Source organism: Myzus persicae, unplaced genomic scaffold (genome assembly GCF_001856785.1).
Source record: "Myzus persicae strain clone G006 unplaced genomic scaffold, MPER_G0061.0, whole genome shotgun sequence".
Classification (NCBI taxonomy): Eukaryota; Metazoa; Arthropoda; class Insecta; order Hemiptera; family Aphididae; genus Myzus; species Myzus persicae.
In genome coordinates this window covers 368403-629593 of record NW_019100736.1, presented here as the reverse complement: position 1 = coordinate 629593, position 261191 = coordinate 368403, and the positions used below count along the sequence as shown (strand labels likewise).

Below are 261191 nucleotides of genomic sequence, written 5' to 3'. Positions count from 1 at the left end.
AAATTAATTTATATATATATATATATATTGTATTGTATTAATTATTAAACTGATTATTAATTTTATTTTTAATATTTAAATTAATTATTGAATTATTTTTAAGATATATTATTATTATTATAACAGAAATAGGTTGACAGCAGCAGTTGCCAGGTCGAGGTAGAAATTGGTAGGTGGCGGAATCGATAGGTTGTTTTTAGACTACCTGAACTGGCGGAGTCGATACTGGCGGAATCGATGCTAAATTGGCGGAATCGATAAGTCCCCCCACAGGTTAAGTAGGTATTAAGTAGGTATGAATAGTATCTTGTGTGTATATTTTTTTTTCCCCCCCCCCCCCCTTGATGAATTTCTGGATCCGCCCCTGAAGTGAACTCATTACTCACATGTTGTGTCTCTGCCTAACTAGTCTCTAGTTATAGTAGCTACAAATGTACAGTACAAAAAAATGTAAGTTCGGCAAAAATGCAGAATTACACCAATTTTCTTATGATTATTAGGTGGGTCGTAGGTGCCTGGTGCCTGCTATTATAATAAGTTGACCTTTTATCTAACTTAAAAATATAAATATTTTCTGCGTTTTACTTTGGTTTTTTTACAATATTTGAATTTTTTAAGCGAGTTATGAGCATTTTAAATTGCGATATTATGATACTTAATTAGGTACTTATTCATTACCTAAGTCATGGCTACTAACTAGCTTAAAACTTACTAATTTCACAAAATTAACAAATTTGCTATGTTAACGGAACGTTTTTAAGTCCACACTGTTAAAACGTAATCTAAGGCTCTGTAGTGCGTGTGTCTATTACATTACAGTCTATGTGAAAAATGCACAAATTCAAATACTAAAAAAAAATAATAATAATAATAATAAACGGATCGATTTGTACATTATTCATTTTCACCGAGCCAGGAGAGATCGTAAAGCACAACGAGATCTAGTGTTGATTAACAACTCGTATTGCGTCAAGTGCCTCTAAAATTAATACGACGGATTATTATTTTTCATCGAAAGAGTCGTATTTCCGCGCAAGAAGATGGCGCTACAAGTACCGTTCTTCGTTGTGTCGAAGACAAGAAACAAAATATTGTTAATGTTAATAAAAAATTACGTTAATCCTATGTCGAGTTAACAATCGAGTTAACCCAAGCGAGCTGTGGAGTCAACAATTTACTTCTAATGTTATATTTTTGAAATATTATTTTAGGACGATTTCAATGAGTGATTTCCAGACATTTCTGAAATGTAATTTTATGACTAAATTGACCCAAATTATAACGTATATTTTCGATACAGAACTTTTCAGATATTCAGTTCCTATATACTGTGGAACCTTGATAACTCGAATCGGTTTTGGGCGAAAAAAAATTCGAAAAATCAAATATTCGATTTACAGAAAATCTTGATAACTAGAATCAGCAAAAAAAAAAATTAGGTACTGAAAATATTTTTTTATTTAAAAAACACAATACTTCATTTTATAATTTTTTTTACTTATGTATTTTCTAATAAATATATAATGTATGTAGGTATGTATATTGTATTCCAATTTTAAAAAAAATATTCTACAAAAAAATATACATAATATAAAGTAATAAATATGTATATGTATAAATTATATGCAATAAAGAAAATACAATGTAATAAATAAAATAGAACTATTTTTTAAACAAATCAGATATTTTTTATTCTTTGATCGAACACATTTTGTATTTCAATTGACGTATAATTTTACCAATAGTAAAATATATGTATGTAGTAGATATAAACGTAACTTATCGAAGATATACACATTTTATATAGTTGAATAACTGTCAACAGTGTCTTTTAAGCAATAGGTAAAGATTAGATCGATAATATTAATCGGTTTACGATTACGATTATGGTTATTTATAATAATACGCTTGGTTATTTGACCTTTGAGTTAACGGGGTATGTACTTGTTATATTATTCGTGTTATATATAATAAATTCAATAAATTCGAGTTGCATATCAAAATTCAACTAAAATTACTTCGAATTATCGAAAAAATGTATCACACATATATAATTTACTATCATGCAGACAGGGACCAAAGTATTCCTTCGAGTTATCGAGAGTTCTACTTAAAGAGGTTCGAGTTATCAAAGTTCCACTGTATATATAACACAAAATCAGCTTATCGATCGTCCTCTTTAGAATAGAAATTAATTTATTTAACACATTAAAATACTATAAAACATATTATAGAAGCAGTTAATAAAAAGTCAAAATTCGTCTTGTAATTTAAATCCTTGTTTTAACACTACTCAACAAAAAGTTTAGTTAATTTCGCTCAAATTCCAAAAGATATTGCCACGAAAAAGTCGGAAGAGTTAGATTTTGAGCCGAGTTTGGTTGAAAAAGATAGACTTTCGTTGACAGACAAATTCTATCTGTTTCGTATTATTTTTACTGACGTAATCATTGATTTAAAAGTGGAAGTTGTGTACTCAAATAATAGTAAGTACTATAACTCCCTTATACTAGCTATACTTCTATTAACTCTCTTGCCCAGTCTGCCTCTGGGCACAAAGTATTTTAATTTTTAGCCACTAGCTGGTAAAATCAATTATTGAATTATTATTAGTTTTAGATTTTGTTTTATAATTTAAAAAAATATATATATAAATGTATACAATATAAATATGTTTTTAAATTCTTTTTTTTGAAAATATTAGTTCTTTATATGAGTTCTTTCGTCTCTAAATCCGAGCCTGCACCTGCACGGATTCCCGGACTCGGCTGCAGCCTGCAGATGATGGACCGGCGGACCGCGAACAGTATAGACACGCACAATCTCACGCTCTGCCGCCATTTTACTTACACACACTTGTGGACGACACATACCAGTAAGTAGGTATGTATATGAAAATAAAAGCATAATAATTATGTGGTGATGGTGCCCGTTTCCGGTTTCAGTGCAGAGGAGGCCGCTTGACGAACCGAAAAACGAGCTCGTGAGAAATATTATAGCCATATCACGATAGTTATAGTATGTAGACTTACACTGTCGATATTAAATTATGTATATCAAATTTAGCGGTTATGTGTCGCATAAGGGTAATCTGAGGGGACAACCACCCCCTCAGTTATTTTACTGGGAGGGCAAAAGTGTATTTTTGCCCCCCCCCCCCCATGTTAAAAATAAAATAAATAATATGCACTGTATACCTAATGGATAATAAGGAATAATATTCTTTTTTTCATATAAATAACCATATTAAATCAAATAACAATAATATCGTTCAGTCACGGACAATTATTATATTATTTCGATTTGGACAATTATTAGAAATAGATAAACTTTGTATCGAAAAAATTGTCATTTAGATTTATGTAGTAATTAGATACTTCTTTTGGTTATGATTCAAATCTATTGAATTTCAATAATATAGTAATCATATTTTGTTTTATCGTTTAATTTGATTAACTATTGAATATTGAATACCTAATTACAATTTTTTGATTTTTAATTTTCTTAAGTTAATAATATCCAGTTATTAAATGTTATTTGGTGGATATCATGATATTATAATACAATATTGTCATTTTATAATTATTTGTATTCTATTTTTCATTAATTACTTATTCATTTAATTGCACAATATATTATACATAGGTAGTTGCATTGGCTACTAGTATTTTAAAAATATGACAAGCGTTCACAAGAAAAGAAAAACCATTAGTGACTCTTTAATAAAAAAATATCTAGTAATGGTAATCAAAAATGTCAAGTTATTATGACTTTTCCATTCTTTATTTGTGTAATAAACATTTTTTAGATCATATCAATCAAACAAGCTTACCTGCAGTAACATCTACATCAGTTTCGAATCAGTTAAATTCCTACCAACACAGCTTCAAATGAAAGAAGTTTTTCTTAAAGTAACTTTCTTTAGAAACTAAAAACATATCTACGGCTTACTATGGGCCAAACAAGACTGAGTAGTATCGCTACTCTCTACATTGAAAGAGATAGAGAAGTTGATTTTGATCAAGTAATTGATGAATTTTACCCAACAATATAATAATATACCTATTAATACATGTACTAATATTACATAGGTATAGTAATATATAACAACAATAAGTATTAATAAGTATAAGTTTTCATTTCATACTTAAAAGTAGAATTAGAATATTGATGATCTAAAAAACACACAAAAATGCTCTAAAAAAAATATGCAAAAATGTCCTAAAAACTTCATAAAATTACCTTAAAAATGATCTAAAAACTAATTAAGTCAGCGAAAAAAATGTATTTATAAATAATATTTTTTTTTAGAAATATGGGTGTGATAATGAGTGTAATAGTAATTTCAAATATGAATTATAAATTAAAATAAATTATCATGCCAAAAATAAAAAAATAATAAAATAAAAATATTTTTATTTGAATGATAAAATTGTAAATACAATATTAGCTCAACACTGCTCATCACCATAACTATAGTTATTATATTATTATCAATGATTATAAATACCAGTAGAATATATTTAATTTGTATATTTGACTAAACATAAACTTGGAAACCTGAAAAATGTCCTCGTTGTCTATTCAATACAAATTCTCGAGGCTACCATTATTTAAACAAAATATGAATTTATTAAAATAAATCGCCAAAAATCAAAATGAATCATAATATTATACTTGTTACAGACATGGGGTTATCATATTGAATGTCTCTTTTACATTTTTAGACCAACTGGCGCCCCCCTCCCCCTGTAATATATAATATGCAGGCTACACGCCAATGTGTATAATGTGCAGTGGAAAATACAATAAACGGGGCATGCGATTTGTACTGGCCAAAAGCCTTTAAATTTATAAAATCCAATTATTAATAAAATTAAATTTTTTGTGAGCATTTAATATTTACTTAGCAAAGACTTTATTTCGTCAAATTTTTAGTTGAATAACACACAACGAAGAGAAGTGCATTCAAATAGTTTTAGGAAAAAAGCACAATTTAAGGTACTTAAACAATATTTTAGATATTATAATGACTTATATGTGTTCATTTTTTATTTCAAAATGGTTGCATAGCAAAGAGTTACATTTGTCAAAAAAAGTAAAAATAAATATATTTATACTGCATACATTTTTAAATAAATATTAAATACTTAAGTTAAGAAAATATTCATCTCTTTCCATTTTATCCGTATTAAAAGTAGTGTAATGGCCGATCAGAGTCGACATGTTTTAATTTATTTTCTATATAATTTTTTTTTCAGAAACTAACAATATTAGCATAGCCCATAGCATGTAAAATATTTTTATTATCTAAATATGTTTAAACGATTATCATATTATTTTGTTTATATTGACTGTATTAAATCTCTCTCAAAAAAAAAAAAATGCTGGTGCTCGCGTTTAAATTGTTTAAAGAAACGATTTTAGACACTTAATTATAATAGGAATATTAATAACGGGCAGTTTACGAGGAGCTTTGAGGCTCGATTGCTTGGGCATTATCAAAATATAATTGTATAGTATGCATATAGGTATTTAGAATTATCTAAATATATGTTATTACTTATTAGCGACGATCGTTGTTGAAATCTATAATAGATGATGGATCATAATTTAGCAGGAACATATTATATTAACATTAAGTACTTTGGGTACATAGTACATTACTTAGAGCTTAAAGGAGGAGATTGATACCCATTCGTTTTTTTTCCTATCTTCAATATTATAAATTAACAATAATTTATGTATGTATATATCGCAATTGTTAAACTACTAAGCTACTAAAAGCTAATAAAAATAAAATAAAAATAAATAATTTATGTATATTTGAAAAATCCATTTGTTTAATTAATTAATTTTTTTTTCTCAATTTTTTTTTTTAAACACATATCGAAATGTTCGAAAATAAATCTCATACACTTAAATTTAATTTAAACATAAAAAAATTCTCATCATCATGATTAGTTCATACAATAATCAACTATCAATTATCATTATAAGTTTATAACATAATACTATAATTGCTTATATGAGTCCTGATAGTGTGATAATATTGCAATAATTTTTAATGGTAGGCTTAGGCGTGATATAGTATAATTAATATTTATCATGAGCACAATAAATTAGTTTTAATTATATTGTTATAGTTATTGATTATCATAGTCTAATAATTGTTTATGATGTAGAATAACAAAAGAGGATTATAATTTGCTATTATTTAAAATGACCTTTTGTGTACTTTAAATTATAATTTATTTATAATCTTTTCGTATCGTCTAAATATTCAAAGGTTAGCTGGATATAAAAACGTATCGTTATTGCGTTAGTTGATATGGTTGAAAATTTTTATTTTCAATCAATCATTCGTAGCAGTTTGAGAACTAACATAGGTACTAAAGAAATATCTATTGTAAAATTGTTTACGAAAAAATTTAGTGAATAAAATAAAAGTGGCCAAAATAATAACAAAAAATAGTAGGAAGTTTTTATAGGTACTTACTCGAAAATTCATTTTACCGGTTTAATAGTATACAAATAATAATAATAATAATAATAATTTATATTTATTTACCTATTTACAATAATAATAAATTGCAGTTATTGTTGAATTGTAGTAAATATTTTTAAAAAATAAAGAACACTTTGCTTAAGATATTATCTAGTGGTGCTACCAATGAGCGACTTCCTCTGCTTTCTTGTCTGAATCATATTTTCACATTTTATCACATTTGATGATCTGTATAACATTATTTTAATTATTTATTATTAAAGTTATTTTTTTATAACACACCACCTCTTTTGGAAATTCCCGACTACGCACCTTATATTATGTTAACTATATTAGTAGCTAATTTGACTATCATTACAAGTTCAAGTTAGTCAAAACTTTAGCAGATTTGTATGTACCTATAATATATACAGTTATTTGAGATTTTACACTCGGAAAACAAAGCAACAAGGAACAGAGCGCAAGTAAAGAAGTTAAAATGATCTCCTAAAATAGATTTACAATTTGAAATAAAAAATATTTATGCATTTTATTTTACGCATCGTAAAGTACATCAGTATGAATCGAATTTATAGCTTATATAGATTCGCATATCAGACCAATGGTAAGAATAACAAGCGGTAATACATGCCTGCCAAATCCAGTAACTCCAATGATCACTATATACAACATAATATCACCGTTCGATCGCAAGTCGTAGAAATCATCGCGTGATGATCGAAAACTACTTGCACGCACTATTTTATATTATATAATAGGACGTGTACGATAGGTAGATAATATGTATATATATCCTCAAAACTCGAGTGCCGCCCTCGTCCGCTTCGACGATCGCGTGCATAACCGTAGGACGTATATACGACGAGGTGTACAAAATAATGTACTCTGCACGAGATGGACTTCGCCATTACACTATACATATTATAGTATTATAATAAAGGTACGAGGTACTTGTATTATATTGCAGTAAATTATGAAAGAGTCTGCGAATTACGTGATGTGTACGGGACGATCCGCCTTAACTATATGGCTGAACGCTATAATTTTCCAAGTCTTTGTCTATACATTTTCGAGAAAAAAAATGTTGTTACAGTTTGAAGTATTTATAGCATTAGACTTTTACAAAAAAAAATGTTTAAAAGTATTTAGGTACATTTTTTAAACTTGTATAATGACATCTTATACTATCTTATGATTATTCTGGAGCAGCGGCACCGATGATTCATTTCCGGGCGTCAAATTATCGTATTGTTATTTTGTGCTTAAATTGTATGCACCCGAATATATTTTTCATGTACAGTTTAATATTTATTCAATAGTGACAGATTGGGCTTAATATCAAACCAAACCAAAGTAGGTATATTTTTTCAAATTTTATTTTTGAAAAAAAATGAGTGAATATTGGAAAAATGAACAACATGGATTTCAAATTGAATCAATTGTTTCATCAAAACAAATTTTTCGAAATCTTCAGTAATAGTTATAATTACCAAACTATACAATTATAATGTTTGATAAAGTATGTTGCTTGTATTACATTTTCAGAGTTTATTATCGACTTATTGCAAATTGTATTGGGTGGAACCTCAAAAATTCAACAGGTTTTCAAAATTCTATACAATTTCCCAATAATGTTTACGTCCTATTTTTATATCAATACTTCCTACATAATAAATTGTTTAATTAATAAAAGATACATATTAGTATTAAATCAAAGAAGCTTCTGTTTAGTATTTTTTTTGTCCAACAAATTATTTGAAAATTATTTAATAGCAATCCTTTTTACGATTATTGGTAAATATTTTTAAAATATACAATAATTGAAAATTAATTAAATATTTATAAACATTGAGCTACAAAAATTACGAAAATTATGAATATTTGTATGATTAAATGAATGTGAAGAATCATTTGTTACTTTGTTAGAATATTTTCAGGATACAAGTACTGTATTATTATAGTAGGTTAAGGTATAATATGGAAGTATGAAATTTTACTCAAAACAGTTGGTATTTTTTCTCTCCGGCTGTTAGAATACTTTGATTCAGTGTAGATCTTATGTCAAATTTACTTTTATGGTTCTTATTTTAATTTGACAATACTTCAATAAATTAAAAACCTTGAAAAATGAATATAATTGTTTTTTTTATATACTCAATATATAAAGATTTTGGTTGATAATATTATGATGGTGGCCCATTTTTATGGGGTACGTACCTACTCTTTAAATCTTGATATTTCACTCCTGCACTCATCTAAACTTGTTTTTCTATAAACAGAAAAAAAATAAACAATTTATTCAATAACTATTAGATATTTTTACACTTAACTTTTAAGAAAAGTATTCTGACTCGAAATCAAAAATATATGACTTGATAAAAAATAAAAATACCACTATGATAAACAGAAAATAGTAAAACCATAGTATTTCTAACGTGTGGTTTGGAAAACCTTTTTTTTAAAGACTTTTAGCAATGAAGTGGAGCCATCGCGAGAACGGTTTATACTACATAATATACCTATATTAACTGGCTTTCGTAAAATATTAAAAACATTGAAAGAAAGAAATCTATCCCTAAACATAGAAAAAACAGTGTTTATTCCGTTCTCTATTAACAATTCTGATTCTACTATTAGCTCCATTTCAATACACGAATGTTCTAATAACAAGAACTGTAACTCAATTAACTGTAAGCAAATTAATAAAGTTATAAAAATAAGATATTTAGGATTAATCATTGATAATCACTTGAAATGGAACTTACATGTCAACAATCTATTAGGTAAACTACGCTTCATAACCTATAATATGTTCAATCTAAAAAAAATAGTTCCAAAACAAACTATGAGATTAGTTTATTTTGCTCTATACCAATCGAATTTCCAGTACGGTTTATTAGTATGGGGTGTCCTTCGAGACAATATTATAATTAACCTAATAATAAATCAGAATAACATTGTTAGAATCTGCCTAAATAAGCTTTCACTAAAAGGATCAACAATTGAAAATTACAAAGAATTAGGGGTCTTGCCAGTAAGACAATTATATAAAAAAAATAGCAATTATGTTCATTATTAAACAACTTGATATTGATCAGTTAAATAGTGATAATAGTCATTTGAGAGAAATTAGAAAATATGATTGTCCAGTTAAATATACCTATAAATCTTTTGGTCAAACATTTGTAGATTATTTAGGCCCGACTTATTACAACTCTATGCCTCTGGACTTTAAAAGAAATATTATTACAAGTAAAAAAATTAATAATAAAGGATTATTATATAAATTTATATTTTTAGAATTGAATAATAGTGTGTATTAATTTTATTCTTTATTGTAAATTATTACTAAATTGTATGTTATTTATATATATAACAGTATATTTTTGTTTGCTATAATGCTGTATCAACTAAATGTATTACTAATTTATTTTTGTTAAAACTGTACATCACTTTGTCTTTTCTTCTTTTTTTTAAAAGTGTTCATATTCATAAGTCAATGTACGTAATATTATAAGAAATTACCTAATTATTGTATTATTTATTTTATTTTATTGGTAATGTAATAACTCCCTACCTCCATCACAAGCTATTAGCTTACAGGAGGTAGGTAATCAAAATCTATTTGTTAAATTTGTTTAAATTGTAATCATTTATTTTGATTTCTTCAAATAAAAAAAAAAAAAAAAAATATGTTTATGATGTCGAGAAACCGGTGGAAAAATAAAATCACATTTGCACGCGAGGTCTGATTTGCGTGCAAGCAGAGATAGAGGTTTAGCATCATTATTATTATTATGTGTATTATATTATGAATAAATGATCCGAAATTCTGGTCAACGTCTCCGGAATGAACCGCCACATCTTGTATCATATTATAATAGGTATATACATATAGAGTGTGGGGGCATATAGAGCTAATGTTCCGTCGTTAGACCTGTATATTGCGTCGTGTATATATAATAATATATTAATAATACCAATTCGATGTAGAGAAAAATCCTATCCCGTTCACCGTGCACGTATTATAAGCGATGCGGTATAAAAAAATGGTTTCGATGGGATACGGTCGAGTGCGTATTTTACTATTCCCGCGCACACACACACACACACACACACACACACACACACACACACACACACACACACAGATACATACACTTATACATGCAAGCATATATTATAGTTCAAGTCAGGGACGGGTAAACTTTTTTAAATCATGGGACCTGAGATCTAAATAAAATAAATGCCATATGCAGGGTGATTAACTGAGCATGCTCATTCCCATTTTTTGCTTTAAAATTTTTTTTAATTTAATTATTATTATTATATTAAAGTTAAACGAAATGTATCAAATTCTGATTTTGGAGTTTGTTTATTTTATTTTTTTATTTTTTTTCGAGTTTTCGGATGTATATACTTACTCAAAGACCATATTATTTTCAAATTCATGATATTTTTTTTCTTTCTGAGGAGTACCGCTAACAAATACTCAAATGAGAACCGCCTTTTTTACTATAAATTAATTATTAATAGATAGCTTTTATGAGACTTTGGTGTAACTAATTCAAAGTTTTTTTTTAAATTTTCTAGAGATCATAATATTTATTATATTATTTAGTAGATAATACAATATTATACAGTTATAATTTTTAATACAAATACAATTTGTTCAACCTTAGTTATAAATTTGTCCACCGTATACTTACTTGCAGCTATTCTTCGATTCGTCCGACGGCGAAGCTATTGTTATTCTTAGGTATATAATAGGCATTATAGTATTATTTATATAAGCTCTAACGCAAACTTACATTGTCTTAAATCTGTTGGAAAATATTTTTCGGTACTAATTCTCATCAGTCTCATCTCGATTCACGAGACCCGTGTGCGCACAGTTTGCCCATCCCTGGCTTAACTCGTCGTCGGCACCGTCACCGAAGTCTCGTTCGTTCCTTTTGGCAAACAATTTTTCAACATGTGGTGCGGTTGTTATGCAATTTGAAAACAATAAAATGGGAAAAAATGACAATGCCACTCGCCCTACTGCCGCCGCCGACTCGAGTGACAAGTGTAACCCCCTCGTCGCTCCATCGACGTACATACATATATTGCGACGCGTATACAATATCAGAATATCGCTATTGTGTTAAAAGTCTGTCGCCTGCTCCGTCGTGTAATTGTAATATGTTACGTGCTTGAAATTAAAACGAAATGCGAAAAGAGAGGAAATAATAATAATAGTAATAAGCGTTTAATATACAAAAGCAGTGAACAAAATATGACATTATTTCAACTAAATCGTTGTTCGCACTAAGAACCGTTTCGCGCATGAGCTGGAATCGACGACTATACACCTGCACCTATCATGTCAATAGTCAATACACCACAACAAACAGTAAAACGATATCAAACATTTTCCGACTCGGGATCTCACTCGTGTACACACATACACAGTGGGCCATATAATATTTTATACTTTTTGTTCATTCAATAAATTGTTTTTAAATGTTATTGTTTATGTTTTACAATAAACGAACACAATAATTGTTAAAATATATACAACACGCGATTTTTCATTTGTACTTGGGACTACCATGTATTGTATTAAAATAGACCATGTCTCAAAATTGTCGGGTAATTATGTAGGTATTTATTATATACTAACCGAGCTAAGATCCCGAGTTTTTCAGTCATGTAGATTATAATTATATACACATTCAAGCTATAGACCAGACATTGCTAAAAAAAATGTGTATCTTATTAAAAATATAAATACCTACTAAATAATCAAAACAAAACTTAAATATTTACTTTTATAAGGTTTGTTCTGTTTTTTTGATTGAATTAATTTAGATAGTATTAGATGGTAGGTACACCTCCACTAGGTATTTATTACCTACATAAAATATGCATTATAGTTCAAATACAAATACATTTAAAAATAGGTATGTTAAAATTCAAAAAAATTATCAGTAGGTGTCGAGCGAAATTAGAAGTTTGAAAATTAAGTTAAATTTGTATACATCGCATCGCACAATAATATCAGTTATCTATGAATGCAAACAGTCTGCTATAATGCAATTTGTGTGTACTATATACCTTAACCAAAGCTAAACCGTTGTGGCGTTGTTCAATAAATTATAGCTACAATGAAACTGTTTTTTGAGCTACCTTTAGGTATAGAATTATTACATAGGTAAGTACCAGTCGGAGCGTGGTGGTGTTACCTTTTTGGAAGTTCGCACGCACAGGGGTGAGTTTTTCGGAAAATACCATGCTCGAATCAATAGAAAAAATGTTTTCACAACAACTGCCAAAAAAATCTATTTAAATAATAAATATACACGCCGTACGGTCACGTGTATTTTTAATGAACACGAACCGATTTCTCGGAAAATAACTCACTTGTCACTTGAAATCGTCATTATAATATTATACATAGTTTTCGGAATCGTTCAATTATGCATAAGTGACTCCAAAAGGCAAAAATATAAATAAGTAATAACCGATTGTCGGGGACTAAACAAATTATTAATACAATAATACATATGTAGCATATATAAATACATTTTGATTATTTGATACCAATATACCTACACTATGATTTTTTTACCTCGTGTTGTAAAATAATATTAATGTATAATAATAACAGTGGCGGACTGGCTCGTCGTCGGCCCGGGAAACTGACATTTAAGAAGCTATAATTGAATTACAGTCACCTATCACTATCACTCTTAATTAAACATTTAATTTTTCTATTGAACATTCTCCGACGCATATTATATTATATTTTAGATTTTGAGAGGAACGATAAATGTATTCATATGTAAAAGTTTGAAGACATGACTTATTCATACACCTGCCAATTAAAAACAAAAATCGAAAATCTTAAAACAGTATTTCTTTTTTAAATGTTTTTAATGAGAATTTTGACAAAATTCATCAAAATCACGAAAATCTGCAAACTTTCGAGTTAGAAAATTCATAAGATAATTTTTTTTAAATCTAAGATTTGAAAATTTAATTCAAGATCATTCATAAGTTTTAATACCTTTGACAAAATAAAAAATTTTACAGTAATGTCACATAATTTTTTATGAGCGTTTGAAGTTCACATTATTATAAAATTGAAAATTCACACTTAAATTAACGATTGTCTTATTTTTTTTAAATTCAAAAACGTTTAACCGTAGATACTTGAAATGTTCACTAAATTGTTGTGTTTCTATATTCTATACATGGTATAATTCTAAAAATATTTTTATTCTTTTTGAGCTATATATAGACATTTGAAATTTGAAGTTTTTTTTAGTTTTTTTTTGATATAAATATTGATGAAAAAATGTTTTTACTTAGCCATACAAATTCAAAATTTAATTCAACTTTTTGGAATTTTTTATAATAGCAGATACTAAATAAAAGTTAGCTTGATTTTTTTATAAGTATTTGTAGTTTACATTTTGAAAAAATTCATAAAAATCAGAAAACTACAAAACTATTTTGTAGTAAAAAGTTATCAAATGTTTAATTTTTATAGCTAAGGATTGGAAATTTAAAACAAGGTTAATCATAAGTAGTTCATAATATTATACAAACTGTCACCAAAAAGTCTTAAATATTTAAAATAAATACAGTTTTTTTTAACGACATTTTTAGTTCAAATTTAGACGAAATTCGATATTTAGACAAAGAATAATAATTTTTGATATTTTATTGAGAATTTAAAATATTATTCACGAGTACTTGATAGTTGTGAAGTAGGTAAATAACCACGTTATTATATTCACACAACGAAATTTTCAATTGCAATGTTTTCGACAAAAAATAATTCATTTTACTATATATCTAATACATAATAATAATAATTAATAGCAAAATAAATTATTTTAATAATAATTATACCATAAAATATACTTAGTAATGTATGCTGACAGACCATCTTTGCTCAGAATAATTTTTGGTACCCAATGGTTTTGTATAATTGAATTCAGATTAAACACATTCATTATACACTGACCCTCTCGACAACTATTGTACATCAGGGAGGTACCCTGCACTACTGCTCACGTCTGTAAAGTAAATATTTCATGTGTATTTCGTTTATAGCTCAACGTTGACATAACTTAACTAGCTCAAGTTAATTATTTTCATTAACTCACCCGCCTTTAGGGTTTTAGATAACATTATAATTGAACGCATCAGGCCGTGATAATATTCCTAGTATCATTAATTTTATAATAGACCATTATTCCAGAATTACAGTGTATTATTATGGATTTGTGAAAGAGCTGTCCTGTGAAATTCAACAAATGTTGTTCGGTTTTTATATAGATCACCGAGCCCAATACAGTATTACTGACACTATAGTACACGACTCTAGTACATGGTTTTTGAGTTTTTTTATACATACACTTTTTCGAAATAAGATAAACAGAACTCCAAACTGAATCAAAAGCAGCACAGGAACAGGTGCCGAGGCCGACCTCGAGTAACGTAAATATTGTACTACACGAATTTTTTACAACCCTATAATATGAGTACTTCACAATAGTGTATACTGAATGGAATTAAAAAATTTTGCTTTAAAAAAAAAAAAAATGTGAAAACAGGGATAGCAATATTACATCGTGCAGCCAAGTACGTGTAATTAAGTTTTTCGAGTAGGCCATAATAATTGTAATGTGTGTCACGACGAGGATTCAATAGCATCCGCATGTGTACATTATATACACTGCGTATAACGTACACACATACCACCGGTTCGACGGTGGACTTGAGAGTTAAATTTTAGTATACATAGTCGACCATATATAGGTATTATGTGTATATAATATATTACATATTATATTTGTGGAGAGGCCGGCTTCCGTTTAATTTAACACCTACTCGCACTTAACTCGTTAGAATGTGTGTACGCACATATTATTATATATTGTACGGTAATATTATAGGTGGGTACTTAAACAAGGTATACCCTGCAAGTATAGTATAATAATATGCATGCGAGCGGAGAGGTTTAGGCCCTCAGAGGCTCAGAATTTGTTTTCAGCTGCAGGTGATCTCATCTTCGTCGGTATAATGCATCTGCAGGTCATAGTATATAAAACACCTGTAAAATCCGCCATTGTCACACTCGTAGTCCATATAGATGAGGTTGTTAACTTCATCACTAGGTGTTGGGGATTATGAGTTAAGAACTAATGTTAATTTAATATAAACTAAGTTAATAATTCAAAAGTTTAACATTTTAATAGACAATTTCATCCAAGATTTTCTACCTTGAACAAAAAAAAAAATTCCCTGGAAGTCACACTACATAGTCATGAGACATTTTTCGATTTTCACTAATTTTTTTTTAATTATGAAATTTGATTATTTATAGTATAAATTAATATATTTTTTGTGGGTGGGGAAGGGGGTCCGTGATTATATTTTATATTTTAAAGGGGTTCAATAGCCTAGAAAAGGTTAAGAATCTATGATTTATACGAATAATTGCTGGTATGACACAACACTTCCGTTCATAATCGTTTTTCACATACAATGGTTTATCATCAAATAAAACACAACCAATGCAATGATATAACTCGGCAACTACTGTACAACAGAGCAGTACCCACTTGTCCGCTTTTTTATTATTATTTACATAGCTCTCCGTGCTAAACTATTAAAGAACTACATTTTAATTGAATAGGTTAATTTTGTAACATAATAATATAATATTATGTGTTCACTTCAAGTTAATACATTTTACATAGAACTATTAAAATTAAATTGAAGTTTCATATTATCAGCCATTCGTTAATACTGTAGTTTTATACATTTTTTTTTTCATAGTACCGCTGGACACGAGAGAATCTGCTTTCACATTACTGACTTCGTAGAAATATTAGATATAATCATAGAAACTATCCAAGACTATGCTGGACATTCCGGAAATAGTAAAATGCATAATCATTACCAGTTTGAATTTGACGTCATATAAATGACTGTTGATATCGTCCTCTTTTTGAATAGTCTGTATTAAATTAAATATTATTTTAATTTAATGAAAATAATTTCTTAAATAAAAAATAATCTTTAACAATTTATTAAAACACAACGAGGAGTTTATTATTTAATTTTAAATAAATAAATATTATGTACAAATTAAATTTATATAATAATATGTTATACGTCTATATGGATATATAGGTATAAAATATCCCAAATATTGAAGTATAATAATAAAATATGTATCATTTGGATTAGTGTTATTTGTACAAATACCAATTTACAACATTTTTACATAACTTATTATAAAGTTAAATATTGAGCTTCCGTTGAAACTGAAGACGTAAGTTATTTGATGGGTGGCAGAAATTATTCTAGTCAGTCTTCCAGTAAATAGTATCTAAATATACTCATATGCCTCATTTGGCTCCTACATGGACACGTAAGTACATAACTACGAACTTGATCAAATATCCAAATTGATCTATTTTATTGGTATGTTACTTTTCTTATCGATTATCAAATCAAATTTTATTTTTTAATTAACATATATTTACCTAACTTAATGAGTTAAACACATTTGTTAATACGGCCCGGCCTTGTTCAATAACATATCATGAGTGATATTGGTACAATTAAATTTATAATAATATATAAATATAATATGTATATTCATGTACAATATAGGTAAATAAATTATGTCTTGCAGCCCCAAATCAGTTATTTTTCGGAAATACGAATAACAAAATTGAAAAGCTTATCACATCGACACAAATTGATAAAAAATATTTGCATATAAATTGTAAATTGAAGTTCAATATGTCAAGAATAAAAATTAATCCATTGAAAACTTTCGTTGTAGTTTGTACTTTCTAAAGAAATTAACTCGTCAAGATTAAACTCAAACGGTATATACTTCTAAATTGAAAGCCTTTATATTATATACATAATAATTAATTAAAATCAACAAAACTTTTGAGCTCAGCAGTACACAACTTTTCAAAATAACTTTTTGCACTTCAATTCTTCAAATTAATTTATATTGAACAATAAACTATACATGCACCAAAACTTAATATACCATTAAAAAAAAATTGTAGACACTATTAATAAATCTACCTATATGAATATATTATAAATTATGATAAATACGTAGGTTAGCTGGTTAAATTATATTATAGGTATACAATGTATACTATACATGAATAAATTATACACTAATAATGAAACTAATGGAATATATTGGAAATTAAAAAATAGATTCATTAACCCATTTTATAATAATTAGTTAAAACGAGTTAGTAGTTATTTCTTATTTGTTTCGAAAGGCATTTTACTTTTTTTTTCTTTTTTTTTAATAATTTAAGATTCATGCAATACTTAATATTATAAATCGTTCTCTTATTTGGATACCATAATTAATCAACTTTTAATTTCTAAAACTTAAAACTCTAGAGGCTGAACTCTAATTAGCTCGTACCCAGTCTCAATATCCTCCAAGGTATTAAACCAATAACTTTTGAAAGCGTCAAGCACTAACAACGAGAAAAATAACACCGTAGAGCACCAACGGAGTATAAATGGATAAAACATACTATTTGGACCCACAGTTTAGAATGGGTTTGCTGGCATGTCCCCAGCACCCCCTGTAGGAAACTTGAATAATTTTTTAAGGAATGGAACACTAATAAAGTGATAAAAAGCACTAACCCATATTAACGAAGTACAATAGTAAGTGGATCATAAAATTTAAAATTGTCTCATTGTCATCTATATAGGTCTTAATGTATATAAACATAAATTTACTGCATATGGTCAGGTGGTCTAATTGTCACCTCGTTGGTCTTACCTAGTCACCTGTGGTCTTGTAGGCCTGGGGTCTTATTGTCACCTAGCCCTAGTTTTCTATAAGTCGCTCAGACCTTCAAAATGTTAAAGCAGTGATTCCAGCGGGCCACAATTGTTAAATTTTGCGTTTGTGTGGGACACCATAGTAATATAAATTGACTATTTAGCATTCCATCTCTATATCATGCTGTATCTATACCAATTTTTTGTCTAGTGTTATATACTTATATACTTACACATATTTTTATACATTTGGTTTCAACTTAAAAATTGGTCACCGTCAATTTCTAAGGTTAAGACTCTAGAACAGATTGACAGGTTTTGACAGGTCACAGAACGCGGAGTAAGACTTAGAAATCACTGTTCTAAACTCTACTAAACCACCCTAGGGCCCGGGCAGCAATGTCAAATGTTTGATAACAAAATAAAATAGTCGTACGCTTCATAGTAAGAAGATCCTCGTTCGATCTCCTATTTTCAGTTTGTATTCATAATATTATAATATATACATTATACAGTGTAGGCTATTATAATAAGGTGTTATGCTTTTTAGTGTTTATGTTATTTTTACTATACATGTAAATTTACTAAACACTCACGATCGACAATCAAGGTAATAAAGATTGTGAACGCATATCATTATTTTTATGATCTTAAAATGTTCAAAACACTTATACAATATACCTACATACTCTGACACCGTTTGCTGGCCTGTGCAGTATATTAATTTCGTTCTGATAATCATTCAATCAGTCGGAAAATCAAGCAGATGTACCTATGTGTTTGTACGTCTATAGTGTTTTTTGATTTGATACGATTTGTTATTATTATTTATTAATAAATTATAATTATTAATCATGGAAAATGTATGATATAACATATTACTGAATTTAACTGTTAATCGAAACATTTAAAAACAATAAACATGTTTGATCATATCAAAATATCAATAAAAATGTATTGTATGCATTAAAAAAATATTATTATTGTGACATTAAGTTTTTGATGAAAAATCAAATCAAATTTTTAAAATACTTAAAATTTATTTTTTTACTTTTTCACAACATTTATTTTAATTTTATAAAATGAACCTGAATACGCATTTTCAAACATTTTAATATATAAATTTTAATTACCTACAAAAATGGTGGTAGAATCACTGCTGTAAACTTCATGAGGTTTTTTTTACATTTCACTCATGTGTTGTACAAACATGTTTCTGATTTAAAGCGATCACTTATTTACCTAACCTAGATATTTTAAAACGAACATTTGGGATTTACGAATATTACGATTACCAATAAGAGTTACGTAACGACATGATGCTATAAGAAAACATGTTATGAGAGCGTGTTACAATTGAGCAAAATAATATATTTTATTATGACATCATAATACCAAAGAATAATACGTTATGGAACTTAGAACGTTACACTTTGGCAGCCGATGAATAATTATTACGGACGAATTATGTATCTATAATTAACTCACCTACCTTTAGGTTCGCATAATTAGATTGGTTTCATCGATTCTTTCAATTGTCGATGACCGAGTCCGGCATTTTAATACAACACAAGAATTTTTTGATTTTGTGCGATCGATTAATATACTTTAAGTCCTGTCTGCAGATATATAAAGAAAAAAAATATTGTGTCTTAACACTGTATTTACAATAGGCACGCTATATATTTAATGTTTTATTTACGGGTATGAAAAAAAGTTTCAAACGAAATTGTGTTCTCATAATTTTATCATAAATGGAAATAAATAGCTTATGAAAATTATTTTGATTTGGTTTTCAAGCAAACTGCATTGTAGTATCGATCTTAACAAAATAGTCCATTATCTGTAATGTTGTCAACATAACGTTGATCAAGCTTAATATTTTTAATATTGATTTAATTTATTTTAGTTATTGTCTTTTACAGCCTAACAGGAGGATTCAATATGATGGAAAACGCCAGAGGTTCAGAGATAATATCATGATACTTGACTAAAAATAATTTATATAACTGAACCCTAATTTATATACAGGTGATAATCAAATGTGGTAATGCTCACTGTGTCAAATCCTAAGACTTAAGTACCTAGGTACACATATACTACCAACTACTAATTAAAAATATATATGATCCTTCGACATGTGTGTTTAATGTACATCACTTACATTATTGTTTCTAGCAAACATAACTCGAGTGGAAGTAGTAGAATGAATAATTTAATATCTACAGTCCGCGCGGACATGCACCGAACTCTAGTCAATTTCATATATTATTATAATAGTTATGTGAAATATTTTTATTTTGGGTCTAATTGAACGTTTTCCACTCAAGTAAGTATATCTAGTTCTAAACGGCGGTCGACGAGTTATTTTCGATGGTTTCGATTAAAAATGGCTCTCATATACTTAGCATGTTAATTTCGATGAGATCCCGAAAAAAACGAATGGAATATGAACTGTCCAGAATTTTGTGACTTTATCGAATGACATATTAAGCATATTGTGTTCACCATCATAATAAATTGTTATTTCGTCAAAAGGCCGAAGTCGATAACATTCCAATCTGCAGTAACGGGCTCTTTTATTTGTTGAGAAAAAATGAGATTGCACGTAATGACTAATATTATAAATTATAATTGACGAGACATTGGAGTGCGATAAAAACACATGTAATCCAACTATATTATAGTCTATAGGTACAGCCGACTGATATACTATTTAAATAATTATAAAATGTTATATATTTTTTTTAATGGTGTAAAACCAATAAAAAAAACACCAATGCGATAGCTTTAACAATATTATACTATATATTATAATAAATAATAATATAATATATGCGAATATCTACTTCTATTATAACCACCGCACAGACCGCATTATCTATACTCTTGTTATGGACTTAATAGGCCGATTCTCCCAAAAATGGCATATATATTGTTCTAACATAGGCCAATATCGCCTTCATATGTTTGGAGTTAACTTTATAATTTTCTAATTTGTAAAGTGTAAACTGTATTGATAGTGAAAATGCGTCAACTTTATAGATATAATAAGATATCTAACAATCAATAATATATATTATCTACTATTGAATTCTAGCCAGTGGCGCCGAACTCTACAAAAATCACTATGCCGAATATCAAATTTTAGCAGTACGTTACCCACCTGTCAATATTGGAGTACGTAGGGAAACGCAGATAATTCACTGTGGCACTTATCATACTTCAGTATAGGGATCTGAGGCACTGGTTCCAGGAAAAGCGAGAAAAACTAATTTTGAATTATTTTTTTAAATATTGTATAAATCTAATAAGTGTCCTGTTAAATCATATTAATTTTCTGTCACTATTCAATGATAATAAAGACAATTAATTTTTGTTTATGAATAAGATCAAGCAGTAGGTACTCACTACGATTATAAAAAACGTATTTATAACGTGGTAGATAGGTCGTTGGTATACATAATATTATATTTCGTTGCTTCCTCAAAAACTAAAATTACCTATTATACATACAAATGGCTCGCACACCCGCTTATTATAAGATACCAGATAGGTTTGAATGATCTGATGTAGGACATTTAACAATTTAAATATATTTAAATATTAATTCAAAATAACTTACATGTGGTCCCACGTCAGTACCATTGTTGGCTGTTATATAATAGTAACACTCATGATATTATACAACAACAAAAAATGGTTTCACTCGGAAAAGAACCAGAAAGGATGCTGATACTGTATTAGATCAGAGGCAACATGCTCACTATAAAAACTCGACCACGCTATAGGGATTTTATTTTTTCGATATTCACTAAACGAAAAAATGAGTTAAACAAGTTTGAAAAGCGTAGAACTAATGGTTTTGAAAACAATATACAATTGGTTTCGTATTGGCCATTTCGAACAAACGATATTGTACAGTCAAAGCCAACAAAACAAGTCAATACTAATACATCAATCGCGATAATAATAATATAGTAATTTTCTACTCTCGTTGGACGATGACGGTATCGTAAGGTCGTGTAGGCGTCGGATGATGATTTTGCTGGTCGTGTATTATTATTATTATTAGGTACACGAAACGAGCGCACTACACAGCGACGTCTTGTCGCGTGTTACCTACACAGTATTATTATTATTATTATTATTATTATTATTATTATTATTATTATATATTAATATTACGTATACAAGTCGCACGTCGTACAAACACGCGTACACACGAATGCGCGCGCGCTGTCTTTAGATTAGGAAGTCCAATTGTGAACAATAAAAAAACATAATTGAGACTAAACGCCGCCGCCTACTCGTCGTGTTTTTCACGGTGTTTGCTAAATATTTACCGACGTCTGCGTGGTTTCGAGCAATTAAATCGGATCGTCTTTCGCGTAATTCGAACACGTCCGTGCGATCAAATAAACAATAATATTATTGCTGCATAATACACGTAGGTGGATGCGCGTATATGTAAGTGGCGTAGGTATCTAAGTATCAAGACGAGTTTCTGGTCGGTTTTACAACGCGATAAAAAATGCGTGACTGCGACTCAGCAGTAGCCATGGTGTTATAATATCTCCAGAACACGGATTTCGGGAAAGTGTTTTCATCAGAGATAATGCCCACGTAATGGTCGTGTAAAACCGGATTTGACTAAAAAAATGTATATTGTCGCCCGTAATCCAAGAGTATAATAGATGAGGCAGTCAAACAGCTGATCGATTTGTTTACAATATTCTGGGGACTCGCCATGATGTTGAAATTGTTTTTTCCAGATTATTATGTTTTTTCAATAAATATGTCTTGAAGTATTATTAATTTTTAAGCAGATTTTAAGTACCTAAACTCTATGTTGACCAGTGGTCACCAACCTTTTCCAACAAGTGAGCCTCATTAATTTTTTTAAAGTATTTTGCTGATCTACCACTATTTGTTTTGATTATATACTATTCATATTATTACATGCATCATAATGATAAATTGTATGATAATATTCGTCTTTCATTATTCCTCCATCAGAAAATGTACTTATGTTTTTCTTCGTTGATAAATACTTTACTTTGTATATAAAGCGTAAAGGTGTGTTTAAGTATTAAGCTTTAAGATCTTACACGTGATCAACGGATATTGGTATAATTAATTTTTCATTAGATCGACCATTCTTTCTCTAAATAACTGATACTACACTTTTATATAATATGTCAATTTTTTTCAACGTTTTTATTATTATTATTATTATTTATATTATTTAATAGCACTTATATTTGTCAAACACATTTTAGGAAAAAAATGAAATCCATCAATTAATTCTTATAATCATTATACATTACAAGAAGTTAAATATTTAAAATAATTCGAACACATTCCTCGCGAAATTCGACTTTACATTTTATGTTAGCGTTGATAAAAAGGAGTAAGACTAAAATGTTACCCAACTGCTAGGCAACTGAGAGTAGTCGAGAGGAATAATATACGAGTAGGTATTATATACCTGTATACGGCTGTCGAAAATCGGTTTTATTCTTTCGACATTATATTCGTTCGTTTGAATAGAGAAGTATCTGCGCAGATGTCACGGAGAAAAAATAAATAAAACGAAAAGAAATGTTTACACATATAAATACAATATAATATATACACATAGGTGTACATATTATTTAACTCACCTCGAGGCTTGAATAAAAAATTAATTAATTCAAACGCAACTATATAGGTGTATATGCATTCGATTCGGACAAAGTTGACGCATTTCATATCTTAATTAAAATTAACAAGGCTCTATATGTGCATATATTATAGTGTTTTTATGCCCGCACGATCATAATAATTTGTGTGCCGATGATAAATAAATAATAAAAAAAAAAACAAAAATCGTTGGAATAGAATTTAGACGACGAGTTCGTACCTGTATAGTGCATATTATATTATTATACAGTCGAAGTGAGCTGTGAAAAATGGGAGAGGTAAAACTATTTAAGTAAATGAATTCAAACTAAAAAATATAATATATGACACTCAACCGGACACATAGAGTATAAATAACCTAGGTAGCTGATGAATGACGACTATAGATCTTGAAATTTAAGATTAATATGTTGTAAAAATGTATTAATATACCTAATTCCTACTAATACATATGCATAAATAAGTTATGCACTTAAGAAAACCAAAACTATTCATAATTCTTAAAAACAAACAAGTTTCATTTATTACTATTTATATTCTTTAATTTAAATAATTTTACTAGACATCGAATCGAAAATTATAAAAGGATTATGTTAAATTTAGAAGTCATATTTTAAATTATTTATACGTTTTTATTTCTGCATATTGTTGTTAAAAATCGTATAGTATATTGTAATTGTTTCTACAAACAAGTAAAAAAAATTAAGATCATGAAATATGCACCTTGACTTCTGTATGTTTTTCTTGGCTTGATCTAAAGTTTGATAAATGTGAAGTGTATGTTATGTTCATTGATGTATGTAATTCAATTTCAATTAATACAACTGTATAAAATATTACAGCTTAATGAATGTAATTTAAACAGAAAATATTTATCGTGGAACTTTGTGAATAAATTAATCAACTACTTTTTCAATTCTTGCATCTCTTTTTCTATAAATATGTATAGTAGGTACTACAGCTAGATAACTTCGGTGATTTCGGAACATCGTTAATCTTAAAAAAAGATTTTTGATCTTACCTCTCCAACCTGTGAGAGGTGAAAATGATCTGTGTACAGTAGCTACTTACTATGATTAGCTGATTATATTAAGCAATTATATAAATAGTAATTTACATAGTACCTATACATTTTAGATATGTGTCCATAAAGCTATAAGGGTTCGTGTTTGTACTTTTGAAATGGTATGACGTCATAATATATCCTTCCATGACCTAGTTTTTAAATATTTATAATAATAAATATAGAAACATTATTTTATTATTAACCAAGTATATCTAGTCATTTGATTAGGTACAATTGTTAATATTATTACAATCAATATTATGTTTATATAATTAATTATTGTGTTAAGTTGATATTTTAAATTAACAGCCAATATGCTTGTTACAAAATCACTCATGACAAAATATTATTTAATCACCATTGAAACATAATATACTTACATAGTTACATAGTTACATACTTAACTATAGATTCTTTACAATTTGTAATTTTATGTATTATGATGAAGTACCTACTAAATATCTATACATAATAGGGGTAGAAAAATTAAATTTACGAACTTCTGTCAATTAATTCAGTAGTGGATCGTTTTGATCAGTCATAGGTTAGGCTGCAGTCATACCTGTATTAGTTGTTTTAACAGATCACATGCATTAGGTTACAACTTACAGACATGATTTCTTCTTATTATTTGTATGCGGTGAACAGGTAACAATATAAATATGTATGGATATTCAAGCGCTGCAGTGGCGAGATTTCTAAGTATTTCGTCTCAATTATAAACTGATAGACGTTTTTACAATGTTTATATTTTTTTTCAGCTGTAATGTGATTTCGAGATTGGATTGGCGATATTATTGTTAAGATGATTGGAAATGTGTTTTTCAAAAATCGTTTTCCCATCAATATGACAGTATAATATTATGGATATAGAATTATACGTTCATAAAGTTGCCCCCCCCCCCTATGCAACTATGCTGCCATGCGAAACTCTTTTAAATTGTTGCCAACAGTTGTAATTTTTTTAATTCAACTCTTCATTTGGCAAATAATTGTTTTCAATCATTTTGGAAACGTTTTCATTAATTCAAAGGTCCAACTTCACGTATATGTTAGTAAATAGTATTATACAGGTACGTTTATTTCAGATGGTTATTGTCAACTGTCAAGGGAGTCAGGATGTCTTCACGTGTTATCAGCTACCTAACTACCCGATCTGTTCTCGAGAACTGCTTTGCACAATACCACCACCCGGTATCGTAGCGTTTAATCACCTACTCGATATTAGTTATACATATGTGTTGGCCTCTAACTACCCTGAAAAGATGGCCTTCGGCTCACAGAATAACACCAGAACTACTCTACTCATCGACCTCTTGCCCGATTGGTGCATTCTGCAGCCTCCTTCTGCCCAAGAATTGTCTCCACCATCCTGCCAAATGCTATCCTCCGCTTTTCCACCGACGCCTCAATCTGCCGTCTCCAAGACGTATCATCTAGTCCAGTCCCAGAATGATATCAAGGACATTCTCAGGTCGTAGTCGGCAGTCGCCGACCTAGTCACTACTAAACCTCTTGCCTATCCTCCGCATCCATGTCCCTACAGTGCTCGAGCCATTGAAATGACATATTTCCTATCCTTGACTGATTCACCCACCTCCGGGTATACGGAATCAACCTCCACGTCCACACTCTTTTTGTCTTGTAAGCTCCTGTCATTAGCGCAATGTTACTTCCAGCTCCTGCCTCTTGATGACTGCTGCCGTAGTGACTTTCCGCTTCTCGATTCTGCCAGAAGGTGCGCCGGAGGAATTCTAACCAGGACCAGAGTGGCTTTATCGGACACAGTCCTATAACACTTCGCAAACCAAGTAACGGCCCCACTTTAGGTTTAGCTGAGAGTTGTTCTATTCCGGGTCGGCATCAGCACCGTCAGCGCAAGACCGGGGATAAGTACACCAGTTTTCTCTGGGCTAGTAACATAAGCGGACGCCTCCTTATTAAACAATTATTTGAAAATTATAATAAAATACAAAAATTAAAACACGTGTTATTTTTAGAACTTTAGATATTGAAAAACTTTTACCAAATAGTGGTAAGTACACTAATGTACATTTCAAGCCAAATCATAAATGTATTTTTAAATATTTAAATACTAGTTTTAGTGAATATTATCATACACATTACCTTTTAATAAATTGTATTTCATTACTTAAGTACCTAACTATATTGATAAAATCATAAAAATGTGTTTGACCAAAATAAAGTTGACTTAATTTATACTGTTAAATGTTGGATACAATTTTTTTGTATAGTTGTACTTGTATCTATAAGAATCTTGTTGTAAGGTTAACAAAATGTTAAACTACATTTAATTCAATAAAAAATATGTTATTAAAAGAATTGTTAAATTACCTCAAACAAAATGCCAACTAAAAAAAAAAAACATTAAAGCAATTATGGTTCTTTTACTGTGGTTTGAATACATTATTTCAGTGAGTTTTTTCCTGTGCTTGAGCTTTTTTCTTAATAAGAACCTCTTCGCGACTACGAATGGGGGTTTAAAAAAAAAGCTGCTCTGATCAAAGGTCGGTCGGAGACGGGGAAACGATGGGATGTATATGGGCAAAAATGCCGATGGCGGGTGACCGGATCGGTATATTATAATATTAAAACATAATAATATCACGACAACGTGTACACACGAAGGACTGGACACGACGTAGAACGAGAAAAGACAATTAATATTATTAAAATAGTATAATATAGCGATCCTGTCGACTTGTCGCTTTCGAAGTTTTGCGCTGTACATTATCTTATAATATAACCGCCTACACACGCCGCACAGGCGCCAGCTGTAAAATACGAATTATTATCATTCTGCAACGCTTTAGTTCCGAGGCGACTGACACAAATATTAACGATACAGTACAATATGAAGTACCCATATGAGTCACGCATACCCACGGGGGTTGCGCCACCACACCCACAAAAGTCCATTTTGCGAGTAAAATAATATGTAAAAATGAAAAATGGTACCTTTATATAACTCTATAATATACGTGTAGGTACGCACACCGGAGATAAATCATCACATTCGAAAAGTGGTTCGACAGATTTATTCAAAGCGCGGGTGGTGGTATAATATTATAATATAGAGGTATATGGTATATTTTCTAGTTATATATTAAACGGTCGAGTATAGGTAACCACTAACCGATATTGATATTATTGTTTTCTGAAAAAACATGCTATTCGCTGAAACGCTCAGCAGATAATTATAATATAATATAAGCGGTACGTTCTTACTTTAATATCCATTTCTTGGCTTTAATAGCCATTTCTTGAATGATCTTTGAAGTATTTGTCATGAAAATGATTGTGTCATTTATGAAATAATCTTTGAAATATTTATACTGAGTGTGAAACAATAGTTAAACAGTTATAATTCACACCCAAAGTTGTACATCAAGGGTGCCAGCAGCCCTGGGATGTTTATACTCATACTGGTGCCTAGCTGCTACCAGATGTTACCAGATGTTGTAAGCTTAAGTGTCAAAAGCGTTTTATTTTTCAGTAATGCGTACGAGTGGCACCCACATAATATGCTTATATCCAGTAGAATACGATTAGATTGAAATTGTATTATAATTATTAGCTACTAATTACAACTCGTTTTTGATGTGAAACATATATTTTAGAGGGTGAGACAAGCCGTCGCTAAAACGCGTTTTTAAATTAATAAAGAATAATTTTTCTTTAACAAATCTAGAATATTCTTATCAATTTTTTATAAATCTTTTAATTTGTATTAGTTTATAAATAGTTGCTATTGGTCACAGATTACAATAGTAATAATAGAATTAAGTAGAAATGAATAAACCATACTAAAACATACACATAAATAGTCATACATATAATATATCATACATAAAACCATACATATTGTCGTATACTCCGGTTATTCGAAATATACAATAATTGAATACTCGAAATATTTAACAGTATTTTAATTTCCGCGATGTTCAGTGGCGATCGAATCACTTGATCACCACTACTCTCCTAGTGGATGTTTTCGTCATCCTTATATATTAATTACATTAATATGTTGTTTTTAATGGGTTAACCTAGTTATTTTGTTGATTATGTATAAATTATATTATTGTTTTTTTTACCCTAGTTACTATGAGCTAACATTTATTGTTACTAACTTATTATATTATTATTTTATATTTTATTATACTTACTGACTATGGTTAAAATTATACTATTTTGCCTATTACAAATAATTTTTTTACTTAACCTAGTTACTATGTGCTAATTTTTCTTATTGCTAACTTATACCTAGTACCTATTAAACGCGTAATATAACAATAGATAGTAAGTTTAGTACCTATGTTTAACCTATTCGTTGTATTTGGTTTTTCAATTAAGAAATCGAGGAACGTAAAAATGGTATTTTATATTTTATTATTGTCGTATGTCGTATTACAAGATCTATACTTTCAATTGTTATGTGTTAACTATTGTCACCATGTTTATATAATTCAACGCACTTTTATTCATTAACACTATTTTATTATACAACACAAAGTTTATTCAAATGCGACCTAGGACTCTACGTTGGTTATCAGTACAACTGTACCAACTTCTACAAGTCTTTTACAAAGGTGGGCACTTAAAGCAATCACCACGTCTCAGTGACACCAGTATAATTAATGTTATTATTTTACATAATATAAACAGTATTTGGAATGTTTAAAATTGTAGTTCCATCAAAGGTCCGTTACACAAATAGTTACTCTCAAATTTGATATTCCATAACACTACTTAGTCATATAGTCATAAATAATACCCAACATGACTAAATAAAAATTTTCAACTTTCTTGCCGTGAATCGAGTTCCATTTAGAGCAGTCAAACGTCAAACGATTTACAAAAAAAAAAAAAAGATTTGTACTTTTATCGCGGGATTTATATCTTATAATGATTAAATTTCTATTTTATGAAATATACGGTTTTTGCAAGGCACGATGATCGACTAATGCCGTTATATGACTGAATAAACTGTGCTGCGATATATAATATTACAATAAACCTTTAACATATTGTGTGATATAGTAAATTGTACCTACTATATAAGGCTGTAATAATATTATAGTATTATCCATGTTATATATTATTATTACATGCATATTATTATAGTGTGTGTCCTACGGGCACAATATTTCATGAAAAAAAACTGTAATACACTCCTACGTTAAAACAATGTGTTGTCCTGTTATAGTGATATTATACGCAAAGAAATACAAATGTATAGTTATAAAATAAATCTAATAAAATAAATCTAATAGATAAAATAGTAAACAGTAAATAATAATTAAATAGTAAATCTAATCGATTTGATTCTTAGATATTTTCGATGAAAAATACCCACTATAGTCCCGTATAGATCCAAGTAAGTATGACTTCCACCTCACGACTAATCTACCCCACACTTGTACACACACACAGGCGCCAGGTTTTGGGAAATATATAATCGGTTACGTATTAGCCAGCATGTATAGGTATCATGTAGGATGTAGCCAGAGTTTAAGTGTCATGAAATTCAACAAATTACCCCCTCCCACCCACCTGAATAATGACTGTCTTATAGTGTGCGGTATACCGGTATACCGGCGATGTTACGAGTAAATTATAATGCGCTCTACTAAAGTGACAATCATATTATATGTTATTATGCATGCACATTACACATGAACAAAAATTATGTTTCAGAAACAAAAAAATATCATGAATAATTATTGTTGAAGAGTGACATTACAAAACGTATTATTTTACTCATTTTCAGGAATCACAATTTTCTGAACAATTAGGTACTAGAAAATTGTAAAAATATTCTAAAATATAATAAAACGATAATATATTTTGTATGGTAAATTAGAATGTAAACAATTTGAAAACGTAATGTAAAACTTGAAGAAAATCGTGAGATTTAAACTATCTACCTATGTTTACTGTAGGTACGTAAATCTATAGACACATAATATCATATGATATTAGAAAATAAAAAGTACTAATTATTGTTAATCGTTTGAATTGTGCTAAATATTTTTGAACTTGAATGAAAATGAAAATGTTAATTGTGACACTATAAACTACAATATAATATACCTAATATAAAGTAGATATATTATAGGCGAAGCATAATCAATGTCTTACAAATACTGCTTGCGATAGAACACAATGCGTTGCGTTATGAATTTTACTTTTTTGCAAATGTATCGTACCGTTGTGACGTGTGCGACAAGTTGTTCAATCGGAGCAGTAATCTGACGGTACATTTGCTGACGCATAGATGCTGTCTGAATCATGGATACCTGTGTGATCTATTGACTGAATTCACAGGTGTTGAGTTAGATCATCATTTACCATAACTTTAAGTATACTTGTTCGTTTGGTAGTATATTTATTTAGGTAGTTTATCAGTTTGGCTAAAGTTTAATGCAGTGTTTTTTAACCTGTGTTCCGCGGAACCCTAGGGTTCCGCAGATCTCACTTTGAGGTACCCCGTAAGCACTTTATCTACATCATCTATCATTTATACTTTTTTAAACATAATTTTCATAGGGGTTCCACATAAAAACAATACATTTGTTTGGTGTTCCGTGATATTAAAAAGGTTAAGAAACACTGGTTTAATACATTTCGATTGGTTTTTTTTAAGTAAGACAACTACGTTGTCACTTTGTCGTTTTTTCTTAATTGTCCATTTAAACTATTAATAATATTAGGTTATTCCAAATTAATGACATAGAAATTCTGAAGGGCATAACTGCAAATCATGTGAAATCGTCAAAACCCTGCGTCGGCACATCTCAAATGAAACGGAGTTATAGGAAGTAAACTTTTACGTTGATATCAGAATACCAGAGAGTTTTTTTTCATTAATTATTATGGCAACATTCCGATTTGTTTGAAATGTGTTTGACTTTGATTCGGCTTTTATGTGTGGTTTGATTTATTCGAGCTAATATAATATCATATTAATGAAGTGACCTGCAGTAGGTATATTATTATATTATATAGTTATTATCAAATCGACCCAAAAAGCAAACATTTTTCAGTAGTATGAAAATGTGCATACATTAAATGGTTAAATAGTAATTTTTTACAGTTTAGGAAGCCAATTCAAATAAACATTTTTCAGGAGCCAATTCAAGGGTCAAATTTATATTTACCCAAAATTAGGAACCAATTCAATGGTAGCTACGAGTTATATTAAATTATATACCTATAGTAGAGCATGGTTTGGGTTTTTTGTGTAAAACCTTAATATTATTTGGTAACTTGATTTCAAAAAATTTACGTCAAAATTTTAAATTATCAGTAGTTTTCAAGAGTTTTCAAGAGGAATACAAAAAAAAAATTAAGGAAAAACGGGTACCTATTTTTACGCAAAATCGGTTTTCGACAAAATCAATCTTGGTTTTGACGTAACTCTTGCAAATATTATCATAAATGAAATTTTTACTGAATGCTTATATAAGAATTTTCTATGGAATATAACATTTTCAAAATATTTTGAATCATGTTGAACTATATTATATAGGCTTATAAAATTTTCGATTTTTATTTGTTTCTTTAAAATTAATAATGTTGATAAAAAAAATGTCGTGGTCAAAAAACTTAAAAATGTATTACAAAGTTCCTTATATAGTTGTTTTTCTTGAAAACAAAAAAAAATTAAATATAAAATCAACAATTTTGTATTTAAAAGTACATATAACTTTAAACTTTTATAGCTGAAGATTAAAAATTTAAAACAAGGTCCCACGGACGCAGTTAATTCTGTCACCAAAAAACCTAAAAAATATATCAACACATTTTATTTGAATAGTTATTTTAAGTTCAAGTTTGGACGCAATTACTTATAAATATTCAAGAATAACGATTTTAGCTATATTGCTGTAACTTAAAAATATTGTTCATGGGTATTTAAAGCAACCAAAGTATATTATTATATAAAAATGTTTAAATATGTAACATGCAAATAATATTTATTCAATCCACCATTTACCGGCATTATTATTACTAGTTAATAAACTCACGATTTTAATTATGTACGGAAAACGGCATTCTTATAAGGGCGTGTAAACACAATCGTAGATGTGTCAACAAAGTTTCGTTAATAGCTCATTAAAAATAAAAAATAATATAACTCTAATAGAAGATTCCTGTTTAAGTAGTGTCACTGGAGGCCAAGGTTACCATAAGTTTCTACAGTTGCAAATCAAAATGTAAAACAAGAAAAGCACTTGTCAATCGACGGGGATGGTGTGCAACTAAAAATTCTACAACAGTTGTCATTGTATGTGTCTTGCGAAAACAAATAATCAATAATAGATTAATTATATATTATATAGTAAACATAGTTTAATGGAAATAATGTGTCGTTTTAATAATTGGTGTGCCTATAATTGACCAATAGCCAATGGCCGGTCAACATCCTTAATATTCGGTCATTGAGATTTGAGCGAAAAGTTCGGTAGGTATTTGATCCATTATGTAGCCTAACCAAAATGAATAATTGTATTGTAAATCAAAACGTTATTGGCTATTTGGCTAGTACCTATATTACGAAAATAGCTCTTTCAATTCGGTTACTAACGTTAATGACCAGTCACTGGCGATCATTTCTAAATAAAATCACTGACCAAATAGATTACATATTTATATCGACAATAATACGTCCATCATGGCACAGTACCGAGAGCTGCTTGAGGCCATACATTTTGTTACCGCCTATTACTTAGGTTAGGCCCTAATCAATTTTAAGCTTATGCACACCGGATATCGCTAAATACGGATATCGTAGTAATTGTCTTTATTAATTACAATACATATAAAATATAATAACAGTTGATAGAAGTTAAATAATATTGATTACTCTACTACGATTATTAAGATAATAAAAATATATTTGAGTTTATATACTGGTTATTTATTGTTTAACTCAATTTTATGATGGGTGTATGGAAGTGATGCTGAAGAGACTCACACAAACTATCAATAAATAATATTCATTTAACTGCAGTACATGACCAAAAGCGTTATAATTGCTTATCAAATACTCCTTAAAATACGAGCCACGGTTCCAACACCAAAAACCATTGTATTATAAAGTTTTAAATATTTTATTTTGTAAATCAAAATAAAATCAATATATTATGGATATTTCAAGCGTTTAAACATTAAATAACATTATTTATTTTAGTAACTTACCCATTACATTAGTATTATAGTATTTTTATTTTTTCACAGCACAGATATAAGACGTCATAACCAGAAACATTATTCGCTTTTTTTTACGTGTTAGAGAGCTAACTCCATTGCTTGTCTCTACAGAAATTTAATTCACGTAGCGTTAAATGTGATGGTATAATATTTCTATTTTTTGTGTCATTTTATAGAGTTTTAGACATTCAGTGGAGCAATAAATGATTTGGTTTTACAATTTACAATGATGTGTGTCTTTTTTTGGAGCTAAGTTCTCACATTTTGGTTGGATTTTAACAAAACTGATTTTGTTTTTTCTATTATTCAAAAATAAATAATCGTAAAGACTTGGTGATTTCTCTAAATATTTAAACTGAAACATGACATGGTTTTTTTTTAATATTTTGACTCTGTTTGTGGTATTTGTAGACGTTTTAAATATTTAACATTTAATACAAATTTTTTTTCAAATTGACTAATAGAATCTTTACGGTCAACTGCAATCACAATTGTTTGTCAGACGCCAATCAGATCTAGCGAACAGATCATTTTACAACCCAGTCAGCTGTTGTAGTAGGTGTTGCAAAAAATTGTTTGGAAAACATTTTTTTACTTCTATATATTATTCTGGAAAAGTATAACCATGGGTTCACCGATTTCTGTTGATTGTTCGGTCGGATTAAGTGGGAGCTATCGAGTCTTTTTGAAAAGCTACGAGCGATGGGTACCCATTTTTAGGAATATTTCATATTTTTAAACTCCCCGGTAGATATTTGCGTGTGCAATAGCACTATATTTTTTTTTAAATGGTCACATCTATATTTCTGATGCCATTTATTTAGATACCGATTGTTTTTTTAAGTTATTTTGATTTAACAAATAAACACGCTTTACCTCGATTAATTCAAGCGTACCAACCTACAGACATGTGCGAGGAACAAACCTAATACTTATGAAACCGTAAAATATTTTGTTTGTTTAATACCGGAAAATATAGCATTATAATATTAGGTGTGATATTACATACAATTATATTATCATTGTTGTTATTATACTGACTACAGAGAAGAAGTGATATTGTAATAACTAATCAATTATGTGACGGTGATATGACAATATATGAGAAAGTGATAAATCCTATAGACACACATAAGTCATAACTGGTTGAAATATTATAAATAACTCACATACGAGTTATACCTACCTCGTACTGCAGCGGGTAAAAAAAAAATGTACCTATACCCGAGGAGACCGACTGTTGAGTAAATCCTTCGACGAGTCCTATGACCATATAATATTACATAATATTATTATGGCAGGTATTATGTGCTTAGTGCTACCGATGGCTGTGACCGCGATGCGTCAAACAGACCGACAGAACTATTCGCGACCGTTTGGGACTTTGGTATGCATTGAGGTATATTATTATTATGAAAAAATCATTGCGTTGATATCCGCATATATACAATGGATAATTATTAATTAAATAAACTATTGATACGTACCTAATCCATGTACGGATCCGTATATATTATTATATTATTATTACTATTGTTGGTATTACCTAATTAATAATAAATATAATAAAAATAAGATGCAACTAAGTATATTACTACATTTTATTGTTTATATAAGGTAGGTTACCTAACCTAACCTTGTCCAAAAATTAGGCATTTTATAATATTAATTATAAAGCCCGGAAAAAAATAAAATAAGGAGAGAATGAACAAATATTTTGGGTGAGGCTCAAGTCTTGTAATACAAGGTTATTTATAAAATTATTTAACAATATTAAAAATGCATAGCCAACATTTTCCATTATAGGCTTTTGAAATCAAACATTTTTACTTATAAGATTAAACATTCTCAATATTTTGATTTATCATAAACTGTTTAGATATTTCATGAATCTATCATCTATTCATACCATACTGAACTACGATACGTCTCTAATGACTCAATAGCTGCAATAATACAATAATATTATAATAATTCAGGAAATTATACAGAATTTTTTTGTTGAAAATTAGTTTAACCATTAGGAGAAATAGAAAAGTACATTACTAATAAATAGTATTACACAAAGATAAAATATTCTTAGAAATAGAAACTGGTCCTCTCCACCCTCCGTTTAGAATTTGTTTTTTCTAATACAATAATTATTATTTTTGAATTCGAATTAAATATAATAAATTACAGTGACATATTCATAATGACGATAGGTTCACTCGAAATTTTTTAAAACAGCTAAGAGGCTTTCCCGGTTGTGTGTTATTTTAATATTTGCATAGGTTATAGTTAGATTATGTTATGAGTAATAGTTGTATTTGTGCAAATGTTGTTTTCGTCCAATTTCCATTTTTCACTGTCAAGCAGCTGAACATTTTTATGGTGAATTAAGCAGTATTAAATACGCATAAGCAAATAAAAAAATAATATTATTATTTTATAATTATATTTTTGATTAGATCAGTACGACAGCTACAATACCTTTATACCAGGGTCGGCCAAACAGTTGATCACGGACAATTTCAAAGTTAAAGTAGTAGAATTTATTTTTAGGGACACGCGTACGAAAATTAATCGAGGTTGTAGTGAACAAATTGTCTATAATTTTTATCTGTATAATTAAAAAAATTTTCGATAAAAGTCTATCCTCAAAGGTGAAGTATATTTTTAGTTGATCGTGACCAAAAAACGTTTGACCACCCCTGTTATATACCTATATGATGTTCAACGAATAGCGTTGACTGCTGTCTGAAATTAATCGATAGGCCGCACGAAAAAGCAATGCTCCACTGAATGTAGTCATATTCCGTTATGAGTTCAGCTATCAATGATTATCAAATAATGTAAGTAGTTAACTCTAAACGTTTAAAGTTAAAAATTAAAATAGAGGAGAATATTAACTGATTCTGTTAAAAAAAATCAACACATTTTTTTTAAAATTACCTCCAGATAGTTACTCAATAGTGATTGCGCAAATTTCAAAGTTTTTGAATAAATAACAATTTTGTTTAATTTGTTTTCTACTATTCCTTCTTATAGCACACATTAGAGGCTAAAGCAATTGTATGATATTTGTGTCTAATAAATTATTAAATTAAAAATGTTATTATTTTTACTTTTAGTTAAGTCATTGTCTACAGAGTGATTAAAGCAAATCGATTAAAATTAAATCAATAAAAAACTGATAAAAGCTTAGTTATTAAAATAGACAACAATCAACCCAGCAAAGTTATTAAGTTAATACAAAATTAACTGGCTATGTGGTGTTAAGTAATTTTAAAAAAATTAACTTTTTAACTAGTTAATTTATACTATTATATTAGTGTTGTGTCATTTTTGTCACAGTAGAGGGAGCTGCAGCCTGCAGTAAAAAAAAAAAGTTCCAGGTAGATTCACGAACAAAAACATATAGTGTTGTACAATAATACATACGTACCTATCTACTATGCGCAGGATTCGGTATATTGTTATTCACAATAATTCTATTATTGTATTATTATAATATTATGCGCATAATGATTTGATGTTTTGGTCGAAATATCACATTGTGTCACGGATTCGTCATTGTTTCGTATTATACGTTATAATATACGATGACAATATGAGAAAAAAATAAAGAGTGGGAAAGAGAGAGAGCGAGAGAGAACTAGTGAGGAACACGTCATATACACGTAACGTAATATTATTATTATGTTGTTTACCGAAAACAAAAACATACCTGTTCGATGTGTACATAATTTTATATACCTATATAATATAATATATAATAATATACAGACGAGGATTTTAGTTTTAGTGCGGCGATGTTTATCTGGATTTCATTTATTGCGTGTTACACTTCCCGTTATTCGTATAATATATTACCATTATATGGGTATCGGCAATAGGTTTTTTTTACATTTAACGGCGACCGGCCGAAACCGCTGCAGTCCAATGCATAATGACGGATACCAGACAATGAATCGTCACAGATTTAAACCTCAGCTATTGCGTGGATTGCCCGTGCAAAGGCGGTAGTAGCGATGCTGTTTTCACGAACACGATTTTGGATATTATAAAGGTTTAAGTGAGAGTCGGACTGATTTTTACTTTTTTGGGTGTTTTCCCGAGTGCGTCCAGAAATTACCCTTATTTAGTGTTCTGAGTGCGTCCGGAAAAATGCTTCACACAAGTGCATTTCAAGAAAAAAAAGTCATACTTCGACGTGTCCCAAGTGCATCCAGTCATTTAGAATCTAAAGTTATAAAGGGTGAACAACGACGAGGTGAACTGGCTTACACTCCAAAAACATTTGGTTATTATTTATTTAATTTTTTTTTACACTGATTTTAAAAATGTTGGGTATGTGTACATGTTATAAATGTTTATATTTTTATACTATTTTTTTCATGTCATTATCTTCAATGAATGATTGACTTTAAAATGATGTGTGTGTTTTTAAAAAAAATTTTTTTGTGTCTGTCATCACCTCATGGGACAGTAAAAAAACTTCACTATTCTTCAACAGCATCTTTCCTAATAGAAAGTGACTCTAGTTTTTACTCTCGGGTGTCAAAAGTAAAAACTCTCAAAAATGTTCAAAAGCGTCAGGAAAAACAAACGAAAAATTAAGGAAAAACTGAGATTTTTACGCAAACCTGGTTTTTGACAAAATCGATTTTGGTTTTCGGTGTAACTCTAAAATAAACTCTTTAATACTGTAAATGCTTGCATTTTCACTGAATGTTTATACACGCATTTTCTTAACACCATTAATGTTCAAAATATTTTGACTCGTGTTGAACTATTTATATTAGGCATCTGAAATTGTCGATAATTATTAGTTTTTTTCAAACTAATGGCGCTAAAATATTTAAGTAAAAAACTTGAATTTGTGATACACATTGTTCCATTTTTATGTTATTGAATATACAACATTCATTTGTTGTTAGTGGAAATTAAAAAAAAAGCTATAAATTGCTTTACGTGGGTCACAATTTTAATTAAGTACCTACACATATGTTGACGGTTATTTTTGAATTGATAAATTTTGCAATGTTTGAAACTATTTTTTGGATAGCGATGTACATCTAAAATTCAAAAAGGAAAAAATTCAGTTTACTTATTATGTAATTTGTTCACAGTTTTCACCTAATTCATCTAAATTTTCACCTAAATAAGAACAAATTCGGAAAATCCCAGCTGTTCTTTAATTACCAACTCAGCGTTTTTAAACACTTTATTATTTATATAACAATTTAAAATTTTTAGAAATACAAAAAGCTATTCTTATATTATATTAACATACATTTAATCAAATACAATTATTTTTGTTCGCCCTACCTATAAAATAAATACCAGTCTATCTAATTAATAACTGTTTTAGCACTTTACGTATATTGATAACAAATTAAAAAATTATTAATTAATTAATTAAAATGTTTGATACATAACTAAACTTTTATTATTATATTGCATGTGAAACCTAGAAAATAGATTCAAGTATTCAACTAGTAAAGTTTCAAAATGCTTAATATAAAATATATATTTTGATAATAAATTCCTGTTTTAAATTTTTAAGTTAACATTTTAGTTGATCTAACAGCTATTGCTGTAGTTTCATTAGCCTATTATTGTTGAGCTCTATTTCTTTTTGTTTTATGCAAATGTAGATGTAGAGCCACAAGACATGACAGAGATGAAAAAACACTAATTCATTTCGTCATGTCAAGATACTAAAAAAGTAAAAATGAATTATAAATAAAAACTCTATAAATGAATACGTATATATAATAATTTATTTATATCAGATTTGGAGTTAAATTTCTATTGCTCAAGTATTTGTTTCAGAGATGACTGGTAACAAAATAATTGTTCAAACTAAAAACTAAATCAAACTACAATAGATCATATGAAATCATTGTTATTCACAATTATTTGTGTAATGATCAGAAAAATCAATAACTTAGTTTCTTATCCATGTATGCATATTTTAACGATTTATTGTTATCATATATTTTAATTGATCACACAGATATTATACTGTCTAATGTTTATAATGATTTAGTCTGAAAATCATTATATAGGAGGGCAAAAAGAACGGAGTGTTAACTCCATGCAATATTGTGTCACTTAACTACTTTATTTTTCTCTCTGAATTGGATTTACTACGATTATTTGATTCTGGTCGTAGAAAACTAAATTTCATTTACCTGGTTTTTCATACATATAGGGTACTGGGTGCTAGGAAAATGGACTTACCAAAACCTTAGTCGTGAGCTCGTGACAAAATTGAAGTTTCCACTTAGCGGCTTAGGACGGCAGAATATTGTATCTTCAACATGTGACATACTTATAGGTAATTTTAATATAAGTTTGAGTGGCTTATAAATAAAGACTGTATTCTAATATTTATTAGCACTTACCTGAGAGTACGAATATTCGCCGAATGGCTAAATACACTTCCCTCACCAACAATTTAAATTTTTTTTTTTTAAGACGTGATTTTTAAACTGTCCGAAATTTTTTTCGAAAACCATTATTAAAGAAGCCATGATAAAAATTAAAAATACTCATATCATACTTTTTGTGGCATTTTTATGTTATTTTTCGAGATTCACTCGATGTGGTTTTTCATAGAAAATTGAGGGTTATTTTTGGTTTGCGGAGCGTATCGACGGCACCGAGCGATCTAGTGCCAAACACCCACTTTCTACTTTTTTTGGAAAATATACTTTACCTTAGACCCAAAGCTTTTGAAGGTTATTTGTCGTAACTTCTTTAATAATGGTTTCCGCAAACAAAATCAAACAATATTTTTACTACTTATATGCTCGCAGTGCACATATATATATGCAATGTTGTGGGGTCCAAAACGTCAGTTACGACCATGAAGTCGTGTATACTGGGCAGATCGATATATTGCCAGATACTTCTTATAATATTGTACATATCGGCTAATAAATAATGTGTGTTTTCGACATAGGTACTCTGTTGATTTTTAAATTATATTTTGACAGAGCCGCATACAAAATGCGCTTGCACTCCTGCCGATAAATACCTAGTTTCGAGTGTTTCGACACTGAGACTGAGTGTGTGTATATAGCCACAGTATAAACACACTAGGTACAGTACACACTGTATACACTATATACATACCTTAAGCTATACCTATTTCGTCCATAATATATTCGCGAAATTTATTTTTTAGAGATCTGCGTTTCTCGATCAATCGACTCACCATAACCCCTTGTCACGCCTGTATCGTATATTTCACGATCACGATAATGATAACCTCCAACAAATGGCATTTTTTATAACATACACAATTTAATCTTATCTTCTAATCAATGGTTTTTTTTTTTAATGGTAATTGCTATAGGCAGTCATTTTTATTTTAATAAATTTAATTCTGTATATATATAATCAGCATCTTATATAATATTGTAACGAAAAGACCGAAGACGGCAACGGGACACAACTAACAAGTACGAATATATTATCGAATTCTTTGAAACAATAATAATAATAATCATGGTTTGCATTATATAACTATTGGTTTGTAATTCTGAACAAAAGAAGTTCAAGTTTTCCTTTTTTTAGTTATTAAAAATTTAACTTCATTTTGAAAAAATAAAAAACATCTATGGGGTGCCGTGTGGCCCAGTGCCCATTACGATACAGGTGGACAATTAAACAATGCATGTAAGGAAAAACAGCAGGATTGTTTGAGGATAATGGACGAGAGCTCTAGAGACTACAGGTACGATAAATAATAACACGCTCAACGAAATAATTGTTTAAAAATTCTATTACCTATGATTTTTTCTAGTGTCTAAATATATGCTCAATATAACACTTTTTCCAATATATACAAGTTTAACTATATCATATTATATAATTTTATGGAAGGTTCCAAAGTACATCATTATACAATGTGTAATTACATTTTTTTTTGTTTTTTTTCACAATGTTGTTCATTATTATATTGTTTGCATATTACATATATTCGGAAAAATAATAATAATAAAATAATAATAATTATATATGCAGTAGAAATAAAACTGTAAATAAAATAATTTGTCATTAAATATAATTTTTAGGTTTTGCGGAGAAACACGCGACGGTACTCGTCTTGCGTAGGTACATATATTTATACATATATGTATATATATACATAATATTGTAGTGTTTCGCACAAACCGGAAAGGAGAAAAAAAACTTAAAAACACTGAATATATAATATAATATATCACCAGTTAAATTATATTTGAGTTTAATATATATACATATAAATATATATATATATATATATTATGTATATATATAGGTACACAACAGTAAAAGTTCTACGATTGTCGACTTATTTCCATTTGTTGTTAGACGGCTGGCCACACCCTGAAACAAATAAAACAAAAACAAAACTTCCGTTAGACTCGTAATCCTTAAGACATGACATTGTACAATATAATCTATTATTGGCAGTAATTTGTAAATCGACACAATTAAAAAACGAGAATATGGGGGTCGCCGCGCTTATACTATGAGTTTCACTACTCTTGCAGTAAGCGCTTTCGCGGGTTCTCGCTAAGTGTTTCCGAGACTCGTGTGCCTTTGTCGTTTGAATAACGCCGTTCTATAGGCGTTTGGAAACAATAAGAACGAAAAGCGCCGGTTTTAATCGAGGAGAAAAGTAGAAGTCTTTTTTCGCGGCCCGATTTTTTCGATCATACTCGGCAGCTCCTGCTCCCGTCGTAAACGTGCAGAATATATTATACAATATTATACCATGGTATTGCCACCAAACAATACATAGCGACGTCACACCGAAAAGTTGATAGAATTTTGGGGTCATTCACGACATGTTAAAACTTTGGAAATTACGCCACTGTAAATTATATTTTAGATATTACTATAGTTGATGCGCATTAATGTCTTGGACGAAATACACATCATGGATGAAATACTTTATTTATTATATTTTACCAAAGATGATACAATAATTTGTGTAAAGAAATGAATGGTCCCTGCCTGCTATAGTATTATACAATACATGGAACGTATTCCAGGTGAGTAGTTCGTCGCCCATGGTGGTTATAGCTAAGGTTAACCGTGTTCACAGATAAGTAGTGTGTGTGATTGGCCATGGTAATTGTGGTATCCAGAGATATAACATTAGTAACAAGAATGATCTACCTGAGAATTTTCAGAGTTGGGCTAAGTTCAACTTTTGGAAAAGACAGACACCACTTAGCTGTGAAATCATCTCGAGAGTTTAGTAAAAATTGCTCCTGATAAAATTAATAAAATTGTTGATTGATGCCAATTATTGGTAACCATATTTCAATAACCACTGTATGGGTCTGTTACGTTACGATTTCTAGTTCTCTCTCTTTCTCTCTCTATTCGAGCACACATTATCTACGGGTAGGGTTCGTCCATGTCGCAGTATCTGTACAGTGCAAACATTTATCGGGCGATTTAATGAGCCGTTAGCGTATGACCAAAAAATATTATATATTGTGATAGGTACACACAAATAATAAACTTCGTAACATCATTATAATGTGTTCGCATTTTTTGTTTTTTTTTTATTTACAGTATAATATTCTTGTTTCTGCAATATTGTATACTGGTTAAGTCGCCCGCAGCAGGTATTTACATATTATTGTAGCAGACCGTGTATATTATGCAAATTCAGAGAGCGCACGATCTCTAGTGGCAGCGGAAAAATCTGAAGATATCGCAAGAATTATTGTCAGAGGGGATCAAAGTGGTCGACACGTGCTTATTACAGAAAGAGTTCGACTTTTGTTGGTTTTTCGTTTAGAACCGACAATGGCGGTAGAGGAACGAAATTCTAAGTTTGGTTTTTACTGTAATCATAGTAATATGATCTCAAAAATAATTTCCGATAGCGCCTGTCGTAATTGTAGACACGTTTGTAAGAAGAGAAAAACACTTTTTTAGAAATTTATATATTACCTGCACGGTGGAACGATTGGTTAAATATTCGTCCAAAAATCGTTTTGAAATCGAGGGCTTGTATAATAGTATATTTAGCCAGGTTAAGACTGTTCGGTTAACATCGTATACATATATTCGATTTAAAAAGTGGATATTACATGCGAACATTCGGTTCCCGTTTCATTTCGTTTCCCCCCCGGCACACAAACTGTAAAATATTTACCACGGATATTATGTATACAATCATGTTCATATGTATACGTTGGTAACTCGCGGTCAATAAAATGTTTCAGATTTTTATCCAAGTCGAGTCGACTTAAGCATATAACTTTTGATTTCACTTTTTTCCATACATGTATATTATGTATTGGCGGATTAATCAAGTTGGACGACCACAAATCGGCAGGCTAGTTAGGCACGGCCTGAACTGCACTAAATATTATAAGCTGGAATAGGAAGTCTAACAGCATATATTATGAGCATTATTCAATACTTCAATGGCAGAATTTTAAAATATTCATCAAACAAATTTTACTCGGTAACGATAAAATAATGTAAAGCAATCAATAGGGTCGCAATAATAACAATATCACTGTGGCACACGGGCACGCGATGTTAATCCGGAACTTATGTTATTATATTATTTTCTAAAGTGCAACGATAAAACGACATAATTTTAGTTACAACAAGCGCGTATCGTCGTGACTATAACCATATAACCATAATATAAACTTAACAGTACGCGCAGATACCTAATCGCTTTGGAGTACAATGTTATACGCCGTTGGTCGCATTTTGGTCTTTTCAACAGGTATGACTCAATATAAATAAATACCATGGCAAGGTAATCTATATTTTTCCTCTATACTTAGAAAATCTATAAATCCTGGAAAATCGATGAATCGTTAATATGTCAATAAGTAATCATGAAAACGAAGACCTCACAAAACAATTAATGATTTTATTTCATTCGAAATTTATTATAGAACATATAATCCGGAATCCGGATTCTGTACGATCCTCGATTTTACTGAGAGTTGAGCTAAAGTATTGAATATCGATTGTAAATTTATCAAATGTCTGTGAGATTTGAACAATATTCTATTCCAAGAACGCTTCGGTTCTCGATAATTATTCAGATTGAGCGCCACTAAATTTAACCATAACAATATTATTCGTTACTGATATAATATTGTATGTACATGCACGGAGATACGACCGAAAGCAGTAGTCTATATTATTATATTTCATGATTTTCTGGAAATCTGTTTTGAGAAATTCCAGAAATTATTAGCCATCGGGACTCCCATACGTCAACTACTTGGAAGAACGTTTATCTATATTATAGAGCTCAGTGGAAAAATATGATAATATTATATTCTATCGACGAGATCTCGGAATCGACGTGACTCATTATTTCTAGATTTCTAGATTAATCCATAATATTATGTACTTCTCGGAATCCGACGACAGTTCGAAAAACAAAATCGGGTTTTCGTGTTTATTGTTCGTTTCAAACGCTATTGAAACACCCGTTTTGTTATTGTGCGGCGAACTGCTTAAGTTTCGTTATTACACATTGTTGTTGTTGTTGTTGTTGTTGTTGTTGTTGTTGTTGTTAATTGGGTTTCCAAAAGATTTCCATTGACGTGGTCTCAACGACAAACGGTGCGACGTGATATGATTAGAGTATATTATAATACACAATATTATGTTTGGACGCAGGGATAGCGTTAAATAAAAAGTATAATTTATTGATCTCCTACTCCTTATGGGGCGATTTCCGTAAAACTTTGTTCCTATTTATGAGTACCTAGTAAGGATGGCGAGCCAAACACGTTTCGACACGAAATCCATCGATTATCTAGTTCTTAAAGTGATCATTTTCAAATGAAATTCGAATCCCTGCATCACGATGTCGTGCTGTTTCCGCTGTTGTAAGGTGCAGGGAAAATTTACCTTTACGCGTCTTATACTTAATGAACAATATAATAAGTACATATATTATATTATTCAACAGCTACTTAAACATCTTGTTGCTATCATTGAAGTCGACTGCCATTTTTCCAGGCAGGCAATATTTAATCATAGATATAGATATATTATTATAAATTTATGGCAAATGTAAACATTGTCTGTGCTTTGCACATGACATCTAACTTCAATTGAAATTGCATATTACCTATGCTTAGTAAAAAGCAGAGGTCGCCTTATGGACCTCAAGGATCACTAAATCCATAATTCCAAAATATTCTGCGGACCACAGTAAACTAAAATATAATATATAAAGTATAAAGAATTGTCTAATTGTTGTATACAATATCTATGGTAGGAATAATAATAGAATAATATCACGTTAGACCAAATAATTATAATATGTAAATTACGGTCTAGCCCAGGGCTGGTCGTACTGAAAAAACTAGACAGCCGGGCATTTATCGTCTGTGTACATATAGATCTCCGAACGAGGCTCAGCTAAAGATATCACAATAGTATACAACTATACAATGAACTCGCGACTGAGGTCCAACATTTTACGAGTGCGAAAAAATGCATACCAATATGTATTATATAGGTGGCATACTATATACACATGGATAATATTATTATGATGTGTCAGGCGTGATGAAACAAAAAAAAAAAAAATACTTTTATTATTATAATATTAGGAGGACGTATATAACTATATAATAAAATCGATGGAAAAAAACCACGTTTTCACCGCACTGCAGAGCGGCGCACGTACCCGTGACGTTACATACTGCACGATATATTATATTATCATATTATTCCGTGATTAATAAAAAAATAATAAAAAAAAAAAAACCGAAACGACCGAGTGTGTGTGTGTGTGTGTGTGTGTGTGTGNNTGTGTGTGTGTGTGTGTGTGTGTGTGTGTGTGTGTGTGTGTGTGTGTGTGTGTGTGTGTGTGTGTGTGTGTGTGTGTGTTGACATGCCGAGATAGCGCTCGGCCGCGGTACTATTTAATGTATATATTATATTACTATTATATGGCACCCGCGAGGCACACAACGTTGTCGCATTGGTTTTATCGCCGTCTCCGCGACTTACCCGCAGCTATACCTTCTACGCGTATAATATGTTCTGCGGACTTAATATGTTATACATGTTTACGACCACTAAAATCACACGGTATATATACACGTGTAGGTATATATATATATATATATCACCTATATATTATACGATTATGTTATCAACCGCGACGTATACTCGGCCGATGGAAATTATACAGTTTTCGATGAATTAAATTAAATATTCGTTATACCTACATGTTACATATGTATCGGATAAACGACAATAATATTATAATTAAATGTGGGTATACGTTTAATATGTATACACATTTTTGGTCGGGAACCGTTAAAAACCACCAAATAATAATATAATCATAATATATGCGACTGCATTGCTGCAATAATAAAGGGATCGCGATTTTATCGATGTCACGAGGCACGGACTTCGATATTCTAACATGATATATTATCATTGCTCAAAAAAACAAACAAACATAAACGAGTAAAATAATATACAATACACGCGCCTATTCCTCGTGGACTCATTTATATAGTGGTGTAGGTCCAACTAGAGTAGGCAGGACCTGCAGAGGGAGCAAGTCAGCCCGAACTCATATAATAATAAAATGTACACTCCCCTCACCACAGTGGTCGGTGGGACTGTGATGACATTCAAAAAAAAAAAAAAAAGTAATAAAATATAATACGACAAGATTTATACAAGCACTACCTGTATTAACGTATTACAGTAAATACGAAAATACAAATCTGGAATTCATTTTACGGGGCACGTGGCAGTAGAAGGCTCTCTCATAATGTCTGCGACCCTATCAGAAATATTGGGAAACACTACGACTACGGTATGGCCGGCCAAAAGTTCTCAATCGATATTTACCGCATATTATAATATCATCATATTATAGGACTCCAAAGCTTTTCAGAGCCCAACATTTGAAATACGCCTTCCCTTGCTGCCCGCCTACCTAAGGTATCTACCACTCTGATCGACACACTGGACGCACATAGAACTTGGCCGCATGTATATTATTCGCCTAGCCGACGTAATATATATTATATGGGTTAAATTACACCAGTGTGCGGCCACACATAATAGACATAATCGTCTGCATCTATCGTCTGTTGTATTATATTATATATACGTAGTAGGCAGGTACGCGGCGTGTATTGTCTCTGTCCCGTCGATTTTAGCTGGGAACGCTCTGCAGTCATATTATACAAAATCGGTTATACGGAACGATCGTTACGCTCGCATTATATATACCTACGTGTAATGTATACATGTATAGGTATAGATTATTGTTATAATATTATTAATGTATTTATGAAACGAAAGAAAAAACCACCGTGTCCAATACACGACGACGGCGGCGGCGGCGGCGGCGGCGGAGGCAGCGGCTGCAGCGACGACACGACCACGATATATATTTTTCGGCGTTTAAGGGCCGAGATTCCACGTCACTGATTTTCGAAACGAAACACTGCACGACGACGAGACTATAGGTATTTTTAGAATACATGACTATAGTTCCGGCACGACGACATTAATATTATATTCCAAAGCCGCGGTTTCGATAAAATAGATAAATCGTTTTGTCCTATGCAGCCTGTTTTGGATCGGTTGACGTATGCGCGCGTCTTGCGATATAATTTTAATTGGAAATAATAATTGAATACAGTAACTATTTTAGCTGTTCTACACCAAATTTAATTTTTTTTTTCGTCCTTACTAAATGCCGGGACGACGTGTGATGTTCAGTGCCAATATATCTATACAACGTATAGTTATCGAGATAGCCCGTCAGACGTCAATATCGTATGGGGAATTCAAAATCATTACTGGAGTGTAATCTGGATGTTGGTATTGGAACTATTTAAATAATAGGCCATACCATAACGGAACTACATTGCAATGTTAGGTTAACATGAAAACCTAACCTAAGATAATATTATGTCGGACTTCGTGATTATTACTTCTATAGTTCTATGACGAACGGCTTACAGAGGTGATCGTTTTATCATTTTACGACATAAAACCCAGTGTGGTGTGGACCGAATGTCGCACCTATAATTATTAATTTTATGATCACGTAAACTGTCTGAATGTCAATATTATAACGCGGTCATTGTGGTCGATCCGTTCGAAAGTGGGGTATATACTATTGTTTATATTATACGAAAAATGTCTTCGGAGGCGTGAGGATAGGATTATTTACGACATATTTTACAATTTCTCACACTAACATCATGTTGAGTTATTATATTGAATAATATACGATATAATAATATACTCAATGCTAATATATTATACGGTGTCGGAGGATAAAGCAAAGTAAACAACACTATATAATATTATGCATAATTCTGAGAATGTCCACATGTACAATGGCATCATATTAACGCGGTTGATCGATCTGTTTGAATATACAAATAATATTATAATACATTTCGATTGCTTTAACGGCATTCTAGGAAAGATCAAAAATCGTTAAAAATAAATCTGTTTTCTTAAATAAGTTGATGCCCCCTCCCAATGTTGTGGATACACTGTGCGAGTGACATTGAAACGTATTTCGTCACGATCCAATCGAAATAAGGCAAAACACATGGACGATTAAGTTGAACGTTAAAAAAACGGCATAAATTCGTAGATAAATAAAATATTATATAAACGTAAAAGACTTTAATAACTTAGTGGTGTTCGAGTTGCCGAAAAAAACATTTTTTAAATAATACGTGACTTTTTACGGACTGGCCTACACTGATCGAACGAATTGGATTTCTAAATAGACAGGTTCAGTGCACCGTTTCGTTAGAATTTTCGAGACGCATATTATCAGCTTAGACCTAGTTCGACGATTAGACAATAATATTTTATATACGATTAGAAAAAAAGAATCTATAAAAAATTATTACACACTCACATAAGAGAGGTTGATAGTTTACTCATTTAAAACTGAAAATGTCCTGCTACATAATAATATTATAATAGTTATAAAAAAACCATTTACTCCTAATGGAAAAAGATGGATTAGTAGGTAGGTACTGGCGTACTGCAGCGATCGTTCATATAGATTCTCGACTGAAATTTATTTTTACTTAATATTATGTGTTTGCATATTATTTCTCAAAAGATATTAGATTTTTAATAATAATTCTGTTGATTTGAATCCTTTGGAAAACTTGTATCCGATTCACGGTTCTGAGAGTGCCAAAATAATATTATTGAATGTCGCAAAAGATACCATTGCACTTATATTGTACGATATACCTACACCTACTCAATGTTAATACTTTAATTATTGGGAGGAGGGGGGAGGGGGGGGGGTCACGTGTTAAGGCACTTAAAACACAACTAATCGACATCCACAAATATTATACGGAAACAGTTGCAAATAGCGTAAAGCGGTCCGCTACGACGACATAAACGTATTATGATCCAAAATGTTTATCTACTCTATCTATATTTTTATGACGACAACTATTACTGGCGCGCGAGCACCTCGGTCGTCGAACGACTCTATTAACTGTGTAGGACATATTATACACACACACATAAAATATAATATTATAGATACGGTCGCGTACTCGCGTGCGACACACGACGCAATCTAACCGAAAATCGCCATTTACACGAACGACATTGTAACGCTATACGCCGATGAATGATATCACACAATTTAATAATTATAATAAACTACCTACGGGGTTCTTCGAGTCGTGTGCGACGGAAAACGGTGTCGGGATCACGAGTCGATAGGTGCTGCTGAGTGAGTTGTGCAATCACACGCACACGCCCAACGTTGTCACACGAAATTTTTAACACCCCGTTAACCACGTTTATGGTTATAATACAATCATGTAATCGACGGTACATCTATATACATATTATCTTATGTTGGTATCCAGTGCCAAAGACAGGATGGGGGCATGTGAGTCAACATATATCAATATTTTTGGGCGTACAAATTGTGCATAAAAGCTCGCATATAGAGCTCGTACTACCCCGTACTCATTCCTTATAATAATATAATGTTGACAAATCTATATATTCATCTACCTATATATAATATTAATAATAGTAAAACAAAATACTATTTTTATACAGTTTTTCTTAAGAGCTACATGTTCGAAATTTGTAGGATTTTAAAATTATTTGTAATTCCCTCTCTAATCTTTGCAAGGTAGTTTCTGGCGGTAGGTACACAATGTATTTAATAATAAATGAATAAACGAACTATATGTTTCTCGGCCATCGGTGCCCAATAGACTGTGTATATTATTGTCAAATGTTCATTGTTTGAGAAAAAATGTATTTACATATCATAATGTGTGTACATGAACAAGAGAGACATTAAGTTATAGGCAATAAGTGGGTGGATATTCTATAGCTGCATTGCCACAACTAGAAAAAAACAATTCACTGCCCTCTCCCCGCCACCAAAAAAACAACAAATGTTCCGGTTAAGGCACTGCAGGTTATATCAACGGACCGAAGTGCAACGAAATGCATAATATCAATATATTATATTGATGTAAAGTATGTATTCGGTATACATATCACGATCGCGGCCATGTTTGGGATGAACCGTGTCGACAGAAAACCGTCTAGTCATCTTCTGCTGTACTGCCATCATAGCCACATAAATAATATCGATGATAATAATATATTATGTTGTTGGACTGCGCTGTCGTCCAATGAGTAGGTTTCAAAAAAAAAAACCCCCGTCCTCGATCGATCCATAAACGCCCCTTGACTTGGGGGAGGGGGGGGCTCAAAACCTAATTTCAATATAGGTGCGAAAAAATTTGGCAATAGATACATTTCAGTATCTGTGCTATAGAAATACATTGATGACGCCTTGTATAAATGGCCGACAATTCGAAGTACAATTTTGTTCAAAAATTACGCCGTCTAGTCTGAGTTGTTTTTATCATAATACTATAAAGGTCCCCGCACACTGCAGAGGTAGAGTCCGGACACAATTTATCGCCAACTCGGCGGCACCGCCAAGACAAAAGAATTTTACCGCTACCAGCGGGCTGTAGTGCGTGGGGACCTTTAAGAGCGACGATTTTTTACTGCGCAAATATAATTGCTCCGTTAAAAATTACAGTTCAAAATTAAAATTCATGTAAATATTATTTATTTACCTATTACCTATTATAGGTACATATTATAATATTATTAATATATTGTACGAGTTTTGTCGAGTGTAGCGACGGATCGGACCGAAACAATAATGACGATATCATTATACTACTATAATAGATAGCCACGATATTCACAATACGATATTATGCGTGAAGTCGCGGACGACGGACGGTTACCGGACTAGTCGTCGTCGTCGTTGTCGTCGTTAGCCCCGCATTGTACTCGACTGTGCGCGACACTCGTGTCAGAACGGACCACCGGGTGGGCGAGCGGGAAATGTAAAAGTTTAGAGGGGGCTCGTGCGAGTGAAAAGCGCGTGCTCTTTCGCGGCGGCGGCGACGACTTCTGATCACCCTCTCCCCCCCCCCTCCTGTGACCCGCCGTCGTAATACGTTGTATTGTCGTCGCCAACGAGTCTCTCCTCTCCCTTTTCGCGGACGGTATTCGGCACATGTCGCGTTTAACGAATCGTAAAATCGGCCTTTGCCACGAACGGTTCGTGTCGTGCGGCGATCACGCCTATACCTATACAGCGTTATACATATATGTGTCACGGCGCGCCGCGAAAAATTGTCGTTTCATTTTAATTATTATCCGTTTCCGCGCGTGCGCACGTGTAGCCCTGTCGTACAACAATATTATTACGATGATGACGTGAGTGGGCGGCACACGCTTTCGTTATTATGTCGTATTGTCATCGCGCCGTTGAATATCTAATACGCGCTTATAATAATATGATAATACGAATTCGTTAGACGCGGGCGCCATCCACCACCGGTCGACGTGTACGATATATCGTACGTGTGCAGCGTACATTCAATAAACATGATATTATTGCTATCATCATAATAATATCAAAACAATATTAATTGTGCACGTCGATTAACCGTTTCGGGTAAATTGCGAGCATTTTCATAGTTTTTGAAAATATCCTATTATTATTATTATTATATCACTGCCCTTTCCCGGGGCGTATATTATATTCTGCTGGTGAAGAATAAACCAACCTAAAACAGTAAATTTGTACACGCATTTTTAAGACAAGTACAAATCGTTCGTTTATCACAAGCTTGAAGCTATATACAATGATAATATATTAATATTATATTAATTTATTATATATAATTTTGAAATTGTTTAATATTTTTATTTAGAGGGTTTGAGAGTTTTTTTAAGCCCCGCATAATACCTGCAGGTTACATAACCTTTTCATATAATTAGCACCATCTATTTAATAATATTATAATTGTATATTCTGTATTATGTATATGGTACACCTAACACCTACCTATATAGGTACAATATATTATGTTAAGTTGTTAAAGTAAAAGTTTTCCAATTCCCAACCATTAAGCACTCAAACTATTTCCTATGAATAGTATAACTTATAAGTTATAAGTTAAAAAATAATATTCAGAGAATATTCACCGAGTACTAACCCATATATTACAGTTAGCGCAGCTTTGAACACAAATATGGATTGAGGAGAAGAATATAATGAAACGTTTTTGGGATTCATCTTACAATTCTATTATATAGAAATTAATCCTCAAAGGGTTAACGTTGAGGATTTAAAAATCTATTAGAACAATCAACAAACATTCAATACCATCGCATTTACCTGTCGTATCATAAATCTATTATACATCATAACATGGACTCGTTTATCCACGTGAAAACTGCAATTGACGCGATTTAAAGTTACGTAAAGTTAATTTTATGCACGCAAAAACATCTTCTGGCTGGAGTTTCTTTACTGTTAACAGAATAGTACCTACCTATACGGGTATATAACACACATATTATAAGGGATAAAAAAAAATCAGTGCTCTTTGAAAAAGGTATGATACATAATATTTGTAAGTATTTATATGCGTGCATGCGTGCGTATATCGCTGGTAATTGGTGTTACCTATAATATTATTTTTCGAGCGTTGAAGTACATAAATATAATATAATATTTTACACACATTACATATTATTATGGTATATTATTTTATAATATACTACTATTATACACATACGTATCAAATCCAAAACGAAATCCGTTATGTTATGTGCACGTAATAAGTTATTATTATTATTATTATTATTATTGCACGTCGTCGTCGTCATCGGAGGAGGAGAAGGAAAAAGAAATAATACGATTTTTTTCGGATTTAAAAGCGGATTTGTGATGAGGACGGTCGTTTTACCCGTCCGGGTCTTCGGGCGGCATCGCGCTCGGCGGACGTGATACAATTTTCTATCATCGCTGCGGCACATATACGCGTAGATATTAAATTATTATACCACGGTATACATACCTACACTAATCCATATATATATATATATGTATAGGTATAGCCGACTCGTCTGAATCACGTACATATATATATATATTACACGTGTATATAATATTATATGGTTCATCTCGCCTGGCTGCAATGGATAGGCGTACTTACACACATATATATATATATATAATATATTATATCCACGTGCATGGTACATATATTATGTATATAATAATATACGGACGTGACGACGCATTTCCACCGCACAGGGGTCTGACCAGAGAACATGTCCGCCATATTTTTTTTATATTTTATTATTTTTTAAATCGGTTTTTTTCACCCGTCGCCGTCATTATTGATATTTGTTATTTTTATCATACGGTTTTTCGTCGACGGCGCACGCGCACGAATCCCGTAGGTACATCATTATAATATTAAATTTAATATGTTATTATTATTGTTTTTACTGTAGGTATTATATTATTTATAAATTATAAGGTTACCCATATAGGTTTCATATGGAGCATAGGCGTATCGTTTTCTCGCCCACATCGCCTCGTCGATGCGCGTTTTTCATCAAGTCTTACGATTTCCTCTCTTTATATAGGTACCTTACGTACACTGCAAGTGCCTATTTATTACAACTATAGCCGTATAATATGATATTCTCATCACAATTATTATTATCGTACGCGTGTAGACGAGTTGTAACAATATGTAAACTAAAAGTATATCATTATAACAGCGTAATAGGTAATTGCAGTTCATAGTACCTACATTTTCGCATATTCGCATATCATACCTATTAATATTTATAATATATATTGTGCAGTGCACTCGCTTTATTTCGACGCACCGAAACTACATCGTAAACGAGTAGGTCAATAGGTATATAATACCATACATTTATCATATATTATACACGATAGATGAGGGTCTTAACCATTAATGTTATTATTATTATTATTATTATTATTATAAACGCTGGGAAACTCGTTATGATTTGCGTTGCGCGATCATGGTAAGTTTTTCCCTGTACAAAATATAATATATACCTGCATAATTATTATAGGTATTTCGTAACGACTCACAGTATAGTATTATTTTGCGTGTATAATGTATATTATATACTCCAATGCCGCGCGATTGCAGGTTTTTCGTTGTCCTTGTGTGGAAAGCGTTTGCGATTTATATACGCAGCCGCGCAGGTGGGCATAATGTTTTTTTTATCTACCTTTCGCCGCGGATGACGACACGTGCTCGGGCCGAAGACGCCGCCTGCATATTTTCCCCAAACACACACCACCCCGCCTCGTCGGGGGATCGAACGCGATTAAGTATTGGTCGACTTTAGATTAGAATATCATATGTATGTTTTAAATGACAAAAAAACAGGTAATGATCACCAACGATACACGGAATACCTTTATGATATATGATACTGACGCAAAAGTTTTATAATTTAAATATAATATAATACGATATAAAATTCTGCATAAAATAAAAATGTATAATATGTACCTATAATATACATAAAAAACACCGGTCTTGAAGAATATAAATATAATATAATATAAAATATAAATGTATCACTCCGAAATCACCAAAAATTTAGGTTTCTATATATATAAATTAGTAGTTAGTATATATTAAGACATTCATTTCATAATATAGAAAACATTTTAAAAATAAATAAATAATAATACACCCGTACATAATTTAATAGTTTTTGGTTAATATTCTAATATTTGTAAAATAATTATAAAAATATTTTCTATACCTGTTTTCAATAAAATATTAAATAATAACATATGTATATTTTTAATACAGTGAATTGCAAAAGCTTATTTTTCTAAATATTCTGCCACCCCTTCCCTTAAAATCTTGGCTTGAGAGTAGATTGTAAATTAATATCACTTTGACCCAATGTGTCATTCTCCTATATTTTTGTCGAGCTCTGAAACTTAGTATTTAAGGTATACGACATTTATATTTATGATTTACTTTGGAGAATCCGATGATTGTAATTAGTCTCTACTATTTATTTCTATTTTTTTTTTATCGTTTTAAGTCTTATCTGGCATGAGTAATTATTAGAATTTAATTTCCGAAGAAAAAACGTGTTGGTAATACTAAGCACTGCATGTGATTTAAAAGCTTGTACTTAAAAGTTTTAATCGAAACAATATATACTTATACGATGAAATTATACATAACCAGAGTTAATAATGGGTTATTATGTAAATAAGATAAAAAAGGTAATATTGACAAAGGTTTGTTTGAACTGATATTTTTTTTTTAATATTATGCATTAATATATTTTTCTTATTTTAATTAATAAAAAATAATTTAGCATATTTTATGGATTTCGAGTGCATAGCGCATACAGTGCACAATGCACAATTTAACATTTTTTCAGTGCATTAAATTCACAGCTCCGATTATATAGATATGCATGATAATAATATCATAATATGCACACAGGTATTTAAAACCAGAGCGGTGTAACGTTTATGCTATATACACTGTACAAGTCGTTTAACCGCGTTCCGTATACTATATAATATGCATATGTGTGCGATGTGTAAATTTTCATATTATAATATGCATACTAAACTGTAAATTTAGCAATAATTATAATAATAATATCATAATATACAGTATGACCGTGGAAAAAATACACGCTAGCAGCATACAACGCGTTATCATACAAACGAGTACCCATATATATATATATAATATGCATAAATATGTAATATTATTAATTATTAATTATTATTATAATATTGTAATACGCGCCCACGGACAAGCGGCGAGAAAGAATAACGGACGAGACGGCGACGGTGTAGTGAGCCGCGTGTGCAAGACCCTGTGAAGATGCTTTTTTTCATATTTTACTTAATTTTTTTTTTTTTTTTTTAGCGCTGTGTGGCGACGGACTTTTGTCGGTATACAATTCCCCTCCCGCGAAAGCAGGTAGATTGGTGGGTGCGTGGGTACCTCTACCCATATAACATACAACGTCCGGTCTCCGTCCGTCGCCGTCGCCGTCGTCGTCGTCGTCGCGGCTCCTATCGTCAGGGTCGAACAAGTGTCTCGGCATTAGTCAATGTCTACGACGGTGGCGGCGGCGGCGGCGGCGGCGGCGGCGGCGGCGGCGTGACCAACTCACCGTGACCTTTGTGTGTGCGTGTGTAATTATTATTTTACGTTTTCTCGACGATATTATACTTTATTATATTATATTCATTATTATACACGCGGCTTACGAGCGGTAAACGAACGCGCGCTACTGACCCGAATATAATAAAACATTATATTGATATAGGTATATAATACAGGGTGTCTCGCGTCCGTTCCTGTTGACACGTTTTTTTTTCGTTAACAAAATTGTCTGAATGCAGTTTGAACGTTTAGACTATAATTTGTAGTATATATTTTTTGTTTTCGTTCTTTTTTATTAATTTTTTTTTAATTTACATTTTTTAATTTTCGACAGTTTTCTCGCGCGGTCCTACACGCAGAAATATAAACCAGGGGGGGGGGGAGTCAAAAATTTCTGATAATACTGCACTAACAATTTTTTGTTTTTACAAGACGTAATAAGACGACTAATATGAACTAAATAAGCGGGGTTCATGCCTATATATGATATTAGAATATAGGCAAGTTATATAAAATATATATTGGTGTGGGACAGTTTGTGTGTGTGTGTGTAGGGGTTATGTGTATAAAACATCACTGTAGTACTTTACGACGAAAAACGTCGTCGTCGTCGTCGTCCGTGGGAAACCACGCAGAGCTGATGATAAATTGATTTCTCGCTGCTTTTTAACGCCCAGCCATTGGCCGTTATTGTATACGATCGTTTTTCGACGGAAAACAAAGTAAAATAATAGTAATAAAAATCGTAAAATACATGTATATTATATAAAGATATATATATGGTATGTATAATGTATATTGTACGTTTTGCCGGGGCCGGAAACGACCGCACGGCATACGGTTTTCGTTTTTTTGTTTTGTCGTCTATATACGTAACGATCTACGGTTGTTACTTGTTTATACACGCACACGATACTGTACTTACGCGTGTAGGCCGGAATTCGATCGTAGATATATATTATACGAAATACGGCGGTGCAGGATCCAAAAAACCCGCTATTTACGCACCACAGTCCACGCAGTTGTTCATAGGGGAGAATGGTAAAAATTGAGATGTTCGGGAGTAAGCTCCAAGTTTCCACCCAGTTCCGCGAGACTCCGAGAGACGAGAAAAGAAAGTATAGTGACTAAAAACAGTTTCCCGAATTGGCGTGAAAAAAATTTTCGAATTAATAATTTAATCTACGACTTGCAGCTGTGCAATGTGAAAGCCAACCATCGATCGCAGAATAAAATTCAATAATTAAAGAGCTAAAATAATATTGCGATTTGAGGATAAAGTCGATTAATCTGAGTTGAGGCATAACCTATATAATATATATTATAATATGAATTAGTGAAAATTATTGAAACGAGCAGCGTCCCTCGGAGATCATAATATACAAATATATTATAATAGTTATTACTATTGTATACACTAATTTTTGTACAATCTACTGTGTTGTATATTATTATAATATGTATATGCGCACTAGTTGCACGTTTGACCGACCGATTTCGAGAGATAGGTATGCGTACGCACCACCTATATAGGCACGCCGCCGCCGCCGACTGATGTATACAAACCGTGTGTGTGAGTGAGTGTGTATATGTGTAGAGAAAAATAACTATGCTGAAACAAAATGGATAAAAAAAAAGAAAAAAAGTCGTATTGTATTCAGTACCGTCTCTTCTGTGTAGGTATAGTGCGCGGAGAAGGTCACTGTACCCATATTGCGAAAAAACTGTCAAACATCTGTCTACCAGCATTAAAAATGTAAAAATGTTTTAAATACGAAAAAGTATAATAATATACACTATAAAATAATATTGTACCTACACATAGGTATATATATAATATATAGTTCAGTACTATATCGCGTAGTGTTCTCTTTGGTATATAATAATGATGATGATAATAATAATAAATAATAATAATGGCGTTAGGCGGTTGTATGGAAATCGAATGCGTTTCGTGTTTATATACTTGCGTTTAGAGCCCTAGGATTAATATACGCCGAGCGTTATGATGATAAATAGTGCCCTTATATTAAACATTATGATTATTGTACACGTCGAGGTCTATAATTTTGACTCGTTTTCCCAAGGCTGGGAGAGTGATTTTTGAGTTTGATCAAGTTCGTTTGAAAGAAAAAAAATGTTTACCTATATTATTAATTGCGCAACTATTTGGTTGAAAATTGGCGATACTTTAGGTCAATTTTTTCTCAACCGTAAAACCATGCATAGCGTAACTATTCAAAAAAATTATATTTGTTGTACTCAAGCTTATAAGAAAAAATTAACTCTTGAAAGTTCAATTGGGCATTTGGATATTAATATATTGTACGTACAATATTACAATATAATAAGTTATTTAGTTATTTGGCTAGTGTTACCTACCATAACTTGTCTTAATATTTTCGATGGACAATTATTTTGGACTTGTACAACACGTATAGAAATAATTACTATGCAAATAAAAAGGGGGTGCCAAAAAATATTTATAATTTAATAAATAGTATAATATTATACAAGTGTACTTGTACATATAGCTGAAATGACATAAAAAATAGAAAACACACAGGACAATTTATTTAACTTGTTACAATTTTTTGATCTTCAACGAAAAAATTATTTGAACATTTTTGAGACTTTAGTGTCGTTACATGACGGTTAAAATACTTGCACGACGTAGGTACACGGTATACATCATGACGCATAATATTTAGAAATTTAAATTCTAAAATATACAAAGTCGGTGGCCCCTTAACACTTTTAGGCGTTGTATAGGTGTGATTATATAATATTATACACGTCTCGGCCTACAGCTAGCTACGAGATTTACACGAATGGGTGAGCTGCCGAATTTACAGAACATATAATTTATTATTACCATACGCACCCGAACGAAACCAAAACATAACTTTAGCCACACAATTATCGTAAATATTTATCATTTTGTATATTATTAAGTAGGTATATATACAGGGTGCGCATGACCAGCAGGAAGATATGACGATTTTACGTTGCCGGTATATCTTTCGTGTATTGGTGTATTATGTACGTCTTTGATCACTCGACTTAAGAATTTTTTTTATTCGGGGAGAAAGTAATTCGGACCCAGGAAATTCCCAAAAAAAAATTACTTTTGGCCAGATCTGCGAAATTGTTCAGAAAGCGCCTACGCGGACTATCACGTAGGCACATATCGGAGCATGACGAGTCTTCGTGGGATATCCTGTATCAGAATAATATTATGATATTATGTAATAATTCCATTTCTCGCGTGTCTGTGATTTAAATCGAACGCGACATCATAATAACGTTATGTGCCACGGCCTGAGGGGCCCTGCAGCAGACGCTCACTACAGTATAGTATACCTCACCCACACAGCAGTCGCCACTATGGACGAGTAAATATTATAATACGATGCGCACAGGCGTATATATTTCAACGAGACGTCCACATCACTGCTCATTTGCATAATGATTATTTTTGTGAAAAGTGTTGTATCAATAGAATTTAAACTCACTATTATAGCTTTATCTATACGCATAATTATTGTTACTTCTTTCGACTAAAACGTAATATTCGATATAATTTTAGAAAGTGAAAAAAAATGCAATATTGTGGTTGCAAAAACGTGAAAAAAAAATCAAAGGTCGCGCACGGGGTCCTTGAAAAACGCTCAATGAGCACTACCTAAATACCCTAAAACGAAAAACATTCAGCGACATGTGTATGTATATATATAATAATATAATGTATACATATAAGTACTTTCACTTCGGTAGTCTTGACATAATCAGATTCGGGCCCAGGGCTACGGTTTTTGCATAAATTACGATTTTTTTTTTAATAGCTCGGGCTTTCCTCTTACAAGATATTTCCACGAATGTTTTTGTTTTGTGTCTATCATTATTATTTTTAGTCTTATGGTACTCATGTAAAAAAAATACCGTTTACTGCAGACGACGACTTCAGCGCGTTTCCGAACACTGAAAATAATACGACTGATTCGCTGAAAATATCTGTGCAGTGTATTTGATGTGTTCTGCACGCCGCATTTCTACGGATCGATTTCTCTCCTAATTTTCCTCCAATTACCGCCGTTTTACCCGTTATTTTCTCCGGGGGAAAAACCAAGAACCTATTTTTCTTGTTTATCGGACCATTATATTATATATATACGCGCGTACTTATAGCCATCGGCTGCAGGCAATAATAATAGTATACATAGGTATAAAGAATATAAAATGCGAGCAACAAGAAATCGAAGTACTATTCGCAGAACGTCTAAACGATATATAATTATTATAAAGGAAAAAACATTTGAAATAACACACACTCACATACACAGGTAAGTAGGCAGGTAACCATGTATTATAATAATATATTATGTATTATAATATATTCGTATATAATTTAAAAGAAAAACAATACGACGCGTACACGCACCCGTGGAATGTCATTTAAATAATATGTAATTTGCTATATTATAATACATATATACGGCTATTAATACAATTCGCAATATAATATAGATAATATATATTATACATTTATACTACTTGGTGGGGTCGATCGGGGACATCTTTTTTTTCAATAAAACGTTTTTACATATTCTACATAGCTAAAACTGTTAATTTACATAGCAATGATCGAGAGACCTAAGGTATTTGGACCATTTGTTATAAAAATAAAAATATGCATTACGATGGGACCCGATATAATTTATAATATAAAACATCGTATAAACCTTAAGGAACAACAGACAATGTAACGATTCTAATATTCCCATCACTCTTCACTCATGTAAGAGTATAATCATAAAAGGACGATGAGTAAACGATGTGTACCGTATATATGCGTAATATTTATTAAGGGTGGATAAAATATTAAGATATTATTATGAAATTTTTCAGCTATCCTATGGAGAAAAAATTGCTCAATTATATTGATGAGCATTTAAAAATAAAAAGTCTAATTCAAGTTTTGAATTTTGGGGGTGCAAATTTGTATAAAATAATAAGTAAATACAAAACAGGCGGTATTACCTATAAATTAGTTCGTTGCTCAAATTTAACACAAGAGAAATGGACCTACTGTTTTTATTTTTTTATTATTAATTTTATTATATTAGTAAAATCAGCTACTAGGCCATTAGTTATTTTTATTATCTATGATTATTATCTGTTATCTATATTATGTACTACCTATTAAGCATTATTGTATTATGCTTTTTCGAATTAAAATCAACGACATATTTTTAAAATATAAAATAGTACGATTGTATAGCACTCTCATGAAAATTTATTAACGTGGGCTTTTTTCCATTAGATTTTTTCTGGGCTTTTCTTCTGCCTACCCTGTGGGTTCCCACCATGTCGGGGTTTTTTCCGAAATGAGAAATAAAAAAAACTGTGTACACCTTGGCGTCGTGAACGGTGAGGATAAAGGGTACGTAGGTTTAACCGGTAAAGGTATACAACACTAAAGGTTAATGTGCCTCTACCCAGTTATTTAATTAATCGAATTAATCGGCGGCGGCGGTGTTGGCGGACGGGCGGCGCTCACCGCACTAAAAAGGCTCAGCCGTCGCCGCAGTACAATACGAAACAGCTGTATATCACTCGGCACACACTGTATATACGTATACAACATGCGTCGCGTTACACATAATAATATGGGTAAGGTGTGTACAACAATATTATTATATTATATTAAATAAATTGCGGCGAAAAAGAAACCTTTTCGAGGACGGTCGTCATCAATCACTCGCTCGTCCGCGCGAGCGCACACACAATCGACACCCAACGCTTGCCGTCCCTCTTTTTTATTTTATCTTCTTAAAATTTGTTTTAATCGAATTGTTTCTGCTTAGTTATAGAAACCGCGGGACGTCCGCCGCCCGAGTGGCGACCGGCAGCAGTAGCGGAGCGACCGCAGTTATGGTATATTTATTGTATACATGCATATAATATAGATCATGTTATTATGTATACCACGCGTACTGAGGAGTAACCATGACGGATTTCATTATACGACACATAGGTATATATTATTATGTATAAATATATGTAACAGACTTGTGTAGACTCGATCTGTCCCGCGGACAAGGCAGCTGACGGAGAAGAAGCCAAAACAAAAAGGTGAGACCGTAATATTACTATTATATGTACCTACGGACATCGTATATGCTTATATCTATGCTGCAGAGAGCTGTGCTACGATCCATAAATCGGATCCGTCATAAATGCCAGTCGTTTAAGTATAACGTCGTTAGTCCAGATTATATTGGTCTAAATATAAAGCCCGGATTCATAATATAATAATATTATGCAGTAAACATTTTTTAAGTATCCTATATAATGTGCATTAAAAAGTTAAAATATGCATGCATATAAAAGAACTCGGCGAAAAAAAAAATTTCCAAATAAATAACGCAAAGATAAAAGTATAAGGCATAGTAAAAATTAAAGTGGCTATAAAATTATACATATGCATGTGAAAAGTTGTAGACATTTTGAAGTACTTTTCTAGGAACATTAAACTGCTGCTGAAGTTTTAATCTATACAATCGAAGAATGTAAATAGAAACGCGTGCACAGAATAATATGTCTACATAACTAGTTAATTTTCTTCATAGTTCGTCGACCAAAATATGAAATAACAACTTTGGAATATTTTTTAAAAACACAAACGACACTTGAATTCAAGAAATTCGTATTTTTAACTACATAAGAGTGGCGATGAGTGATCACACCATGATCAGTTAAATCCAATAATTTTGATTTTGGCGTCCGACTGACTACATACTATTGTCTTTGACGAATATAATTGTCTTTTTATTATTTCCATAGCTGTACGTCTACTACACAAATAGTTGATGACTTAGTTTCAATCCATTTTATACCAGACGCTGTCTTTCACGGTTCGGACGCTAGTGCTGACGATTGTAAGGACCAAGGGGACCGCTTGAATGATTGCTAATTACGAGTTCAATTTGGCGGGAAATCAATGTACCGTTTTATGGTTATGCAGTTTTGCAGTTTTGCGGTATTTGAAGGAAAAAGTGCATTATTAGTGAAAAGGGTCACCGGCGTCTCAACAATTACGAATAGAAATGAAAGAAAATTCAGTTGTAATACAATATCACACTATAAAATTGATTACATTTATATTGAAAGTATAAATAAGAAACTATAAAGTCTATAATGTGACGTGTAAGTGGGAAGATTAAAAAAAAAATGCAATATTGATAAATTAATACATTATTTATTATGTGGAGTAATCTTATTATAATAATATACAATATAATGGGACATTGTTTTCGAGCAAAAAAAAATTATTGATCTAGTAAAATTATTTTGCGCTTACTAATCATAAAAAAAACTTACAATTTATTGAGAGTAAGTTGATAATTTATTATAGTTATTTTTATGTTTTATACTATACAGTATATTGTAACGAAAATTAGTCGTATTAAAAACAGACATTACATCAGGCATAATATTAATATTATATATTTAACCGATTTGGGTACCAAATGATGACATATTGTACGGTACAGTGAGAACAGAATATTATATGTTTGTACTCACGATAGAAGGCCCTGGTTCGGACCGTCAGCCTGGTACCAGCTGTACTGCGGCATGTACCCGGCGGTCGGGTGATGCGAGTGGTGATGAGGATTGCCGGCCAACGCCTGCAGGTTCGGCGGCTTCATGTCCCACGCGACGCCCGGTGGCGAACCGGAAACGCCGGACGACGAGTGGTGTACCGGCGGCACTGGCGACATGTCGCACGACACCGGCGTCGAGCTGGGCGTCGGGCTGTTGCCGACGTGCTGGCCCATGCCGCCGGGGCCGCCGTGACCGCCGCCGCCGCTGCCGCCGCCTCCGCCACCGCCGCCGATGTAACCTCCGGTCGGGCTCGGCTGACTGCCGGACGACGAACCGTTACCTGTGGAGCAAAAAAAAAATAAATAAACGGTCAAGCGCGTGCCCAAAGCCTCAAACGCGATATTTATTATATTATTACGTAATACTATATAGCTTCCTGTTATTTGCAGTTACGATTACTATTATTATTATATTGCTACATAGTATAATATATTATGCACGGCACATTATACTTTGTTTAAGGCACAGATCGAATTGAATTTCAGGGCGGAGGGATGCTGAATTGTTTAACATTCAAATGAGCTTGAGTGAATTAGAAATTAAAAATTCGCACACTTAAACATCATACCACACATCATATTGCGTATCGATGTTTTATTGATACTGTTGCCCCCTTATCATAAAATACTAACTGCAAAAATCAATAACAATATAATGTATATAATATTATTAATTACTGTTTTGAAAATGCAGAACGGCTGTATTGATGTTTTTAGCCCAAGTGCAATTCGATGCGTGATGATAACGAGAATTTCCTATTCGCCAAATGTATATCATTAAACCTACTATACACAAGTAGTCTGATGTAAACGTTATTCGCGTGTAACTGTCGTGTGTACACGAGACACGCACTGCACACATATTATTATTTGAGTTACCTATTACATATATTATTATTGTTATTATCGTATAACTTATTTAATGACGCGGCGATCACGAGATGTGGAAAAATGGCGAATGGGAAAGAGCGAGAATTCGTTTTGAACCGGAAGTAATCGATAATTTTTATACTCGTACATACTATAATAATATAATATGTAATACACTAATACTATATTATAGCTACACGGTCTACCCCGGGAGTCGTCGTATGAGATTGTCGATCGTGACGATGCAATTCATCATATACAAGGATATAAGCTCTACATTTTAAAATGCATAAATTCACTTATAATTATATTTGTTAAGATTATGTTTTATATTATAAATTATAACTGTCTTAGTAGATTTTCTAATAATGCCCTTATAATTACTGAAGGAAAACGTACAACTAATAGAGGTGTATTTATACGAAAGTGAGGGTGGGAGGGGGGTGCGAGCAGGTTGGTAGACTCCCAGCCACAACTCCTACGAGACCTTTTTGATTACAGTTGACAAACCTATGAGTAGGTACTGAGAGAAGGAAGACATTTTTGTTCAAACTTTAAAAAAGACAAAATATAGTTAGACTGATATTTCATTGAAAATAAATTTTTTTTTTAATCTCAACCGAAATTATTCTTATAATATTAGACATTAACGTAAACGCTGTATTATTAATATTTTCGTTTTACCGGTCGTATCGTCATCGTCGACTCGTTTTGCAGTCGTCGTTACGCATGTACGGCAAGCGCACAGCGTAATAATAATAATCATCATCATCATCATCATCATATGTAACATATTATATTATTATGTTATATTGTGTCGTGTGCGAGATTTTCGGGCGAGGTGGAAAAACGTACACGCGCGTAACGCAGGAAATATATACATACATATATGTATACCTAACCTATACTACATTTTAAACGATGACGGAATGAATGAAACGGACTTGGAAGAAGCAAAAAAGTACATATTATACTATCATATTGTATATAGTTACGAAGCGTTGTCGGGGGAATCACACACATATTATTATTATTATATATTATATGTAGGTAGAACGGTAGACGTCCACCGTCGTACACACACACACACACACACATGCACACACAACACATTCAGTCGGTAGAACGACGTATAGTCAGTGAACCGAAACAGTTGCAATCTCCCACGGTCACTTGACAGACCCATCCTGTTCCAGCTATTGTTTTCGTATATATATATAAATATTATACAGTGTGTGTGTGTGCGTGTGTGTGAGTTCGCGCGCGCGCGTATACGTCGAGCGGTGTATAATATAATACACAACGAAGTAATTCCTCGCCACTCGTGTGTGCTGGGCACCGCAGCGTCGTCGTACACAGTAATATGTAAAATATATTTTCTCGGATAAGTGTAAAATTATAATATAACGATGATCATATTATTGAGTGGTTCTTTTTTTTTTATTGTACGGATTTCCAAAACGAGAAAATATTCAAAACGGTTCAAGTTAATAGGTATAGCTTACAACGATATATATATATATATATATATAAGAGGACGCCACAAACCCGTTTTTTAAGGAGTTTTATATAGGCAACTTTAATGAAATTTGGAGGAAAACATGTCGACAATTTTAATTCGAGTAACATAAAGTATACGCAATTATGGTCCTCACGTCGACACAGTTCTTAGTTTTTTGCGCGATTACAAATTTATACAGAAAAACCGTTCCGGCGCGGGAAAAAAATTCCCGACAAGCTACTGCAATTATATATACACGAATAAACATAGTTGTATAATTCAACATAAAAAGAAGTGAACTTTGACCGTGAAATATGGTTTTTTTTTTTTCGGTATCCACACTGATACAAATAAACATTATTCTAGCTATAAGAACATTAGAAGAGTGTATTTTAAAACAATAAAACGAAATCACGCAGATTTGAAGTCTTCTTTTTATTTTTATGGTCAAATTATGGTTACTTAACTCGGGTGAAACACAAATACAATTTATGGCAATTTATATGAGACCGGGGTAAGTTGCGCGTTGTCGTCACTATATAGTCGTCGCCTGTCGGCAGAGGTTCGCGAGCTTAAATTTTCCCGCGTTCAAGGGAATACGTTTCCGGTGGACGCCTCCGTCGCTGCTTCTATCACGCCAAACCACCATTTATTAACATACTAATATACGCAACATCAATTAAAATAATATTACCATAATATTTTCTTCTGAATGTTAAATCATTGCCAGCGTCCTGTAGTAGTATAATACTATTGCGTTCGTGTGTACACGAATTTATCTCAAATTTCATACACTGCATGGGACGACGAAAACGAACTCGGAAAGTGGGAAAAACAAAAACGTCTATACTTGCCCCTAATGGCCTAATAGCCTTATACGAATATTACGACAGAAAAATGTTGTTATATAACGGTGGTGAACTTAAAGCAACAATTTAAATTTGTAAGTTTAATATTTAATATTTAACATTTTTTCATTAATCTCAATTCTAATGGTATTAAAAATAAACATTTTTTTTACGTTAAAATTCAACGGTAAATGAGGTCTACACCTAAATCCTCTGGGTACGATAGACTCACTGGTGGCCCCAAATCATGTATTTTCGAACGAATTGGAAGCTTTTAATGACGATCGCATCATTTGAAACTATCGATGACCAAAATTTTATATTAAGAGAACCTATTTAATATTTATATTTTGGTAAACATTAAAAGTTACTGGCTTAAGTAAATTATATACTTGATTAAAAATAATATTATCGGTTTTATAATATTTTGCAGATTATTTCTCACCCGAGCTATGAGTTATACGACCGATTATATTGACACCTGACGGGTAAAAAGTCTTGGGATTATAGGATAAGGAATTATATTTAATTCGATAAACTCTGTTGTCTGATGTGAAAATTCACTAGTCGATACAGAAATGATAGGTAGTCAGTCACAGATGAAAACAGAAAGATTTATTTAAAAGCAACTCTGGGCGAAATCAAATGTATGTTTAAAACTTAGATAAATACATACCTACTAAACTTTTTAAGCCCCATCTGTCTCTAGTTAAACCGAGTGTCCAAATAAGACCATAATATGTACTATATTGTGCGTTTATTGCCTCTTTAGACTCCAGAATTTTTCGAAACAAAAAAATTGTAAATACTTCCTGCCGGTCTTGGGTGTATTAATTTATTTTTCCGCACCACATTTTTTCAAATACCAATAATTACAACGACTACATATTAACTATATATTCCACGAGTGCACATGCTGATTCTGCGCATTCTCCTATGGCACGGGGATACGTGGAAAACCTCTTTTTTGGTCGGACCTCGGCAGTTCACTTGTGGAACAGAGTACAGTATCGTGCAATACGAAATATCGACAGTACATAATTATTGTTCAATAGTAATAATAATAGCAATTGTCATAGTAATAGTAATAAATAATAATAAGGATTATAATAATATAATAACGAAACAACGACACTCACCGCCCAGAAGGCCGCCAGACGGCGGAGGACTGTTCGGTATGCTTGGCGTGTTGGCCCCGCCGGGGCCCCCCAACATGTGGCCAGGGCCGCCGCCGTTGTTGCTGCTGTTATTGGACGGGGTCGACACTTGTTGTTGCGCAGCTTTCATCATTTTTTTGTATTTACTTCTCCGGTTTTGAAACCATATTTTTACCTGGAACAAGCACAATAATTATTACGTTAGTATGAAACATAATTTTATATAGACAATAATATATGATGTATTAGGTATGTGTGACTTGAAAATAGTGTCGATGGAAAGTGTTATTTAAATCTAGAATATCTATTATAGTAATTCAATACCAAAAACATTTTATAGCATTGAATTCTTGTGTAAGTGTCGTTTAATATAATATTGTGAACACAATAAGAATATAACCATATAATAATATAGCCGCATATACACATTGATAATGTTTGAAAAGTGTATGAAATTCATAAATGATAAGTTTAAGGTATCTTATAAAACACGCTTATAACAATAATTGTAATCATTTTATTTAAGTTTTCATACATAATTCTAACGACTTTTTTCATTTTTATACTTCAATAACATCACTATAAAACGGAAACTTTGAGAACTCGCATACATTTTATTCTCCATTCCGCCACCACCCAACCCTCCTCATGTACAACACCGTCGTTTAAAACCTATTTTAATTATTATGTATAAGCTCATTTTACTCGATGTTGGAATGTATATATGTGTGTATGTTAACGTTTAACGATACCAGTTTAAAGGCGATTAAGGGGCATGATATATTATACTTTTAATAAATAAATTAAAATAAAACGCTCCATTGTATAGAAATTTTATACGCCTATTATGCGTATATAATGAAATAATGTCGTAATTGCTAATTGCATAATATATTATACGTTATTATTAACCATAAATCCATAGTATTCATAACGTAAAAACGGGTCGATTGGCCTATGTAATTCACGCTGTAAACGATAGCTATAATAATAATAACCGTCTGCACGTCAACGCATGTACACTTACGAATTTACACATAAGATATACCATTAGACTGTGCTATACAACTACGGTACAGGTCTGCGATCATTTATCTCAGATTTATTACACGGCGATTCATGTATAATATTATAGACCATATTATAGTATTATAATTATGAAGTTTTAAGATAATCTAGACCGCGAGTACTGGCAACCATTCGTAAATCATATTATGTATATTTATATATATATGTACATATAGCTACTGCTGCACTTTCGCGTTAGTAAGTCATAATGTTATACACCTACCTAACTCATTATCAACGGTAAAAATTAATATCAAAAAGATAATAATAGTGATAACAACATCAACAACAACAGCAACAACAATAATAATAATAACAATAATAATAATAATAATAATAATAATAATAGAGCAATAGACTCCGCTGCGGGACATTCGACGCGACGACTTTTAAGTCATGCAAATTAATGCGTAGTTGTTATATATACCTACATGATGCGTGTATTATATACCGCACATAATATTATTATAATGTATACTCACACACTCGAACTGCAGAACAGATGTGGTTAATTGGTGTGTTTTTTCTCCTGCTCACACGCATATATCGTATACATGCATGTGTGTACGTATGTATGTATGTATGCATATATATACAAGCGAGAAATATATGTATGGTCCGTCGTATATATATGTATACAATATTATATTATATTATATACATCGGTGTCGTATGTACCCGCGCGTGTGGCTCATATAGTCTGCAGAGATCGCGGCGTGTATATTGTATTTAAATTTACGAGGTGTTAAAATGGCAAACAAAAAACGGGACTCGATTAACGATTTCGTTACAGGTGTATCGTAGATAGGTACGCACAATGATCGCTGCATAATATGTACCTATAAATAATAATATTATTTTAATATATTTTATGCTCGCGAGACGAGGCATTTGCCCTCCCTTCCCCAGAATATTCTGAAAACAAATTCCTTTTGGTTTGCAATAGTTTAAGCCCGCGAATACCAGCCTTATCGAATAACTGGCACAAGAACCTATACTGCAGTTCCCATTTCTGATGTGGGTTTTTTAATTCACGACAAATAAATATACTTTCTTTTTATTGTATTTTCAGGTGTTTGATTTTATTATTCCCCCTCCACACTGTTCAATTTTCCGCGGGCGCCGTGTTTTCCATAAAGGTTAACACATAAACAATGTTAAGATACTGTGTCTCATACCGCATATGCATATTATACAATTTATATTTATATATTATATTATATGGCTGAGAATTCTCGGTCGCGTACGAATTAAAAACATATTCATATCGATCTATATAGGTTCTGTAAACGTAGCTATTTGTACCCCGTAAAAAAATGTATCTATATACGCCTGGCCAGCGATGGTTTCAAATTTTCGAATAATTCGTAATTTAATTGGAATCTAAAACACGCGGAATTAAACGGTCTTTTGAAAGCAGAGAGAGCGATTTGTAAACGACGGTTTACACGACGCATTATATTATTGTTATGTTGTATTATTTTATATTATCATGTCACGCGGCCGCCACTGCCGCCACCGCTGCGACAAATCGAGCGGGAGACGTGTCAATATAATATATATACAACGCGCGTGTGCCTACATAATACCTATACCATAGGTTCATATACGAACAGAGCACGACATATATAAAAATAATAATACATTATAATATATTATTATAACGACTTGTGGGCCGCCGCCGGTTTCAGGTTTCGTGATTTATTCAACGGCAGTATATAATATATATATAAAAAAAAAAAATAAAACGACCAATGGCGGCGGCACCGGTGGTATATATCATTATCCGACGTAGTATTATACTACTTATATATAGTACGCAAGCACATGTCACAGTTTATTATTAGGTACAGACACATAGGACGAAGGCACAATATTAGAGACGTGATTCTACTCTTACCGCAGAGGCAGTTGAGGGATTATGCGTTTTGAAAATGTAACGTTTTTTCGGGAACTGCATGAGGGGTGGTGCAGGGTGGCGGGAGAGATTGGTGTTTAGGCAGGGATTTGATCTCCAAGTGCACATTGACATTATACCCAATGCGATTTAGGTGAACAAATACAAGCCATCGTGATGGACGGACAACGTTCCTTTCGGGGTAATAATTTTCTTCGCACTGTGCAGTCCTGCTGATGACCTTTTTTTCGATTAATATATTGAAGCCCTATGGAAAAAAAGTCCTATCGACGGCACCGTGCAGAATATAAGTACATAGGTACTACATACACATATGGGTCAGAACTCGCAAACGGTACCAGAGCGATATCCGCCGCCGACGGTCTGCGGCGGCATGCGGACAAAGGGACTTTGGTATACACTTTGAAAAATAAATCCGACGGCGGCAGTGATAGTCGTTTCGCTTTTCTTTTGCCGGCTGCACATTCTACCGCGGCGCGTATAGGCAAACGTGAGCACGTATTATTACTAATAATAATAAACCGCATTTCTGCACAACTCCGCAGCGTGCATATATACAGAGCGGTAACGGCGACGAGTGCGTTACACAATATAATATGTTTTGTATTCATTTCGAGGCTTCATAATAGTATATTATATTATGTTGTAACTAACTACGGGAAATGTTTTAAGAACATTTTTGTCGATTAAAAAAAATTGAAAGTTCGGTTTAGTCCGGGTCCGGGCCGGTTGACCACAAATATCAGGGTTCCTATAACATAACTATTATCACAACAGATTGCACACCTGACACGACTGATATGAGTAGCCTGTGGACCTTGATATACAAGTTTATATTATTATTGTTATTAAAAGTTCGATGGTAAACAATAAATACAATAATGTTATTGATAAATATAACTTAAACTAAAATCGAGGAACGTTACAACGAAACCAGACAATTACAAAATAATAATAAATGAACAGAAAGATGGTTTTCTTATACATTGGAGATCCTTTACCATCCTAGCTATAGGTACGGATCAGTGGCGTTTTTATATAGTGATGCATACTGGATATGGACTACAGAAAAATGATAGGCTTAAGTGAACAAAAAAAAGGAACTTAAAAATAAATAATGTTGATGCTTATAATAAACATTACCTGATAGGTACTGTATTGTTATATAAAATCACTGACATTGGCAGGAAATCTTCCGTCAGTCGTACCCGGGACAATTTTATGGAGATAAAAGAAATAACGGGAGATGATTCAGAGAACAAAAATTGACGGTCTACAAGAAACTTTAACAATTATAATGGTATACCTATGTGGATCCCACGAACACCGCAGAAGGTTTATGCATAATATTTCAAAACAGAGCGCACATTATAGTTTATATTGTTACATTCATTACGTAGGTTTAAACGTGTGTGATATGAGAAGAGAGTTTAATAATAATAATATCTAATATATTATAGAGGAGATAATGTTATATTTTTTTTTTTTCAAGAAATGTGCCCCCTCTCCCCCCACCAACGGTAGACACCACAGAATAGCTGCCCGCAGGTCGCCGCCGCGCACGCGGTCGTTTTCTTCTTCTTTATGCCGGCGGGCCGCGCAATGCCAAGAATTCTTGAACGCGCGCGTTGCGTTTTCTGGAGGCCGGCTGAATCGGCCGACATCAGAGACGAGCAAACGTGTACACAAGCACACACACAAACCCACTCGCGCATATATCGTATGCGGTTTTGCCGCCGTATGACGGACGGACCTGAGTAAAAAACGGGAGAAAAAAAGCATCGCGCGAATTCTTCGTTTACCTATATAGTGTGCGTGTGTGAGCGTGTGTGTGTGTGTGTGTGTGTGTAAGCGGACAAGCTCCGCGACCGAGACGCGCAACGCCGGACGAAGACACACACACACACACACACACACACACACACACACACACACATTTATAGCTGAATAATAATAATATACGTACTTGTAGTAGTATATAGTAATAGTAAGAATAATATAAATAATAAAATACATAAAATATATGTATATAAAAGACGATTCTGGAGCTGCGTCACGATATCGCGCGAGTTTTTTTATCCTCGTATAATTTCTCAATCGATTTATCGGTCTGCGCGCATGTACTATAAAATCTGTGTTTTGTACGTCTCTACGCAGAAATAAATTTATTAGAAGACGGAAAAAGAAAATAATATCCGTTCTTAACCGCTCGAGCAGCTCACACCTCGCCGCCAAACTGTCGAGACGTTTTCCTGCATAGTATACGTACATCATGACGAAATCATCAACATAAATAATAATATGATGTTTCGATCCAGCAAACGTTTAACACGCACACGGCTATGATAGATGTGTGTTTCGAACATGAAATAATATAATGTTATTATGTCTAATATGATGAGGTAGGTATGTACCAGCCACCGTAGAATATTCGACGTATTATGGGTATTATAATACCGTTTGTTTTGTTTTGTTTTGTTCCGTTCAAGCCTCGACCGCGCCAAAACGACCTCGTCCTGAACGAAACCGAGGATGGGCTCGGCTACAGTGCTGCAGCGAGTATACAACTATTGCATAATAACATATATATTCTCATGTATATATATATATATATATAGTGTATAATATATATTGTGTCGCGGGAGTTCGATTAAAAGTCACAGAAGATAAATATACTTTTTTCTCACCAAAATTTAGTTTTTTTTTTATACCTTAAACCTATTGCGTAATTCATTATATAAAATAGAAGCTCCCAGCATCCTCGATACAATTATATTACTGACCTGCAAAAGAAAACGAGTAAAACTTATACTCTGCAAGTGGTAAAAATGTGTTTGTGGTCATTATTCGAACACTACCATAATAATATACTGCTGCATAGTATCCTACACGCACATCATCGTATTCGTATACACTAATGCAAAGCGTACCTATACGACTCAATTCGAAATTTACTTATAAGAACGATGAGAATTTTAAATCATATGACTGCAGTCTCCTCGAGAATTTAGTGGAAAACGCAAAATGTTGACGACGCTGTACTCCCGGAAGGTTAACACAGACAAACGGGAAGTCACGATATGCAGATTATTTTTTTACACACTACCCAGCGGTAAACCGCGAAAAACAGTTGAAAAATAAAAAGAGCAAGGATAAGTCTCCTCGGCGGTCCTTTAGCCCATAATCGACGTCATATATAATATCGTCGTCAGACGTTTAACGGATAGAGTCGTGCCGCGAATATATATTATATACATATACATTATACATTTTTTATTAATAAATTACACGTGTTATTTCAATACGAATATTTATAGCTGACACATAAATCAGCCTCTAGTGCAGTTCGGCGGAGAGGACACGAATAAAAAAATAGAAATAATACAATAATAACAATAATAATAATGTAATAGAGTAAACTTAATAATATATACACATCGCGCGAGCAGTTTAATATTATGTATATATATATATATATATATATATATAATATATCGGCGCAATGATTCTAATCTGTCAGTAAGTACTAATCAATGTCAAATAATTTTTGATATACGACGAGTCGTCGCCGCCACAACCCGATCGACCTTCCCACCCGAGCGAATACGCTAACGTGTAACGTGCAGTATAATATATAATACCATAAAAACATATATGTAGTGCGAGTAAGAGGACAGACAGCCGTCGTGGGCAAGAGGGAGCGGGGAAAATTATACTTACCTGTATGTATATAATATGCGTCGTGAGCGTACGTGTTATTATTATTATATGTATTTTATATCGACGGACACGAATCAACCCTCTCGCCCCGGTGACCGGTTCTCGGTGTTTTTTCCGTATTTTTTTTTTATCAATATTATTATTTATACGTCTATTACTCGTGTCACTTTTTATTTTTTTATTTTTTTACTTAATTCCTCACTCGACCCTCTCTATAATATAATATAATATATTATGTATGCTCATCTCAACCCGTACACTGCCTCCGGGCAGTAATCCTATAAACACTGCTCTGTGCTACACCCCATCCGCGAGCAGGCAGCGTAAAAGTCACCGGGCCGAAGCCGAAGCACCTTTTACAGTACGCAACACCACCGCACGCCGGGTAAATCATAATTTACGAGGATCTATAAAATGGTGTATACCACGGTATATATTATATACCAAGAGACCTCGGGGCAACCGCGGTTCACTAGCACTATAAACCATTAACCAACACACAGATGCTCGGGGTGTTAGTGTGTTACCGTCTTGTCTCTGTGCAGTTATAAATGCGACTATGGAGGCCAAAAGTAACACATCGCATAGAACAGCTTACTATTACACGTTTGATATTGTGAATAAATATCACATATACCTGCAGAGTGTTGAAATAAAATCCTATAGTCGTCATCACAACTTTTCATAATTTTAAATATAACATGATATGCATATAAATATTTAAGTAGATAATAAAGTAATAAATAAATTAATGATAATATATTATTATTCTATTTTTTTAATTCTTTGAATATTTTTTAAATATTTTAACGGGCTATTGTAATAAGTGGAAATTTTTAGCGCAGTTTAAAAAATACTTTATTAGTTTCGCGATTTGTATGCACATAAAGTCCACTTAAAGTTGTGTCCATCTCAGGAACCCCAAAACAAGCGTACCAAACAATATTGGAACAACTGCAGAACGATGGAAAACTAGTCACCCGACTGACTAAAACCATTATAGATGTTCACGGTAAATAAAAGCAGGTTTGGAAAGAAATTATCCGACGACATATTATTGTGTTCACTCGGAACTCCAGCAAAATACGTCATGGTTTCACTTATATTTTTAAAACCTTTGATAGACATATGGCTGCTGGTTACCCGGGTATAGACTTTTTATAATCATAATAGTTTTATGATATTTGTAATGTACCTAATAACATTTATTCGAATCGAAAAATAATCAAAGCTGACAATCGAACCGACACACACATATTTCAACAACCGGCAGTTTTCCCATATATTACTATTCTAACAATAATGACAATAATATTATCATAATAATATACGCATATAATATATAGTGTGTCTGCGGTTTAGACAACAGCATTGCACATAGAACTGTGTATGTGCGAGTTTCATGAGCCTCGCTATGTAAAACACACACGCACCAACTCACTCACACACTGACGTGGCGGAACTATGGTACGCCTACCATGGTCATCTGTAGTACAATGTTTTGTAATGTATTTTATAGGTACACACGGGAGCGCGAGCTTGTGTGTGTGTGTGTGTGTGTGTGTGTGTGTGTGTGTGTGTGTGTACGAATAACAATAAAACTTCTATGTACGCTTGTTCCAGCAGTGAAATCACTTAACCAGAAACTTTTACTTCATTATGCGCATTTTTTTTTTTCATCTTCCTACTCCTATATGTAATATATTTATTTTATGTATAACGCGTGTGTCACGACCACAAAAATACACACACACGCGAGTGCGTATTATTCCGACATCATCAAACAAAACCGGACATTGCTATTGTGTCGAAGAAAACTATTCAGACGATGCAATTATAATGTGTGCTGCGCGCGAGCTCGCGTTTGTGTGTGTGCACCAAAGTTGGAATAGGTAAAAAATTGGATAAACCGAACAAATATAAAATATATATTATATAGGCATCATTTATATATATATTAAATATATATACCACCTAGCCCATGCGTATATTTTATTTTATTTTTTTATGTTTATATGCGTATTTGTAACAGGATACACCTGTCGTGATAGATTACAAGGTGGAGGCCATCGGCTCGTGTATATATATAGGTATATTTGTATGTGTATATATTATATACATTTTAGCTTCCGGCTTTTATTATTACGGGACGACCCGGCCGATTCCGTGTCCTTATTAACATATATTATTCATTAAAAATAGTTATTCTCTCTCTCTCTCTCTCTCTCTCTATATATATATATATATATATATGTATATAAATATATAATAATATGAATATTTAAAAAAAAAAAAAAAGGAAAAATGTCCACCCACCGCAGCCACGAGACCTGCGCCGCACCACGGTATTCGAGTACTTTTTTTTTGTTTCGATCGATAGACGGTATGTATATACGATCGACGTTAGCGATAACGAAAACTCGTCGGAAAACGTGCGTCTTTGAAGAATGAGGAGAAGAAAGGAGTAGGATATATTTTGGCCTGCACGCGTGCAGTATCTATCCGTCGGGTCGAAATAACCGTGTAGGTGCTTAAACTTATTATATTTTGATGATGATTCGGCGCCCTCGGTTTAAAATATTATGCTATTACCTATTACGCTACTATACCTTTAGAACGCAATCATATTTAGTACAACGAAAAATACAATACACGCACCCATAGAAATCGACACAGTTTGTGATTGATCGCCGTCGAAAAGTCCCAGAAGTTGGTCTATATACCGTGACATATCGCAGCCGTGGAATAATTTTTTTTAAGAAACCCAACCGACGGAAATCACATCAATCGCCCTGCAGTGACTGCGTTTTTCCACCTCATCGCGGTGGTGCAATATCATTACCCCGAACACTGTCACTGGGAATTCGCGTTTTGGTAAAATTTAACGAAAAACGATTAAAATAAACTCGGACAAATGCTTTAACCCCAAGGCAAAATAAAAAAAAAATACGGACGGACATAATTCATTTAGTGCTAGTGTGGACGGGGACGCCTTGCAAGCAGCCCATATATTATAGTACGGGGAACGAAGTAACACGACGTAAAAAATAATATACCTAATATATTATTATTTACCAGACGCGGGTCGTTGCGCATCGTATGTGTTACATAATACACAGCTCCAAATTACGGAGAAATAAAATATTAGAAAACACATAAATTCACCGAGAAAACGACTGTTTAGTAATGTTTAGAATCACCCTGTATACACCCGTAAAACGTCGGACGGATAGCCGTGGTGTGTGTGGGAACAATGGTAATCACGATAACGACACGCACGGGACCCTCCCTGTACTGCGCAAGAGGAAGTCGTTGTACACCGACGGAGAAGGTAGGTAGGTATATACCTAGGTAAAATATTATACGCATAATATATAACGTGTATATACACACACACACACACACATATATATATATATATATATATAGCGAGCCGCGGCGGTTTGAAGAATAAAAAATAAAAAACCAAACGAAATACGCGCGCCCGCGCGCCCAATGCAAGGTCGACCGTTTTCCCGACGAATTCTCTTCTGCGGCGCGTGGAAAATAATAATAATATCATCGTCCGCCCGAATAATAATAATATCATTGTTTATTTATTATTTTTATCGTTTCGTGTATCAAGATCGGAGAGTATCGCACGCGAATACGTCCTGACTACGTCTTTCGGTGGTGGGTAGGTAAATATTATATTATGCAGCAGAGTATTAGACATTGGTATGCGCGTGATAATGTCGGTGGAGTATTTGAGAACTCCTCCCCCCCCCTCTCACGAGAGTATTTTATTCAATTATTTATCGGGTTCTGGTGGCTGGTTGTGTTTGTAGCTTATGGGATAATTCTATTTTTATGTATTTACGTTGAAATAATCATGTTAATTTTATTTTATTAAACATTTCATAGAATGACAATTCTGTTTTCGTCTCATCATTATTAATTAATTATTACAAATCAAACGTAACATGGGTGCTCACTGTTCGGCATTATCTCAATTTGGTAACCAACGGTTTAAGATATCTGCAATCACGGGGGTCCACCCTCCCTCGAAGAGATAATATGAACTCTCAAATTTACCTCTAAACATCGATATTATAATATTAGATGCCGAGGCTGCAGGACAACCCCGGTAAGTAGCAGAACAAAATTTAAGTATTTTAAAATTAAGTATCGAAAATCGTATTGAACGGAAACCGAAAGTCTGTCTGACCGTATTTTTCTTCCAAAACCCAAACAACCTATTAACAGTGTATTTATACTTCTATGGTTCGATATAACATGGTGTCACGGAACGGACAAATAACAAATAGCACGCAAACAGCATAAATATTAAATTATATTGTATAATGGACGCGAACTCCGCGGCCAAAATTTACCCATTCCTGTGAACTTTTCGAATAAAATGTAATTTCGGATACACAATAATACACAGTGCGGTGCAAGCGTGAGACTCGATCAAAGCAGACTCGACTTTTAAGCCAGTCATATTTTAATGATATCACGCCCGACCTTGAATAATAACACATTTGTTTTACGCGTACACACGCAGTATAATAACAATATATTATACACGCTCGATGACGTATAACACATTATTTTCGTAATAATATACCGATGTTTATATTTATTATGCACTGAAACACAGCGTTTACAACAATATTTTTATTATAACTCAGTGTTTCAGTTACGCATATCTACTACGGAATATCGAGCGTGCAATGGTGTGCTGATCGAAAGCGCGCGTCGTCGTTGAACTTTTATTCCCGAAAAAATCCCAAAGTGACGAAAAAAATGTATGAACGTCGTTTTTTAGTTAATAGACTGGTTTTCAGAGCACCGGTGGCACTATAGCTACGTACCTACTATCAGTTACCATACACGAAAGCATCTATACGTAAACACAATATATATATTACACAGTATTACGTATAATATATAAAATCGTAATGACTATGTATAATATTATTCTCTCTCTTTCACGCGCACTGTATTCAGCAAGGCCGACGGACGGGAACACGAGGTGAAACGTTTGTTTTTTTTCAATACGTACATACAAAAGTGTGTGTGTGTGTGTGTGTGTGTGTGTGTGTGTGTGTATACGAACGATGTTATTAAGCCAAGTTTCATGAAATAAAAGTTATTTGTACACTCGATTCGAAATGTTATCCAAAATAAACGTGCGCGTGTGTATGATATACGAGTCGGTGCAATAAGCGTATATTATACTATTCTTGGAATGTAATTATATTTATTTCATATTCTAATAAAGTAGTAAGTACAGAGCATACGGCAATCGCAGCACAGTAACTAGACATTGCACGAATTTCGTATGGTATATATTATCATGATTAAACGATAGAGTTCGGTAGATGAAAATATTCTCTCGACATCGATAAGACTAACCGTCAAATAAAACACGGGAAGCAACTGATTATAGCCAGCTAGTACACACATGCTCTGAGGACATTTTGTGATAATATCGAAGAAAAAATCAAATTTTTATATTATAAAAATATAAACTATATTATACGAATACATTATGGCTACTATACAGATTCAATTCTCCATTAGACTATTATAGGAAATAAAGCAAACGCATAATAATATCAACATGACTTATTCCATAAAATAATTCGATAAAATGCCTAACGGTCCGGGTGAAAACGAAAAAGAACACCGTCAATTTTGTATGAATATTATAAATTTAAAAAATATAATATACGACTTCACAATACATAGTATATGTATATAGCGCTGTAGTTAAAACACATACACATATTATAATATATAGGTACATACACGGTAATCGGTTATATGTGTAATGTATACGGAGGTAGGTGGGCGCCGATACGACTAATGTGTTTACATACATAGCCGATAATATATTATTAAAAAATTAAATTAAAAAATGAATATATACATAAATATTATTAGACCGCACGGTGTCCCCGCGAGTTCGTGACCGATATTTCGACGACGAAAGTACAGATGAACAGCGGGTATACACTCGTTTACTATGTATAATGTATATGTTATAACCGATATATCAAGTTTAGAATTTTTAATTATTTGATTCATTACGATCGGTTTTTAAATTTTCGATTAAACGATTTGTAATTTAAATTAAATAATTAGCGCGTAGACGGTTCTTTTTTTAATACTATGCCCGCAACCGGTTAGGCATTACGGTATTATAAACATATTATTATATGCTTATCTTACAGACGACTATCGCGGAATGAATGATCGATCAAAGGTCTTGTCTGTGTAAACATTAAATGTAACAGAGACTTTTCTCCGAATGGCACTCATAGTACTATAATACGATATGTTGGTACGATAAATCGATATTCTATACCTATATTATGCGTTACCGTGCACCAAAAATTAACAAAATTTAAGCCGATATGACGGATAACGCGTTTACATACAATCATAAATCGTGAGCTGTTCAACTTTTTTGAATATTTTAATAATATGCTGTTCAGTGTTCTGCTGTAGACGTATACTCTACACTGTTATATTACGTTCTTGTCATTACAATGAACAGTTGGCTTCATATTTAAATGTTTATTATAATGTTTTTGAAATCGTAAAAGTTAATGGACAATAAAGTATTATTTAAAAAAAAAAAAACACAAGATAGATGATAGGTATTAGGAATTTAATCGGTGAAATGAAAAAAAAATATCAAAAAATTTAGTATTTCACAACTTTCAATTTCAAACATAACACATCATTATTATATTATAGTCGCAGGCTACCGGATTTCTCAACAAATCGTTGTAGATCGTATACGCGTGAATAATAATCGTATAGTGTGAATAATAATAATATCGTATCGTCTGTGTTATTATATATACCTAGTTTCTATTAAAGTATTCTCCGCGATACGATTGCGCCGACGGATTACATGTACCTATACATAAGTATATAATAACGCGTAAAAAATGTAATGTACCAATGTGTATTATAATCGCGTGTTGTTATTAAAGCGCGAGCGCATGTCGCGGGGCGGTACGTGGTACATGGTATGGTACTATGGTACAGTGCAACGGTATAATATTATTAAGTGCGTATACAGTGGGTCCAAAAGGTCCGATTCGCCCTATCCCCGGGGCAAATCAATATAATATTGACTTACGATACTGAATTACAATATACGGTTGTCTCGTGGATTGCAGCTGTTGAAATAAAATCATTTACATACATTTATAATATGGGTCACGGTCCCACAGAGATAATCTGAGAAATACACCACTTTTGGGACATACTGATATATAATATAATATGTTCATCATCATAATACATTATTAGCATCGTTAGTTTACATGATATACGTGTAATGAGTATAATTCCTGTAAGCACGAGCGCTGGTAAAAACGTAAGTGTATAATTTTATTTTTGACTTTATAGAGCATAACTCGTAATAACTCGAACTACAAGCATATTTATCCGTCCTATACGTATTCAGTACAACACTTTTATGCACATTTAAATTCTCTCGAATCGCGACACGAATAAAATGTTGTTTGGTTAATCCTATCGGAAGTGTATACATAACAATACTGCGTGGCATAATCACGTCGATTGACTATACGTCTATTTGGTATTATATTGGGAATAATTATATATATACGGTCTGATCGTCATAAACGCTGATGTAATGCGATAATTTTCAAGTAAATTTTTTTTGTACGTTTTCCCAATAAAAAGGTTAGGTATTAAATTATTTGAAAAATGTTAATCAAAATTAAATAAAATAATTTTAACTTGGATCACATATTTTACTGGGAACCCATTGCCCTTTTATTCTGTACGTCAATCCATTTTTCTTTTTATCCAATGCTTGATAAATAAAAAAACAATTCTGTTTGAGATTATGAAATAAAAAATATAGTAATATCGTCCGTACAAATGTAGCGTTATGAGTAGTAACTGAGATATTACTTAAAACTAATTTAAAAAAAAAACAAAAATTGGAGTAAAAATTAGTGTAACCATAATAATATGTAAATTAATAGCTGTATTATAAAATATTAAGAACGGTAAAATATGCTCGTTGCATGTGTGTCGTTTCCGAGATTGCGCAAGTCGGACATGCGGGGATTAGCTCGGTCCGGACGTCGAAACAACATTTTAAAATATTAAAAAAAAAAAAAAAAACATAATAACCCATTTCGAGAAGTCGCGGTCGCGGTCGTACGCGAATAGGTCAGAGACTACGGATGTGCGCAGCGTACAACATAAATATTACTTTTCGTGGTTGCACGCCGAGTTGTAGCGTAGGTACGCTATTACTACAGTATCGTTGACTGTAACATCTGTTTTCACCGGGTAAAAAGTTTCGGAGGTTTTATTATTATTATTATCGTTGTTATTAGTTATATATATATATTGTATATATTATATTATTATCCACTCGTACGTATGTGTATATATATATATATATATATATTAGGTGTGTATACAATAATAATAATATACACATGAAAATGCGCGTCGCTTTGTTCCGTCTGTGGGTTCTCGCGGAACAATAGGAATGCGCACGCCAGCCAGCCAGATATATGCGTACCTATTCGACATGATTTTTTTTCATCCGTTGTGAACGTCGTTGCGTTCGTACACATACAATACGCGATATTATATTATTATCAATGTAAACAGGAACCCGACTGACGTTTAGCGCGGCCAAAACTCTGTGTCTAGTATCTATACACGTCGTTATATTGTATTACGATATACTATGTACGTGAATATTATAATATTATTATGACGCGAGTAAGACTGCAGAGTGTGTAATTACCTATATCGTGTGTTTATATAAATACATTATATATCGTACATTTCCATCACAAGTTTTTATTAGAGGCACTGAGCCGACGAGTGTATGCGGCCATGTTCATTTTACTGTTAGTTAAACGGGATGAGCACAGTGATCACAATAAATCAAATTAAAAAATAAATCGATGGAGGGATGCTCGGGTCGTATATTCGACGCATGTTGCAGAACATTTACTGCGTATAATAATATGTACCTAATAGCTAGTGTAGACCTATACTGTGACGAGTGACGACGGAGGAATTCTTGTAGCAAAAACGTTATTGCTCCGGATGTATACAAATATAGAACCATCGAGCCATCGAATGTTCAAAAACCAAAATCCACAAGTATTATGTTAGTTTGATGAAAAGCTCAAAGGCCACCGCCACCGGTCTTGGGACCATAGTTTAGCTTTCGTCGAATTGTCTATTTCACTTGCACCTCGTCCTTTGTTAGTTGCTGTTTCCTACTTTCCTCCTCACGTTGTCTCGACGAACTTTTCAACTCGAGTCCCACTGGGGGGGGGGCTTTCGCCCCCTTCTATTTGGACTTTCCAAAAACAATTTACATGTTTTTAACAAAACAACCACGGTGGCCTTAGTTTTTAACTAGGTAGGTACTAACATATAATTCTAATTTCCGACAAATTTTTAATTCACAAATAATAGGTAAAATGTCTTTTTATAAGTTATACTTTTTCGTGTTTGATTTTATTATAACTCTCTGATAATTTGTCTACTACCACAGACCCACGAAAATGTTTATCACGATTCATGTATTATAGCAATATAATATATTATTATGTCGCCTCGTCGACGGTATAATTTTTTAGTACAATAATGATACATATAATTATTTTATTATAACATCATTGACTAATCGTCTCGGACCCCCGACAGATATTTTCGATACGGTTGCCCGTCGTCGTGGCGCTGCAAACACGTATTTATACGATAAAATGTATTATTTTGTATGTAATATTATAATATAATTGCCGGACTGGCTAAATCGGATTACCCCCCGCGCCGTATACGAGGTACCCCCCGCTGTCCGTAAATCCTAATTTAATCATCGCTAATTCGCAGCGTACGTCACCTTTATAATATACTATTTTACGTCGTTATTGTCGTCGTAGTCGTCATATTACGATGCCCGATCCAGACTATTTGGCACCGGGACTGCCCGTGTTCTGATGTCCAATTATCGCGTCTCCGAATGATACGATCATGACGGGTGACGACCAAAACCGCGACCGTCGACGAAGCATTCTGGCGGGCATTTAATCTGCTATTTAATTTGCTACGCATATAAATATGGGATATCATAATATAATGAAATGTTCGGAGTTTTGATTGAACACGTAGTCGCATAAAAATAATTTACGAAGTTTACTTCCACGCGACGTTTCAAACCATCGCATAATATTGCGAAACGTCCAACGGATTCGATTTATTTCGATCGCTCATCGTTTGATCGAAAAATCACTTTCGTTTCATGCGCATAATAATGTGTGTCATGTAAGTGTGTACCGAAGTAGCACGTCAATAACCCGAAACATATAATATTATATAATGGATAAATCTACCTGTAATAATGTGTAATAATAATGTACCCAATACTACCCACACAATCTCGCGGTCATAAAAACCGATATTCCATCAACTGCATTAATCGTGTAACGTATATATTATATTATTACTTTGGTCTCAAAGTTACCGTTTCCACAGAGTGCGCCAAACGGGTTGTTAAGTTTGTCGACGACGCACGTGCGTGTGTGTGTGTTTGTGTGTGGCAATATGCGTAAACGGTTGACGCCTCTACGGAATTAATATTAAATAATATTATGTTAGATCGATTTACACTATAATATTCTATCAATTTTTTTGTGTTTTAAAAAAATAAAAAAATGTTGTAACTAGAATATAATAATAAATTTGTTACATTGGAGGTTTATAAAGTATGTTTATGCAGTCGTATGATATACGCAACACATCCAAGTATTACAAGTCCAACTTTCGTCACTGCATATGGTCGTAATTCTACGACGTTGTGTAATACCGCAATGGGCGTATTATAATAATGTAACATAATATACATTATAATGGGTATGCGATTTGATTTTTTAATTTTTCAAACAGGAGTCGTCGTCGTTATAATCGTATATAATGACGACAATAATGATATATATTACCTACGTTCTCTAATCGACATACAGAGCAAGTTGCAACGCCAAACGGACCCGTTTATCTCGCACATTGCATTCGGTTTGTTAGCGCCGCACGCGTACACATATACACATAACAATATTACAGCCATTAGCCATCAATCATCACATAATAATAATATTTATAATATATATTTAGATGCTGGGTGCGGTAGGTACATGATATAGGTACCTACGTTGACGTGCGATAGTTCCGTATTCGTATATATAATATTCAATTATACATATACCTATTGGCGTACGGTATAATATTACCTATACGAGAAAATGTTTTGATCGATTGCAGATTTTGCGCATTGGTCTGTATATTAATAATACGTAGGTACATCATCTTTAATAGGTGCCTACTGCAATCTCTCAACAGTCACTCTAGATACCGGACGACTACTAATGATTAGGTCAGTGGGGCACAGAGTCTATTATGACATATATATATATATAATATAACGTGTGACGAATAAAACTTTTTACCCGCCCACCCGCTTACCAACTACGATTTCAAATCCATTTATTTACCACTGTAAGAATATTAATAAATAGATAGATGCAAAAAAATACTTTCGACTTATAAAATACAACCGGTAAGTCATTGTAATTTATTAGGGATATAAAATATGCGATTTACGTGTATCATGGTACACGGGTAATTCCGTAGATGAAAACAAAATTAGCTGACGAGTCGCATACGATCTCGGTCCGTGTGTAGTGATGCTGTTCTTGGAGGGTTATTCACTCGTTACTCGTATGTCATAGGTATATAATATGATGTTATTAGCCGGGGTGGCAGTTATATAGAGTACGGCGCACACGACACTCGACAATAGGTATAGGAGGTAACGACATAATAATAATAATAATAATAATAATCCTTTTTTTCTACAATGTGTGTGTGTGTGTGTGTGTGTGTGTGTGTATACCGGAGCAGGGGTCTTGTGGGTGTGTCTGCAGCGGCGCACGAGGGTTATTAAAGGAGAGAGAAAACGGAGACGATTCTGAAATTCGATAACCGCGTTATTTCGCTAAAATACAAGTCCACGACTGTACTATACATATACATATATATATATATATATAGGTAACATAGGTACACCGTACAAAACACCATTATCGCAGGCCTGGAGACATGCTATAGGGCAAATGACGTGCGCGCCGCTGTTCGTATATATTATTATTTATTATATATACGAGCATTCGGGTTTTCGACGAAATTCGACCGCAACATAAAAATATACAAGACACTAGAGTTTTTTTTCTCGGTCGGTTTTAATTATAAATATCTATATTTTTTTTTGTGGTAAGGACTTTCCGGTCGAACGTATATTTGAGTGTATTTAAAGTTTGTTTAGCTATATAACATCTAAGTGCTCTCACCTCAGCTCAAATAACAACGCTTACGGGTGACGAGTCTTTGAATCGATTCCTTTTAGTGAATATTCTAAGTATAAAATGATTATTTTCGCGGTTCTAGAAGTATAATAATAATATTGTTATTGTCGTACAACTTGAATAAGTATAGGCGATCGAACGATATAGAATATAATGAAATGAAATAATAACGAGCGCTGCGAAACCGACGGAAAAAATCTAAGGCTCTGAGGAAAAAAACCGTCGGCTTTATTATAACTACGTTACGTGTGCGTGTTTTTTGTTTTCCGAATCGGAATGTTTTTTTTCTTTTAAAAAATGAGTTGTGTGGCGGCGGCGGCGAGAGAGAAACAACTCTGCATTTCAATACACCGCCGCGCCGCCGCCGAAGAGGATGGAGGCGTTTCTTTAACGTACTATTACATCCTGCTGCAAATCTGTCGACCGACACAAAAGGTTCGGAACAGCGGTTCTCGTTCGTCCGGTGGGCGCACAATGGTAAAAAAAAATAATAATAATAATAGTAATGAAATAATAATAATCATTTAAAAAAAAAATCATATTTTAGTCAAAGGACTTCCCGAATTCGATACACTCGCTGTTATGTATACACATACACGATTGACGAGCACAAAGGCTCACACAATCGCGTACGCGTGCGCCTTTTTTTTATTACAAGCAAAAAATATTATATTCTAATCGCGTTTTTTAAGGCGGCAACGGTGGTGGTGGCACGGGCCACACGAAGTAAACAAAACGACGAGACGGGCGTGTAACGCGCACACCTATACAAAATATATACATATATATTTGGATAGCGTATTACAAAACACTATACGGCGAATTTATGATGTATACACGCGGTAGTTATACCGTTAAATGTCAAAACGCGTCTTGTACTCTCGTCCGAGTGAAAAAAAAACCGAATTCGAAATCAACGATGTATACCCGGGAACGTATAATACAAGAAAAGGTCGTCCCCATTCACCACTTATGTACTTGGGTACAATAACGGACAAAAACGTTAATGTGGGAAATGACAACATTGCAATTGGTCGGGAAACGTACCTAGTAAATTGCCTGAAAATTGGAAAATGTTAAAACTGTATAGGTAGGAATTAAAACCATTTAACAGTAAAAAAAAATATTTACTCCTTACACGTAAAATAAAGGGAGAAGAAGTGTAAAATGTATTATATTCTCAAATGAGAGTGCCATATATATGTAACTGCAAGGCACTTATAGTCCATAGAAAAATAGAAATATCAGATTTTGCCAATTTGACACCAGAGGAATTGATCTTTGAGTAATCCACGAGTGTCATAATAGACTGGACAGAATAGCAGGAATTCAGCACCTTCAGTTGTTTCATTGAAATTGCGCTCCTGAGGTTACAATGTAATTATATCCTCTTCGTGTTTGACCCTCCTCCTCCCAATTTTGAAAATGTACGTCATTCGTCAGTAAAATACGAACATTTTACAATGGAAGACGACTGGGAAAATGAGCAAATCGCATATTATCATACTACCTACTTATATTACACACTATACAGTAATGCATGGGACCGTATGGGTATAAAACGATTAATAACTGCGCCACTGCGGTGGTCGTCGCCCGCAGATGTCATAATATTATTGTAGATCATCGTTTCGAACGCAGCGATGGATCCGGACATGCGGATATTGACATAAAAACAACAATTTAACTACCATGTTTATCGGAGGTCCCGCTGCTCTGTTCGGGATTACGTCTTTTAGGTAGGATTTTCTAAAACGAATCTTATGACGCTGGTGCATCAAGTAATGAGCCGTAATATAATGAATAATATTATAAAGACGATATTAATTTGTAAAAAATACAAATAAAAATTTTAATTAAAAATAAAGGCAAACATCTATAAACGATATTGTACATAGTTGGTGGGTAAACGGGTGATGGCTTCACAGGTATATCATATACTTATACACACACACACACACACACACACACACACCCATTAATGCGGGGGCGGTGCAGCATTGTTATTTTATATAATAATAATATTATTATTATTCGTGTATTTATAATATGCGTACGCGCGTGCGATTGTGTTTATACTTAATAGTTAATATCCCTAGCTATAAACGTGTGCATAATAAATAATATTTGCAATCATATATATATGTATATATGTATAAATTGTGTAAGAATATATGCAAGCGCGTGTGTCGTGACTGAAATTTTATCATAACTGCGCGGCGGCGGCGCTGCAGTGGATAATTAATTAATTACCGTCCGCCGTCGTATAATGACCACGTCGAATTTTCACCCATTACCTGCAAACACACACACACGCACACACACACACACATAGGTTGGCGTGTCTATTATATGCAGAGTTCAGTAAGTATACAATATTATATATATATATATAATTTATATAGTTGTTAATAAGACCGATACCGATACCGCGTTCGTGGTTCTCCGAGTCCTCTGGAGATTTCCCTATAAACTCGCGATGTGAGTGCTATATATAGTCATAAATCATAATGGCACATGAAAAAATGTAATTAACGACACCGATTATAATAATATTTAATCGTACGCAGGCCTCGTTGTTGAGCCACGTGTTGCGTTTTTAGGAGGTGCCTCTCACCCATATTAATATTATTTTGTATGCGCATTTTTTCCATCCAAAACTGCTATCAAAAATATCATTATAAGATTAATATGCAAAAATAAAGTTGTTGTTCAAAATATATAATATTATATCGGACTACTATATTATGTTATTATACAAACACCTTCTCCGATCGCGATGTCTTACGGCGGACAAGTGCAATTAAAAATGTTTTCTCGACGACGCTGGGTGAATTAAAATCAAAAATAAAAAACGAATTAACGAAATTTTTAATATTTCAGTAATAGCATAACATGGCCCATTGTAACGACTGGATCTATATATATTAATATTATATTTCATATTTTATTCACTCCACCACTATGGTCAGAGGAGGGAGGGGGCAGCGAACGGTGGTTATTATAGATGTTTTCTCAGCTTTCGCAAGTGGTTACATTCGTTTTCATAAATATAAAAGTATACATCATATAACATCACATTTTATACTCAGATTTTCGTTCACAGATCAGAACGTGACACATAATGCTATAATATTATAATGTTATTATACCTGTGCATACGTTTAACGTTTGCTGTCGGTACCAATGCAACTTAGACGAAACTAGTTTGCCACAAAAACTCCCATGTATGTATTATATATATGCATAATATTACGGTTGTTACACTTCTTGTATAATGACGCATAATATCATGATCAAGATTCGAGTTTTCATATTTTCGTTATTTATTGTGCAACGTAAAATAGCGCTGCAATATCCGAGAAATAAATCCGCTCTGCAAAACCATCATTTATTAAACAACAAGTACGTATATAAAATTTACTATGAGACAAAGGTGTTGATTTTAAGTTCAAAGATTTTTTTTAATTTTCAAGATGGCTCTATTTTTTTAACATATTTTTTAGGTTCAGTTTTAAAAAAGCAAAGTAAGTTGTTGATTTTGAAAGTATTATTTAACCGCATTTATATCATGTATTTATTTTCGACGGAGATACAAGGCTGATACGGGACTCTTGGGATTCACCGTATATAATACATGATAATATTAAAATGTTTTGCGAAGATACCGACGAGGCGTGTGATTATTATTCTAGACTCGTCAAATTTGTAAATTCAACGACGGCGGTCGTAAATTGCGTATTATGTAACGTGTATTGTTTTTACACTCATAAATATCGTCTATACACATACAGAACACACGCCTATAGATATAATATCATTATTATGCGATATTTTAAAAACGAAACAAAAATTTCAATTAGAATCGGTAATCGAAACGGCGCGCGTGCGGTCCCCCCACACCGGTATACAATAATTATTATTATAAAGTGCCCATATAGTATTACTACCTACATCTCTATTCACACGCACACCCAAGATTCGATCCGCGGTGCGGCGTGTTTATAATATTATATTGTAATAAATACAATTGCGGTGTACGAAAGCGCCGAAAACGGTTCATGTTATTTGTCATTTGTATAACTGTGCTACGGCGGGCGGTCGTCTGTGTGCGTGGTAGACTTGAAAAAATAAAATTGTCCGAACGATACCAGCCCATTATGATACTCGACCGACCGACACCCTCCCCCTTTCGGTATTGAAATTGCCGTAAATTGGATTCGCGCAGTTGTATACATACGAAACCTATAACCCAACACACAACACGACACAATATTGGTGGGGGATGGGCGGGGGAGGAAAAATTGGCTACGTGCGTGTATTAGGTACACTTGGGTGGGCCGCTGTCCGGGCGGGTGTACAGTGTCTTTGCCATTTCGAAACCGACGCGGTCCAGCTAGTGCGCCAAACCAACATTAGTATACCTACTAATAAATGACGATTATAAATCATACACGGTGGAGCGTTGGAAAACAACCGTCGACGAAATAGCTGGTGTGTTGTTGAAAAATACATTAAACCTCTATCTACACCTATATATATATTTATAAATGTAAATAGGTACATGAAAGCAAATATAAAAAGGTAGCACAATTCGTTTGTCAACGTCGTAAACTTAGGTTCTCATTCCTCGACAACGATGGGCTGCTGAGCTAAATAACAAAATAAGTGGCGAATATTTTGACTGCCTAATAGCAGATGACCATAGAGTGTAAAAAATTATTCACAGCTCTACAAGACAAATCAATAACGGAAAATGTTTGTATTGATATACGTCAAGACGTCATGATATAGGAAGAGATAATATTTATCTTAATCTGTGATGTACTCACGAAATGCGATAATATTGTTTGCGATTTATTTTTTTGATTTTACAATGTATATTACTGCCGTATGCTGACAAAACATAGTTTTTTTATTATAATAATATAACGGTATATTATTAAAACGATCGGAAACAACGACGGTGACGATAACGTAGGCCGCCGCGCTTTGGTGGTCCAAGCGGTAAGTGGGTGATTTTTGCTTAATTTATTTTATATATTATAAATAATAATTGGTTTCTACGGCCGCGATAACGTCACGGTCACTCGTGTATATTAGACTTGTCGTCGAAAGGATGTGTTGCTAGTACATATAAAAGGTGGTACCTATGTTGTGCAATATACTTTAATATGTTAAACGAACGTTGTGTTAAATATCGCAATATACTCACGCGCTAGCGATATATACAGGTAGGTATGGGCGATCGATTCGATAACGATGTATGTCGTTACATTGATGCCACATTTTATTTTTTTATTTTTTTTTAAACTATGCCGAATTTAAGATAGGTAGGTACACATTCAAAATGTTTCTCTCTCCGCCCCTCCGAAAACGTTTCGCAATTCCACATAACATAAGACTGAATATAAACATTGTCTTCGCGAACACTGCGCCGCGATGTTATCTATATAGGTTCTTCACCATAATCGTCTTGAAATTTAATATTTATCTTTGTTCCAGGCGAACTCGCATCCCGTCACCATCCAACACTCACATCGATGCGTCGTATATAATGTCGCCGATAAAGGGTTGGCGAGAATTTTTTGGACACGGTCCGTGAGTGATAATCGATCGTACAACGCAATGTGGACTAGGCACAGCGAGTATAATATATTATATTATATACATCGACATCGAGCATACCTACTCATATTATTATATTATAATAGGTGATGGACGATGCGTATAACACGAACACAATAATGGAAACATATTAATATTATATTGTAATAAGTTACCGCGACCGTTTGGTAACCCCTGGCAGAATATGGCTCATTATATTATATTATATTACAATATATAAATTATAAACCGTATCACATGGTATAATAATAATATTATATTGCAGGTACTTATCGATTCGCTGACATACGAACAAGTTGTAACTGTTTATAGGTATATCACGTATTATACATAATATATAGTACACACGCTGCGAGTTTTACACGCGCTAATTAGTGTTGGTAATTTTTCCACGCTATTAACCTGTCATGGAACGCGAACAACACACACGTATTGCCTACACATGTACAGGCGAGCAGGTAGGTGACGGTGGCCCACATATGTATAATATAAATATATAATAATATAATCCAAATCTGTATTTAGAACGTCGCTAACCTAATATATACAGTTATGATAATTATTATTATGTAGTAGGCACTAGACAGGCAGACAGGAGGGAGGTAGGTCGGTAGCCCGAGTCCTGACCTACGGGTTAATTCGTCGCTCCGCTGATGTTGAGCCGCACACATTAAAATAATATTATTAATAATATAAAACGATATTATATCGTTTTCATCGAAACCGCATGGACACCGTCACCGTTGTTTTCGCGAGTTAAATACTACAAAATTATAATATTTTAATAACTAATGATCCGTGAAAAAATTGTAAGCTATAATAATATAATATGTTTTATCGAGTGGATATACTATATTATTATGGATGTCCGAGCCAGATCGCGGGTGGAGTTATTCAAATCAGTTTTAGGTTTAATTCAAATTTTAAACTCATCACCAAGAATACCATATAATACACAATATGACCGATTGACTTTTACAGATTTTAAAATACATGTGTACAGAAGGTGCAGGCCGAGGTATGACAGTTTATAATCTCTCAGCCACAGTCAATAAACAGTTCAACAACAGTTAATATTATAACATTCTAGCCACCTACCTGCAACGGAAATTCGATAAATGGCGTTCTTATACTTTCGTTTTCGTTATTTGATTCGGTGCAGTTATTATTACGTGGCACTGTCATATTAAATTGTACAAAACGATTTAATTGACGGGCCCGTGTGCGGAAGAGTTTCGTTCGCCTAAAACTGGTCCCCATCGAAACTGTTATATTTATTATATTATAATATCAGTGGCGCCTTTAACCTGTCTGTAAATAATTTGATATATTAAGCCTATAAGGCGTTTAAACGAAAACACGGACGATTTCGCACGTTCAAAGCGCCGGTCGAATCACCTTCAAACAGTGGACAACATTATAATCGTTGAATAAAATATAATGAAATCAGTATACGTATCCCCGTGTAGTAATATTCTCCTTTCTCGGTGCACGGTTCCATATTACGTATATATAAAAAAAAAGAAACGATATAATATTTAACACTCGAAATTGATCGCGATTTGAGTTTGACATAATACAGGTGGGCTATATTTCCAGTTTACTATACAGAATGTTTCGAATTTCGACGACAAAGTGGGGATTCCTTGTGAACTTTAAGTACGATCCCCACCGTATCGTAACTCACTTAAGTATAAATGCACCAAGAGTTGGGGCCGACGTCGCGTTCAAACACATAATATATATATATATACCCACATAGAGGGCAAAGGAAGTATTTAGGCGCCCCCGAGGCTGTTTAGTAGGTCATTAGTAAGTCATTAGTGTGTGTGTGCGTGTGTGTGTTGATGTACATGCGTATATGCGCGCGCACACACACACACTAAAATATATAGCCAAGGATTCTCAAGACACGTACTTTTAAATGTAATAGAAGGTATGAGCACGTACCGCGACTACTCCACGACGTCGGAGCATATTTAATATCGTATGTGTATATAATATTATAGAGGGCGGTCCCAATTTAGCAGAATTTGTTTTCGGGTAAAATTTAATTTTTTCTTAAAACGGTTTCATTCCTTCCCTGACGATGATTGTAAAAGCCATCAAATCATACTCAATCCAACAATGCATAATAAAAAGGAATTTATCCATCCTCTCATATTCTCCAATATTGATCACCAGTTTGACTTATTTTCGGACATTGACAAAATCGATTGGAAACCTCCAATACAAATCGGAGAGGATTTCCACCATCATGAACCATCTAGAACATTTGGGACTTTTATATTTGTATTACCGTCCCAAAGTTAAAGAACCACGCGACTTATTGACACGTGCACACCAATTTTTTTGACGGAAACATATACGAATCTACGAGAGAGTTTTGAGGGGATTGGCGTCGACGTTGGCGGCAGAAGATCCGATATTTTAAGAAAACTGCGATGTACCGCAGCACCAAAATACAACTTTATAGGAGAACGCGATTTGCCGACGACGAAAAATCGATGCGTTATTGTATTATACGCGTATCAGGTTCAAATTTTAAACGCGTATAATATTATAATAACGTCATAACACAATAACACTCATGTGCGTGTACGGAAAAATGACAAATCGCGTATTTTACAATATTGTATTATGTATCGATAATGGACGAGGAAGTGGGAAAGGGGGGGAGACGAACGCGCGTCTATGTATTTCCATAGTCTATTGGGCAAACGTTTTAATAGCCGTAACCAATAATGCGGTACAAATATTATACTATACAGTATTGTACCGCTATTGGCGTAACATTGATAATTGACAAGTATGACTGAGTTTCTTTTTTTATAGGTAGTGAAACCATTTCGGTGTCCTTTTTTTTATTTTTCTGCGCGCAGGTACTTACACATATATATATATATATATATATTATGCATAGAGTGAGAGAGAGGGAGCTCGGTACATATATACCGATATTATATATATATAGCACTTCACTCTTCTCCCGTTGTATTATTATTATATTATACACGCGGCTTCGTATCAAAGCACGTCGTCGATTATTACAATATACCATGGAAATTCACGTAGACGGAAAGATATAAAAAAATATATATATCCAAAGAGAATGAGAAGGGAAAAAATGTACGAAAATGTAAATACGGCATGATGGCGTGATGGCTGTATATATTATTATTGTTGTTATTATTATACGCCGCACAGCATACCGAATGCGTGACGGTCTGGTCCGATTCGACGTTCCGTATATTATATATATATCAAGAAAAAAAATAGTGTGGGTCAAAATATTATCGGAACGAAAAAGTAAAAAATAAAAAAAACATATTTTCACGTCAAGTTTAACCGTCGGGAGGCCCCCTCACATACGCCGAAAAATCGTGAATGCACTAACACGCATTATATGCTGTGCGTAGGTACGCGCCAACTCGTATTATGGCAAGTCTCGTTTGGAATTTGTAATATAATATTATTAGTTATAAATAATTATCCGGAATTTATTTTTTTTATTTTTTTATTTATTCATCGTAATTTTCCGGACAAACACCGCCGAAATCAAAAATATTCCCGAGTAAGCACAGGCAAATTCAAACTAATGACGTGCTAAATATTTGAAAAAAAAAGGTTCTGTAAAAATTCGAGCGTAGGGTATACTGGGAAATGCGTAAGTGTTGAAAACCTATACATTAATGTCATGCGAATAATGTATGAGAGGATTGTTCACAAGAAAACGAGTTGTAGGTATACAGCGCGTGTGTGTAGGAGGTACCAATAATAATATATTTGTTTTTTTTTTCAATTTTTATTTTTACTTAAATCGCACCGCGCGTGATGACGTCGTTACATATTATATTATAATAAACTTACTATACTGAGACGTCGTGTATTTGTCGTCATCGTATACATGATGATTTTCTACAGCCACTCGCAATCCAGGACGATCGGCTCATGGGAAAAACGTGTACTGATTATTCCAACGAATTTCACGGTCTCTTCCATTGAACAAGTCTTCTACATTATAACACGCTATACGAGGCTTTATACCAATGTATACACATTATATAAGTATTTTAATATTATAAAGTGTGTGGCGACGCGTACATTGTTCGTAACGTCCAGCGCGATATAGTACATCTCTAATGCACGAGTAATGCGCATGTATATAGGGTGTAACTAAAATAACTGACAGATGTAATTGGCCAACTACAAACTGATTCGATGTTGTTCTTGTCTATACGACTTTTCTTTCAATATATGCGATTAACAATATTTATGCGATCACACTAATACTGCATCAACAAAAATAGATGAGACCAAAAGTTATTGCTGCGGGGTTTAGTGGATCACACATTGTGTTGGTTTTACATGTTACACACTGTACAAATTATAATATGTTTATTGTGTATAAAATAATAAACATGCACACGGTTTTACTATAGGCTCAGATCTGTACGGTCTCGTCATTCGTGTGTAAGCGTACACGTCGTCGTTAGTTTATTGTGTACGCTCGCCACAGCAGAACCTCAATGGGCTGTGTGTGTATAGTATTTAATATTTTATGACCCAAGGAAAAGTTAGAAGTCCCATTATCATATCTCAAGTTTATCATAATTTTTTCAACAGCAAAGATAGCAACATTTTTAGACTTTTTAGGGGCATTCCTCATTCAAAAGAGTTAACTCCGTGCTTCTCAATTACAAATCCCGGCTACACCGCTGTACGATAGTTCAATTTATTCCAAAAATGTCAGTATTTATATTTTAAATCATATACAAACACTGGATGTTATATCTGCGGTGTCACATACCCACATAGAAATTAATAGTTATAATAGAAAATAATATTTTAAAGGAATATTGTAAATACACGTACAAGATTTTATAATTTGGTTTAAACGTTTCAAACGTTTTTTTAGTTTTTATTCCTACGAAACGAGTTTAAAGTTTATTGTAATAGTTGGTGGTCCGTAATATTATGTAGATACGAGATGAAAGAGAGTTAAAAATAGATGGTAATTACAGTGAGTCCGGCACAGAATGGACCTTTTCGCATCGAGCATAATGCATGTTCATACGATCTAAAATGTACACGAAGGGGTGAAAATGAAATAATGATAAGTATACAGTTTGAATTGAAGTGTGCATATCTCAACTCGAGTTCGTAGAACCAACCTACCTATATATTATACATGGTTCGCAGAGCGTAATGACAAAAGACACTACGGCGAAAGATCGACAACGTTCACGGGAGAAGAAAATGCACCGTTACTGTACATTTTCTGTAGTTAAAACTTGTGTAAGGAATGCCTTGTTAAGTCAAATAAAAAAAAAAAAAAAATCGACAATAACCTCGGAGACGATAACGATTATTATTGACGATCGTTCGATATATTATATACCTAAATACGTTTAGCTTGGTGCGGATCGTCTTTCGAGGCCTCGAGAACCGCCATTGTAATGACTATACCCAACGAAATGCAATCAAATATTATGTAACGCACTGCAGTAGGTACCAAATAACCCATTCGTTTGTGAGTACGAGTCTCGTGATATGACAACTCGTATGGTTAATATTATTATGCCCATAGCCATTTGTCATGAGTTAGGTACTACTGTTTACGCGTGTAGGTACAACACGCACTCGATACCACATCAAACGAAAATCGAAATCAATTATACATTTTATTTTTTATTCACTCGGTGATCGTAAAACGTTTAATAGACGTCGTCATGTATATATATAATATATATACAAGAGAGCGTGCATATTATATACCTATATGTGTGTTTATATATTATTATTATTATTACTATTATTATTACTGTTAATATTGTATAGACATGTGTGTGTGTGTGTGTGTGTGTGTGTGTGTGTGTATGTGTAGAGGTACAAATCGATAAACACAACGTACGAGTCAATTAACGGTGATAAATCGTTTTCTCGCGCCGCCGCTGTAACCCGAGACTATTCGTGTATTACGACGCGTGTGTGAGTGCGTGTCAGCGTGTGTTTGTGTTCACAACACGACGTGGTATTACACGATGTATTATTGTGTGCCCACGAACATGAAATTTATTATGTTTTTTCTCATTTATTTAAACAGTTAACGCCAATCGGCAACGGACAATATTACTGCGAGCAGTCTTAACACCGATAATTAGCAGTATAACGTATAAGTGGACGCCACACTAGACGTAAATTAAATTAAGTGCTTGTAACATTAAATATACACATGTAACAATACCTATAATAATATTATAATTGAGTAAGACGTCTGATAAGTTTGATATTATAATCTAACGAGTAACAAGCCAGAACTATGGAATTGAGTTTCATGACTGTACAATATTCATTGAAAAATAATTATTATTGCCGGTAAGTAAAGAAAAAAACCTATACAGGTAATTTTTGACCTATAATGTACCAATATTTTTTCAATGACAATTGGATCGTCTATTATTTGAAAAATTTCGATTTGAATGACTTTAATAGACATTTTATATTTTTTAATCCAATTATTATTAGTACCCTTAGTACCTTATTTATGCAGGTGGTACACGCTTCACCGAGGCCTAGTAATCTTTACTGATTTAAAAAAAAATAAAAAATAAAAATATATAGAAGTGGTAGAGTTAATAGTTTCATCTAACGACAATTTATTCATAAATATTTTATCAATCGGCAGTATTGTTTTAATATTATATTGTGTCATGCACAATTTTCCGATACACGTGAACCCGTCTATCTTCTTCAGTATCAAATGGGCCGGCTGTAAAGTTTTTGTACATAAATTACTAAGTCCTGTCTTACAAACTCTGAGTAGATGAACTATAGGTACCTATACGTAATAATATTTTACACCAGTCACCAATTAAAACAGGGACGAAATAGTTGATGACCAGCAAATGCCTAAAAAACAATTGATCTTTTATTATATCTTTTATCTTTTTTATTATCATAGAGCAATAATCGTAATTAATTATCGTAATTATGCGAGTGTTGTAAAATTTCAATATTATATATATTTTTAAAAAGTAAAAATAACCAGAATAGGGTTGCAATGGGCGTCGCGATCGGAAAATTCAAAACACTATTATAATAATATGTTATCGTATTGGGAAAAATCGCTGCATATAATTAATTATAAGGACGGATTTAAAAAATAGCAATCGCAGCCCACAACACAAACGCGACAGGTCACCGAAACGGTAATAATAAATATTATTTTTATCGAAAAGTCGATGTATTATTATCGTTATTAAAATAATATTGTACCGGGGTTATATACGTATGCTGCCGACCCCGAAGTGCGTGACGATTTTTCAACTCAATATATATTATTATTTTAATAATAATCGTTCGTTGTCGTTCGTTCGTTCGTTTTATTATTATTATTACTGGTCCATTGGACGACGTTATTTCGCATAATATTAATATTATTATGTATTACTATATCGCATATAGCGTGTTCGTTATTCTCGAGTACAACGTAGTTGACGTTATATACAGTCGTTTTCAAAAAAAAAGGCAAGACACGTGACGGGAATGTGTCACCGCTCATCGTGGGGTTAAATTGTCCGTACCTTAATACGAATATATGGAATAGTAGACAATTTCAACGTACGTTTTGTAAAAAGAAAAAAATTGTAAAATGTGTTTTGTTTAGAAAACTGCAGCCGTAGACGTCGAATAAATTGTCGTCTCGTAGGCGTTTTCCCGAAGCGCGCGAAACGGTATGGTAATTTTAAGTATTTTACGAGGCGTGCACCGCGAGACGGTCGAAATAATAATAATAATAATAATAATAATAATAATACGAGTTCGTAAAAATAGTAATACTATAATGGTATTTCGAATAATTTGTTCTACTGTGTGCCGCAGGTAAGGTCGTAAGTATGCGTTGAAATCATTATTATTATTTATCAATATGTAGTCATATTTTTAACGGCTCGCGATGTGTGTTTTAAAAGTGAGTAAAAAACAACAAACCAAAAAGCTATCGTTGGAAGTGCAACTGTAATAAGCAAAATGCACGGTAAAAGTTTGGAAAATTATAACCTATACCATAGATACATACAAAATCGTGGGAATATTATTATTGTTGTTGTATAATACGCAATGAATAATTGATTTATTACTATCTAAAATAATCAATGCTCATTTCTTCCTTTAATATAGATTCAGCAGAATGTAAATTTACTATGTCGATCGTTTATAAGACGGCGGAGCAGCGTATGATTTCTATCAACAATTATAATGTCTATGATATTACTTATATAGAATCATTAACGAAATTCATATTAATGAATGAATAAATAAAATAACTTAAACGATTCAAATTTATTTTGATAAATTGTATCCGTTTATACTTATACATTAAAAACCAGTACGATGGTCAAGTGGTACAGTGGTACAGTTTACTAATTCTGAATACTAGCATATTATCATCATCTCGCGGTAATCATCTGCTAAACAAATGCGGTTTTACGACGACAATGAGCGCGGTTATGTTTTTCACCGCCTTTGATGGGGAAACAGAGAGCAGCGGATCGTCCTGTATATGCGCGCTGACAGCTGTGGATATTATACTAAGTCTTTTCACGGCGAAGGCAAGACGAGGTGCGGATTTCGTCGATCGCAGTCTCGGCTGATAATAACAATACGCTTTGCCACAGAGGGCGAAAACGGTTAAAACGAAAACGAAACGAGCCGACAAAACAATAATTTCGGTCGCGTCCGCCCACGAGTGAAAAGACGGCAAAACGAAACGGGTCGTCTATACCGAAAAAAAAAAATTATATTAATATACCTCGCGCGGTATTAATTACCTATAAATATCGTGTGTCTGGCCGCCGTGTTGTATAAAACGGTACTGCTTCCACCACTATATAATACTATATAATATTACTATTATAGTTATTACTTATTATGTATACGGTATACCTATACATATACCACTATACCTATACACACCGTCTATTACTACTGTCCGATGTAAATGTTATCTTCTGTCTCAGTCCGTCTCGCGAGCGAACATAAAACTATTTTAATTAAACCACTTATTACGGCCGTAAAATCCACTTGTGTTTGAACCGTTTTTTTTTTCCATCTCTACGATTTATGATTATACAAACGTGCGGTTATGCGACGCCACCGTGTATCGTCCTTCGTGCTAATGAGCGTCTATATAAATGTAAATAACCGCCGAGATAAGTACGCCGCCGGGCCCTGGACGAGCACTGCAGGCCAAACTCTTCACAAAAGTTGAGTTCTTCGCAACATTTCGTGCAGATTTCGGAAGGATTTTGCCGACATTGTATCAGTGTGTGTAATTATATAAAATAGGCGTACGTCTAACACCGTGCTTGTGGTAGGTACACGGTATATTGTAGTGTGAATCGCCATCAAAACCAACCACGAAATGGGACTGAGTTAGTGAGACGAACAAGTAAAAAATGGTCACGCGATTTTCGTTTTCCCATTTCTGTATTCTTCTTTAGTGGGACATCGGAGAGTTGAAAGTCTTGATCCACTGCAGATGCTACGAAACTATAAAAATCGATATCGACGTTAAATTTACGTCAAACTTGAGTATTATTTTTTCTTGGTTTTTTTCGCACAATCGCGTCAGATCTTATTGTGATAAACACTGCATAATATATATTATAAATATATATATATGTATATATATATATATGTACAATGTAGGTATATACATCGCGCGCAATCGTCCGCGTCGCCGCGCGTTTATAATATTATAATGATTTCGAAAAAACTGTCGGCGGCCCACGGTATATTACGGTTTTTTTCTCGGTTCTTTTCGCCGCCGAGAGCGAGACGAAACTACCCGTCTTTTAGAGTGAGATTCTCACCGACCGAGAGACATTAACAACGCCGCCACCAACGAATTTCCCGTTCGATTTCGTCGATTTGCGTTTCGTTTCGGCTATCGGTCGTGTGTATGCACGCTGCAGAATATCGAAGCATATCGAGCCGATGACACGCGCAACCGGCTGCTCTTTTAAAAAAAAATGTTTGTCGCTCTTCTTCACCACGCCGGAAATCGGCCTTACCCGCCCCCTCTGCCGGTTTATTGTGTATATATATATTTTTTTATACGTGCCTACGATTACTTCGGTAGATTTCTATGTCTCCTCCGTCGCACCAAAATTTCTAGAAGAAACCGCAGACACACGTATTTGCTGCGGGACACGCCTTTTCGCGGTCCACGGAAATCTAACTCGTACAGCGACATATTATTATTATATATATTTTCATCGTGCCCCCATGATGTATGAAAAAAATGCAGTGTAAACGTTTTCCCGAAAGAAAACGCCAAAACGAAAACCACATTAGCGCCGGTCATCAAATGATTCGTGGGTCGCGGGTTGGTCACGAACCTACCAGACTTCCACTCTAATTTATTTTTATCGTTATAATTTGTAAGGTTTTCACTTTTTCGAATTACATAGTACATTTTTAATTTCATGTGGTTCGCTGCATAATGTTTGCCATTATTGTATAAAAGCCAATAGTTACATAATATATGACATGCAAAATTGATATAAATATATCCAATTGTTGAAGAACTTACAGTAATTTATACGATTTGGATTTAACTCACAATACGGTATAAGTATATATTTTCGTAGATCATATTCCGCTTCATATACTTAAAATGTAGAACGAATGTGGAGATCAGTTAAAAAGATAAAATGAGGAACGTACTACAATTTCATGTATTCTTATTTGTCCAAATGTATGTGGAATAATTCAATTAGGGGTCTATTCTATCTAGCGTCCCTTCAGAATTTTTGCCTTTGACATAATTTTATAATTTGTATTTATTACTATATATAACTAATGGTTTTTCCATAATTTATTATTATGATTTAATTGTTTTTCAGGTTAGTAATAGAAGAGTACTAATCAAAAAAATATTTCTTGTAAAAAAGAATTTACTGTCTTCCGTTTTAAATAAAGTAATTAATCAGGGGTTTCTCAAAATACAAAGAATACATATTATAGAGGAGCTATACATATCCTCTTATGTCAACCCCCCCCCAATTTGTGCACTATATTTACTATTTCTACCTACATAATATATATGAATATGATATGATGATAATATGTTATTAGAACGCATGAGCCTGAGTTTGTATGATATTATGTACAGGTAGTTATATATTATAAAACATATTATATTATACTATATAGAACGACGGCCGGCGAAGTCATCGTCCGCATCGCCTGCACCGTGTGAAACGTTGACCGCCGTTGTCGTCGTCGTCGTCGAGTCCATCGCACCTGGTATTTACCGGGTTAGGTATTAGACGGGTATTGCATAACCGCATAAGAACGGAGAGTATATAATATCCTGATGCGGAGGTATACATACGGTGGTGGCGTTCGAAACGTAGGTATCTATACATATAATAATATACAACGTACAACTATATTATATTTTGTGTTATAATGTGGTGTTGAACACGATTTAAAATAATACGATACCAATGCCAAAGCTGTAGTATACGACGGCGGTCGCGGTGTATATATTAACTCCATCATTTAGATAGGAATTTGTTTTTACGACTATGTAACGTCTTTCATCTTGTGATCCGATTAACGAAAACAGTTCAATCCGTATTATGGGCTTATAATAAATTTAGTAAGTATGTACATTACACGATTCTGTTTGCAGGCATGGGATATAATATTATACTTTAATCATCCCCCGTACAATATTCCTGGTTCCTCCACCATCACTGATTAGTTGACTAACTCATCACAAGCACATTATCTGTCGAACGATCTCGTGATCTACTCAAGACGGTCATAAAAACAACAACAAAATAAAGGAGCGTCATCGATGTTATCGGATTCGACAATACGTTTATTAATCACGATAATCGTATGCGCGCCCGGACGAGTGGAAGAATATCAAAACATTATTGTACAAACAATCGCCGTTCACCGATACATATATGATAGTATAATAAATATGCCTACGTATTGGATACGCCTATTAGTTACACAATTGACAATACTCATACATTGTATTGGCTATTATATCTATAGGTGTAGTAACACTGCAGAATATGTAATTTTTCTACAAAAATTCCCACCACACGTGTGTCGGCGATGAGACGTTTTCTTGTGAATAAAAACATATAATGTCGTCTAATGCCTATGTATAAATGCATAAAATTAAGCCTATCGTTTGCGAATCCGGTGACGAAACCGAATGCGCTGTTCTGCGAGGATAAAAGCTCGGACTGCGCCATCGGTTTCACGAGTATTCAGTTTAACTCGTTTATCCTAACGAAATGCGGTGCAGTCAACTATTACTATATTCCAGACGAAAAACGGATAATATATCAATATATCGTACGTCGTTAACACGAGCTATGTATTTACACTCATACCCTGTAAATATACACCGACCGATACGTCTACGAGTGTTTACGAGTTATACTACGCGACGTTTGCTAAACCGTAGAATTATAAAACGATTGCTCGAGAAATCCACGTACGTCAGAATTTTATCGCGTATATCCTATGTATATACTATATAGGCAGGTACCCGAATAACGAGAGTGGAAAAGAAACAAACTCGCGGGCCTCCGATCTCTCCGCATTTCCATACTCGTACAGTCGTATGTATATAGTCGGACTAGTTTGTCGATACACTAGTACCTATGTATTTATAATTTTTACTCTTATCGCGAATGTGTTTCACACACACACACACACACATATACACACGCTCAATGCATTTTAATATTTTAGACCGCCAGGGGAGGATATAGGTATAGATGCGGGAATATAATAATAACGATAAAAACCATAGCCAGTAGCCGGGTTGAGGAACTTGTGGCTTTTTTTTTGTTTTTTTTTTCCGTATAATATCTATTCCTGCCTCTCGCGAGCACACGTCTATATAGACGCACACACACACACACACACACACACACACACACATACACACAACATAAATATATACCAACGCTTTCATGACTGAGCAATATTATAATGCACTCCAAGTACCTGCCGCCGCACAGTGTGCCTCTGGGCTGTCATTCTAAGCATCTAGTCACTGCATCATCACACTATACGTATATTCATATACAGTCTACACACACATAGACACATACACATGTATAATATTATACGCGTAAATACAGACTTACAGACCTACAGACATCACGCACGCACACGGGAAACGGGCTACATACATACTTATATATATATATATAAATATACATATATTATACATAGACATACACACGTTATACCCAGGAGGCTGTGTGCGTGTGTATATTATATACATGAGAAAACGGTCCCGTCGCCGCCGCCGTAATAACCCTCCGGAACTTCTTTGTGAGAGAGAGACTACACACGCGCACACACACACGAAACGTCATTGCCGGCAACACGCCTTGGCGCCTTCGTGTCCAAACCCTCGCCACTCGACACACCTCCTCAGACCTTTCGGAGTCATCAAACAACAGAAACACACCACTATATTATTACAATTACTATTACTATCATTATTATTATTATTATTATTATTATTTCGCTCGACTCGACAATATTATATTATATGTTATGATGAAAAAAAACCCCGGGGAAACGACGAGGCGCGGCGATGTCTCCGCGAAAAGAAATAAAGTAGAAATCCGTCTGCTGTTTTTTTTTTTGTGTTGTTTGTTATAACCCGTCTCGGATCGGCAATTTTTTTTCACCGCTTCTATATAATATAGGTACGCGTAGGTCCCATCAAAGTGTGTACTCGCACATTACACTATGCAGTGGTCGTGTTCTGTCGGCGACCGAGGACGGGCGACGTCATCGTGCAGTTTCTTGTTCGACGACGAAAACGAAACTGCAGCGCAGAAACCACCGATACGGTATAGAATCCGTCATCGTCAAGTAGGTATATCTCCACCAAATCGATTACAAATTGTTAAAAAAAAAAAATATTCGTCCGTATTTTAAATTTTGTTGCGATGAATAATCGTATTAACCATAAACCGAAATCGTGCTGTATAAGCCACCCGTCATTTTGATAATTATTAAAAAAGTGCACACGAGCCCGGTGAGCTTCTCCCACTTGTAGACCTAGATACATCGACCGTTGGTATAGGCCCCTAAAGTGTGTATAATAGTTGGAGGGCGGTGGTGGTGGTATTGCCGCTGCGTTGTCTGTGTAATTTTGTAGTTTTGGGCGTCGTCGAGAACAAGGACGAGAACGACGCGGCGCGCACCTTTTGTGCTTTGGACAGAGACGATAATAATAATAAGCGGTAATGAGACGTTTTTCGGCGCCGTCTCGTACCCGATTGATATACTGTTCGCGTACCTGTACCTATGTTACAGGTATATTTGTCGGTTGGAGACGTATAATAATAATAACGACAACAACGACGACGACTATATAATATGTATATACGACGTAATAATAACCATTAAACAACGAGCGGAGAGGTGATTTCGGAAACGTTATTTTACCGTGGAAAAAACCCACGTCCCAAGTATAATAATATGCAGTATTGCAATGATAGGGTCTAGCAAGGAAGGCATTATTTTACTATACTCAAGTCGAAACCGCTGCTGATGACATACTTTACTATGGTACACCTACGGCAGTAAAAATATTATGATGAGTTTCTATTAGTGTACCAGTGTACGTACAAAACGAGTGCATAAGACATAACATATTCGGCAATCGGCAGTAGGTTAGGTTGTATGTATAGACGTATAGTAGCTACAATGCTACATGTTTTTTTATGTGATTTAAATTTTCATACGGATTTAAAGCAATACGATATTATGACAATCTCTCGAAGTACATTTATTTGTTCTATTATAGGTATCTACCTATTTTATAGTTATTGTTTGTTTGCCAATTTTAACTTTATACTTCATAAATTAGTATGCTTTTTATACTTCGATTTTTATACGAAAAAACAAAACTAAATACTGCAATACAGTAATATTTGTTTAGAAATACGTTGCCCGTAACATAACGTATTATGTAATATTTAAAATCATAATCGTCGAGTTACAGTCGTCGGATCTGAGTACGGGAGCATCTTTTCTCCTCGAATTTCCGTCGAGTAATTCATGTCGTCGCGTGAAAACGTCATCGGCCAATATAAAATAATAATAACGACACTATCGTTACATCGGTGGACGTCACGCCGCGATATCCGCGTATCGCATTTATAATGATATATCGACGACTGATGTAGTCATTATCATCGTTATATAATCGTCAACACGTCTATTTAATCGATTTATAAATATATACCTACCTATATAAAAAAAAAGATCGTTTTAATGGAAAAAATTAAATACGCACTATACTATGCTCGTCGCAAGTCGGTTATTTTTTTGCGTTGTTACCCAATCGTCGGATAAACGAACGATTTTTGTTTCACCCGAAACTGATTTGGAGACGACAAAACAAAAAAAGTCACACCGAAGACGTGCCTCCGATGACAAACGGAGACGACGACAATTCTACCTGCAGGGGACACAGAAAACCTCGTTCGTGGAGAGTTGATCGACGTTACTAACTAGAAAATACAGTATTATAGTGATGACACGCTTTTTTCCTACCCGTGTGTACGCAACAGCCGCCGACAATCATCGAATTTAATTGGTCGGCGGGTCACACACTCACACGGTCGTCGTCGTCTGGAGTTTGCGGCCTGTCCCGATTTCGTACCGGAAATTTCATGCGCATTTATTGCCTAGTCATCCGCGGGTTAAGACCCGTCCATCTAACCATTCTAAGCTAACAGATAACCACGCGGCAAAGGAACCGTGGTCGTGGTTGAAACGAACGTGTGGGAGACGACGCTGCACGCGGACTGTCGAAAGATCTTTCACGTCACAGGCGCCGCCGGTCGGGTAAGGTCGGGGGCGGTCGGGTTCGTTATTGACGTGCGAAGCTGCGACTGTAGCCGTCCAGGACAACGAGACGGAATCGTTAGATGTTAAAAACAATTGGACTCTGTTGCTTTTGTGTAGATTAATTTAAAAGTTTAAAATAAAAAGTAGGCACGTGTTTTATTTATGTAAGTTACTGAAATATTAATTTTCGATTGCCAGATTTTTGCAAAATGACGTTTAAATTAAATGAATAAAATATCATAAATATACGTGTTTGATTATCAAAAAATCGATGATGTATTATTTTAAATTATAGTAATAAGATAAGCGATAATAAGATATGATTAAGTTTTATTTATTATATTCAACCTTGTAAATCGCGACCTTTCTTTGTAAATGTAGAACGACAATATAAAATAAAATGGTGTAAAATAATAATATGTAATACTAAGAACTGTGTTGTATGTTTTTTTGTACTTATTTACAGCTGTATTTCAATAATCATTACTTTACAAATTAAATGTGATTAGTACCTACATTTTATGATTGTTACAATTGTTAATATAGAAATATGAATTAAATATCGCAAATGAATGGATAAATTAAAATAAAATGTTAATGTTTAATAGAATTTAAAATATATAAAAGTACCTACATTTAGATTAAACGCACTATAATTCTGAGTAAAACAACAAATTCAAGTTAAAAAAAAAATAAAAGTGCATACATTTTTAGAGCCCTAATATAGAGTTTTAAACGGTGAAAGACTTCAAACAGTCAAAAAACACAACGACGTCTGTATCTCTGCGTATTTCGAGTGGCAATTCACGCTCACAATACAAGCTGTATAATAATATAATGTTCTGTATTACACAACAATATCACATTTTATTATTATGGCAGAATATTAATGAACGAGTAATAATAACTCACTATATTAATATTCATAAACGCTCGAGTCTGTTTTGTTGCTCATATAATAATGTTTGATTTTTTTCCATCTACACACAAGTTTGCTGCGGTGTGTGTAGACACGTTTAAAAAAATAAAATATATGTTGTTGTTTTACTAAATCAATGTTTCGCTACTGTACCCGCATACGCGCGGAATAATAAGACGGTTATAAATTATGATTAAAAGAGAATGAGAGAGATATTGTGAGAGTGTGAGTGAGATAGGAAAACCGTCCGTCTTGTACACATAACATAATATACAATATTTTATTTAAGATAATTAATAGTTTGATACTATGTATAATATTATTATAATATAAAAACGATAACGATCTATGTAGAGGAAAAACGGCTTAGAAAAAAAATACAGCACAACATCGTCCTATCGGGCGGCAGCGGATTTATATTCGTTTCGAGTTTGTTGTATGGTGAGCTGGAAGAATGAGGAGGGGGGCAGCCTGACGAGATGTATACTACCTATGGTTTACGAAACTTCTTCGGTGACTGTCGTTTTCGGGATACCTAAATATAAAAACACAAATCGCAGCACAGCAATATAGGCACTAACCAATAATACATATTAGAATTAGGTATCAACGCATACAAAATATTACGATCTGATCTCGTCGATATACGCTAAAATTATGTTGAATAATGAATATAATGTTTATGTTACATGTTAATGTTCTCGTTAAATGCAGTGGTTCTCTCGTATCTATTACAGACAATTGTACAAAAAAAAAAAAAAAATGCGGGACCACGGTTTAAAGAATAGCATACCACGATAACATAACGAGTATATAATTTGTATTCAGAGCTTTTGTAAAATGTTCACCAGCCTTTAAAGAAAACAAAGTTATTCCTGTAGTTGAATATTTTTGTAAAATATTCTCATTAAATGGAAGTAAAATCCTTCTATTGATTAAACATTTATTATGAGTACATTCAATTTGATGTTGTCATGAGTTATGCTTTATAAAATAAAAATGTATACAATTTAGTTTAGCTCTTCGACTCACGGTTTTCCAGCGATACCGATAATTTATCACCATCTCTCCGGAAATGTTCAGAAAGTCATGATATAATTTTGATCGATGGACAAATAAAACTTGCACACCTTGAACAACCTTGCACGAGAGTTTGTACGTTTATTCCAGATAATAATATATTATTAGTGTTATACTCGGTATTTTCTTACAAAATATGTAATTTTACCATGGGTCGACGACAGCGACGAAATAAAATAACCCCAATGTCAAAGAGCACAGTCATTCGTTCTGAAAAGTTGGTTTCATTGAATACTTGCAAAAAAACTTGTGGCCGCGCTGATCGAATATTCTGAGAACGCATTAAAAGGTTATTGTATTGGGTTTTTCGTTATATGAGCGTCTGTATCGTGGTTCTTGGAAAACGAACAATTATTATTTGGAAAATATGTACAATATTATTATCATAAAATATTATCATATCAACGTACTCGCGAGCCGTCGAGTCTTGAGAAAAAATGGCTTTCAGACAAAAACAATACCGGGTAATATCATCCTAATACGCATAAGTCGATAAATTTAATCATTAATATTATATTAATATGTTAAATTGGCTCGAATCGTAACGGTGACCCAAAAATGTAAACAGCCTACAGGCGTCTCACGACAACCACGGCCAGTTAACAGTGTGGCATAAGCACGTCATCGTTAATTACGAACACAGCTTTGAATTTAATGTACGAAAAGACCATAAAATATATGCACTGAAAATTACAACATTTATACGAAATTATATAAAATAAACTTAATTTACAAGGTTAGGTTAGTGTACCACTAGACTCTATCCATCTAGATACGAGTACACGACATCAGTCGCCCTTATTTCACCACGCATCCTAATATTATATGCCATATATTAAGCTCATTGTATATAATATAAATTATGAATAGGTAGGTTAAAATAGTTCAAACATTTTTTAATTTCTATAAAAAAAAACATGATATTTCTAGATTATATGAGGTCGCAGCATTGTAACAACTATCGGCAGATACGAGAATAATAATCGACGTTTCACGACGGCGGTCTCGCGGGTATTATGCACAGGCGCTAGCTTACAATATTAATATAATATAATTTAATATTAAATATTAATATTATTGCGTCGGCCGGGGGCCACCGGCGGCGGTCGATCGTCGATGCCGATATGCATGGACGATAGAGGGTCGTAGACAGAAGAAGGTATATTATGCATTTTAACATTATTTTATTACATTATACTATGTACGTGATTAAAACCTCGCCGGAGGATTATATATTATATCGACAAGTCTAATTAATTACTATCCGATTGACTTTTGACGTTTACACGTAGACTAGTCGGATTTCACAGGATCGGACTAACACAAAAATATAATAAAATATAAATGATTCAGAAGTTAAACATAATATTATGTTTTATTGGTTTCATACTATCATGAATTAAGTTTCCAACTTAAAATAAAAAAAACTATTAACTATTTTATAGAAAACTCATAATATTATTTGAAGTTAATTCAAATCAGCCATAAACGATTGGCGAGAGTAGAAGGTTCACCCCCCAATACTGCAACACCATAATATTTATTGTAAAATTTAAAATGTTGCAAATATTTTAAAAACTTGCAGAATGTATACGATTTACGCTCATTCCCATGAACGAGTTTATGAAAACTCATTCATAATTCATCGTTGATACCTTTCGGTGATAACGTTCGATTCGCGGTTGTTAGGTCAAAATATTACATGTTTCTTATTGCCGTATTCCACCCACAGAAATATATTATCCAGATCTATGTATTTCAGAACCGCGAACGACCGTGATCGTATACATTCATAACGATAGTTGTAGGTATCTATACGCAATACGCCAGTAAGATAATAATATGAACTGCACAACCTATAGTCGCGGGTTCAAAAATCATCCTTATCCCCATTCCCCACCACCCACCCCGCCAACGAGCACGCGCTCGCACGTTGTTATTATATACATATCCATTCCATATACATATATATAATTGCACTGCAGGCAGCACACGACTATGTAATAAATATATATCAAACACATACGATATGTAATATATATATGACGTTATCTCGTTAACCAATTAACCGCTATAGGCACACTATGTGTGTATATATATAATATGTCTAATATAATTTTATGTGGTCTTAAACATACATGATTGAGACGTCGTCGCGGCGCAGACACACGCGCACAGTAAGCACAATAATAATATTGTTGCCTACTTACGATTCCGCGGCGGTGTCCGAGTCGATTAAGGTCCGTCTCGATCATTTCGCGTATATTATACCTCTACCAAGTACATGACGTGAGGTTTATATAATGTAATGCGTGCATGATCATCCGAGGAACGAACGCGACGAACGATTTGTAACAATTATAATTATCGCGTCGGACGATTTTACCATTTACGTGTGACACACACACTCGAGTCCACAAGTGGATTATAGGCAAGCCAGCCAACGTCCTATTATACCTACTTATAATCGCTGCATTATAGTCATCGGTTCGAGCCGAGCCGTATACAGCACCGAATCGTACATAATATTGTTATTTATTGTACGCACTAAGTCTTTAGAGCGAACGGCATCGGACGCGTTCATTAAAAAACACAATATGATGACGACCGACGAGATCTACAGCAGCTCATCAGCGGCAACGTTAAAATCAAAAGAATTTGGATGTTTGATACGTGTCAAGATCACACCCTCCCCTAGGATTTTATTGGAAAAGTTTTAAACACGATTAGGTGTCTTACCTATTGAGTTGGCCCACCGAAATATAGGCACATTTTGGTGATTATAAGACCGTCGGCTATGTTCGATCATTATGTCGTTACGTAAAAGTGTAATAAAATCAAACCGACGAGTTTATTATTATTTTATAATAATATGTAAAACAAAATATTATGAACGACCAGCAAGTGCCGGGAGGAAGAAAACGATTGATATATTTTTTATTTATCCATTAAGTATTCCATATTTGTAGATACAACTTGTGGTGTTTTAGTCGACTAGAACACCGGTTTCGGTTAGTCAATATTTACGTCCAGTAATAATCGTGTTGTTTGATGTAGCCGTCTGCGCATTGAACTCGTGTGAAATACTTCGTGAAAGTCGACAGGCACATGATGGGATATCGCTCGTTGTTTATTTCATAGCAAAAAAATCGAAAGTCTAAGCGACGGCGAGAACCCACCACAGATACCCAGAATCTATACTATTATATGCTCTATATACGCCTGTCAACTTTACCTATATATGTGTATAAACTTACATCTTACGTGTATATATTGTCACGTGGTACATATTATATTATAATAATATTTAAAACGAAACGACCATTTCTGGTTTGGTCGACACTCGACAGTTTCGTGGTATCAGTTACTCTAAGTTTAGATAATATAAAAGTTAAAACAAATAATTGTAATTTTACTGATTAACGAAATAATTCAAACTGTCAGAAAAAAAGTGAGTATCGGCGGATTTAAAAACGTTTCAACTTAACCATATAGGTACCTAAACGTAGTAAGTAAATAAGCAATTACTATTATACTTCAGAAATGTAATGCTCTAAAGTACATAAATTATAAATATACCTATGCGTGTAATGTTGTTTACCAATTATAATGTCTTATGCACTTAATAAATCAAAAATATACACCCATAAAACAATGAAATTGTTATTTTTTTTATTAGATTTGCGTGATGTGTTTAGATTTAAAATTATAGAATGTTTTTTTAAATTATGAAAAATATTAATATGTCATAAATTAATAAGCTACAAGTCACTGTAGATTGAAATGTAAGATTAATATTTTTATTTAGATTTCAATGTTAAGCAGTGAAAATCAGGAAACATAATAATTAAAAATCTCTAAACGTGTGAAACGTACGCTCAAAACTTTTGTGTTTCAATAGTAATGCCGTGAATTAAATGTATAGCTTAAATTTGGTAATAATATGAAATGTAATAAAAAAAAAAATATCGAAAGACATTGAAACGCAAATACGTAACTCAAGTTCTTTAGTCATCACGATATAATTTAACACGATTATAATTGTATGCGAGTGGGGAACTTTTGCACGAGATTTGGACGTCCTCATTCAAACACATATACGATTCACTAGTTCGACGCACCGACTAGTTTTCAAATAACATTATCATTCGTCGGCGATATTTTTATTGTTTTTATTATTATTGTTATTATTATTATTATTATCATCACACCCGGGGCGTGAAAACGTCGTTGGAGCCGTATGTGAGTGGGACCGGCTCGTCGAGGCTACCGCAACAGGCTGTAATAATAATATTATTACACACACTCTCATATTATTATACACGACGGGCCGTCTACAAGTATTACAGTTACTATGTATAATAATATGTACTATTGTTGTGTATCAAAGACGACGCGTCTAACGCGCATTACAGCGGCTCCGGTTATAATATTATAATTTGTAATGTCACTTTCGATTAAACAGGTCGAAATCAAATCGTTTAGTGTACCAATATAATAAAATAAATATGAAATGCTGCAGTGCGCGGTACCTATAGGCTATATAGAACGTAATAAAATATTTTATATACAGGAGAACTGTTCATAATTATAATATTATTATTGTTATTATGTTAAAGATGACGTGATTGTGTGATACTCAAATAATTATAACAAACAGTAGAGAAAAAAATCATCTTGAAAGCGAAATTGAAATAGTTAGGTTTAGATTAATAGAATATTATTAATATTATTAGAATATTTTCGAAATAATGTCACATGTCAACCTTATTGTGAAATATTTTATTTTTAAAATTAAGTTATACTAGTACAAACATTGGTTAGTATTTATAATAATACTGGTAAAACTGTAATGTATAGCTTAAAAATTATCAAGAAATTATTGTGCATTAATCTTAAATTTGGTATTTACTATTTAGATTATTGAATATGTGAATTGGAATGCTCTGACGAATAGTTTTCATTTGTACGAGACGAAGGAGCTTTAACGAAGCAATTGCTATTCACTGAATCGACGAAAACCTAACAGAAAACCATAATCGCGATATAACTTTAATAGGAAACGTCGAATTTAAAAGACCAGAATCATATTATACTATTATTCAGTCTTATCCTGCATCTTTGTGCGTAGGTACCTATTATATTATATATTATGTACGCCGTTCATCACGCACGTTCAAAAGTTTTCATCGTTCGTCAATGATTATTAAATATTGTATAGGTACTGCAGGGTGGTCCGCCGCAATTTTTATTAATTTTTAAATTCGATTACACATCGATATATTTCATATTTTACCTATATATTGATTTACGACGGCCGACTCACATATTATACATTTATACATTATAATATACGATACTGGCTGAGAAGAGGGATTTTGCGGTGACGGACGGATAACGTTTGAACGTAAATTTGATATATACTGCAGGGCGTGTTTGGGTGTACAACGTGATGCGCGTACCTATATCGACTACGAAGTATAATAATAATTACGTTTTTATTTTTTAGTGCGCCCTCCTTCGGTCGCTAGTATAGGTTAGGTTAGGTATCTATAACCTATACTGTCCATATATCTAGGCAATAGGTAGACACCTTTTATATGAACATCATACTCCACAGCGACGAGTGTACTGAACTGGCCAGCTGCCTCGAGATAACGGCGGCAGCGAGCAAACGCTGGTCGTCCGGTGGCAAGTTTGGGTATTATAATATTATTATTACATTATTTAATACTATTATGCCTTACTCTTTAGGTTATTCACAGTCTTGACAGTGATTCCATTAAACATTTTGAATTATTACATTACGATGTATGAGTATGACGTGCCGTCTCAGTGGTGGTACACTACACACCCCGCCACTACTGCCGAAGCCGTCACGATTGTTTTAGTGCATTCCCGTTTTAGCTGCAGCACCGGCGGTCAAACGGTGTTTTATAAACAAATTAAAAACACGTTTAAATTGTTTTGTCGCGATCCTAACGCATAATAATATAAGAATATTACAATAATAACATGACTTTTAATACAACATGCGTCCCGCCACGCCTCGGAGCGAATCTGCGAGACCCGTACGCAACGATTTACAACGAAATGGTTTTTCGTACCAACGTAGTACAGTAATAGACGAATAATAATAATAATAATAATAATAATAATAAAACAATGATCGAGGTCAAGTTTTTATGGTTCGACACATTTTTCAGACAGATTTTAATCAAAATTTGACGGAAAATATTATAATACACAAGAGAGAACCGAAATTTTGTATCTGAGCAAATAGGCACGCGTGGATACGATTGTTAACTGCACATTAATTAAATCACATGCGTAGCATTATGTACATTTTATTGATAAAGTATAATTTGTACAGTACAAAGATGTAATATAGGTACACTAGGCAAAAAACAAATGAGTAGACGATTGTCCCGAAAAGTTATAAGACCGTGCACGTAGAACATCGGGGATCAAACCTACCCCTCCTTATTATTATTAACGAAGATATGAAGGTTCATTCGAAATCACGCGTGGACGACAACATCGCCCGATATTACGAGAAGATAAAATTTCCAAGACACGAGTGTTACAAATCATTATTCCGCGCTATTATATTTGCATACACGCCTGTTGAATGTGAAAACGTGAACGAGTTATGTTAATTACATTCGGGTTTTAATTATTAAAACTGTGCCGTTTAACCGTCTCGCGCCGCCCGGTCTGAAGAGTTGAAAAAAAATAACACTAATAATATTATTACGTTATGTTACAGAGTTATACTGTATAAACTACACTTGATAGGCAGTAGAATAGATCGTATATTATACACCTCCACAATCGATTACGTTATTGTTTATTAGTTATTAGTTATTACACGCACGCGTCATGATCCCCGTGAGCACATAATAATAATGCGATGATATTTTAATAAAACCTAATAATTAAATCGCACACGAGATTGATTCTCATTCGGACGGTTGTTTTTGATCCAAAACAAATGAATGGCAATTTTGAAAGTGTTTTTTTAAATGTTTTCCCAGATTCGTCATGATCTGATAAATTTAAACGACTGGTATAACTTTCTGGAGTATAACGTTTTAGTATGGTTTATTTGAACACACAAAATTACTGCACAAATATTCGTGGAATATATTTTTAAAATACTTTTAGCTATATATTTAAATATTGTTACTAAGACATCCAAGATTAAACGGTTTAATGCACTTAGTTAATTTAGAGTTCGAAACTTGATGCATTAGGAAGCTGCAACATGGTATTCAAAATCTGTTCTGACACAAATTCTCTCTTTCTTATATTTATAGATACATAAAAAATGTTGCATAATAGTTTTGCATATTTTGCCAAATTGTTATCGATGTTTAAGTGTTAAAAAAATGTAATTAATTAAAAATTGTTCATCTTTTTATTTGTACATGAAATTAGCACTTTAAACTTGTATACATTCTGATAAGTTTCCTATTGTTCATTACAGCAGTAATTTAAATTTTATTTTTATTTATACTTTTGGTAAGTAATACGTACTTGTAATACATAAGAAAAAAAGCATAAGATAAAAATCAAAAAAAGAAGTGAATATATTTTAACAATTATTTGTATGTAAATACATATTTAAAATTCAATAAGTATAAATGCATATTTATAATTTAATTTTTTTTACAGCGCACACATGTTTAATTGGTTTTTTCCTCATAAGTAGGTACATAAATTTCCGAGTCCAACAGATCATAATATTATATAATATCTATCAATGAAATTGTTATTCTACAACTATTTATAATTTAACGTAATATTCGGATCGTGGACTCATGACATATTATTCGAACGGTGGTTTTCGGCGGGACATACATTAATAATATTTATAAATGATACTAATATAGTAATATGACCATGCGGCATGAGCATAATATTATATTGTATAGAGAAAATTGTAAACCGCACCTAGGTAATATAATAATATTATTTCGTTATAATATAACACCATTTACCAGCGGTCGTTACACAGGACCTATATACCATAATACTTAATATATATATATATATTATATATACAAAACTCGCGATGCATAATGGGCATATCGTTTAAAACCGAGAAAAAACCAAACGAAAAACACAATATTTTAATGTCACAATTATACGAACGCGTACATACAATATTATATATGTATACCTATGTATATAATGTACGAAACACCGGTAATTATCGACGAGTTATAGCCGGCGCAGCACTGCACACAAGTACATACGTATTTTTCTACACACATCGAGCGCGCGTTTACTTCCATTATATTATTATAATAGGTTAAGCGCGCTTTCTTAAGGTCGACGTGCGCTCGCGGCAAATGTTCGCCGTAGGTGCCGTATAAGATAGCTGGTAGGTACCTATATCGTTTTTGTGATAATATTATATTTCGCCGCACATGACAGCAATAATTATTGTGATGTACGAATGACGTGTCATTGTTGCAGAGAGCATTCGGGGATCGATAATGCGCCTAAAACGTTATTGTGTTATGTAATACGTATTATTATTGTATACCTACTAATATTAACTTACCGTCTAGCCAGTCAGTATTAACGTATAATCCGCGGACGGTGACGTATTTCGAGAGAGACGCCGCATTAATATTAAAAGCTCCCGAGATCCCGTTCGAAGCAATCGAATTTCTGCGTTATAAATAACAATCTTTTGTCTTCAGTGATTGCTTTGTCCACCAGTGACATAAACGAGTAATAAAAAAAATAGGTAATATTATGACTGAATATAATACATATTTTACTTGAGTGCCTGATTTTTGGCAGATTGATTAAGTTATAAATAAACAGACATTAGGTGTAGGTCCACTATTCTAACGGACTCTTCGCCACTGCAAATATAAACATCAGCTGTATTTAATAAACGGTGCGATGTTTTGATAGCACATCAAAAGTATATGTTTTCACACTAGCTACGATTTAATTAAAATTTAATATATAGGTACAATAGGTTATATGTCTATTATATTATCATATTATTATTAATTATTATTATTATTAGACTTTCGTTTTCAATACGTCGTTTGTTGTTAAATTATTTATTCTCTAAGCTGATGCGGTTCTCGTAAAATGACTAGTATATTTAATGATTTTTTTCCTCCCAAAATCGAGATCACGAACCGTAGGTAATACCACGCCATGTGTATGATGTATATACGTCACATTTTGATTTGATGGATTCTGAAAACCGAATATACGTTGTCGTTTACACACACACACACACACACACACACACACACACACACATACTTACATGCATATAATATATATGTATAAGTGCACGGCCTTGCTGTGGATAACCTGTATCTATATGGGCAGGCGGTGCGTTGTATATACTCGTAATGATCGTCGCTGGAACGCATGTTCGAAGGAGGAGGGACGGGTATACATATGTATATATATATATATAAACGTTTACACACTCACACAAACACGTGCGCGCACGTACACGTACACACCGCCGTGGTTTGAACATCGACGTTTTACTAATTATAAAAATCCTAATTAGGACATCCCACAACATATATTATTATATTATTTTATACTACATGGTCGGCGAAATGTGTGCTGTGTGTGTATATATATATATATATATATATATATTATAGGTATTATATATGCACGCTCAATGAAATGGAATATTTATACAAACACGAGCGGTGGATGATGTATAATTCGCTTACTTCGAAGGTGCATAACGGCGTGTAACTATGTGGTAACATTTTCGCAGCTTCAGACGACCGGAACGACGATCGTTCACACACGTGATTATGACTGCATATACCTACCATGTTTTGCCATTACGACGATGCTATATAAACATTAGGTACGAAAAATCGAATGCTGTCGATCGCGGCGTACTAGACCGAACTCGTCCGTGAAAGTCGCGGTATACATAGTTTGGTTACGACACCGGCACATGTATTATAATACAAGGGTATCTGATATTTTGAACATGAGCGGTAACCTAGGCGGTACTATTATTATTTTTTTTTATATTTACCGAGAAGACGGTTCGGGCGAAGAAAAAAAAACGCACGGATACGCGGCAAGGTTATAATATATTTATGTATACGGTCATTGCTGCAGCAGGGGACTTGAGAGTATAATAATAATAATAATAATAATAATAATATTATAAGCCGCAGCGCAATGGTACTGGAGGCGGTTCTCTCCCGCGCACTTGTTGAAGTAAAATATTATATGTTCGTGCGTTACGCCCCTTTTGGCCTAGAGTAAAAATTGTTTCAGTGACGCCTATAACACGCTGCAGAGACGTCGCCGTCGTCGTCGCGGTCTTCGTCTTCGTCTTCGTCGCCGCATAGTCGTCGTGGTCGTCGTCGTCATCGTAGTCGGCTCTCCTCTGCCGCCGCACGGCGTGTACCTATATTATTATTATTATTATATGGTATACACACACGGCAAGGTTGCCAGATTTTTTTATTTTTTTTTCTTCTCCAAGCACGTTATGTGGTTTCCGACGAAATAATAATAATAATAATAATAATAATAATGATAAAAAAAGTTGTACGACGTACGCGCACGCACGCTCACATACACACGCACACACACACACATATACACCACGACACGCACACACAAACACACGTTTCAATAACATTTGTACACGCCGTTTTTATCCAGTTTTTCACGTTTCGAACACATCGCGTTTTCAAGAATAGGTACTGCCAGCCGCACATATACGTACGCGAACGCACTACACGCAAACGTGCGTATATATACATCATTGCGCGCGGCTCAGAGTCCGAGAAATCGAGTGTTTCTAAAAAAAAATTATTGGAAAAAAATTTGAACGATTTTTTTTATTATTATTATTTATTTACTTTTTTTTTTTTTACAATTTCAATACTATTGATCGGACCGAAAGCTTCGGAATGTTGTTTGAAAATATTTAACGGCAAAACGCCCGCGGCCGTAGCAAATGGTCGGTTTTTTCTTTTGAGGAATTCGTCTCTGAAAACGCAGGCATTACATAGAGGCTGCAGGTAGTACTCGGTGTACATAATGTATAATTTAACGTATTATTAAACGCGCGTTAAATGATATACATCGTGTATACTACCGGGGCTCTACTACTTGTAAATAATAATATTATATCTACTATATATATAGGTAATAATAAGTATAATAACACAACGCGCGGCGTCGGAAGACCACATAATATGTTATAAAATATAATTTTTATTCGATCGTATTTTTTTTAACTTTATATGCCGCGGTAACACGGGTAGCTGCTATGTAACCGAAATATACGCGCAGTTTTTTTATTTAAAATTATTTTTTCTTTGTTATCCGTTATACATGTAGATGTGTATACACAATATAAAGGCACAAGCGACGATGACGACGACGTCCAGCCTCCTAAGAAACGTGTTTCGCATAAACCGATAGTAATACTTAATAAAAATTAAAAAATCTGAATAATATTATATATTATAGGTATATACTCGCAAGCATGATGCACATCATATATGTGTAGGTATTGTACGGGTAGGTAGGTATAAAGGTACCTACGCGCCAACGCCATCGCATGCATCTATATATATATTATGTATATATCCACTAAGCCACTGCTTTAGTATCAGTTTGGATGTATATATTATAAACTTACAAATATATAATATGTATATATATATATAATATATATATACATAGAAATATTATTAAAGCGTGTGGGGCGTGTATTATGTTATGTAGTCCATTCGATTCTTAGTAAAAAAAAAAATATTCATACGATCGTGAGTACCTATATATATATACAACGTAGGAACCTCGTCTGCAGTATATCTATAATACACCTAAACCGACGACGAAAAATTCAAGCCGTTCCTATACCAAATATCTATTGACTATAGTTCAGCACTACACACGCAAAGCAATTTGGTTGTTTTCTAACTTAGCTGTACAGGTATATATATACACAGATAATATATATTAAATTAACAATAATAATATAACATATTATATCTGTATATTTTATATGGGTATATTCATATATATTATGTACGTGATAATAATATGTATATAAAATATAAATTACAGCGATCGGTCGCATGATCGCGTGCGATAAATCTCCACCGCCACGTGAGATGATACGGCAGAGGCTCATGTATACATGCATATATATATATATATTATAACCAAATACACCAATTCGGATCGAAAGCAGTTATATACATATATATGTAGATACTCTGCAGCTTAGTAGTCCCGCCGATAATAACAGACCACGTCAAACTATCGATCCCCCCCCCCCTTAACTCCGAAGGAAAAAATCCGGCCTATCCAGTGCGGTGCCCCCGGGGCCTTACGCGAACGCACGATAACATATATAATATATAATAAATCTCGAATTTGTTCTTCCCTTGAAATTCGCCACAACCTATTTTATATAATCCCGAAATGCCGATATATCATGGTACACGTCGAGGTAATATATTTTTATTTTTCTTGACCGATGCGAGTGTATAATACATCTTATAATATAGATGAATGTATAATTGAGTACCTACCTATATAGTAATGAGTACCTATATATTATGTCGTATTTTGTTAGCCACGAATTGGGATTTGGTACTGTATTATTATAGTATGCAATAACATTAATATATTTTATTACATTACATTATGTACACAAATAGTGCGTTATTGTTGTATTCTCGCGATCAACGATCAAAGACCAGTTTAGACGATAGAAGTGATGTAATATATCATAAATATAAGGATTGCTCAAATGAGACGTATTTACTTTGTGACGCGGCGATCGCGGTATTATATTGTAGAAAATATTTCCATACTATGACTTGACGATGAGAAAATGTGTAAAAAAACAGCGATCTCTTGTAGCGGTAAAGTCAGACATTTAAATTGACGAACGAATAAAAAAAAATCAAAACCACCCTCCTCTGTTGCGATAAAATCACAAGCATAAACACGTCACTGCAGGACCGTCATGTCGTCCGATTCATATACTACACATACCTCTAGTGTCCTATACGTATATATATACTAGGTACATACATATAAAGAACTATACCTATATTATACGTTCAAACGCGAGCTAGATGAGGCGGGTTACACACACACGATGTATCGGTTATAAGATACATATATACATGATACATACGTTAAATGTACATTATATATACAAACGAGTTAAACGCAATTTGTACAAACGTTAAGCCGACCAACGACCACGACAACGCGGTGTACATGATATATATACATGTTAAACTGTTTTATATACCTGACCTATACCTATTACTATAACTGCTTACTACATATACCTACACTATATGTGTATTAGTGTGTGTGTGTGTGTTTGTGTGGAATATGCGCGCGAGAGGTTTAGAGTGAATGGCCACATACTGCAGTATATATATACATATTATATGCGCTGTAGGATGGGATGACGATACGCGATCTCTGCAGCTACACGTACTGCTAGCGCGGTATTACATTATTATTATCGTTATTATTCCGCGATAGTAGAATATAATATCAGCATACAGCCGGTGCAAGTATCGGCATAATATATCTCGACCGCGATCAAAATAATATTATTAAATAAAAATATGAATGGATTCAGAGAAAAATCGTATTTATCGGTTACATACTACATAATATATAATATTATGGCGTAGGTAGGTTGTATAGGTGCGTTAAGAGTTTGAAGTTTTGAACACTGGTACTTCTTGGACCAACCTGTTATCGCCACGACTAACGTAAAACTATCAATTTCATGGACGAATGACATAAAAACACATTATGCTGTATACCGTACAAAAAAATTAGATTTCGTAAAAATATAATAAAAAATTTCGCAGGTAAGCTAGCTACTAGGTACTGTTGTACTGTTATCATCGCTGTGATTACTCAATAATAGTGGTTTGTAAATAAATTAATCAACTTCGTGTCTGTTTAAAAAAAACACATTATAAGAGTAGGTACCTATTATCGTTATTATTTATAATAATATCTTCTATAGATCTTATGTGTGCGCTGTGTGGAATATATTTCAGGTTTATTATGAGGAGCGTATATTAGTTATTTTAAACAGACTTTTCAATCATCAGAAATCGTGTATGATAACGTAATAGTAATAATAAAAGTAATACCTGCAGTATACCTACTTATCAAAAAAAACATTCTATTAATTTATCTCTACAACGCAATCAAGACATTTACCGCCGTACGTGTTACACATCATCACGTTATTAATATTAAATTAAAAATATCGTACGTTGTTGTACATACATAAAGGTGCTGCAGTATACATATAGATAATGTTAGATCATGATATAATTAATAGGTATCGGAGTTAAAAGTTATATTGAGTTTTTTTATGACAATAGGTTCACGAGTATAATAATTATTAAATTAACGGTTTTAAATAATTGAGTGTTTAAATATTAATTACGCCACTATAATATATACTTTTAAACGTCAGCCAAAACTTAAGTATAACATGACGCGTATATTATTATACCAAGGTACTTTAAAATAATTAAGCTATAAACGATATGGAAAAAATTACGTTTGGTAAATAGTTATAAAAAAAACAAAAAAAAAATCTATTACCTATTATTTATTACCCAACAATTACCCGCTGTAATTAAAAATAATAATAATAAGACTGTTTAGTTTTCAGTGCGTCAAAGGAAAACGGCAATTAGCTCCCCCGCCACCACCACCACCGAACCGCCGAACGGACATACACGACACAACCACAAGCTTACATTATTAATAACCGCCAACATATTTAGATTATATTATACTATTCACGTACTATTTATGTGTCGTAAAAATTGGAGAAAACGGTAAAATAATAATAATGTATACGAACGCGCTCAATCGATTAATGTGTTTTAGTAATATTATATTATTCAATGAACGTATAATAACGACGATGACCGAACCATCGCCATTATATTCGGATTTCGTACAGTAGCGTCGTATCGTCTGTCAGTGCCGTTCCTATTTTTCTTTTTTCGTACCTACATATATTTAAATTACCAACTTACTATTGTAGATATTGTGGGTATGTATATTTATTTTGTTTAATTGTCAAATTGTTGTAATGTTAAAAAATTGTCTCTCCAGTGTACAAAAAAAAAATCCATAGTTGAAACTTACTAAATTACCATTGTGATCCGATATACAAATTTCAAAAATTGAAACTCTACATGCCTAAGTTTATAGATGACATAAGTCAGGAAAATTTAAAAAATAAAAAAACCTACATGTATAATGGTTCGATTAGTGTGCGTATTAGTATAAGCACAATAATATTTTGCATATTATTTTCACACACACTTACATATCATATTGGAGTTAACTATTTTAACAGTAAATCAGTGAACAAGCACTATCAAGCCATGTGAAGCACATGGGGTTGCAAATAAGCTCTTCGATATACGGTATGGAAGGTACCTAAACCAATACTTAAAAAATTATAATATATTATTTTCACCGACGACACGCGAGCACGTCCGCGTTAACGGACTGGCCGCAGAAATCGAGCCCTGGCAATGTTGTTGTAATTACCACAACAGTTTGCAGATGTCGTTGCGCTCGCTTAACAAGAAATTTTCCAAAATAAAGTTTTGGTCTACTATTTTACTTTGTTCGTTTGTTCGATATAAGGGTACCTATATCGCTTATACAAGCATCGTTAGTAATTAAAAAAATGGTAAACTTTTACTTCCGTTTCGCATTCAGAATGTTTAATACTAAAACAATTGATTTATCTCCACCGCTCAAAAAAAAAGGAAAAATTCGTAATGTGTAATCAAATAGTTTGCGTGTCGATCGAGTTGGTCGTGGAAACAAAACGTACCTATTATTAATTCGTTAGACAGCGAGGCGCTCGTCTCAAATTGGTAGTGCGTTGGCTGCAGTGTGACAAAATCAAAAAAATAGATAAATATTAGATACTACACACTTATAAAAGTACCCTCGCTTTTGAACGAGAGAATGGAATTTGACAACATATATTTTAAAAATATCTCTCAAATATGATACACCACGACGACTGATTTAAGTTTTATTTTATATATAATATAATATTATTACTTTTGATTCACAGAGGTACAAACATTTCGTCATCATATATTATAATATATAATATATATCTATATGAGAGTATAAAGTGAGTACCCGTAAGCAGTCACGTCGCCGTCGTCAAGGGAAACGGACGCGTTTATATATATTATATACAGATAGGTATATACCTATTGCTGCTTTTATTATTATTTTCATTATTTTTTGGGCGAACACACACACTCACACTGGTATATATATGTATAGGCGTACCGCGCACGCGCAATCCACAGGCGAATCGGCGGGGTTGGTTGAAGGCAGGCGTGGCGCTTGTATACTTCTACATTTATTGTAGGTACCGCAGGGTTAAAAATCGAACTTTCCACCCTCACTCGCACCCTCTAGCCGGTGCGGTACGACTTCCGCGAACGGTGGTTACGCCTCTCACGCAACTCCGCGTGTACGACTCACACACACACATTCATTATATATTGTTATTATTATTTATAATAATAATATCGACTTTTCCCGCATATACGTACGGATATAAGGAAACTCACATAATTTACACCTCTATCGACATTACGGCGGCACGCGAACAACTCCAGTATATGGCGCTATAATGTCATCGCGTATAACACGTATTATTGTTATTATAATAATTATTGTTAAATCACCAACGAAAGAAAACTGAAGTATTGATATTCGAAAAATAAAAACGCCCCCGTGAACTCCTTATTACTGTACTATCATTAATTTCTATACAGCGCGGGTGGTAAATGACACTAGCTATAGTTTGTACGATACTGCTTGTTTATACATAGTAAGTACCTCTATATTACGCGTAGCATTAGTATACTTCCTATACGGTATATTTATGAATTCGAATTCAAAAATAATTTAAAAAAAAATCTTTTGAACGTGAGTAAATACTGAAATTGAGATCCCGTAATATACACTGCAGTATACTGTATACTTACTAAGTGTAGTGCATATATTATCTAGAAGCTTAAAAATTATACAGACCACAGGCGGATAAATTACAATATTGTACATCAGCGCTGGGTCGGTCGGCAACGGTTTGCTTATAATTTTCATTTTTGGGCTACGACGCGGGAATATAATATACCTAACATGAAACTTGAAACAATATATTCTGAGAGAGAAAGCCGAGCGCGTGTTGTGAGTTTTGTTGTGGCGATGAGTCGCTTTCCAAGTTTTCGGTGGCACGTGTATATACATACACACGCATAATTCCATAACTATATATATACATAAATAGGTACTCGCACGGCGCACCATCATCGTCATCGCCGTCATCCGTTCTCTCCTCTCCGTCTCAGATTCGCGTGAAAGAGAGATTTTTTCTTCCTGTATTATTTTTTGTCCGTCGATCATTAACAACCGTTGTCGTCGTACACTGCACGGTTAAACAAGCGCGATGGACCCACCGGACTCGAGTCTGGGTGGAAGATGCACGGGCATGGGTGGGGGGAACCTTTCGTGGGACAATGGGCGGAGGCATTTTTTTCCGATTCCCTCCCGTCTTCATCTCGGACGTTTATCGGCACGATATCAAAGGAATAATTCGACACGTCTCTATTGTATCGGAACGGATCGGAAGGAAATTCTGATTTTTCCGTGTGCATATTGTATATATATTTGTACGCGGTATACCGTTTCCAATCCCCACCCCTATGTTTATATATATATTTATAAAACACGAGTCTGTTCGTTCTCTCGCTGTTTCGTCGGGGGCCGACACCGAACTATCATCTCGAACAGTCGAACCTGCCTAAATACCTATACATACATCTTACCCAGGTAGGTATACCTATAAATACACACACGAGTAAACTCAGGTTGGGTGTACACGCGGGTTGGTATATACTTAATATATATTTACGCTCTCGTTTCTTGCGTCAGAGATATCGGCATATCGAATTTGTATCCTTGAAATTCTCGTAGTCACGTAAGCGCGACGGAGCGCTGCAATATCATACATATATACACACTCAAGAAAATATAATCGTGCCGTCGTCTAGAAATACGTTTTTTTATTTATTTATTTTTTTGTCAGCGGTGGCACCGCGAACCACGACGAACTGCGTCGCGCCGCGCCTACGCCTCCTCCGCTGCAGCCGCAGCCCAACCATGTTTCGACGTGCCTCCAGGGAAAACGCTCTCGTTCCGTATAGCTGCTTTGTATCTGTATAATATGATGGAACCAAAAAATTCTTATTCGTATTCTTTTTATAACTGACGGTTTTTTTAGCATTTGATGATTTTATTTTTCGATACTATTCTATGCAATGCGTACATCATTATTCTCAAGTCCACCTCTTTAAAATTATATTATATCACACTCAAAACAGATAGGTAAATACTATATGGCCATTTTCGAAGAGCGGGCAACGCAATTTTAACTCTAAAACTTAACATCTCCCCCCCCCCCCCACCCCTGAGAAGTTTACGCGCCAAGCAATACGTGACCCCGTTTGCTCGTTCGTACGATTGTGTTACACGAAAGTACATTCTATACCTAGACGACCGATAATCAATACAAGGTACTCACACACGAATATTTAAATACTCCGAATAAAGTAATTTTTCTGATAACAGAAGGCATTGTCCGTAAGCCAAAAAAAAAAACGCGTAGAAGAATAGTCGATAAAAACAATTAAATTGAGCTAAGTATTAAGTCTAAGTATAAAAATTCGATATACTTATCAAATAACTGATTTAACTATAATATTCAAAAGTTTAATTTGGGGAAGAATAATACCTCAACTCAGTAAATTAAATTATAAAAAATCGTTTCATTCAACATGTTTAAGTTGATACTAATGCACTTTATTTCTTTTATTTCAATTTATAAATTAATATATGTGTCTTTAACATACATTGGGGTTTAATTAAAGAAAAAAATGTTGGTTGAATTTTTGTATATGCCTATATTATTATTATGTATTTAATTATACCGTTATTGTACTATTTGTGTAATGTGATAATGTGATAAAAGTTGATGTAATAAATAAAAAATAAAAAATAAATTTTTAATTTTAACCGAAAGGATTATTATACTGGTAAATCAATCTTTAAGTAAAAGTGGTAACGGAGATTTGACTGATGGGTACCTTAAAGGTTAAAAACAATTTGACTTTTAAATTAGATCGACAAGTTACTCTCTGTGTACATAAAAACCGATTTCAACAAATATTATGAGTTTTAAACGAACAAAATAGTATCTCAATGTATTATTAAAAAGTGACGACTACAATTAATGGATTGTAGTATATTATATAATAATTAATAATATTAATATAATAAAGTTTTTTATAAATTAGATGGATTTGTTTTTCATTCTCAAGAATATGCATTGTAATATATTTTACGCCACCACCGACCATCTTCGGCTAGACAATAAATCGTATTTTATAGTATAACACACACATACATACGATTACCTACGTATAGCACTAACCACCGGACTCACCGTGTGCTGTATATAGGTATATGTAAAATATAAGCACGGAATAATATAATACTAGTGCGTATATACGGTTTATCTAGGTCTTACATAATAATTTATCATCAACCCAAAACTACCCACACACGACTGTGACTGCGACAGGCGAGTTGGTACTTTTCCCTTTTTGTTCTCGTGCAGCCACAGTGTGTATTGAGATGGTTCACGTGATAACTCCGCATACTGTTTTATCTCGTACCAAAAGAGTTTTAAAATCTGTATAGGCAGAAATATCCGTGATGGGCGTATTTGATTTCAATATTATATGTATACACTCAGAAGACACAGTTTTGTAATCTAATATTATAATCGGTCTATACACCCAATTCTGCCGCTCGAAGCATATTTTTATTCTACACCCCAACGTCCGCGTGTTGTAAGTATTTAGTACCTACCTACATGTATCACATACCTTGTAGACTGCTAGTTGACTTAAATCTAATAAAATATGTATCATTTTGAAAACTCACCACAACGACGCGGTGGTCATCGTTTAGAGGTTAACGGTGTACCCATCTACACATCATATTAATAATAGAAATTATAGTAAAACTTAATATTATATTGTCTTTTGAATTAATATTAAAATATTAAAATTCCATACTAAATACTAAATATATAGTCAAACTAATGGCCCGAGCACCCGATGTTATATGAAAAGATCAATAACAAAAATATATATATAATATATACTAATAAAATGATTTGTTGTGAAAAATTTGTGTTTGGTATTCATTAATGGAAAACTAATAATTAGTTATTAATATATAGACTATAGAAGGTATATTTTTATAATATTATTCTCGAAATAACATTTTTTAAATGTATTAACTAACTCGCATTGTTTAATCGTTAATTGCAAGTTAAAAACCCTAGGTGTAGTATAGCCGTATAAATTGGTATATATAGTATTATTATACACTTCTATAGTTAAAAAAAAACTATTTGTATCCCAATAACAGTAGGTAGGATTCTAAAATAAACTTTTTTAAATATTATTTTTTTCACAAATTGTTTATATTAACTTATTAAATAATACATTGTAAGCTACTATAACACATCTTATCGTACATTACTTTATTCCTTAATAATATTATAGACTAGTGTTTATAATGAATCATAATAGTAATCTTAATTTAAATACAAGGAACATCGTTATTATACATTTCAAAATACATAAAATATGTATATTCAAATGTCTATATAGTGAAATTAATTAATACTATAGGTATAATTGAATATAAAAATATAATTATCAACATCATATATCTAAGACTTATGTAGTGCATAAACTATAATAGTATTATGTATATATAAGTATTTGTAGCATTTAAATTTAAATTTCGTTATTATTATAATATTATTATTTAACTACTTCACTAATATTTAAAAAAAATGTATATATTATGATAACACAATATGTACATTTATGTAATTCTACTAGATGATAGTGTGCTCTATGTATATTAAAATGTGTATTGTTATCACTGTACATGATTTATATTTATAGTTATTAAGAATTTTTAGTAAGTACCTATAAACTAGGCGTATGAATATTAATATGTAATATTTACGACTAATTTATACAGGGTGATGGGAAGGGCAATGAAAACAATATTCTCCTCCGGCAAACCCTTAAGTACGTTAAGAAATAAATGTGTTTAAACGGCAAACACTACACGATACGTTTAATAAAAATCATAATGATTATTAAAAATGTTAATCGATTACCAATACCTATATTGTTAAGTTAATATATGTTTTTTTTGTTTTTGTTTAAAATATAGTTAAATTAAACACCTACTGTTATTTGATTTATAAATCATAATAATAGTATTAATAATTTATATATATAGGTTCATTATTAATTTTAAATTAAACTATACGGCTATACCATGGTTCGAAATAATAATAATAAAAAGAAATAAAAAAATATTAAACGTAGACTTACTTGAGTTTGCGTAAGGCCTAAGGATGCGGCAAGTTCAGCTCGTTCGGGTAGTGCTAGGTATTGAGTCCTCTGGAAACGTCTATTGAGCTGTTGCAATTGTAAGCTTGAATAAATGGTTCTAGGCTTCCGCATTTTCTTTCCTTTCCCGTTTACCCTGAGACTGCCATCTTCTGCGATACCACATTTTTCTGAAACGCCCAATACAATATTATTGTTAATTTACTCATTATACTATGCTTAATAATTGTACATAGTTGATAAATTAACAGAAATCTAAAAGGCTATATTTGCAACTGGATAAAACATAATATAATGATGCCAATATTATAATATATAGTATTACACTGGCGTTTATAGGTAATTAGCATTTAAATTAAACTGAATTTTACGGACGAACTTATATACATATTCTATTATAATTTTTAAGAGGACATATACCGTACAGGTAATAGGTATAATGGTTGATTATTGAATATAATTTTAATAATTCATAATTTATTCGAACCCATCAAAATAGTAGTCTTTTAACAAAACGTCTTCAGATTTTTTCTGTTTAGTTTTAACTTTCATACACACAGTTATTTGCTAATTTATTTTTAGGTATATATATGGCGTACATAAACTTTTAGAAATGATAACATACTTTAAGAACATACAGCCAAAAAGGTATCTAATATCAATATGTTTTTATGTGGTGCCTGCCGAGTGTATATGTATTAGTTACCTAATCTGTGTGTATATACCGGAACAAAAACTATTTTAATTTAAAATTATCATAATAATTGGAAATTCGGACGATACTATTTTAGGGCAGGTACATATAAAAATGTAATTGTTCTCGCAACTATTATTGTTTTTACCCTTTTACTCTGTTTGACCGCACCTTTTATATTCATGTATGACCAATGGCCGTCGCTGGAAAATGAAAAACATTTGCCGTTTGCTCACCTGCAGGTCGCCACCTCATCCACACCGTTATATTCACCCCTTAGCGTGTACAGTCCTAAGTTTTGTACTTTTGTTTGTCTGTGTAAAAACTGTAAGCTCCCCTTCCAACTATTTACAAATATATTTTATACATATGTAGGAAATTCTATTGACACGTCATACACGCGTCGTCCCCGAGGTGCGCATGTTATATTATGTTGACAACCATTCATATTCACTCACTTTTTAAAAGTATTTTTTACCCTATTCAAATGCAAAAATAACGAAAATAAGGAACGTACAAAATAAACAATACAATTATATAAAGGTGCCGGTGGAAATAAACTTAGTGATAATATTATATTGTACATAGCTTATATTAGTATTTGGTTTATGGTTAAAATCGTTATAATGTAATATGTAGCCATATACATATAGGCGTATAAATTTAAAACAATGATGAGAATATTGTGGTTTTTTTATCAAATTCTTGAGATTCTTTGAACTACTTGAGGAGTGTTTTGTGGATATACAAACTTTATTTTAAAATGAAAGACCCTCCTCTTAAATTGTAAATTATTCAGTTGATAATTTTTCTGAACAATTTGACGTATCAGAAACAACATTCGTAAGGGTAGATAATAGTTATTGAGTTATTTAACATAGTGTTCTATGGACATAGGTTCCACAGTAATAGCCAATGGGTTTATACTTTATTTTAACATTTTAGTCTTTAATATTAATCTATCAACATAAATTATTTGTAAATATTTCCTAAATATAATAAATACTATTTCTAACATTCGGTCTATTTTATATCTTTATAAAACCATTTTTAAAGACTATTATCAATAGTACTAACATTTTAATAACTAAGAAATTACTAATTTGAATTTTGAATGAATTATTAAAGTTTCCGAAAAAATTATCTACTAAATAATTTACTGAAAAAAGGGGGTTCTCATTTGAAAAACAGAAGTTTGTATGGTCACAGGACATCCGTAGTCTTAAAGTATAAAAAAGTTCAAGAATTTGAATACATGTATTATTTAAGGAAAAAATGGGGATGAGCATGCATAGTGGATCACTCTGTATAAATATATAGTATTAGGCTCGTCTGAAATGTAGTTCATCAGATGAATTAATTTCATCAGCAGATCATGGAAGAACTGATATAACTGTACATTATGTTATAATATAATATATGTTTATATACATGGTATATGTCATATTATACTGATTAGCTACACTACCTAGTATGATGTATCACAATATGGGCACGAAAATCCGTAAGAATCCCGCAGATAATATTTTTAACACGAAGTCGTTTCGATAATTGAATTTGATCTCGGTGACTTCTACAATCGCATCGTTAAATAATATCACGACGTTATAATGTCCTGAGGCAATAAAATATATTACTACCTATATAATGTGTATAATATTATAGTGTACATATACCTAATATCTCATATTTATGCTTCGGTATTATATATAATTGAATTAATTTTACTATAATATTAATGAATATAATATCATATTGTATCATAATCAGCCGACACTCATAGAGGGTATACGTGATAATAGTTAGCAAATTATAAGTAATAAAAAAAACCAGAGCTCAATCATGATACATTTTTTTTTTTAGTTGATGTATGTGAGTTACAAGGGCTGAACCTATATTATTTGTATCGTATATAATATAACGAAACTTAAACGACTTATCCAAAATGTATATTTATATGTAATTATTGTTGAGATACCATGTCGACCTTAATAATCTCGGTGACATCCATAAGGTTTTCTAGGGTTTTTATCATCAACTTGAATACGGTTTAAAGTCCGTACTCGTACGTATATGTATATCACGTGTGTGGCCTGCGATTTGAGTGTATCTATGATCTTATATGATTTATCATACATGTTTTTACGACCATATAATATAATAAACACGTATATATATATGTCATTATTGGACAATATAATGTATTATATTGTATATACGCTGCAGTCGGACGACAGTTATAATAATTATTGTGTTATCGAAAAGGGAGAGAGAATTAAACAGAAGTCAAGGCTCGGTTAAATGTCGAGATATAGTATAACACGTGAATAGAGAATATAACGCACATTTTATCAGTTATATTATTTTATCAAATCTCCCCAGTCCCCGTGGTTGAATAACACAACTCATATTATCTTTATATTATATATTATACTAGCATAGTATTACGATTTCTTGTTTTCAGTGCCTCATGTATTATTGCTGGTACCAACATATTTCATACTTTAAGACGGCTTACTTAATACTTATATCCTGATCCTGCAAATCGTATAGTACAGAATATAGGTACCCTATCTGATAGCTATCTGTCTGTATCTAGAGGATTTGACAATGTTACATCAAAATCGCATTTAAATATTATATTCTTATAACTCTTGCTCAATATAATATATGATATATATATATGACACTTATCAGGGGTAGGTATACTATACATGGTATCTGTGTTACGTATTGTATTACCTATACTAAATTTAAGTATAAGCATATTTCCTATACACTATACTACAGTACACAAAATATCTAACGTTATTATTGTTACGATATACATCGTCGAACGATTGGTATCTTTTTTGGCCGTGTTTTGTTGTATTTCTTATATTATTTTTAACCTTCACCGAAAAAAATTGTTTGATTCCCTACGACGCACGTAAATAACAAATGCATATTTCCGGTTTAAATAAAATATACGATACACAAGCCGTCGGCTTATAAGATTTTAATTACACAATTGTACTTTGTTGCAGTAATAATAATTTATTACGACTGAACACTGAACAGTATATACCAAAAATCGAATAGCTGTGAAGAAAAATTACATCATTATTAATGCTACCATCATGCATCATTATCCGTAATTAAAAAAAAAAACACGACGACGACGTTTTAACAATATTCAAATACCACGTCTTATATTACATTAAATATATTGTGCAAATTGGTACATACTGCATAGTGTGATGTGTGTGCAAGCGGACTGGGCGAAGTGTACGAGTCGAAAAGCTTAAGTTTGTTGATTTTAAGTAAGTTACAATATTAGATACAAATCATATTATTAATTCCATTAAGCGCTTACATCCTAACCTGTACCGCAGTAATAATAGGTGTAATGCATGTAATACTATTGGTTGTATAAACTATAAGTAGTAAGTACCTATAATAAGTATACACAAAAAACTTTAACGAGTTACTTTACTGCAGCACTCAACGAGCGTGGTTATGGCTATCACTGACAATTTCCTACTAAGACAACCGAAGTTATAAATGTGTTAGGTATAAGTTAATATAATTTGTAAAATATGTTTACTATTCATTGGTTGAGTTAATTTATTTCAACTTTTAATTTTTGTTGTCAGCTTAAGATTCGCATCGTTCATTATCGCATCGCATCGCAGGATTCATTTTTATAAACGCAGTAAATTTAAATCATTTAATTTAATTTAAATTATTACACGTTTGTCGTTGACAGGCCGTATTTACTTTATAGACCAATAGTGTATGCATATTAATTATGTTGTACCTACCTAATGGAAAATTAATATTTTGTTATTTCATGGCAGTGTCGCGGACGGGGACGTCTGCAATAATGTCGTGACTATATACAGTGTAGTTTTGTCTTTAAATTGATACACAATTTAAAAAAACTTTACACGCTATTTCGAAGGCGTTGCAGCGAAAAAAAATACAACAAACATTATAGGTAACATTGTGTTCTATTAGAAAAAAATAATTGCAATAATATTGTCATTGGAAGAACGAACAAATTATACATTCTCACGGACAAATTAATAATTATATATATATATTCACATCATAGACACTTTTGGTGTGTATTCCTGAGCATTTACTTTCATTAATTATTTTCTATGAAAAATGAATCGTATACCACATCATAGTGCGTGTCGAGAATACTTGGTTTTTAAATTTTTTTTGAATATCACTACATCCCCCCTCGGCCCCCAAAATGGCCAAGCATAATTATTGTCTAGCACTCTTTTCTCTGTCATTTAATTTTAATTTTAATAATGTAATTAGTTACGTTGTATATATGTATACATATAATACACGAGTAGGAATACGCATAATATTACATTATAAATGAAACATTTAACAGTTTAACTAATTGTCCTGCAATATATCATGTCGTTTTAATTTCAAATTAAATCAAATCGTTCGCGTTAATTGTCACCATTACGACATGGTACATACTATTTTAAATTTACGACCTAATGCGGTATTAAATAGCGTCATGATTATACGTCAGTATTATATATTGCCTATTACCACATGGTGATCGTCTATAGGAAATATACTCTACAGAGTTCTAATATGTACATACATTTGGCCCTTTGGGTACGTATTACATATTGCAAAAGACACTACGTCAAATTATTATATGGAATGCGTAGTCCAAGATACACGTCTACACCTATTTATTTAAACATAATATTAGCTAATATTTATTGATTAAGCTGGAAACTTGTAAAGAAAAATTGTTTTTGCATGTTATAAGTAACTCATAAGAGTACCTTTAGATATATCTACACTTTTTTAGAACAGTTCAAATCATATAGTATATACTATATAGCGTATTACATTTTAAAACTTACATATTAAAAATAACATTTTTGAAGTTTCTAATGCATTTTGCTTTTTTTTTTTGTTTATTATTGAATTTTTAAATATATTTAGAAGTTTTTTAGGTAGTGCATTATTTTCATAGTATTCTAATATTATTTTTTCCATTTTTTTATATATACACAGGGACATTTGTCTTGCTTTGTACAAAATTGTTATTATATGTAAACTGAGAAGTCAACTTTTTCATGTCGACACAATAGCTAGGTAATTTTAATTTTGACGATAATATCAGACAGTTAAAATATAAAAGAAGTATGGGCGAGTTGAAAAGTTTTTGGTTATTTCAGAGCAACCGTGTATACACACTATATCTACAACTTCTGTAGATAGATATACTATACCTTTGAGTTATCTCGAAGGTATAGTATATTTTTGTTGTTATTGATAGTTATTTGTTGCGGTAAAAGGTAACTCGTTGAATGAATTAACTGATACAACTTTTTATCAACATTTTATACGTACAGTCACTATATAAATATATTTATAATAAGTAAATGGAAAAATAACTTCCAACTCCATAGTGTTTAAACCCTTGGTGGGTAATTCCAGGCCTCAGTAAATCTGTTAGATATAATATATATACATACATAGTACATACATACATATAATACTTGTATATTATTATATTGACGAATTTAAATATTATAAAAGACGCTGTCTTCTTACAAAAGCGAAAATACGTCACTTGTACCATGTATACTTATAAAAAGTGGCAACGGAGCGGTCATTTGCGTTTCAAAAATCAATACCTATAGGTTTTGACGGTTTAGGTGTGTGAACCCTCAAGAAAGTATATATAGGTACCTTTTTTTTTGGCCGCACGAAAGCAAAACGTCCGTATATTATATATGTACTCTGCCGGCGGCGGATTTTTTTTTTCATTTATTTATTTATTATTATTATTATTTTTTTTTTTATAAAGCCACCACAACCGCCGTCGCCGCCGTTGCGGTTTGACGGACGCGCCTTCGACTCCGTGTCGTCGTCGTCGGCTTCGTCTTCGTTGTCTTCGGAGTAGGAGGGCCAATCGTCACGTACGTGGAGTGTGAAAAAAAAAAGTATACACACTTGCGCACATGCACACGAATATATAATAATAATGCGTGAAAATGTGACAAGGTCTAACACGAAACAACATTGTTCCGTATGTGCACACAATGACTATACATGAAATTCCATCGGTTATATTATTTTCTGTATACAATATACGCGAGTGCTCGCGGATTTTATACACACATAATAATATTATTAAATTTGTTATACGTTTATAACATATAATATTATAGAAACGTCTAATATACATATTTTAATGAAAATTCAATGAAAAATGTTCGACTATTTTATAACACTCGATATACGTCCCGTTTGACCTTGTTCTTCATTGATAATATCATTCTTATCGGTACATTATTCATAGATAATATTATATATATCCCCGATGTGCCCTAAAAGCATAAACATATAGGTATTCAATATTGGCACTTACATTATACTTTTCGGGTTGTGGAAAGTACGATACAGTATAGTCACCGAAGATAATTTTTAAAATCTAACAGTTTTTTTTTTGTTGATTTAAGCTTCGGCAACTGAGGCCATTAGCTGTTGTTTATAATATTTTGATAGTATTATACTATAGGTATTAATTATTTCAGAGGTCGATCATTAACCATTTTTTTATTTAAAATATATAAATGCAATAGGCAATATGTATTTTGTAAATGTACTTATTATTAATCTATATACGATGTACATTGTACCTATATACTTTTATTTTTTTAATAAAACAATCATATTTTCCTATATTATAACATAATACGAACTTCACACACTCCATTAGAACACGCGTGCACACTCACAGACATATTGTGTACTGTGGTTGAATGGAGCTAGAGAACAATGGGTCCGTCATATAGGAGATCGGAAAGTCGAGGTATAGATATTCGAATGCAAAGAGAAAAACAATTATCCAACGAGTATATTATACACATATTTGTGAGTATATATATTATATATATATATATGGGTATACGTGATATACTATACAAGTACCTATATATATATAAATAAAAGAATGTAGAGCGCTGCAAGTGTTACATTGTATGTATATTTATGTGTGTGTGTGTGTGTGTGTACGCACGGCAGTTGGGCCGAACCTGCAAAGTTTTCGGACGACAAAAAAAATCTCCCAAGTGTTTTATTTCCCTAATGGATATTACGAATATAATAGGATTTTACGCTTTACAAAAAATATCCCTCAGTAGTTTTTGTCTTATATTTATATATATTAACATGTTACAGTCAATGTTTTAAATTCAGATATTATTGAAAATGGCTTGTCTGCAAATACTATAATGCCTAGATACGTTAGTCCATTATCTACTGAGAACAAATATTTATAATTTGACTTGATTAATCTGACAATAATATATTTTCATATAATATCAGTTAGTCATTTTAATATTTAACACTTTCGATTGTCGCGCAGACAATGTCTGTTATTTAGTATTAAAATTAGATTATTAGATTTTAGAAAGACAAAGAGTGTCAAGTTACTGTTGGGTACAATAGTATTTTTTCAAGGACTGTAAAATGAAATGTTAATCTAATAAATATACTAGTCAATCAACAAAGAGACTTGACACTTCAAAATGCTATAGCAATTTACCACGTGATATTGTGATAAAAAATTATAATAATAATAATAATAATATTATAAATTCTCCTTAAATTACAGCAATTAATTTCTAATACACGGTTAATTATCTTTAAACTATAATTTATCATGTATTGTTTTTTTTGTAAAATTTACCTAATTAGTTATTACAGCCCCTTTAATTTTAGCTTTGACTATACCTAGTAATAGTTTTAGTATAATAATAATGACTGCGGTCGATCACAACAATTATTATTTTTATTTAAGGTACACTAAATGTTTAAACTAAAACGATTAGTCAATAATATCAACACTGAATACAAAATATAGACAAAATAGTCAGACTTAACCAGACTAGCCATTTTTAATAATATCTGAATATCATCATTGGCGGTAATATGTACATACTACACAGGTACTATGTGTACCGTGTACGCGTACCATAATATATGCGATGTAAAAACCACGAGTGTGGTATGTCCCTCGACGTATATTATTAGTGTATATGAGTACCTTAAATATTATTATTACATAATACATAGGTACTGGAACGAATTATTGTGAGGTTTGCAAGGCTACGTGTGAGTACTACTTTTTTCTTCGAAAGTAGTTTGAACTGTTGTAGGGTTCTAGTTGAAAGATAAAATCGACTAGTAGGCCATGCTGTTACAGTTGTCACTTGGGTGCTTTTGAGTATTGACGTCGTTGTAGTCTAGTATGAGATTTTTTTTTAAAAAATAAAATAATAATCCATGTTTATAATTTGTTTACACCATGAAATTTTATTAACACGTAACGTCATCTTATGCTCAGTAAAACAAAAAAATACGATTTTTTTTTATAAATGCGAATTATAAGTCTAGGGTTTATCAACAAATTAGTCTGATAGCCATGGAGCCAAATATTTTTACTACAATTAAATAATAATAATAAAAAAAAAATACAAAAACAGATTAATAGATTATAAAAGTAATTATATTATTATTGATGGCAATTCACATGTATGCCATCATCGGCATCTTTGTCTATTAGCTTATATTTGTATGTACCTACGAAAGAGTAATCGGTTTGGAATTTTAAACATTATATTTTGTTCAGATATTTAATCGAAAAATAAATGATATAAATAGTGATTACTATTTGTACATAAATGTTTGTATGGTACTTGATTGACTGAATTTTCGACTTAGACAGGTATATATTATTATTATATATTTATCATACTAACAATTTCGTTCCGAAAATATTAAAATAAATTTTATATATGCTTTGCGTAAAACATAGAACCAGAAACAGTAGGTTTAATATAATGCATGTATATTGTATATAGTATTATGTAAATATTATACAATTCAGTAATCATATAGTTTATGTATAAAATGTTTATAATATTATAGTGCGTGTCTTACATTACATAGGTAGTCGACATTTGAAGGCTATTTAAATATACCTATACAATTGAATTCAAATAACATTTTAGATAGTACCCTCCGGAATTCGGAAACACGCAAACATATTATATTCATCATTAAGATTTATTCGAACAACAATATCGCTGCAGTTTATATAGTATATTATTCGTGTTATAAGCTTTGTAAGTAATATTTATTCTTATTTTTTATTTTTTATTTTTATCTAAACAGCATTGACAAAACAATATGGTTATTACTTATTAATATTAGCTATTTACAATACTGTATGCATTATATTTGATTATTTTATGGTTGATTACATGAAAGCTAAGACAATAAATCGCACACACAAGCGGTCGATTCTCTTTTTTCCCGTTTAATTTTAATTATGTACCTATGTGTGTGAAAACTATTTAAAAAATTTGATATGACGAAAATACTGCAACGTACCTCTACGTATTACCTACGTTTACATAGAAAGCTATACCTATAATATATTATGTAAACAATAAAAACAATATAAAGTTTTTAGTTTGCATATCATTACTAAGTACTAGTAGGTGTAAAAAATATTAAATAACGATTAACGATAGGTTTGATTCTGAAGTTAACGTGGTTTTCTTTTTATTTATACTTGCATGCATGCATGACATATCCCCTATGAGAAATCGAATATAATATTTAGTAGGTATCTAATAATATTATCATGTATCAATTATATGATAGGTAATATGAAAGTTAGTACACGTCGTGAGTACAACTGCATTAACAACGACAGAAAATATGCGAACACCGCAGACCGTTTCAATGATTAAGGTAGCTATAACCCGGCCGAATTAGAAGAATATAGTACAGAATTAGCTGAGCGTTTTTACGAGATAATGAGCGAAGCCTTCGGGGCACGTGTGCGGTGTAATGTCATAATAAAATACTCATCGAGCCTTCGAGGAGTACATCATATTATTACACCTACCTATATATAGGCTATATAATATTATACAATGATATATATGTGCATGTGCGTATATTAAAAGTTCATCCACGGCTAGCCACTGTAGGCAAATATTTACCAAACCGTTTTCGACTAGAAACACGACGTTGTTTATTGAGTAATTAAAGCTCATTATTATTGTTTTACTCTCTCGAAAATAGGTAACGTATTATACGTAGTAATAATTAATAACGCCGGAGAACGATTATACCTATATATTATAATATATGACAGCCCGCTTAAGCGATTTAGTCTACATCTAAATATTGTTTTATATTTTAATATTATGTAACAGCGATATTTATGATGTGGATAATTTTTCCGGCAATTAAAGTCATTATGTACAATTATACATATTATAATGTGCGTCATTGTGTTAAATAATTTTCGATAATGTATTCAAACAAACGAAATAATCGACACCTAATATGTATGTGTTATTCAAAAACGAAGTTCGAAAGCGATTTACCAAAGCTCTTAAATCAAATATAATTGATAATCGTTTTGTTAAATGATTATGTCATATAAATGTGTAATATATTATAATATATACAGACGTACAGTGTAATACGTATTGACATATTATTATTGTGGCACGGTATATATTTTACGGGCACATAAATAACTCTGTTTTATAGATTTATTTAGTAGATGCAATTTTATTGAAAATGGTTTCTCAGAATGGACAGAACAACGATATTGAACTAAATTGGAATTATAATACATAATTTTAACCAAACGGCTGACGACAATCTATACATGTAATCACTGATCGCTAGTACTATTATATTACAAACATATATATATTTATTGTTATTTTTTTAGTTTAACCAAAAAAACTGTGATAGTAAAAAATATATTACCTATTGCAGTGCACAATATTATGTTGGTATAGATTACGACTCAAATAGATTTGTAAAAGAACATTTGGAGAAACCCGCAGTTTTCTATAATTTCAAATAAATTTAGAAAAGAAAAAAATTAATATTGTTTTGAGTAGTTCGCATATAACATGGCCTATTTATCATTTGTTCAAAATAGTAAAGGTAATGTAATGTACATTAATACAATATGGGATATAGCATAGCTATAGGAAGATATATTAAAACAATAGTATTTAAATTTTCAGAGTAAAATTTTAAAATCCTTTAGATACACCCTTAATAACCTCCAATGATTTACACTGATCAAAATATGTATTGGCCAAGTTGTATTATAATGATTTTTTTATACATTTACAAATTATCAGAATACCTAAGTGTAAAATATATATTGTATTAGGTACTCACAGTTATAGTAATAACAATAAATATAGTAAATAGTTATATTTATATAAACATAGATAAACCTTATAGCCTGTTTCTTATATACCTTAAATCGAATGACAGTTTTCTGAACAGCAAAATAGACTAAAATAATTTTAAAATAATTTTTTTTTCTCTCGAGATCGAAAAATTATAAGGCCTTTATAATAGAACTGCTGCAAGTCCAAAGCTACCACAAATACTCAGATATAACGTTTAGAAAAACTATGTAGCAACATTGTCTTTGACTGATATCGAATAATGCATTTCAGTAAATTTGTGTATAAGCTGACAATAAAGAACATATACCTACAGCAAACTGCTATTTTGCCGGCCTACTTTTTATGGTTTTCGCAAATTAACGTAATTGCAGCAGTACCCGAACTGCAGTTGTGCCTATATGTATATACGACAACGATGATGATAATAACAATAATAATATAAATGTAGTTGCTATTTATACGGATTCGTTCTGACTTAAAATTTAAAAAAAAGTGTATTGCGAAGTTCTTACATTGCTGTGACCGGCGAGAGAGATCTGTCAAATCAAGTTTTCTATATTTCTTGTGTACTTAGAATAACATGGTGTAATAGTTAATACCGAAATCCAAATATATATACTTGTAACAAGAACCATTGATATTTAAATATAATTATATTTTATATATACTCTGCATGTGACATATTAGTTCTATATTTTTATGTGACATGACATTTTAATAATTATTGTTAACCTTTAAATGGGACGCCTTATAAAGATAAGTTAATCTTGTTATTTACACTAGTTATTAATTCCACATCGTTAATCAACCGATGATTTGCTTTATATTACAATCATGACTAATGATAATCTGTACAACATGGACATAGGATTTTTATTATCATACAAGTTGAACTATTATTGTCATATTGTTACATCTACGACTTCACTCTTTCGTCGACTGAGTGATGAATTCTTCTACACGATTGCTCATTATTATCAATAATTCGTGATGCGTAAAACAAGAAAATAAAAAAATAAAACATCGCACATAATATTTCTTGGCGTATACGATATTGGTTAAGATTTGACTGAAGTACATACCAATTTATACATCCATTTTGCAATAAACTTTTTTGTCCGTCTACAAACCGACTCTGTATGCAATATTTAATATGAATTTTAACAATCACAAAAAATACAACTCATCTACATGTACATTAGGTATATGAAAATATAAACACTTGATGCTTCTTCAATCGGAGTTTTTAATCGAAATATCTAATATAAAATGTATAGGTATGTCTACCTTTGCATGTGGGGTGAACGATATAAGTTTAATGTGTTTCGCGCGGTTTTTATATACGTGGCCGATCCGAGCTTTATATATATTATATGGGTACACGTGGGGGTGTATATACAGTTATATTATACGTAGAGACTAGGGAGGTTATGAGGTAGCTGTCCACCGCCACCCCACCACAAAACACAGACCTCGCACGGCCGACATGGTATATTATTTTTTTTTTTTTGCCAACAGTCTCCAATAGCAACATTTTCGTAACCATGTACAATACACACGGTCGAAAACTATATAGGCAGATATTTTTGTGGAGTGTACCGAACTCTGCAGCGCCCGTCTATATTCATATTATATATATACCAATACGCGCACACAATATATATATTATATACATATGACACACATGTAAATGTTATAGCGGGCCATGGTCACACCGAAAATTTATAATCATTTTTCCCGTATGGGCATGGGCATAAACGTATATAGGTAGGTTTGTACCTATATGTATTATGTACAGTATTATATTATATCTATGCGCACGTAGACGTAAATCGAACGAAATAGCCATGCAAGTGACGCGCATCGTAATATAATATAATACAATGTTATGTGAACGGTATATTGTATATGTGCACTTATAAAAACGACGTGCATATTGTTTCGCTTTGCAATAAATATATATATATAATATATATATATATTACTCTATATGTACAATAAGTAAAAAAATAAGTCTACATCACGCATATTCACATGTATATTTATTATGCGCGAGAATATTTTCCCGACGTTATGGTATAAATTCAGAAAAATCAGATTATTATAAATTTATATATTATACCTCTATAGGTAATAATTATTATTTATTAAGTAGTAACTAATAAGCAATCAGTTGTACATAAAAACAATAATATTGTACCTATACTCTAACGCAACGGTGTATATATGATGAAGATCATAATATTGGATCGATTGGTATTACAAATATACAATTGTTTCATTTTCAAGCAAGTTTAAAAATAAAAATATAAAATACCCGAACCGATAAATCATTAAAAACTATAGTTTTTATCCATTATTTAATATCAGAAATGGTTATGTATATATATTGTAATATATAATTGTCATATCATATATGATTTTAACTCAGCTGAGCAAATATTTTAAGCTACTAGATTAAAATATATATTAGCAAAATGGAAAGTGACTAGAATTATATTTGAGCTCTACGCTCAGCCTTGAATATCGTATTCGCTATAGTATGATATACATTATACTATGCGTCTATATCTAATATTTAATGTGATCATGTCTCATGAAAATATTTATATTTGTTTGAGATTATATTGTTTTCTACGTGTTAACAAAATACACAGATGCTGTCTATACGTGAATCGATGTTATCTTATTGTCTCATATAATATCGATTTTAATCACTAACTATGACGACGTGATTTAACATGCGGTCTGATTTTATGAATAAAAAACGATGTATTATTAAACTCCGTGCTGCTGGCAATCTGTCATCGTGTCGTCAATGCGGCGTACACCTAATGAAAATATGAAATTTGGAAACCGCAGCCACCGTGGTTTCGATTAATCGACCGTTACAATATAAATAATATTATAATACTGTGTGAATATATTTACTATATACGCCTATAACTGTTCGGTATTATAAATTCGATATAATTTATTATGTTACGCACCCACACACATGCGTATACTTATATTTTACGACGAATAGAAAACGATATTTAATTATCGCGTTGAAACCCTGTATATAAGGTAGGTACGGGTATTATTCGTGCGTGGAATTTACAAAATTGTTTAAATGTTTATTAATAATTATTATCTTTGTGTTGAAGATTAAAATAAAGTAGGCATACAAGTACATAAAGGCAGTAGCGGAAGCCGGTAATTATTATTTGTATATTGAAAATCTTTTAAGGCAAATAATCATAAAATACATATATAATTTAATAATTTATTTTGTTCTAGGTACCTATAACTACATATACGATAATTGTAGTATTAATATAGAATCCATAAGTATAGCTCTGAATAAAACTGATTTAGTTGAAGTACGTTAAATTTTAAAACTGACTAGAAAATGATAAAAACCCTGATCTTGGAACGTTTACTTATTAAATATATATGCTTTTATGATTTACGAGTACATGGGTACATAACGAAAAGAAGCAAATACATAAAGCCGCTTATAATTTATATAATATATGCCTAAGGGCCAAGATGCTGCTATAAATTGTTATAAACAAGATTTATAGCGGTCTAAAACCGAATAAAAACACTAAAATCATAATTAACTCTATATTAAAAAATTATAGATGAGGAGATGTGCAATATATTGTAATCATTCGGTGAAATTCGGGGTGATCGGGCGATAGCATATATTGGGGATGACAGGGACGAAAAGTGAAAGGGGAATGATATAGGTGTTGCTGCAGTATATATTTTATACATTATATATACTTAGAACCCTCACACAACAGCCTAAAGTATAATACGTGTATATTAGTACATATATATTATATTATAGTTATATATTACGTTAAACACACGCGTGCGTGTAAATGTATTAAACTTGGTAGTAAAAATTAGCTTGGGGTCGAGTTATACGATGGCACGGGCCACCTGCAAAGGGGCAACCCGAGTGGTGTGTTTGATCCCATTGTTATCGCCTTGCATTATAATAATATAAAATCGGTTAAATACAATTGAACGGAATCCTCTTTCCTTATCATCAGTGTCGGCCTGGTACCTTAAGGGCCCCGGATGCATTTCTTCAGAAGGGCCCCCAAAAATGTTTGTTCATAAAATTATTAAAAATGTATTTATAAGTAGTGTAAAATATTATAATTTTTTAAAGGTACCATATATAAAATTAACCATCCATTAAGTTAAGATTTAAGTTAGATTAATAATTTATTATTCTAAAAATTTTTTTACATATTACATAATATAAATAATACCTTCTCACATTATACAACTTAGTATTTTTTTTAATGTGATTCAAATTCAAAATTAATTGTTCATTTGATTTTCTTTATATGAGTAATTTTTTTAGTTCACTAGATGAGTTAGCGATCGTATCAATCAACTCATCTAAGTCAATCAAAATATCCTTTTCAATGGACATTAGCATTAATGGTACATTGGTTTTTTCGTCTGGAGGTCGAAAACTATCTACTATTCACTATCACAATAATCACTCATACAGATAACAAAAGTTATCACATAAATACATAATATTATTATAAATGATAAAATTGTACAATAATATTCATTATCCAATATTTATATTTCTGAGTACGATCGGTGGCGGAGGGCCCCCAACACAAATACGGCCGAGGGCCCCGGACGCGTTTGCCGCCTAGCGGCCATGGCCAGGCCGACACTGCTTATCATCAATATATTTTTAAGATCTTTTTATAGGTACTATATACGATTGTGTGTGATCAAATTTAAGAACTTGGCAATGTTGCTAAATATAAAGCTATAAGCTCGTTGGCTGAACATTGTAAGCTCTATTACCATTTGATAACAGTATAGGATTTAATAGAGCCACAAATATAAACATCGATAAAACTTGCTAAACTCAAAAAAGCCCATGCTTATAAATTATAGCTTTGCAATAGTAAACCACGCTATTTTATGAAGTATAAATTACCAACTGTCAACATTGAAATCTTTAGACAAATTATTTAAGTTTGTGGTGCATTGTCAATAATATTATAGAAAATTAGGTATTCAAATAGTATTTTCGTTTGTTTATGTATAAGTATATACTATTTAAATGACTGGAATCAATTTCTTAATTTGAATTTTATGTTTATTTTACTATTATTTGTTGTATTTAATATTTATATCGTACAACTTTTTTCATGTGAAGGTTTATATAACGTAAAGCTTCAAAACGTTCCAAAGCAATATAGGTAGGTATAATACCTATATAATAATATGTACTTGCAGGTTTACTGTAATACAGCATATTATATTATTGTTTGTGTCGATTCGAAAAAAACACTTGTCATTTGTGAACACGATCGTACTCGTACTGCAATATGTGTACGTGGGTTAAAACTTTTGTCTCTGAGGCGGTATAATAGTATAATATATACCATATAGGTATAATAGCATTTAGTATACAATATTTTAATAGCTATATAAAAAAATGAAACGAAATAACAACACGGAAATATGAAATTTGCCTATTGCATCTATTCAATATATTTAGCTCCTGATAATTTATAGTTCCGTTGAAAAACTCACAATATTATGAAGATGTATGGAATAATATATTGAAAAAATGTGAGTACCTACCCAAAAATTATAATAAACGTTTATAGTATTTCATTAATACTGCAGATAATATTATAGGTAATGTAAATAGAGGGTAGGTATATCACGAAAGCCCGACCAACTTATACGAAAATAAACATATTTATCCGAGAACATATTATCATAATATTATACTTGGCTGAAATATATTATGTATACATAATACTACTTTACTACTAGTTCTGCAATTCTCGGAAATCGGGAAAATTATTGTAAACTACGAAGAGACCGCCGTTCAAAGAAAACGGTACCTATATGTCATACATTAGTATACACACTATAATAGTATGCATTATACCTACATTTGTCGCATCTAACATAAAATTAATACTATACACTGTCTCTTTTACATCGTGAAGGAAATAGTCATAATATATTGATTCCATATATTTTGTCAACTCCCAGATTCAATTCGGGTTTTATTTAAATTTTTATTTGTAAACGATTATACTGACATGTAACTATTTCATCCAGGAAACATAAATTTTATGCGAAAACGTTTCATAAATATAATACCTATACCTATATAGTAATTATAGAAGTAATGACTAGTAAGTACCAACTACACGTATCTATATGTATGTATATTATTATAGCATTTACACACATTATTAAGACTTGAGGTTTACGAGTAATTATAATTTATGAGTCCGTCTTAGGTAATTAATTTTTATTTTATTTTAAATTTGTTCGTACAATGGGTTAGTAAAAAGGTGGGCACAATGTATGACTATGATTTTATTTTCGCTCCGAAAAAGTTGTTGACGTTTATCGTAGTGAAGAAAGTAGTCAAATTATTTCAATGACATTAAATAAGAACTCATCGCGTCAACATAATATTATTTTAATCCTACAATTACATATTATATATTTTTTAAGTCTCATAATTCCGTACATACAACAGTAATGCTCATTTTAAAAATACCATAACGCCGAAATAATATGCGCTACCGAGACTTATTGATATATGAGATAACATATACTAAAATATATACCTATACAATAGTATGCGGAATCGTGTCGATCGTGCGGTATCTACGTATGGACTATGGACACTTACATATTATATTATAATATTATATCTAGGTACTCTCGTCAAGGGGGAAATGTATGCGGCTTGTGTGGTCTAATCGGCGTGTTTTATACGGACGACGGACTGAATAAATCGATTATCGCGCATTGTTTTCGAAGAGGCTACAGTATATTATATTTATACATACGTATCCCACACGGCGGCAAAATATTAGGTATATTATTTCTGTACGTATTGAAACGCATTATATAAAAAGTCCTAGAAACATTTGGCGTAGGTATATATACAAACGTTTTCAAACCGTATTTTTATTTAACAATATTATTTCAGAATATAAACATAATTCAGTAGGTATATATTATGCCGTTCTACATTACCTACCAATGTGTATACACATACACACACACACACACACACACACACACACACACACACACACACACACACACACACACACACANACACACACACACACACACACATATATATATATGGTAGTTTAAAGAAAAAACCTTCCTAAACCATTTGTGTGAACATTGTATTTACAAAATTATTTTCATAAACATGAATAATGAATATAATTGAAATAAAAAATATTGCTACGAAATATTTATTTGAAAACATTAGTTTTTTTTATGATGTGCAAACGTTTGTTGAAGGATTACATCATTGTCATTTTCCAAATGTTGCAGTGTTTAACTTATTGAAAAACTTATATATAATAGGTAATCCCTAATATGTGCACTAGCAGAGAACGACTGTTAAAAAAAAAAACAATTGCGATGTTTGAGTACATACATATATTATTGAATCTATTAGTTCGTTTATTAGGTTCACCACAGAAAACTGAATACGATGTCGGATATAATTCAGCGAAAATCACAACCACTTAACGAATTCCACATTCTGATAAAGTAAATATTGTATAAAAGAAGATATTTTGAATCTTAAACATCAACAGTGAAATACCTACAATTCGAAAGTCAAATTCCTCAAAGATCACAAATCCCGATTTCGATTGAACCTGATGTAGAACCGTGTGTGCACCCAACATGTTGGGGGGACGTGGATCAAAAACGGCAAGACGGGGAGGAGAGTTGGGCCCAACGAAAATATATTTTGGTTTGGATTATAGGTACGAATAGTTTGAAAGTCGAAATCAGCTCTTCCGAAACAATTTTGATGAAGATCGGCGAGACTTTATATAGCAGCTGATTTTATAGACCTGTTGTATTATGTGCGGGACACATGCGACAACACACTGTAATCATGAAGTAATATCACGACGGCAGCCACGCCGAATAAAACTGCAGTTGCAGTTTTTAATGATAGGTACTATACATTATAATGGATATGACATTCTCATTATTGTGTTTAGCTCGATATTTAGGTTGCATTATTGTCACAATATGACCTGCGACGATTATCATAACAATATAGAACCGGACTCGGTCCAAAATTTGGTAGGAATTGTTCTTGTGTACACGACAGAATATAGCTATTATTGCGCTATACAGATTTATGGGAATGTGTAAAACCAAAATCAGTCGTGCTGATTTCCCTCGACGGTTAGATCCTAACCACCCATAACCAGCTGCCTCGAGGAGACGGTGGTTCTAAGTATAGGTATCATGGTAATGTCGACGCTTACCTTCTTTGGTTGGCGACGGACACTGCGGCGTGTACGATCCGATGTGATAGCTCGAGTACGAGTTCTGGTGCATTGTTGGGAACGGGTACGCGGACATGGCGCCCCTGGGGCTGCCGAACCCGCCGGCGCCGTCGTGGTGATGGGGCTGCAGCGAGGCTGCGTTGCCGTGGTGCTGCGTGGGGCTGCTGTGGTGCTGGTTGACCGCGGCCGCGGCGGCTGCCGCAAAGTGCGGATGGGCGTGTGGGTGCGGGTGATAGACGCCGCGCACGTTGTACGGGTTTTGCTGGAGCTCGATGAACGCAGACTTCGACGTGGGCACTGGCGTTATGCTGCCGCCGCCTCCGCCTCTCGAGTCTTGGCCACCGACGGCCGCGTTGTTGCCTCCCGGGCCGTTGGCGCCACCGGCACCACCGCCACCGCCGGAACCCGGGCCGCCTGTGCTCAGAGTCGTCGCGTCCATGGCGTCACCACCGGCCATCGACGACGGCGTGCCCGTGGACCTCTGTTGCTGTTGCTGGTTAGCACCGCCACCGCCGCCCCCTCCGAACGGGCTCCCGATCTCCCCGTAATTCAGCGTGATGGCCGTCGGGTACAACGAACGGGTGGAGAAATCAATTTCGACCGGCGGCGGACGTGTGTTCGGAGCGGCCGCTCGCGCGTCCGCGGTGCAATGTGTAGGCACGACAATATTATATGCCTACGCGAAAAACGAGTGGTGCGTTTTTCACTCGCGCGCGCGCCGAACAACCAACGGAAAAACCGAAACGAATAAACGAACGCACTGGCACACACGACAACGACGCGTTCCAAATGGCAAATGTACGTAACGTATGCGTTTTGTACGCCGGTCGGGCGCGTGTTATGTCAATAAAAAAACGACCGCGTAAAAAAAAATTCAAAACGATGAATAATTAAAAAAAAATCGCGACGTGACGGCGAACGACGACGCGACGACGAGACGGACCACGGTAACGTGCGCACGGACGACGCGATACGTTCGACGGACGACCTCGCAATGAACCGGCCGAGAGATGTCGCACGACGCGCCGGGGTGCAACCAGTCGGACCGGTCCGGCAAAGGAGGCGGTTACGGCGCGCGCGGACCCCGCCGCGTCCCCCGCCCATTGGTCGTCCGCCATCGTCGGTGCACGCCGCCGGCGGTGGGGAGCGCCGCGGCGGACCCGGCCCCGGACGCCGTCACCCCGCCACCGTCCGTCCACCTCCAACGCGCGACGCGAGCGCGCGCGCGCTCTCCCACTCTCTAGCCGGCTCGGTCGCCCGACGCCGCCGCCGCCGCCGCTCGCACTCACGCACACACGCTCGCCGCGTTCCACGCCCCACCTTGCCATCAGTTAGCGCCGTAGCGACGTGGGTCTCGCGCGCACCATTGTGGGTGCGTGCGGGCGATGAGACGGGCGAACGTGCGCGCAGTGCAGCGGTGGCGGTCGATTCTTTTCGTCCCATCTCCTCCCCCCCTCCACCCTGTGCCCGCCAGGTCCTGGCCGACGCCGTCAGACCGACGCCCGCCGCGCACACCGCCGCACCGACACGGAAAAACCGATCCCCCACCCTCGCGCAAGCCGCGGCCTGAGCCACAGCGCCGCTGCCGCCGCCGCGCCCACCCCCGCCTCGCCCAGAATCGGACGACGGCTCGACGCCTCTCGACCCTCTTCCGCCCACCCACTATCGTCGCCGCCGCCATTTGTCCGCGTACGAGTATACATGTATACGCCGGCACGTATTTCGTAATGCGCTACGACGATAACAATATTTTTTGACGCGAGTCGGCTTTTCTGAACCTCAGCGATTCACGCGAATTATGGGTACTATAATATTGTATATTATATTATATGAGCATATTATGTCACGTGCAAGTCTGCGTCGATCTGCAGCGGTATATGTACAGGTCGAGCACGTGTACCTACCTATATGTGTGTAGGCATAATAATATTATATACCCAGGTATAGTCGGCAACCGTACACAACTTCGGCAAAGTTCCGACTTTCGTTGGTTTGTCCGCACACACCGCGAGTCGCGACCACAATAATATGTGCATTCGTTAATTTTCTCGAAGGACACAATAATACACATGCTCCAGCCATCGCGTGTACATATACATACCTCTATAATATAGTTGTTACTATCTACGGCTTTTAAATATGATTTTCTACACAGCCACTGTCGCAGAACGGTCATTTTGTCGAAACGTTCATATTACTTATTGCAGGCAATCGGTAATTACCTGCGTATGGTATTGTATATAGGTACGCACAAATGTAAAAAGTATTTTATGTTATCTTTTTTTCCATTATAATACATGCCAAACTATTAAATATATGTTTCACTAGTGCATTATAATTTCCTAAATCTATATATATAATATATATCTAAGCTCCATTATTCGAACCTTTTATTTTTTGTAAATTAATACATTATTATTTTAATAAATATTAATTTCTGTTTCACATTGAATACGAATTTTAATTATTGCGATACGAATCTAACTTTTTAATTTTTTTTTAATTCAACCTTTGAATCATTTTTGTTTTTTAATGATCAACTTGTACTTATACCTATATCATCTAAAAAAAAAATGTTAAAGTTTTTCTACACTTTTTCAGATTTTAGGTCATAATATAAATGTATTTCTTTACGAAAGATATATATCATATATTATTATAGTATGAAAATACATTATTCCTTTAGTTGTTTCATCATTTCTTATTCTAAAGCAGAATGTTTTTTATAGTACTTCGATGTATAAAATTCAAATTTGAGACGAGCAGCTTATGAGTTATAAATTATAAATATTTAAAGTTTTCATGAGCAAAATGGAGTGATGGTACTCTACAAAATGTTGTCCACTACTCCGCTCAACAAAACTTTGAAATATACTTATAAATTATAACATATATAAGTTATAACTAGCAAAAATGTTTGTTCAAAATTTGATTTTTTAGACCATAATACTTCGAATAATATTTTCTGCTTCAGAATATTAAATTAAAAATGCACCTATGTGTTGTTACTCAAAAGCAAAAACGTAAAAAATGATAACGATATAAAAATATGAAATAGTAAGAAATATTATTTAATTTCAAAAATTTTTGTTCTGTAAAACCTTAAGATAGATATGCTGTACCTACAAAAATATTTTCAAAAACTGTATAATATGGTTTTTCTGAAATAATGACTAATTATGAGTGAATTAAGTTAAATAAATGGAGTGATCCACAATTACTATATTATATATACGTACGCATGCATTTTAAAATATTAATTTTCTTTTTAATCACCAGTATTATTATAACTTAAATATTTATATTATAAATAGGTACCCATCACCTACCTAAAAAAATGTGTACATTAAATAGTCAATAGTTTCTAAACAAATATTGTACAAATATTCAAAAAATAATAATTTAAACTCGAATTAAATCTAGAAATCTAAAATATTATGATTAATTGAGGGAAGATTACCTCTAAACGCCTTGGAAACGTTAATTTATGTTATTTCGATGTAATTATTTTCATTTTAACCAGAACCTTTTTATGTGTGTAGCTTTAAAGGGATGTTATTTGTACATTGAACGCAATCTACGATGTTCCATGTTTCCGAAAAACTACCCAGTAACATTGCAGGTGATGGGAGAAATTATTATATGCAGATGCAAGTGTACATGCACAAATAATTAAATGCTATTTAATTGTTCATCGAAAAATATAACTGTATAAACTCATTTATGCACCAAGCCATAATAAAATGTAGTATTTATATACTATGTATAGGTACATCTATAATCCTTATGTGAAAATCTTTAGTCAGTGACAATTATAATAAAATTACAGTTTAACAGTTATTTTAAATAAAAACAAAATTACGGCAATAACACAACTAATACATAAAGTATACATCAATTTTTATTATAATTATTATATTCTTATCCATACCTACACAATTACCAACATTATTATTATATCATTTTTTTTCTTTTCATTTTTTAATTATGTCTCGTCCTCTTGTTAGATACGTCTATGTATTATACTGATAATTATTATCGTAAGTATATCCTATATTATTACTATATATTTAACAAAAAAGGTGTTTATCCGTTGATTTACAAATAAAAATATTATGTAATAACGAAAAAAGCTTCTGCAATATGAAAACAATTATTTTTTTGAAAGGTACAATCACTAAAATGTAATGTTGACTGTTCAGAAGAAGGTTGGGGGTAATAAGTTTATTATATTATATAGCCATATAGTACACATACTATAAATAGATATCGTAAAATTCCGTAGATAGGTACTTATATCGCACTATTATTATTGTAAAGGTGGACCTAAAAAATTGTTAGGCTTTATGTGTGCGTTACTTCAAATATTGGGTAAAACCTGCACGCGGGAACAACTGCAGTGTATATTCATCAAAAATCCCTAGGTACCTATTAGATATATTATGTATAGATTATATATTATAGCTATATCGCCAATATAGGTATGGGTAGGTACATTATAATATTACATACATAGATGTATACGATATAATTGCTCTCAAGTCTTAGTAGTCAGTAAATGCATAACAAAATATATACATAAACATTATGATGTATTTTTGAAAAGACACAGTACGAATATAATGAGTTCAGGATAAGGTTATGGAAGAAATCACACGCGTTTAAATGATGTTTAAACTCCACGTGTTTCTTGTTTTTACATGATATCATTTCTAATTATTATTATTACCGCACGAAGAAGAAAAAACCTTCAAATCTAAAAACTAGGACGGAAAATTCTCAAGGACAAGACAGATGTACGTTTTCCTACGTTTTTTTATAAAGGTACCTATTTCTATATATATGTATATATATATATCTGTGTGTTTATACTCGTATACATATATTGTATACATACCTACCTATATTATTTTTCACTGCAGATAAAAAAACGTAAAATATTTAATGAATACAAGCAAACGTAATTGTGTGTGTATTTTATCTTTAAGATATACACAAAAAATCTTCACGCACACGGCTAGTTGATAAATTAATATTATAAGTAGGTATAATATATATATTATACTCGAAATGTAACTGCACATGTTTCAATCATATTTAGGTACTGTAAGAACTTCTTACATAATTCTGAACTTATTAGATCCGCGTGTATTATGAATATTATTTATCTGACAATTAAGAAAAGTTATTTAATTATTATTTAATATTCGTAGCTTCGTATAGAACTGCAGGTCTTTTTGGCACACTTATACATATACCTAGTTTATATATCTATACAAACGTACCTATCGATTTTAAATTATAACTTTTTCTATATAATTTAATATATTTTATTTTATAAAGTGTATAAAGTGTAAATGAAAAGTTATAAACTATACATAAATATAATGTCTAGCTGTAAACCATAGTGGCATAATTTATTTTTATTTCTTAAACTGTTGGTTGTCTTAAACTTTTCACTTATCATTAAATGCATAAATGTGTTGAAGTACTTGCATGTTATAAATCATTTGAAATTATAATTTGAGTAAGTATACAATATATTATATATATCATATTTTTAGTTTAATAATTAATTATTGAACAAAATAACATTCAATAAAATAAAACTTAATGATGTGCAACATACTAACATGTATAAATATATGAATAATATATAATGTTGATCATATATTTATATGTTTATAATTGATAATAGGTATATAGGTATATAATATAATATTTAATATCATTATATTATATTAAAGAAGTTCCTAAGAGATAGTACCTAATATTTAGATATATTCCAAAAGTTCAAGGAGGGTAATTACGGTATGTAAGCACCAATACCTATATAGTATTAAATGTAATATTGTCACTATCATTTAAATTGTATGTATGTGTGTACATAATATGTATGCATTACATTTTATTACAATTTACAAAAACAAGTTGAAACACTTGAAACCTATATTAATTTATAAATTTCTTGGCAATTTACCCAAATATACTTTCTAGGTGCACTGTATATAGTTATTGATGTGTTATTATAATTTAAAATATTTTTATATTAGTACCCAATGGCGTTCTGAGGGAGGAGGGAGCTGAATCCCCCCCCCCCCATTGCCCCTATTATTATTACTCAGAAAAAATAAATATTCATCAAGTTTCAATACTGTCGTCAACTACTAAACAAGGACGTAAATTCATAAATACGCCATACCAGACTTGGTATAACCATAACATAAACAAAAATGGGAAAGTGGTATCACTCTGCTGTACAGTATACCTATAGATGTCGAGTGGGTCTCAAAAGTCATCACTAAATTTGAATTCAACGATAAATCATTGTTTAGGAAAATCGATTCTGATTGGAGATGGTGTGTCAGCCTAGAATGTATAAAGCTTTTTGACTGAACTAATCATCAGAAAAAAAACTAAAATAAATCAAAGACAATCCAAGCAAAGAAAGTCAAACTAATAAGGTTAAAAAATAGTTTTTTAATTATAATTATGTTACAATTTTATAACGAATTTTAGTTTATTTATTTTTGTTTTTCTTGATTATTTTAAAAAAAATACTTTGAAAAATACTAAGAATTTTCAATTTAGACCTCCCAAAAGTATCAACTATAGAATCAATTTGCTTTAAAAAAACTTCCATCGAAGTTGATGATAAGAGCATTTATTCTAATAGAAAAATTGAGAAATTGAAGTCTTACACAAACATTTTCAAATATTGAAATATCTCATTTAAACATCTGGAATTATTAGACTGGACAAAATAAAAATAAAATTGTAAATAATTTTCAAACATACTTGTATACGAAAATGCTTGAGCTCGGGGATGGGGTTGCGTGGAATGCACATAACTCATTCAAAAATGTAAAAACTTATAAATTGTGACGACATAAAGAGTAATTTTTCAAAAAATATGTTGTTTTATAATGACTTTGAATCTCCTCCGTTCCCACTTTTCCACTAATGAAAATGCAGTTTACCGAATTCCACCCCGCCTCAAATGAATATTCCAGAGAACATTTCTGTAGACACAATATATTTCTGTTAATGTCCTATATATACTGCCTATATATACTCCAATATCATACAATAATATAAATAATTATATTTTTGTCATTTTGAGTGTGAGCCACATTCAATGTGCGCTTATATATTAGGGTATTATTCACACATATAGGTATATAAGTATACACTTTTTGGTATAATTACAGACTAAAATTGTCTGTTATTCTGAACTAATAATATTAAATATTGTCACAATGTCTCTATAATACAAAAGACGCTGTGACAATATTATTTTATTTGTATCTATGTATATCCAGTATTCATATTATATATTATATAAGAATTTATATTAATAAATTATTTGTATGGTTCTATAAAATGTTTAACGTCTATATTATATTATTATACAGCAGAGCGCTGAAAATCAATAATAATCATCTAAATTAAAAGAATAGGTATCCAATTCATGCAGACGGAAGAATTTATTTAAAAACGATGGTCCATTGGACACTCCAGCTGCAGCCATATAATATATATATGTATATAGGTAGTCGCATATTTTGGTAATACGAGAGACGAGACCATCCCACACCGCCTTACGCCTAACGTTATACGCCTTACTAACTAATTATTTTTATTAAAACGAATTTAATGGGCACACATAGAAGTATACCCAATATTATAACCTACACCAATAGATATATTAAGTTTCAAATAAATAACAGGTTAAAGCGAAATCATCTGTTTAGTTTTTATAACAAAATATTGCTTTAATTCCAAACATTTCATAAAAATTCAATCTACCTATTATTATAATAATATAATTATTACACAACGGTTATATAGGTACCTACATGAACATTTTGTTTTAAAAACACTTAAAGGTTCATGGCATACGTTAAATAATATACTTTTCTAGAATTCGCTGACTTTCACGATACTGCGTGGGACACAATTAATAATTACTTTTATAAATACCTGCTATTATAGTCTTAAAGTCATACTCAATACCTATAAAACGTTATGGAATAAAAATGTAAAGATTTTACTAAAATTTATACAATTAAATTTTTAAGCTGCAGTAATTTATTAAACTATGGTCTATTTAAATTATAATTGTATCACATATAATATAATTCGCATAATATAATGTGCATAGTAAAAAGCGGCTCCTATTATTTTAATGATATTTATACTTTTATTGAAAAAAACCACGCTGCTGTACAACAGTTGACAAATTTGATAAAAACGATTCTAAGTGGAGACGGTCTATCTTTTTGGGAATCATGGTTCAAATAATACATATCACAAATAGATAATGATATATTATACTCGTATTAGAATTCTAACAATTGTTCGTATTTTTTAATTTATAATTATATTTTGAAAATAATTAATTATTATAAACTGTAATAATTACACATTTCTAAGAATGTCTGAGATATTACGTTTTACCATGGGTGCACCAAGAACTAACTAGATCCATTTTCTACCAGAAACTTTCCTCGAATTTGAAGATAAAAGAGTTTTTTCTACTAGAAAACACATCAAGGAAAAAAAACTCTTAAGTACATGATACAATTGTGAAAATCAATACATTTATCACTCCCCTCAGAATATAAATAATAGATAATGCAAAACGTAACTATAGGTACAATATTATAATGTGTGAATTGCAAACCGTTAGCTGATATTACAAATGTACAAGGTAAAAGGGTAATGGTATGGCTATATTTGTATTGTACCTAAATCAAATAAAAATAATTCGTGCGTATATATTCTGCAGCAGTTTGAATTTAATATTAATTTCGCAATTCCCAGCTATATAGCATATACGTGAACACCTATGTATAGGTATATTTATGTTTACTAGTTATATTTTTTGTCTTTACTTAGGTACGCCACACCTACATTACGATTATAATAAATTACATAACAAAAAAAAGTCATTGTTGCTATATATATATATACACTTACCTTCGGCCAAGTGTTACGTTGACAATATGTAAACAATTTATGTTTATATATAAATCGAAAACAATAACGAATGTACTGGCATAAAATCCAATTTCACACGCCTGTGCGCTTGAATGTGAGAAAAAACTAGGCCCTACCTCTATATATATATATTATAATATTATAATAAATACTAAAAAAGTGAATCTGTAGATTCAATACAGTTATAGTAATAATAGATCGTCGTGTTTGTATAACTTAAAGTGTTTTTCCAGTTTTTCTTGGTGTATTCTTGTAAACTGTTATAGCGTGTATAATGTACGAATTCAGTAATCAATATGCTCGATGGACGATTTAGAAGCAGAAGCTATTATCCTAGTAAAACTACACCGAAGTATCAACAAAAAAATATTGTTTTGTTGCAGTTGTGATGTTTAACCCTTGTTATACTGCGTGTAGGTGATATTGTACTGTCGTGAGATTTATTACACTCCATACGATTAAAAAGCTATAACTCAATTGGTAATTTCTTTTAATCTTTTACACTCAGTAAAATGCATACGCATACCTATTAAATATTACATACTCTACTTTATAACTAAAATACAATTATTTAATCACAAAATTGTGATTTCAATACTAAACATTTTATGTCAACAGGACAAAAATATCATATTAACATGATTTTAAAAAATCATTGCCTATTCATACTCCGAACTATGGTACAAATATGCATTATTAATATATTAATCTATAGTCATAAATAGTGTGTTCGTGTGTGAAATATTCACATATTATGATACACCATTGTACTTGGAAATAATAAAATAATAATTGAACAAATTACTTTATAAATGTACTACTTAGGTAATGTGTTAAAAGCTTTAAATATATTAAAGTATATGCATTCATAGAGATTACATGGCGGAGAACAGTTGATGAACTTAAACATGTGTTTTTAGAAATTACCTTGGGTACCTTTATTACATTGGGTATAATAATCTATGCAATAGCTCAACACTAATGAATACTTGTTAAACGAAAATAAACAAAAGGTAAACCTTAATAATATAATACTATATGTGTAATATATAATATGATATAATATAATATAATATATAATATGATATAATATAATATAATATATAATATGATATAATATGTATAGTATATATAATGTATAATATGTAACTTTGGATTTAGTTATCCTATATAGGCTGCTATAACAAAATGTATATGAATAGCGTTTGATATGTAGGTATTTTTTTAAAAAAATGTTTTTTCAGTCTTTGCTGTATATCATTAAACTGTTATCTACCTATATATACTAGTATTTAGTAAGCCAAATAGTTCTATTGGAAATAGTTGAGCTAGTTGGGCCGAAATTCTAATTTATTGCGTTGAAGAACGAAGCTTAATTATTTTCATTATTTATAAGATATGATAAAAATAGTTTTTTGAATAGTAGACAGTTCATTTATAATTGATTTGAACCTTTTTATTTTATTTTATAAGCTAATCAGTTCTCCCTATTCTATAATATATTAGTACCTATATAATAGTTTAAACAGTTTATTGTAAATAGGTTCGAATACTATTTTGATTTTTAATTGTTTGACCTGAAAAAACACTCCGTAACATCCATAATACATATTACTTACTTATGTGATACACTAATAACTAAATGAGTTTAATAACTTAACTATATATACAATGCACCGTCTGCATATAATTCAGAGATTTAAATTGAAATAATTGAATTCTGATTTTGCGTATTGACAGCCGATGGGGTTGTAAAGTGTGGCATTGGTTATATAGCCGGGTAAAAGAGGTGGAATATATACACCCTTGTCATCGGCTAAATTTAGTAGATGGTGTAATATAATATATTTCTCATCATATTATAATATTTTATCGAAATTCCGTTACCTATCTAATATGTATATCCAAATGTACTTATAACTGACTGTGTGTAAATTGTAAGTTTATAGGTGCGAGCCTTTATTATGAATATTATGAATATGCTTATATTGGTTTGGCTACATTAAATATAATACAAGGAGTAGTATTCCGACACATTAAAACTAAAGATTAATTATTAGGTTAAAAAAAAACTGTTTTTCTATAGAATTGATAAAAAGTTATAATCTGTTGAATCTCAGAAAAAAATTGGTATATAATAGCAATATAATGCTACATTTACAATACAATTTATCTAATTATCTAATTAAATATTATTTATACTAATTATAACCATAAACACACAATCAAACTGCAAACATTTGGTTAATTAGTCACAAAACTATTATATGAAATGATCAATTTCTTTTTAACTTCAACCGCGATCTCATCGTCGTATGACGTATGTGTGTACAAATAAGTATTATTTACATAATATGATAAAATTATAATGTGAAAAAATGCTCAAAAGTCAATACTGCAATAGTTATAAGGAATACAGATAACAATATAAATGTCAAATGAGTTATAATATGAAACAACTACGGCGGTGTCGATGAAAGCGACTGTTTGTATATATTACTATAAAAGGACCCCACACTCGCATCCTTTGTCTGTTGTCTCCGTCTTACAATCACTTAAGATACCTAAATAAAATTAACGTTGAGCATTTCACATTTAATTTCATCAGTTTTAAATTAAATTTTGTAATCTAAATATTTTAATCTGATATTAAAACTATTAATATTAGAGTTAACTCTATTTCCAAATTTAAAGGCATAAAAAAATAGTTAGTGTTCTGTCATATACCTATCGTATTTTGTCGTGATTCTCATTTTGAAGCGAGTTATATGAGCAGTTTTAATTTGTAATATTTTATATTATCATACAAAATTGAAATCTCGAAAAAAATAATCTTTGTCTGCGTCGGATTTAAGTCTCAGAAGGCCAATGTTCAACCATAAATAGTGAAACTAATAATAATAAAAAAAAAACTAGATATAACATGTGAACATTTAATATAGACTTAAAAAACGTAAACATTCATATTTTATTTTTTTATAATAAATATATCTAAAAATAGTTTAACGTCGAACGTGATGTTTATTTTTCTCATTATCTTATGGTTATAGTAATATAGGTATTATGCATAGAATCATTCAAAATTAATAACCAATAGCCAAAGACATTATTTTTTTCTTATTGATATTTTCATATTCACAATATTAAATAATATGTACTCAAAACCATGTAAAATATGTTTTCATTATGTATATTTTCATTTTCTGAAGTAATGTGAAACACATTTGATTGACTGAATACTGTAGTTCCTCCAACGAAGAAATGTACAGAAAACAAAAGTATGATAATGCATGCAATGCACAGCCTTGCCAACTATATAAATGTATAATAAATGGATTATAGGGGCTTTTGATTTTTAAATAATATGACATTGTCTCAGATTTGCACACAGGCTTCATAGAAAATAATATATAATATAGTACATACACATTATTATCACGAAGTCACGGCGTTCGGCGTTCCGTACACTACCCATTATATTATATAGGTACAAGCTGCAGCCAACCCGAGCACAAAAAAAAAACCAAAAAGGCTGAGATGCCGTGTAGAAAAAAAATAAAAATGCCGTATAGGGAATAAAATGAATTCGTCGCATTGACCGTGGGTAATGAGATGTGCCACCTCGTCTCCTTGGAAACGGAATATACGAGTGTCCGCCGTAAATGCGCATTTTATTTCGCATTTCGCTTATTATAATATATTGTTTTATTACTATTTACTAGTGTAATATTTAACAAAGTCTGTTGATCTATACTATGTACCTAAATACTAATAATAATTAGTTATTGACTAATATTACGTTCGATGTAGGTTAAACTCTATAAGGGAAAAAATCCTACTGGGACTAGAAAATAGTAAACTTACCTATACCGGCTATACCACACATATAAAATTGTTGCGTCGTAGATGTAATCTTCGTTTTCGTTGAAGATATATTTTACTCGTATTATTATTTATTATATATTCTTTTAAAATTTCAATTATGATATGCATATGAATCGAAATGTATGCTTTGAAAATATGCTAATGAAACATTGTTTATTGTACACAAATTAATTGCAGTGTTATTAAACATTAATAATTACATACTCATATACTATTGTAAATTATTAAAAATATTACGTTATATTTTACTATAATTTTTATTACCTTTTTTTATTTTAACAAAACTATATTTATAATCTGTAATTGATGTACAATAAGTGCATTTATTAACTAGAACTAAGATTTAACCACATGAATTACGTGTGGAGGGAGGTCCATCTGTGTGGAAACCCTCTAACTTTGGAGAATATAATTTACTATGGTAAAATTCATATTTTTAGTATATGTACGAAATGTTCCACAGCGGTATTACCTACCTAATATATGTTATCGTATGGTTGCTTCAAAATCTTTATATTGCAGTAAAAACTTTTAAAAAATTACAACACAAATTAAAAAAACCTCAATATTATTGAAATAGTTTAACATTAAAAAAAACTTAAAAACTTAATAGGTATAGTGGTCCAATATAGTGGCATAGTGGTGCCTTGTATAGTAACGTTAGTGGTTCTATTACCCTGATTATATCATACTTTGCATCAACTTAATTCAGGAGTTGGTTAATCCGAGACTCAAGAGTGATGTGCTATATGCACGTAACATATAATGCTCATTACTTATGGATTTATAATAATAAATTATAATACTTGTCACAACTTACACTTTTACCTATTGCCAAAAGGCAATAAAAGTGATTTTAGGTGTTTTTATGTAGACCATCCATTCGCATGACCGTTAATTTATCAAATTTATATTTGGGCTATTATATGTTTCATCCACATATTATAATAAACCATTAAATAATTACGGTTTTTTTTGTCAATTTCTAAATTGTATTATTGTGTAGGCATTCGTGTTAGATGTATACATTTTAACAGTCTCGCACCATACAGGTACACGAGGACGTACGAAAAATGTTAAGCCCCTCAACCACCAAACCCCCACTGACTGCACTTGAACCATTGAATAAGTCTGTTATTACCCGGTAACCTTTTCCCTATAAACCACAAGTTTATTTTTTTTTAATCACTATAAATATGATAATCGATTGGGTTTACTTACATTTTTTCGCAACGGCCATTCTATTACAAAATATTACGGAATCATCACGATATGGGATATTATGTGTACGCGTGAAGTAACGTTAATACTAATTATATTATAACAGAATAATTAATCGTAACATATAGTTATTACTTATTATTATTATAGAGTAGTCACATAATTAAATATTTAAATCATGGATATACAATAATAATAATATAACAGTATACGTAATATAGGCACCTATGTATATGTATAGATGGTAGGACGCTATGTGTAGTATGCTCGACGGTCGATTATATATTATATACTGTACACGTACTATTACGCCGGTTAATATAATTTTGATTAAATATAATAAACACATTCGATTGAAGTAATATATATTTACGTGCGGTTGGGTGTCTGTAAGTATGTATATAATATTATATGTAGGTATTATATGTGTGTGTATATATTATTGCCTATGGCTTTAATAATATGACACAGATTGAACCGGTACTCGCTACACATTGGTATATCAGTTGCTACCTATTTATTATGAATTGCCGCCTTTTCTATTTATACGATTTATCCGAGTATAATATTGGTATCAGGTATCATTTAATCTTGTAAACATGTTATTGTGCTGACGTCTATGGCCTATATATCTACAAGACATGACGTACGCAATGATGTGAAACCAAACCTATCTATAAGGTTATTATATTATATAATGTTATATGTAGGTCTGTATTATTTTTATATTTGATTTGTTGGTATACTTAACATAAATAAATATTAGACATTTTTGTTTTGCTTGTATACGAGTAGTAATATATTAATATTAAAATAGTTCGTCTCAATATACTTAATCACAAAAATATTAAATTATAAAATCAATTTCTTTTTAGACTGTAACAATTTTTTAAAGCTTAACGAGTGAAGCATCAAATCATTATAAGGAGACATATTAAAATTGTATGAGCTAGTAAGCTATGTACAAACGGAAATAATTAAGGTTTTTAAAAGTGTAATAATACAATTTTACAAATTTTGATTTTTACTTTTATATTGATCAATTAGACTAATTAAAGGAAACACATAGGTTTTTGCATTTACTTGTCTGTAGAAAAATTTGTTCAAATATGAAAGTTCAAATTTAACTAACTTGCATATTAAAAATATTAACATTAGTAGATACCGACATTTGGAGAGAGACTTTTTTTATTTGAAAAGGGGGTAGGGCTTTTTCTTAGGTGATTTTTAACACTTATTTTGATGATTTGGGGGACTTTAAAATGTTCTACTATAATGCGTTGCAATTAATGTATATTTTATTTTTTATTTTGTTTATTGTTTGGTATAGTTGTACGATGAGCAATGAGCCTAACGAAATGTCTGTTATTTATTTTGGTATATTAATATAAAATATTATATAATGCAGTTCTTACTACTTATACAAATATAGGCATAATCGTACTAAACAAATACTACGGCCACCCAACTTTTGTCCGAGAACCTTAAAGATACCTAAAAGTTAAAAACTACACTATATAAATAAGTATATGTGCTTACGGGGCTATAGAGCAATTATTGTTCCCAAATTATTTGGTGATAATTTTCTAAAAATATTTAGTTTTTATTCAACCACGCTGTATACCTACGCCACTGCATAATAAATAATAAGTATAAAATTTTAAATAATATATTACATCATACCATGCTTTTATAATAGTAGGGCTTTACCCTCTAATCATGCACTGCAAACCCACGACAAAAAAGCAACAGTCAATTTCGTTTCAAAAATAATAGGATTAGATAAATGTATGTGCTTGATGTATATGTACTATGTAGACTATATATTAATATTATACCTAGATAATGGTCGAGTTAGCTGATATCTATATAATTAGTAATAACTAATAACCCATGTGTGAGGATGAACGTATAAAAAATATAAAATTGGTCACATTTATAGTATGATAGGTACCTACCTAATAAATTTTCGTCAAATTATATATAATATACGAGTAGTTATTTCAAATGGGACCTAAATATTATTATTATTTTCTCTTTAATCACATTGATTAGGTAGTCAATTGAATGAATTAAACAATTAATAATTAGAAAATAATAATATATAATATAATATCCAAACAGTAAACATCATCAACCTGCATTATAAACAATTCATTATAAACGGCTAGAATACTACAGCAGTGTAATTTTGTCCAACTCAATTATTTGGGTAAGTTAATAGGTATGATGTTAATATTGTTATTTTGCCGTGCACTCGCCGGTACTGAAATCGTACATAATAAAGTATTATATTACAATAATTTTGTGACGTGTGAAATATGTTTTGTAGAAATATAATACACGAATTAAATGCATTTATATTATGTGTGACTTTTTAATAATTATCATAAAATATAATAATAATAAACACTATTATTATGGTAGGTATTGTACTTTGGTTTTGGAAAATTATGACTGTATGAATAAAATATAATCATTATAATTTTTAGGATGTATATATTTTAACTAATTTAAGCTCTTGAAAATTCTAACTGGCCTTTCTTCCAATTTTTTGTTCGATTTCAATGTTCTAATTCACTCATGACCCGTTTGAAAGTTACGTATTTCCTGTTTTATAGTGCAACTGAGTTTTCCTTATGAATAGCGATAGCCTATGGATATATCATTAAAAAATTACTTTTAAACAGAACAATTTCTGTAAATCGTTAATGTACAAGGAAGTAAGATAATATTGTAATATAACTAAGATAAAATATTTATTCAAAATATAAAGTTGGATATTTAAACCGAGATACGTCGCATCCATAAAATAATTTCTTTTTTTGCTCTCCAATTAAATGTTTAAAAATAGTATTTTATAATAGTTAAAAATGGTATCTGATACGGTATCTTGTGCTGTTGTACTATATAACTGAACGACCGATATTGGTATACTCGTATTTCGTTCGTTGTTTAATATAATAGTATGAACGTGATTACTGATTATAAATAAAAATTTTATTGCCGCCGTTTAATGTCCCACACGGGTCACAACCGTGATTGTGTTATAATCTATATTTTAATTTTCATCATTAACACGTGTGCGGTTGCGAAGAGTAATAAAAATGTCTTATCGTTGTCAGTAAAAAAAAACGATATTTATACGACATAAAAATAAATTTGTATTAATGTAATTTATAATCGCTATAATATTAATATCATGTACGACCGAGCTAAGAATTCTATATACTTACTCGTAAACGATTTGGAATTTTCAATAAATTAATAATGCTCTACGCAGTACGTGTGTACCTATATTATATTTTACACACTCACGAGGCAATAATATTTTCCATAACGGATCCTCCGCGAGTATACGTTTACTATATTAATAAAAAGTACCTTTACTCGTGCGTATTATATTATTCATATATATATATTACGATAAACGGTACCTATCTAATAATTATTATGGAAACGGCCATATAGTGTGTATACGAGAGTATATTATGGGTAGGCCATGTGCATGATAATAACAAGTATTGAAGTATCGTGCATATTAAGCAGTGATCGAAAATTCATGTTACAAAAAATGATTTAGGAATATCGTTGAAGGGTCCCACCTCCCACATTATGAAAGGCCATCGTATCGTTGTTATTATTACATAGATTTTGGTTCAGTTAAATAAATATCTATGGTTATGTACTGTTGGTACTTACTAATAGGTATTAATATGTTATGCAAAGTGATTAACCAAGCACGTTTACCCCCATATTTTTGATTTAACAATGCATTCATTCAGCCTCTGATTTTGAAATTGTTAAGTATACTTAAGGACCCTATTAAATCCTTAGATTTAAAGAGTGTCCTGTGGCGATATAAACTTCTTTTTACAAATCAGAACCATCCCATTTTAGTGTTGATTACTAAGCAGATGATTTCTTCGAAAAAATTGATGCATCTGTACATCGACATTTGAACGAGTACCTATGCATAGTTATAAGTGAGTCCATTAAACTTTATAATGAGTAGATACTAAGGATAATAACTTATAGCCCACGATGATGCATCATTAAAGGATAAAATGTGGATGAGCAAAACAAGAATCAGTTTATGTAATTAATTTAGACTTCTGCAACCATCCCTCTCGACTTAAAGAAATAATTATGTAAGTAGCATATATTGTTACCAATGGATAACATTATTATTTAAACTATTAAATTATTGATTTGGTAGTTTAAATTTCCATGTACGTAATATAATAAAAAAAAAAAATCAGTTTTAAGAGGACCCGCATTGTTGTCTCCGCCTTACACACGTACGGTATAACAAATTTTCGTTCACCAGTTTCAATAGTGTGCTGTTAGTTTTGATATAAGAGTGAATTGACTAATACGATTTAAAATGATTGATATTATTGTTATTATTTTCAAGTAAGTTATGACCTCTTTGAAATTGTACATTTTTAAATTATCATAATATACTTAAAAATAATAACATCAATAAAAGCTTACATAAGGCCCTGGATAATAATCTTACATGAACATTTTATAATAGATCAGTTCACTCTATAATATCAAAACTATCAATACACTATTGAAATTCCATTCAAAATTTGTTATGTCGTATTTGTGTAAACAGAGACAACACAACGGGTGCGACTTCCTCTTAATACTTTGTTAATAATCTCAGGTCAAACTTTTTTGGTTAGGTTAATAAAAAGGAAATTTACCAAATTTAGACGGACAACTTATTATTGGTTAAGTCAATAAATATATTTATCTAGATTCTAGATCATCATAAACGTCCACTTCTCATCATAGCTATAATTCGTTTCAAATAACAATAATAAAGTGTTCCAGAAAAATGTTGCAATTATTGCAGGAATGTTATAGCTATTATTTGTACCCTCTTAAACAAATTCTCAACTCTGACTTACAGTTGAAAAAATTCAAAATCGAGGTTAGGAGGTAATCTTCGAAGAACCTAAACTAATAATAATAATACTAAAACATGTATAATATGTTTATTTTACTTTATCATTTAATCTAATTCTTCAATATCAATGATTATTATTAGTTATTTAGTATTTACAATAGTTACGTTATTTTATCTTAGTAACTAAATTTATTTGTACAGTTCCGTTTGATTTGGAAAATTAATATTTACTTAATTGGGTCGGGCGTTAGACATATTAAATTAATTGTACACGATATCATTGCTACAATATTATCTTATCGACAATATCATTATGTATAGCTTTTGGTTTAATATAAAATATATTGTTCGACGTTCTACTACAATTATTCAAACTTCCAAAGTAGAAAAGTTTTAGGTTACGTTCATAAAGTATTATACACATTTATTTATCATTATTATACTTATTATTCTTATTATTCTTTGGACCTTTGGTACGAATCTAAATTTATAGCAACTTAGTATATAAGCATTTTACACGCGTATTATTATATATAAGCATAGGTACCTGGTTGTGTAATCGGCTTAAATACGTACATTGTAAAGTATATATAAATATATATATTTTATTATATTATAATTTGTATAGTTTAGTAGGTATTTAGGGGCTGATATGGGGAAAACGGTGGCATGATAAACCTCCACTTTTTTTAGTCCATACGATATTAATACCCCCGCAGCACATAATTTTCTCCAGAAATACCCCCCTCCCCTCCTCGACTCCTATATAATCAATTGCACATTTATATTTAATCGTACTCAAATCTAAAATGTATGACGTAAAATAAAAAAGCTATAAGTATGTACTCAAAGCAGTTTTTTTCTTAATTTGATACTTTAATACTTGCCATATTTTATTTTCATTTTGTTTTTTTCATAAGTAAGTAGGTACCTATGTGAGTTGAATATCGACTGATAAAAACTGAGACTTTTCGTTTAGTTCAAAGCGAATTTCTATTTTAATAGCATCATGACGTGTGAATATCCCCACTTATTGTAAGCCACTTTGACCGCTATGCAGCTAGCTTCGATACATATAATTATACATATAACTACAACGGAGTATACAGCATGGCCGTATAGGTATTATTATATTATATTCAATCGGTGTTGGGCGTTATATTCGTTTTCCATCTGCACACGCGCTACTCAGCCATCACTGAAAGTCTGAAACGTGTTAGTATATTATATAATAATATAGGCAATGTAAGATGATAATTGTTATTTTAACGTGTATACGATCGACATTGTAGTTAAAATATTTCTAAAAGAGTCGTTATCCTGATACACAATAAGAACATAACTTACTATAAATTTAAAATTCGAAATCCATTAAAACGGCCAAGACGAACCTTACACCTACGCCCAATATTATGCAGAAGGTATTAATTATATAATATTACAATAGTTATAATAGATTATAATCAACACACTGATACTCACATAATATTGTTGGAGATGGCATAAAGCGTGTGTCAGTTATGGTTAGCGATGAGCGGTTACTTCATTTTTGAATCAATTACGTATTATTCCATCCCCCCAAAAAATTACTTTATATCGTTTAATATACACGTAATTTAACCGTTTCGTATAAAAATACTGCAGTTACCCATGATGCACCGCGTATGCATTGTCAAGGTATATCCGGATATTGGATATAGGTACTATATATTATTTGGTAGATTTATCGATTTCAATTTATGACCTATACCTCATATTTTGTACTTAGATGTAATACTTTGTCTTAATAACGAATGCGCGTGTTGACCGTAATCTGATAAAGCCCAGGTATACCTACCCACATTATGAAAAGTGAAAATCCATTTTTGTTATTTTACAACGTACCTATACGGCTATACAAGTAGGTAAGGTGCGTTCTGTATGTTTTGTAGGTATTCGACGACGTATGTTCAGGAATAGTAAAATTTATTTCTAAGTAGATTATATTTTTTTTCCTTCGATGCAGACAATATTCTGCCCAAAGGCAAAAAACGGGACACAATTTTTCATTCACATCGGTGACGACCCTTTCGACGTCTTCCCCCCTTGAGTTAAATGCGGGCCAGGTCTTTTAACGACCCTAATTGTGTGAGTGTATATAGTGTATATTATGTATGTGATGTGCAGTTAAGCGCGAATAAAGTCTCCTGCTGGCATGCGCTCCATTGTCGTTGCCGCCGTCGACTGATAATTATTTGCTGCAAGCTTTAAATTTAAAATTATTCTACGAACAATCACAACTATTGTCATCGTGAAACCATCGTCGTATGTACACAAATATGAAATGCATAAAAAAATCATTATCTTTTATTGTATGTGAAAACTCAAAATATAGACATGAGCTCCGATTCTAAATAGTATTTTAGTTTTAAACTTTGAACATGTCATTGGTGAATATTACAATAATTAACCATTTATAGTATCAGAACTTTTTTTGTTGCCATACTATAACACTTTTCCATCCACCGATGCTCCGATTTTATTTTGTTTAAACATAAACTATAATAAGGACTATTATTGTATAAATAATCCATCAACCATGAATAAAATATTAACAACTCAGTTCCAATATTTAATAAATATATATTAATACATGACAATAGTAGCCATATTAGCCACATATGTATAATTATAAATATTTTTGATAGGAGGCACATCACATATTGTTCAAGATAAATAACATATCAATATAATGCAGAGACACAACTTTTACCTTTAATTATTTAGTAAAAAAAAATAAAATATTTAAAACGAATAATAAACACAGACGACCTCAGTAAGTTTGAACTATTTTATAAAGGTTATTAGTTCGTGAGGAAATGCACATGCAACAGGGGCTTATAAAATCTATTTTATTTCGATACGCAATATTCAATTTCATACAAAAGAAAGAATAAATAACACTGCAATTACTCGAAACTGTAAATAATATTTAAAGGCATAATATAATATACATTTATAATATTATATGATACTACAAACCATTATAATGTAACAAATAACAAATAATTAAATGATACACTTATAAATTGTAATTTTAAATATTATATTGGTACCTATATGCGTTTCAACTACTTGTAATTATATTATATTTTGTTTTAGTCGTTTTCATGTTCAAAAAAAATATTTCGACCGTCGGTGGTAGGGTCGGGTTTTCGAGTTTCGTATATAATTTCCTTTTTTCGTTTTGCGGTACGTACCCAAGTCCGTATTTTTTTCAGAAACGCCCATTTTCCGATCGGCATTCGTTACGCTGACATCCGGCATTGATGGATTTTTTGAAAGAAATTAGACGAAAACATAATAATAATAATAATAATAATAATAATAATAACAAGTCACAATAATTCAAGAAACGCCTATAAACGACCTACAAACAATTGAGCACAAATGACCTCAGCACAGCAGTGTAATAATACCACAAAAAAATGTAAACCTATATTCTAAAATGCTTGAAAATGGTATATTTTATATGATATGTAAGTAATGATGTTTTAGGTAATTTAAAGCATAGTATGGCAAAGTATAAAATATATTATACATAGGTGTACTTGTTCACAATTAATTATTATAGGTTTATCATAGTACTGAATAATCGTTGCTTTAGAAATAATTTATAAATACATATCATTTATTTTGCTAAAAGTAGCTAATCTTAAATAAATCCCCACATTTAAAACGTGTTACATGGAGTAATGATAAATTTTAATTTTTTAAAGAGCTTAAATTAAAAATTTATTTAGCATATAATTATTGTTATACCTAATACGTCTTAATCAATTAAACAATAGAACGATATTGATTCCAATAATAAAGATGTAAAACTAACAAAATATTTCTCAAGATGATGTAAACATATTTTGAACGTTCGCTATTAGACATTGATATAACTACAAAGTACGATTTAAAAGCAAAATAGTTAATAAATGCAAATGTAACACAGAATATAACTTTTTGTTTAGGCAATAAAATGCATTCATATCCTACTATTTGTCTACATTATAAAATAAAACATAAAAGTCCATTCTTATTTCGAAATATCCTAGTATAATATAATATGACTATTGGACTATTTATTGTACATCCTACAAAACGATTTTAGTACTATTATAACGGTTAAAATATTTTTTATGTCACATATTATAGACGATAAACGTCATTTGTACAATTATAGACTAAAACCCATCATTTAAGGATTTAGAGTAAAATTATAAGTCGTAGGGTAACCGTCCTAATTTACTTAACCACCTTCACACCTTTTCTCAGTTTCATTAATGTCAAATTATAAAGAAATCATATATTGGATGATATAATATTTTATTTTCTCATAGAAATATGCTTATAAAATATAAAAGTTGATTATAAAAATAATTATAATAATAACACTATCTAAATATAAACCAATTACTTACTATAATATTTTACTCAATGATATTATATAAGGCTGCAAATTGAAAATTATACCTATCTTATGTAATTTTTACAATTGCTAAATCCTTCTAGCTTTTAAGCATTAAGGCCTCCCCGCCTATTTACGTAATACATTTTAATTTATACACCGAATAAATATATTTACACAAAGCACCTACATATTTAGGTTACAGGGGCGGATACTAAGGGTTGGCTATGGGGCTGAAGTTATTTCAGAGATATTTTTCGCTTCCGTTAATTCATAAAAAGGTGTCATTTAAAATAAGTAGTAATTGGTCTCTATAACAATAAATACAATATTTTACATATATTCATGTAATTATAATATATTTAGTATCAATTTTTTAAATCAAGGTACATACATTTAATATATAATTATCTAATGTTCATACGACTTTTTATAGACTATAATATACTATATACAGTATACAGGTGCACATTTTATATTTTTGCGTTTAGTCCTTTATTTTTCAATCCTATAGATCCACCAAATTGTTATGAAACCATAAACTATATTGATGTACATGTACTTTAACTAAAATAATAATGTAATGATTCGAACAATATTTAAGTATATCTTTATGCCTATATAAACATTGTTCGTACACACATTATTTTTTTGCAATTTATTGTTATACACTACACGTATTATTTATATTCGCCTATCAGTGACTTACCTAAATATGTAACGAATTCACAGTTATTTGTATATGTTATTATATATTGAAAATAATACAATCATATCGTCAATTTTAATTTAGTGACCCCAATAATCGCGTATACACATATGATGGGGACATTGATATTAAAAAACAATGTACCTATAAAAGCTTTGTTTTTTTGTTCTATATTCGTATAGGTATTATAGCCGGTATTGGGACCAAACTACAGAATTTGTCCATGATGTATTATTATATTTTTTTGATTATAGGACACGCGAGGTAACGCCGTGCGACACGTGTCCTGACCAAACAGTTGACCAAAAAACCAAAAAAAAATGACTTTTTATTATATTATATATTAATACATTATATAGGTATTGGTGGTTGTAAAATATATATATTATTGTAGTATGTAGTATACACATTATACAGGGTGAATCTCCAAGCTTGCTCACCCCTAGTTTTTCAAATACTTAGTTATTATTTTAAATTATTTTTATAATAATTGTTAGTATTTGGTATATTATGCAGGTATAGACCTCAACTGTGTCTCCTCCATCAGCTTGTTTTTTGGAGACATCATCATTTTGTATAATAATGTCATAGGCACTCAATTTAGCCATATTTGTGACATGAAAACTAAACTAATTCATTATTATGTTATTACTTAGAGTTTTATACCATTGAAGGAGTGACCTATGATAATACCAACTTCTTTTTATCAAAATAAACATCGACATTTGTTCTTGTAAATTGTTTAGCGGATACCTTGTGTGAAAATGTTGATGTATTTACAATGAAATTGGAACAGGTAGTTTTTGAATAATTTAATTTTGTATACTAAGGATATAATAGACCCATGATAATAGGTTTGGTAGATATATCATATATGGGTACTATGATGATTTGAAAATTATAGTAATTTATACTAATCTATTAACATTTTATAATTTGTACAAATTGTCCGAGTAAAATAAGTAGGTAGCTGCACTAGAATGAATATTCCATCTATTTGATATTTTCGTAAAACAATTTTTAAGATTTATTCAGTTTATTATTCTAAGTAAGTGCATAGGTACCTACAAATACATTTTAAGAACACAGAAATAACTCGTTCGAATATTTATTTACACACATTAATACATTTTCCATCTGCTTAAAAATGTACAGTAAACAATTTTGGTTCTAATTTATAAAAAAATACGTTTGTATATCACCAAAGGAAAAAATAGGGTTGAGCGTGCTTGTTCGATTACCCTGTATATTTAATATGATGTTATGTCCTGTGTCGGCCTGGCTACCAAACGACAGATATTTTAAATAGGTTTGATATTTACACACACACACACACACACACACACACACACACACACACACACATACACACACACCCAATATATATATATATTTATATGTGTATACATATTATATACCTACCAAGCTATCTATCTATGTATTACGGACAGTCGTGTTTGAAAGCGTTTGTGTTTTTTTAACTAAAAAATAACGTCGAATTAATGTTTGATAAAATTGCTCAACACGCGAAATACTCGGACACTGCAATATATCCTATGTACGTGATTATATGCATAAAAACACAAAATACCAATACATTATATTATATACCTATGTTCAATAATACTATAATGTTGCTGTTGTTAGATCTTTGTATACGAATTTTTATTTGTGACGACGACGGACACTGTTCAATCAATGGATTCGATCTGTGCATCAAAACCAATTATTAATTAATTTTGAAGTCCACCCAACGTCTGGACATTTGAACTTAAGCGTGAAAACTTGTGATTGACATACCAACATCTGAGACGATCGAATTTTATTGTTGAACAAAATTTAAGAAAAAACATAACTTAAAACGTAAGAACTACGATATGCATACTACGAATAATGTTTAATATGTTTTGATTTTAAATTACTTATGTTTTGAAACTTAATAGTTTTTAAATTTCAACCATAGAGACCTATATAACTGATTGGTAATTTATATGGGAATATCAATATACCTAATACACATAATAAATGAATCATATTCTAAATTCACAACCGAGCTAAGAAACAGCTCTAAGCGCAGACAGACCGATGTTTACTTGTCGGTTACAAAGTCATATCTTATAACAATAAATACAATCAGTGATCGCGATAAAGGGTATTTATTATAATTTAACTATTTCAGACGTATCTTCCCACTCGCCAACCTACTAGAAATAATCCTGGTTGCATCAGTGGGTGTGCTTAACGAAAAAAAAAATTAGTACCTATATTTTAGGTTCTGATACACAGCATAATATACCACGTATAAGAACTTATACGAATATACGTATATAATATTATAAAATAGTTGGTAGTCTGCTTCGGCTGTCTATATATATATGATATAATAAATGGCAGGCTGCAATAATTATAAATGATTAAAATTTTAAATGTCGGTAAATGGAATAAATATGCGTACCCACAAACGGACGCCATAAAAACACGCGTACAACACGATGCGCATCTACCTACTTATTTTATGTATAAATATATAGACATCAGGCTGACAATATACGTATACAGTGATGGCTTCAGCGGGTTCATCGTTTCGCGGTGCTAATTAATCGAATTAAAACGTATATAATGCGTGTCGTGTGATTAACGTTTAGTTAAAGATTAGTCGGCCGTTCGTAAAATTTTTTTTTCGTTATTAATTAAAACGTACTGTAAATTATACTTTGAAATTACAGGTGCGTGATGTGAAAGTGTGAAAATAATTGTAGGCATATTATATTATATATATAAATTATAATTTGTACCTACGCGTTGTATAGACAGACTACTCTTCAACACCATATTATACTGCATTACATCAATACATAGATTTCCGTTTATATAGCATATATGTATATTATTTATATATTAATGTTACGAGTTGGTAACGTCATCAATTGGATAATATTGACATCAGCTTGTGAGTAACTTTTTTTTTTTAAACTTGTAGTATGCCTTTATTATATTGCAGCAATATGTATATGTAAAGATCGATAAGTGAACTTGCCAATAGGTGATGAGTGTCAATAAGTGAGAAAGACAATGTAGAGTAAAGAATTCTCCGTAGGAAGTCCTTTGACATGAGTATAATATTGTTGTTCACACTGAATTTTATTATTTAGTGTATGAAATTGGGCACTATAGTGTAAGCAGATCACAACCGTCTTTTTAGTATATTTTTTGATCCAAGCCCTTAAAATAAAGGATTTATATGATTTTGGACATTTCATTTGAACGTTTATGATAGTATATTATCAGAGACCGAAGATATGGAAATAATATCATTATATGGTCATATATGGAACATGGAGTGATTGTAAATACATGGATAACATTTGGTTATACCTCGGAGTGTTTTGGGTTAAACCGTCGAATACGATTTTTATTTGAAATTTTAAAAGACCCATAATAACTGCCAATTGGGTACCGTGTGTTAAAATTGGTTTAAAGAATAGTTTTTAGAATAGTGGTTTGGTTGCTAGTTTTGTGTAGTTGGGAGTTAACAGAGTTCGGAGGAGACAGACAATGTCGTTCGTTTAAGGAAAGAAGTTTCTTCTGAAGACCAGGGAGAAGTTGCTTAAATTTTTCAAGAAAGAAAGTTATTTTAAATTTTGACTAATATAGATGAACTTGATGGATTTCAGAATGTCTTCTGCATAAATTTTCTGCAGCGAACGATGGAGATAACGTGATAATTTGTCTACTAGCCATAAAAGTCTAACTGGTGCCCGGCTACTTTGAGTATTAGTGCATTACCTATACTTAAATATTATTTTATCTAAATTATACAGAATCTAATGACGTACCCTTTAGATGCTTCCTATACTTGGTCAGAACACAGACTTTAGGAAGTTCATTGAGCTTATCATTAGCTTATAGATAACCGCAAGAAGGACATTCCAAACGGTTTGCGTTTGGTAAAGTTTGTAAGATATGCATTTGGGAAATTTAGCATGGACGATACGTTTGAGCAAATGATTTTAAAATATTCTAAGTGTCTTACCATTTATAATGTACATACCTATATATATATATACATACATTTTTAATCATTATATTTACTATTGGTTATTGTTTGATTTATAAACGAACATAAAGATTTGCTGTTAAAGTTTAGGTTTTGGTACACTAAAATACATAATATAATTTATTTTATACGGTATTTTGTTATATGCATACAACCGAAATATTATACGTATAAACAGCACAATTTAGTTACTCATTAATTATCCTTAAATTACCTACATATAGACAACAATTATGAAATGTATGCCCACATAGGACATAGGTAAAAACATGAATTAATTTTTTTATTCAACAATAATAAATTATTTAATATAATATACATTTAATTTAATAGCCAAATAAATTATATTACATCGAATGTGTATAACGTTATGTATTAAATATTAAATAATAGTACGCCATCTTAAACATTTTATGTAATTTAGTTTAATGCTTATAGAACGTATGTATCATAACGTCCAATCGCTTTAAAAAATGGCAATTATCATCGTAATACATAATATTATAATTAACTGACAATATAAAAGGGTAGAAAACCTAAACTAAATATAATTTTAATATGTATATAGTAAAACGTCCGCTAAAAAACAAAAATGGCTGACTCCAATATGTATATACTATAAACGGGATTAAGGCGTGCGAGCACGGGTCGTAAGTGGGTAGGTGACCTTAATTATTATGCATTATTCATATTTTAGCGAAAAATGCATAAACACGTAAGTATAAATATAATAATAATAATATTATTTTATATCACACATAGCTACCTATATTATAATACACTACTATATACAATATAAATTAGAAATGTTATCGCAGTCGCTTCGTATAATATTAAGGCGTGTATTTAATTTTTTTAATTTACAGCAGTGTTTGGTTAGGTAGGTTGTTGTACACTATTAAACAATATATGCCTAGGCTATAATATTCTTTATACATGCCTAAAATGTAGGTGTTGCAATAATATACCTACTGCAGAGGAGTAAAAATATATTTGTTAATTGAATTTCGGTGGCGATGGAAATAGCTGTTTGTATAGTTGTTAAAAGGTTTTTCTGTAATTGCAAATACCCGTTAACGGTCAAATTTTGGGTTTTATATTTTAGATCATTTTCATATATTGTTTGCTATAGATACTTACACAGTTACACCTACACACGGCTTACTCAACCGTCAACATTCGACGACTCGGGCGGATCGACCAGGCTTAACCCTTCCTCCATTACGACAACGTTCCAACGAGAAATTATTAATAAACCTCGTCACACCATATCCTCTGCGTTAGAGTAAATAAATTCTATAAGAATTTGTTGGGGATTATAATACGCGTACAAAAGCTTTTGGAAAACTATTTCATCCCCATCCCCTCCATCATAAAATGTTCTTTCATGTGCTGTGAGTATACCATAGAATAAGTATAAATGTATAATATATATTACGTTTATTATGTATACATGTGCCTACACGTTTACCTATAATGTTATAATAATAACATTTGATACCTAATAAAACGTGGGCATCTTATATCCGTATATTGACCTATTAAAATAATTGTCCGTATAAAATAATAAATACGAAAAAAAAGGTTTAGGCGCCTGTACGGATATTATAATGTTCTACCTTTTTTTTTTCATTGTTCTCCATTCGTTTGATTATGTATATAATATAATATGAATATACATTTTTATTTTTTAAATAAGTCGACCTCCGTTTAATTTATAATCAATTTTTCTTCGATCGAATTACGTTTTTCTCGTATCTATATCATTATAATATTACATGGCCGTGTAGTATATCATATTCTAAGCTGCTGAATAATATAATATTATGCCTTATATATATATATTATTATTCGGTCGCAGAAATCGAACGACGGAATAGCCCACAACATATATTAATAAGTATATACCATATACCTGTTTCATTTTAGACTACCCATTCGTACCGGAATTCTGGGAAAATGTCTTCGGAATTAATGCAAAATGTATGATATGATACACCTACCAATTCACTGAATTGGTGTCGTTTATTAATATACAATAACTCCGTGCATATTTTAACCGAAAATGACTTACAATATTCAAAAGAGCCTTAACATTTTTCTAATTACATTTTCAACTCGTATAAATATACAGGTAGCAGGTAGGTACGACTTTAATGTGTAGGTCCATTTCATAATATAATTCATAGTATACTGTCCCATTGTATTATATTTATAGTTATAATAATAATAAACATCGTGTGTTCCACTCAAATCTCAATGTGATCACTGGTGTTATATAATCAATAGTATCGACAAATTACTGGAATCAAAAAAGGGAAAAAAATCTACACTAATTCATATTTTGTTTTTTAATTCATAGTTTGTAACTTACTGACTTAAGTTATCGGTGACACGGCGCACTGATAATCGAACCACTCTTATAATAATATTATAATAATAGTCAAAATCAGTGCAGTTATTATATAATTACAACATAACTTTATTTTTTATAAAATGTAAAATGAATGTCACACCCACATAAGTCACACTGGACGATTATGTTGAGGAAATCACTCATTGGTAGTAATTCGATGTTGATAATATTATGTTGTCGAATCATTAATTTGTTTTCTAATATTACCTACTTTGAAACACTCGTACTCGTGTATTTTTCTCTTTATGCGTATTCAGCAAAACTCTTTCTTACTTGTATAATATTTTAATTTCTATCTGAAATATGTCGATGGGGTTTTTAAATGTTGCTATTTCTTTGTTAGTGTTTTTGCGGCATGCCTTACACGCGAGTAAATAATAATTAATAACTGTCGGTATTCGCATACCTACATCACGTATTATAATATTATAGTCATAGACACTGATACTGTGCGCCAACCTGATAGACTTATATGTTATATATTACACATGATTATTGTCATTTTATTATATTTATAAATTATAATACAAGCTCTGGTTTTTTTTTCTATTAATATGTTCATTACATTCAAAACGGAGTTTGCCTCTTACCTACATAATATTATCAAAACGTTTCATCATATTAATATAACATATCTGATGCGACAAAATGGATAAAGAATGCAAACCGTTCTTAATAGTGGATACTTGTATGTATGTACATGTAATATTTGTTTCGAGTAACTATAAATTACAATAGGTATGCCTAATAATATTGTTTTGTCATAGAAATAATTTATTGAAACCTTTCGATGACATGCAACTTTGCTCGAAGTATGAGGAAAAATGCACGTCGGCCACCACAATATACGCCTATATGCATAAATACATAATATATCATCGTATAACTTCCTGGTTCGTACTGTTCGCATAGTATGCCTAACCTATGTATGTGCGCGCAATATTTGTGAATATGAAATGAAATAAAACCAATAATTATTGACGTCGAATATACCTACAGGCAGGCTGCTGTACCTGTATAATATAATATTTCCTAATCGGATTCAATAATATTGAAAAATATATATTATTTACGTTTGGCATCTCAAGTAAACATATTATTTAAACGAGATAAATATACAACTGCGTTTCTTCACTGTATAACATATTACGATAATGTATACTGTGAATGTAGGATGTCAAAGGTATAGACGTGTAGGTACATAGGTTTACACGTACTGATATAGCTGAGTTGTGAAAATTGTTTTCTCAATAACAGAGTGTAGGTACATAACACATTCGCACATAGGCACATAGTGTACGATAAAATAAACATATTTTTTTTTTTATAATCTCCATATTCATAATAATATTATGTTGATAAAATTGGATGTTTAAAGAAAAATCGATTTCTTCACTAACAATGGTAGTTATTCTATTGTAAGTAATTTAAAACACAATGTTAAAAAAACACAGAGACTTGGGCATTTCTCGCCAGAGTGTAAATTATAAATTAATACTTCTCGTGTAAAATTATATTTTCTAGTTGTTCAGATTAATTTTTAGGTACCTACTTATTTTTGAATTATTATACGACGAATCCATTTGAACCATTTTACAGTACGTTAGTACTGTCATTAAAGTTCATTGCAATGCTATAAAATATAAACTAGGTATTTTATTAATATAATAGTATGAAATTATTAATAATAATATAATAGTTGAGACTGGCTAGTTCATGAAAAAAATCAGTGTATCTAGCTGTAAGTTAATACCTAGTTTAAATTGTATACACATTTAAAGTTTACGTGGAAAATGTTTCTTTTAGTTAATAACTAAATATATTTGTATAGTGTATCATGTACTAATACTTTTTTATAAACTAAATTCAATATGTAATAATAATTCATTCTAAAGAAGAAGAAATTGTATGGGAAAAGAGTACATATACAAAGAATAAATACAGCTTACCTAGTGGTTTATGCAAGTAGGTACTTATTTGATTATTTTTATCAAAAATCATTATGTATGTGGCTAGAGTCATATTATGATATAATAACAGCTGATGAACGTGTTGACAGTTTGAACGTATTTCCACTGCCAGTCTGCCTCTTCAACTAATTATTATAATTATTATATATTGAAAAACTGGTTACTAGCCATATTACAAGCCATTGCAAATCATTGGACCACCACCGCCTGAGTCTCCTTGACATGTCTGCTGCTTTTTTAGTATTGCAACGTGGTCAGGGAAACATTTTTACGATAATAGTATTAAGTATTTTTTTTAAATGTTTGTCATTGTTTTCAGATTATATAAATATTAAAATATGAGTAGAAAAATGTTTACAAATAAATTAGAAAAAAAAACTAAAACTTAAATTAAATGTATTTACTTAGTAGGTACTTATGAACACATCACACAAATAATTACAATTGTTATTTTTGTGATATATTTTTTATGTAAACATATAAAGACGAAAACTAATCTTAGCAATGTTGGATTTACGTCGGCTTCCAAGCATTCGTAGAATCGATCTACGGATTTTTTGTCTTTTGGTACATAAAAAATATTTTTATAATAGTTAAGAAGTGGATAATATTAAAATTAATCGTTGTAATTGTGTTTGTATTATATTATGTTTTAAGGTTTCAACTAAAGCAAAACGAAAAACGACAGAGAGATAAATTAATTTTGATCCGGGCGTATATGCAGAGTAATACAGCTTTTATTATAATATAAGCATTGAAAACTTCAATGTTTGTTGTTTCCAAACAATAAAAATACGAAAAGTGGTTACTAAATTGTAGGGGTGGCCAGCGATTAAACATTCGCTAGCCGCACAATATAATGAAAAATAATGTGAAGAGCAGGAAAAGGAACAACACCTATAATTATAATATTAGTAACAATTTTAAGACGCCAGCCACCCCAGCTATTATATAGAGTCTATACTAATTCTGTAGTATTACTATAAAGTGTAAAGAAATGCAGTAGTAAATATATTACTGTTACATACATGAAGTGCATGAAATGTCTTTAAATGTTAGAAGCCCAGTTGTACAGATGAACAGTATAGCTAATCTATATATAAGTAGGTATTTAGAATAGTTAGTATACAATGCAACTTTTGCTTTGCTTTCAACACACACATTCCTGGAGTTATATGCTTACCTCCTGGATATTATTAGGTTAGGATATTAATAACCATGATGTATTATTTCTATACATAATCTATTTATTTCGCGAATCATGATTTCCTCCATTATACGACTCTTGATGTACCTATACAAATATCATATAATTCAGTTCAAATTAGTTTTAAATTTTAAATTGTATTGAATGATCGTTCACCCTCAAAATATTCTTCCTTCAAATTATCCCCGTTACAAATATCTAATCATTTCGAGGATGTTTATCTATGGTTAAAAGGCTAATATAGTGTTGGAACTCAGAAAAACAAAATTGTACAGCAGAGGCTTCAAATTTAATATTTACCACCATGATCGTTTTTAATTTAGTAAGTATTATTTTTATTTGATAATTTGATAAATCAATAATCATAATAAATTGAGTTGGGAATTATTTTTAACATTTTCAAAATAATCTTTATTCATAACTTAGTCAAGGGTTACACCATTTAACCATACACAATAATTATGACAGAATTTTTAATTACTACAGTAATTTGAATTAGGATTACCATATTAATTGGCATAATAATTAAATTACATATCAACTATTGTATTATCAATTTTTTTTTTATATTGTTTTGTTATGAATTGATTTAATTAAAAAACGTTTCAAAACACGATAAGAAAACGTTTAGTTTGACGGCAATGATAAGAATAATAATTTCGGTGTGGCTTCAATGCTTTATATTTTATAGATCTTAAGCTTGGTATTAATTCTTAGTGTGGTTTACAACATTTGAAATTTGTTATCATTAACCGTCGGATTACGACATTCAAAAAATAAAAAATTGTACATTTATTTACCTAGTAAAAATTGAACCATTCATATTGTTCAGATATTCAATAGTTAAATAATATAATATCTTGTTCACTTACGATTCGGTGTTAGGTTTACTAGTTGAAGGATTCAGTCAGGATTTTGGTGATCTTGATTTCCTGTTCTCTCCTTATCGTAATTGTGCAGGCATTCAATTTAAACAGTAGCCTTTAACCGGTAAATTGTGGCCCAATTTTGGGTCAGTTGAGCTTCGAAATTGAGTCAGATATACTTTTTATAATTGGAAACGAAACTTAATAAAATTGTGTTTTGTATTAATTTACAATTCAAATTTAACTACTCAATCACATAAGATCGTTTAATCAATAAGATTTTTTTAAATATAAAGCTAAAAATAAATTATGACTTAAGAGGTTCTCGAGTCCAATAAGGTCGAATTAGGTACACCAAATGAAAATATGTAGAACAATATACTATCACAACTGCATAAGCTTTTGGTACAGTTGTGCCAGGTGGGAGAATCTTCCCTAATCATCAGGTATTCAGAACTTTTTTAAGCGATGACGTGTATGCGATACGGGATCTATTAATGGAAAATACTTTACTATACACAAGTCACAAAGTTGATGTTTCGATTAATAAAATGTAAAAATATCTGTTATTTGCTATCTGCATGATAAAAAATTGACCAACGTGACATTGGTTTTAACTTAGAAGTATACTTCCCTATAAAAATATTTCTGTTATGTTTATAATTGTTTAACAATAAATATTTATTGTATTTTAAGATACCTTGGTATATTCAAATGAGTTATTTTTCATATGTATTAAAAATAATTTATATTTTAGATAAACACAATAATATATTAGGTACAAAGTTTACTATGGATTTATATGATTTAAAATATAATAAATGTAATTTTTAATCCATAAGACTTCATGAATACCTACTTACTAGGTATATAATATTTATAATATAGTATTTACAGACGAATAATAATACCGAAATGATAATGAGTTCAGCCAATGATTAGCTGTGCGCACATGAACATAGTCGTTGGAATGCATACATAAACATAATTACAATCAACTTACAATTAAAAAGCGATCTTATGTATTGTAGTTACGATTTTTCTCTACCAAACAAAATATATCAGTCAACGACAAACTAAACAGTTGGGTTACTTTATTAATTGCTATGGAGACTTACGGACTTGAATACAGGGTCATGGACCACTTTTATTTTTAGTTTTTTATTTTTCTTTTGAGATTAATCTATAATTCATCAGATTCATAAATAAAAACACTGGTATGCACTATCACAAGGCATACGATAACATTGATAATTGCATTCGTATTATTTTTTTTTTTTAATACTCATACATGTATATATATTTATGACGTATAATGTATGGGTATTCATTTTTTAATCAAGTAAATCATAAACCGTTAATAATTGAAAACTCGCAGGATTTTAATTTTACTAATATAGTAGGTAGCTGCTTTCCTAAATATTATGTAATATACTATGTTATATGTATCTATACATTATATAAGTACCTATCTAAGGTATCGTAGTATCTAAATACTATGTAATTTAATAATTTTCAGCGCTTTTAAATTTTAATTCGTGTTTAACATTAAATTAAACCTTATGGGCGGCGTGCGCAAAGTTATACGTGCGTAAAATATCAGTTATATTGCAACGAGACATTATATTGACTATATTTCATATTTTATCAGGTGATCGATTATAATTTTATCGAAATCAAAAATATCCAATCGAATTTGAAGCTGGTGTTTTATATTTATAGCTCTTTGTGTCTTTAAATATGACTATAAAATATAATTGCAAATATTAGAGAATCGTAATAATATTTTTTATAATATTAATTTTAAAATGTACCTACAATATTATTTTTGAAGCTCATGTTTTTGCTTCTTAATATGAATGTATTTAACTGATCTGCCATCCTAGGCTTGCCAAGCAAACCCATATTATGATTAAGAGACAATGAATGCGTATTGATTTTACAATTCTGTGTTTTTTTTTCGTTTCGTTACACTTTTGAGCACTAAAAATGTTTGGATTTTATAATTTCAATATATTTTCTAGTACACAAGTGAATGTTTTAGGTATTTTAGGTGGTAAAAAATGAAAATGTCCATTTTTTTAATTTCCAATTGGAAATAACAAACATTTTATTACTCAAATTTTTTAGCAAAACCACTTTTTGAAAAAAATCAATTTACTTATTTGGTTGTAATTTGTAATTCAAAAAAAAATAATACTAAATGCTTGAAATCTTCACCAAAATATTATTTTAGTATTTTCTATGTACCTCTATAGTATACATTTCAAAATATTTATACCTAAATAAATTGTTGATTATTTTTCAATTATTGTCGATATTAATTTCTTCGCTGGGTCAAAATACTGTAAAATTGAATGAAGGTTTGTCATAAGTAGTGACTATAGCTCATACTGAAACCAAAAAATCTTTAAAACAAATTTTTTTGTTGACATTGCTTTTAAGTTCAAGTTTGAACAAAATTAGATATTGAATAACAATAGGTATATCAGAATTATTTATTTTGTTTTAGTTAAAAATTGTCTTTATGAGGATTTGAAACTTTTATCTACATTATTGTCTGCTATACACACATTAACAGTTTCAAAATATTTAGTTTAATTTGAAGCTATTTCATATATTAATACGATTATTATACTATAATAATATTCACACCATTTTACAGTAAGTCGATGTTCACTCAAAGGTTAATAACAATAATATATTATGTAAATCATAAATATATAGGTATTAAAGTAAATTTTTGATAGCTCAAATCCCACGGAGAGTAAAAATAAATTCGAATTTTTTAATTGTCGAGTTGTCACCACTTAAACACAACTTACAAACACTTCAAGGGCAAGACAAATTTCGAGTCATTGAGTCTCGACTGTATAATAATTTAAATATTTTATGATTGCAATAATTTCAACGTTTTCGCCAAAAAATTAATTAATTTAACCTACTGTATATGATGATATTGTGTAAAATATGCATGTGTAAGCAATTAAATTCGTCAAAAAAATATGATTTTACTTTTATTTAGAACTAGCTCCGGGTTGAACCTATACCTGGTCAAATTTTGAATATGGTCAAATTGTTGTGAATATAAATCATTTGGCGAACCACTCAAACGCGCACAAACTATTTCATCGAAATTGATATAGCAGGCATACGAGACAGACAGACATTCATTTTTATATGCATAGATCGAGCCAGTAAAAGAAAAATTGTTTATATTAAATTAGGTTGGATAATATTAAATAATATATAAATTATTTTTTTTGTTCCAAAGTTTTAGATTTTATATTTTTACCATATACACTATGATATAAGGTTATTACCATATTATATTTTAAAATTACAGATTTATAGGTACTTAAAATTTTAAGCAACTGATAGTATGAATATGGTTTTATCATTCTATTGAAATGTTTTATTATCGTTTCAAATGTATATATTGTAAACATGTATTTTTCATTTAAGCATAATGAAAACTGTAATTGTTATTATATTGATCATTTGTATCTGCATTAAATTGCGTTATTAAAAATTATTATTAATTCTTCAATTCTTAATTCAAATACATATGCTTATAATTATACATACATCGATGAAGCAGAAATGTATAATTTTACAATCAATAAAAAAAAAAAAAATAATAATAATAATAATGATCATAATATGTATTTATATAATATTATAGGTACCTACATATTATCAAGTATAACAATAATTATTGAATAAAATCTATACAACCGTTTATATATTGTACTAAACATTTTCTTTACAAAATGGGGACAAGCTGGCATGGCCATCACTACAATAGATCATAATATCATAAATCGTCCTATGATTTACGAGTGTATAGGTAAATACATCATACACATTTACCTGTAATGGTATAAAACTGTAAAAGTATACTATATTAGTAGTGTAATATAATAGTATCAATTATGTTGATATTTAATAATATGGACATATTTATTTAAGTGAAATTACATTTCTTTGAAAATGAAATAATTAAAAATATTTGTACGAATGATGCATACATATACATTTTTTTTAAATAAAAAAGTGGAATAAGTAGGTAATTACATACATATCACAGCAAAACATCTCTTAGAGCTTAAACCTCTAAATAGCGGGAACTTCCAAATAGTGAATGTTCAAAAAACTTCAAACGTTCTACAAATTGAAACCTCTGAGCAGAGGAAAACATTTTAATGATCAAGATTGTCTGGTATTTAGAAGTTTCACTGTATAGATACCTATTAATGCAGAATTGTGGTTTGTCCTAACTCATTTGATAGCTCGTGTTGGAGATAGAAAGATATAATATTTCTAACAAGGTAAGTTTAATATTTTTTTCAATTATTTCCACACAAGCATTGTTGTGATCGCATTGTCGTTTTCTCCACTTATAAAACATTTTTAATGCTACCTTAATAGGTATACATTACGATCAGTGTGTACTATACATATACAATATATTTTATATATTATTATGTTGCTGTGGTACCTATATAAAATTTGTACACCAAAACATGTGTATTTACATTTTATTACTATCATATTATATTATTACCAATCGCATGGGCACCCGCAGGGTCGCTAAGACGTGGAATTCCCCCCCTTGTAACTTTCAAATGCAATTTATCGTGGTTTTCAATGGAACAACCTGTTTATATTTAATAAAAAAAACAATGGCAATTCTGATGTCTGACGTATTTTGTAGTTTGCAAAAAAAATTAATTTTTTTTTATTCTCAGTACTTTATTTGGTTTAATACTATCCCCCCCCCCTGGTGAAGTTCCTTCGGGCGCCCATGATGAACGGGTTCTGACAATTGTGCATTAAACTCACTTAAATATGAACGCATTATAGTATAAACGTTTTCGTCGTTTGTCTATTTACATCAAGACTTCATAATGTACTATAATTACATGTGACATTGGTTGAGTAGCCAGGGGTTTTTTTTTGGTGGTTCTAGGACACACTTCAGCCAAACGATTTCGACCAAAGACATTTTGGCGAACAGCAATTTCGGCTAAAGCACATTAATTTGTGTATCATACTCGTTTCCACTCTATAAACTACATAGTATACATGGTATAAGACATAGAGAGTTAAATTTGATCTGGAAATAGTAAATTGTGAAGGAATTAAAGTGATAGTCTTGAATTAATTGTTGGTGATGACGCGATTGTAGTTAGAGGTCGATGACAGTTTTTATTATTATTTTATGACTTAAAAGTTAAGAGTAGGTAGGTATAGGTCTACATGACATGTAATCAGAGAGTCTGTCAATCTATAAATCTATTGAACAGAAATTCTTAACATTTCTAGTCCCCACAAATATATTTGTTTGCAAAAATATTACTATAATCGTTATTCTTTGATTAATAATCAATTTATTAATTTCAAACGCTTATAAAGAAGAAACCGTGCCTCTCTATATCAAATATTTTAAAATTCTTAAAGGAACAACATACGAGGGATCTTGAATAAACATATTCAAAAATTCAAAAATGTCAAATGCCTAAAAATAGCTAAAAATTAGCCTAAATATTCAAATATTTTATGAAAATAATCTAAGTATATCTCTCTACATTTATTTAACTGTTGAATGTTTCACGTCTTTACGATTGATACTTTTGAAAATACATAGAAAAAATTCTCCAAACTCTCATGAGTCCATTATAAGCAGTATTAATTTATAAATAGTTCATCTATATAGCTCAGGAGAAGTAAAAATATTCTGAAAACTAGAGTAAATAAAAACTACTCAATTAAACGTTTGGTGAAAATGTCAAGTACTTATGATTATTCGGTTTTGAGTTAGGTACAATAAGAAAATCGATTTTGTCAAAAACTGGTTTTGCGTAAAAAATTACGTTTTTCCGAACATATTTTGGGTTTTCCCCAATTATTAAGACAATTGCTGGGATTTATTGACTTTTGACCTGACTAGATTCACTTTCCAATTTTAGAAAATATTCTGAAGTTGAAGATTGAATTATTTTACTGCTTGAAAATAGGAACGCAATATCATTGTAAACCAATACATTTATTGCTCCGTTCAGAACTTTAATACAATTTTTTATATTAAGTTATAAATTCTGACCTTTAAAAAAAAGAAATCGTCTCATCGTAAAGTATTTGTATACGATTTTTAGCTCCAATCGACACATACGTATAGCTGGTGTATCCATCACGATGGCTAACATTAATACACTTTTAAATTTTTTTATACCTATGCGATTAAAGTGCACGGGTTCAGTTAGTTATGTATTATTATAAAATTAAACAATATTTGACTATAATATATCCTATTTATTATTCAATTACGTATACATGTTTATCTTACGTATGTATTAGTGTATAGGTACCTCCGTAACCTAACTAGTTTAATTTAAATTTTTTAATTCACTTATACGTATATCCTGTTTTTAAATCGATTATTCTAGGTAGGTATAATAACCTAATCAAACTAGTGTCAATATTTAACAATTTACTTATATGAAAAATTATTAACCGACGGTTTCATGGCCAAAATCAAAATTTTAAAACCAGTGGGCCAACTTCGCGTGGGTATATTCAATTTCAAACTGGTGCCAATATTTAGCATCTTATTACAAGCAATTATATAATTGCAACCGACTTGAATCGCCATAACTCGAGTGAACTGGCACAATAAAGAAAATGCAAAAATAATATACAAACCTACACCTGCCGGACCCAAACGACATTCACTGCATTTAGTCGTAGATACTCTATATATTGTGTATATATAAGTAAGGGAAATTTGTTACTGTCAGACACCATTAATTATTATACATTTCAGCTTTCCAATTTTTTCTATTAAACCACGAGCTGGTTGTATACATTTTTTTGAGTTCTAAATAATTATAATGATATTAAAAACAAACAAAATTATAAGCAAATAGCGAACACGAGTATAATAAAATTTAAGTAGGTATGCGACAATCTGCACATGGCAATCGACTATAAAACACTTAGGTATCATGCGATTTAAACTAGGTTATTATATCAAATATCTTTTTTTATAGGTTCCGAGCTAGCCGATGCGTAATAAATGAATTGGTTTTACAACAAATAAGGGTGTTGCTTATAAGCATATTTTTTTGTGCAACAATACAATTAAATAATACGTCTTTTAAATATTTTAGTGTACGCGCATTGTTTTTTTTTTAACATTCAATTAGTGTAATAATTAAAATAATAATATTTACTATAGTTAATAATTCAAATATGTAATTCTGTTGCAATCCTTTTAAAAGATTTTGATGTGGTTTAACAAAATATATATTACAAACAATAAAGTATTTTAAAAGTATTTAAAAAACGAAATTTTTTTCGTGTGAAAGCCATTGCACATTGAAGGGCACCAAAATATGTGCTACGTCCGTCACGGCGCACTGCCCATGCGCATGCAGGTATATAATATACTATTAGTGATGTACACGGTGTACGTCCGTAAATGAAACGAATAAAAAATACTCGAATGTTTTATAATCGTAAAAAAACCGACCCGGACATCTGCATAATATTATCATGCTGCACGTCCATGGTGGCTGCAGACTAATACTTCGCTTATACCCTGCATATCTATATACATGTATATATACACATACGATGAGGTGGATATAGGCGGTACTTATAATAATAGTAATAATAATAATACAATATATTATAATGTCTCGGGTAACATAAATGCGAGTGTGTGTACGTGTACAATATGCGTCGGACTCGCCGTACAGGTATATAAAACCGACTCGCGTCCGATTGGTGGGGCCACGGGAATGCTCGAGCACCTATATGTATACCTACGCGTATGTATATATATATATATATATATATATATATGTATGTATATGGATACTGTATATAGGCGTGATAAATCATATATTATAATATCGTATATTAGTATATATGTATATTACTATACCTATAAGTATACATATTATGCTATACATGTATATTGGCGACCATGTGTTTGAAAAATAAAAGACTAATCTTTGATTTGTACCAGCCTCACTCCTCACTCCCCTCCCCTCTTAAACTATTACAATAGCATACCACTTTCATTTTCAAGGACTGCAGTTAATAAAGGTAAATATATAACTCGGATTTACAACACAATGTATTTAAATTCACTGTAGGTATAGAAATCAAAAATATTTTACTTAAAATCAATACTGCAGGTAGCACGATTTCGATTCAGACCCAATTACTGAATTAGGTAGGTATAGACTTGTTTCATATAATTAGTATAGTATTTCACTCATTTCTTGTTTGGGTATTAGCTTAATACGCATCGATAATAGTATATATAGTCTTTCAAACATCATTAATGTTTTTAATTATTGAAATCAAATGATTATTAGTTAATGTTGTTCGATAATATTACAAGACAGTATAATAAGACAATTATTTGAATTTATTTTTACGTGTTATTTTAGTATGTACAGAATTCCCGATTTTTTTTGTGGATATAAATTTATTATTTTTAGCATTTAAGAAAATAGAAAAATCAACGACAAATGATTTTTTGTACCTTTCGAATTAATCAACACGTTTGGTTAACATTAGTGTTCAGTTGAAGGTACAGTTTATTTATGCGAATACGATATAACTACTGTCAACATGTATTGACATAGTACCTACATATATAAGTGTATTGCAAAATATGCACTTTACCACGACATACGTCATAGATATGGTTAGTTATGATCTATAGTCCTATATCTAAACACACACTTGTAGTCACACATTTCAGTCATATAGTTGGGTAAAATAGAGTTGGTAGTGTACTGGTGTCATAAATGTATAAGAGAGAAGTAGCGGTAGGTGTGCTACCATTATATATGCATCTATAACGATTTAGCTCTTTTCAACTACAAAGACAAATCGACTGTAATGGATGATACAATATTGTACTTTTGGGTATAAATGTCATAAATGTAGTTATTTCATAGTATAAAGCTGAAGGTTTGGGGGACGAGGTGACTGAGTGGTCTGACTCTTCCGCTGCGACGCAGCCGGTCGCGGTTCGATCCTCGGCCACCGGGCGGCATTTTTCTCCGCACAAGTCGCGGTGACCGGAGAACAAGTGCTGCCATCCCCCAACCCCGGGGCATGGCAAAAACCTACGGGTGCCCCATTCGAAATTCTGCCAAAAACAAACACTCACGTGTTCCCCCCTACCGTACCAAAAACCTACAAACCATCAATACAATACCTACTAATAGCTAATGGCCACAGTTGCCGGGCTCAGGGTCAATAAAAAAAAAAAAAGCTGAAGGTTTAAGTGTGGTATTCTATTTCATTTTATCTATCTCTTATAGGTACCTATAGTATCTCACCTTTTTTACATTTTTTTAAGAAATTAAATTTAATTACCCGATGGAAAAGTGTATAATTTATATTTTGCTTAAAGTAATACAGCTGTAGCTGTACCTAATAATATTACATGTTATAAAACGCACATGAGTAAAATCATAAAATATGTTTGCTTCGGGTGCAAATAGGTTTTACGAGTAGTTACAACTCAACACGACAAAAACAACAAATTGTTTATAATTCGTTTAACATATTTGTAAGTAGACATAGGTTACCTTGTTTTACCAGACTATACTCCTTTATGCCACACTACCCCATTTCACCCACCACTTCCCCGGTGTTACATAGAAAGTGTCGCATAATTGATGGATTTCACTGCATAGTATGACAATATCTCGATGACGAGGGATGTCAAGAATATAATAATCATACACTGATCCAGAGCAACCCCTATTCCGGTCAAGCAGTGCTCCACGGAGTTTGTCGTTTGGGTATCATTAATCTTTCGTGTAATACAATTTGGATGGTCGTTTGGTCGTTGGTGTTTTGACTCTTAACAATTTTGAATTTTTGTTAATAATATACAATTATAAGAGTATGTATAATAATTTATATGTGATATCGAAGCGGAATCGGTTTTCAAAATAAAATGTTTACCACCAAAAGTGTCGACTACGTTAAAGTTATGCGACAAAGTACATTTTAGTTATTGTACCTAGGTACATGTTTAGGCTATATATATATATATATATTATATTTACATATATTATATTATATGTACAAGTACAAGTACAAGCCGGGTCGGCTCGTTATATGTTGTACCAGCCATACTCAACTTTTTTTTATTTGGGTCACATAAAATATCTAAAAATATTACGCGGGCTGCAAGTCGAAATTAATGGAACGGAAATCAAAAAAAAAAAAACTAAAAATAAATTTATATACTGGGTATATTGTATAACATTTGAAAATGTATTCTGTTCGGGCCACATATGGACCGTTGGAGGGTCGCATGCCGCCCGCGGGCCGCAGGTTGAGTATGGCTGTGTTATACGGTCGTTTGAAATATCGGTTTTTACGAACGAAAAAAATGAATATTAAATAATAATAATAATGATAATAATAAAACTTGTACACAATAATATATCATAAACATACATACGACGTACCTGTGTTATGTAGGCACAGCACTGCTTTCGTCCAACGACGGCCGTGGGGACGAAGATACGTAGGTAGGTACGTTTCGGTTATTGATAATAATAATTCAGTGCAACGACGCGGTAACATGATTTATGTTCACAAAATAATAACAATATACGCGTGCAGTACATGTAGGCAAATCGTGTATTTGCGTCCGACCACTAATAAATACGATTGCGCCTCCGGTTGTAATATATAACAAACTTACAACATATTACATCATAACGTGCGCACCATATATAATATATATATTGTATAATTATATCGTACCGATGACACCCTCGTGCGTCTAATAACATAATAAACAAATCGAAATCCTATCCCAACGAAATTTATTCGACATGTATAACCGCAAGACACCCATATATTATGTAAGGATGTTTTATAATATGGAATACTCCACTTGTTTGCCCATATAACGTTTACGTCGGATATACCGTTAATCGTAAACACGTAAATATAATTATATTATAGGGACACTTCATATTCCATATAGATAGCCTGGCTGTCCTATATACGTGCTATAGGAACATTATTATATCGCGAGTAGTATAAGATCAGAGAATCGACTAGGACGACGAATGTTGCGAGAAGGATGACGACTTCAAACAGTCACGACTAACATCAAAATATGTAAGTGTGCCAACAAAATACGTTGGGGACAATCTCCTTACCCTCTGCCACGCATTTTTAGAAGAACACACAACCTATATTATTAGTAATTGCGGCATGTCACTGGAAGATATTTTGGTAGAAAAACTAAAAAGTTACAGTCAAACTCATTTCGGTAACTAGGTATATCAAGTATTAAGTATATAGTTGGGGTGGCAGTATTGTGCTAAACAGTTCCCACCCGTTCCCGGTTTCAAAAGGAAAAAAAAATATATATGAAATTGATGCTGGACTGAGTGTACTGGTCTTGTTCTATGATCACTGAGGTAAGTTTTAAAATTTAGCTTTAGAAAATATTATTATAATACAATTCTATAATGTACCTATGTGGCTGTATGATTAAATACAAAGTGTAAACATTATACAAAATATGCTTTCTTTATTCATTAATAAATTTTATTCTTACATGTAAAATTGCACTAAGGCTGAATTTTATATTATAGACATTTCATAAGTTCATTTTGTCTAAATTTAAAATTGCGTAAACGAAAAATAACGATTTTTATTATTTTGATATAAGTACCTAATTCAAAAAATATTATTCGCAGTGATTTGAAACTATTTATCGTTAGTGAACGATGTTTATTATTATTTACTATACCTGCGTACAGTGAGATTTTCAAAATATTTAGATAAGTTATAATTTTATAAGCTTTTATTACCACGAACCTATTCACACAATTCTTCGATACGTCTTCGATTGACTCATACATTAATAACAGCTAGTTAAATAAGGTAAAACGCTGTACTTATTATTTATTTATATTTTTTTAATTAGTTCGTTCTGAACCTACCGTATTACTAACAGAACAATTAACTAATAATAGCAATGTTAATGTATAACATAATACGAAATATGCTTAGGAATAAATGCTGACAATTATTTTGGTTTTATGTGTATGATTTGTTTATTATTGACTTCAAAATTAACACATCCTTTACACTGAACTACTCAATATACTTGTCACCTACAGTACAGCAGAGTGACCTACACAGCTCACTAATAAGTTATATGTGTATTGTATATGCGTGTCACACTGTACTATACAAAAACAACAGTCGTTAAATATTTTTGAAAACAAATAATAACGATGCATCATTGTGTGTCGAATATCTTAATCACCGCGACATGTTCTGCAACTATGTAACTGTAGAATGTCTACAACCATCGTCCATTACTAATATAATTGTATTACAAAAATCGATATTACGGTAATACGGTTACAGCTAACTACATAGTTTTATGTTATATTCAAGTTAAATGTCACACTTATGATTTATACAGCGTAAATGCCAACAATGATAAGACCGTTTGTAAAATTGTTGTTTTAATTATTTGACACATTCAAAAAAAAAAATTTGTATGTATTCCATTTCGGAAATCAGGATTTAATCACAAGTTGAAGAACAAAATCATAGACCTCTTTGCGCAGCGCCGCGAAAGCAGATCCCGCGGCGTCGTCGGTTAAAACGGAAAAAAAAGACCTCTTTGCGCTTCTGCGAATATCTACCAACTTGAGAAAATGCTTAAAAAATTCTTGTCGTCCAACTTATTTTGGTTAATGACTTAAACACCAAAACGAGATCATCAAAAAGCAAACCAAGTCGTACAAAAGCATCAAAATTCAAGATACCTTACGAATATTTATTATCTTATTATTTATAGAGCTTCGGAATTTTTGGGTTAAAATTATACGTTATACAAGAGCTTGGAGTCTTATTCACTTTTTTCCTTTTCACATTTTTGTCAGTAATCTTTACAAACTTAATAGTTTGAGGCTAATCGTACATTTTTTTTGGTTTATCACTGCTTGTTTATACCGTGACAAAATTCAAAATATTATGAATTATATTTGAGTGAAAATCAAAAAAAAATATATCAAATAATATTTTTTCTATCAGAAAAATTAATGATACATTTTGTTGCCACTAAATAATGATAATTAATTTGAATAATATTAAATTATAAATTACAAAATTAAAAATGGTTTGTTATTTTTTAATTAGATACCTATAATTATGATTTTAAGTTGTTTATTTTTTTAATATTATTTTAAATCATAGATTCATAAACTAATAAAAATAATTATTGAATGAAAAATTGTGAATTTTTTTACCATATTTCACAATTTAAAGTTTTTCTTATATATTATTGTTGCATATTTTCACTTTTTTGACTGCATATTATGTGGCGTATTTTATTACATTCTAGTAAGACCCTTGTAGGTACTTCTTAGAACATTTTATTGTTAGTATGAAAGAAAGAAATAAGATTTGATTAGCTGAAAGAAGATGGATTTTACAAAAACAATTAAAAATAAATGGGGATTTTACATTTTCTTTAATGAACAAAAATATAAAGTTCTAAGATAAATGGTTTGTGGTTAACTACTTATTTTTTAAAGATATAGGTATATTCATTGATTCTATATATATATATATATATATATATATACCCTTCAGAAATCTAGACTGAAGTTCTGGACAAGGGTATAATATACAAACTATACAAATGCAGCTGAATCAAATATTATGATCATTTAAAAAACCATATATTTATTTCATATTATGGTAATTGGTGACTATTTCTAAAATTACTAAGTGAAAACATGGGTATTTATGAACTCTCTTCTTTCAAACCAAAAATTTCATGCATCTCTTGAGTGCTTAGTTTTACAATGTAAGAAATACGAGAGAGGTGAAAATAAGTTTATTAAAATATCTGCAAATGTAGGATTAAAAAATAGGTGTATAGTAAAAATATTATTAAGTATTTATGATCATTTGTTTTTATTTATATTAGGTACCAACAATAGTTTTATTGTCATGATAATAATTTTATTTAATGTTTTTAAATATTTTGAATTATATGAAATATAGGTAATTAAAAAATCAATTTTAATATTGGTAGGCACAAAATATAAATTATATTTATTTTTTTATATTTTAAGCTCTTTTGACATATATTAGAACATAGGGTATAAACTTATATTGGCGCTTATGTTTCACTGACTTCGGCGCACATGCATGATATGATATCAATCAAGATATGTTATTTGCACACCTCTGGTTATAATATATAGCCACTTATTTAATATCTTTATGTAGATACTATGAACGGGTAGTTATCGGTATTGTGCCTACTGTGCATTATTTTACTATTGGTAAAGTCTTTAAAGTACGCTATTTGAACTACAAACCATTTTAGTAAAAGAATTCTAGTGAAACATTTTTTTTTCTTTTAACGTACCTCTATAAAATTAGGTACGTATCTATATTACAGAGTAAAATATATGTGTGCGCATACTATCGTATCGACTATGCCTTTCGAAAAGCAATAACTATGTATATATACACAATTATATATTACTGTATTCGGTGCTGGAAAAAAAATGAAAAAAAAACCGATGACAATTCGCGTCGGTATCTATTGACAATCAATTTAAAGACGTATTCTCAGAAAATCAAATTAACGATCACGGTGCATATCATATAGATCGATTTTTTTTTCCATTTTTACCATTTTTTTTTTTTTTTTTGTTACAGCGTGAAATCAGTAGTGCATATAATTTGTAATACTCCTTGAACACCAAACTGCAGTGGACAAAAAATACGTTTATGGTATATATGTATACGCGTATTTACTCAATATTATAATAACTTTTTTTTACCCGACTCTTTATGCTTATACGTATTGTTGTCGATGTAAAAAAAAGATACTTTTTATTTTTAAGTCTTTGTACCATCATCCGCGTCCGAGACCCGAGTAGGTAACTGCCACTACCTCCATTGACCAAAGTATAAAATGAGAATCGTTTTAATGCGTATCAATACAAGGTCCTGACATATGAATTTACCTATATAAAGGAAATGTGTATGATATGGTAGAACTTAAAATATAATATAGTGTGTATATATATTATAAACGTTTAGTTTTATTTTTGTCAATGAATCAATGTGCGACAATGAAACGTATAGTCTACGTAAACTGCATTCAAGTCTACAATACACTTTGCTATAGTTATAGTATCATACACAGTTTATCATTTTTTATAATTATAAGGCGGAAAACGAACATTTATGCCATACTTATTTTGCACAAACGATTACATTAGATTTCCCACGTTAAACCGATCGCAAATCAGCAACGTTTTGTAATAACACGATTTAAGGATAAAAAAATACATTTGCAAGCAGGATATATATGGAATATGGATGTCGTGCTCTAGGCGTATTTTTATGGTGTACACATTTTTTACGAAAGTGTGTAACATCTCGCAGCAGGATGATGAAAATGGTTGAATAATTTATTAGACATAATAGTGAGTGAAATAAATTTAACGCATGACTCAATAATAAATATCACCGAAATATAGTTTACATATTATTTATAAAGTTGGAAAATAGAAAGACGCACTAAGTACGTACTTAAATAGTTAAATATTTTTGGTCAGAAATCTATAAAATATTAATACGTTTTAACTTGTAGTTTTTATGTGGAATAGGATTTAATTATGTACAGGGTGATTCAAAATTAATGTTACAGCCATTTTATCATATAAATATTCAAAATAGTGAAAAATATGTAGTACAAAAGTTTTTTGATTTGGAAACATCTATTATGATTTCATAATTTTATAATTGTTTATAATATTTAAGGGAGGTTGATTTTGAAATTGTATTCGTGCAAAGTCTTGATCATTCGGTATTGGATATTAAAGAAGTTCAAAACTACAGAATAAGTACCTACCTATATACTAAACACTATACTGAGTATAAAACAAAGTTTGGTTAAAGGCTAACTAGTAAATATTTTATTTTTTTGTACCACATAATTTTACGGTAAACGAACAATTTGAGTACAACCAAGCTGTTGTTGCTCTCATAATAAATATAGGTAATATTGTATGCAAAAACTGAATCGACAATGTGATAATACGTGTTCTACAAAATAGTTTAAAAAACAATTAGTGATTACTGCAGCTCATAAATCGGAAGAGCACTTTGCCTGGAGGAGAGGTCCGTGCGGCACTTGGCAAAGTATTTAATATATGTAGCGGAGGAAGCATAAATTCAATAAATTTGTATGTTTATACTCTTAACTCAATATATTAACTGCACCCGGTCTACCGTAAACAACTTAAGGCGCCAACGTGATCTAATATTTATGTCTACGTTTACAATAAAATGTATAGCTTCTTTTTTTATTATTTACGATTATTACAAGCAATATATGAGTATATAAACGATGTATAAACGATTAATAATGTTGTAATAGATACATCGAATACGACTGTAAAAGGCTATTCGGTAACATTTTGAAATTGCATCTCTCATAACAATGAGAAAAAAACTAACGAGCCTTAGCTGAGAACGGACGGTGGAGCTGTTATGTGTTAAACCGTGGTATGTATATATTACGATACAAAAAAACTTATAAGTAAAATTAATATTATCACATTAACTATCCAAGCATGAATGTAGTAGTCGTTTAAGTAATTTCGAGATTTTGGAAAATAAACAGTGTGTACATATTTTGACTAAAATTATCTCAAATGAATCAGCTGTCATACTTGAAACTTCGAACTTGATTACCAAATTATTCAGACTGTTCAAGATGTTGGAGTTCAAATTCTCGAATGTACCTACAATATAAGGCTTTGAATTTCCATAGAATCAGAGTATGTAGTGAAATACTTAAAAAATAATTACAAAAAGTCGGGAGACATGGAGTGCAAGGGCACAGTTTGAAACAGTTTCACTTGAAGTAGAGCGATCAAAAAAAGAATCAAAAAAAGTGCTGTATGATAAAGGCATTCCGATTGGAAAAAAACAAAACAGACATAATATCGACAGACTTAAGGTTAAAAAAATAGGTGTTCAATATTAATAAGAACGAGATTATAAATACATTGAGAATTTTTAAACGATGCAGGTCATTGTTATAGAAAACTTAATGTATTGACGTATTGTCGTTTTTTTTGTTTATTTAAATCTGTAATTAATACGAATCTTAATTAATATTTTATTGATTTAAATTTTAACTTTAATGACGATGTGATAATAGTTTTATCTTTTTTTTTACAGTCTACAAATTAAAAGTGTCTGGCTATAAGCCTATGAAATATGTTCCCAGACTTTCGTCCAACTATTTTCAAATCAGGCTTTTCGACCTCAGACTTTTTGAGCAAATAATCTTTAACAAATCATTGTAGTCGTATTGTTATTACTCGAGTTTAATCTGTTCGATTTCAAAATGAGTTTACGACACATAAAAGTCAATTGCATTTGTGTGTCCTTACAGTAATAACTTGTAGCCCTTGTCGGCGAAGCTAAAGATCAATGAAAAATACGATTGTCGATTTCAATTTCATGTACTTTCGGATGCCAAACGGAAACTGCCGATTTATTGCATCGGGCCTAACCATGTACCTACATTTAACAAATGTATTGGTCATTAGTCATCGACGATCGTCTTATCGAATTGGTGACAGAAGAAAACACACAATATCGTCTGCCAGCTTGAAAAATGCCATGTGCCTACGCCCTACACATTATTTTAATTTGTTTGTTGACACGTGATAAGGCGTCGAACGGGCGCGTTTTCGACAAAGTAATGAAATATTTCAACAGTGTAATGTTATACTCGTGTATCATCTCAACGGCAAACGATTGCATTACGCATACGCCCCCGATCTCGCATCTAGTGTAATTATAATAATAACACTATTTATATAATATATATATATTATATCGAGACCCAATTATTGCCGTCTAAATCGACGAACGCATCAATTATAAATTTATTACCATTGTAGCATTATAATATTATACACATTAATAGAGTGATCGTTCGTTAGGACATTATCTACGTTTGTTATCTATATACGAGCGGTACACGACATATTTTAAAAGTATTATGTGTGTGTCAGTAGATTGTGTCCAGAAAACCATAATAATTATTACCATCATGTCGTGTGTGGCAGACGATTATTACTTGTAACGTACTGCTGTTACAATATTAGCCGATAACATTGGTGGTAAAAAAAAATTGAACAGACATTTTTATAACGTCTACTTCGAAAAAACCAGGAAACACCGACGACATTATATGTATGGTGATTCTATATCAACTTTTTTGAAAATATTTTATTACATAATTTGAACTTGTCAGAGAATATAATGTTGGTTTGTGTGAAAATAAATATATTTTTTCCCAATTTTGAACGACTAATTAATTAGTCATAATTATTTTAACTTTTAATCATTTAAGTGGAGACAAACAGCAGAGGCACCAATGAAAACGTGGGTCCCCGCTACACCGAACTCCGTTCATCAACACATTGAAATAATATGTATTAACTACCTACTCCTTGGATATTCGATCAGGCATACCATATCCAAATTTTCATAAACATATTTTGCTTCAGAATATGAAATTCCGATTCAGAATATACGATTCCGTACGTTTCACCTTTTTGGGAACACGATTTGGTACGATTTTGATCAAACAATGGTTTGTCAAAATGACCCCAAAAACAACACGGTTACGTACGATTTTCTGTGCAATGTTGCCATCTATTATTACTGTAAATTCGTATAATTTTCTTAAATAATAACGTTATAAAAAAAGTTAAAAATTTGTCAATTTGTAAAAAAAAAATGTATACCATAAAATTGTTTAAAAATAATAATTATTTGATACCTTGGCAGTTGTTAAAAATACTTGATAAATATTTTATTTTATTTTTATGGATCAAATATTCATTGATTGTGCGATCTAAACGTTGTTTGTTGTTTAAGGCGGAGGAATACTGCGACCGGCCGGAAAAATCTGATAGTCTCTTTGGACCTTCACTAATAGTTACGTACACGCAAAACGCCAAAACGTACGTAAACCGTTTTAACTTATAAGCAAGTCAAATACCTACATAATCTTATGGAAATCTGGCAACATTGCACTAAAATCTTGGGTACGAAACGTACGGAATCGTGTGTCTTAAAATATGCTCGATTCAGCACCCTGAAAGGACCGTGCGGAATCGTGTTCTACCCAAATTTAAAATGCTTGTCGTATATCTTAAAAAAATGAATACTTCAGAAACATTAAATAAGAGTTTATTAATTTTATTTTCATAATGACTTCGAATCGTGTAAAAAAATATTTGTAAAAATGTTAATACTATCAGAGCATATTTTTCGCTTCTTGACCCTCATACAAAAAAGCAAATTTTACGATCACAATCATGATTATAAACATAATACTTTTTAAAATAAGAGTGTAATTACTTCTTACGAAATTTAAAGTTGAAAGTTTAAAACTATTATCTAAGGCACTTCATACGCTTTTCATTATATTTTAATTTTAAAGTGAGTTATGAGTATTTTAAAACTGTAAGTTGTTATACATCTTAAAATACTCATAACTTACTTTAAAATTAAAATTTAATAAAAAGCTTATGATATGTGTGTTATTGTGTTTGGGTCAGAGAGAGAATATAAAAACCCTCTGACATCCTCTTAACTATTATACGAATCGCTCAGTATTATTATACTTATGCCCAGCTCTAGATTTGTTTGTTCAGACCCATTTGCATATAATTATTTTGCTGCCCAAATTACGCATACCCAATTTTCTCTACGATATTCTTGTGACTTGTCAATTTTTATTACAATTTGACCAACGATTTCTTGACATTCTTAAAAATATTTAACAAGCCGTGTTATTTACCACGTACGTGGTCCAACATGACTGGTTTATGCTTTAAGTGGCCCTCCTGGATTTTCTTGAATGTTCAGACGGCGTATATCCGGCCTTGCAGTTATTCGATGTTGCACTTCGTTATCGTTGAAAACCGAACGGTAGTTTTTTCTCAGAACGAGATGGACTTGGCCTCTTTCATATTCGTCATGGCATAAATCGTGACGATGATTTTTAGACATTTAACGTACACCCACGACAATATAGATAAATGGTATTCTTTTCTGGGACAACGGATACGAATACGATATTAATATTCGTCTGTAAAGGTCGTTGTATTTCTAATATACAGTGTGAGCCAGGGTATTGTGGCCAAAAATAGAGTTATGTAGGTATGTATATTTTTGGCCCTATCTTCGTCGCCCACTCTCTTTACATAGTTGCATCGCTGAAAACTGAGTTTAGAACGAATTGAATATTACAGTAGGTATACAGTATAATTCGAAACCGAAAGCGCGGGGTATACACATCATATTTGTATATATTATATTAAAAGATGAGGTATAATCATAATTTATCGTAGTTGTATAAGTTGATTTAATCACGACCACGATTATAAATCAAAACAAATTATTATACGCTTTTAGTAAAATATTCCTGAAACTTTTTGAAACTCTGATCATCGAATGCCTTACAAATCTAAATACCCGTCAAATTATAATTGTGTAGCACTCCCGCCTGGCAGTAATACAAACCAATCTACATATACGTGCACCATCCAATAGGTATAAAGTATATATGTAAGTATTTTGGTACTACAGACTACAGTATATTTATTTGTAAGGTGTGTACCCATATATACATTATATCATTTTTTTAAGTTGCCTTTGACATTTGTGCAGATTTTTTAAATTCTCCAAAATAAAAAAAAATAAACAATAACATTTTTAATACCTATAGTTTAGGTCACCCCAAATGTCTATGTATATTATTATTACATTAAATTAATGCTCCTATGTCTATAACATAATAATCGTTGTTCTAAAAAACGTTTTTTTTCCCTTTTTTTTTTTTGTTGTTGGTCTGATCAGCCACCATACGGTAAAAAATAAAAATCATCGTAGGCAACGGTATTCGTTGCATCGGTGTATATTTTCGAAAGGGTATTATAATGATTATTATTACAATATTTCGTCTGCTGCGGGAGGCGCCATACGAATGGGGTTTAGTGGAACCGGCCGGCCGTCGTGCACCCTCTATTTTTCTTGATGGACGATAATAATCGGGTGGACGAATATTTCAGTATCCATAGGTATATTTAAAATATATATTTTTTCGGTGAAAAAAAAATCGACAAGACAATCGCGTATAAAATATTTAGGATTATACGATTCGTTATTGTGGTAAAAAAATTATTTAATACCATATTATAATTCGTGGACATTAAATAACTCTGTATAGCGGACAGTGGGAACAGACGTATTTGTATGATTCGATTGATCTAGCGATGAGCTAGTGATAACACGAATTCACATATTTTCTGATGATGACAAACATACCCGTTGTGTGAACAGTGACTGCTATATAGCTGTGCAACTTATAAGTTATAATACACATTATATTATACCATATAATAATAATTATCAATTTATTGGTCATAAATTGATCTAGAATAGTAATTAACTACCACACACTACAATACTATTTTGCCTAATTCACCACTGAGGTATAACCTCGCTTATGCGGCTGATATAATCTTGTAAGCCGTACTTGGTCACGTTCAACGTTAAAAATTAATAAAATCGACGTAATAAAATGTTATGTGTTTTATAAAGAGAGTCATAAGTGTGTTGGCCTCTCTATTTAAATAGGAAAAACTCAAATCAGAACCACACTCAAACTCGTGTGGATCTATGACATGACGAAAACGTGAACGGAAAGACAAAAAAAAAAACTTAAACGTGATAAGGACTTTGAAACGTATTGTGTATATCATAAACGGGATCATGAACGTGAATCATTCTGCATCCGAGTCCCGCGAGTCCGTGATGAAAATGTAAAGCGAGGGTTAACTCACAGTAAGAGGAAATTAAATAATATGATATAGTGTGCTACCTATTGCACTCTGAGCTTTTTCTCACAGCTGTTGTTTCAAAGCTATGACAATAAATACATTTCTTCGCAACGCAGCACTTATTTTTGATCGCATTATTTGATTTTACTGCACGAATATCTGCACGCGTCTAGTTCATATTTTTCTAAGGTTTTGATGGCATTCAAGCCGGAGCTCTATCGTCGTCGTGACGCACAAAAAATATAGGTAGACACATCAAAGTCCCTCTCGAAAAGCAACTACGCAGAATATATTATAACACGCCATGGCTGCACATCGCTGCCTGCGGGACCTGTGCCGACACTAACCCCTCTGTCGCCACGAACGTAAAATATATATTATAATATATAGTGGATGGGTGCGCCCTTTCCGGCGACACGTGCGCGAGCACCGCGGGCGGGCGCACGACACACAATGAATAGACGCGATTATTATATTAATTGTACAAAGGAATTCGCCGCCGCCGCCGCCCGTGTTTATCGGCGCGGAAAATCGCGTCACAACTTTCGAAGTCGCGGCAGCTCGTCAACCGTGTATTTTGTACAATATACGCGTGTGTGTGTGTGTGTGTGTGTGTGTGTGTGTAAACTGGTCGACGTCAAAGTTTACCCGGCAGATATGTCTATATATATGTGTGCCGAGTCAGGGGCGTATTGTAGTATTCGTGGTGGGGGGCGGTGACGCGTGGGGGTTGTGGCGCGACGGGGGCGACCACCGCCGCCGTCCCCTCTACACCTGACCTTTTTTCCCGTATATACTTAAATCGTGCGATTGTGAAATGAACCAAAATGTATAGTAGCGGCTACCAAAAGCTTGGTGTTCACGTTGATGTCGACTGTAATGTTGCAGACTGGGAAAAAAAATAAAACTCTTTAAAGTCACTTGGTTTTTGAATTTTTGACTCTTTCGAGTTAAATGTTTATATCGTTTATCTATGAATATGCTGTGATGATAAACTTTAATATTTCTTTTAAAACGAGATCAAATAAAGAAAACGAAAATTATCATATTGCTTTTTGGCAATTTTTAACTATAGTTTGTTAACTATATTATAATTATTAGTACCTTTTTACCGAGAGTAGCTCACAGTTAAAATGTGATAGTCTTTTTTCTATAAGTAAGTCCTTTTTCTCTGGAGATTAGCGACCAAAACCCTTCTGCACATCACCAAAAATTCCTACAGCACGATTCTACGTGTCTCACTTTCGATTTTGAGCTAAAGGTATGTTATGTAAAAAATATTTATTTAAATAATTCAAATAACTCAATCAATGGTACTAGTAAAGAGTTTCCGATAAAATGATTGTTATATTATTTATATCTATATTAAAAAAATAAACTAAAACTTTTTTAACCAACTATATGGCACGGCCATAGGTAATCTAATAAAAAATAAGCTACGTAAACAGAATTTTGGAATCTATTTATCTTAATTACCTTATACTTTACCCCAACGCTAAATGTTTAAAACGTCGCATCTATAACCGTAAGCATATTACGGATGAAACTAATATTTATTGTTCTAGAATTAATTTATTAATCTCTAACATTAATAAAGCTGATCTCGGCTTACGGCTCGCGGCTCGTTCTGGTCTGGTATCAAAATAATTGACGAATAATACGTGAAATCAAAAATTAAAATGTGAACGTCAAGTACAGTATTCTATTCTCAATCGTGTTGCTAAAATGGTATATGACGCTCAATCGTTTTATGCTCATACATGCTTTACCTCTAAAAATACAGGCTTACACGCTATGGAAGTTCTGTGCCGATTGCATTCCGGTCAACGTCGAGAACATCGATATGAAAAAAATAACTTAACTCTGTTTTTTATAAACCATCACCTTGGTCACACTTAGTGATTGTTCAACTTTCAAAATTTTTAAATAATATTCAACAATTTAGTGTAACATTCATCCTTCATGAATGTGCATGCATAATGCACACATATTAACATACATATATATATAAGTATATATATGTGTGCCATAATTGTGGTCAGGCAATTATATACCTACTGCCTGATAAAATAAAATCAAGAAATGTTTTTTAGTTGATTTTTACTTATAATCATTGATCATTGAATAATAATATGCAAGTCGACTTAATGAGGTTAAAAACATATGTTTAATTCATTTATTTAATTTTAACAACTGTTAGGTCTCTGCATACTATTTTAAGTATTAACATATATTTTTTCAAATTAAACACGTGTCTATATTTTATGTAATATTGAATAATAACAATTTAAAGCTAATTTATTTTTAAAAAAATACTATTTAATATGATAATAAAACAATACAAATGTATATTATAACAATTACAACCAAGACCACGATGCACAGAATAAACACTGTTAAAGTGGCTGCAGAGTATGTAAATAGAACATCGTAGTTATCATCATCGCTTAAAAAGTTGCAATGGTTGCCCGCGACGTATACGATGATGACGTATAGATCTCATAATTTATTGTAACCCGGCCAGTGGTGTTTAACAATATTACCATCAAAATAGTTAGTCTTGTGCATTGTTATTGAAGTGTGGATTGTATATAAGGTGTGCCTAGTTGAGTGACATTTTTCAAACTCTTCACTCTTTTATTCAAGTTACGCGGTTACACGTGTGCAGTAATGATATCGCCTTTATTACTGAAAATAATGGAACAATTGACTTAATACTTAGCTACAATGTGTATTTTTGTACTGCAGAACTTTCATCCGTACAATAAAAAATAAATTTTTAAAACATTTATTCACTAACCCTCAGTGCTTGAATTGGAATGAAAAATAGAAATTGTGGACGCGAAAATATTTTAAAAAGGCTTGCCCGAAGACTGGATAAGAATTTCTTATTATAATTAAAATATAATTGAAACGATATTCTAAAATATTTATCAAAACTAAGCCATGTACTCCGTCCCTCTGCGTCTTCCTCCGATTCCAGAATTGAAAAAATATCAACAATGAACATTACATTATTGCAAGCAACGTTATTACAATAAAGTATTTATAATTTTATAATAAAAACCGTCCACAATTATTTAACTCCGAATACTGAGTAAGTGTATTTATGCTTACAAAATACCATTAATTATATCATAGTTTATTAGGCACTTCGACAGTCTACTGTAATTTAATAGTAGTTGCTAAGTGTGTATTTAGTTATACCATTAAAATGTATAATTGTTGTTATTACCCATAAGTATTGTATAATATAGAATAATAGACTGTACACTGTACAGTATACATTATATTATCATAATTATAGTGCGATAATTTTGACATATTATTATTGTGTTATTTGTTTCCGCGGACAGTTAATATTCCATGTGCATATTACGAGAACGAGAGAAACGGATCTAATGATTTTATAATAATATAACATTTGATGTATCATCGTTTATTGAAATCGTGTTGGCGCGTGTGTGTCTAGTGGTTAATGACGAGCGTCGTTCGACAAACATGACGCGTCGACACGATTGTACGTGCGGTAGAACGACGGTAATTAAAAACAAAAAAAAAATGGACAAATTACTGGTGGCATAATATGTATATGAATATCTAAATTATGAGAACGAGGTTCGGCTTAATCATGTTATATTTTATGGGCTTCCGAATCGTTCGTAACAACTTATTTCGATTACAATATTTAGTTCGCGCAGTGAACAGCACTGACTTGTGTTATTTACTATATCATGCAACAATCAAGACGGCTGGACTAATAATAATGTATCTAATTTGTTGTTGTTGTTGTTTAATGTTGGTAATACTCTAAATAAGGTTCATATGGAATGATAAATTGGAAAAATTGAAAGGCCTTTTTTCAATGCGATTTTTCTATACATTGTTTTTTGTGTATAAATGGTTGCCAGGGAACATATTATATAAGTATTATAATGATTGATTAATATAATATATATAAAAATACTAATAAATAAAATGTATAATATAAGTACCTATTAGTTATATTAGTTGTATAATTATTTTGGTCGTCTGTACCTCACTGAACTCTTTCCAAACGGCTGTACCAGTTTTTGATGACATTTTGTATGTGGTCTTAGTGGGTTTCTGATTGGTTTAGGATGATTAGATTCAAAATTGAACAGGGCAAGTCCAAGCAGGAGCGATGTTCAAACAGGGATTTCAAGATGACCGATGGACATTTTTGTTTATAAATTATTGTTATCGGTTGCAGGAGAAATGATATTAGTAGAAATTAGTATTTTTTTTTGTAGATAATTGATTTCCATTGGTCAGTCAGGCAGGTTAGATAAAAGCATGCATCAAATCGTTGTGTTTTGAATAAAAAAATTAAATCTTAAAACAAAATATTACATAAAATTTAACTGTATGTTTGAAGCTCATATTAGTACTTAAAAACAACTTAACCGATTTTTTGGAAATTTAAAATTATTTTTGGAGATATCAGATAAGTCTAGAGAGTAGTTTGAACCTCATTCGATTTGTACTAAGTGCTAAATATCCAATCAGTCTCCGCCGAATTGTCCACATCGGTCAAATTAGTTCTCAATGTTCAAGGTAAACCGACGCAAATTTGACTGTGAACTGACCAAAAGCAATGTTGTATTTTTTTTCCTCAGACTCCCGTGAAAATGTTTTTATGGGTTAAGTCGGGTTATACGGCTAAAAATAGATGTTGAATCAGAGTTAATATAGACTCAAAACTAATTTACCGTTTTCAATAAAAGTTCAATCATACAATTCTTGAGATTTGGAGGGTGTTTATAGCTATTACTTTTCAACTTGTAAACATTTTTAATGTCGAAAACTTAAAATAACAACGTCTTACAAGAGTTGGAATAATCGACATCAGCATTTTATTTAGAAAGTTTTTTTTAGCGAGTTTTAATCATTTTCGTGAAGACGCTCAACGAATCAAAAAAAGTGCTGTATGATAAAGGCATTCCGATTGGAAAAAAACAAAACAGACATAATATCGACAGACATAAGGCTAAAAAAATAGGTGTTCAAAATTAATAAGAACGATATTATAAATACATTGAGCATTTTTAAACGGTGCAGGTCATTGTGTTATAGAAAACTTAATGTATTGACGTATTGTCGTTTTTTTTTGTTTATTTAAATCTGTAATTAATACGAATCTTAATTAATATTTTATTGATTTAAATTTTAACTTTAATGACGATGTGATAATAGTTTTATCTTTTTTTTTACAGTCTACAAATTAAAAGTGTCTGGCTATGAAATATGTTCCCAGACTTTCGTCCAACTATTTTCAAATCGGGCTTTCTGACTTTTTGTCCTCGATTAATCTTAAAAGTAATAACTCATTGAAGTCGAAACGTATATTATACGCGTATAATCAGTTCGATTTCATTATGAGATTATAACATATAAAAGCCAATTCTATTTCTATGTCTATACATTATACAGTGATTTAAGATTGCCGAGTACAATGTATATAATAATATACTGTCGAATGTCAAACAAAAAGGCCGATTTACTGCATCACGACCAATCACATATTTCACACATTTATTGGTCATTACTCATTAGTCATTGACGATGGTCTTATCGAATTGGTGACAGAAAAAAAAATGAGACTCGGTGGGTGTTTTTAGCTTTTATTTCAAATCCTATAGGTAGAAATTTGTAGCTGACACACGATTTTGTTTAAGCTTATGAAAAAAACATTACTGCTAATTTACGACTATAATATATTTGCTGTTTAGTAATAACGTCACGTTGCTCGAAACCGTCTCTTAAATGTATTAACAAATGTTTTATCGATCCATTAAATATTATTATCAAGCCATTTGAGCTGCTTCAACAGTTGAATTTAAATGTATCGGTTTTACCTGCATATTATGATACTGTGATTTATGTTCAAGTTTGAGTATATGATAACAACTTGGCAGTTAACAGTTTGAATACTAACTACAAAATAAATATATCTATTACGAATAAAATATAAATGAGTAGGTAGGTAATTATTTAAGATGCCCCAGGTTATTTAGAATTTAATGTTTTTTTGTGTGAAACTAAGCATAAAAAAATAACTGAACCAAATATTGATGAAAGTGAACCAAAACCAAAAAGGTTATGTGGAAAAACTAGTCGAATTCCAACTAAACATTTTTATGGTAGGAAGTTTATTGCGTTCCATTATAAAAGAATCCATTGATAATAGTGAAATAGTAATTAGTAAGTGGTTTATACTAAATACTATGTATCCTAAATCTGTTAATCAAGTACGTCGTAGTTTATGTTTTGGATACATCCTTCATATTCTAAAATCTAAATAATTTATGGGATTTTGTAATTTAAAACAATTTGGCGATGAACGTTAAAAAAAAAAACAAATTATTATACTTGTTATAAGGCTTTGAAAAAAAATTCGAAAATAGTTACAATTTTATAAATACCTATCTACATGTCTTAACATTTTTAATAAATGTAACCATCAATATCCTACCTACTATTGATAACTCATTAATTTTGAATAAATTACTGTATAAACCCTAAAAAAGTGGGTATGTTACACATTTGTAAATTGAAACACATATATATAGGCTTCGTAATTATTTTCGTATCGAAGGGCTCTGCATATCCTAATGTTGGTCCTGAACTGAATTTTTGGCTTACATTTCACTCCAGCCATCGCGCATCGGGAATGCGCACCTAAACAATTGTTCAAAACGTAGTCAAATATTTTCTTCCTTTGCGTTGTCTAGCAGTAAAATATATAATTTGTAATCGTAGATCATTGTAGGTTAATTACAATTATTTACTCATATCATACGACGATGATTCGGATTTTGGTTGGTTCACCTGTCCATCAGCTAATGGGGAGGGTCGTTTCATGCCGGTTTAACACCCCTCACATCCATCATCACTACCGGTGTCGGCTATATTTTATAATTTCGTGTAATCAGAGAAGAACGCAAACATAGCAATGTATATAATATTATGTTTTATTAACGTGAGTACACACACACACACACACACACACACACACACACACACACACACCCAGACTTATTATACAAGTAATATAAAGCTATACGATATATAGTGCCGACTGCGCAGAAAAGTAATGGGCTTTACTACCACGGTGTAACTGGAGAACAAAATATGTCGCCGGGGCTGTTTTAATGATATAAAAGGGATGTTTGTGCGAATCGAGTTGTATTCAAGAGTGGAAGTTGACCTATATATGTGCATACAACACAGTGCAGCGGATACTCGATGCGCTAGCCCGGATTGAGATAATTTTGGGCCTTGGGCCAAATAGTAATGATATATATCCATTAGATATCCATATACTATGGGAAACGTACAACCCACCAGCGGCCCACTATTGTTCGATGTCCGCTGTGGGCCTAGCTGTGTGCAGGTATGACATCGAGCATAGTGTAAACGACGTAGAACTTGAGGAGCCATCATGGTCGCTGTTTGCATCGGACGGTGGTCTTACAAGAAAGTTGAGAAAAATTTACATTGAAATTTATACCGAATTCGTTTTTTTTTTTTTTTGACCGTGGATATTATTCGACGACGTCCTTGGAAACGCATAAATAAAACAATTAAAAAACAGTATCGGTATATAATATTATTATAGGACAGGATATAGTTGCAGTAGTGGCCGAACGTCGGGGGCGATCGTCTTGCTCCGTCAACCTCGGCGCCAGCTCAATATTGTAATGTGTCTAGGTATAGTAAAATGTAGCTTAGCTGACGGACGTGTACCTATGTTATAAAATAATTAATTAAAGAAGCCAGTGATGATACTGTTACGTATTATAGACTATATTCCGCCAGAGGTTAACTAAAACAAGACACAGCTGATAAAAGATAGATAGTAGGTCTTCGTGCCGCTTTATTATGTACACTCAAGTATATTTTACTATGTGATTTTTTTTATATCTTGTGTACAAAAAGTATTACTAAAAAATGCTATAACACGTGGGCATGAACACAGTACAGTTAAAAATGTGGGCATTAAAAAACCGTTGGAAGCTTGGAACGAAAATCTGTATGTATAATGTGATAATATGTGATGTGTCAAGTTTTCCAAAAGTACCAACAATTTTCGAGGGCGATACCACCGTTTGCGTTGATGTAAAAAAAAAACCAACGGAATTTATTTAGGCATGTACGCATCATACTCGATGTGATTATAGTGGCCACAAAATCCGTTTCCCGACAACATGTTATTTTCGTGATTTTCGATCGACACGACGACGCGACTTTCACATAATAATATTATAATATACGGACCTATACGGACACAAACTGCAGTGCAACAAGTGGCGTAGGTACATTTAGCCCGGTTGGGTACATGCTACATGTAACATTGCATATTCACAAATAAAAATAATGATAATGTTAATAATAATAATAATCAATTTCACGGTTGTTGCTGAAGTACATAGGTACATAACATAATATATGTAAACCTATATATACATGCGTTTTGTAATTAATTATTGTTTTACGCAATATAAAGGTACTTGTCGAGAGCGAGGCGAGAAAACGGTTTTATTCTTAAGCGGCGGACGCGCGTGCAGAACGCGATGACGGTTATTAATATTTATCTCGAGAACGAGTCGGCAGTGTAGAATATAATGTGTGTGTGTGTGTGTGTGTGTGTGTGTGTGTGTGTGTGTGTGTGTGTGTGCAGAATATTATAATATTAAATTATATTATATACGTGTGTTGTAGTGGTATAAACATTATATACATCGATTTTTTTATTTTTTTATTCCGCGCTAATAATCGTTATTATCGAACGTTATTTGCAACTCGTTTATACCGTCCCCTTTACCAACTCCACAAACTACGGTTCTCGCATTCTTTCAGCGAGTATGTCTGTAAAAAAAAAAATACGCATAACGAATACCTATACACACACACACACACACACACATGTAAGTACCGCGATTTCTTCTCTCTCAGACATCGCATGCTATGAGCCATGTTTCAGTCTTATCGGTTTCAGCTGATGAAGGTGAATGGAAGAGCATCAGCCGCTAGCTACTTTGATTTTCGTTTTGCTTATCTCTTACATTAATCGATATGACTGTAGGAAATAAATGTCTCGAGGTGAAAAAGTCACGAGAAAGCTTTTTCAGCTTTAGGCACCTCACTGCGCGTATAATTTAAATTTAAATATTCTATGGATAATTTAAAAGTTTATTAAGTTATAAGTTCTGATAGTGGGCTGGCGTTCTTTTAAATCAAGTAAAAACGAATATATAAGTCATAATACAATACGTCAATGCTCAAGATTATATGAAAAATACCTCTTAAATACAAAACTTTTGACGTAAAGTGCGAACGAACTACATTTGAATTTGTTGTAGACTTTTAGCCAATTCGAAACCATATGAATTTATGTTTCATTTCTTTATAAAAAAAATGAATATAAAGGGCTTTGTGCCATGGAATTTTTAAAAATTGTTTGACTTTTTAAAAATGTTAATACATTTGTCAAATGGTTATCAGTAATTACTAATTACTAATAATAAATAACGAAATGTACTACAGTGTTGGGCGGGCTGAAATGAGGTCGTCGTAAATTGCGTCTCATTTAAAATTTTTTGTGAAATTACGGTCCGACTGTCTATAATTTTATGTAAATTGCAGTCAAAATATTTATAATTCATACCTACGTAAATTATGGCCTAAACAGTTTTTATTCATACATTAATAATTGTTTAATTATACGATATATTTTTTTTGCAAAATCAATATTTTCTTTTTTCGCACTAACTGGTAGTATAATATAATATTGTGTGGCTTGGTGAGGCTCGGTCGTACGCTTAATCTGCGAAAGGCTTTCCTAACTCTCGGATGGGTGACCACCCAGCATTTTTAGCAACGAAATCTTTGCTATACATACAATACGTGTTCTAAAACGACTAAAACCAATCATTTCCCTCTAAAAACAGCTAATGAAAATTTCGGCTGGGCTCAAGTTCAAAAAAAAAAATTATTAATTTATTGGTTTGTTGCTGTATGTTTATTATTAAAAATAATTAATTAAATAGTAAGTAGAAACTAGTAACTGATAACAATTTTAGGTACCATAATTCCCGCACTAAGTCAAAAGAAGTAATATTTTTTGCTTACAGTTCATACATTTTTTTCGTGTATCTATATAATAATATGTTTATTTACAAATCATAGATTATGTACTTAGGTATCTCTAAAAAAAGTTGCCTACTTAAAATAAACAAAATATTCCGGGGCGCAATTTACGTAGATAAGTACATTTTAAAAATACCGAGTTCCGAGTTCTCAATCTACATAGTGTATTATGACTGTGACCTTTTTCGAGGACGCAATTTACTTACTCCTTTAAGATGCGAGTATTATTAGGTAAGTACATCGAGACTATTTCGATGAGAAACCAATCTAAAAATCAATCGATACGACGATTTATCATACTTTGGTTCTCAAATTATATACTACCTATATATGAACAACGGTGAAATAATTGTATCATTTTAATAAAGTTAATTAATACAATTAACAAAAGTTGACCACGTATGACCACGTGGTGTATGCGTTTTCTGCACTCCTCGCACGATGCAAATGCAGTAACCTTTAATAGTTGTGATTATCGGAGTGCGATTCTATTAAAAAATTGCGTATTTATATAATATATTGTAGAACAAAGGACATTATAGTATTAAAATAATGACGATACGCGAGTATTCGAGTTTTGTTACATGGATAAATATAACGCTGTATTATAATAATAAAAATCTAATTATTATTGGTATTATAATTTATTTATTATTTGCATGCGAACGCGTGACGTCTTGTAAAAATTATCGTTTTTACGATTATGAATATTTTTAGTAAGGAATTGTTTTTATTCGCAGAAACGTTTGTACAGACGACCACGAGCCCGGGGCAAGGCTCGTAGATGTTCCGAGAAAAATACACACAAATTGGAAACACACCCATTATCAACGTGTCCTGTCTGTCAAGATGGTATATTATGTTATTATAGACGTATCACCGTAGTATTGTGCTTATACAAAACAATCTTTTGTTTTTATAGATACCAGACGTTGACCCACACCCACTTCGGTCTTTGGAGTAGGTATTGATTCGAAACCTTCAATAAAACCTATTTTCAATTTTATGAACTTTTGCAGTGTGAAAGTTTGCAACAATTTGACTTGTTGATTTTAATCGTAATTTGTTGTGCATGCAAATTATGCAATTATTTAGTGGATACCATGCATGCTTTTGAGCATTAGTTTATATATTTTGAAAACAATTTTCCACATTACAGCAATTGAACTAAAAAAACATCATAATTTTGTTTTTGATTTGAAATGGTTTCAAATTAATAAAAGTGATCCAGACATGCTTTTAGTTGGATAGGTATGCAATTAAATGGTTAAGTTTGCCAAATAATTTTTAAATTGGCAATGCCAAGTTTAAGCTGTTGGAGACATAAACATTTGCGTTGCAGACTGCAGTATTCTTTTCAAAATGTCTTCAAAAAAATTCAAGAACCTATTCAAAAATTCAGTGAAGTTAATAATTTATTTATAATTTTACCACATGAAAATATATTACAACATATATATAATATTGGGCAGGGCACTACTTTTTGTTTCTATAACATTCCTAACTCCGAATTCTGTAAAATTGGTAAGCCAATTGTTGTTGCTGGTTGAATGCACCATAATAATTTTAAAAGTTTGTTTAACACGGTTGTTTTCAAAAAATTCATAAGGTGCTCTTAGTAAAAAGCAACCCCTCATCTCATATTAAAAGAAATGTTAGTGAAGGCTATAACAGTCCGTTCTTAATAATAGTGATGTGGCCACTTACATTTGCACCCGGGCCCACAACATATATCGAACAATAGTCCATTTATCAAGACTGGTGAAGTTAGGTGTTACTACTTTACTATTCTAAGTATTTACCATTATACAATAAACATTTATAATTATTGTTATTATTATCTTGTGAAATCCATATGTGCGAGTTATTTGATTAATTATTTAAACTGTAAATTCATAATGTGAAACTTTTGTATAGGGCTCGTAATAAACAAATATAAATAAATAAATAAATAAATAAATATAAAATAAATAGTGGGACATTGGCGGGCAGTACGTTTCCTATAATATATGGATAATGGAAATATTATTAGATATAATATGATTAGGTACAAATGTATACTATATCATTATTGAATTGTTTGAAAGGTGGATCGAAGGCCCTAATTAGAGTTCAGTGGTTCGTTTTTACTAATTAGTAATTATACACAATAAATACATAATATTATTTGTATTGAACAATTATAGAATTTCGTGCACATTTTTCATTCTAATATCGTCTTACTGACTAATCATAAACATTTAAAGAATGTTAATTACCTATTAATATGGTTTGTTGATATATAAATATTATTTTTAAGGAACAATTATTTGATATCGTATGCATATTTTATTGTAATATCGTGTCACTGATGAATCATAAGCATTCAAAGAGTATTAGTTATTCACATGAAAAACATTATTTTTATAAAACAGTTAAGGAGCATCGTGTTGGTGTTAATTGGTAATGTTTTTTTGAAAACATTTAAAAAATAAATTCAAGATAGTTCATCAATGTTCTGGAACTCCCGTAGTGGGAAATTTCCTTTTCAAAAAATATATTGCCTCCGTCAGTAGAAGAGTCACAGTAGACTATTTAATAATAGACATTCAAGTCACCGCCAAATTAACATACTTACCGAGTATAAAATATATCTCCACACCAGAACACTTGATGTCACCAAACTACAATTTATTCAAAATCTGAAAAACCTATAACGAAGAGTACACCATTTACTTAATATACCTACGGCTAAAATTGTAAATGTAAACTCATAAGTTTGAACCAATAGCCTATATTGCAGATTGTTAATAATAATAAAAAAATACTTCTTATTACAAAAAATATATGTTGGTATATCGCATACCAATATAATATTAATATATTAATGTAATAATGTTAACTTCCCATAGGCTATAGCAGGGGAAACCGACTTGCGTCTCGCGTCATATTAAAAAAAAAAACTAAAATGTTCTTATTATTATTATTATTATGAAATTTTTTTTGCAGGCATACATTTATAGATTAATTTCATATTTTTGATATTATATTAACCAGCTATTAACTATCTTTACCACTTAGATCAAATTATAAAAGTTGTAAAATGTATTTATAAACATGATGGTTCATTGTATTTATCCATGTGACTCGAGAACATATCCATGTTTGCCACCCCTGCGCCATAGGGTGATGCCATACATCTATCAGCATTTTCTCCAATGTTATAACCGGGTACTTGAATACGATATGTTGTTATATATTATTATGTGTCATATATGTGTATAGTCGTTAGCTGTAGAGATGCGACACTGCACTGTTTCATGAGCTATTTCCGATGGATGTTGTTTTCAACGGTCTTATTATAATTCTACCTTTATCAACAAAAAGTAACTTTAACCGAAGACCTAAGAAGAAAATAGTATATAAAAGTTTGAAAATAACTTTTGTAGGTTATAAGATCACGCATAACGATGTATAGGACATAAAACGTTGTAACTTTTTGAATTAACTATTTTTGTTAAGACAGTGCTTTGTTTTTGTTTTATTCTTAACTGATAGAATTTTAAATAAATTATTTTACTACTCAATGGGCTTCAGTACACTTAAACATTTTAAATATTTTTTTCCTATATATTATAATCAAAACATATTTTGTGACAAGTCGGAATTTTTTTTCTTAGTTTTAATTATATAATAGGGCATTTGACGGACAATGCGCAATAAACATACCAACATTTTTTTTTAAATATTATGAAATGTGAAAAATAATTTTAAAGATTAAGTACAATTATTGACAAATACTGAATTATTTTTACTAAATTTATCTAAAGGTCAAATTATTGTAGTCGTTGGAATTGGCATAACTCTTCATTCGTCCCTTCTTATTTCTTGTCATGCCCCTGGGCTGCGACTTTTTTAAATTTATAATTGTTACATTCATATTTACTTGCACTTACCTATATGCTAAGGTTGGATAATTCCATTACTTTAAGAATGAAAAACTCACAACTTATATTGGTAGGTTATTATCTATGGTATGTTGTATATCTATAAAGGCATAGCATACTGTGTATTTTATACCAATAAATGTGGCAATGCGACATTAATAAAGTGACAAAACTGTTGAGTATAACATCTTTGGTTAATATACCTATTTTATTTGTTATGGAAAAACCTTAACCACAATACATAAAATTCACTTTTTGATTGTAAATTATATGTATACGTATTCCAACGTCCGTGTTCATATATACAGCTAACCGCAGGCTGAACTCGTTCATCATCATGTCGGTTATAATAATACACCATCTGTGCTATACATGTATACATAAATAATCCTGATGATTCATGAATTCAAAATCAAAAATCACATTTATTATATTTTAAATCGTATAGACAGGTGATAAGGAAAAGTGCTGTATACTTTTGTATTAACATACTAATAAGTAATAATATTACTAGTATTGTTTCAAATTAATAGGGACAATTGCTATATTTGGAGTATATCTAGCTTGGTACTAGTACTGGATGTTAAATGTTGATTCATTATGACACATAACAATATATTAATGAATTTATGATACAAATAAAACCATTAAAAAGTTTTATGACAGCCAATAAAAGTGGTGATAAAAATGTATTGTACAACCATCAAAAATCTTGACGTTTATTGTATACCACTCTTAATTTATGGCTATCTATTGCACATACAGTAAGACTATGTATAATCCAGTAATTGTAAGATGAATACTTTTTTTTGTCGATTCCACTGTATGTAATCAAGTTTATATTTATTTCAATAGCTGACATACTTCCTAACCAACTAACTGCCTAACTACTCGATGATATGTCTTAAACGCCAATTGACTCATAAAAAAATTATCAATTATTAATAAACACAATGTTACAATCACCGATTCTAGGTCCCCCGCTACAGTGGATACTAAATTGATTAATGAATTACCTTCAACCACACAATATTCAGATAACGCCTCCAATACCGCTGTAATTAAAATCATCGATGCAAATAACCACAATTATAATATCAATGACAAGAACAACCATAATATACAGAGCGTAGTAAGTATACAAACTCCCTTGGTATTTAAACAAAATGTCCACATCAAAACTGACAATTAAACCTTTGGAAAAAAAATATTTTACCGAGACTACACTCAACGAAACTTCACCTAAACAATTCAAGCCAACGTTTCGACTCAATTCGATTTCAGTAAAAAAAAAAACGATTCATTACACAAATATATTATGTCATAGCAATCAGAAAATTAAAAACCACCAAGTTGCTCGTATAATCAACAACCGTCTTTGTATTATATTTCTAGTTGACAAAAATACAGTTGATTTCAAATCGACTATTTAGGTGGTTAAAATTAGACGGTTAAAAAAAACGGATAAAATAATATCGTATTATAAGCCGTACTAACCTCTGAACTTACGACGATTTATAGCCACACATGCATCATAGCACCATATGCCTACATGAACACCATAACATAACATGCAACTATCATCATCAATAACGCAAATAATTAAGGGATTCAGCATAAAAGAATTAGCAAGTATATTCGTATAGCTTCAGATGTCAAGACTTCTTCATAAACTCTGATAATGTCCACAAACGTCTGAACTCTATTTTAAGCTAACTTTATACGACTATTGGGCGGTTTTAATAGTTACAGTACTGACCAATAAGAAAAATATGCGAACAGCTACTTGATCAAGATAATAATATACTAAAATTGAGTAAAATATAACAACGGGCCGACCTGAACCTAACAACAGCAATTTGTCAGCGATAGACAAATTGTTTTCGACACATTATATTGCTTAAAGAATTCAGGAAAAAAATTCAATACCAGGAAACTCACTTTGCTAACTTGATTTTAACATGGTATAGATTTAGAGTGTATATGGTCATTAATTAGCACACTGAAATATGACTAGATGAATTTGAATTCAATGGTTGAAAAAATTCAAAAATTGATTTGAGCTAAGAAAATGGACGAAGTATCTTCTATATTTTTAAAGATCCTTTATGTAGTATAATTATTTGTTATTCCTAACTTGGTAAGACAATTTAATTTTTACCAAAATGTTATACAGCTTACGTAGGTATAGTTTATATTTTTTATTCAATATAATAGTGATACGTTTATGATTCGTTGTACATAAATACATTTAAACTGGTATAAATATTTCGACAATTTCAATACATAGAAAATAATAATATAACCGCGGAAAGTTAATGTATGTATGTGTATAATGCCAATACATTATAAATGTATATAATGGCGGAAAGTTTCAAGTATTTTCGACTAATATTTTTTGAATTATAACCAAAATTGATAGGTATAGAAACAATATTTGACTTAAGTTTAAATATTAGTTTCATTAAAAATTGAACTTAAAATGCTTATTAGATATAAAAAAATATGTGACCCTGAGTTTTCGAAATGTTTAACTGCTTTAAGAAAGACTGATAAGAAACCTTGTATTATGAGTTTAAGATTTTTTGATGGTAAAACAAAATTCGTATTATTATAACTAAAATAAGTCCTACATTATAATGTCAACAACTGATATTGCGTAAATATTTAAGTTTATAAACTTTTCATATTCTTTTAGTTTTTCCTCAACATTAGAAAAAGTAGTAAATACTGTGTTTTAAATTTTGAGTGGAGCCATGATGAATATATTGAATTTACAATTTTGATAAATCTGTTACCAGTGACCCACACAACACTGTGCCTATATGTACTGTGGTACACAGTAAAGTAGCTGAGCAATACTCACTTGACCATTTTTTTTTCAATTCAAATTCTCGATGGACAAGATAACATTTTTTTACCAAGAATCATCCTAACCGTATCAAAGATTGTAGCGATCTATCAATTTTTTTGCATCGAAACATACACATGACAGAAAAAACATAAATATGTTGTTAAATATTATAGACTTCTCATCGGTTCAAATCACAAATTAAAAAGATTTAAATCAGACTTCAAACGATTCCACTCACGAGCTTAAAAAATACCCTCTTTTTACATCACCAGTAACAATGCTATTCGAGTTATTGGAGTTTTAGATCAAGTTCTCTGCGAGAATGCGAATCAATGTAAAATAAAATGCGATAACAAACAAAACGATATTGTTATAACTTAGAACTCGATTCACTATATTATAGAATCAGATTTTAAGAAAAACTAGTTGGAAAAGTAATATTGGCGGGCATGACAAATGCACGGTGGGGATCACCCTTTATATCATATACCTACGTATAATATAACCCTCAATAATAATAAAAAAATGAATAAATAATAATAAGGTTTTTTAACAGACTTTGTATTACCTACGCATGTATATTATAATATACATATTATATGATATTGGTATAGCTGCCTATTATACCTTTACATATACTTTACTATTTCGTTTCGTGAGTTACTGTTTCTCGTTTGTAATTATTTTTTTTGATATAATAATATTTTTTTTCTTCGACGGGCAAACAGCAATTCTTGAAAGTTGCATATATACCTACCGTATCATTTCGACTGCTACATTCTAATGCGTTTGTTTCTGCGTATTATATATGTTGAAGGCATGCCTGCTGTCCATTGCCGGTGCCAGAGTTTTTGCACCAGGTGGGCCAAGCCAACATTTTTTTGAGGAGGAACAACATTTTTACTGGATATGTCATATATATATATATATAGGTATTGATTTGATTGCATTAGGTTGAACGATATAGAATACTGGATAATAATAATATAACCCCATATTTATGATGTATTATACATTTAAGTATAGTCATAGAAAAACGCAAAGCGATACATATTTTTATAGTAATATATCTACATATTATAATTAACTTTAACAATTTAAACTCAATATTTTTCTATTTTAATGACATTCAGGCAAAAATTATTTATATTATCGTCGGTGTTCATAGATTTTGAGTCAGACTTTTTTTCAATTATGATGTTTATTTAATGTAGATATATAACTGTGGAGCACAGAGTTTTTCGAGAAAAATGTATTTATCTTCTATATAGATGGATAAAGTTTATTCACATGCTGCAGAAGAAATAACAGGTACGCTCAATTACAATAATACATAGCTTTATTTTCTCTGTTATTTAGACACTAGTAAACACGAGCCATTCGTCATTTATGAGGCTTGAATAGGCATTACATACTTTTCAACTCGTTACAAACGATGATTACATACATTAAAATATTTAAATACACACTATGTTACTATATTTTTGTATTATTATAAGTCAACACTCGTGAGATAATTTATAATGACCGATTATGATTTATTTTAAAACCGTAAAAATTGAATGAATCCTAACCATACATTTATTTTAATCTCTTAGGGTAGTGTCTATAAGGGTGGTGAGGGAGCGGGGTGCATCTTGGCCCACTCAGTATAAAATATACTCACTCACGTGTGTGTCATCGTGAAAGTCATCGAATGGAACCGCAATCAAAACGATGCATTTTTCAGTTGTAATTTTTTTTTCGGCTTCCGTGGATAGCTCGGTGTGGCTATACCGACAACCAGGAGATTAAACTGTTTAAATTATCGAAGAGCCCCGTTACGTAGATATATCATATTAGGCACATATAGTTATATTGCAAATTTCATGGGTGCTTGTGCTTGTAGTTATTGTTATGTGCCTTTAGGCTTCTAGAGTTATCACGCCGACAAAGAATCCCGGATAATGCGTACCTATGCGTATCGTAGCAATATTATTATTTTATAATATATTGTCTCGAACAATTGATTTTTATAAATAAAGCAATGCATGCATAAACATCTATAGCTTTCCCAAACTCTTATTATTATACACAAGTTTACATATTATGTAGAGTAGGTACAATCGAAATAATCAGTGTGATGAACGGTTCTATCGATTTAAGATGTGTTATTATATATTTTTTGGTCTACATAGACTCCAGTGACAGAGGCTTTATCGCATATTAATTCTCGCGTGTAAGTATGTCCCGATCAACTTTCGTTATTTGTGCATGATTAGTAATTACTATTTGGCATTCAGAAATAAAATGTTAACATTCTTAAGCAGTAGAACAATTTTTAAATATGTTTTTTAACAAGGAATGCATTATATTTTTATATTTTATTTGTGTGCTGTATTAAAAAATAAATTTATTTGGCATTGTATTGACTACAGCTAATTTAAATGAAGTTCCTGTCTTACGTCAACATTTCAGTGTTTTTGAAGTATTTCGCATCACATTCAACTTTGGCTTACGTATATCATTTAAGTTATTAATATTATATATGAATTTTCATGGCTATTATAAATTAATTTTTACGTAATATCACTATTTTTTATGACTTAAAGTATTATTTTTTTTAATTGATTTAATTTTAAATGTACATATGCCAAATTTGTTGATTTGTATAATATTTTTTGGTTGTAAAGATTATTTTTCAGAAGGTGCATTGAATGGAAATATTTTTGATACAAGATATCATTTCTAAAGAAATATTTTTTTAAGATTTTTATAGACCACGGTTATCTATAGGTATTGCGATTATATGAGAACCTACGTACTTTGTAGACATACATAGAAATAAATGCCCAAATAACTATTTATTTCGTTGTAATTCTACTAATCTGATATAAAAATATAATGTAAGTCAGTTGAATAACGCACCTAGATGAGAAAAAGTCGTACCAAATAATTCGTCATTATAATGGTGTTTTCTTATTGATTCGGCTATTTGGAGTTTGGACATTATAATATGCCAAACGTCATACGTATGTGTTAACCATCAACAATATCGATTGTACCGATTCGCTTAAAAACGTTTTCTTTTTCAGATACATGGTATAATCATATTTTATTAAACATAATATTACAGTCTGACAACGTATAATATATATTTTATAGGGACACCGCCGTTACTCTACACGCGACCGTCGACGTTTTTTCGGTAACTTTTTCGTTCGGCGGCTTTGACCCGCCACCGAAAAATAGCGAAAACCGTCATTCCCCATCGACCTCGATCATTTCCTTATGTAAATACCTCCGTGTTTGTTTATTCCGGGGCACCATTCGTACACATAGTATGTATAATATATAATGTGCCTGTCGTCCGCCACGAAACGCTTGCGATTGGCTAAAACGTCAAACGTATATATATATATGACGTGTCTGACAGAAGTTGTAATATTAAAATCTCATCGTATATTCATCAAAGTGTGTGCACTACATGAATATTGTTGTTATATTGCCTGAAATTCGACGATCACGACCGTGTCAGTGTCGCAGTGCCGAATCGACACGAACGGGACGTTTCTTAAAACAAACGTTTTAAATATTATATGATATGTTTTTACTGTGCATACAATAACGGCAGTACACCGCAGTCTATAGGTATATATAATGTAATTGAATAATATTTGATTTCGTTATGATAATATACACATTTGTCTATAACATAATTACGACGAGCGGCCATACATTATAATACATAGTAGGAATGATCGAAATATTCTCAACGTTTCTCTACTGATGTTCATCCACGATACTACCAAAACTGTGGAGGTACCAGAACTAAGTTTTATTATTTCGTTTGAAATTCTTCTGACTTCAATTTTATTTTTATTCGTCTGTCTGGGACTTGGCTCTATAGCAATATTCATGACAATGAACTATAGGTGTACACTGTACATAGTTGACATAAAATTAGTATATAGATGTAATAGAAATTAGAATTAAGCTTACTTGTGATTTCTGTAGAGGTGGGGGTACGGGTGTTCTTATGGTAATTAGTAGAGATGTCATATCTAACTTATTAACGAATACTGTAAAAAATATTGAACATTTGTTTGTGAAATTTGTGTTTAATAATATTGAGTTTGTGGTTAGTTCAGTTTATAATCCCCACATGGCCAAATTCACATGTCCTCGTGTTCATGAATCCTATCTAACGCAGCCCTAAATCCTGCCATCAGTCGAATCCTTGTTGTACTTTTATATTTTATGGTGATTTCAATACTCCCGATATCTCTTGGTAAAATGATAAATATGGTTTTTCCAACTCTGGCCCAAGAAAATATACTGCAGTCCCGAATTGTTTGCTGTCTTGAACTGCTTCTAATTGATCTGTGTAACAAACTCACTAAACAAGTTACTGGATCTGATGTTCTGCAATGACAACATACTGTTTGTAAATATTAAATAATGCTCTAAATACCCTCGTACCACGTGACCTCTATCGCCCTGCTTTATCGTTAACATTTCTAACAGTTAACGATGATGTTCCAATAAATAATCCATACCTTAAGTTTTTAATTTCCTTCGCGCTTATTACTCCATACCTATCTGAAATTTTCTAATTTTCTGTGTTTCAACGAGATATTTTAAATCAAGATTTGTACCTTATGAATAATGAATGTATGATTCGAAAATATATGTAATATTGATTATAATAAGTTATTATATCTGATGATAGATATGTTGTTTGTTATTTTTTGTTTTATAAAGGAACTATTCTTTTTAAAACTATATGAAAACGATGTTTAAAATATCTTTTATTGAGTGTGTTTTTTTAATGTTTTTACCTTTTTATTGCATCAAGTCCAAGATTTAAATTATTAACCCCCATAGAACCACTATAATTTTACAATTGTTCAAGATTCAACTTAGATTTTTGGAGGTTAAGAGCAAGTTCTGTGGATGCGTGATTGTTTTGTAGCTTTTGATTATTATCGATGGTAATAGATATGAAACTTAGTTTGGGAGCTGTCAGTGGAAGATTTATATTTAAGGGGTTGGTTCCTCGCAGAAAGTTGACACGTTGTGAAAAAAAATTGTGGATAATTTTTTCGAGATATTTACTTTAAGTACCTACTAAGATAAACTTATGATGAACCTAGGTATATTACATTTTCAAACCCATAAGCAGTGTTGGGTAACGAAAGTAACGAGTTACTGTAACGGTGTTAATCTGTTTTTAACACGTTACGTAATTTAATTAGAATTTTATACAAATAACGAACATTTAATGATAACGAGTTACAGTTTTGATCTGTTGTGAATTGAAAAATAATAAAAACACCACAAAATGTGTCTAACTGGGGTATTAAGTATAGAAATAATAATATATACATTTAATTTTAATCCTCCATAAATCACAATTCATTTTTCTATGACTACTCGCACCGTAAATTAGGAGTTAATTAAATATATTGTTTAATTCAATTTTTCTAAGTACGGAAATTATGAGACATAGGTACACAAAACGTCTCCTTTGAATATCTAGCGTGGACCATTGTTTTTAATTTTTATACGTTATTTTTAGGTTGCTTGTAGAATGGTAATAAAGTGCTTAGAAATCAAAAAAATAATATATTTTTTTTCGTAATATATTTAAAAGGTAAAGCAAATTCATTACAATTTTATTTGAGTAACGAGTAAAATAACTTAATATTACAACATTGTAAACTTTCGTTTAGCAATTCTCATTCTCTTCGTTGGTTTTAATACAAGAGCGAATTTACCTGTTATTAACCTTTATGATGAACAACATATTATTCTGTGGTTAGTTGTAAATATTTTTTTTGTTTATTAATTTCAAAATAAGTTGTATGAGTGTAAAACATTACAATTTATAAAACTAAAATTATCATAACTCGCTTCAAAGCTGAAATATCGAAAAAAAACTCCCAAAAAAACACAAAATATATTGTTACCTTGAAGTTTAATTATTGGTAAATTAGCTCTAATGTTAAAACTGTCGAAGTTGAATGCGAACCGTTGCATGTAAATTTCCTCAGTTGCATAAGATGGGGCTATATAAGATGGAATTATATATGTGTAAGACGTCCCCTTGATATAATATATTGCCCAATATTAATGTTGGATATTAGATATAAAATGTCCTTAAATACATTCAAATATATATTTATAAAAACACACATGCTATAATACGGTTCAACAGTGTCGGAAGTTTTCAATCTGAATAAATCCCAAGTACGAGTATCGAAATGTGAATATCATACTCGACGGTACCTCTAACTATGTAGTACGTAGGTACATACATGTATGTTATTAAACAAGTATATATATATATATATATAGTAAACAGTATTATATTATTGTTTATACATAAATATTTTTATATTATAATTCGTCATGCTGTATGTAGGTTCACGAGTTATATATAATACATATATATATACGTATTATATGTATATATATATATATATATATTTGTACCATAATAATTATGATGTGTTTGAAAGACGTGCACACACGCACACATATACATATGGATACACATATACACGAGACCTCATTATGAATTTTTCAATTGTTTTTGTATTATAATATGTCATGCTGTCACGAGATATGTTTGTGCGTGTGTGTGCGTGTGTGTGTGCGTGTGTGTGTGTGTGTGTGTGTGTGTGTGTGTGTGAATATATATGCGTGGATAAACATAAACCTTGGATGTTTCAGTTGAGTTGTGGTCCGTGCACGAAACAAAATGGCCAAGTATGTGCGTTCTCTCTCCTCGTCCGGACACGTATTGCGTGTGTTTCGCTAGAAGAACTCTATGCACATATATATATATATAGATATATATAGGTACCTTTACACACACTCGCACGCACTCTCACACATAGATAGTCGTCCAAAGACTTGTGTTTATTTCGTGTTTATGTATACATGTTTCAACGGATGTTCATTTTATAACTAATATTATATATATATATATTATTATTATCTGGGTATAGTGAGTGTGTGTGTCTTTTTCCCGAGTCCCGGTGTTGTTATATAAATAAATATATATATAATGATATGACAACAGATGTGGTCAAACGGTTTTTTATTATTATTATAATAACTATTATTTTTTACAAACAGATTTGTTTCCTATTATCGTTATTATTATTTGCTGGAGATATATATATTATTATATTTCGTTCGAGAATGCTATAATACAATATATGTATAATATAATGTTTTACACCACAACTATACTATCTGCACTCGAGTGCAACGAAAGGTACAAGTTAAATGCATTTTATCGGACAATATAATATGTCAATGAATATAATATGATGTCCTAACGCAATACGTGAGCATAATTGTAGTGTGTAATATGTATAATATGTAAATAGTATAATATATATGTAGTGTGTATATATTAATATCAGTATATTATAAAAAAAAAACTAGTACATCGTGTAATTGTATTTATACAAATAATACTTAAACTAAATACAAACGTTTGCCAAGTGCAATACAAAATACAATTGAGAGTAACCTATTGGACCTTGGTTACATTATATTTAATTGGAAATATAGGTATACAACCCTTTTTTTACTTTTTTTTAAATATATATTATTGTTTCATACATAACAATTAATATTTATTACGTCTTATTATTATACAAAACGTACACTATTAACCATAAACATACCTAAATATTTGTATAATTTTATATCATCGAAATTATTTTATCATAATACTATACTATTATTATAAATATTAAATTAATATATTTTTTTTTTATCTTATTATAATATTATTATTATTTTTATTTTTTTTTTGCGATTAATTCCATATCAAGCATTAGTATCGATTTTTTGTACCTATGCTATATACACAGCCAACAATAGTCATATCTTCTACGGCTCTATCTATCGACTAGACAATGCAAATAATTGCATATGAAATATTATAGTAGTGTTATTGAAATGATTTTTTTTTAAATTTCAAACGGTGATTTCAGAAGAAAAAAATCATTGTGTTGAAAATAATATTATTTGTATAATATACTTTATAGTAATATTATTGTCTATGAAATTCTTTTGTGAGGCATTACACGGACAGTTGTCGGCGGTCGGTCTTACGATAATCGTTTGTTTATTATATATTATTATTTTTATATATATATATGTAATAGGTGTACAACAACTAGTTTGAACGTCTTTTATGGGACGCATCGATGAAAACAAAAAGCCGGACAGGATGCACACAAAGACCGGGTGCGTCGGGCAGCAATCGTCTCGCTTCGTTCACCTCAGAGCTGTACCTATTCATATACGTTTAGGTATACATGTATATGAATATTATGTATGTGTGTGTCGTGATAATATTATGTATATTCGGAAATTACAAATATTACCAAGAGGACAACTGGCAATACAATATTATGTTATAATTCAGCGCGACTGGTAAATTTTTTTCGATAATAATGCTACCTCAGCGGCTGAGCGTAGAGACAACTGCGACGGGTGTCAACGCAGGTATTTGACTTTGACTGTTACAGTACATCTCACTAAAAACAGTACCTACCCACACTGCTACGCATTACCCACCCGTTGTATTAGTCACACTGTAATAAATTATAATAATAAATATTAACATGGCTGTGAGTGATGGAATGCACGGAGGTCCATCGTCCACGATTTAACTGCAGGTTTTATTATAGGCAGAGTAATCGCTCAAGTCGATTTTCGTGTTTTTGAAAATATAACCAGATTAAGACACTAATTATTTTTACCGCAAAACATGTTATTTTGCATCATTTTTCTTCGTAGTGGCTACCATCATAATTTGAAGCAGAATACGTCGTTTAAGATTTAGATAAATAGTTTTGAAGATTAGTTAAGTGGTAACCGGTTAAACTTATGTTCCAAGATAATACTCACATTGATTTCAACGTAGGTATTTAAATTAATTATTTTTTCTAAAGTTATTATTTATGATGTTTTTCAACCGGTGCAAAAAAATAATATTTCAGGTAAAAATATGTATTTGTATTCTCTTGTCGTCTCAAGAAATATGGTGCTTAGTAATATAACGAATTGTGCAGAATATAAAAAATATTAATTATTCCAAAGTGCAGATTGGTATTAAACTGTTGGATTAGGGTATTGTGCGGGATCATCTCAGAGGCATAATGTTGTATAGAAGGCTTACCTACATATTATATACCTATTGTCAATATAGATTTTACCCAATTATCTATTGATCGTGACGATTGTCGGATTGTGTGCCATAGCTGTATTTTATTATGAATCGTACTAATTGCTAATAATATTGTATACCTTAAACCAAACAAATATTTAAACCGAAATAGTATATAATTTTTGTCGTTGTATACCATTATTACACGGTATAGTTTATAATAATATTAAAGCATCACCTCTTTGTTCAAAATAAATGTATTTAAATTAAGTATTGTGAACGACTGAATATGCTAAATTAATATCGTTAGGTTAGATAATAATATATTATGTTTAAATACATCATTTTTTTTCTTCAAAACACGTTGAACACTGCACTTGTGAACGACTAAGGGATTATCGGTAAACCCTATTTTTTTTTTTTAAAAAAACCAATAATATTTACATAATATATTAATAACGATCGTTTAGTGCAGACGATTTATTTATCTTCGATTTACATAATATTCGAATATACTTACGAAAAAAAAAAAATACGGCAATTGCAGTAAACGACGTAACGGTATATTGTAATTATAATGTCTGCATGTGTCGGTTCTTTCGATTTTATAATATTATATACAAGTAGGTACCTACTACCTACCTCATATTACGTCGTGTAATAAATATGTGTTTCGAAATACACACAGGCAGGTCCTAGTAATAAGTATAATAATAATCGTTATGGTTGTGTCGCCCATAAAAACAATAGGATCGAGGATTGATGTCGTTTGCCGGATTCGAACTTCAAAGGCATTATTTTTTTTTAGTACAATGCGTTTCCCATTATGGTAATATAACATTATTATGTTATTGTTAAATATTTATATTTTACGCGGATCTCGCTGTGGCATAGGTGCCTATAAATATGAAATATTGGCAAACTGTGGGGAGAGAAAGCAACCCTAATAATATATATACCTACAACTAACATGCACACACACACACACACACATAATTTATTATTTCCATCGTTCATAATAATAATAATAATAATAATATTGTAATCACGTGATGATAGTCGTGTGTGTGAGTTTGTCCATATATATATATATATAGGTATATCGCGTATATCATTATCATGTGTTCAAAACGAGTCGTGTATCGGAATATGCTATTACCGAGATCAACCCAAACCCGTGTGTATAATTTCATTTTCTGTTGCATAAGCCATAACATTCAACTATATATTATATTGTATTATGTGCATGTGTTACGACTGTAAATAGCATTACTATAATATTATTCCATAACGTCGTGTACTACATATTATCGTGTTATGTAGGTACAGCTGTGCAAGGCAGTTAAGGCTATGGCCGATGTACTTACATATACGGCACAATAATTTCGTGCCCAATATCAATATTATTACGATGATTGAAAACACATATTATTTTTCTGACCGCAGTGACATTCGCCAGAGACCTTATTTACACGCTTTATGCAGTGTGCCATCGACGTAAATCGTTTACGAATGATTATGTTATATCAGGTGTATCATGACGTGCGTAGGTGGATTTAAATAATATACAATTGTTTACACCTATTGTGAGATTATGCGTACATTTCTGCGACGGTTGCATGTGGATAGGTATTTTGTGAAATGTCGCACGGGTTTTCGTTTTAAACGCTTTCGGTTATGTACCATTGAACGAATCTAATGTATAGAACGTATAATATAATTATATCGTACAAATGAAACGGTTAAAAGTGTGTAACTGAAATACGTATTAAAAAATATCAACCGAAATGTGTATATGCGTTATGTCTGTGGACATGAAGCGATGTTTAAAAGTTTTAATTAAAATTTAAAGCCTAGGAGGTATGTTAAATGCTGCATTTTGCGATGTTGCAACGGTGGAGTGAAGACTCACCGTATAATTGTCTAAATTGTTCTGTTTAATATTTAATACCTTCCTATCGCCTAACATTAATTCGGCATCACGATAATATCCGAAAATGGTTAAATCATTATTGCTCATTATGCAATATATATGTCATTATATTATCGTAACAATCGTAACAATTGTACAAATGATCATTGTTCATAATAATATGCGTTGAAACGTCCGATAGTTTTGGTTTCAGTTACACGTCCATTAAAATAATATACTTAACACGATATAATTAATATTGTATACGCTGTTGACAGTTGCAATTATATGACCATTGCGACGAGTTCTACGTCTGCATAATTGTCGTGCGTTTAATCAGATGACGGCAGTTAAAGTACGACAATTATTGTTGCGATGCTATTATAATATTAAAAGAAGAACTTATCATACGTACAAGTCACAATCTCAGAAATTCGAGAGAAAAAAAAACGATATCGTTCATATAATTATAATATCAATACCCAATACCGTAATATATATATATATTATATAGGTAATATATGTACAACTAATGACGTATGATTATAGTGTCTCTCGTTCACTGATATGTTATAATGTATATGTTTACTTCGGGAATGATAGCGACAGGCTAAATTACGTTCGAACACTGTCTGATTATAAATTATAATAATACAAATGATTTCGATGTAAGTGATTTCGACGTTTCGTTTTGAAATCTAATTGCACGGTTATATCGAATCCGTATGAAAGGCTTTAATATTAAACAATTACCTACGCGGTATTACGCCGATCTACTGAAAACCGTATTAATTAGTGGCGGTTAAAAAAAAAACCAAAACACGTGTCTCATGAATACCAGAAGTAAGTTCACCAGAGGAGACTGTTTTTGATTTTCCGATTTTGTAAGACGTTGTTACATCGCATCTCGGGTTAAAAATTTAAATACATTCGTTCACGTTATTTTATATAGAATAACTATATGGTACATTATAGTCACTAGTGTAGATTAATAAATCCACTGTTTATGATTCATTTGAGTATGTTTATTGTTTTTAATTTAGTAATAATAATAGACTTGTAATATGAATGCAAATTGTAATCATTTTTTTAATTTATTGTTGTATTGTGAATTTTTGATGGACATTTATGAATAATTGTCAACTTCATTAAACCTTATTCATGACGAATTCAACAAAATGATATGTCAAAAATGACAGGTTTCAGACTTGTAGCTATAATATTTATTATTTGTACACTTAATTTTTAGGCCGAGGTAAACATTTTAAAAAGTATATATTTTATGACTTGCGTGGAATATCGTTCACTTGTATCAATCTAAATTATGATAATAATATAAATTAAAATATAACGTCGTTTCACCCCAGTGTAATATGGTATTAGCATTATGCAGTATTTCTTCAATAGAATTACTACTAATGTTGGCGCCTTATCATCCACCGATATGTACCTGAGCAATAAAATAATATTTAATATTAATAAAAAATAATTTTGTAGGGAAATTCAACTAGTGCGAACGTTTAAGTGTCAACATATTGTTGTTGCATATTAGGTACTAGGTACCTATCTACAATTGAAATATTGTTACTGGATTTACAGATCAATAATTTCTTCTGTGATCCAGTGTCGTTGCCGCGGTGGCCGGTGGGGGAAGGGGGAGAGATTATTCCTCCTTCATCGTCTGTTTTATATTATATTCAAATTTAAAAGTTCATGCTAAAGTTCTGAAAATTCTTAATTCTACCTGGCCAACAAATAATCAAAAAAAGTCCCCATGACCTTATAATAAATATAAAAAAATTTAAAAAAATTTAAAATAATTCTTCAAGTTTTTTAGGGAAAAGGCAAACGCTCTTATGAGAATAATATCTATTCCTTTATTTTTATTTCAAAATTAATTTATTATTGTGTTATTATAAAAATTATTTGTTCTATCAGTTACGTATCTATCATACTCGTAGGATGTATTTAAACTCATTTTTGATACATTTGGAATTTATAATTAATATTTATATTAAATTTGTTACTTTTTTTCTTGTTTTTATGAGTTATGCATATGATACATTTTTGATTGTTAACTATGTAAAATAATTAGTAAATTTTCATGATTTTGTTGAATTTTGTGTATTATCTGAACTTCAATAATGCTCATAAAAATGAATTGTGTGATATATAAATAGATAAATTGAAATTTCAACTCTCTTATAAGATCACCTTTAGAAGAATTTTGAATTTTTTGATTACATTTTTAAGTGTTTTGACGGAGTATAAAAATTTTGATCACCCTTCCCTCCTAATATTTTCATAATCTTCGCCTACCAAGTTCGGATATTTGATTAACCGAATTTTTTTCTTTCGGTCTCACTATATGGGTATAATAGGTTTGAACTTGCCACATGCGAAATTTGTTTTGTTCGCATTCCTACAAGATTTTCAGCAAAGGTGAGTGACACATATTATGCATTTTATTGATGACATTTTTACGGATAGAAAAAAGTATGTACATAATATGCTTATAGGATTGTTGAAATCGAATTATGAGAATAATATAAGACCTTAAGCTTACATTATAAGTATGTAACTTAATCGTATTCGGAAATTGAAATGCCCCGACCAAAGTGTTCGTTTTAAATATTATAATGATCAATAGTTACTCAGTAGATCAATAGATACTTACCTACAATCGTCAGATTTTCAAACTAAATTTATCCTATGCTTATAATATGGTATAATATAATATACTCAATTATAATATATGATTTCTAGACGCCAGTATTGAATTTCACGAAAAATAATTTCAACATGGTTTTTATTGCGTGTTGTATGTATTCGACTGTACATGCTGAAATCGTCGTGCGTATCGTTTATTGGAATTACTTCTTGTATTAGGTACACGTAGGTACGAATTGTAGAATATATTTGAAAAAAATATTCGATTTTACTATTACATTACATATATACTTACGAGTATAAAGTTATTGTTACGGGGGCGTCTTGGCACTTTATAGGTCATTGGCGTTAAATCAAAATAAAGATCTAATTTTTTGATTAAACTATACATTATGACACTGCGTATGTGTACATATAAAATAAACAGTCTACCCAATCGATGTTACATTTATATCTACACATTCTTATCAATAGAAATATCTAATATTATACAGTGTTGAATTTTCACAGTAATATACTGCGCGTTTCACAAGTTTATTTTCCAAGGTTTTCTTTGTTCGTTTATGTTCGAGCTACGTATTGCATATATTTCTATATCATAATAATCTTCTTATACGTAAGATTCGCAAACTTAGTTTGTATGAATTAATAAATTTTTTTATTTATTTAATAAACGTGATTGTTCATTGACGACCGTTCGCTGAGTTGGTTTGGCTTTTGAAATGCTGTACTCTTCAGCATGCGAGTCTCCCGCAAATTGATGTCGTTCGATGTAATTCTATTAAATAGCTATGAAAATAATGTAGTTTATGGGTAAGTATTGTTGGGTGCCAATAGTCGATCTTGTAAAAATTAATTATAAAATAGTATGTATTTAAATACAGATACTAATATATCCATTCAGATTCTAGGAAAAATTATTTAAAAACTATTACTTGGTATTAATTGTTATTTAAATAATTGTTCGATACTTTTTTAATTTTAAGTACTTATTTAATGGTTTACAAGTAGGTTAAAAATTAATATTATACCTAATGAGTAATTAGTAATTTAAAATTGTTAGTAATATCACATTAATGCATACATGATTTGAACTACCTATAGTTCATTTTCTTTACCTACTAAAAAATCAAGTTTTTTTTGTACTTTCATTTTGAAATACAACAATTAGCTGTAAAATAAATCATTTTTTTGAAGTTTGGAAAGCAACATCCAAAATTGTGATTTTTAAGGACAAACAAATACGTCCAAGGCAGTGTTTAAAATACTTTTCAAATTCTATCAATTTAAAAATTATTCTAAATGTTATAAAATATTATTTCAATACATTTACTCAAATGCTCTATAAGGCTGCCATTCTGCCAATAGTGATCAGTAAACACTATATAACAGTCACTAGCTCGAATATGATGTGATTAAATATGCGCATGATGCTTTGGTCTTGGGGGCAGTATTCAATAACCACACAACAATACATTTAATGAAATTCATAACTTTTCATCGAAAAATATAAAATTCCGCACTGAAATATGTAATTGAAAATAATAATATGTGTTATGTCAATTGACATAACTTTCAAAACTAAGACGATCAAAAATAGTAAAAAATAATGTAATTAAATTGTTGTGCCCGATGAGTGCGATGACTATACCAACGATGAAGGAACAAAATGATTTACATATATTTTGGGCAGGTATGCATTTTCCGAGAAAAACAGTGTTCAGTAATAAACGCGTATTATCTCGCGTACATAACATATAAGTAATAAGCGGCCATCGATTCTCAATAATAATAATTACGATTGATACTCCTTGTGATATCATATTACGGGTTACGTTTTTACGCATGACCTGTTGGACGTTGTTTGCGGTTGTGGCTCGGTAATTTTCGAATTTATATTACATACGCGTGCATTTACTGCGGCATTGTATAATTATTGCGAACCGCCACGGAACACTATCGCCGCCGCCGTGAAACCTTTACCCGTGTGAGGTATAAACCGTAAACGGATATATTATTACAATACTGCAGTGCAAATCTAAGAGGGGAAAAAAATCGAGTCTTGGACGAAAGAAAGTACTAATAAAAAAATGCACGTCCAGCGTGTACCCACGTGTGTGTATTAATATTATTATTGTTATGCTCGAGACGAGGCAGTCGTCGATCGCTTTTTATCCTCGGATTCCTGCCGTGTGTATAATATTATCATGTTATCATTTATAATGATATAATATTCTCGCGAATATGGTCATTAATTTCGTGTCGCATTGACTATGTATGTATTATAATGTAATAATTGGCGAACGCGATAAATTTCGATGGGCATAATATAATAATTTGTCACTGTATAATAATATATTGTTTATGGCACTTTATAGCGAGTTCCGTCGCCCAGACCGATGTTTAAAAGCCGCCAGCCGTTATTATACATATATATATATATATAATATATATAAACCTCTACATTATGGTCGTGGTATAAAATAATATATAACAATATACATGTATATTGTATATACCATATTATGTATAGGTAGCTGCAGCCGATCGACTCCGGCGTGTTTACAATTGATTTTTATCAGTTACCGGCTATTGTAAACGCTCTGTAATTACCCCTCTCGTACACATATTAATAGCGTAGGTATCCATGTATATATATATATAATATTATAACATCGTAGTCTAGGGATTCGTATTTTGGTGTACGTGCACATGTAATATGTATGTATATAAATTACATATAATATTATGATAATAATGTACGTACTATATAAATATAATAAATGTATATATTATAATATCGGTTACGATAATTAAATTAATTTTATGTATTATAAACAAGAGTATACCTGTATATACCCCGGGTAGGTGCCTATGCATCATATAGATAGCAAGGTATGTGTATCGTGTAAACGCCGCGTGCGGCTACCGTATATGCGAGCGATTGGTAATTATTTTAGAGCATTTAAAATACCGAAACTAGTTGGGTCGCGTACGGCTACCTATACAGGTGTAATACTGTATACTCGTGCAACTAGTATGATATGTAAATATATAATAAGGTAATACCGGCAAAGTGCGCATAACTTTAGCTACCTGCATATGAATATAATAGGTTTATAGGACATATTATATAATTTATAGGTATTGATTTATAAATATGTATGCGTACAATACCATCACATACAACGTCGAGTGATCCATTTACATAATAATATATGGTTAGACTATAATTTTTCAAGTAAATATTTGCGTCGTTCGAAGTATTTTTTTTTTTTGCGAATTGTTTACTTTCTTCAAATCTAAACAATTGTTGTAATTTCGCAATATCCAAAAACAGAATAATTTTCTGTTTTTCTGTTGGTTCGGCGTCCTCTTAACAATAATCGTCTAAAACTTTAATACTTAGAAACGGAGTAAAATGACAAAGTGGTATACCCAATACGCACCTCGAAAATGTATTGGTTCTCTATACACAGTTCTTGAATTCCGTTATTAATTGTTTACATTAACGTATTACATTGAATATTTCATACAAAAATTGGCATTTATAAACCTAGTATCTAAGATACTGTCACATATTACTTAAACAATAATACTAATTTATTTACTTATTGAGTTATTTATTGAATTTGCTGATGCCTATATACCATACTTTTAACCAACCTCTTAATTAATCTTCTTTGAATAAATATGACATACAATTAAATTCTACTTTAAATTTAAACTCAATTACTCTTACTGAACTAGATATCTTTAATATGATTTTCAGCCTGAAACTAAATTTAACCATTGGCTCAGATGGTATATACCTATACACTATACCAATACTAATTTCTCTATAACTGTAGTCTGTAGAGTTATTATGGCACTAGTGTTAACTAATATCTCTCAATAAAAGTATTTTCCCATCTCTTTGGAATACGTAATTTATTTCACCTATATATTAAAAAAAGTGATCCTCCGTCGATTTCGAATTTTCACACAATCTCTATATTATCAATCATTCCGAAATTATTTTCACATTTGATTTATCCAAATTTACAAATCTTTGTTTTTCGTTCCTAGTGAATAATCAATTTAGTTTCCTAAGACGGTCTGCTTACAAATATTTAGCGACAGTTCAAAAGTGTGGACTTAAAATATGAATTTTAGAAGGACCTCTACCCAATTTCCACGTTCTTATATCATTGCGATTACGACCAGGTTATTATAGGTAAATTCTATTTTGCAAAGATTGCAATGCGTCGCTGCTTCATGAACCTGTATGTCGTCTGTGGTCATATTTATCAGAATATTCATCTTCAATAATTTTTCTATTTTTAATGCTACTTCAGACATGGTTTCGACAAAAAGCCTCTCCGCGTCCTGTCGACTCTCACTTCCTTGATATAATTTTGGTTCTGTTGGTATCTAATGTCTCACTAATAGCTCTGTCGGTATGTCATTGATCGCCTTCACAATGAGTCCATATCTCATCGCCTCATGTCTGTGCATTATTTTTGTATTTTCCCCCTTCTTCTCATCCGTATTCGTTAGTATCGTCTCGAAATGTGCATAAATTTCTAGTTGGTGTCTCTGTGTGTTTCTCCAAGTCTCGAATTTCAGACACTCACCTTCTTTCGGCATCACCGGTAATATTGGCTTATGTGCACCGCATATTAGCCTATGTTGATTTAACGCCTCACGGCCATTCAATTTATATTTATCCCACCTACCATCGAACGACGTAAAGCACCTCTTACAAAATATAACACGCCCATTGTGTCTTGTTTTTTTGGCCTCGTATAAGTCTGGAGAAATCGGAAATATATGTATAGTGCGCATTGCCTCCATCCTTCACCAACAGCATGTCGAAGTTGTCAGCCTTCTCCTCATCAACGATACGTTGCAGATACACCTCATACGTACCGTATTTGCATGGTGGTTGGAATTTTTTGACAAGTCCGGTCATTTACGGACACGTTGATGTTATATTTTTCAAATTTTACAATATCTGACAGAGTTGTCGGAAACGTGATACCGCTGAAATTATATTTTTCTTCGTGCTGTTTAGAATTTATTTTGTACTATACATGTCTAGTTAATATGGCCCACTTGAAGCATCCTTGGTCTAAATTTTTCGGGTTGATGGTGCCTCGTTTTCCATTGATATACGCAGGCAGTAGTATGTATGATGACTCACCCATCGGCGTGTTTTTATACACTGAGAGCTAAAGTCCGTCTATCGACTTTAACGTAAATATGCTACCACGGGATTTATACTTCTCCTGTTCGCTCAGCAGCTTAATATACGCCCCTTCGATAACCTCCGTAATATTACTGTTCATAAATATTTCTATCCCAGAGGTCTTGAACGCCCGGTTCTCCGATGAGTCTGCAACGTCGGGCCGGTTGAAGGTCGCCTCGAGTTTCAAATTAAATTTGAGCGACCCTTGTTTAACGCGTGTTTTCAATAATTTATGTAGCTCAGGTTCGAGCGAACGGAAAAACTCGGCATAAATCTGGACGCCCCCTATATTTTTTGCGTAGTGCCAAACTATTTTCCTATTCGAGAACGAGGAAATCTCGACAAATCCGGGGGACTTTACCATGTCCATGCGCTTTTTTCGTCCTAGCTACCGACGTGGTGTTGGGGGGTAGAAACACGTTTGCCGTTAACACCCGTAGTTGTGACTTGTGTTAGAGTCTTAAAAAATTAAAAATTAAAAAAACCCTAAGGAAATAAATCTATAGAAAAACTAATTTCAATATGTTATTATAAATATAATAATATAAAAATGTTATGTATCGTTTGTAGTAAAATAATTATCATATAAAATCTTTAAGATTAAATCTACTAGTGCCGGAATACACCAATTATTATACTTAAAATAAAATGTATGATTTATACGAATCTTTGAAAATTGTATTTCGCCTATAATATTAAAAATAAAACTAACCTCTATTATCGTCTTGAACTTTTTGAACATTTTCAAATTCGTCCATAGCTGCCATGCAAATCTCGTCCTCAGCTGCCATGCGAATCTCGTCCTCGGACATCATGTTTGAGCCACTGGCCGGGATATCGGGGACAAAAATTTGAGGTGCAATCTGTATATCACCTTGGTTAACAGGACGGACAATACAAGAACCAAACTGTATGACACTCTGTCGAGTGGGTTGATCAACAATCGGTGCAGTAGGCTGAGCAGGCTGACAATGAGCCGGAACTTTAACGACACCTTAGAAAAATAAAAATATTAGACATAAATTAATGCTAAAAATAAATAAATATACCTACCATGAACATTTTTCTCGTGCTTCCTTAGATTGGACATTACATTGAATGTCTTGATGCATACAGAGCACGGAAAATACACATGTGTATGTTTTTTTTTGTTTTTTTTGGTGAGTGACCAAATTATCCTTACGGGTAAAAACCGAGGAACACTGTTCGCAATTGAACATGTTGATAATGTTTAAGGTAAAAGCGAACGAAAGAAAAGTATAAGATGTTTAAAAATTAAACACTGTTTAAACAAGTAATAAATGTTTAAGCACTTTTGAAATAAAATCTCATACAATTTTTTAAAGACGGAGCGAACGAAAATACACGCATGACGATTTAAGACGGGATGAACAAGACTATTTAAGACTGAACGACTGACGACTCTTCCAGGATTTATAAAGACGAATTTAAGTAGGTGGGGATAGATTTTTGTGATATAGGCAGTGTGAGAACTGCACAATTGATATTTAATTGGTTAAAAAGTTCCATTATATGAAAATACGTCGGGCAGAAGGTACTAATATCGGTCATTAATGTGTTTTTCATTAATAGGTATTTTTACATAGTTGAGTAAAGGTCTGCGACATTGACTAGCTAGACATCGCCAAAATATACTTACTTAATGTCTCTTATTGTCAATACGGCAAAAGCGTCTTTCAATAATAATGGTTTTTGCAAGGTAGTGTGTGAATACCAATATTTAATTGAATAAGGATATTGTCTTTTAATGTTTAACCGGCTCAATTGATCTATTCCTAATGTGGAGACAGTGCCAAAATGATAATAAGCCTATCTAATGGCAGGAAATGTCTCTTATTGTCAATACTGCGAAAGTGTCTTTCAATATAAATGGTTCTTGCAAGGAAGTGTGTGAATATTGATATTTAATTGAATAAAGATATGCTTGACATTGTCTCTTAATGTCAATATAAATGGTCATTGTGGGGCACTGCAGTGTGGTATATTCAATTGAACACAATTCTACAACAAGTAGGATAAAAATAATTTTATATATACATTTATCAACCAGGTTAGATCTAGTTTATTGCGGTTTAATATATGGTGAGAGTAGGAAAAGACGGTGGCAGGTAGAGCGGTAGATGTCTCCTATTGTCGAGACGTCGGTGGTGAGAGAGTGAGAGGTTGTAGTCAAAATATTTTAAAAATATTGCCGGCTCCGGGGAGATTCGGTCTTATATACTTTAAGCCACGGCTATTTGGCATACTCTAATGCATTATAGCTTTGTAGATTTAACTCAAATAAATGATTAATAACATGTGATAACTGATAATATATGGTAATATGTGACAACAATAATGTGTGATAAGGAAGGGAACTTATGTCACACACGTACTTGAGGATATGAGTGACGGTGTCATATTCGAAGGTGTACGTGCGGGGGAGTGGTGGCCAAGATGGCGGTGGGTGAGGTGAGATGAGTAGGGTGAGGTTGGGGGTTATGATATACGTAGTGGATCGGGCGGCGGGTGAGTGAAAAAGATCAGGAGGATCAGGAGGAGTAGGTGATTGAACTTTCATTTTTATACTACTTTTCTTAGTCATTAAAATGTTTGTATTAATATGCACATTCAAATTTCGAGCTTCCAGCATAGTATTTTTAAAATAATACAACCAAGCTCGGTTTACCCGCCGCAGTCTACGTACCCATCTGATACGGTAGTCCGCTCTCGCTTTTAAGGATAATAGTCCTTAAAAATGGTTTTTATATAAAAATATTACATAGACATAAAATTGAATGTAGTATTTATTATACTTGGGCCATTTTTATAAGTTATTAATGTTGATAGATCAATATTAAGGACTAAAATTGCCAAATAACCATAGCCAAACCTAATATCTTATATTATAAACCCACTACGCTATGGACATTTTGTCCTTTGAAAAAATAAAAAGTTAAATTAATCAAAAACTATAGTTACTGTTGTATCCTGGTACGAATTTTAATTTTCCGAAAAATGATCCACAAGGTATATAATTTGAATTTGAAAGGGTGTTGTCAAAAAAAGGGAAGTTTTTATTTCTACATGACACTCATTAAATAGTAAAAAAATGTCAAGAACTTGAAAATATGGTCTTAAGTTTATACTCATGTTTAAAAATTTCCAAGAATTAGATTTTTAATAACTAAATTATTGAAAAAAAGGATGTGAGCGTGCTTGGTGAATCACCCTATTTACTAAATTGATAGTTTCTTAAATATACTTTTATCGTATGTCAATTACATTTATTTTTCTTTAAAATAAACAATAATTGCAAATAAAGATAAAACATACTAAAAACATGATAGTAAATACTGACGAGTGATTATACTCAAAAATAAATATCAGTGTATGTGTTATTGTATTTCATTTAATTTATAATTTGTACAGAACACTTTTGAAATGTTATTTTTAATAATGAACATTTCACATATATCGTATAATTCTTTCTCTATAATGATAATCGTCTATATAATGTACTTATATATATTGTATGATAAGGTCAAACTTCTGGATCGATCGGGACGGCGGCGTCTCGTACATCCTGACAACAATGATTCGAGGTAACTGCAGGTCTACGCGTACCTCTGTCTACATGTATAATTGGAGTGCGACGAGACGAAAATAGCTAAAGGGATGCTAAGAGTAAAATGAATGCGTATTTTTATTTTGTAGAAGCAAAAGGGCTGCTTGCAAACGTGGGTGCGACGCGTGTGTGGGCGGAGTTCGTGCGTGCGTGCACTCGCTGCAATGAGCGCTAAAATGCCAGCCAGCCAACTAATTTTTTTTACAATAACTTTTTCTGTCGCTTTTTGTGTGTTCCCTTCTACTAACATCGTCCGTGCAACCACACTTTATTTATTAGGATTATCTATGATTATGATTATATTATGATCATCATTGATCACCGTTGTTATCGCAATGTATAGTGGATATAGTGTATGGATGAGTAATATAATATTACATTATTGATACTGAGTTTATAATAATCGACGAGTGTGACCGAGCGCCTGTCCAGTGTCCACTGCTCGATGTTTCATATACTATACTATTAATTATTATAATTGTGTGAAATTTTAAATTTTAATATATCTACTCACATATAGCTACATCGCTTGAAAATTAAAATATCAAAAAAAAAAACCTATTGATTATCAGACCAATTCACTCTAATGGTAAAACTAACCCCAAATTGTCCATGTTGTAATAGACTTACCAACGCATGCGCATATAGCGTCCTACCTTAAAATAAAAGACAATATTTCATTTAAAATTGTAATAGTAAATAATGGCCTGACCCATCAGCACACTGGAAACCACCAATAGTAGGTACTGGTAGTATTGTTACAGTGCTGAACAACAAGCTCCTCGAGTGATAAAATAATTTAAAAAAATATATGACATGTAAATAATAGCAAGAGCCAAGTGGCCTACTCGAAGTTACTCTGCCATGAGTGATATCACTTAAAATTTTAAAAAGAAAATAATTGCTAACCTTATATAAACGTTATTTATTGAATACACCAGTCTTTTTAATTCGCCCAACTGTAGAATCAAATTTTGAGAGCTTTTTATCTTTCAAATAAATTATTACCAGTCTATTAATATATAAATATTGATTGGTATTATTATAAAAGCTTACATATCTAAAAGCTCCATTGCCCATCCCAATTTATATTATGGTGTAGGTTGTAGGTATTCTGGAATCGAAGATGAATAATTTCCTGGCTTTAAATTTTTTTCCAGGTCATAACCTTGTTATTTTTTTTTTACTATCAGTAATATTATAAATTATAAACTATAATAATATTATGTATATAATACGCAATTTTCCAAATTACAATCTAGTCCAACAGTCTCCATCCTTCATTTGCGTTGATTATCGAAGGGGGGGGGGGGCAAAAAGATATTTACATATTACATTATTATTATGTGTATATTTCTTATTTACGTAGGTATACGAGTATAAATATATACATATAGCAATATAGGTAATGATTAACGATTTTACAAAGAATACGTACTTCCATAATGTGTATTGTTAAACATGTGCACATTGTATATAGGTAGGTACTTTGTATTTAAATATATTGTATTAAATTAGGTTCCACTAAAATAGTATTTGGAAAAGTGACGTAATGATTTTATTAATATCATTATCATATAATATGAATACTTTATATTTAAATGTAATTATATAAGTGTTGTGGTTTTTCATCATCAGCCATTCTGAGCATCTTATTAAAACGCATCAAAATTGTCATATTGAAATACTAGTTTGGGTTTTTCAGTATTTATAGTTCTAGACATTTTTTTTTTTCGTTTATTATTTTTAAAATGTTTCAGCACATTAGGTGCTATTACAAGTACGGTACATAACAACTAGACAATTAAACGGTTATATAGACCAATACCGAATAATATATTAAGCAGTAAGCACACATTTACTTAATGGATTACCTGCAATTGCATAAATCTAAATAGATAAATGTAAATAATATATTCGCGTTGGCTAGTAACCCCGCAAGTGATGGCTTAAAATTTAAATAATTATCATAGGTGCATGTATAGTTGTTTTTAACATTAAAATATATTAAATATATATTGTATATATAATTAAACATTATGTTGAGTGTTATAACATACATAAGTGTTTAAACCAAATATTATTCAATTTATTCAAAGGAAAAAGATTTGTACTATATATGATAATTTTATAGGTAGTAAAAACTAAAAAAAATTTTTTTTTTTTTTTTTTTTTTTAATTTTTTTTTTTTTTTTTTTTTTTTTTAATTTTGTTATTTTTTATTTTTTTTTTTTTTTTCTAGATTAGGTTACAGTATTTACAGAATTTAAAAATAATTTTTTTTATAGATATCATTAGAGTAAAGTATGGTTACATTGTACATAAAACTAGTTTACATTTGAATCAATTTGTCAAGTTGGCAAACGTAAAGATAGCATGGTATAATATTATGTCATAGGTATAGCTCTATAGGTATTGGTAGGATCAAGACGTATAATAAATATGACGAATAAGATTTTTTGCACTTTCCCAAAATATGTTTAGATTTAAAAATTTAGAATTAATAAAATTATTATATTAGTATTAATTGTGATAAAATAGTATTGTAACTTGTATTTTATACCTATATTTTCTGTGAAAATGTTATAATAGTTATTATGATCTTTTAAAAAGGTCATTTGCCCTTAAATATAACAATAAATAAATAAATATATAAATAGGCAAAAATAGTACAATGCATATAATATATATATATATATATAAATATATATTACACTATAGGTTCATAGAATTATGCACTTATGCATGATTTTGAATTAGGTATTTATAACTTTATAAGGTACCCACTTAACCGAGTTAAACTTATGCACGTCCGCAGAGCATACTGAGCATAGACAGAATATGAAATACTATATAATTATTAATTTTTTATGATAATTTTTTGTTACTTGTTCAATATCTGGTTGTTTTTTTATTTGACTTGTCAGGACGCTTAGCACTTTCACGAAACAAGACACACATATATTTTCTATAAACAAAATACAGTACGTTACGGACTTTCAATAATATCAATAATATGATAAAATATATTTATATTTCTAATAATACTATAAAAAAATAGTAAACCTCGCCCTATATCCATGTATATAATGTCACATACATAATACCAAATACATCGCCTTTTCCTTCATGCATTATAATATCATACGATATTTCCACCGATTTATGTGTAAGTGGCGTCAAGAACATTTTTTTTCAGCGAATTTTCCCAAACAATTTTAGGTAGGTGGGTAATTTTATTAGAGTAAGTAGGTATGAACATTTTTTTTTCTTTAACTGTCGTAAACCATCATCGAAAGGTAGGTAATATCTTGATTTTAATTTAGTGTGATAAATTAGCATTGTACAATAAGTTTATTTTACTGATTTATCCTTAAATTATTCTATCTATTACTATCTTTTAAAAAATGCTAGATGCTCTACCCGCATTTATATCGGTTCTAACAAAGACGTGTAGTTGCGTGATTCCTTATATTCTAATATTACTAGCAGTTACTGTCTAATTTACATTATTATGCAAAATAGGGGAAAACAACTTGTTGTTTTTGCCTTTGATCTAGTCTTCCTGTTATTTAGGCTTTCCACATATCGTCATTAATATCTTATTTCACTTAAATCATAAATTATACTTACTGTATAATTGATTGTGCATTTCGCATTAAAATTCATTAAATAACTATATGGCATTTTGGGTTTACTGCAACGGTAAACTCTCCTGATTTTTAAAACAAGTAAACTTTCCCGATGGTCAATTGTTCATCGTCAACATTATGTTTAGCTGAAAAAATTATTTTACTATTAACAACTATAATTTGTATAAACCTGACTTCTTTAAAAATGTTCATGTTCAAATTATTTTCAAAAAATATTTTAAAAAATCCTGGGAAGTCTCTTCACTGTACAGTAGGTTAAAATAGTCATAGTAAAGGATGGTTTGACATTTGAATTGAATAATATAATATAATTGCATAAGAAAAACTATTCTAAGCGCAGATAGTCTGTAAGTCAGCCTGTATTATAATAATTTTTTTGATTTACAATATAATAATTAAGATCGTTATTTTCCGTTTAAATGGCCAATTTTGTCCAAATTTAAAATTAAAATAACAATATAAAAAATTCGAATTTTATATTTATTGGGACTTTTTGGTGAAAGTATGAACTACTTATGAGACACCTTGCCTTAAACGTTCAACCCTGAGCTATGAAAACTGAACATTTTACACATTTATTGTAACAACAAAATAACTGCCAAATGTTCCGACAGTTTGATCAATTTTAAATGCTTATAAACAAAAATCGTGACTAAGTATCTTTAATATTTTTAATTGTTATTATTAAACCTTATAAAGAACCTTATTGCATTACATTTTCAAGCTTTTTGACCCAAAGAAAAAATTTAATTTGGCGAAAAAACGTTAGTAAAAATTAGTTTGACTGTACTGTAATTTTTTTTTTTGTTTAAGGTTAAAAAATATATGAAGAATCTCGTATTTATTTTTCAAATCTTATGTACGAAAATACATTTTTTATTGAATTTATAAATATATATATAATTATATTATGTATTAAATATTATCATGATTTCTACAAATATAGACTCACTAATTATATTGTATATGCTTATTGTATTTATAATTTGCAAATTTGAACTTTGAAGTTACAAGCATCAATGTTAGAGAGGACGGTAGTCGTACTACTCGTAACCGCATGTGTTTGCTTAGCCTTACATAGCAAGTTTTCGATTTTTAAAATATTGTAAAATATCAACCAAAGAACACAGATAATTGTCTTACCTTAAGGTTTGATACTTGGTCAATTCACTCAAATATCACAACGAACAGTAGTACAGTACACTATATTGAAACGGAGAACGAAAATTTGCGAAAATTACTAATGTATGTGTGTAAGACGGAGACCACAAGGGGGTACGACGTTCTCTTAATTGCTATTGTAAAATTAATATCAATATTTAATAAAAAAATTATGGATAGGTAGGTTTTGATTTGATGTGTGGTATAGTTTCCGCGTGTGGGTAGCTCCAATATTTGTCCTTATGGATGAAGTGATCTTGAAGCCACTATGTGTGTATATCCTTCACCGGGATCCAAATTCGGAATAAACGCACGATTTTGTGCTGTACATAGGTACCAATGATGGGAACTGTTAATTATTTCCCTCCCCACATCTGCGCGCCGGGCAAAAATGCGTGAAAACTGCAAAATGAGCCTGCAAAATTACTGCCAGCGGCATCGTTTTAAATGTTTTATAAACGTTTTGCCAATCACGATTAAAAACTTTACGTAATTGTTTAATTCGATGTGTTTGCGTTGTGTCGACACACCACGTGTATTACAATGTTATTATATATTATGAGGTTTCTTTAATATACGCGTCGTATGTATACGTAAATCACGAATAAAAATCGTTCCACATGTGTCCGCGTGTTGTGCGGGATATATATTGTTCTAAATATTGTGTTTCGCACGACTTACCGGTTACCATCTATCGCGGGCGGGCTCGATGCACCTACCAATCAAAACCATAGCATCAGCTTTACATCGAAAAATCGTGTGATATATAATAGTTGTCCTCGTAGGTGGCTATATATGATAGGTAAGGGGAGTGCAGAACGAGCAGTGGTGGAAAAAACGAATATCGCTTGTTAATTGTTATTAGTTCCATAATATAAGTTGATGTCAGAGTTCTGCTTTAGTTTCGTATGTAGTCTTCGCGATGGTTTTCCAAATTACAATTAATGCTACGCAAGTGCTCACAAAAAATGTTTGATATAGTTCTATAATATAAAAACTACTATTCTAGAAATGTATTATAGACTACCATTAGAGGAATACTAGAACACTTCAAGTTAAAATGTGCAATTGACAAAAAATAAATAATAGATACATCTTCATTTATACTCTACCATGTCTATGTATTTATAATGTACCATTTTATGATGGAGTGAATCTTTATATTAAAAATCGTTTGGAGTATAGACTATATTAAAGCCATTTACACATTTCAAATTATTGGAATTCGACAACAATGTTTTCGTCGGTAGTTAATATAAAATTGATAACAATTAAGTATCAACTACTTGTTCAGTATAAAAAAGTATTTGAATTGTATTAAATCTAAAGGTACACGTATTCTGTAAGACGTACAATATTTGTATTTAATATGTGTCATTGAATATATTAAAAAATAAATAAATCTTAGGTATAAAAAGGTATACTAATATCAGTAATTAAATATTTTAATACTCAAATACTTAACAACAAAGACTATGAAATATAGTTACTTATACCAATACACGAGTATACTAAATGGCCATAATATAGTATACCTACTGATATGTATATATATATTCCACTCTAGCAGTACCTACGTAAATATAACCGTTTTGTTAATATATGAATAAAATAATAATAATGAGAAAAAAATTATATCCCATCATAGTAAAATATAAAAAAAAAATAGCTTGTCGGAAAAAAAAAATAATAAAAACTCATTGCGGTGTTGTTGAGCAATGTTTACTGGGCTTACTTGTATTGCGGTTGGAAAAAAAATGGTGGGACGGCTGATGCAAAACTGGTTGAAAAATAATTACTATTTACGAATAAAAACGCATATTATGTTTGACTCCGTCCGAGTAGCATAAAATTATAAGCTAAAAGAAGTTTTACAAAAACAAAGAAATCGATTTCCTTTTCCCTCGACATCAGTGTCTCGACAGTGCGGCAATAATCCTTAAACCATACTAAATACAAATACAGATATTTTTTACAGACGCATATCATAATATTATTAGCATCATATTATATTGAATAACGAATTATTGTCATGTTGCGAAATAATACCGAGAGTTCTTACGACGTTTCGATCAACAACATCAACAACTACTCGCTTTTCCATCGATATATAACGAAATAATATTGTTGTAATACTTGACCGCGAGTGTGTCTTAATCGTCATATTTATATATTATGATATACTATACGAGCTGACGATATATGGAACATTGTATAATATATATCATATTATCATATTGTGTTTTACTTTTAACGCTTCGCAGCCTGTTGGAGAGATCGACAAATCGTAAGTGATTATCAAAAAACGTTTTTCAAAACTGCAATAATATCATAATAATATTATACTCATCAGCCGTCGTCCGTCGCCAAAATATTTTCAGCGCTACTCTAGCATTTACAATTTTATTGGATAATATACCCTTTGTACAGGTTCTATATAGGTTTTTTTGGGGCCAAGGATCAAATCATTTTTCGGGGTCACTGATTTTTTGTTTTTTAAATGATTATAAATTCGTACTAAAGTACTACTCTAAATGATTTATGTTTCCACCCATACTTAATGGCTGGTTAAGACCTAAAACATCGTCGATCGCCGATCGGTTATATTATTTTTTTTATTATTATTTTTTTTTATTGGTCGTTTAGAAATCTTGAGTTATATCACTTTTTTTTTACAAATGATAAAGTGTAAAAATAACATATATCGGCTTGCACTTGGACTGTCTTGCATTTTATTTTCCCTAAAAAGCCTGGTGATTCCTGCTTTGGACAATTGCAGTCTCCTGAGATTGTCCTCCAATTGTACGCATCGTGTAATTGCCAGCCCTGGTGCAATTAATTACAATATCTTACAATCTATTGCATATTAAATACCCCGTCTTGGCACTCGAAATTAAACGAACAAAACACAATTTTTACCCTAAAAACTCATGAGCATTATGACACGGGTAGGTACTTTATAATATTTTAGATATAATAGTCGTGCAGCGCCTACACGTGATAATAGGAAAATAAAGTCATAAATTCGAGTTGTTACTTACTCTAACAAGGTTATAGTAACGTAATAATAGGTGGATACCAACGTTCATGTAGGTATACATATAAAACAATATAATATTTTGTCCTTGCTGCTTCCTTTTGGTTACCACGTCTTTCTGTCCTTAAAAAAAGACACACACACACACAGTGTTATCGCAGTCGGTCGTGGCCGCGATTGTTATTCCGGACTGTGTATATTTTTCTCTTGTTCCATACAAAAGGAGAACATTATTCATAGACACGCGGTTAAAAAAATATAACAACAACATTATACACACTATAATGATACCTACCTGATAGACGTTTATGCGCGTTTATTGTTATCATAATATTATGCGAGTACATTTTTTTTTTTTCCAATCTCAATAAATTATCATAATATTGATTTGCGTGTACCTAAACTGCAGTAACATTGCCGCGACTAGACGGTGCATGTGTGTTGCACACTCGTTGTACCTATATACCTACATAATAATATATAGGTAGATATCGCTTATTTACCGTGTACGCTCTTTCGACGGTTTTTTAATCGCCTATTCATTTTTTATAACAAAAATCTGTCATGTACAATTGCATATAATATTATATCTTACGTTTATAATATATTATAATCGTAATTATAGTTTTCTTTTTAAAAACAATTATTGTTCTCATGAGTTATGACTTCATTATTATGTGCGTAGGTACCCCATATATACTGTATATACGTATTATATGTGTGTGTAGGTTTATGCGCAAATTGATATTGTAATTATATTATAACTATATATTTATGTATACACACATACACACGCTCATAATTTACATATATTATAATTATAAGTTAATTGTTAAAACCTGTTGGTGAAATTATAAACTAATATGCAATAAAAATGTCATATTAATAACAATTAGGTGTAACAAGCATCAGAATAATTAATATTTCGTTAATAATTACGAATTATATAATATAATATAATGTAATTATTCAAATCAAATTTCGGACGTCATATTAATCATAACGCGAGGTATGATTTATAATCGCACTAGCCGCTGTGCATAATATAGGTGCATACATAAATATATACCTATTATATGTTTGTTTATGTTATCTTACACTGTACACCTATTATTATAGATAGACAGTATAACATCAAACGGACATAATATAATAATGTGGACTGGTGCGTATAATATTATAATTTGTATCAATGTTATTATTGGAATCAGAGCACTTTGGCAGCGAAATTACCTGCCCGACGATTATATTGTTGCCGCTCACGGCGTCTAAACCGTTTAATTAGACAACACTCGTAACGTCAACAGAACAGAATTCATTATTATTAATAATTAATCGCGTACCTACGAATACTATTACGGACCACACGGTGGCTAATATTACATATTTATTTTTTTCTTCGGAATTTCTAAATACCTGATCGATTCGGTAACCCCCAATAGATAATAGTGTGCACTCTTAACGGACATATTAAATTATTATAAAACATATTGTGTACCTGATAAACTGCAATTTTAATACAGCCGAAGAGGGCTATCTGACCCTCGATCCGTGCGTGCCTATAATTACAATAACATATAATAATATATGCAATGATTATGTGCAATAGTGTGTGTACAATTTTGAAACAAAAATTAGAAATGATTACACTTTATATGAGGTACTATACAACAATGATGATGTGTGAACCGTTTTACGCGTTTATATTGTTCAACAACCCTATACTTTTGGGGTGCCGTGGCGCAGTCTAACTCGACTTATGGTTTTTTAAATAATATAGAACAATAACCAGCAATAATGTAGGTACACGATAAAGTTTATGAGATGAGTGTAATTTTAAGAACCCATTTTCTAATAATATTAATTATTATACAATATTATTATAATAGTAATAATTGTTTGTGTGCACTTCATTTTGTGTGCACGAAATCGAGACGGATTATACGAAAATTGTTATTATTATTTTATACCCGTATTATTATTATTATTTTTAAAAGCTTTAATGTCGTTTATGTAAAATAATTTAACATAATAATAATAATAATAATAATAATAACGATTTTGAACAGAACAACAACTGTATAATAATATAATAATAATAATACGTGGCAGGAAAAAAACTAATGTTCCTCTTCCTTTTTATTATTATTATTTTTTTTCCATCTTTTATTATTATTTTTTTTTGTGGATTTTTTTTTTGTACGACCCAGATCTCGAAAGGAGCGGCGGCAACGCGGCGACGGCATTGGAGCCGTCCGTCATTGATGCCTGGGGCCACTCTGACAATGCTATTAACCTACCTGCCGGCAGTAGTTTCCTTACGCAACCGTCGCAACCGTACAGCAACAATAATTATTAGGGAGATAGTTACCATAATTATAGATCATAAAAACTCAATATCCGTTTGTATGTGTATGTGCATATGTACACCTCATAGTACTTGGGTCCAAACGGCTGTTTGTTGGTGTGTGTGTGTGTGTGTGTGTGTAT

The 261191-nt window shown here is 31.6% G+C and overlaps 1 protein-coding gene across 1 annotated transcript; it reads right to left on the bottom strand.

Moving 5' to 3' along the window:
* Nucleotides 1–42545: 42545 nt before the first annotated feature.
* Nucleotides 42546–155558, bottom strand: LOC111042735 (homeotic protein distal-less-like). The gene is made up of 5 exons (XM_022327434.1): nucleotides 154574–155558; nucleotides 134253–134440; nucleotides 69954–70146; nucleotides 65516–65876; nucleotides 42546–42707 (listed from the first exon to the last, which is right to left on the bottom strand). Exons 1-5 carry the CDS (start codon nucleotides 155049–155051, stop codon nucleotides 42689–42691), a joined length of 1239 nt encoding a protein of 412 aa, XP_022183126.1. The 5' UTR covers nucleotides 155052–155558; the 3' UTR covers nucleotides 42546–42688.
* Between the last annotated feature and the right edge of the window lie 105633 nt (nucleotides 155559–261191).

Bases quoted from the DNA above. Each gene is read 5' to 3' on its own strand.
- LOC111042735 (XM_022327434.1), bottom strand. From the start codon at position 155,051: ATGGCCGGTGGTGACGCCATGGACGCGACGACTCTGAGCACAGGCGGC. The intron at 134,441-154,573 runs GTAAGCGTCGAC...TGGGCGTTTCAG, and splicing joins TCCGTCGCCAACCAAAGAAG to AAAAATGTGGTATCGCAGAA. The intron at 65,877-69,953 runs GTGAGTGTCGTT...TTTGCTCCACAG, and splicing joins GTCTGGCGGCCTTCTGGGCG to GTAACGGTTCGTCGTCCGGC.